Here is a 288,358-nt window from a genome sequence, read left to right as displayed (position 1 = left end):
GTACACAGAGTCAGCACTGCGGTTGATAATGTTCGGTCCTTAGCTTCATTACAGGGAAGCTAAAAGCAAGGAGAAGGAACCCACAGTCTGTAGAATCACACTGGCTGAAACGCATTGTGCTCACCAGACATCCAGGACTGCAGCTGTTTTAGTGACTTCCTGGCTCTGTTCTGTCTCTAATGAGCTCAGTAAAATACTGCAGCAGCTCACAATGACATGGCAGCTGAGTGCCGAGCAGTGAATTATTTTACCATCATAAACAGGGGATCATACAACGGCACTTTCCACACAAAATTAGGATTTGTTGGATTCCACATCTGTTCCACAAACTCTATTCTTCAGTCACATCAACCTCTGAAGAAATTCAAAGATAATCCATGATCGGCTTCAGGTCAGTTACATTTTAAGCAAGTCAAATTCACAAAGATAAGACACAGGAAATGATGGATTGGTCATTCCTGCAATGTATCTACTTAAAATTACTTTTAATTTTAATTTGTGACCCCTTTAATATTTTATAAACATAAAAAAAGGCAACAGTTTGATTCTCAGGCTTCCTTATATTCTTCAGTACTGTTTGCCGTGACATTGTGACGAATCACGCACGGACCCCGAATCCTCAGCAGATACGTTAGACATTTTTCTGTCTGCACACCAGAGCGGACCGCATTAAAATAGGCCCACCCACACTGCGTTACTGCTGCACTTCAGCCACCTACAGAACATGCAGAGATGTCTCTCACACTGCTGAGGATGGATGGCTGAGGAGGAAGTTGTGAGAGCTAAATCAGGTGCGTGCTGACCCCTCAAGTCTCTGCCTTGGCAAAAAGGGAAAATTTAATTCTGTATCTTTCTGTATCTGGGTAGTAGTGCCTGTATATGGTTGTGTGTGTGTGTGTGTGTGTGTGTGTGTGTGTGTGTGCTCAGTTTCCTCCATTATAGGCAGCCGCGGATGAGAAGATGTTTCTTGTACCCATAATGTTTCCTGTCGGTGCAATTGAGATGCAAATGTCTAACCTGCATTTTGTTTGCTGGTATGCTTTCTGCTACTCAAGTGAAGGACATCAGACAGCAACTGAAATATATTTGGGCCCTTATGATGTATTTTATAAATGTGGACCTAAAGAATTATCTGTGTGTGTGTGTGTGTGTGTGTGTGCGTGCGTGTGTGGGTGTGCGTGTGTGTGTGTGTGTGTGTGTGGGTGTGTGGGTGTGCGTGCATATGTGGGTGTGTGTGTTTTTTTTCTTGGTTGTGTCTGTTGCTTTAGTGAGCCAGTGTGCTTGCAATTGTACTGTATGTGTGTATGCGTGTGTATCCTTGGGTGTGTAGCTGACAGTAGCACTTACTGAGGTTGATACAGAGCGCTCTCACTGTATTCCAGAATGAATATTAAAGCTCCCCTTGAGCTCAGTTCCTATCAGCTTACAGTCTGTTGCAGGGTGAGCTCTCTACAGCGAAGCTCTCTGCACCTTCTGCCGAACTGAAATCTGCATCTCAGTGCTGAGACAAACAAGTAAACAACCACTACATTACGGAGAATTTGTCCTTGTACAAAGACCTCGTCACGTTATACCATTCTGTCTGTGAGACATAAAGATTTAAATAGATAGTAGACAGCAGTTATGCACCTCCAAAACATCACATTCCAGCATCTACCGGCACTGTTACCAGATGCCTGTCAAATTAATGCATACAAATGTAGATGCCTCCTCTCTTGCACAATTTTAATTAAATGCATTTGTTAAGGGCAAGGTAAATTGATTAAGTCAATCATGAGACATTACATTACATTTACTTGGTAGACGCTTTTATCCAAAGTGCATACTAAAGGTCATTGGAACAACTACAAAACACAGGTCCGATGAGGCACAATACTTATTTTGTAGTTATTCATAGCCAAGAACATTGCCAAGAATATTGGACTTCATTCACCAATCGTTCTTAAGAAGAATTTTCTTCTTAAAACCCATTTATGCCATTTTTGTGAAGATTCTGACATTCACCAATGTTTTCTTATTTGGGATTTGTTATTGGGTAAGAACAGAATCTATGCACACTCAAGAGCACACTTATGCACATTTGAGTGCTGTAAGTTTGTGCAAAATAATTGATTATTGCGTTTTCTTCAATTCTACAGTTGCATAATATTATAGGATTTAAATTACAATAATACTTTTATCATTTATAATATTTTTTAAATTATTATTTTCATTATTTTACAAAGCATTAAGGTGCCAGGTTCCGCCTCAGAGGGTGGTTGCCTCAGCTCATCTGTAAATAAATGATGAAACCATTGTAGTGATCTTTTATTTTGGGGGGTTGCAATTATGCAATGTTTGGTCTATACTGTAAAAGCAAATGTTTAAATTTTGAATACAAACTAAGCACTTAAGTAACACTTTTTAAACACATGGACATGTTGAAGAAGAGAACACTTATTCAGAGGCGTCACTAGGGGCGTGCGGACGGCACCGGGTGACACCATCAGAGGGGGTGACACCAAAATGACTGGCAATAAATTTTTTGTGCAGTGACGGGTTTACTCTGATACAGTTTACTGCCGGTTGATTTAATTAACGGTATTACTGTGACGAGAAGTGCTTTGTCGTTTGAATGCATAACACGCAATTCCTTGCTCCCACTCCCACCAGCATTTTTTTTTCCTCAGACCATTTTTTAAAAATTCATCAGTTGTGCGCCCTTCTCCGGAACAGCGTTCACTGAACGAGTAATAGCATCCCATGCATCTTTTTTGTGTTATTTTATATTTACTACTGACGCTACTAAATATGACAGGTCGTTTGCTGTTCACTTCCTGCAGCAATACCTCCACTTCATAACTACTGAAGTTTTTCTTACGTTTGGAGTCTGGTGCTCCACCGTCTTTAGATTTTCGTTTGGGCATTATTTACTTCGCTCTCAACTTTTCTTTTCAATTTCTGTGTGTGCACACGGCCCTGCAGTCTCATGCCCTTATATGGGGATTGGCGTGGTGTTTGCTTATGCTAATTAGGAACAATTGGCACGCGCTTTCCATTTACGGGGACAATGGGATTCATCATTTTAAGAACACATTTGTGAACAATTCTGTGGTTCAAGAACACGTGAATCTGAAGTACACTTTTCTTAGGACCTTTCATAAGAACAAATTTAAGAAAAAACTTATTTTGATATTGGTGAATGGGGCGCATTGCTCTTACCTAAGCTATGCTAGTCAAACTCGGGGGCAGTACAAGCTACAACATCAGGACGATGATACGATAAAATACGATAAGTGCTGGAATGAGAGTAACCATACCTTTTTCTGTAGCAGGGCTGCACGAGTGATGTTGAACAGTACAAAAACCATGAGCTATGGTCTTGAAGAAAGCTCTTTTTAATTGACTCAAACCTTTGGCTTTCAGTGAAGTGTTTCAGTATGTCACAAAAAAAGCAGACTTAATGGTACAGCAATATGGGAAGATTTGCTTTTGTTTGATTGAGTTTCATATGCCTTTTAAGACTTTTACGACTTTAAATGTGTTTAATTGAATCCTGAGTTTGTGAAGAAAAGTATAAAAAATACTTTTTTATATGATAATTGGATCGAATCTAATGTCGCGCTGTTGTTGGTTTGAATTTCCTCAGCCGATCACATTGACTACGATTCAACTTTTCTTCTTCGATTGCTTTGCTCGTACTCAGTTTGCAGGCTAAGTGACAATAACTTTGACATATAATCCTGCCAGCATACCACACATTAATGAAATATTTGTCTAATGCTTGCTCATACATGTATCATCTATGTTGCATTTCTGCTACATTGCATTTCTGTTACATTCCATTCTCCTGCTACTTTACACCAGGCTGGCCAGTGGAGGACGGGCTCCCCCTCTATAGCTGAGTTCCTCTCAAAATTTCTTTCCATTGGGGAGTTTTTTCTTGCCACCAACTGAGAGTTTTCTCTCCCCTGGGATTTTTTTTTTTACCTCATGTACTTTGGGGGTTCACTGGCCTGGTGTTTTCTCTGTATGCTCTTTTTCCTCTTTCTCTTGCCTTGCTACTCTGTAAAGCGTCTTTGTGACAGTTCTCTGTAAAAAGCGCACTACAAATAAAATTGAATTGAAAAAAATTTCAATTGAGCATGAAGAAACAGCAGCATTGATATATTTCAAAAAAAAACTCATCTATTTTATTATTTGTCCATTCATGTTTATTTACTTACCTTTATCTGTGAAGGAAGATTAACATCATCTTTTGCCTGTTTTTATTACTTTTACTTTTGCATCTGCATAGCCCAATCTGTCAAACACGTACACTAATATTTAATATCACTATGACAGCGTTAATATTGCTGTTCCGAGACACTGGCTGTTCTGCATAGTCGAGGGAGAACGTCCTGCATTTGGCTCACCCACACCACTTCAAGCTGCGACATGGATTTCCCAGAAGGCCTCCCATCCAAATAAGCTCAGCATCAGCTCACATCAGCCTTTGGGCTAGAGAAAGTTAAGGATGAAATGGCTGCTAGCCAGTCGTAAATAATTTAGTTGCGCCATCGTGTGAATAGCAAGCATGGTTTTTTTTTTTTTTTTTTTTTTCTTGAAGCCCTACAGTAAACAGTGTTATGGCCTTCACTCTCTCAATGTGTGGCAAAGCTAGTATATGCCGAAAAGAAATAAAAGTGTCTTCATTTTATTACCAGATTCTGAATAATCACCGCCAAACCACATAATACTGCCTGTTCTTTCTCTTAAGGAGTGCATGACATAGTTCAATTATTTACACACGGGAATAACTGTAGCTTTAGTTCACCGACTGTGGGGGGCCTAATTCTTCCTAATTTTCCCCCTCCCTCTCCAAAAAAATACATAAATAAAAAAAGAAAAAATCTGAATACCAGTGACGAATGAGACTATTTCAAACCTTGGCTTTTCAGCAAGCTGTGTCACATTGCTAAGAAGCAGAGGCTATTGAACAAATACACAGTCATTATGTTCTGTGAAGTAAAGCTTTTCAGAGGATCTGCGTGCAAAATGCAGACAGTCTCCATAGGAAGAGGTTACCATAGCAACAAGCCCCAGAGGTGAGGCTTGCAGCAAGGAATCAGGCGAAGGTTTCTAAAATAATTTTATTAATCCCCAAACCTAGAAATGATCTTCATACTTTATTACTGCACAGGGCAAACAGATAATCACATTCTTGGGGGGGGGGGGGGTGTGGGAGTGGGGGAGAGATGGTGGAAGCCCCATTTTAACTGGATTATAGCAAGTGTTAAACACTGGATAAACGCCAACCGATTTAACAGCAAATATATTTCTTAAGGGTTGAAAAGGTGATGCACTGGCAAGGAAAATGTGTTTGGAGATATGTGTGTTATTCATTTATTTTTATTTTTTTGATGCGCTGAGGAGATGAGGCAGATGATTTGAATAAAAACACAAAATCTTAATAATTTGTGAGTGGTGTGCAGGCAGCGGCATCTGTGTAATACTGATTCCATCAAGAGTTCCTGTTCTGCTTCATGACTCATGCTTGTGCTCACCAGTTATTCACAACCTTTGGTCTGAGGGACGCACAAGGAAGCAATTTCATCGAACATTGTTATGTCGCTCAACCAATCACAGCCGAGGGAAGTATAGTATAGCAATTCAAAGTTCCGTTGGACAACCACCGATGACTCACTGCTCATTTTTAGAAACAGAAATGGGTAAATGGAACTGCTATTGGCATCTGAAAACACTCACACTTGCTCACAGAGTGCAGTGCATGCTGGGCATAAAGGCCTTTTCTGACTGGTAGGAGGACTTCCTGAAGCATAGCTTTCAAAGCTGAGACTTTTCTATGAATAGCCGTGCATTACTTATTGGATGTGTGGAACAGAATGTCAATTTAAAAATAAATAAAAATTGATATTTGGAACAGGTTGAACAGAATCGCTAGCCTAAATTAGCAGCTTCAGCAACAAGTGATGTTCTGCAATTTCTTATTTTACATTGTGTGCGGAGAAAAGATGCCAAATAGTACATTCAAATGTTTTGCTTCATCTAAAACTAGCACAGCATGACCACTGCAAGGAAAGAACTGTATGTCCACCTAACACAAACTGCGTAAAATTCTCTCGCTCACTCAATAAAGCCGTGACTGGCCTTATTTCCCGCCTACCGTGCTAGACTAATATTCCCCTACCAATCCACCAGGCACCACAAGTTTGCTATCTCCAACCTCCTCTGCACTCAAACAATGCCTTTCCACAAGCCTTTCATTGTTTGTTCTATGGCTCTGCAGTCTTCGTCCCATTTATGTCTGGTCATCTGCCATGGACTTCTTTTTGTTTAAAAACTCCCCTCCATATGGAATCATTTGAAAAGACACTAATGCAGTTATTGCATATATATGACGCACTCATTAGTTCATTTTATATATAAATAGTCCAGGGGGCTGTATCATGAAGCAGGATTACTGTGTTAGCTCAGAACAGAACGTTTTTTTTAACGTTTCGGGTTTTACTCAGAACAGTTATCCAGCTAACTCCGTAATCTTTCTTTGTGATACAGGCCCCTGGACATCCATACTACTGGTTTGCCTACTTAAAATCTTGTGGTTTTAAATTTAAAACTTGTCAATTAGGGCAGAGCAGATTAAGAATTGTGATTGATCTTGTCATGATTACTTTTGACAAATCCTGCAATTAAGTAGTTAATCATTTGTAATAATAATAATAATAATAATAATAATAATAATCCTTCATTATGCATAAATCCTTCAGTTACCATGTTTACCATGAGTCTTATAGTGACTGTGCAATAGTCCCTTCATATGACACAGATCACCATTATGGCTTTCAGATTTTTTAGCATAGATTTTTAAACAATATCAAGAAAGACATAGTATAATTAAATTAAAAAAGGATGTGTGGCAAAGCAAATGAATGCTGCTGTTGATTAGTATTCAAGGTGACACAATGCCTGAGTCTTGATTTTGTGCGGGGGGTGGGGGGGTGTTCTGTGGGGGTGGAAGAGCAATACAAGAATCAAACTAGCGTACGAAAGTTTGTGGACAGCTGGTGCAGATGGAAAGAGCAAGACCTAATTTTCAGGCATAAAGAAGTACCTGTGATTGCAGCTGTGTGTGAGGAATCATCCCCAGCTGACTGGCTCCCCAGAGAGTCCATGAAGTGCAAAAGGTGTGGGGCTGGGGAATGTTAGCGTACAGCAAGCTGTTAGCCTAGACCTCTCACACACCCAGAGTGAGAAACAAACACCTTGGAGAGGTGATTAAGAAGTTTCTGTGATCTGTCCATTAAAGAAGAGCAGCAGAGAGAAGTTCAACTCAGCGGTTTGGCGCTAGTGCTGTCGATTCGTATAAACGGAGGAAGCGTGAACCTTGCACAGGACGAGAGGAGGGATTGTGGGGACTGCATCGGCGGGTTGCACACTGAGTTCTGGGGACAGCGCCGTTTCATAGACTCGGCCGCAAGGCCAAAGTGCCGGAACATCTGCACCCCAATCTCCTCGGGTTCCTCCGCCAAGCGCCTCTCATTATCGGCTACTCCGCTGAACTTTCCGCCCGCTCGCTCCCTCTCCAGGGCACAGACGCTTAACAAGCCTGGGAGGAAGCGTCCTTCCTGTGCCTCGGCCATCTTCGTCTCGAAAGGTCTGTGCTCCACCGTTTTATTGTTAGAGTCCAGGTACACTGTAAGTCACTCTGAATATGGATAAAGTGAAACCCCCTTCTCACCTGTGGTCAGTATGGTGGTGTAATTCATTCTCTATTCTCTTAACAGTCTGATAACCAAACTGGCATGTAAAAACCCATTTTTGAAACCAGAGCTGGAACCAGGCTGGATCAGTATACCTATTTTCCACTGTTGAGCTGGAACCAGGCTGGATCATTATACCCATTTCTCACTGTTGAGCTGGAACAGGGCTGGCTCATTATACCCCTTTCCCACTGTAGAACTGGAACCGGGCTGGCTCATTACACCCCTTTTCCACTGTAGAACTGGAACCAGGCTGGCTTATTATACCCCTTTCCCAATATAGAGCTGGAACCAGGCCAACTCATTATACCCCTTTCCCACTGTGTAGCTGGAACCAGGCTGGCTCATTACACCCCTTTTCCAATGTAGAGCTGAACCAGGCTGGCTCATTACACCCCTTTTCCAATGTAGAGCTGGAACCAGGCTGGATCTGTATACCTGTTTTTCACAGTAGAGCAGGAACCAGGCTGGATCAGTATACCTATTTTCCACTGTCGAGCTGGAACCAGGCTGGCTCATTACACCCCTTTTCCACTGTAGAGCTGAACCAGGCTGGCTCCTTATACACCTTTCCAACTGTAGAGCTGGAACCAGGCTAGCTTATTTAGTTAAATTACCAAGAGTTCTCTGTGTTAACCTCATTTATCATATTGACCTATACCAGCTCAGTCGACCTGCATTATAGGTGCTGACCTCACAAGTGAGTCATTATTCCTTCAGATGTTGATTCTGTCCATGTTGACATTAAAAACTAGGGACATGAGGTATCCTCATTGATCACAACAAAGAACCAGAGAAAGGCAGATGTAATATGGAGTTTTGGACTATTCAATTCAATTCAATAAACTTTATTTATCCCCAAGGGGAAATTCATTGGAAATCTTTTAACCTATGCATGCATAGGAAGGGGGGCTTGTATTCCAACATTTTCCTTAACTTTGACTTAAAAATTAATGTATTTTTTACCTTTTTTCCCCCACAAAAATAGTTTGGTGCTCTAACTCTCCAACCTGTGTTTCTTAAGAAGGAAACTAAAGTTAAGGACACATATTGATTGAATCTCGGCCATGGTCCTGGAACTCATTAAACTTTTAACTAAAAATGGAAGTTTATTTCCCTCCTCTAATTAAGTGTCTAGTCTCAGGTCATATCTGATTGTTTTTAAATTTGCCACTGTGTAATTTGTATGCTGGCTGTAATGTTTTTATTGTGGTTGTATTGTTGAATTTGCTGACAATGCAAAGCTCCTTTAGCTGACTAGCCAAAGGTGATTTTATTTAATCGCAGCAAATCTTCCTGGTTAAGTGAAATTTAAAAAAAAAAAATTTCAATAAGATCATCATGCTTCTGCTCTGGCTGCAAGCAGTTCAAGGGGAAGACAGCCAGCTTTGGCTGCAGCTTATACAAGCACAGTCCCAGCTCTTTAGTGAAGAAAGAGCTGTGATATAATGTGAGTGATTGAGACGATGCTGTTCCTGGCAATTTGGTGCCAGGAACACCACTTGTTCGGGGAAAAGAAAGTTCAGACCTGAAAACTACTGAGGCTGAGGAAATGGGACCAAACCCTGCTGCCACCACCTCCCCCGCCCCCTCCCCACACACACCCCACACCCCCCACCCACTCCCAGTTAGCAAAAGCCAGAATGTAGACGTCCAGAGGGGTGTAAATAAAGGTTAACAGTCATTTTGACATCCAGGTTTTACCTGGATATACAGAACAGTAGCCTGGCCAATCAGCTAGAACATTTTCACTTTTTACCCAAATGTAGTTGGGTTTTCCCCTGAATGCCTAGGTGACAATTTTCCACTGATTTTTTACCACAAATATGCTTACCGGGCTCTACCCAAACGAGGAAAGAGGCGTGCTTCCAGGAAGCAGCATCACTGAAGTGCTGCACAGAGCACTTACAGTCGATGAAATAATAAGCTTATACCAATAAGAAAAATGCGTTTGGGGAAATAAAGCCCGGCACAAGTGCCCCGTCTCGTAATTAAGTTCCTCATTTGGTGGATCATTCCCTCCTCGGGGACAGGTCCAGGAAAAGCCGGCAGATGTAGCTAGCATGCACCACGGAGTGGGTTTAAAGCGGGAATCTGTCTCTCTGTCTTGGTCCGTCGGTCCGGGCCACAGTCGGTTAGGCCCAGAGCAGGAGACCAAGGGGGGTCCCTATCCCTGAGTTTTGGAAAGGCCTCAAGGCCTTTTTTTTTTTTTTCTTTTACTAACAAAAATCTCTTTTTTGTTAGCAAAAAATATTCTGACAAGAAATGCCAAAAAATCTAAGAGGCTAAATTAAAATACAGGGGTTCCTCAAGCCACAGCTAATAGATTCACAAGAAGTACAGAACAGTACAGCTTTTCACATGTGAGAGCTGAGGCTGCACTTATAAATATTTGAGGGCTGAAAACATTACTCTATAATTCATAAGCAAATTAAATTAATTATTAATCGAACAAGAAGAGGGCTTGAGTTTAGACTTTCTTTCAGCTCTGGCCTGTAGTTAGGAATTAGAAAACAGTTTTGGCTCCGGAGAAATATGCAAACAGAGCCGACTAAGTAGAAAAAGGCGATACAATAGCCATTTGGACATATGTCGGGAATCTTTGAAACAATATTTGTTTTGTGTCAGCATGATAATTTAAATGTTTTCTACAACACTTTGTGCCTCACAGAAATTTGCAGTGCCTGCTGGTAATTTTACATCACCCTCCATATGAATCAGTTAGTCCAAATAATAGCAGAAAAAATATAGTTTTCTTGCTTTAGTTACCCATGAGCTCATCAAAGTTGACTTTATAAAGAAATACTGTGTTATCTTATGCATAGTTATTGTTTTACTATTTTACTCATAGTTCCTCAGCTACAGTTATTCAACAGTACATTTTGTGGTTAATCACTTAATATAAGCTACTTTATAAAGTTAATTATTTAGTTAGGGAACTGGATTGTGGCTTCCCACAGCTTCCTATTTCACTGGGGTCCAAAAATGGGGGAACACATTTAAGTAAAATCCATGTATCATCCATCATGGTGGAGAAAGACAAAAATAATTACATAATAATTCAAGTCTTTTCATCTTTATCTAGTATGAATGAATGATTTTGGATGCCACTGTAAATATAGAGATCATCCTTCAAACATTGACGGATGGTCTCATATCATGTCCTCCATCATGTGTTTTTCATCACTGCTAATCATCATGGGATGTTCCCAGCAGGCCTTAGTGCAACAACATTGAAACAGCATTGCATGCTGGGAACATTTCCCATGACTTTATACGAATTTGTTGTGGAGAATGAATTCATGCTAAGACTGTAGAACACCCTTGTCATAATGATATCTGTAAACAAAATGGCAATGTAGCTACTGTGTTCCCCAACATTCTCTCCCCAATCCATGTCAGCTGGGGTAGTGTGAAGGGCAGTCATCCATTCATCCATCCATCCATTATCTAACCCACTTGTTCCTGGTCAGAGTCGTGGGGGGCCTATCCTCCCAATGCATTGGAGAGGCAGGAGTACACCTTGGAGAGGCTGCCAGTCTATCGCAGGGCACACACACACACACACACACACATTCCCAACTGGATTGCAGCAGAGCTATGCAGCCTGTATGGACTATTTAAATAAACAACAAACTTCACAGGAATATCGTTAGGATGCCAGTTCTCTGGACAGAGCACTGCACGAAGTAAATAGCAATCTCACAATGTGCTGAATCTTTTTCTTTCTTTTTTCAAAAAACCCTGTCTAAACGAGTGGTAGTAATTAGTAAATATTTCACATTCAGTGCATTTTAACAAAAAAACATGGAGGAAAGCGATGGAAATGAAAGACCTTGCTATGCCTCTCTGCATGGTGTTCGGGAGGTTTGACCACTGCCTGCCAGTGTAGCGAAATTAAAGTGTCTAATGTGAGACAAACTGAAAAGTCAGCAACAACACACAGTTTACTGGCAGGGTTCATCCAATTAGCAGGTGAAAACCGAGAAAGAACTGAAAGCTCTGATTGGGTATGGATGGGGAATTTGAGAAGGGGGCGGGGGGGGTGCGTAGGTTTTGAGCGAGAGACAGTGAGCTGGTGTGTCAGGCGAGTTTCATAATTAGACTCAACACTGCTGTACACTCTCAGGAACTTCTGCGCCGGAAATTATGAGAACGCATTGTAAAGCGTTTCTGACTGCAGCGAGCGTCCCCCAGGTGGCACCTTGCGGTTCTCATTTAAAGGGCCGGCGCGCAGTTCGCTCCGATGTCTTTCCCAAAAGTGGCAATACAACTACTCTGCTTCACCGCAAGAGCCACCCTAATCCTTCTCCTGACATTTACATTTTATAATTTTCTTTGTTACGCTTCATTTATTTGACACTGTACTATTTTTCATGTATTTATTTCTTCGTTTATCTCAGTTTTTTTTTCCATTTTCGCTCTTCTGTTCCTACATGTGCCGCGTGCCGTCGCAAGCGGAGCTGACAGGACCGAAAAACAAGCAGGGTTTTATCTAGGTTTTATGACTGGAAAAACACACGCACACACACACACACACACACACACAGCAGCTCACAAGGTGCGCGGTGTCGCTTCTGTTGCCGTTCTGCCACAGCCTGATAAGACGCTGGAGTCAGTGCTCCGCGTCAACCTGTCCCAGCTCGCGCGAGCGGGCGAATTAAGACCATCCACGGGGGTTAATGTGTTTCTGCCGAAAACATAAGCGGAGCACTTATTAACGGAGGGGGGGATTACCCCCAGCAATCCCCTCGTGCCTTCTCACATGTGGAGGGGGGGTTGAGCACACTTAAAGCGCTGGAGAGGAAACATTAAGTGAACACGTGTCACAAAAATAATCACCCTTTTTTTCATACGTGATCATATTTATGCATGAATGTGAACATTTACACATCAAAGACAATAAAAACGACTGTAAATAAAATGCCTTTGAAGGTGAAAAAATCATATTATGTGCCTATACTGAGAGCACGCTGACAATGTGAGTTTTAAGTACATCATAATGTCAGACAAAATGTCATATTATACAGTGCTGTGAAAAAGTTTTTGCCTCCTTCCTGTTTTCCTCTATTATTGCATATTTGTCACACTGAATGATTTCCGATCTTTAGACAAATTATAATATTAGACTAAGGGAACCCGAGTAAACAAAAAACACATTTAAAATGATTAAAATGATTATTATACATCCCATATAGATGGACTGGATGAAGTCAGTCCCAATAAACTCCTGCAAACTTATCAACAGCCGAATTCTGAAAATGAGTCTGCAAGAGTTCACTGGACTTAAGTTTAAGTTTGTGAAACATCAGAAAAAACCCCCATCCCCATTATTTCCTACTGAAGCTGTTGTATCCTCCATACTTCATATCACAGCACATTAATGGATAAATTCATTGCAATGTTGATTACGTTTCTACGGGTAAGTAAGCGATTAGTGGGGGGCATAGAGTGTTAATGGAGAGGTACCTGCAATTGCAGTAGAACAATGCCTCTTGGGCAATGGAGAGCTCTAGCCAGACATGTCAAGGCCGTCCCTCATTGACCCCAAGTGTGCGGGTGTGTATGTGCGCGTGCATGTGTCTGTGTGTGTGTGTGTGTGTGTGTGTGTGCATGTGCATGCATGTGAAGAGGTGTGTGTGTATGCATGTGTGTGTGCATGTGTTTCGACTGCAGTTTTCTAGCTTCTGCTGAGTGTATATACAGTATATATCATAGAGTACTTTTTCTTTGGTAACATGAGTCATTTTGTTTTTGTAATGAGCAATAACATTAACGTGATGCAGACCACATACACCTTCTCATTCGATTTAAATATGGCCGAGAGTCAGAACTTGATGCCATCATTTCAAATAATAATTGTAAATGAAGGAATTTCCATTTTCATGGAAATCAGCTTTTGAGGTTTGCATAATTTACAAAATATTTTTTATTATGATTTTATTTTTTATTTTTTATTTTTTATTTTACTTTCCCATCAGGAAGCCATGAGGGAAGAAACACGATGTGAGCACTCACAGCAATGAGTGAAACCGTAAACAGGCACCCAGAGGAAAGACCAGCTTAAAGTAATGACACCGGGCAGCGGCTGGCATCTCGCGGAATGACCTTTGGGCTGTTCGGCTGATTTATCGAGCGGAGAGAGCGTCCACCCACGCGAGTCAGGCCACCCAGAAGTGGTTGATTTATCCATCTGTACTGTGTGGGGAACTGCGCTTCTGAAAATGTGATTATCTGACAGCTCCAACTGCCTGTAACATGCAGACAAAGTATTAGTGGGGAATTGATACTTAGCCATTCAGCTGTGATACAGTAATATAATATAGGGTGCGAGAGGCAGGCGTATATCTTGAATAATGACACAGCTGTGGGCCGTTGTCAGGTTTGAGGCTGAGCAGAGATGGTCAGAATCGGTTAGCTAGTAAGCTAATTTCGGTAATGTTAAATTACTGAATATTGATGCTAATTTGCATAGTGATATTCCAACTTGCACTCAGATTTCTTTTTTAGTCGTGTTGGTCCATGAATAATGAGTGGGGCCCGGAAGGCTAACCGACCAATCAGGAGGCAGGGACCAGAAATGAGGAATCCATTTTATAACAAAATATACCTCGCCACCCATACACCACTGCCTCCGAGGTCAGAAAAATTATGGACATTTAGGCTAGCCTGGTGGTGCCGGTGAAAGGGCAGTTTACCGTAAAAGAGTGACAGCTTCACTGAATGACTGCAGTTTTTCACCTCTTTTTAAATGTAAACAGCGCAAACGGTACATGAGGCTGTACATTTCCAGATTTTAGACTTCTGGCCTCCATGGTGACCTTGTTTTTGTTGATTCTTGTGTAGTTACAGGGAATTTCCCTCCAATTAATGTCTTGTGCTCTTGTCTTCCACCTACTCTCAATGTATAACAAGCAGTTCTTTTTTTGCTATTACTTATCCACGTCACTGTTCTTGTTGGCATTTGGTTTATCAATGTTTCCCACCCCTTGTCAGGGCATCGACACAGAACCTCAAAAACAAGCTAATTTATTTGAAAATATATTGTTTCTCTTCTGTTGCAGCAAAAAATATAATAATCAAGCCCAAACATAAACAAGTATTTATATGGTAACTGTTCCAGCTCAGGCAAGGAAAGGAAATCAATCAACATTGGTCCTTAACTTTTATAAAAATAAAAATGCTAGTGTTTCTTTTTTATTTTTTAACACATTATTTGGTTTTCATAGCAGAACATGCCAATTGTGTTTGAGAATAAAAAATGGGGAAGGTTTTATTTATCTGTTGCCGATAATGGAATTGTTTAGTTTTTGTTTTTCTCCAAACTTTTTCCACTACCTTCCATCTTCAACACTTAAGATAGCAGCTTGGATTAGCTATTACAGGAAAGAATATGCACAGTGCCTTGCAAAGGTATTTCACATATTGTTGCCTCAGAGCGTGAAATCATGACTCTTAAATTGATTAATTAAAAATAAAACCTGGAGATGTCTTATTTGCATAAGCACTCAGATTCTTTGCTTTGGTAAACCTAAATTAGTTCAGGCAGAAAAAATTACGAATTTTCACATGAATCACGCGGCTTCCCATATGTGCTCTGGAACAGCAAGGCCTCAACATGAGACAAGCTAAATATAAAAATGATATGCACAGCGTTCAGAAATTACCAAATGGGGCTTGAAGTGAATTATAGCTTTTCTGTGTACGCCTGTACGATACAAAATTGCACTCCCATTTTGTACCCACACGCTATGTGACAGAGTCAAATCGGCCATAACTCAGGAGCAAGATTAGTGGATAATTTTTTAAAATCCAGATCATTTTCTTCTTCTGCAGCTTCCAGTAAAATTCCTGGCATATTAACCATTGTGCGGTGCCAGGCTACAAAGACAAATAATCTTGACTAACTGGAGACAGTCCACACTGCAAATTGGTGCTGGTAATTTAATCTAGCAGGGAAATCTCTACCTGCTGTTTTAATGGGTGGAATTAACCTCTCAATGTATTCATAACACGGTGTTTAGATGACAACAAACACAACAGATGGATTCTCTTCATTTCCGTCTCTCAGTTGGAAATAAGAGATGAAAAAAGAGTATATAAAAAAACTATTTTAAAAATCCAAAGAGAATCCTACAAATACTTTGTGTAGATTTAAATACTGTGTTCTTAAATACTGTAAAAGAGTAAGAAAGAGAGAGAGAGAGAGAGAAAGAGAGAGAGAGAGAGAGTGAGAAAGAGAGAGAGAGAGAGATTAGACGGTCCATTAAACAGTTTCATCCTCACCTATGTAAACTGCGGAACAGATCGATAAAGATTAAAGGAAAACTGTCTGTTCTGCTACCACCAGACACACCACGACGGGCCGAGACACAGGAACCCGCGGAACGACGTTCATTTGGAGCTGTTTGCAGTTACAGTAGACCTACAGTATACAAGCCAGCTGATTCAGCACATTCGCTGCTGATTCTCCATCCTTGATGTGAATCATAATTTTAATGGTCGGTGTGTGAAATTGGGAAAGCAGTGTGAACTGGGTTCCCACAAAACCTTGCGTCCCCTGCATTGTCCTGAAGACTCTATGCAGCGTGTGTACTCCTTTTGTTAAAGTGATTTATGCCATTCTATCTTTCCAGATCAGTCCTGAACAAATGCAGTGCTTAATGAATGGTAACATTACACGCATAACTCACAATGTAATTCTCCCATGTGACAATAACACAAATCACTTCACAGAATGCATATATACACTCAACGGCCACTTCATTAGGTACACCTGTTCAACTGCAAACTGCACATGTTAATTCAAATATCTAATCAGCCAATCATGTGCCAGCAACACAATGAATTTAGGCATGTAGACATGATCAAGACAATCTGCCGAAGTTCAAACCAAGCATCAGAATGGGGAAGAAAGGTGTTTTAAGTGACTTTGAACGTGGCATGGTTGTTGTTGCCATATGGGCTGGTTTGAGTATTTCAGAAATTGCTGATCTACTGGGATTTTCACGCACAACCATCTCTAGGGTTTACAGAAAATGGTCTGAAAAAGAGAAAATATCCAGTGAGCAGCAGTTCTCTTGGTGAAAATGCCTTGTTGAGGTCAGAAGAGAATGGCAAGACTGGTTCCAGCTGATAGAAAGGCAACAGTAACTCAAATAACCACTCGTTACAACCGAGGTGTGCAGAAGAGCATCTCTGAACACACACCACGTCAAACCTTGAAGCAGATGGGCTACAGCAGCAGAAGACCACACCGGGTGCCACTCCTGTCACCTAATGAAGTGGCCGGTGAGTGTATATATATATATATTTATGATATTTAAAGGTCAACACTTTAAAAGAAAAGATTATGCTGTACTATGTTACATTAACATTTGAAAATAAACACCTTTGATAAAAATATGAAGTCATAACCATATAGACCTTCGTAAGGCTCCCTGTAAATGATTTATTATCAAATGCACTAAACGATATTTTGACCTCGTGTTTCTCTCGTGAGGTCTGCAAGAGGAAGCGAACGATTGGCTGTGCAGACCGCCAAAGCGGTCATACAGCTGAACGCCTACCCCACGAAGGCACGTTCCTGGGAGTAAACTATCCCCATCGCTCCAGCGAAGGGATTTGGGAACAAATCTCACAGGGCACGCGGGTTAATCGCGGGTGATACTCTCATCATTCCGTGAAAACAAAATGGGGGGTGCGGTGTGTGAGGTGGGGGGGGGGGGGGGGAGTTGCCTTTTACCAGTCCCACAAATCCCACCTCATAATCACCTTGCTCAATTTCAGCCAGTGAATTGAATAAAGAAATAAATAAAAGGGCTTAAGCGTAAATCTCCCTGTATTAACGGGACTAAGACACACGCTTTTCCTCCAGAAGTTTTATCCATGATCTTTATAAGGAAAGAGCCGTCTTGGAAGGTATTTTGGGCCTTCTTTTTTCATTTATTTTTTTTATTCGAGGGAGGAGCTCAAAACAAGCGAGCTGGAGCCAGAGAGATTAGCATCGTACGTGTGTTTCGGCTCTCGTCTCAAACCCATCGACACAAATGAGGATTATTTGAAAGAGAGCAGAGCGGGTTTATCCTCTCAGGCCAGGCTTTCTGCAGCAGAAGAGCACTTCTTCTTCTCAGTTCGAAAAAGGGGAGTAACCCGATGCTTTGTGAATAAGACACACGGATAGATAAATGGGGAGTGTGAGTGACAGTGTACTTGAACAGTTTAAAGACAGGCATTATCTCTCTGACTGCACATTCTGTGCCCGTGTTAAGCTCTTGACTCATGGCACAGTGGTATATGTCAGTGGCGCACAAACATTGGATGCTAACTATTCACACTTGCAGTTAGTAAATAAAATTAAGAAAAAACATAATATTATTATTATTACTACTACTACTAGTAGGGGCAGTGAAGAAATTTTTTTTTGAAGTGGTAATAAAATCCATACTTTACCAAAAACTATCGCCCAGGGTATAGGAGGGTTCAGTTGGGTAGAGTTTAATCGCTCTCTGGTGACCCCTGCTGGTCAATCGGGCACGCATGGAATGCATGGTAGTAGCTTCCAACAGTTCAACTCAGTGGGAGCTGGTCTGTAGTCTGCGGTGTCAAAACATAGGCTGGTGACATCACTGGTTTACACAAACCACGAAGGTCTTCACTCTCCCAAAACGGTAGTAGGAGATCTCACACGGAAAAATATAAAATAATAGGAGATCTCACACGGAAAAATTTGGATATTTCAAATAAGAGTGAGAATTCAACATGTTGAGCCTCATGCTATATATATATATATATATATATATATTTTTTTTTTTTTTTTTTTAAAGGAGCCAATGGGGAATACATTGGTAAATTTAACTGGTAAATCTCCTCCTTGGTCACCATCTTAGTTTTTGATTCATAAACATTGTTTATCAGGGCTTTTTTTTTTGCGTTGTCATGACCACCTGTACTACCATTGAAGTTGCCACTCATTCAGTTATGCATGTATAATTGAGGTGATTCATTAAATGAAAATGCCACAGTGAAACTATTACCTGCTCCCCAGAGATTGAAAGCAGGCAGATTATCACTGGTGTTTCATTCATCAATGTGAAAATGCATACTTTTGTGGATTGAAATGTAGGCAGTATATTGCAGTTTGAAGAGTGTAAATTGAATTACAGGCAGATTGAAATGTAGGTGGCACACTGCAGCTGGAGAGTGTAAATTGGATTTTACTCTGTAACATTGTATAACAGGGCCTACGTGCATATGAAATGCACAGCTCTTTCTGTTTGTTTATTCACTGTGACCACACACAGCGTATTCATGCTTGAAACTTCACCAAACTTAATCAGCACTCAGGGCTTCCAGAGGGCTTGTCTGTCATTGTAAGAACATCCGCCTGCGTTGGTGATACTGCATGTGATAATTACTCCTTGTGCATATGCTGCATTGTGTTTTCTCCATGGGAGGCATGGTGGTGCAGTGGGTAGCACGGTTGCCTCACAGCAAGAAGGTCCTGGGTTCCAGCTCCGGCCTGTTGAGTTTGCATGTTCTCCCCATGTCTGCATGGGTTGCAGGTGGGCGAATTGGAATTGTCCATAGGTATGAGTGTGTGAGTGAATGGTATGTGTGTGCCCTGTGATGGATTGGTGGGATGGATTGGTGGCCTGTCCAGGGTGTATTCCTGCCTCTCGCACACTGGGATAGGCCACAGCACCCCCCCCCCCGTGACCCTGCCCAGGAATAAGTGGGTATAGATGATGGAAGGATGGATATATTCTCCACAACCTGCAATGGTAACTCAAGGACACCATCCATTTTTGTTTGGGCTTGGCCTGATTTGGTTCTGAAACTCGTGGAAAAAGGAGCTCTGACAGCTCCTGCCTCGAGCTTGGGCATACGCGGCTCTTCACCGCGCCGCATCACCCAACCAAACGTTTCACGAGCGACCGCTTATGCAAGGGGATGCAGCAGCGGGTTACGCACGGGAACAAACACACATTCCCCGTCAAACAGATTATAACACCTTCGATTCGAAAATGTGCCAAATCAAAAGGCTGTCATTTGTAATTTTATCTGTAGACTCCCACATAGTCACTACAGTTCATTTGCATTTCCTGTTTTTAATTTATTTATTTTTTTATTTTTTATTGAGCTGGCTGGCCTGACACTCTCACCTCTGCAAACTCAGAAGCAATTAAAATTATTTGGGTGCTGAAGGGCCAGGTAGATGCACAGCGACAAGTAGGCACTTACCCTGTTGAGAACCATTTGAGTTTGCTGTGAACTGGCTGTGTAATTGTGCTGTATGCTACCCTGAAAAAAAGGCTAAAACATGCCTGTGTGGAATACCACATAAAGAAAGATTAAGGGAAGGATTTTATTAACCTCCCTCCCCCCGAGTGCTGGCTATCTCTGTTTGCACCAGTGATACTATGAGAATAATCCGAGATCTTTGTATCTTAAATTAAATTCAGGAGACACGGAATTGAACGGCTGCCGATTCTTCAGAGGGACTGTTTTAATCTTCAAGGCCCAGTGTGTCTGTTGGCCCACTGTGTCAAGTGCTTTCACTCTCGATGGGAGAATGAGGGTTCATGACCTGCACAACGGCTGTCACCAGAATGTAGAATTGCCCATATCACTGACTTTAACGAATATTTTTTGGTATTTCATACAGGAAGGAACGGTTTTGAAAAAATGCATAGAAAAAAAAAACTGCTTTCCACTGCAGTTATGATCAGGCCTGAAGTGAACCCATGACCCTTGGGGTCAAACCAAAGAATGTCCTTCATGGACATTTTGACATTGAAAGACTACTCATATTGATCATAGATGAGAACATTATTTACCTCAAAAAATATTATGCTTTTACGGTTATATTAACCTTAGTGTATACCAGAAATAACAGGATTTAAATTGGCACCTTTATTGATAAAATCCAAAGGTAGGTCAGCTCTGTAATCCATTATAACTCCTGCAATTTTAACTGCCAAAAGTCCACTTCTCTTCATTTAGCCTTCTTCTCACAAATTAAATAGCCAGATATCATAAAAGAAGTCATTCAAAATAAAATGCGCTCTTGAATTTTGTCCAAGTTAAGCCACAAACATGGCTTAATTAAATGTTTTATTATGCAAACAAAATAAATGTGTATCACTTTGTCACACTGTTACCAAATTACCATCATCTCAAGCAATAATGTGTATTATGGCTGAATTTAATTAAAATGTAGGTTTTTTTTCTTCATTTTTTCTCATAAAGTGCTAAAATATGGAAATACTGACTAGTGCAGTTGGACCAAGAGCTAGTGGCTCACTCATACAGATGATCTTAGAGTCAATCACATCAGCATTGGCTGTTTCATCTGTTTGTGCAGCCAATGCTAATGTGAGCATAAATATGTGTAATATCCTACGATAAGACAGCACTTCTTAAAGTTAGACAAATCCCTCCTGATGAAAGCATAAATTTTCTCATCAAGGAAGTGCTCCTCTCCTGCTTAGTGCGACTTGTCATCATTTTTGTAATTTCAAAATCACCAATACATGCGGGTGCTTGTTCTCGTCAATCAAGTCAGCGTGATAGCTGCAAGATGTGGGTTAAAACTCAAAATGCCAAAATGAAAAACTGGTTTTGTCGTGAACAACAGAATTTTTAAAAGGGTCTGCTTTATAATTTAAAGCTATGGTAAAATCTCAACTGCAATAAACACAAAGAAACAATGGGCCTCATTCACAAAACTTTTCTTAACTGATTCTTACTTTTGTTCTTAAAAATGTTCATATGAAAAAAACAATATGAGATTCATGACACATGTGCAAGCCTTTTTTGTGCAGGTGTATGAGAAGGTGTATGAGAAGAAGAATACTGGCTACTTGTAAATCTTATGCACATTCTTGTTCATGTGATATACATAAGGAAACAGCCATGAACAAATACAGATAAGAAAAAAATGATGAATGCCGAAATGTTTTTGGTAACGTTCAAACACGCAGTTTTTACGATCGAATATGATCATACACGTGTTTGGTGAATGAGGCCCAATATGTGCATTTAATGAAATGAGGATCCCATTAACACCTTGTGCTCATGTAATTACATACATATATTACTGGTCATGTACCAATGTAATTGTGTACATAATTACATGGTTCTTTTATGCTCTGAAGACACAGCACATGTGTACGTGCATTGAGTAGCAGGGACTTTCTCCTCCAGAAATAACAGTGTAATAAGAAGGTGTTTTATGCATACTTATCATTAGCATATGCAATTATGCAGGTGGGTAAATTAACATTCCATTTTGTTTATATAGAAATAGACCAGCGTTTCCCAAACTCTGTCCACAGTATATTCTGGTTTTCATTCCAACCACAATTACAATCCCAGAATTCTGACAAGCTGCAATTTTTTTTCATTATATGTTTAGAGGGATTATTTACCTCTTTAGCCACATGAACAGTGACAAATAAATGTTCAAATTGTGCTTTGTTGCGAACAACTGCCTGTTTATTCGGCTCAGTCTTTAATCAGAATGGCTAAAAAAGTTTGCTACCTCTTTTTCTGTAATTTTTTTTTTAGTACAAATGTGATTGTAAATGTGGTTGGAATGAAAATCAGCACACACAGTGGTCCCCCAGAACTAGAGTTTGGGAACCACTAAAACAGACCATTACATTATTATAATCATGAGTAATAATTTATTGTATGTATTGTTTGTGTGCAACAACAGGGTACATCAGTGAGATTTAGTTCATTATTTTACTGTTAGGCCAAAATGTTAACTTAGTTCCCCCAGCAAAGGTTTTGGTATAAAATCATGCTATGGCCATACACATCCCATATTTATTTATTTATATATATATATATTTTTTTGTTGATAATTTAACATGTTTTTCCCTTACACTGACAAACTGATGCCATTTTACTGTCAGTTACAAAAGAGAGAACAGCCAAAGACAGATTAATACATAAAAATAGTCAATGTCTGCCACTCCTCCAGGAGCACTACGTGACAGGGTGGGGGTGCAGGCGTGGGAGTTGGGGGGGGGGGGGGGGTGGTATGTATGGTGGGGTGGGGGGGGCATTCTTTTTTTTGCTGGGAGTGTGAGGGATTCTCTCTCCTCTCCATCTGTTCCTTTTTTCATGAAGCTCTTCCAACGCCCACCCCCCCTCCCCTAATGTCAATGTGCAAGAAGCTTCAGTTCTGGGGAGGATTTGGGAGTTCACCTCAAACGTCTATGCTATTAAAAGGGACACAAAAAAAAACATGCTGGGCCTGTTTCTTTTTTTACCGGATTTATGTCTCACATTTGAGGAACCAAACAAAACTCCCATCAGCCCACACATTCAACTGAAGGAAACTTATGTCTCGTCTTTCACACAGAAAGTTTCGATGCTTCGTCATTCACCTTAGGTGTAAGATCACAAACATGTGATTATAATGTTCTTAACTGAACATTCTAATGCTGCTGTGTAACAGTCAATATGGGTAATTGAAAGTATCTGAGCTCTAGAACACTGACTTTTGCATTTTTGAATAAAATGTTCCAAAAAACTATTCTTCAAAGGGTTAAGTGGCAAAGTGAAAACGGTGTAACAGAACAGGAACAGAAAGCACTGCAACATCAGAGGTATGCCCTGAATATAGTTATAAAAATGTACATGAAAAAGTATATTCAAGTAATTGTTGTGGTTGTTGTTGTTGTTCAATTCCACTTGTGCATTTTGAGCTGGTGAAAAACAATCCAGCGCAATGGCCAAGCAATGTTTTCAACAGGCAGAAGAATGATGTTGCCTTGTTTTGATAATACGTACATCCTCGTGAATTCTAGCAGAAATTGGGGCTGCATGTACGATTTTAAAAAAAGAGGTCATTGCAATTACGTGTTGCTCGTGCTCATGTGATTACAGCTGTTAAATTTGAGGATACGTGCTCCATTGTAATTACACGACTTAAACAATTAAACATTGTGATGGACTTTAAGGAGTTGATTTTTGCTGACTTAGACATGCAAACGTAAATAAATACCTTTATCTAACTCTGACCCATTATATTAAAAAAAGACCATTTTCAGAGGAGAAGGGGAATAATCCTTGAAGTGCCCTCACAAACTTATAAAAACATATTTATAAAGTAAACGCTGGAAATAACTTTTTTCATAAATGAGGACAGGAATACAACTTGTTCAGAAGCAGTGGCTCATGGCGTGTAGAATGGTTCGGTTGATTGCATAGTTCCACCACAGGGAAAGGCTATTGAATAAACTATATGTATGATCAATTGAGGCCTTCAGGTCTACCTCTATTACCTGAGGGAGGCCATTTAAAGTCATTATTGTTATATGTAACAATCAGATTATTGGACTTTTTTATATCTAAAATACCCATGAGGGGAAAAAACTAACTGATTAATTCAATCATTTCCATTAGAAGTGTGTGGATAAAAGTTGTGTGAAATGTCAAGGCTTGTGAAGTGGTAATAGTGTATTTGATGTAGGCTTCAAGTCCGGCTTCAAGCCCCTGAGTCAGAAATGCTGTGTTGAACAAGAAAGGCAGTAATTCTTTTCACAGTCTTCCACAAACAAATTAATTCCCAAACTAACAGAAGCTTTCTGAAACACATGGATTGTAACTTAATGCATAAACAAAAGAAAGACACAATTTACCACCATTAAATAGAGAGATGTCCAGCTCTTCATCAAACAACGTGACTGCTCAACTTGAGCACTCTGAGGCTTTCTGCCTCTACCTCAGGTATATGACCTGGGCAGCTGCTCCAATCATTGGCATCTCTCTTTGTAATAAACACTTGCTGATTTCAGCATACAATTTTCCTTTAACTAATTTGCACAGATGTGCCCTTGTTCCACTGACTGAACCCACTGCCCAAAAATACTTTGCAGTTCACTTTGTTCGCCCCTGTTTTTCATGTACAATACTTCAGTGAATTCACCTTTAGCCTCATTTTGCTAAGCCTGAACAGATTAAGTATGAAGTTCATTGAGCAACCAAATGGTTACAGCCTAACCTGAACTCAGCAACCCAAGTTTCTGCAAGAGAAAGTACAACTAAGGCAGACTCAACCAACATGGAAGCTTTTGACACAGCTCTGGCGAGACATTTGCCACAAGCTCAGTTGCATGGCTCTTGTAAGGGGAAGTCCCTAGTCATCCCAGTGTTTTGAGTCCCACTAGTGAATCTGTTATATTGCAACTTTACCACTTCCCACTGTCCAAAGGGGACAAAGGCAACAACATGATCAATAGGCTCTGATTCTTATTTTAGTGCCATAAAACCACAACAAGTGGTCTAGTGAAATGACAGCTCCCATTCACAATCACTGAAAAACTTGGTTTGTGTGAACTACTGAGTTATCCAACCTTGCAAACAAGAAAATTGAAAAACAGAAGAAAAAGTGTATCACGAAGACCTGCTCAAAGACTGGAACCCGAGAGATATTAAATTACCCCTTCCGTCCAATAGCAGCCGCCGATGACAAATCTTCCTCTCTGGGAAACCTTCACCATTGCCCAAAACGTTGGCATGCGCCAGCTGCTTCATATGAATGCCCAGGTGTTTTTATCTCCTAGGTAGGATTTACCTAATTAACTACACAACTGAAACCCGAGTCAGGAGTCACTGGAGCAATGAGCCTTCTGGGTACCAGAGACAGAGCCCTGTATGCAGTCAACCTTTTTCCTTAACTTTGACTTAAATGTAAACACAAGTCAGTTTGGTGAGTTAGTTTTAGTGATTGCAGAACTCACTCAAACTCAAAATGTTGATTGAATCCTATCCAAACCAGGAAGAAGCAGAGGTGAGTAAAATTCTGGAATTAGGGGTTATACAAGAGTCCCACAGCAATTGTTGTAGTACTGTTGTAGCGCTTACCCAATGCCAGGGGCAGATAAATTTCTGGAAGAGCTCACAAGTGCACGTTATATTAGTACCCTTGACCTAACAATGGGGTATTGGCAAGTGCTCTTGCCAATACGTCATTGTTAGGTCAAAGGTACTAATAGAAGTGATCTGAAGAAGGAGTTGACATCCTGTCCTTCATATGTTGTGAAACCCCAACTTCTCAAAGAGATTTTCATTGCACATTGATGCTTCAGATATTGGTTCAGGAATTTGGGATATTCAGCTGCAAGGTGAAGAACTTCCCTTGATGTTTCTTGGCAGGAATCTGGTGTCTCTGGAATATAATTATTCTACCATTGAGTCATGCCTGGCAGCCTGTTGGCCCATTGACAGTGTGCAATGTACTGACTGAATGGGCGACAGGGTAGGGCACTGCCCTTGAGCAAGGTGCTTAACCTGCATTGCTTCAGTTATATCCTGCTGTATAAATTGATGCAATGTAAATGCTGTGTAAGTCTGTCTGGATAAGAGCGTCTGCTAAATGCCTGTAATGTAATGTAATCTACAGTGGCTCTGATGAAACATGGACACCTTGTAGCCACCATGCATCACAGTGCAGGTATGTATCATGTCAATGTTGAGGTTCTCTCTCGCCTCCCCCGAAACATTTGCTTTCATTCCACCAGTGGGGAGACTTAAGGGGAAAAGGGGGTTGCACCGGCTCTCACAAGAGTGCGCCATCACGAGTGTGGCGGCACTCTCTCTTTCCCCAGCAGGGGGAGCCATCCCTCCCATCCAGACCCACAATTATTTTCCCTTGATGACTTTAGCAATGTGCAGCTGTGCAGCCTAACCTTTCAGTTGGGAGGTGGAAGTGTTTCAGAGTTTTGTTTATTCTTAGATTGTTGGTTCACTTTTAAGTGCTGTTAGTTCATGTATGGCATGCCTTTGTTAGGGCTAATTCTAGCCCACCTGTGCACTGTTGGAATCTTTATTTATTGGTTAGCTTTTAGGCCTATTTATATAACTAGCGTGTGTTTTTTTGCACTCCTTTTACATAAAAAACTCTTATCTTATACTTATTTAGCTTGTTGTTTATATTCTTGGTACAGTTACGGTTCTTAAAGTTGAAAACAGCTTACTCACCACAGATAATTCTTCTTAAACTGCACAAATCAGAAGCTACGTGGAGCCCTGCAACCTGTGAAAATACAGAATCGCAGAAATAACAGGCTGCGTTTTTTTCCGTGTCACTCACAGAAGGTTATTAATTATGACAGGGTAAGTGAGTGCATGGAGTGGAGCACGGGGAGTGCTTCCCATTATTATTCATGTTCTGCGCGAGCGTTTTCATCCACGGATGACGGCAATTACGCCATTCTGCATTTCTTTTCTGTTTGGCGCTGGCGTTGGCGAGGTGATTACCTTTTTTGAGCTGACGAGGGAACGCTTTGAGGAGCGTTTCGCTTATGTGAGCATCGACGGGATAGACGCGCGCGACACGCTCGCATGTTCTCCCTCAGCGAGTGTCGCGGGGTTTACTCAAGGATAAATAAATCAGGAGTTTGAGAGAAAATGGCTCCCTTGTGCTGGATCACAGCTGTTTCATCCCTTTTTATGCATGTTAGAAATTACTGTTGAAAAAAAGATCTGAGAAAAGAGGTTGATTGATCAATTAATTCATTCAATTTTTTTGATGTCATGTTCAGACCCTATCAACATGTTCACCGAGGGTTTCACAGAAAGCATTCCATATAAAGAGCAGATAAGATATGTATATATTTATAATATATATATTATATACATATAATTTTGACAAATAGACCAATTATTTCATTTTGAAGGGATCTTCTCACTTTCTTTTTAGTTTGCATGTTCTCCCTGTGTGTGTGTGTGCGTGTGTGCATTACATTACATAACATTACATTTATTTGGCAGACGCTTTTATCCAAAGCGACGTACAAAAAGTGCATTTCATGGTCATAGACAACTGCTAAACACAGGTTCAGTAAGGTACAATACTTATTTTGTACAGCTATTTCTAGCCAATAACACAGTTTAGTTCACACAGTGAACACTATACAGACCTAACCTCTGCAAAGCCAACTAGGCAGAAGAATAAGCTACAGTATTAGGACAAATACAAATTACCAAAAAGTGCTGGGATGGGGCAGCATGTAACAAGTGTCATGAAAAAGGGGGGGGGGGGGGGGCAGGATTTAGAGTGAAATATACAGCGTGGTGGTGGTTAGTCTAGGTATAGTCTGAAGAGATGAGTCTTCAGGCCACGGCGGAAGATGGGTAGTGAGGGGGAGGTTCGGAGAGGGACGGGGAGTTCGTTCCACCACTGGGGAGCTAGGGTGGAGAAGCTCTGTGATCCCTTTGGGCGGGTGGGAGGGGCTACAAGGCGCCCTACTGCCGCAGAGCGGAGTGGTCCAGCAGGCACATAGAATCAAGTCATGTCCTGCAAGTAGATGGGGGCTGTCCTGTTGGCGTGGGTGTGTGAGGGTTCCCCGCTGGTGCTTCTCCCACAGGCCAAAGACATTTACTTCAGGGACTACAGATGAAAATGACATTACATTACAGGCATTTAGCAGACACACTCATCCAGAGCGACTTACACAACTTTTTACATAGCATTTACATTGCATCCATTTATACAGCAGGATATAACTGAATCAATGCAGGTGAAGTACCTTGCTCAAGGGTACAACGGCAGCGTCCTAGCAGTGACTCCAACCTGCGACTTTTAGGTGACAAGACCAAATTCTTACCGATTACACTACACTGCCGCCCTAAAATTTGCCTCTCTGGCTAACTCTGGCACATTTACACATTAATGACATTAATGTGAATTGCCTCTGTCAAATAAACGAATATATTAAATTAAATTATTTTGTTCTACATTCTAGGGGACATGAGTTTGGGTGACAAACAACTAAATTTAATAAAATATAATCAAAATCATTAATTCACTTGAGAAAGCAAAATCTCAATCTCAATTTATGTGAAGAAACATCAGCATAAGCACATAATGCCAATGACAGGGCCTCTATGAGGAAATACATCTTTACCATAAATGAAGTGCTAAATTATTCATTATATTCTGATATCTGATTAAAATGATCAGAATGACTAGATTAGAATGATGATTAGAACGGCCCATAAATGCATTTATGTAACAGTTAAAGAGCTAGCTTGTTAAACCTATATATACCCAGATAGAGATGAGACTTGCATCTGAATATCAGGCACCAATTACGAATGAAAGGAATCAATTCAACAGCAATAAGAGCAAAAAAATGAGTGGTTTTAAAATGCAAAGGGCACAAAATATTTGACAGAGAGCATGATGGTGAGGAAGTCTGATATTTAGAACTGTGAGCTTGATAATTTGACACAACCAGTAAGCTGGATAAGTATGTTTGACACAACCAGGGACTCTACATCCAACACCTTTGTAAAATATATTAGGTGCTTTGCCAATTATAAGTACCCTAGATCAGTGGTTCCCAACGCTGTTTCTGGAGATCTACCATCCTGTAGGTTTTTACTCTAGCCCTAACAAAATACACTTCATTCAATAGCTTGAGACCTTGTTGAGCTGCTAATTAGTAGAAGCATGTGTACCATATTAGGGTTGAAATTGAAACCTACAGGATGGTAGATCTCTGAATTGATGTCAAGATGACATCAATTCAGGGTAAATCATTGAATAGACTTTCATGGGTTATTCATTATGGGTTTATGCATGATAGCAGGCTAACTGCAATGGTGTCATGCACTTTGTCATTGTCACAATAAAAAAGTGACGACCTTCAAAAAGAGCAAAGATGCTGAGTATTATTCGACCAAGTTCCTCGAGAGAAAGTTGCCATCATTCTTCTGTAGTTGTGTTTATTTAGCAGCCTCCCACCCAACTAAAAGAATTACCACCACCTACTAATCTGAATATTTGTTACAGGTCACAAGGATGTTTTAATGCATGATGCAATAATGTTTTCCTTACTACTACTACTAGTACTAGTACTAGTACTACGACTACTACTACTACTCATGATAATGATGATAATAATAATAATAATAATAATTATAATTTATTATTATTATTATTATTATTATTATGTTTATTATTATTATTTGCTGAGCTTGTACAATTGTGAAGGGCAGTTTACGTAGCTCCCATTCTGCATGACATCCATTCAAGACTATTGAAGACGTACTGAAACAATGAAGATTAGAACCTTGCACTGGAGTACAATGATAGTACCATCAGCAATCCTGCCAGTTGTCCTATACGGGCCAATGTCCAAATGAGCCACCACAGTTCACTAGTCATTTGAGTTAGCAGCTCAAAGTGTAATTCATTGCCCTGTTCGGTGTTACTTTAGAAAATAAAATCTTACTGCTTTCACCAGCCAGGTATTGCAAGAGCTGATTTCTGACTTTTGTTGTTTCTTTATTTTTCCTTATCCATGTAAGGGATGAGATCTTTTTCATTCTGTGTGAAGAGACCCGCCCTTCAAAAGCATCCCCAGTATGGACTATCAGCCACCAGCCAGCCAGCCCTGTCATTGGCTCCATTTATTTTGGTTCCCTTAATCACCAGATCAATACGGTGCCAAATTGAACAAACTTGTCTTACAAAAGAAAGGGTGGGGGGGTGGGGGGGGGGGGGTGGAGGGAAAAAGTTCAATCCTCCATCGTGGCAGAAAGTCGCACTCAGTGCGATGTCAAGGCATTTAGAACGGTCTGGCGAGAGAAGTGCTTCTTTACTGACAGGCTGTGAGGTCACACCTGTAATGTACAGCATTCACAGAGGTGTGCGAGGCATGCGGGTGTCTGTCAATCATCCCAGGTACGACACGCTCAGAGGTCAGAGAGACAGAGAGCCAGAGATAGTGATGGATAGAAAGAGGTGGAGGTTGAATGTACGCCTTGTGTGATTTGTGGTATGGTTTACACTAACTAATGTACATTGCATTACATGCATCGTTTCATTTGTTTAGTACGTATTACCCTCATACAGAGCAACTTACTAAACAAAGTACTAAAACAAGGTTTAATAAGAGTGACAGCTGTACCGATGGCAGACTCACTTATCTTGATGGATGCATTCAAACAAACTGACACGTTTGGAACATCCCGTTTCCATGTGAAATGCATTCTTCCAAGCCGCTTCGGCTAAAAGCCTCCGCCCAATGACTACGTTGTAGACTGTAATTAGATGAAGCAGTCAGAAGAGCCAGAGAGACAGAGTCTGTCTGAAGAAGCCTGGGTGCAGTCAGACGCTGTAAGCGGGTGGCGTGTGTTAACTGTTTAATGTGACATCGCGTGAGGCAGGTAACATATATAACATGCATTTATTTACCACTTCTCTGCACGGCGTAGGAGAGGCCCGTCAGAAGCTGCCTTCAGGATGAACTTATCTTTGTGTGTATTTTCTCTCAGTGCCGATAACAGGGGAAACTACAGGTACTGATGTGTCTATGTATGTGCGCCAATCTAGGCTAAAAGTGACTGAAGGGCTGTTTCTACAGGAAGGAGACGTGGAGCTGAGCATACAATTTAGTCATGCCCTCGCTGCTGACGAATGTAGGCGTAAATCCCGTATGGGTGTAATCCCACCCAGGCAGGAGCGAGGGGCCGATCAGCACTAAAATGCACAGCTGTGATGACTCACGCATAAGCAAGTGTGGGGGGATGGGGGGATGGGGAGGTGTGAGATCAAGTAGCCTCTAAATAGGATAAATAGAGCGGTAAACAGCTGCACACATTCATTAAAACACGCAAGAGTTCTGTTGGGAGAAGTGGGATGTAAATATGTAAATATGTTTGTAATGGATGCAGTCCTCTGTACCAAACGGCGAATGGGGAATAGATGGGAGGTAGGCCTGGTGACTCATTGCTTGGGCAGCGATGAGTCATAAGGCCTAACTTTTCTGAAGGACTAAGCAATAAGTGCTGGCCTATAGACAATGCAGTAAAGTACAGCCTTTGATTGTCTAGTCGAGCTTTTATGAAGTTGTGCTTTAGCCTCTAATTAACCTTCATTCATTTATTGGGAAGTAAAGTTGAGATGTGAATAAGAATTAAGGATACACACAGCTTCGGTTGGGCAGCAGTGATGGTGGAACGTGTGTGTGTGTGTTTGTGTGCGTGTGCGTGTGCATGTGTGTCTGGGTGTGTGTGTGCGTGTGCGAGTGTGTGTGAGGTATAAATGGATGGTGAGACCCTACAATGAATGATGTAGAGAGTGATATATAGAAGCCAACTTGTCTTTTCTGTTAGACAGCACGTGGTGATGAATGAACGTGTGAATAGAGGGATGTATCAGTGAAAAAGTGGTTCAATAAAGTGAAGAACGTAAAGAAGCAAGAAACAAACAAACCTCTGCTCATCATTATACAGTTATATACTGTAGTTATACACTACATAAACTAATTTTTGGAACTGATAAGATGATTTGGGGAACTGGGTCGAGGCAGCCCTGCTACAAGGCAAAAAAACAGATAGAAAAATGGCCACTAGGGGGCACATCCAAGCCCTAATGCTGTATTTGCAAATGCACAGAAAATGCACAAATATTGTTTTCTCCGCTAAGTAGACCGGTATTATTCTGAAGATAATGAAAATGGCAAATGAGAAAATGAGATTAGTGGAATACCTGAGTGTGAAACAGACAATGAAACAAAAGTAATTTTTTGCACACAACAAAAAGCATTTTAACACATTGAATAACTGCAAGATAAACACATAACGCCCCCCCCCCCCCCCCCCCTTCTCCTAGATTCAACTTATGTTTTTTTTTTACCAGCCATTGTACTTAGGCACAAAATAAAAACTGGGAACTGAGATAAGGTTTCAGAAACCTGGGATAATTCTCCATACACATTCACACAAATGTCTCCTTTCATGTCTGTATTCCAAATAAACTACTCACTTGAGTTGATAGCAAGGACATTACATTACAGGCATTTGGCAGACACTCTTATCCAGAGCGATGTACAACAAAGTGTATAACCAAAACCAGGAACAGACATAAATGACATGGAGCATTTCTCATGTACTTTCAGAAGTAGATCGCTTTTTGTGACATAAAACCTTCATGGTACTTGTAGTTAGGGGCATCACCAGGGATTTTGGGCCCAATGAAATGGTCTCACATTGGGCCCCACCACCGCAGAAAATCCTATGTTCTAATATTTTTGAGGGCCCCTATCAGCCTTGGAATCATCCTAACTCACCTTCCACCCCCACCCCCTCTTATAGTGCCCCTGCCAGTGGTGGGGGAATTGACCCATTAAATTAGATTGTTTGTGATAAAAACTCCATGCCTGGTACGGCTGCAGATAGTCCAAAATGTTGAAGCTCAAATGACTCACACTAACAGGGCCAAAGACTGTACCTAGCGGCTCGTGGCCCCCACTTCTGTGTGACACAGATCGTGGGGCCCTTTTTTCGCCATCAAGGTACAGCTGTCAGACTCTAGTGGTAACTCACAATGGTGGTAAGTTCAGACACATCCAACTCAATTTGGCAATGCTTATGCTGGAACAGCTGCAGCACAGTTGTAAAGAGTTTGGTTTAAGAGACATAAATGACATTTGGCCAATGAAGATCATCAGGTCCATTGCAGTGGGTCAAACTCATAAGCCCAAGGTACCCATTTTAAGCACTGATGCAAAAAAGGAAAACACATTTCTTTATGTCTTTGTCATGTCCATGCACCACATTTTCAACATGAGTTAGCAGATATCCATAAAAACCTATGCCTGCACACACACAACATGACATTAGCATTTGTTTATTTATTTATTTATTTATTTATTGATTTTTTTAAGTTTTCAATTGACTAAATTTTGTTTTTTCTATTTTCCGAAATACCTTTATTTTCTAAGTGATTAAGAATCTGCCAGCGAGTACTGGTTTACTCAAGGCAAGCCCCAGCCCTAGTTTACAGTATATGTGTGTTGTGGTTGAGGGTTCACATTTTCAATATTATTCTCAGTGAGCTGAAACAAAACACACACACACACACACACACACACACACACACACACACATATATATATGTATAAAAATCAAAAAACAAACTAATGAAGTTTCATCTGCTCTGAAGCATGTGAGGGAAAGACAGTATGTTCTATGCTGGGGGTGTTCTCCATCTCTCTGTGCATTCAGAGCTACTTGTTAAATCAGCATGTTCACTTTGAAGACATTAACCTTGAAAACCACTGCAGCTAAACTTAACCCCCCCCCCACCCCGCCCCCCCCGGCCCCAGGATAGCAGCGCAGTGACAGCAGAGCCCTGATCTGAGTTGTTGGACGGGACCCTGAGCCGCAGAGGCGATGCTCTTATCTCAACTTGCTTCGGCTCATTATTCTGATCTTTTCACCTTATCTAGTGCACTGAAGTCATTACATTCACCCCGACAGCAACCCCCAAACCCCCATCTGCTACACATCCCGTTTAGCACCATCGTTGCATCTTGCCCAGGGGTGTCCAGTCTTTTCTGAAGAGGGCCGGTGTGGGTGCAGGTTTTTGTTTTCGCCCAGTACTAGTTCATTAGTTTAATCAGGTGTTGTAACGCTGGGCTAAAACAAAAGCCTCCACCCACATCGGCCCTTTATGGACAAGATTGGACACCGCTGGTCTGGGCTGTTTGCATCAGATTAAGTCGGAGAGCCGAGAGCCATTCTTGTGAGTGAAAAATGTACAAACGCACCAGGGTCGTTGATGGACCTGCATTTTTTTTTTAAAAAGTCTTCATTTCACCCCAGTTCTGATTAGAACCACGAGAATGTCACCTCGGGGGTGTTCCCTGGAAACGCACAAATCAGATCTGCCTGAAAGGTGCCGTACTGAAATTCAGACTTGGGCCCGTTTGCGTGTTCATGATACTGCCCCGGCCTCAATTAAGAATGTCAAGGCTTCGCCAGGAGTAACCCCGGGGAGGCTAGAGCTGTCTGGAGACCTTAATGTCAGAAGATTGATTACCTTTCATTGGGATAACTTGTGCAAGGCAAGGTTGGATATTTATTTGTTTATTTATTTACTTTTTGTCCCCAGAGCAAGTGACACATCTGCAGGCAAACGGAGAAATGGAAAGCCTGTTCCCATCTGCTTCAAATGTGCAATTAGCAGAAGAAACTCCAGGGAACTGTCTGCTTATCCTTTTAGTCCGTTGCTTGCTCCGCTAAGAAGACGCATACCGTGGGCCCTGTCAGGGGAGATCCCCGCGCCCGTGCTTTGCTTCGGGTGCTGGAACTCTGCCATAAAAAAATAGTGTCATGTCTCATCATTCTTCAGAACAGAGAACTCTGAATTAAGACACGACGGACGCTTCCAGTGTATAGCTGAACAGAAGTAAAAGATCAGTCAAGTATTATAAACTAAGATCAGCCTCACTTATCCCGGACTGGAACAGGCATTATTCTGCGTATTCTTCCTCACTTTCTTATTATTACTGTCTGGCCATAGTGAGATTCACTGGCTGTTTTGCTCTTTATCAACACCGTACAAATAAAAAAGTACCAAAAAAAATTGTTTGTGAAATTGATCTTTGTATCTCTAAAAGAAAAAAGAAAAAGAAAAACAAGCAGCAATGAAGCATGGCATTGTCTTTAGCTGTAACCTGTGAAATATTACCGTGTTAACTGCCCCCTCTCGCACTAACTGTCCCAAGCTGTGTGTCATAAAGAGCTTTCATATTGTACAAATAAAAGCACTCCGATTGGAAGCATTTCCGAAAGGCAGAAGAATGGCTGCGAGAGCGCCATTAATGACTCATTCTAATCATGCTGGGGATGGAAGAAGAATGCGCTTCAGCAGAAGATAAATTTAGAGAGGACCGCTGGGCCCACGGTTGTTTCTCTACAAATAACAAAAGGTAGCACATCCCATAAATAAAGCCTATAAATCAGATTACTTAGATCACACCATGCATTTATTGGACATTTAATATTGCGAAATCAAACTCTAATGCATTTTGGCTACGAAGCCTTCCTCAAAACATATGCAAACAAATTCAGTGTAAGTTTGTATACACATTGCACACCAGTCACTGCTGAATCATAATCATCAGAACGCCACAAACGCCGATTCAGTAAGCCAATATGACAACACGGGCCTTCCCTTATCCAGGGGAAATCACAAACTCCCTATTCAACGGATTATCCACTGTGTAACAATGGAAATTCGCAGAATGTTAGCATTCCCAGTCATTTGTCTGGGTGCGAGAGTAGCACCTGCAGCTGGAAATCAAACCTTGAGGCTAGAAGCCCACTTCCATTCACACGATGACAACAGAGCGATCAGCACCTGACAATCTAGAGGAATCACTGTAATGGAAGTCACATTCCGGAGTGTAACTCTGTTATGACCTCACAGGATTGCCCTGACAACCGGTGCCCTCTGGGAAGGCCTCCCGTTGACGCGAACTGCTGTTCTAAAAGGTGTGCGTGCACACCCCCCCCAAACACAGTGCAGACCCGTGGCGCTTTGAGGCAGAGCGGAGGAGAAGTAGCTGGGGTGACAGATTGAGCCGCCATGCTGCAGAGAGAATCAAATTTAGCCTTTAGTGCACTCCTGATTGAATTAGGGCTCCTCTTCCTCAGAATGCTCCCCAGGGCCAAAATGTTTAGAGACTAAGGGAATGTCGTCAACACCTAAAAATAAAAAGGTTTGGAGGACGGCTTCAAAAATGACTGGCTTGGAAAACCTTGATCTGGGCATCAACAAACACTGGCTTTGAGTAAATACAAGATAAAAGTTAACTTTGTGAATGCATCAGGGTTGGACATGAGGGGGAAACAGAAAAGATTTCCTCACTGCAAAGTGGACTCCAGTGATCTTTTATTTTTCATCTGAAGAATTTAAACAACACTGTATACCTCAGTTATAATCTGTTTACAGCCTGGCAGTTTAACTGAGAACAACAAAACATTAAGATCACGTTGGCAGTTTTTGCCCAAGGGTTGTAAAATTTCTTTCCCATTATTTCATTGGTTAAAATGCAAATGTCTCCCACATTGACACGCCAACTAGCGCCAGATGCTTTAATTCGCAAAACGAGTCTCAGATGAGTCTTTAAATTAGGCATCTTCAAATTAAAGCATTTGGAGAGACGTTACCATGCCAGTGTGGGAGTTATTTACATTTTATTTCAGTATGTTTTTGAGGATTGTCTCTCCTGGCTCCACAATGAAGATGGATCAGCAGGGTACATGCTGACTGTTTTTTTTTTCTTCAACTTAAAGTTGCAGGAACTCTTTGATTTTCCCCCAAGACTCACTCTGACCGTTGACAGCTCATATGCATGTGCATGTGAGCTTTCAGGGGCTGGCAAGGGTGAGAGTTCAATATTATTTTTGTCAAAAAAAGTATGGTCGGGTGTTATTTTCTATGTACAGGTCTGTACAAAAGACCAATTTTGTACATTTCTAAAACCAATTTAAGACCAACCTACCACTTATCGTTCTATCCCAAAACCTTTATGACCTTTTATAGAACTCATGAAACTGTGTCTCCCAGAACACTTCTCTAGATTAACGAGGATATTGGTCAGTTCATTTGACCCACCAAAGTCAAGACAAAGTCAAGTAGACAAAATGTTCTGTATGTTGTGCGGCAAAAAAACAGACAAGAGTGGTAGAAAAACTGAGGTTTGTTAATGACAGCTTAAAACTGTAGTTCTTCACTTTCTGCATCATCATTTGACATTTTAAGGTAAGTTGGAAATCACCAACAATACACACATCATAATAAGAAATTGCAAGAAAACCCCCTCATATTCAAATATTAGATAGTTTAGCACCTTGGACCATATAAGACTATGGCAATACAAAATGGTCGACATTGCACTAGCTGAGGAAGGAAGACCTCACTTCAGAAAGAGAGGGAATGGTGAGCCTGAATTCAGTGAAGGGATAAATTACTCCATCCATCCATCCATCCATCTATCCATCCATCCATTAGAGTATCTAACCCACTTGCCTCTGGTTGGGGTTGTGGGCATACATTGGGCAAGAAGCAGAGGACAGGTCCCAGGACAGGTCGCCAATCCATTGCAGGGCACACACACCATTCACTCACACGCTCATACCTACGGACAGTTTAGGCATTCCAAGTTAGCCAAACCTGCAGGTCTTTGGACGTAGCGGGAAACCAGAGTACCTGGAGGAAACCTGTGCAGACACGGGGAATACATGCAAACTCCACACAGAAAGGCCCAGAGTATCCAGGGCATTTCCGTGTGGAGTTTGCATGTATTCCTTGCTGTGCACTGCTACCACTGTGCTGCCCTGGGCTAATTTACTCACTAAGCTATCGTACTAAAACTGCCATTGCACCATTGAGCAAGGTACTTAACCTACATTGCTTCAGTACATATTCAGCTGTATAAATTGATGCAATGTAAATGCTATGTAAAAATGTTGCGTAAGTCACTCTGGATGAGAGTGTCTGCTAAAAGTCTGTAATGTAATGTACTAAGCTAACTAAATTGTGTCTCTATAGCAGCACTGCCATGGGCTAGCTTAGTTCCTGGAATAATGTTAAGAGGTGAGATCTGGGTGGCAAAAGCAGAGGTGGAGAGGATTATCTGAGAGGGAGAATGGTCTTTAGGATCAAAATCTGCTTAAACTGACAGTAATCGGAATTATAATAGCGCATGAGATTAGAGATAATATATCAAGGTCTAAATTTAAAGCAACCCAAGAAAAAGAGTTCCGTTAGTCCCACTGAAAGCTCACGGTTCTGAACATCTGAATAAGATGTAAGCCCTATACTGCTTACCTTTGCAAATGACAGGCAAATACATGCTATAAGGGCACAATTTAAATATATAATTAAAATGCTAAAGCAAGACGGTTTTGAATGCTGGCATTTGCCTGTGAGAACATCCAAGTAGTCGGAAATTAAGTTTTAAATTACAGTACACATTTTTAATGGTGTTGTGTGTTCTTGTAAATGTTTAAATCGGTAACATACATAAACCTTTGCACAAAACAGTACTTTTTTTGGTATGTGTTACAGAAATCTGTATTTCCATACTACTAGTCGGATATGAGGGAGTGGTGTGTAAACCTGTATGCATAAATAAAATGGCACTGATAAAATAAGCACTTTTTGTCACTGTGACTGTTGCTGCTGGTATACATTACCTCCACAGCCTCCTGGAATAGCACTTTCAGAAATATCATACAGAATTTTTAAACCCATCTGCACCTTTATATCTGAAAAAAATATAATAGTTTTTGCTTTTTTTGAATGTTTTTTTTTCTCTGCCTACCGTCAGGCACACTGAATTTCTCTGGTCACTGAAACACTCTTCCTCCTTCGAAACCGCGCCGGTGGCTTGCGGCCACGTTCTGGAGCTCTCCAGTGACCGATAGGTCAACCCGTTCTCACTCGACAGACACAGATAACAAAGGCTCGTGTGGATAAGGTCTACGCGCGTTGTCAACAGCGAGAGCGACAGCAATAAAATCTCCTGTCACCCTCTGAGAAGCTCCGTCTCCAGATTAGCACCTATCTTGAACTCTCAGCAACACCACGACACTAGAAACCTGAGATCAAGGCTTTTCCATTTTTACAGTTTCTGCACACTTTGTAGCTGAATTTTTTCTTTTTATTTATTTATTTATTCCTTTATGCATTTATTTTTTTTGCTACAAAGAATCACCTGTTTTCAACGCATTTTTGTCAACACATCTCCTTCTCATTTTCGGATCCCCCATTTCAGTTGTCTCTTGGTTTATACTGTTGGACAGCACCACCTTGACTTGACTTCTTCCATTTCTGTAAATTAGACATGCTGGGCTGTTTTCTCTTGTTCCTTCACAGATTTTCCAATTCACAGCTCCCTTCTTTGTTGATGCTGCTGCATATGTCTTCATCGTTTGAAATATGCCTGGCCTATTTGAACACTTTAGCTGATAGCAGCTGCTGTGGTGGGTGTGGAGCATACTGTTGACAGAGTAGTCTTTTACTTCTCTTGCATTAGCATTGTTTTTTTTGTTTTTCCTTATGATGCAGTGTCAGGAATGAAAGAGAGGGAAGAGTCTTCATTTGGTTTAATTTTCACATCCCTGTCAAAAAGCAGGTACACCCAATCCTTTAAACCCATTGTAGGACTGAATGCTGTCTCGTTGATCCATCTATTTTCACTGTCTCCTGACATTCCATTGCTCAGAGCGAATAGTATATAGCTACAAACTAGCTATCGAGAACAATGTTGTTTTTACTATACTCGGTGCAGTGCTTGGTTTGATTGGTGTGAATGTCCATGGATGCGGTAGGAAATATTTTCACTTGGATCTCTTGACCAAACTTCAACAACTTTTAAAATCCACTTTAGTGGGTCTCAGCCCATAGTTTCAGAGCCACCACCCAGGAGGATAGCAGCATTCATGGCTACCTGACACCTATGGCGTCTATGAATTAGGCAGATTACAGGGAAAGGATTAACTGCCTTCGGATGATAATTTTAGTGTGTTTTTATTTGGTTTTCATAGGATCTTTCATAGCCTACAGCTCCATACTAACATGGCAGCATTTTATTTGGGGGGGTGGGGGGGGGGTGGGGGGCAGGTAAAGCCAGTTTCAGAAGCACAGCTAGCAACAGCAAAATCTGCCTGAGCTTAACAAATGTTCCTCTATATGTTTCCGGACCCACGGGAAATAAAAGGAGCGAGAAGATTGGATGTAATCACAAAGTGCCAGAGAAGAATGAGGTAGGGAGAGAAAAGAGAAGAGAAAGATTATGAAGCAGTTATTGCAACCGTATTCTCTGGGTGTCTTTAAAAAGAAGATGACTGCTGCTATTAGAATGCCTCCAAGTCTTCATAGAAAGTGATTACTGGAAAAAAAAAATCTGTTGTGTCGTTTCAGTATGTAAAAAAGAATGCTTGCGGAGGATCTTAAAATATATCGGTTGCATTTCAGGGCGCATCTTCGACATTCCCCCTCCATCCTCATCTGGAGCAAAAAAAAAAAAAAAGAAAATGTTGCGAGCTTGTTATTTCGCTGCTAATGCATGTTAGCCGGACTGAAGAGACAGTTAACCATATGTACTTATCAAGTCCCATCTGTGAGTCTCTGTAGAGTGAACTAACTCTGGCCACGGCTGTCGGGCATGAGAAATGACGCGATCGAGGCTAAGCATCTGTGCCCACGGGCAGATGTTTGCATTAACTGCTTTCAGGAATGCGGGGAAGTCCGCATTTGCCTAACAACATATGTGCCGCACTTCGGTCAAATCTCCCTCAAAACGTGGACGGCGATGTACAGTAGGCATGTCTTGAACGAACCCAAGTCCGGGGGGAAGAGGAATTTCCGCGTCACCATGGTAATATCTCGGCTCAGGACGCGGCGGAGCGCTGTGTCATTCCAGCTAAAATATTACCATTTCTCCAGCACCGAAAACTCTCGGCTCTCTCATTCTTCTGGCGTGTAAAAATCTCTCTGTCAGGCACGGTTTGCTCTGGTAATTGGGCGCAATAAGCCGCGGGCCTGATAAGTGCACGGCCGTCTCTGGGACTTTGCCGTCTGTTCCTTCTTCCACTAATCTGCCCTTTCCAGATGCACCTGCACTTCCTTCTCTCCTCAAGGCTAATTTTTTTTTTTTTGATTTATTAAGAGGGGGAAAATGAAGCATATTTAATATTTTTTGAGTGCAGGGCTTAGATTCTGCACTTTGGAAGCTGTGCTGAATTTTTTAAAAATATACTTAACTATTTTATCCTTGAAAAAAAAGTGCCTGGAGAGAATAAAGGCAACATTTTTTGTTTATTTATTTGTTTGTTTTTTTACATGACATTGAAGAATATTTATTTGATGAAGACAGAATATCTTGCAGCATCTTGATCTGTGCAAATACATTGTGTTAACTATTGAGAACCCTTCAGGGCTATCAATCACAACAGTGCAGCTGCAGACTGTAACAATGCCTGTACATCAATCACAACGATGCAACTACAGACTGTAACAATGCCTCTACATCAATCACAACAATGCAGCTACACAGACTGAAACAATGCATCTACATCAATCACAACCATGCAGCTACACCAACTGAAGTAATGTATCTACATCAATCACAGTGTAGCTACATCAACTGCAGCAATGCATCTTCATCAGTCACAACAATGCAGCTGCATCAAACTGCAACAATGCATATACATCAATCACAGTAATGCATCTACATCAATCACAATGTAGCTACATCAACTGCAGCAATGCATCTACATCAATCACAATGCAGCTACATCAATCACAGTAATGCATCTACACCAATCACAATGCAGCTACATCAATCACAGTAATGCATCTACATCAATCACAATGCAGCTACATCAACTGCAGCAATGCATCTACATCAATCACAATGCAGCTACATCAACTGCACCAATGCATCTACATCAATCACAATGCAGCTACATCAACTGCAGCAATGCAGCTACATCAAACACAATGGCTCTGCATCAATCACAACTATTTTGGAAGTTCTTTAACAGGACTATGTGAGACAATGCTGATTCATCATTCACAAAACCCAGTTTGCGTCCCCTCCCACGCACACCATTCCAGTGCGTGCAATCAATTAAAGTTCTTTTCGTTCATTAGTATAACATGCCTCCTTTGCTGTATCCACTTTTTGGCAACAATTTTAGGCTCACTCGCTGTAACACGTCACAACGTTTAACATATTTACACCTGACGCGATTTGCTGGCACTCGTAGCATATTATCAGTAGGGGAGCTATTGTGTGAAGTAATGTATGAAACTCTCTGCCTGAACTTAAACCAGATTTTTTAGAGAAACATACGTAAAAGGGGTGCTCAACCAGCCCGCTCAAGTTAGTATTAATTGACAACTTTACTGTCAGTCCTGCCTCACTCCCCCTCACATGCCACCACAAACGGACATAGTAAATAACTGTACCTATTTAATGTGCATTTGCCATTCTATTTTTTGCAAACAAAAAATAAGTACCGTATTTAAACTATAATATCTGACCCATGTTAGGATTGAGATGATGATGATGATGAAGATGATGCCTAGAGCTGCAATGCGGAATAGCCATTTCGCCTTCCCTGACATTGCAGCTAACATTGTTTGTGATGAGTGCTGCGGTAAAGCTAGCTATTATTTCCCGGCGAAGGTTAGTCCGACGCGAGGAACATTCGCTGAGCCGGTTGCTTATCTCTGCAGACCTGCGGACAGGCACACATAACAGGCTTAACCGGGGAAACCTGCACACGCTGGGCAAACACATAATCCATTTTGGGAAGGGGCGCTCCTCTGAGAGGAATTTGCAGCCCAGGCAGTCATTTTCTGCATCAGCTCCGTATGAATTACCTCAACTGTAACATTTCTCTCTCTCTCTCTCTCTCTTTCTCTCTCCCCTCTCCCTCTCTTTCTTTCCTGCTCTTTTTCTCATTCTCTCTCACTCTCTCTCATCCCTCTCTCTCTCACTTTCTCTCTCCTTCTCTCTCTCTCTCTCTTGCTCTCTCCCCATCTCTCTTTTTCTCTCTTCCCTCTATCTCACCCTCCCTCTCGCTCCCTTTTTCTCTCTCCCTCTCTCTGACCCCCTTCTTCTCTGTCTCTTTCTCGAAGAAGAAAAAGGGGAAAAAACGGTTTCCTGCACCTGGTGTCAGTGCTCAGTGTGCTGAAGGAGTATTTGAAAATTCTTTAGTGTTGGAAAATACTAATACGGTGTACTAAAGTACAGTATGTATTTATTAACAGGCAAATTCAACATGTGTAACAGCAAAGAGTTCAGTTCTCTTTTGCATAGAATCATTTAATCCTTTAGAGTGTAAATTCTGACTGAACATTCTAATACTGATGTAACACTCACTACTGGTAACTGAAAGCAATGGAGTTCTAGAACATTGACTTAGAATTTTCAAAATATTCCATAAAAACCTACTCTTCAATAAATTCTCTGTGCGTGAAATATAGTTACCCTTAGCCCAAACAGGATTCAGTAAACAGCCGCAATGCCTCTGGATTCAATGAAACACTGAAGTGCTACCCCTGCGGGTTCTAAGTCACACAAACCGGAATCGACAAACATCGTCTGTGTGCTCATTTCATCTGTGAAATACAAATTTAACTCTCACACTGGTTAAACATGGTCACAAACCCCTAACAGATGTGTTCTTTCAGTAATGCTTCTTGAGTTTGGCAAGAGTGTTTTGAAAAGTAGAAATTCCACACAGGCTATCCACTCAGCAGTGGCGCTATATTTATGATCAGGGGGAGGTTGTGATAGCGGACCGGGAGTGGGTGGGGGGGCTTGAGATGTCGAACCAGATGGAAACCTCCAATTTTTTGGCGTAACAATCCAAAATTTGGCAAGCCTAACACACCCTGGACACCACGTGCCACCATCATTGTATCCGCTGCCTCCATGTTACATACAGTTCCATCTCAACAGCACATATTTAGGAACTTATATTTTCCTAATATATGTCCCTGGCATGTGCAGGGAAAGCCTGAGTCCTTGGTACGTAGTTATGGGCACGAGACTGTGGCACACACAGTGATGCAGGATCAAATCGTTTCCATGGCAGCATTGCCAGGTGAGGTGAAGTACTGCAGAATGACAGCTGGGGCCGAGGCTTCATTTAACTTTAATGGCTTCTGAGGTAAATCAGGTGTCTGTGGCGTACCTGCACCAGCTCTGCAAGAGACGCTACCAAAACGATGGGCACACAGCTCAGCTTCTTCAAAAGAAAAGGAGGACTGTTTCTTTTTAGCACTTACAAAGGCCACAGATGTGCTAGTCGGCAAATTCCCCAATCTGAAGAAGGGAATCGTGGTGATCGGACAAGATTATAAAAAATAATCAAAAAATGTAACATCTAATTAACCACGAAAAAGTTTTAAAAACATGAAATGTAACATTTTGTGGAGTTTTATAAATCAAGCCTGCTTGGTACTGTTAATTTTTGGCAACATTTAATCATTATGTTAATAATTATTGCAATGATCTGTAATGGCACTATTAATAATGTTTCCAGCATTTATAACTACACTGTAATATGAAGCGTTATCGGTCTATTCAACGCTATGCTTTTAAATATAAAACATCATTAAATAAGTCATTTATCACCAGAAACTGCACAGAACTCCCAAAGCAGCACAGCGGGGATTTGATCAACCGCAGATCCCACAGCTCGAAAGTAATTAAGTCACAGTTATTAATGACATTCAACAGGGCAAAAATTACCAGTCAAGGGCTTCTCCACTAATTACTGCCCAACTCAACCTTAAACCTGAGCTTAAACCGTTGACTGTTAATGTAATTATACATTACAATACAATACCTGCATTGTTTCATATTTTAGCATTCTGATCTTCTTGATCATTTTATTGCCCAGTGTAATATTTTGGCAATGATTCCAGATTTCTTTTAATTATATATATATATATATATATATATATATATATTCAAAAACTTTCTTAAAAAAAAAAATCACAAAACTTTCTATTCTGGTCATCATATGCCACATGTCCACAAGTTAATTTGGCACCAGCAGTCTGCTTCCTCAAACTGGGCATGAATACCTTTTTTTCTGACTCATATCTATTTGTGGGCAGTGTAGAAAGGAGCAACGTCTTGATGTCACATGTCTCAGGGGAGAGCATATGACTGTCTGCTCTCTACTGAATGGATAGTTGGGGTTTCAGTAGCGAGCACAGCTGGTAAATACAATTAGGCATATCAAATTCAGAGAAGGGATGGGGGGGGGGTGTGTTGGGGGGGGGGTCAGGGGCAATTTACAACATGTATAGCTTTCACAGCAGAACACAATCCACCGTTCAAGGGCTTGGCCTCAAAAAAATTTGGCAAAAATGTAAAGCCTAATTTCCAATCAGAGCCTCGCTGGAGATGGAGCAGGGGCCCTGTGGCAGATGAAAAAAAAAATGCGAAATGAAAGGAGGAAGAGAAAAAAAAACTGCACACCTCATCATTTTTTATGACGCATCAGAGAGGTTCAGAGAGCCACGACTTTCGGCAGTTGGCCAAATCCACTCCACTCCACTCCACTAATTTTGTTCAATTACAAACGATTGTGGTGACTGGATTAGCACATTTTAATACCACACATAAAGGGAAGCAATTCCCTGGAAAGAGAAAGTTAAACAGTACATGTCAAACGTGACAACACCCTGAATCCCGGAAGCAACACCCTGAATCTTGCTTTCTCTCTTATGTTTTAACCCCTGTGTTGGTCACACTGGGCACATCTGGAGAACAGAAAGTTCAACCGCAAACAGCCCTCTTATGCATGAATTGAGTTCACCTGTTTTTGATGAATTAGCATAAAACATATTGTAAAATACACATTTTACACATTATACGTGGGTATGACCTAATTATTATGAGGTTAGCAACTGATAGGGATGGTGCATTAAGTATATAATAAATATCCAATGTCTCAATCTCACTGAAGCAATATTGAAATCACAATTACACTCATTTTCAGTTTAAGTGTTTGCACAGTTGGTAGTGTTATACCAACAACAAAAATTTAAATCTTACTATCTGTTTAACTTTAAATCAGGTGTTAATCTTCATAACACCAACAATACCAACTGCAACAATGGGGGTGTGGTTTTGCCAATATTACCTTTCAATTAAAACAATGTTGGGTTATTTCACCCTTGTAAAGAGGTGTTTTTTGTGTATTTGCATGCTATATTTGTCTTGGCATTATACTCCAGTTATTAGAATTGACTTTGATAGGTATGATCATTGCATCCATTACAGTGGCAAAGGACTGTGCCTGTACAGAAATCTGATTAGCGTGATGTTAACAGCTGCACTTGACGGTAATTTCATTGGGACACTGGGGAGCCGTGGGATACTTAATGATCCTAGTGGGTCCAGATGGGTTTAATATCTCATCTAAAAGATTCCGCCTGCAATCGCAACGTGCCCATTGAAGTGCTCAGAGCCGGGTGTAGGATTTTGGTGGCCCTAACCGCGAATTTACCGGGGGCAACCGATCGTCAACTGGTGGGGGGGGGGGGGGGATCCAGCGCAAGACCAAATGCATCAAAAAAAGCTATTCGCGCCCACAGAATACTGCAAAAAAATACCTTTTAAATTTTTTTTTAACATCTAAAACCTGAATAGTGTGGCCCATCCATGGTTGTGGCCCTAAACGACCGCATGGCACATTTATGACAGCAGTGAGCTCTGCATGCGTTCACCAGCCGTGCTTAGCTTCAGCAGGTCTGACGCGAGAAGGCTGCACGGTGGCATGGCTGCTGGAGAACGATCCTACCACACGTCAGCGAGCAGCGACACGATCACAGCACCAGCCCCCCCCCCCCCCCCCGGAGTCACGGGGGAGGCGCACGGCTCTACGCCTGCACTCTCTGACAGGTAATGCTCTGTCACCTGGCAACAGCAAGGCAGGGGAAAGCGGAGCTCGTCCGTCCCGGCGCATGACAGGAGAGCGAGAGAGAGCGAGAGAGAGCGAGGGGAACGGGCGGGGAGGAGCAATGGCTCGTCTCGTCACCCTCGCCCATGCCCATGCCCATGCCCATGCCCATGCCCATGCCCATGTCCATGTCCATGTCCAGGTCCATGGCAGGTAAGCAGTTTATCTGAGAATGTGACTCAGAATTACATCACACAGCAGACACATGGATCCCAGTGTCAGCCAGTTTTGGGGAAAGAAAATGTACGACTCACTTTATTTTATTACGTTTGTTTCTTCTTCGTTTTCTTCTGCTTCTACTAATTCACCTGAGAAATTGTCTTTAATGATTTTTTTGGGGCTTTATGTCCGTGGGATATGCTGGCTGTTTCTGTTGCATTGTGGAAATTTGGCTGCATGGTTGCTTTTCCTCACCAGCCAGAGGAGAGTAAAGTGCATGCAAAAATATTTTTTTAAGAATAAAATATTCTGCAATTTATCAACTCCATGTACCTGGAAGACCAGAGTATTTTTAAAATGTATTTCTCATGCCTCCAATTTCCTGTGAGAAAAGCAGAAGGTCCTATCTATTGACCTATCTACTGTCTAAAACTGTCAACCAGTATCCCCACCCCTCTCAAATCCTTGAATGAGTTGTATCTGCTCAATTTACCCATTACCTGACCCAGAACAACCTCTTTGACCCCAATCAGTCTGGCTTCAAAGCTAACCACCCAACAGAGACGGTCTCCCTTGCTGTAACAGAAGCACTCTGATCTGCAAACATGCAATCCCTGTCATATGTCTTCATCCTACTTGATTTCTCTTGCTTTTGATGCAGTTGGCCAGTGCAACACCGTTCTCTTGGCAAAACTGACTGGAATGGGTATGGCACAAATGGGTAACCTCATGCCTTTCTGATCACTCCTTCCAGGTAACCTGGAAGGGCTCCATCTCAAAGCCCCACTACCTTATCAAAGAAGTGCCCCAGCAATCCTTTCTTGCACCTCTCCCCCTAGCTTCTCGTACCACTGCTATGCTGAAGACACCCAGCTGTTCCTCTCCATTCTAGGAGAACATATTGGTTCACCTATCAAAGCTTGTCTTGAGGATAGCTGAAGTTGAAGGATCAGTCATAGAGGTTACCTACCAACTGCACAAATCACCCCCCCTCCCCACCTGCGGGATCTGTAAATCACCCTTGGTAACACAACAACATCCGCATCCCCAAACTGACAGAAACTCTCGGTGTAGCACTGACTGTCGTCCACTGAAAATGTTGCGACAGTAACTTGGAGTTTCTTCTCTACAGCATATGTCTTACCTACTATGTACAGTATCTTTATTTTGTAAGATTACGTATTGACTACTACTATCAGTTATGACCCCTGATGACTTAGTGGCCATTAACATACATACATGTAGTCTTAACAACATGAAATTGCACAAAAACATTTTTTTTCATACAGTATATATACCTCCGGCTTTTTTATATATAAGGGCAAGTTATATACTTTTGTACTAATTTAATTTCTCAGAGAATTCAGCATTGCAACTTCAGTTGGAAACGTTTGTTATTTCAGATGAGCCTCAAACTGAGAACATGAGTAGTACCTCACAAAGTACACAAGACACTTTTGGCCAAAAACCTGCTTTCGGCAAGACAATGAAGACCTCAAACATATCACAAAATCAACCAAGAACCAGTTCACTGACAACAAAATAACTTCTTTTGCGAAGGCCATCTCAGTCTCCAGACCTTAAACTGATAGAAAATTTGTGGTTTAAATTGAAGAGGGCTCTCCACAAGTACAGACTGATGAAAGAAAGATTGTATATAGAGTCAAAGATGTTCAGCAATTTAATAAAATATTGTAGAAGATAACTCGGGTGTTATTTTTGTGAAGGAAGGACAGACAAGGTACTGAACACAGGGGTGCACTGTCAAAAATTGCAGTGAATTTCATGGCAAAAGTCTGTAAAATAGAGATTGTCTGAATTGTAAACAGCAGACATGTAAATAATGGTATTATTTACAGTGAAGCACTGTAAATACATTTAATATTTGTTAGATATACAGCCTGCTACCTTATGCTTATAATATTGTTATTTATGAGGTAATTTCTGCATTGGTTCTCTCCCGCAGTCCAAAGATGTGCAGGTTTTGCTAATTTCACGGTCTAAATTGCCCATGTGAGTGTACGGTGTGTGCACCTTACAATGCGTTAGTGACCTGTCCAGGGTGTATACTTGCTGATCTCACAATGCATGCTGGGACAGGCTGGATACTCCAGGGGGATTTGTTCAGAGAACTTCTACTGCAAAAAGCCTAGGTGGTCATATCAGATAACCAGCTGCCCTTTTCCTTCCAGTGGTAGCGGTGCTGTTTTACACCTGTAGAATCTGTTCCCTCCTCACCGCCTACTCTACACAACTCTGAGTCCAGAACCGTGTTCTGTCATATCTGTTCAGTGCAGGTCACACACTGCTGGTCTCCCGACCTGAACCTCCAAACCGCCGTTGTGGTTCAGAATGTAGCTGCGCGGCTAGCCAAGGTATACAACCACACCGAGCATGCTAACATCGCACCCCTCCTCGTCACACTTCGCTGGCTTCCTGTTACAGTGTTACAACTCAACATTGAGTTTAATACCTTGCTTCTAGCCACCAGGAGAGCAAACAGAACAGCTCCACCGTACTTTTAATCCTTAAACGTTTTCTGTAGCAGCTCCTGCCTCCACCCCCCACCCCAAATCCTTCACCCCCAGTGTGGTTGTTTCTCCCAGTCATCATGCCTGTCTGTACTGTACTATCAGAAGTGCATTGAACCCCCTATTCATGCTTTTTTGATGATGTTGCTCTTGCTGGTCTCTGAGTGTTATTAGCCAGGTCTGGTACTGCTGCCCACAGAACTGGCGGATGCTCTTATGTTTTCTTTCATTGTAAGTGGTTAAGTGCATCTGCGGAATTAATGTGTTGTGATGTCACCTACACTGCAATGATTGATTTATTTCTAACAACACACCTAGTAACAGAAAGTCCATCACAATTAATCAAATTACCTCAACTTGTGCTTTTCTTAGGTTTCTCCAGCTATACTTATGAGTGCATTGAGGTTTTCTGCCACTAAAAGTAAAAGAGAGTTTTGACATAAATTTTTACATCACGGAGTCCAGACAGGCTGTTAAATTAATGGAGTAAAGGACCACCGCAACGATGCCATTTAAAAGTATTTAGTCAGTGCAAATAAAACCACGAACCACTGGAAATTTAGGACAACAAACACCATCAACAGAATCAAGGATAATTTGCAATTCAGTCATCTGAAGATCATTAATTTTGCAGCAGCTGTTGCCTTGAAATAAGTTTCCTTCCACAAGTTCCGAAATCACCTCAGCAACAAAGATCAACAGAGAGAGAGAGTGAGAAAGAGAGAGTGAGAGAGTGAGAGAGAGAGAGAGGGAAAGAGTGAGAGAGAGAGAAGTAGAGAGAGGGAGAGAGAGAAAGAGAGGGAAAGAGAGAGAGAAGGAGAGGGTAAGAGTGAGAGATAGAGAAGGAGAGGGAAAGAGGAAGAAACAGAGTGAATGAGAGGGCAAGAAGGAAAGCAGGCAATAGAGAAAGGGAGGGGTGCGGGAGAAGGGGGAGAGTGATGGAGAGAGTTCAGAGGGATGGGGCCTGAGCCGTTTCGACAGGCGAATTCGTTTTGTCAGCGGATGAGGAGCAGCTCGGCGGAGCTTTAAGTCGCTTACATAAGCCGCCCGCGCACGCACCGGGAGGCTGATATAACACCTCTCAGCGCAGGGGAAGAACACACCTGCTGAAATCACTGAGTGCCCTGTGGAAGACGAGAACGGAGTGAGAGAAAGGGAGGGAGGGAAAGAGAGAGAGAGAGAGACTCAGTCTGAACAGGTCAAAAACTTTAGAATTCTCATTTTTATCTTGCAAATCTCCAATAATATTTGCAATAATAATCTCAAAATAATTTGAAGTTCTGTACATTTTCTGTGATATTTACTATATGTCTTAAAAATATGAGTGTAATATTTATCTTGCAGATTAAGATTTTCATTTTTTATCATTCTAAGCTCAGAGATTTACATTGACATGTACTATGACATGTCTTAAAAAATACAACAGTAGTGCTATTCTTTTGAATGAAGCTGATAATAAAGTGAAATAAAGTGAGAAAGAAAAGAGGCAGGACACCTAATCCATGTGTGCTACATGCCCTTAAAAAGCAATGTTTAGTTACTATGTTCTCATACACCATAGACTCATCTGCGGAGCGGTCAGGGAATAATTAGCCACGGCTTAATAAATTGTCTTAACGGTTATTTCCCCTGGAAAATTCCCACCGTGCAGTGGTGTGAGACTTGACTGTAAACACTTCTACATGAGAAAATAAAGATTGATTGATCGGGCCAAAGCACATTAAAGAGTCTGATGCTCCGTGTGGTGGGACGAACATTTCTCTCAAGCTGCAGAATGTGATGAGGGCAATGCCACACTAATGACATCACTGTCAGAATGATGCTTTTTTATTACCCTTCCTCTCACAAATTTGGAGTCATTGTTTTGTTGCAGAGCTGGGTCAAATACGTATTTGTTTTGAATTCAAAACTTTTCTACGCATTACTGATCTTGTCTGGTGTGTGGAGCCAATGAAAGACTCTCAAAAAGTGCAAACCCCGCCTTCTGGTCATATTGGCAGGCTCAGATACACCAGGCAAGATCAATAGAGCACAGAAAATAATTTGAATCCAAAACAAATACATATTTGACCCAGGTCTGTTTTGTTGTGCCCATCCACATACAGAGGCCTATATGACCCCGTACCCCACTGAGGCTCTCTGCAGTACCCAGGGAACCCTGGCTGACTTGAAACATTCTCCACCCAAGGGCCAGTTCTGCCCGGCCACTGTAGACTCCCAATCCCTAACTGACAACAGCACCAGAGTGACATGGTGGTGGGTGTGGCCATCGTTCCAGGTAGTGAGTGATATGGAAAAGAATGCAAAGAAATGGCTGGATAGGCGTTAATGGTCCACTTTTTCTGGGGTGAGCAATCAAAGGCACAAACAACTAAAAACCATAAATAAATAAATAAACAAATAAATAAATAAAACTTCTAACATAGAGACTGAAGATAGAACCTAAATATATTCAGCACAGCAACCCTGCCTGTGAATGTCTATTCCAAAAGCATTTCAAGCTGTGCCATTATAGGGGGGTATACAAAGGGTACAGGAAACACTTTATTTATCAGCTATGCCTCTGCACACATTTGTGTGCAACTGCATATTCTACACCAGCTTCAATGATTTATCTACTTTCAGAACGGAAAATAGCATTCCACTATGCAAACTCGATGCCATATATGAACAGCATCTAGTAGATAAAAATGTATGTTGCTAAAGACATGTTTTTCTAAAACAAATAAAAGATTTAGTGTGTCCGTGCAATAGGATAATCATGCACAAACACAAGACACACACTCATCAATGTAAAGTTATGCATTACTTTCTGAAGGCTACAGAAATCATAAAACAGAGCAAGAATTAATGAATCGAGGGAGAGATTATGCTGAAAGATACACTATATCCTTTAAAACCAATGCACCAGTACAAGAGGATACTCTAACCATGTTAGGCTAATATGATAATGTGACAAACACACCAAATGAATATAACATATTGCCGAATATATTGTCCTTGGCATGGGTGGAGTATTGACAGCCCCGGTCACTATGTCCCCTGAAGAGGAGGGTGCAAAATCACTGCCCCCCAACCCCCCCACCCCCCCCCACCCCGACCGCTCCTCAGAACCCAACCCCCCTTCCTCATGTGCTCCATCGGAATGGTGTTGCCATGCCAATGGCTTCTCATTCAACTGTGGTTTTCTTGGAGCTTTCTCTCACTCCCCGCTGGTCCCTGTCAATCAGCGACCCGAGCACACGTCCGCCCTGACAGCGGGACGCTCCGTCCCCCGTCCCCCTCCCGTCCCCCCCGTCCCCCGCCCCCCCCCCCCCCCCCCGTCCCCCCCGTCCCTCGCGCGCCCAATCCGCACGTCCCGACAGCGGAGCGGACGCGCCGCGGAGCGGTCGGACGGCCAGGGCCTGTCTCATCTGTTATGCAGGTGCGCTGTTAGCTCCCAAATAAGGAGGAAACGACCTGCTCTCCAAAAAAGACTGCGCGGATCGAGAATTCCAAAACAGCACAGTGATGCCGTGCAAGCTGCAGTCTGTGCGTGTGTGTGTGTGTGCGTGTGTGCGTGTTTGTGTCCATGCATGTGTGCGTGCATGCATGCATGTTTATGTGTGTGCGTGCATGTGTTTGTGTGTGCATGTTTGTGTCTGTGTGTGTGTATGTGTGTGTGTGCATGTGCATGTGTGTGTCCATGCATGTGTGCGTGCATGCATGCATGTTTATGTGTGTGTGTGTGTGTGTGTGTGCAGGTATGCATGTGCACTTTAATATTTTGTACATGCATGTCATTGCCTTGCCAGTGTACTGGACAATACAAACTGCAGGATCTGGGGAAATAAGTATATGAACAAAATCAAAACACACCAACTCATGTCGAGACAGGGAAAAGAAAACATGTTTTCGTAATTTTGGCCACTTCTCTCTCACCACACATACAGAGCTACCTGTTTTATGCTCAATAGTGAGCAGTGGGATTGTCTCTATGAGCACATACGCATGTGTATGTGCACTGTGTGCATGAAACCCACACCTACAGGCCATGCCATACCTGTTAGCATTCTATCACCAGCAAGGTCACTTACAGTAAGCCCAGCGCTACAATATTTGCCCTCTATGTGACTAGCCTTATTACAATATGGTTAATGAAATCTCAAATAAAGCAAAACTCAAGGACAAAAAGCCATTTGTAGCTGACCTACGTAACACATTATTATATTTAATCATAAAAAACCTTATAATTAAGGCATTGGACATGGCAGGGACTAAGGCATACTGAAGAAACTCATGAAAAATCAATATCTGCATCTCTCACCTCAGTGAGTCATAAATTCATGATAGAAAATAAATGTTTTTTATTTTTTTTATTTGCTGTGTGCTGTTGACTGTCTAAAGGACATTTCCTGCCACACAGCTCACAACTTACACCCCTCACTGTTGCCCAGGTAAGACGGGGAAGAGGCTGTTTGTTTTGTTTTTTTGTTGCACATTTTAAATTTCAGTCTCCGGCAGAGAATCCTAATCAATTTTTTTTTTCTGTGTTTTTCAGAAAAAAGTTAGCCATTTGAAAAACATGTTTGTTTCTGTGACAAACAGCACTCATTCTACCAGTAGGCGAAGATTTTTCTTAACTTAAATTACAACATACAGCTTGACACAGATAACTACTTTACTTCAGGAGTGAACATAAGTAAGTGCGCAAGCGAGGGGAGAAGGGTGTGCCTGTTGGAAGCTGACTGACTGTGGAGGGGAAGATATCACTGTTCTGCTCCTTGCTTCACTAAACACAGCAGGGAGATGCTGTGTGAATCCAGCGGAAAGCCACGCAGAGAGAGAAATAGCTGAGAAAAAGAGCTGTGCCCTAAACCGCAGCACAGCCACGATCTTCCGGAGGCCTGTGAGGCGTCCACTGTGTCCGACCCTCACCGTCCAATCCAGCCTGCCCACAGATGCTCTAGATACAAACCAGATAGTCAACTCTGGTGTTCCATCCCACCTCTGTACCTCCACAACTAGTTGGTTTCCAGTCGGTAACATGAGCTTCTGGTGATGTGGGTGTCCCGTTGCAAACTGTGGAGATTTAGCCTTCGACCACATCCCTAAATGAATACTGATAAATGTGTATGTGCCAATGCAAAGTGACAGCCAGCATATCAGAATGCTTAGTGCTTCAACAATGACAAAGACAGAGCTTTCAATGTTAAGTATATAGCGCTGACCATAAAGTCACTCCATAGACAATTTAGGTATCGATACCCTTCTATCCATTTCCACCTGAACACAATCATTCCTCTGGAAGAGAAGAATCACACAGTACAACTACAAGATTTGAGTGAGGATGGATTGCTGGTGCTGTTTGTGTTTGGGCAGTACTATGGAGGGTAACACAGAGATAACACCAGTCTGGCATAAAGGACAAGTAGGATTGCCACCTTCTTGTTCAGGCTTGCAAAAAGAAGGTTGCAGGTTTGACCCTGCTATTGCAACCCTTGAGCAAGGTACCGTATTCCTTTGCCTCCAAAAACATCCATACGTATGTGTGGATAATAATGCAAAAGAAAATAAATACATTTTATCCTACATAAGGAAATATGCAAAGTGCAATAGATACGGATTGTGAAACATTAAGTATGAATGAAAATATGTACTTAAAAGTGATAACCTGGCCCTGTTCCTCACCTACAGCTTCAGGCTGTAAAACTAATCTCTGAAATTTGACTCTGCTGATGAATCACTTCAGTGAAACAAATTCCAGAAAAGCATACTGTATAACCTTCAGAAGCTGAGATACCAGTTTTTCGAGAATAAACTAGGGACTTACTCTCAAAAATGCTTTAACATAGTATCATCTTTTTTTTCATTTCTAGGAAAAGAAAAAATGCCCCTTCATTGAAGAGCAGACAACATAATCCAAAATGTCCACACAGGAATTTGAAATTGCGGTTTTCCACATTTCAGGCTGCGATCACTCGACCATGGCCCATGATTCGCACAGAGAGGCCAAGAGCACTTCTCTGTGTGAAGTAAGGAGACCAATTAAGTCAGAAATGGAGAGATGGAATGGAAAAAATAAAATAAAATAAACTGTTCCACAATCAGTACATTTTTTTTTTTCCGAACAAATATATGCAGCACATTTCCATCTATGTGACACAAAAAGGATCTTTACCACCCCCCAGTGGTCAGTTCTGAAATAGGGGAATCGTTTATGAATTTGTGTAAAAACTGAATAAAATGTTGTGTCAGGGTTGATCAGATGAACAAGAAAAGTTTGATTCACTCTCCATTTTCTTTTTCCAGGGGCATCCAGACCTTTTTTTTTTTCAGAGGGCATTTTCAGAGTAAAGGATAATGAGGGAATGTCTGAAGAGCAGTAAGACTCCGAAGGAATCTATCCAATTCAGCCGAGCTATTCATGAAAAATAAATATTGTGTGTGTGTGTGTGTGTGTGTGTGTGTATGTGAGTGTGTGAGTGTGAGTGTGTGTTTGGGGAAGGGGGGTAGAATTCTTTCACTCTCCCTTGGGCTAATTCAAGGAATGTGAATATTAATTTTTTGGCCTTTTCACAGGTAATTTATACTTTTAGCTCCTGGGGATTTTTAGGCCAAATTAATATCCGTATATACAACGCAGTGCATAAACTGAATGTTAATCACACAAGACCTGTGTGTTCAGTTCCATTCAATTCAATGTCGGTTGTATTGAGGTTTTTACAGAGACACTGTTACAAAGACACTTTGCAGGGCCAACACCCTTGGGCCGATAAATTTTCTTATTAAAAATTATTATACAGCTACCGCCACCTGTTTCAAAATTCTAGTTTAATTGGATTGAAAACTCATCTCAACACTAAACTATAGAGTTTTCAGGCATTTTTGGAGTTGTTCTGTTTGCCAAATCGAGCATCTGGAAAGGTACATTCCGACTGCATTGTCTTTACACTCTCATCAAAAGTGGAGATATTTCTGGTAAGAACCCATTCCACACTATTTTCTCATTGGAAATAGGGTACATAATCCAACAGAGATTTCTGTATTGATCATCATCGGAGACCACCCGCTGATGTGTGAAAGCCTCCCATTGTCTCACGCGTAACGTATAAACGTGGCGTGGAAGCCTCTCGTGAGCATTTGCATTATCTCTAGACGAACAGAATTTTAGTGGAATGGGGCCAAATCTATCTGTATGGAGTCTTCCAGCACAGCGGCTGCATAGCTCACAGGGTGACAGGCAGCGGCAACCGGAAGAGGCCCACAAATAAGATTCAATGTATTCTTTACTGGGAGGATAAAGAAAAGAAACAGCTGCAATATCGCCAAGCAATAAAACACACGCGCTCGCACAATTCAGTAGTCCAGCAAATATACTGGGCATGTAATGGCTGCATCATATATTTCATGAGTTGTGAGTGTTTACAGTGTTGTTATTCTTAATACGCACACCGCACAGCAATGCCACAATCAAAAACACTGCAGTAAAGCAATCAAAGGGGATGTTTTTAATCCAATTTGCCTTTTTATTCTTCTTCAATTTCCTTTTATTCTTCTTTTCATGTTCTTCTTCTTGCGGCCTTGTTAGGGAAGGGAACAATTTTTCTTTTTGTTGCTTTATGAAGCAGACCGCCATGTTAATTGGGCACAAATTGCCACCACCTGTTTGGAAGCCTGGACAGACACAGCTGTCCGTGCTGTGCTGGCTGATAAACCTTTATGTGCCTTTCTGAAGACGCGGTGCTCATTGAAAATCCCTCGATAATTAACTTTTAGATGGATGAACACAAATAGTTAAGTCCATACAGGTTCCCATAATTTCGCAGATTTAAGGAAGTAGTGCTATGTTGAGAATTGCCTTTTTATCAGAAAACATTGAAGGCCAGGCCTTCCCTTAACCCTTTAACCCCTTAAGGTGTACGATTACAAATATCTGATTAGAATGTTCTTAACTGAACATTCAAATTCTGATGTAACTATCACTACAGGTGACTGAGTTCTAGAACACTGACTTAGATTTTTTTTTTTTTTTTTTGTTTAAACATTCCCAAATACTTACTCTTCAAAGTGCGAATGTATTTACAGAAATCTATTTTTTACACACACAAGCACGGACAGAGCTGAAATGTGCAAGTGTGCATTCTATGTAACTAACTTGTGATTCACCAGTGATTTTTGACCTTCTCTTTCTCCAAAGTTCAGATCAGAAAATACATTCTGCCACGAGGAAAAGCAGCATCAACTGATTCCATGAGAGTATTCCCTGCATGCCAACAAAAAATGTTCTCTCGCAGCTCATAATTATCAGAATAAATCACCCCAGAACCGCTTCGGGTTCCACTGCCAGAAGCAGGTTTGCATGCTCTCGGTTCCCAATCCTGGAATATTGGGTCCAAGCAATCAATTGTTAAAGCTTTGAATAATGTAGCTAAATCAAATCAAGCTTAGTTTAATGGGACTTCCACTCTTTTGTGTTTCTTGTGGTTTAAAGGATAATCACTCTGTGTGTGCTAGCGTGTGTGTGTGTGTATGTGCGTGTGTGTGTGTGTGTGTGTGTGTGCGTGTGTAGGGAAGTGGGGTAGAATTATTTTGCTCTCCCTCAGGTTAATTCATGGAACATGCATATTTAATTTGAGGACCTGAAGACCCACGCTGCCCAAACCACGAGATAATGATGAAGACGGTCAACGTCAGAAATGTGTGTGTGTGTGTGTGTGTGTGTGTGTGTTTGTTTATTTTTTTGTTGAAGACAAAGCAATAGAGATATATGGGTCGGTGAGGTAGTTTTTGGGTCAAAAATAATAACAGTGAAAACAGGTCAGATGGTATTGGGTCAAATTACATAATTACGTAACAGGTAAAATAATTAGCTACACTCCAAGTCCCATTGAAATAAAAATTGCTGGGCTTATTCGAGGCATAATGGTATTTATAGACCCACTCTTGTTGCATAGGCCTACATTATGCTTTTACCCCAATCGGTATATCCGTGGGGTTGTTAGTAGAGCCAAATCCATCCTGAGTGCTTGTTGTCAAGATGCTAAGATTTAGAGAAAATTGTATGTCTATGTCAGTGTATGGTTTCAATGCCTTTTGAGAGCATAGAGTTGAGATCCCTTCCGGTTTAGCTATGTATGACACAAATGGCACACTTGGATGGCAGTTCACTGGAAACTTTTAATTCTGTGGTTGTCTACCAATAATATCAGGCTATGCATTTTTTTAAAGTGGACTATCAAGTCGTTCACAAATATATAGTCTAAAGTCCAGTTTATCTGCTCAGATGATGAACTACCCTTTTTGTCGATGTGAAGAAGGTTCTTTTCTAAATACATACTGTATCTATGTCACTTATTTCAGTTCAGGGAATATAAAAACACTGTCTTATTATATTTTTGTAAATGCCTTTAAAAAATATGCAGAGATTTGGATTTCTGGCATCCATTCTAGTAGAAATAAATATATGAGAGTGGGGAATCCAACAAAACTGATTAGTACATAGAGTCAAGTAAATTTAGTTTATATTCATATATAGTTTTACAAAAACCTTAAAACAATGACATGTTCGTGTGATAAAGATGCGGGCGCATCACCAACACGAGCGCGCCTTCAGGTGCTGAAGCACATATGATCGGGGACGCGCCGTTTTGCATCACTTCCGTATTTTTCACTCCCGGACAATTTCCCACCTTAAAAATAAACTTTAACGAACTCTCATAATTCACAGTACATCTTTTCTCTCATGACCGTTGCAACTTGCATGGACATGTGAAATAATAAATGCACAATTAATTGACATGGCGTGGAACAGCTGACATAATTGTGTAAAAGCTGTTTAAATGTAAACTACTTTCCATTCATTACTCACGCTCAAATCTGTTTGTCGATTCATCTGTTTCCACTCGCAAACGGCGCGTCAGGGCACCCGCATGGTTATAGGAATAAGCGCACCTATTGTGTTTAGCGGGGGGGGGGGGGGGGGGGGGGGGGGGGGGTTTGCTGGTATAATTAACTGACCTGTGGGAATTTTCATGTGGTTTGATCCTACACTTTAGCGGGAGGCTGAAGTTTGTAAAAGGCAGTCGGTGTGGGACTGCTGGGGGAGAGAGGTTTGAATAACTTTTGCCCTGAGATTCCTGTGTTGCAATGACTGCAACGGCGAGAGGTCTGAACATTTGTAAATATTTATTATTTTCATGTTATGTTTTTGCCAGTCTTGACTTCACTGTAAATATTTAATCACTGTACAAATTAAAAACAACATCAGTTCTGCTGAATTCCTGCCTCCTGAGCCTTTCTACATCCACCCTTCACCGTGAGACACGGTTACCTCACGACAGTTTTTTATTTATCTGTCTTTCTTCCTCTGTATTTTAAAGCTAGACGCTCATTTCAGTATTGATTGAGTAAGGCATTCTACGTCCATTGCAGTCCTTCATTTTTCAACTGGAATGCGAATAACTTATTCAGACCACAAGATGGCGCCCCGCATCTGTATATCAATAATTAGAAACTTTCTTCTCATCCATCTGCACCATCGCTGTAGCCAGGGGGACACTTCAGGTGGCGGTTGGAGAAATTCAGGGAATCTTCAGGATTCCAACCCCATCGATTCTGTTTAACAGCTAATGGCTGCTGCACAGTCTCAAGTGGTTTGTTTACATGATGCGAAATTATCCAAAGTTATGTATCAAAGTTATTATATAGCAGATTAAAAAGTTACATCATGGAAGCCATTTCATGTAACATTCCGTGGACAAAACCAGAGAATGCTAGTACAGATTAAATAAAAGACACATAATATTTCTCAAAGACACTGGAAATGTCACAGATAAATTTGAGCACCGTTTAAAAAAAAACAACAACACATCATTTTGATGTAATTGACACAATGCCTAGAGCACAGATAAATAAATAAACAACTCTAAAAACTCCTGCTGTGAGTTTCCCTGGTCCTCAGTGTTGATGTTAGCGTTGCAGCATGGCTATCATGGCTATCACCAGTCTAAGCACTTCTGAAGCGTGGTGTTTTCTTGGCACTCATTTCTGACAGCACTTGGCTATTTCAAGGAAGTTTGTGTCATGCCAAATTTTACTCCCACCCCCACCCTCACCCCAAAAATAATGCAGTTCCGCTTCGCCCTCTGTATCAGCCCCTCCCATCACCATGCATGAATATTAAATGGAGGAGAGAGAAATGAGCTGATCAATCACTAGCTCTCTCTCTCTCTCCAATCCCTCTCTCTCTCTCTCTCTCTCTCTCCCTCTCCAATCCCCTCTCTCTCTCTCTCTCTCTCTCAATCCCACGCCCTGGTGCAGACAGAAGGTGTGCAGAGAAACGCAGGCAAGCAGAGAAACGGCCCCCCTGGCAGACGCACACAGACTGACACAGCCTTGCAGCTCACAGACACGGCGTCTCCACTAATACGGTAAGACAGTGGGGAGGTGGGGTGGGGTGCGGTGGGGGGTGCATGGTGGCAAGGTGGCATTGCCCTTTGTGGGCTGTGGTGAAGCATTTTCGCAGCACCATGTGGTGTCAAAGTCGGCATTGATTTTATTAAAGCGCAGAGCAGGAAAATGTAGCCAGATCGTTGTGGCAGAGAGAAGGACGCTTTGTGGAGTTTACCCTTGAGCATTTACTGCCTGGGGGGCCTCCATGTTGAGCTGGACAGACACGGGGATCTGGAGCAGAAGAGTGGGTCAAATGGAGCAGTGAGCGATGGGGGGGGGGGTGGATGCTGGGGTCTGAGAGGGGGGAACAGAGAGTGAGCTGTAATGTATCTACTCTCCAGGCTGCTGTTCCAGGGATGCATGTATGTGACTGGGGCTGAGGCAGTAGGGAGAGAGGGAGGGAGGGAGGGCTGAGGCAGGAGGGAGGGAGGGAGGGAGAGAGGAATGGTGAAGGGAGGAGAGAAGAGGGGAGGAGAGGAGGGGAGAGGAGAATGGAGGAGAGGAGAGGGGAGGAGAGGAGAGGGGAGTTTGGGAGAGGAGAGGACAGGACAGGAGAGGAGAGGAGGGGAGAGGAGCTCAGGGAGGGGTAATGATGGTGTCTGAGCAGAAGGGAGAATGAAAGCCCGGGCCCACAGGGATGGACAGGGTGCACAGTGGAGTCCTAGGGGTGGAAGTATAGGCCAGCTCACAGCAGGGAGCACTGGCTGGGGCCTCCACACACATGCATATGCAGGTGACCATGTCTCTTTATATGTATACATTTTGCCATAACATAAAAAATAGTAGTGTTCTGGCAGCTTCTGAACAGTAGGATATTCAAAACTGCAGGCAAACAAAAATGAATTCTTTGTTTTTCAAGAGGCACAAGATTCATATTGTTGCTTTGCTCTTTCCGGTCACAGCCAACATGTCGGACAAGCCTGACCTGACAGAAATTGAGAGCTTCGATAAGTCCAAGCTGAAAAAGACTGAGACCAAAGAGAAGAACCCCTTGCCGACCAAAGAAAGTAAGTTGGCCCAGTGTCAGAAAGTTGAGTGGATTTCCTACACTACTGAATGCAGCTTTGCTAATGTTGTCTGTTGGCTCTATCTATTGATTTTGTGTGTTGAAACAAAATCAGAGTTACAGAGCTAAACTGTATACTCTGGAGTCTTATCATTTACATTCCACTGTTTATCTATTTAATTACATTGTGCGAAGAAGCATGATACAGGAATACAACGGTAATCAATGATTATACAGATTTTAAAAAAATAAAGTACAGAAATAAGTCTTTCATTTTAACTCCCAATTGACCAACATAGCCAGTTCAGAAAAAGTCAATAGTGTAGTTCGCATTTAAAATAAAAACGAATAAATAAATAATAAATAAATAAATAAACGGTCAAATAATATTTGTATATGTATTTACATAAAAGTCCAAGCAGTACAGTAATCCCTGCGGGGGGCTGGGTGGTTCATCCTGTTGAGGCACAGAGGTCGCAGACAGCACTGCGGCATAAGCATGAACGGGTGCCGCAAACTGGGAAGAAAAGCGGGGGAGGGAGGGGCTGATGTCAGAGATGTCTCCACAATTCATCAGAAGTTAAAGTGTCCACTACATATTTAGGGGCACCAACAACTACGTACTACCTGTGCACACTAACTAAAGTCCACGTTCCTTCTGAATGATAAAACAAAATCATTCAATACACCCATTAACATTTTAGCCTGACAATATGACTGAAATAAATAGGAAAATGAAACACATCTTAAAATCTGCATGGGTTAAATGTGTTTTTATGTTGTTGTTTTTTAAATGTTTTGTCGTAGTTATAGAGGCATGGCAATGCCATAAATTTTATTTTATCTTTTTGTATCCTTTTCAGCCATTGAACAGGAGAGAAAAGAAGAGTCTTCCACCTGAGAGAAATGTCCAGCAACGTCTTTTCGATGGGCTGTCGCCTAATTCATCTTCTGTTCCAATGCGAGAATTGTGAGGAGGGTGTAAATTAAAGAGTCCTGTAACCCAGATTTTATTATTGACTTAGGGTTGCCAGATTCTCGGTTTTGGACCGGAATGTGTAGTTTTCAAATTATTTGCACAGATCCAGACCTGACAGTAGTCTATAAATATTCGTCTGAATAATTGATTGAACAGTTTCCGCTAGTTTGTAATGAATTCCATCTTCTGTCTCCACTGTTACACTTTTTCTCCTCCTTCTCCTTAACCCTCCACCCCCCACCCTGCAAACTGACAGCATGCCCGCTCTACGCTATTAAGCTTCAAGCTGCCCTTTGTCACCTGTGTGTACATGTGTATGGTATCTGGTTTTCTAAAACTCTAAATCTGGCAACCCTAGCTTAATTTCGGGCTTGGGTGGGATGCGGTTGGGAGGACAGTGATAGTTCCCTTCACTACATCTCTTCCAAATAAACTTAATCTTTAATTACTTTACTATCTACTTTTTGTGTTATTTTATGAATAATAAACATATGGTGGAGAAAGAGAAATCAAATGTGATCTTGAAAAAAAATATAAAAATAAAAAATAAATATAAAAATAAATAAATAAAAACAGTGACTGACTGGGAGTTTCTGGTGGGCATTGCTTGTGGCACTGCTTGTTTAAGTTGGCCTATAAAATAAATATTGTTCGGCTTACACAAAAGGCCATCATTTCGAAACCAGGCGGAAACGAGTTCTTTCAGGTCATTGGCCCCTGTTCCTTCATAGCACAGTGTAGGCTTATAGCTGAGTAGAAAAAGTGTGTACACCAAGGTGTCAACAAAGATAAGTTACTATTGATTTGTAGCACATATTTGTTAAAATAAACGCCACAAGAGAAATGGTGGAAAGCACCAATAAACATAACGCAAACTTTTTTCTTAAGGAAAACTTTGTTTTTGTAACAGGTTAACCTTGTTGTACTGTCCCACTCAATACTCAGTAGCCAATACCAGTGAGGTTTCTGCAGTGTAGTGGTTATCACATTCGCCTAACACGCGAAAGGTCCTCGGTCCGAAACCGGGCAGAAACACCTTTCGAAAAGGCACCACTATGCAAGAACCACTTCAGTACAGAATCAGTATAGCGCTCCCCTAGAACAGTCAGGCATTACATGCTCTACTTCTTATCAGATTCATTAAGTAATCAAGGTTCTTCACCATAACCCATACTACCTTTGCCAAGGTGACCAGGACTGCAGGCAAAAAGGTAAAACTACATGTGCAAGAACAAGCAGCGTTACTCTACTGAATGCAATACTCTCACATTCCTCATATATATGGAAGCAGACATTTAACTAGAGTGGATGTGTATTTATAAACCATGATCTGTAATTCAACTTGGGGGGTTGGGGGGGGAGGGTTAAAAAAGCCAGTGACTGTAGCTAGCCCCACCCATTAGTAAATCCATGGATCCCCAGAATCTGCAGTTTGCATAGCACACAAACTGAACTAACCTTTTATTACTCCAAATGGCTGAGAGCAGATACCAATGAGACTGATGCATAGGCATCCTACAGTGTGTGTCAATATGTCCATGGTGCATTTTCTTCAAAAACGAACCACTGTGGAAACAGTGGGTCCCTCAGCAAAGACAGATTTAACTCAAAGACACCAGCAGCCCACATCTTACTGTTACAGATTCCTTCTTTGAGGTGTAAGACTGAACATGAAAGTCATGAAAGCAAAGACTGATATAGAAACGAACCACATAATGTACCACATTGGACTTCACCACACGAAGGGTGGTTTCTATCGGTGACGCCACCGCTCATTCAAGATGGCGGCCGTGGCAGCCATATTGAATTAGCGGTGGTGTCACCGATGGAAACCAGCTTTCGTGTGGTCAAGCCCAATTCACCACCAAAAAATCAGCACGATCGACAAAGGCGTTTTCTGTTAAATGAGCGGAAACCAAACTGTTGGTGGACGATGGACGGATGGACGACAGACGGGGCCTTAACATAATGCCCCTCCTGCCTCCTACGGAGGCCTGGGGCATAATAAAAATGGAAAGGTCATAGGAGGAATTCTACACACACACACACACATACACACAAACCATAACACCTGGCTGCAGACAATACTATTTCATTATGCATAATTTCACATTATTTTCCCTTAGAGAAAACAAATCTGAATGCTTATTTAACAATAATGCTATTTTTTATACCATGAACCACAGAGAAGTAAATGTTTTAAACCATTTTTAGATATGTGACTGTGCGTGTAATTTTTAAAAATATGTTATACAGGGGAAAAAGGTAAATAGTGTTCCAACACATATTCAGTCGAGAAAGAAAGATTTGCAGCTGTAAAGTGGAATAGTATTCAGAAAGTCTGAGGAGTGCGCGCAATTCAAATGCGTGGGAATTTATGTATAAGAACGCAGGCAACCGAACACTGGCTTATTTTGTACCTGAAAACTAAATTTGATGGACGTCAAAGCTCATTAATTGTCAAAGTGCCGCCAGTCTTCCCAGCATAGGCATACAACATAAATTAACTGAAAGGAAAGGCTCCTGTGCCTTGTGTACATTTTCACTTTTTACAACACACAAGCGATGAATTTACTTTGTAGGACACCTTGTCAGCTGTGTCGCAAGAGCAGACCGCATTCACCAGTCATCTTATCTGTTCGTTCAGCTTCAGGCACCAGCAGGTACCGAGAACACCAGTCATACTTTGAAGATGGCTCACAGATAAAAAATGAAATTTATGAAACACTGGACGAGGAATGAATATCAGAACCTAACTTGGTTTCCAAGGTTTTTTTTTGCTTCCAGAAACAGCTGTTCACTTTCTGCTGGGGTTCCAAACAGCACACTACTTTGTACAGAACAGACCTTTCAGTTGAGTCTAAAGATTATATTCAATACTTCTCTGCCAGTTAAGACATTTTGAGACATTGATAGAACTAAAATGTTTGATTGTGAACATGTTCCTTTATACAGACTTTGCAGTGGTTTAATGGAACTTAACACCAAGACCCACAGACAATTAACTCTGAATACCTGACCATGGCAAATATTTATGGAGAGCTGGGCCTGTATCCTTCCCAACAACCAATCGCTAACACGGACAATGTTGTGCTTCAGTAGTGCGGAACTTGCACTTCAGTAACAGTCAAACAGGTGGGAATACACAACTGCAGCACACCATAGAAGCCCCTCCCCCTTTTCTCTTCAGAGCAAGACAATTCTGTTTTCATATTCAGCAACTTGCCCAAATATGCTCCTATAGCTCTCCATCGACCTGTAGTACTAGCTCTGGAGAATGCACTGCAGTCACAAAGGTTCCACCCTTCAGCACTTTGCTCTGGAATACAAGCTCAGCAGAACAGAAAAAAAGGTGCTTCTGCAAATTTTTAGTCAACTGAAAGACACAGACCACTGGTCCAGTGGCCACCATCCAGTTTGGTTTGTTTTGCATCCTGGTAACATCACACAGAGGTATAAACTGAGTACAGTATAATAAAAACAAACTTCCAAAAGAAATATTGAAAAGTTCCTGAGGAGAGAATATTTAAGGGCCTTGTTGGTTTGAATAGAGTTAAGGCACAAGACAGCCAAACAATTGCCTGACCATCCAACTTTACCTTTGCCAACGGACAAGAGAAATTTGCCCAGACACATTATCAAGCACCAAGAAGGTTAGCACAAATTACAATACCTCAGGTGTGCAATTCCTTACAGTGAGCCATCAGCTCCGTACCTGAAAATCAGACCAATTATGAAGTGCCAACTACCAGTTGAACAAGTTCCCTTTACAGCAAGTCTGTATAATGCAGTTACTCAAAATGAGGGAGAAAGCAAGCCAGCGTTCTTCAAATTATTAGTATCAGCCAATTGCCAGTCTAGTCAACCACCACACTCAAACTTACTACGGAGAACAGGGAAATTTAACATTAGAATTAACATTAACCACAATCATTACCATTATGAGTATTAAATAAGGATACACACAAATCTTAAACCAAAAGTTTATTTCTAATAATTGCCCAAGACACTAGAGAAAAGGAAATATCCAGTGAGAGAGGGAATGCCCTCTTACATTTGCAGGCGCAATCTCGATTCTTAGGTTATTAACACTATCAAAGCCACTTAAACGTATAGACAAAGATCAAAGTCAAAGTCAGTTTTTTTTTTCTTTTTTTTAAAAGCCAAAAAAAACAAAAAACAAAGCTGGCTGCCCTCATCTACTAACCAATTTGCTGACACATTTACTAGTTAAGCTTACAATTAAATCCAACTAGTTAAATCCCTTTTACATCATACACCCCTCCCCTTTCTTCCACACCCCCCCACCCAACCCCACCCTCCCCTTCAGAAGCCATGCAACTTGCATCAAGACTCAGCACAAAAAATAAAGCAAATCTAGGAACACTGAAAAAAAATTACTCAAAATTGTTTATTTCAAAAGCTCTGGTAGCTCTGATCTTGGTTGTGGTAATTCCAGACATGTAAAATACAACCATACAATACATTATTCAAAAAAGGTACCAAAAAGTACAGTAAAAATAACACTTCCATTGCTGGAAATGTACATGGACACAAAAACAATATAAAATAAAAAGTGGAAAAGTGACAATTGCTTCCCGCCCCCGATTCCGCCATTGTTCTGTACAAATGGAGCATGAGTCTGTAATTCTGCCAACTCCACACGGAAAGTCAGGCCCCCGGGTCCGTCGAACCACGGGCACTCGCGTCAAATCGCCTAAGTCCTTGGAGAGAGGAGAGACAATGTTGGGATATTTTACACACACCGAAACCTCGCTAGCATCAGAGATGGCCAGCGCGCACAGCAGTTGTTGCCAATATCGACCTTACGCCGACCAATGCAAGCAAGCGACATCTTGAAATAATCATGAGGCAAGGGAATCAATAACCAAATTTAGGCTAGCTACTTGCAAGGCAAATAGCTATGTTTCCATTTGAAATGTACTTCAAGAGACAAAAGCCAGAAGACTTTGCAAGAGTAGCGAGGGATAATGAGACTTCAAAGGACTACAAAGGGTCAACTATCACCACACCGTTTACCTGCAACCCATGATCAAGGATTTAGCTGAGCTTGAACTGTTTGACTCGAGTCCTTGGACAATGAGTCACATGGGTAACTCACCCATTCAACTATTCACTACTCAAGATTATCAATCAAGGCTCATCATGGAGGCTAAGACCAACGACAGAGTCATTTACACTCCTGTACTTGACTGTTAGTTACAGCTGTATATTCCGTGGGCATGATGAAGAGTACTGCAAAGCTACCGACCTCTAAAATAGGAATCAAATGATTCAGCAAACTTTCATGCAAATGTATGCAATTAGAAATGCCACATTTACAGGCATCACTAAAACAACGTATATACAGAATACAAAAGATGTGCGTACCAGGGAGGGTCAGAGAAAAGACAGCCCTGTAAGTTGCACATTTAATCTTTAGCAGAGAAAAAATACCTGCACAGATTGAGCTAGAACTAACTAAACCCCCCCGCCCCCCAGAAAAAAGAAAATCTATGAAAACCAAATCTAAATAATGATCAGCGAAACTGAAATGTCCTAACAGAATTATTGTTGCATGTGTAGAACAAAAAAAAAAAAAAAAGCGAAAGCATCCATTTATTTTAGAAATAATCCATTTCTTGTGTCAATTCAATCTCAATTAGACTCAAAAGGTTACAATACCCAAGTCAAATGACACCATAATGGTCAACTTAGTGCACAGTTAAAGCAGCAAGTACCGTCTGAATACAACTGTCCACAGTGTGGTACAAGGAAAAAAAAACAGACACTGCACTATTGTCAACAAAAGGTAAATTAAGGCAGTGTTACCCACGGCTCATGACAAGTGCACCCATTCTGCATCATAAATGGCTCGGACGACCTACAAAGATCCACTTCAAAGGTCCTGCTGCAGTTCCCACATATCCCGTGTGGCCTTGTAAACCACCACTGAGCCCCATGTAAAAATCCTCACCTGTACTATGTGATCAGTATGGCTTGTAGCTACTCTGGTGGCCACCACGTCTGGGGGATTTTCCGTAACTTGTGTTTCCCTGGTCTGGAAGATGAAACAAGGAGGGGGGGGTGGTTGGTCAGAGCATCTACACACAAGTCAGGTGAAACATGCTGCCCATGTAACGTCCCAGTGGCGCATGCTTACTGTAATCGTAGCCGCCGCCATAGCCATAGTATCCGGGTGAATAGTCATAGTTGCCATAAGCCCCATAGCCACCATAGCCCTGCTGTCCACCGTAGCCATAGCCTTGGTTGCCATAGCCCTGGTTCCAGTAGTTATTGTAACCCTGGTTCCAGTTCTGGCTCTGACCTGTTAGAAGAGTGAGCATATTAGCTCACCAGAATTCTCTGGAATGTTCTAGGCCAGTGGTAAGCAACCCTGATCCTGGAGATCTACAGTCCTGTAAATTTTCACTCTAACCCTAAAAAAGCACACCTCATTCAACTGCTAGAGATCTCGTTGAGCTGCTAATTGGTAGAACCAGGTGTGCCAAATTAGGGTGGAAATGGAAAAGGATGGTAGATCTCCAGGAACAGGGTTACCACGGTTCTAGGCTAAGTAAAGACTGGATTCTTTTGACTCACCACCACGGCCCCTGCCCCTGCCATAGCCGCCACCTCGACCGCCGAACTGCTGCTGCTGGTACACCTCCTTGGGTTGGGCAATTTTAATCTCACACTGCAAGTAAACCCAGTCAGGGGGACAGTGGGTCAATGACAAGGTAGACATGCTGCCTAATGAAATGAAGAAACGGAAGTGCCCGCCTATGCCCAGGACATGCAGTTACAATGGTTTTGCTATTCATGTACCAAGAACACACCAGTACACCACATGCATATAAACAAACCCAATTACAACTTAAAAAACCAAACTAAATATATATATATATTTTTAAAACCATCTTTCCCAGGGCGCCAAGATTTCTACATGAAGAAATATGGACACACAGGCAGAGGTGTGCATGCATAATTTCACTAGCCCAAACAAGCTAACCACTGTGGCGATGCAAAAATAAAGAGTAAAAGGAGGAGAAATAAAAATATACATACAAGGCCGTCCTTTCCGTTTGTTACCTTGCTTCCACTAACGTTATGGTACTTCTTTTCAAGGACCTTCTTCACTGGAGACTCCTCCTTGAACGTTATGAAAACAAAGCCCCTCCTTTTGTTTGTCTTTGGGTCCATTGGGAGCTCAATGGACTCAATCTATTAGTGGTGAAAGAGAACGAAAAATAAAATAAGCAACGTGGACTCATGTTGTACCAACCAAGACTTCCCAATTACCAACACAAACAGCCTAAGGTCATCCACGTCCTTTCCGCAGTTGCGCAACCAAGTTCAAAGCCACATTACAGTAAAGAGTACTTCATCACAAGTGCTGTACAATATCAGCAACTGCTACAATGGCTAATATACTGCAAGACCGCACAGACAGAATTTCCATTCAAGAATTTTAAAGTCCTTCATTTGATCTCGTCATTTTGTAGATGTGGTCTGCGTTTACAAAAATGCACATAATGTACACGTTTAGTGCAACACACCTCTCCAAATGGTCCGAAGTACTCTCGGATCTTCTCCTCCGTTGTCTCTGGGTTAAGGCCCCCAACAAAGATCTTCTTCACGGGTTCTTTCTTCATGGCCATTGCTCTTTTGGGGTCTATCTGTCGTCCATCTAGCCTGTGTTCTTTCTGTTCAAGCACCTAGGAAACAAGAGCAGGTTTAGTCTCAACCGCCCAAAGACAATCACTACTTAACCTGGGTTCCCACCCACCTATACCACATGCTAGAGAACCTGGGTCCTTTTAGGGCCCACATTAGGACAAATCCAAGGATCCATAAAACCTATACAATGGGCCAAGATGCCATGATTCTTGATTTAATAAGGAAAATTAATAGGCCTTAATGACCGTTGCTGAATGAGGTCTTTCAACCCTGAAACAAACCACTGTTGTTTTGACTGGAATATTTATGGCAGTCCAGGGTCCACTTTAAGGACATGTATGCAAAACAAGGGCAAGAGACTTATGACTGCAAATTAACTTTAAATACATTTAAATCGGTTACTTCCCAGGCTGTACAAAGTGGTTTCATGTTCAAATGAAGGTTGGTAGGCCTATATTCAAGTTGTGTGGGACCCTAAACACACAACAAAATCACTATTCCCATATGTGCTTACCTTGTCCACACTAGAGGCATCTTTGAACAAGATGAACCCGAAGCCTCGTGACCGTCCCGTGTTTGTGTCCATCTTAATGGTGCAGTCTGTTACTTCACCAAATTTGGAGAAATAATCCTTGAGGTCTTTCCTGTTGGTGTCCCAACTAAGTCCACCAACAAACATTTTCCTGAAAAAAAAGTGACCAGCTGTGATATTTACCAAATTAACAGTCATTGTACTGCATTTCAGTCATATGGGTCACACAAAGAGGGTGTTGCGAACTGACAGCATTTCTCCCCAGTACACCCCTCTCCAACAAAAAAATAAAATTATATATACACAAGAAAAATCACCCAGTCACATATGAATTGTACATCATACAGTCTACAGTTCTCCAGCTTTCTAAAACTGGGTACATGCTACACTGGTTTCAATACCAGCTCCAGAACAATGTCCAAAACGTGGGGTCAGCCATCTATTACAATCGCGCCAAATGCAACACGTGACCTCTTCCTACACCGGTTTGACAAGGGAATGACAATCGCTGTAAGCAAATTTCAGCCATGATCCCTATAACATATATACACAAAAACAGTAGACCCAGACAAGAGCGCAAAGCTAAACGGACATACTGGACTCTTCAAAGGCCTGAAGAACATTTTGCTAACTAGGACACCACAGGCTGCATTCCTAAGCCTTATATCAGTTATGAAACTAGCAAGCTTTTTGGACAAAAGAAAACCCTGCGCATCCACCCACAGGCGAGCCGGCGCTTTAACAGTATAGCTTAAGGCAAAAGGCGCCTAAATGTACTTAAATCCAGCTAGCAATTGCCCATCCCCCCATTAGCGCCTGCACATGGCGCCAACAAAGACCGAAAGAACAAAAGCGCTTCTCTTGCAAACGCTTTATACAGCAACAAAGATCGACTATTTTGCCCCATTAACCGCTTAAAGGTTTGATTCACAAATCCTCACCCTGCATCTTCCTCGCCCTTGCTGGCGTTTATCTGCCCGCCTTCTGCAGCGCCGTTTTGCGAATCCTCCTCCTCCTCCTCCGCCGCGGCCGCTGTTTCGGCCACAGCCTCTTCTTGCTCTTCGGGTTCTTCTGCGAGTTCTGGTTGTTCAGCCGTCTCTGCTCCGTTAAGATCCTCTTCGCCGTTTCCATTTTCGGAGGTTTCCATGAACTGCTGCTCGGTGTCAGACATGGTGACGGAATAATCCTTTATCTAAAAAATAAAGATTAACAGATGGCGGATTGAGTACAATGGTTTGAGAAAACATGTAGCTAGCTAGCAATTCGTGTTCGGAGTGCCAAAGTAATGGCGTTTCGTATAAACAAATGCTAGCTGGCAAGTCAAATCGTTACCATGGGAAAAATAAACAATCACGCCCACTCAAATGCTGTAACAGACGTGCACATTAAAATGTAACAAGTTCTTCTGTACAAACTTGAAGTCATCAGCGGGATCTCACGTTACATAATAGCCAACTAGGCCGCATTCGCATTTTGCTTGCTAGCTCATGTTAGTGTATTTAAAGGCCTGCTTAAATTATAAAATCAGTAGGGCCCGTAGGTCGTAGCCGGCGATTTGAAAACATACATCTTTACGCTCACGTGATGCAACAGATAATTACACAACTATACATAATTATATTTTATAAACAAACGTTGCTTACTGCTCAAATTATCGGAGCCGGAGACAGTCCTTCAAGATGGATTCTCCCTCACAATGCCAACTCGTGGCAGGTTTTATAGTACCGGATAAGAAGCTCCGTTGAATAAAGAAATTCTCGATTCGACGTTTAGTGATGCCAATCATAATGAACCTTCCTTATTATTGGTGCCTAGACCCTGAACACCCGCCCACCGCCACCTTCCGGCTATGAAGTTTTCATGTCAAGTACTACTTGCTAACTTCGCTAGCATGCTGCAGAATACTATCAACGTTTTCTTTGTTTGATATTAAATGTTTTGTTAATTAAATTACTGAGTTAATACGCATAACTGTGTGATTATGGAAAGCGATTGTTTAGTTTTATGAGCTATATTGTTTTTGCCTACTGCCAGTCGCAAGCGACCATTCAGCATCTGCAGCAACATTGTTACCATAACCTGAACTCGAATGCTAACTGCAATCTGACGTCCACGATTTGAAGGAATTTTATGTTTCACCAATGTGTAGTGCACTAAAAAGCGTGATTGACATCAAGTCATCAACCGTTAGTTTATGGAAGTGAGTTTGGCCTAAAGAGAGCGAATTTCCCCGGGTGTCATCACAGAAATACATTTTACACAGTATGGAACTTTTAAGACATGACATAATGTTACATAACGATTCAACTAAATTACTGTTTCACTAGATATGTCGAATACTAGGCGCGATAGTCATCAGATTATCGTTATTTATTTTACGTTTCATCATAAGTCAACTTTGTTACTTAAATATATAGTTATGGCCAGGTTTTATCATTTGGTTGCAGTTTTGGGACATTTTAGGCAAGAATACTTACGGCGGGATAAGCGGTGGTCGCTAGAGGGGTGAAAGACGGTGGCGATTCTGGGGGCCCGCTGCTTATAAATAAATAAATAAATAAATATTAAAAAAGGAGCGCCCAGAGCAATATTCTTTCTGGATGCCCAGAATTCCTAGCTACGCCCCTGGGCGGGATAACTTGTAATCTTTGATACCAAATGGAGTCGATGTTGGCTACTGCACATATCAACGCAAAACTGAATCACATTGATAATTTTACTTAGTTATGCACCAAATGTTTCTATTACAATTACAAGTAATCCAAAAACTCATAAGCAAGTAAAACAATACTAATAATTGTAAGATTGTGAATCCTTTTCATTATGAATCCAATTACACGATTATGGATTCAATTTTAAACCAAATATCTCTGCCACTCCATGGTTGCCTTCCCCTGACGTAGTCTCAGATTTCAAGCAGAAATGAGCACTCTTGCTAATACCTGGCGAGTTGCAAGCAAGTATCAATTCAACTTTATTTGTATAGCGCTTTTTACAGAGAACTGTTACAAAGTCATTTTACAGATCAATCAGCCTGGAAATCTGCCCAATACCCGTTTAATGTCTCAGTAGCAATGAGGGACTGCCAATGACCAATGAAATTCTCTCCAACAATCGAATGTATTAACTGTTGACCTCCAAAATATGGAAAATATTAGGGTGTAAGCTACATGTAGACGTGTGAGGGAAGCCAAATTATAAGGTAATTCTACAGGAGACTCGTAACAAAGGGGACTCACCGCATATGTAGAAAACCATGCGTGTCCCTTTGGCCAGTTAAGTCTTCAGGCTACCCAAAGCCACCACTGCATTGGCTCCTTTCATTTGTTCAGTGTGATTGTTAATTTACAGATAAAACAAAAGGTGGAGGGTCTCTCAGATCAGACTGAGAAAACAGGCCTACAAATTTGCAACCTCCCTAGCAGTGCATAGCCAAGTAATGAATCAACAAACTGGCGTTCATCAAACAAAACATGAAAAGAAAAAAAAAAACGTCTAGCATGCAATAAAGTCAGGAATCATCAAGGTGACCCACACGCAGTTACTATTTCAAACAACAGAAGCGCAAAAAGTGGAAGGATAATCTAGACAGTTTAATAAAAGGCAGTTGGCTATTATGTTACATAATGGGCTTTATAAATTTAAGGAAGCATAACTGGTGGAGTGGCACCATAGCACTGAAATAGTTAAGATGTTTGGGGGTGTTTCAAAGCTTGCACTGTCCACTTGCCTTGTTGATGTCCACTCATAACTATAACTATAATACAGGCAATAGGTTTTAGTACACTTCTCCCTACATCTTGGAGATACGCTCTTGTGGAAGGGCAGCAAGTTGGACAACCAAGGCCATTCCTCTTCCAAAATAAAAGCATGTCCTGCGATAGATTGGCGACCTGTCCAGGGTGTATTCCTGCCTCTCGCCCAATGCACGCTGGGATAGGCTCCAGCACCTCCCGCGACCCTGTCCAGGATAAGCGGGTATAGATAAAGGATGGATTGATGGGTGAAAATAAAAACGTATCTGTGGCGCAGGAGTCCCGAGTGAACCGCTGTGCATTCGATGCTACAGCTCATACCTCTGTAATATAAATGGGACATAAGGAAACATGGTCTGGCACTGGGGAAATACACACCAGAACAACAGAATTCAGTTTTTTTTTTTGTTTTCCTTTTTTATTCAAGGCTTTATTCAACAGTTCATAGCAGTTCTCTTGTTGTCGACGGGGAGGTATTTTTTTCAGCGGGTGCCGATGGTAACCTGCCAGACTCTGATCAAGTTGTCAGTGTAGCCAGCAAACAGGGTCTGGGGAGAATGAACAGAACAATGATCAGAGGAGAATGAAAAGCCCGCCCCCCTCCCGAAAGACGAACTGCAACAAAGTTGATAAGACACTCATGAGCATGGACATATGGCACCTATGCAGAGCACTCTGGATTATTGTCTGCTGAAGGCTTAAATAGAGATATTACAGGAATACTGCAGGAACTAAGCGTCAGTTCTCTGGCAGCTCAAACAAACAAACACTAACAGTCTCCCTGGCATACGATTAGGCGGTGGAATTTTATGCATGCATGCATGCATGCATTTAGGCGGTGCAATTTTATGCATGCATGCATGTGCATATAAATAATTTAAATGAGATCTCCATTTATGCAGCAGAATATTCAAAGGTTGCACAAGGGTACACTGGAACGGTCTGGGAAAGAAAAACATTGTGCACGCAGATGGACGCTGACAAGTTCGAATTCTTGGCTGCACGACACCTACAAAGTTCCACTGTGGAACGTAGGTCAGGTACGGCTGGGAGTCACAGGGAAACAAACACACAATCCTCCGGATACTACTGCAAAAACTTTGCCCCCACATGTGCCACAAGCAAACGCGCCACCGCATTCGATTACACGCACGGCAGCACGTGCTGGAGTACAGACCGAACCCCCCTCATAATTGCAGGACTTGTCACCAGCGGGACTCAGATTAACAGTAAATGGGTGTAATCACCGGGGGGGGGGGGTGGCGCTCTGAGAACTCCTTAAGTCCGATCGAGCACAGAAAGGTGCGGGGGGGGGGGGGCGCGCGCGGTGAAAAGGGGGTGGCGGCCAAACGGCGTTAAGCTCGTACCTGTCCGTCAGCAGACCAGGCAAGGGAAGTGCACTGGGGCGGCTCCGCCTTGCTGTTAGTGCTGATCACTTCCTGTCTCAGCTCATCCACGATGATCTTGCCCTCAAGATCCTGGGAGGGTGAGAGCATATGAATTAAGAAGGGGGAGGAGATTGGGACAAAATGGAAATGGGGAAAGTGAATAACAGACACAAAGGATGGTGATTTATTAGAAAGCTATAAGGCTTAAATGAAAATGGGTGGGGCTACCATGTACTATGGAGCAACAAATTGTCAACAGCACAACTGTACAAGGACTACAAATCCCAGAACAAATGTATGAGAATATGCATACATTTTGATCTGGCTTTTGAAATCTCTTTAAAATATTCCATCATAAAAAAACCACATTGTCTTCATGTTGATTGTGAAGCAAAATCTACTTATTCAAGCATCTTTGCCGTTTTCAGTTGTATTGTATAAAGCACCATGTCAAAGCATGTGTGTTTTTCATCAAGGTTAACTGCAAAGCAGGAGCAGCGCCTCTCACCCAGATCTTGATGCTGGGCCCGGTGGCGGCACACAGCCAGTAGCGGTTGGGGCTGAAGCAGAGGGCGTTGATGGTGTCGCCTCCGTCCAGGGTGTAGAGGTGCTTGCCCTCGTTCAGGTCCCACAGCATGGCCTGACCGTCCTGCGCAACAGGAGGGGGGGGGGGGGGGGGGGGGGTCATTTGAGGAATACAATCGCCACTCTAAACCAGAGGACTGCCGCCACAAATCCGCTAATGATTAACAAAAAGTGCAACATGGAAGTTGTAAGAAAGAATAATTATACACCAAGGTGAAAGAATGAAAGCCAGAGACGAAAAAAAAAACTAAAATCATGTTTGTCCTGCAACTCCCGTTTTCATGTCTCTCATAACACAAAAAAAAATTATTATGAGCAGTTAGCTGTCAACAGCTCTGAAAGCAACAACATGACCCATTCCAACAAACCGTTCCTCTTATGATATGGCATTGCCTCATCAAAAGGCACGTGTCATTGACAGGCCTACGGTTCCTGACACTCCCCCTGCAGCGTGAAGCAGGAATACAGACTACAGTCTATAAAAAGCCAGGCACTGCCTGCGCATTCCAAAAAATTTCAACAGAGCCTGGATACAAAGTGGGCTTTGTAAGGAAGACAAAGATGCCCACACACCGCATCAAAAGCTTCCAAACAAGCTTAATGGCAAAAATAACATTTCAAAAAAAGGGAACAGCTAGGCAAGCCATACCTAATGAAGACCTGTGCAGATAAAAACATCGTTAGCACCGTTAAACTTGATTGGGAGCATGCAAAACAATGCACAGGTACTTCTTTCTCCTCTAGTCTGGTTCATACCCCCGGCACCTGTGGAAGTTCTCACAGATGTGCATGTACTGCCTTCCTTTCTGCAGGGAGTGGGCATCTCCTTTTCCTCACTGCCCTAGAGATCTGTGAGGAACTGGCGTTGGCACATGCTCACGAACAGCCTCATCTTCACACTGACACAGATAGAATTCCAGGTCATCAGTGCTCAGAAACGCACAAGCTTTCGCAGTAACAAGGACACACGGTGTCTTTGATGCCAAGCACCATGAGCGCTAATAGCTCCCTCTTGTGGAGAATCTTCAGCCAGTTAAATGTGACCGAGTGAGTGACTGAGCTACTGAGCGACCGTCTGACAGAGAGCGAGTTGCATCCAGGTCCACGAGGTGCTTTGAAACTAAAATCAACAATGAAGCCCATCATCGCAGCAGATGGCAGGAACCCACCAGGAAAGCAGTAAAAATATGGCCACACTAAAATAGTTAAAAATCTGCCCACCACCAGCTGATTATGTTTATTGTGTGCTGTGGTATGAAACCGCCCAGCCCACCCCATTTCCCAGCATACCTTGCCACCAGAAGCGCACAGAGAGCCATCGGGAGAGACGGTGACAGTGTTCAGGAATCCCGTGTGGCCGATGTGGTTGGTCTTCAGCTTGCAGTTGGCCAGGTTCCACACCTGAGAAAGGAGAGACGCACCAGATAACGTCACAGAATAGCACTGCGTGGACACACGCTCGCCCCCGCCCCCCCCCCCCCCTTCACTCCCACCATCTCGTACTGCACCTCTCATCCCTTCACTCCCACCATCTCGTACTGCACCTCTCATCCCTTCATAATTGGAGGACTTGTCGTCAGGGCCACAGGGGCTCAGGCGATAGGACCGCGAATTTTGTAATCATCGGGATGAGCTCTCTCTTATCAACTCTTCACAAACGAGAGGAAACAACACCCTCAACAGACTCTGCACTGCGCACTACGGGGATGTGATCTCCCCCAAGACTGGCATGCAGATCAGCCTAATCCTTGTGTTTTCCAATACCTATCCAGCACGCACAGGTATTTGAATTACGGTGCATATTTAACCCTCAAATAATGCTCTCATAAATAATTTTGAAACACTCACTTTACAAAATATCAATATTTACACTTGCATTGAATGCTCACTTTAGTAACGAACCACACGATTGCCACCTCATTTTATTGTACTTATAGATTATTTCTGCGGTTCTTTGCTAATGCCCGCGCGCGGACCAGACCTTGACCATCTTGTCCCAGCCGCAGGAGACGATGATGGGGTTGCTGCTGTTCGGGGAGAAGCGCACGCAGGACACCCACTCGGTGTGGCTCTCGTCCTGGAAGGGGAAGCACGGAAACCCGAGCGTTAGGGTCCGTTTTGGTCACCGCCCCGCCCCGCCCCGCCCCCCCCCCCCCACAACCCCGCCCCTCTTACAGCCATCAGCCCATTTAACCCTTTAAATGACGGGCTGAGGTCAGTTATGACAATACTAAATGTGAAAAAAAGGGGGGGGAAATGACCTCACATTACACACAGAATCATTCCCCCCCTAGTCAAATTAATCAATGCAGTAGTTAGACTCACCATGCTAGTTACACTCTGCACATAGCCGTTTGGACACATTAAAACATTTTAATTCAAAGTATGTTTGGCTACATTTTACTTCGGGGTGGGTCACAGAATGGTAATCCATTCATTAATTAGGACAATGCATCAGCACAGTACAACTGGACAACACTAGAGAAGACAACACAAGATTCTCCATCACAAACTTTTGACCCCCATTCAAAAGAATGAAAACTAACCAAAGCACTGTTTTAAAGCCTTAGCAATTGAACTGGAATTTGTGAACTTAAGTTCTGACAGTGGCTGGACCATTCAAACAATGACATGTTCATCACAACCAATTTCAACTTTACTGCCATTTGCCGAAAGCACTTTATTGACAGTAAATTTGAGCACATTTTTTTTCCCCCAAAAACAAAAACAGATTTTTTGAAAATGATGGTCCCTATCACCACATTCAAATTCAAAGTTACATTCTCTGTTCCCTCCAATCACCTTTTTTAAATTACCAACCACAAGAGCTGCCAAAACTCTCACCTGGTAAAGCATTTCATTTTTTCTATGTACCCAAGCAAAGCACAGTTCATTCATAATCAATTCATATTGAAATGAAAATACCTGCAAGACATATACTGGCTTACATACTACTGCAAATGATGACTCTATATATAGTTTGCAAACCGAGCAGCTGATGAACCACACAGAAATACTGCGGCAGCATGTACTTAACTTCTTAAATTAAGCTATAAATGCAACCCTGTTCCTGACATCTCCTGCCATCCCCTGTCCTGTAGGTTTACATTCCAACCCTTACAAAGCACACCTCAATCAGCAGCTAGAGATCTGGTTCAGCTGCCAATTAGTAGCATCAGGTGTGCCAAAATTAGGGCTAAAATGAAAACATACAGGACGGGAGATCTCCAGGAAGAGAGTTGGCCAGCAATGCTTTAAATATCATAAATTCCTAGTGCAAATTTAAGCTGCCACTGCGAGCATCTCGTACTGCACCTCTCATCCCTTCACTCCCACCATCTCGTACTGCACCTCTCATCCCTTCACTCCCACCATCTCGTACTGCACCTCTCATCCCTTCATAATTGGAGGACTTGTCGTCAGGGCCACAGGGGCTCAGGCGATAGGACCGCAAATTTTGTAATCATCGGGATGAGCTCTAGCTCCTAGTCATCTCTTAATCTCGCGACGCAGCGGAACAGAAGCCCGTCGGGAACTCACCTGGATGGTGTACTTGCAGACCCCCAGGGTGTTCCACAGCTTTATGGTCTTGTCCCGGGAGCCGGACACGATCTGCCGGTTATCGGCGGAGAAGGCGACGCTCAGGACGTCCTTGGTGTGGCCGACAAACCGCCGGGTCGTTTGGCCTCTGTTGGGCGAGACCAGAGAGAGAGAGAGCCGGTCTGCGCCATTGTTCCTCCTTAGGTGGCCCACACAGCCTCAGAGCTTCGCTTTCAACTGGGATGAACTGACCCCAGCTGACAAGGGCCTCCAGGGAAAGCAGAAGATAAGGCATTGAGCCCTGGCACTACGGCGGGCAGGATGCAAGTCTCAATATAGAATTCCCAAATATGTTTAATAGCCCTGTCCCATCATTACAACGCCCTCCTAAAAATTTGGGCCATGTCTTTACCTAGTCAGCCATACCATTGGCCTGCAGGCCACAGGCAGCAGTAATCCAACTGTTTATTTGGATTCCCATTAGATGTTGCCAAGGCAATAGGATTGATATCAGGCAATATCCTAAAACGCTACTCTGACAATGAATGCTTTAGCAGGACACGCAATTTGACAGCCACCCCCCAAAATTTCCCCTTTTAAACGGAATAAGATGGGTGCTGAAAACCTGCCAAATGTCAGTCTGAAAGGAGACCAAGCTTCACCTATAAGAGGTTAAGAAGCGTTACCATATATTAGAAAAAAAGAGGAAGAAAAAGAGAACAGAAGCGGGTGGATACTGAACATAATACTAGGCTATTTTTGCTTACATGCAGGCTATAGACCAAATAAAGCTAGTATGCTAGCACTCGCTGCTCAGATAGATGGACAGGCAGAAAGGCGGAACACCCTCCTCTCCCCTCAGACCCAGCGCACTCACGAGGTCAAGTCCCACAGACGCAAGGTCCCGTCCCAGGAGCCGGACAGGGCGAACTGCCCGTCGGAGGAGATCACCACGTCGCTCACGAAGTGCGAGTGCCCGCGCAGCGCCCTCTGAGGGATGCCATAGTTGGTCTCGTCGCGGGTCAGCTTCCACATGATTATGGTCCTATCTGGAGAGGTGGGAGATAGGGACGCAGGTGCGCAACGCGACTGCAGGTGAGCTCAATTCAAAGACGTCCTGAAAAACGCAAGGACAACCACTGGCAAGAGCACTGCACAGGCAGTTATTCAGTACTTTACCCTAAACTGCAGTGACAGAAAAGGTGCATATTAGCTACACTTTGCATACCAATGGCCACTGAAGTGTCAGGATAATTGTAATCATGGCAACCAAAGAGAATTATGTTTGGGTAGACAACAAATAAAAGCATAATCACCATTTACATGCACGGTGTACAAAAATATATATTTTCTCTAGTATTGCGAACATTCACCAGTTCATTCATAACATTACCATTCTGCAATATTACTCGTACCCAGACAATCGTAATAAGAGTTTACTGACTGAAGGAATCATCAAAACACTCTCATAAACGCAAACGGCTCCAAGAATGAACGGTCAATCCCCAGCTTCCTACAAATGCAATGATGATTACAATATAGCCAAGTGGGCCAAGCAGCTTGGACTGACAGCCGGTTGGTTTGCTAGCAAGAAAGTTTGTTAGCAAGAAAGTTTGCAAGAAACTGAACCATTAATGACCCACATTTTGCACCCTATCGAGTCATATGTATGCTAAGATCGTTTAACAAGCTGTAGTGGTGAAGTTGCATTAGACTGCAGAAACAGCATTTAAAGGAGTGCAAACGACTGCTCTTTTGATCCAGTGTCAGTAATACCACGTAGCATGTATCCGGCGCAGTTATGGCGGCAGCTCGGTTACCTCTGGACGCAGACAGGATCATATCGGGAAACTGCGGTGTTGTAGCGATCTGGGTGACCCAACCGTTATGGCCCTTCAGGGTCCCCCTCACCGTCATCTGCTCGGTCATTTTGGCGAAGATAAACCGTGCCTTTCAGGGATGATGGAGTCGGATTTAGACAGGAGGTCTCGTTCGCCTAACTCCTTTCACATTCAGCCACAGAGAAAGAGACACGGCGCACCGGAAATATAAGAGAACTACACGACAGCAACGACGACTAGTGGTGAACTCTGGGTACTGTAGTGTCATAGTGCCATAGAACTTCTGTAGCCTAGATCATGAGCGCAAACAGTTCTGCGATAACATCTATGGATAATAACGCTTAGCTTACTAGTGTTTCTCAAACCAGATAGACAACTTGTTGTTTTCATTCCAAAAATATTATTGCTACCCCAGCATTTTAACAAAAATGTATATTGTCTTAATTATTCTTTTCATGTTTTGCGGGATTATTCACCCTCATAACATTATGTTAGAAATAGCTATGCTTGCCATGAAGAATAAAAGTCTCATATTCATCTTGTGCTGTAGCCTACTGCTAAAGATTAAATATTTGTATAGATCAGGATCTCATAATTATGAGATCAGGATCTCGTAATTCTGAGAAAATTTAAAGGACCATACCTGTGTTACTACATGTCATTGTCCATTGTCAACATGGGCCACATAGTTTACATAAACCTCAACCATTTTTCCCAAAATTGCTTTATTTTTGAGATATCGTGTTTGTTTACATTTTGTCCAGACAGACGTCATTCACTGCCATTCATGTTGAAACGGTGTGAAAAACACTCTACGACACTTGAAAGTTGCTAGGTATAGGTAATTCACCCTTTTGAAAATCACTACGCCGTTTATTTTATCTAAAATTACTGTATTACTCTAATACAAGCTCAAATTCACGCATAATATCAAGTTCAAGAGCGTCTCATTTAGGCGTACGCCGGCCTCAATAACAAGCACAAGCATCGATGCCAACGATTGACTGAAAGTTACACCTCAGACTTGTGTCTTTACCACTTCCTGGTTACAAAGTCCAATCAGAGCCAGCCAGAGACGTTTTGGCCAATGGGATGCAGGCAAGAAAACGTGTTCCTTGCGCGGAAACTAGAAACAGAGGGTGCTTGTTATTGAGGCCGGCGTACGCCTAAATGAGACGCTCTTGAACTTGATATTAACATTAAGCCTTTGCGTGTGAGGCAAACGTGATAACCGCTACTCTACGGAAACATGAGGCTATGTTGAACAAGACCAGGTTAAAACCTAGTATATGGTTGGACGTAACACATGTGATCCAGCCAACCAATGGTGTAACTTCATCACTCAGTCACTCAGTCACTCAGTCAGACATTCGTGTTTGTAGAGCTGGCCCCACTGTTGCGGTCCAGCCAAAAAGAAGAAGAAGTGAAGAAGAAGAAGTTGCATGTTGATATTTACACTAGTCAATCAATTGATTGATTGATTGATTGAATGATTGAAATTCTTTATTGATCATTAAAATACAATACAATTGATTTAATTTTATTTATATTGCGCAAAGGATTTGTCACAATACAATTCACAATCTACCCAGGCCTAATCCCCCACAGAGCAATCCAGAGTCAACAGTGGCAAGAAAAAACTCCCCGGAGACATGTAGGAAGAAACCTGGGAAGGAACCAGACTCAGTAAATGGGGGTAGGGTTCCTCTGGCTGGCTCAGTGTGTGGGTTCACAAATATCAGTCAGTTTCTGTCAGGCTGTATAAAGTAGTGTCGAGTTGCCTTATTAAACTGTATGACCAAAAGTATCGGGACACCCAATGGTCTGTGGCTGTTTTTCATGGCTGGGCCCCTTAGTTCCAGTGAAGGCACATCTTAATGCTACAGCATACAGTGACATTATAGACGCTTCTGTGCTCACCCAACACTTCGGGGAAGGCCCTTTCCTGTTTCGTCATGGCAGTGCCCCCATGCACGCAGCCAGGTCCATACAGAAATGTTTTTGTCGAAAACGATGCTGAAGAACTTGACTGGCCTGCACAGAGCCATGACCTCCACCCTTTCCAACACCTGTGGGATCAATTGGAAAGCCAACTGCAAGCCAGGCCTAATTGCCCAAATCAGTGCCCTACCTCACTAAAGCTCTTCTGGCTGAACGGAAGCAAATCCCAGCAGCAATGCTCCAACATCTAGTATAAAGCCTTCCCAGAATTGTAGCTAACATTTCTAACTCAAGGAAGCATTTGTGATAAAGACAAATACTGCAGGAGGAGACACATGGCTCATAGATGTTTTATTATTATTATTATTAATCCCAAATAGCACATCATTTTAATTTACAGGACTATCTCAAAAATAAAAGGAAACTGTTACAGATAAATTCCTACAAAGCCAAAATAGATCAAAATTCAACAAACAAAACTGATTGGAGGAAATTACATATTATGATAGAAACTGTTGGTATACACTATTTGGAATTATTTCTCATCTTTGCTTTGTGCTTCAACAACACTGAGATCGTTAAAGCACCTTGAAAGAAAGAGAGAGGGAGTAGTATTGAACTGTAGTAGTGGTTAACAACACTTAGTGAAGAAGTTCATCAAGACCTTAGTGGGTTTTATTTCTCTAATGAACAAGATTTGTTTGTTGGTTGGTTTCTCATGGATTAACAAACACCACATACATTTTATATGTAAATTACTGTAAGTTATACAAGTTATTGTAGCAGAAAACCTGGACAGAATGTGAACTCTGCCAGGTTTGTATCTGAAATAAGAAAAAGATTGCACCAGATCTTTAAATATTTGTATGGGTGCAGCTGTGAAGCACAACATCGTATGCTGAAGCTGACACAGTTTTGAAATGTAAAAGTACCATTTTGTGACAATAATCTCAGACCCATGGCAACACACCAGCAGAAAGTGAAAAGTAAACGTTTAAAGAAGAAAAGCTAAATGGGGAACCTTTGCAAACTGCATAGTTCAGACAGTACTGAGAGGATATAAGATTGTTGGTTGACTTTTACTCACTTATTTGTGTATATTGCTTACATTAAGTCATAAATTAATAGAGACTAGATGGCATTTGTCAACAGGCATAGCCTGGAGGCTTCCTCTTCACTTTTTTAAAAGCTCAAATCTGACTAGTCTTGGCTTGCTTTAAAAAAATAACATCACATTGCAGTAAATTCATCTTTGGGCCAGATGCATTATACGTTTGTACATTCTCTTTTAGAGTAAGCTGGGAAAGTGAAAAATGGACCTGTGATGAAGAGAAGGAAAGAAAGAGGAAGAGGAGAAGAAAGGAGAAATAGGACACTCCTGTGGAACTGTCTCCCCTCAGCGGGAGTGGCACTGAATTCAGTCACGCATGACTGGGACTAATTGGACCTACACAGGAGTCTACACTGTATAGTACTCTTTAAATGATTGTAATTTGAACTATAATCAGACCTGGTGCAGAGATACCAGTTAAAACTGAGGTCCTGGAGGATGGACTACACTTTAAACCTTCTTGATTACATTCAATTCAACGGTACGAACAACAGCCTGTTCCTACTTTGCGAATAGCTCCATTCTCCTTCTCTGTCTCTCCTACAAAAAAGAAATGACATAAACAGGACATTCTGCAACAGGAAGCAGTTTTTAAGAAAATAAAAGCACTCTGTCCTTCAAAAGGATAAAAAATAGCATAATAATGGCAATGAAGTAATCAATATACACACTGACTACAGATTGTACATAGTATTAATAAACATGACTTATCAGTAAAAGATTTTTTTTGTTAATCCAAGATAACAATCCTTCTCTTTCTCAACACAAACACTGTCAAAAATATGGCATGAAATGGCTTCACCTGAACAATGCCTGAAATGTACAAAGTGAGCTGAAATAATCATTTAGGGTTTTCACCTGTCAACTCCCAGCATAGTGCAACTTCAAAAAAATTTGAAACTATTTTAGACATTTGCAGAGCTTTGATTTTAGCTTGAAAAATATGTTTTCATGTAATTTCTTTATGTACATGACATGGCTTATATATTGTAGCCCACAAAAAGGGATTCAAAAGTAACTCAACATGTTGCACATCTGTTGAAAATTATATGTTGAATCCTCCAGATATCCTAACATGACTGTAACATAACAATAACATACCTATGCTTTAATGTAACTACCCCTACATAACTATGACCTTTCATTAAACACATTTTACAGTTTAATATATAAAATTTAAATTTCTCGTCCCTGTTTTAAAAAGTCTTGTTACAGACAGTTATATCAAAAAAGGTGATGCTATAACATGAACAGCCTTCAAACAAATCTATGAGCACTGTACTTTGAATGATCATGATCATTTACATACTTTGTTATTTGCATTGTTTAATAAAGTTTGTCCAGTCCTGTTTACCTACACAAACACACAAACGCACACACACACATGCACACACGTATACAACAGAATGAAAAATAGAGCAATGTATACAAAAAAGGAAAAACACTTTATAGCAGTCAGTCAGTGAAAGCAATGCACTCTTCATCGTCCTTATTTGCAATTATGCTTGAGTTGACTCCAGGTGAACAGTTGATCAAATCAGTTAAAGTCTCTGGTTGGTGTACGACATCCCAGTCCAGCTGAAAGGCTGACGATTCTGCATGTTCCGCAGTACTGAGTTGCAGTGAGTGCTGGGACGCCAAGGCACGCCCCCTCCTCCCCTGACACATTCAGTCACTGTCCCGCACGGGTCACAGGTCAGTCCCTCCCCCTCAGACTTCTCCCCCTAGTAGGACCGAATGGGGCCCACAGTCGCATCGTTTTGTCCTTTCAAAAGCAAAATAGGGTCCAAGGGGGTGACGGGGCAACACCGTTGGGCTCTCTGCGAGGCAATTTGCTGGGGCTGACTCACCCTGGACAGTCCGTTCCCTGGGTTCTGCACCCAGTCTTCCCCTCTGGATCAGAGCAGCAAATCAGGTGCCTCACAGCAGGGCCCACTTCCTGTTGTACATCTGTTTTCGTCCCCCTGCTTCATTCCGTCCTCATTTGCGCATCTGGTTTAGGTGTCCTGTTCCTGTTTTTCCTTCATGCCTCCCCCACCTTCCTCACAATAGCCAAACAATGTTATGTACAGTATAAAAAAGATAGGCTCAATATATTAGATTAAAAAAATAGCTTCCGTACAAAAAAGTGAACTGGATGCAAAAAAGCATTTTGTTTCAAAATATACCATATGGATATGTACAGGTGCCACACTCCCTGCTGGCTATCACTGTAAGCAAAAGAAGCAGAAAAACTGAGATTACAGTCTTGAATAAAAGTCTTGACAAATAATGCTGACAAAGTACTATCAGGTCACCAAATATGTATGTATGTATTTGTAAATTAAAATTAAGGACAAATTTTTGATCTGAATCACAGCATAAGGGAGAATCATGCCCCCCAAAAAACATGTATACCAGTGTCTGTCTGAAAGAACACCCTTTTTTTTTCTTTTATAACTGCTGGCTTCATTAAAAATTGATCAAAAACGTAATTACAACTGGATATAAGGCGATACTCATTAGTTATTAATTAGTCTGCCTCTTCCTGCAAACAGTGCAATCTGTATCTGATTAATGAGAGTAAGGGAGGCTTCTGTTTAATTCTGCTTGGTTTAAGCAAAAGAATGACTCCTACTGACCTTGTGCCAACAGCCAGGTATGGGTAACCCGTCCCGACCCTGGTGATGTTTAAAAAAAAGCAGGGGTAATGGGTAAGTACTTTATGAAATTGTTCATTTATTTTTTCTCTTTCTGGCATGCACATAGCTCTTCTATAAAGTCCCTGGTCTTCTCAGATTTAAAATAAAATGTATTGTCTCCACTTTCACACAAATGAAAGGAGACATGTGGCTCAACAGGCAAACCAGTGCATTAAAACACATAAATATAGTGTACAGTGCAATAAAATACATACATATATAGCCCTGTCTGTGCAGTTATACAAGCTATACATTGACATTAATATTGAAAAAATCTGCTAATAGTCCAAAAAGGAATCAAAACAATCCCAGCATCTCTTTTTCTTTTGATGTTTCATATGAATTACAATGTACTGGTCCCAGCACCCGTAGATTTTTGCCCAAAAGCCCAAAGGTTAAATGTGTAGTTGTGATACAGGAAGTGGGGTACTACATTTCCTGTGTGGAGGAGACACAGGAAGTGGAGTACCACAGTGGGGTTACCCACCACGGGGCAGGGCTGGTCCAGTCCGGGGGGGCCCTGTTCCCCTTTCTGTCCCTTCAGGCCTTTCTTTCCCACTGTACCCCGGTCACCCTACAACAGCAGAGGAACAAACATGGGGTGATAGTGCCCCTTTCAGTCAGAGAAGTGTTATGTAGGTTCTCCGGAATATGGGCTATTCCAGAGGTGGAAAATCCAGGTTCAGAAAGTTAAAGTCCTCCCCTTTTTTTTGCTCCAATTGCCTGTATTTGCTAATTAGCACAATTCTTGTTAAGGTAGAACCAATTAGTGAAATCAGCTGAATGAGTTCATGGGTGGAAAAAACATATGGCAGGACTTTTACTTTCTGACCTTCCTCTTCCACCTCTGATATAGTTTAGCCGCGAACACAAATTTGTGCACTGACGTCTCACAGATAGAGAGGGGATGCCCTCACGCTTCATATAGAAGCCACATGCAAATGCTCGTTACGGCAGCTCTCTGCAGTCAGACCCTCGATGTCTTCATATAAACAATTTTAATGTATTAATGCAAACATAAGATGAGGTCAAAACTGATATCAAAACTGGCACATGCACAGAGCGTGATCAGCCCTGGCACGGCACAACTAATTATTTTCAAGCATGATGTCATCAGGACTTTCCACATCCCTACCTTATCTCCTTTGATCCCCTGCTCTCCTTTTTCTCCCATCAGTCCAGGAAAACCCTGCAGCAACAGGAAAAGGAAGCTAGTATACCTGCACAGCATTCTGGGAATCTGAACACCAGCAGCAGTGCAGATCCTGTCCACTAACGGTCAGCTCCAAAAAATTTTAACTTCAAAAAAGGCCTGATTCTTCTAAAATGATCTGTGTTCTGTACTTAGGCCTGCCTCAACTTATATATTTGTATGCAGTAATATAGCACTGGAAATTCTGGTTAATAACCAAAACCTGGTCGTTACTAGATGGCCACCTTAAAACCGGCACATAATGCAATGGATGTGATGGTAAACGGATGTGATGAAATCTGTACTCACATCTAGGCCAGGCTCCCCAGGCTTTCCCTGGTGAAAAAGCAAACAAGCAATCAGCGACAGTTCATTCACATTATCAGAACAGCTTCTTGAATTTGCGATATGCAAAACAGAGACTGGCAGCTGTTCTACCCCAGGTTCCACTGTCTGCTGCTTTTCAACACAGACAACCCTTAACTAGACATCACACCTTACTACAGGTGTACTTGGCACCCGTTTACTGAAAGGCTCAAAAACCTTTGGGCACCAGGCCTTAGTGGAGTTACCTGTCCCTGCTGTAAGGTTTTCTGAGCTCACTGACCTTTTCACCTTTGGCCCCTGGGAGCCCAAACAGTCCTGGCAGACCCTGTAAGCCCTGTGAGTGAAAAGTGAGAGATCAGGTCTCAGTGTTGGCCACAGGGTCTGAATGAGCTTGGGCCCTGTTGGCATGTGTGTATGTGTGTACTGGTGTATGCATGTGAGTGTGTATCTGTTTATGCAAGTAAGTGCATCTGTATATTCATATTCATGCACGTATGCATGGTCTGTGCGAGGTGGGAATGTACAGTGTATGTGTGCCTTCATATGTTTGCTTGTGACCGTGTGCATACATACAGTCTGTTTGTGTAGTATGCATGGATGCGTGAGCACTCCTCTGTGTGTGTGCGTGCGTGCACATATGCATGTGTGTGTATGTGCATGCGTGTGTGTGCCTATGCATGTGAAAACGTGGAGGCTGTGCAGGGATAAACTCACTCTGAGTCCAGCAGCGCCTCTCTCTCCTGTCTCTCCTTTCTCTCCCCTCAGTCCCTCCCCAGGCTCCCCCTGCACACATAGCACACCACAGCCCGTTTCTCACACTGTCTCTACAAACCACCGTCCACGTCGCTGCTGAGGAGGAAACTCTGGGAACATCTAAAAACAATTGCAGCGCAACCCTGATGGTCTACGTGGAATTAAATCTGTAAGAACACAGACCAACCCCTTCCACCGTGTGACTCCCAAAAACATGCAGAAATTACCCGAAGACCCCAAAACCCCCACAGGCAAAACAAGTTTACCTTGGGGCCAGGCATTCCATGGTGACCCTGGAACACAAATCAAGGGGGGCTTTAATTTGTCACCTTAAAACATGTTTTTTTTTTTTTAAATCTTACATCTGTGAATGATAAATCAAGCAAGCATTCTCGTCTTTAATAACGTATCTCACTGTGTACTAACTCGTGATCGCTCAAAAGCAAGAATACTACAGAATGACTGAAATGAAGTGCGCTTGGGACTTCACTTACCATAAGCCCCTGGGGCCCCGGGGGCCCAGGAAGTCCTGGTGGTCCAGGCTGAGAAATAAGTTGCACCTAAGCAAGAACAATGAGGTGGCATTTTACTTAGGATTAGGGATCGAGAAACTAATGGAAAAATGTTGGCCCGTGACTCCCTTGGGTTGAAATAGTCTAGAAAAATGCAACAATGTCAAGCGCATGAAGTCAACAGGAATCAAATAACTTGTGACAAGGTAATTTTGTTAGAGAGCAAATTAAGGGACATCTCCATGGGCTGTATTTAAACAGTTCTGTACATTTTCTGTATTGTCACTTGTTGGACTGTTTGGCATTTTAATTGTTAAAATCAATATTGACTGACCAGATCGTCCTCCAATCTGCAGTCGCCTTTTTCTCCTTTTTGTCCATTCGCTCCCTGAAGCAGCACAATGAAAACAGTAATGGGTCACATTTGCAACAGCTCCCCTTTACCAGGCCCACTATACCCCTGTCCCACAGTGGAGCTGGAACCAGTCGGGGTCATCAACACAGCAGTTCAAAAAGCGTGAACAGCTTTATACCCTGAAAAAACCAATACGTCAGCCTCAATAAGTAGTTAGTCTTATATTTGGACTTACAATCATATTTTTTTAACTTTATTTTGGTAAATAAGACAAAAGGATTGCCAATTGAGACAGTTTGACTCATTTCAAGATTTGCCAATGGGGCAAGACAATTTCCCTTGACAAGTAAAGAGTAACTTAAAACAAGTCATATGTCTACTTCAAAGAAAAAAAAATTAAAGTCTCATAAGACTAGAACACTTTTTAAGGCAGTATAGCATTGGTGTCACTCACACACACACACACACATACACACACATAATTTCTCACTCACACACAAAAAACACATATTCGCTCACACACATACTCACCGAGGATCCTGCCATCCCAATCTCCCCTTTTGCTCCATCCACCCCGGACACCCCAGTGTCACCCCTCTCCCCCTTGGGGCCCTATGATAAGCAGGCCAAAGATGAAGTGAGGTTCCTCAACCATAAGGCATTATTTATATAATCACTGTGGGAAAATATGTCTCTTACTGTACTGGACATCTAAGAACAGCAACAAGCTGATATCTACTGGGGCTAATATGGGGATTGCTCCTTTATACCACTTCTCCTGAATACCAGTCTTGATTGTTTTTTGGTCCACAAGTAAAAAGTGATTGTTAAATTCTGATGGAATTTTGGCTATTCAATTATCTTATTTACCTGATACTGCTCTGCAAACTAATTTCAACTCATTCAGCCTAGATGTGATGGCATATGTGTACATGAAAGTATACAGGAAATTAAAAAAAGATTAAAAAAGATTTATATTACCTGTTCACCATCAATGCCAGCTGGTCCAGGCAAGCCCAAGTCTCCCTGCAGACAAAAAATATAAAACATAAAAGATAAACAAAACACCTCCTTTTCACGGTCTAACCCTTTTATCTTGTGATGAGGGCCAGAAGAAAGTATCTAAGCTACACTGAACTACAAATCACGCTCATATCAACACCACTATTTTGAAATACAGTAGTCATTTTCTTAATTTTAATCTTTATTATTATGGTTAAATTAATTCTATATTGTGGGATTAGGTTATGGGTGTCCCCTGTGTAAAATAGTATCTTGCAAACTCCAGTGTCCTGCATAGCAGGTGCTAAAGTTGTTAACATTGTCTAGGATACAAAACACCAAATTAATTATTTTCAAGATTGGTGATTAAGGTGATTTCTGTGGGTGGTGTGTACCTTGGGACCTGGCTCTCCTCGGGGTCCCGGGGGACCTGGAGGCCCCTGAGAAAAAACAGATGACAAATAATGTTAAAAGCGAAGACTGACATGAGACTGGTGGATTTCATCCATTCAGCACTAGCCAGGGAGAATTTAACTTTCATTTCACAATGAAGCAGTGGCTGCTTTAGTAACCATTCATGCTTTGCTGAGTTTTTTATTTATTTTATTTGTTATAGCACCTCCAACACACATGCTGCTATGATCACTGACCTGTATTGTATTCTGTATTGAACGGTTATTCTGTACACTGGGATTCTGGGGTGCAGTGTCAATGTTGTTGTAAAACATTGTTTCAACATTGCTTTAGCGCCCCAGAATACGTGCTTCGGTTGAGACATTGCACGGATATGCACATTTGCCGTTTTTCTAATGCATAATTTTGGTGCTTTGAGCACTGCAAAACTTGGCCCTGTTGAGATCCGTTGTATCAGGGCGAGGTGCAGCGGATATCTTGAAAAATCATCAAATCTCAGTGAAACTATCTGACTATCAATCTGGATTGATAGTTTCACTGAGAGCTCTATTTCATTTTTGGGTGCCCCGCCCCTTTAACTGCAGAAACCATCAGCATTTTATCTTTGTGGTGTTTAGGCCAGGTGTACACAAGGAACTCCCAAAGATATTAGCACTGTTTGACAGAGAATGACTACGCTCAGCTTTCAGAGTAAAGTCACGCAGCCAAAATTCCATAAACAGGAAAGTTTGAGTTACTAGTCCCCAAGTGTAAATCAATCACTCCAGCCATATCAAGAACCTGGTTCCCTTAAACAGGGAACATCGTTCCCACGGTTGCAATTTAATTAGCTCTCTCTCTCATTTATTTTCAAGTTTATTTAGTTTCCGGTTCAGTGTTGCATGTGTAAATATATTACCTCCATTTTTGAATGATGTATTCAGTATGGCAGTGCATGTGTCTCAAAAAAGTGCTTTGGAATAACCCAAGAATTGTTTCATCGCGTCCACTGATCTGAATTGCTATAATGCAGCCGTGCACCAGTTTGTGAACATGATGGTTTTGAAACAAAAATAATGGAAACCATTTCCTTATTTATTTCTTTCCTTGAACATTTGGTTTTCCCAGCGCAATAGCAATGGAAAATGCATACAGGCGACTAAAGTCAATTTTCTATACCTCAAAAAATGCCAGCCTCAAAGCTAAAAGGAAATTCCTGATGTGACATTTCATCATTGAGAAATACGCCACACTAAACTACAAACCAAGATTGTGGCTTCATAGCCACATCCAGCTAACAACAACTAATCTGAGTCAGTTTCCTCGTATAGTATTTCAGATGCACACTAGACAGGTTTCTTCAATTTGGCATGTTGCACCCAGATAAGATAGATTTTTATCATCCTCAGATCCATGTGTTTCTGTTTATCATGCAAACAGGACTCCAGGATTTCAATTTATGGCTTGTCTACATTCCGAAACGTCACACTACTGTACACAAATCTCATGAGTATCGTGTTTCCATCCCATGTTACTGCTTTCCTCTCTTGTCTTTTTAAACTTCCAGACTTTCCATCTTCCTGTCTGGCTTAGGAAAATAAAACAAACATAAATCTAAATCTTGAATCTTAAATCTATTCTTTCAACATATTTACGAGCAATAAATACAGCCGCGAGCAAAAAGAAACAGCAAGCAAAAACAGGCAACTAGTAGGCATTTCAGACACGACTAATTAAGTGTAAAGTTTAATGTCACAGCTGAACAATGGGTTCAAATATGGATGTGCTCTAACTGGATTAAAACCCTGATCTTTGTTCTTCAATACTGATTTTCAGTAAAGATCAGTGCCATATTGACCTATGCTACTGGGCAATTACTTCCATATCCTGCTATCTATATTTAGGAATCAATTAATATATAGATAAATATAAAAAAATAAATATATTTATATTATTTTATGAAAGCATCATCATTGAGACAAGTTTGATTGTTTTGTCCTTTACCTGTGTATCAAAGTTATTACTTTGTTCACCAAATCAGAGAATTATGTGTGAATACCATCAATTGCCTGGCTGACAGCAAATTAGTCTTTCCACATAGTACCTTTTTTTGGATAAATCTTGAAAATGAGCATCCGAAGACCAAACTCATCAAAGTTACATGTTGTTTTGTTAAATGGTTTGAGAGGAGATGCTACCTTACTGTTTAGAGTTAGTATTTGATGAATTTAGCAAGTGATTATAAATAAATAAATGATTTATGAAGCTGAGGTAACCGCTTCTTTCTGCAGGGGAAATGCAGGCGGTTCGCTTTTGATTAGATCGGTAGGTGGGGCGCCGTGCACCATCACTGAAGCTGGAACTACTTCCAATTTCCTTTTTTATGCCAGCCTAAGTGTGCCAGTTGTCCATGGTTGGCTCTTCAGAAGTCTTTTGAAAATGAAACTGATGTTCATTAGAATGAAGGCAAGAGAAAACAATGCGATCTCTCACCATATTCGTGTGAACAAGAGCCTCAGGACTATCCCAGCCAGGTTAACAAGCTATGCTAACTTGGCCGCAGTAGTGCTAGGCTTAATACAGTTGTGCTTTGTATGATAAAACTTCATAAAATGCAGACCTAAAGTGAGTTCTCAGAGAGGACTTTGTTTATCTAAAGTGGATACGTGGGCTTTTGGCCTCCTAAAGTGAGAGGTGTTATTCCTGGATCCATCTCATGTTTCCAAGCAGGCCAAGTTTACCTGGAAGGCTTCATTGCCGTGAAAGTTGATGAATTCAGTCAACCCTGGCACGCCCTTTCCTCCGGGCAAACCCTGCCAAAAACAAGAGAGAAAAAAACATTTGTGAAGAGATGTATTGCTGTTGTATCCATATTTTATCTCAAGAGCTTTTCCATTCATTCATCCCTCTCTCCACTCGTTCATCCCTCATCCATCTGTGTGCACCAACACAGTGAGCTTCATATGTTCAGAGAAGTATTATGCTGTATCATTTATTTTTTGGGCTTTTGGGATTTTTTTTAAGGGTCTATGCTACCCCCCCACCACCACACTCACACTCCCCTGCAAACTGTGTCCCTAACTTGTGGTAACTGTGTCCCCAGTTTGACTTCCTCCCCAGTGGCTCTAGAAACCTACAGGACTCCTGGTGGCCATGTTGATGAGCTAGGAATCACACTAAGTAGGACCACATTAACAGTGTGTGTATACAGCAACAGTGATGTGCAGGCATGACTGGGCAGCAATCACAATCACAGGGCTCAATATACAAGTCCCTAACAAGGGAGGGAAGAGAATCAGGAAGAGTCGCTATGGGTACTACGTGTGCATGCGACAAGCGACCTTGCAGAACCTCCCACCTTCACGAGGAAACCACTGGAGCAGAAATTATCATGATACGGTTCACAGGCAGGTGGTAGTCCACAACATTTTCCTGACCGTCTATTTCTACATGTTGATCCCCATCTTCACCCTAATTTCTTACCACATCTCCTCTGGGTCCTGTGTCTCCCACCTCCCCTTTGTCTCCCTGAACCAGAAAACAACCAAAAAAGGAACTCTTTTAGTACAGTAACCTGGAATTTAACTGGAATGCTCCTGAAGAAAAAGGTACGCATGCACTCTACTAATCCACCTGGAGGCAGAAGAAACAACTCCCAAAAAGAATAAATAAGCATCAGAGGACAGTCTGCATGAATACACTGTTATTTTCCCACATTTCCCAGGGCTATGGGTCAAGTGCAGGTGCACAATTAGATGATTCATGTGAAATCAATCATCAGAAATCCTGGAGACCATAGATGCACACAGGTAGGGCTGAGTGAGCACCTGAGTGAGCATGAACTGGCCCAAGGCACAAAAACACTAAATTACATAACCTTAATAGTCTTTTTAAAAGTGCCCAAGGATGATTTTACTATTTTAATTGAGATTGATTTTTTTTTGGTTCCCTAGAGGGATACTCACTGTCTGAAAATTTGATAAGAGGTGGGCTGCAAAGAAGAAAATAAATATCCACTGATTGTGACGGGTACCCCATCATCCCACCTCAAATTGGACATGGTTCCCCCTGTCCCATCTATCCTAACCTGCACTCCTCACCCGTTACCCCGCACTGCCCTGCCCCGCCCCTCGACTCCTCACCTTCAGCCCAGGCATTCCATCCATCCCTCGCTCGCCCTTATCACCAGAGACACCCTGCTCCCCCTGCAGGCCACAAAGCAAACGTCTATCAATGCATAACCCCCACTTACAGCAAGAAAACACTATTCAGGTTATAGAACATAGGTTGTAGAAGGACATTAGTCCTTTAGAAATTGTTCATTATCATGAAATATATTCCATGCACATATAATGCACTGTGTTACAGGAAGTATTCACCCAAAGATAAAAATATGACATTTTTACTATCTCCAGAATATAATGCAAACACCCAGAGCATGAAGTGGGTAATACCCTGCTTCATAAGACAGGACTTCTGATCTCAGAAAAACTCACTCCCTTATAATATGAAACAGATATGTAAATCTGCATGTGTGCGTTTGGTGATTTGATATGATTATTTGCTCTGTCAAAATCAATCATATATACATGTGTGGGTAGTTTTCCTCATCAGCACATTTGGCATGTCCATGCAAACTTTATCTGAAAAGTGTTTCCCTGTGCCTCAGGCTCCCAAAACTCATGTTCACGAGTTGCATGATGTATTTCAATCTCAAATCTCAAAAAAATCTCAAGCTGTGTTTGGTATGAGGTAAATAATTACCACAATAAACATAAGTAGCAACAGATGCATTTAACAATAGGCTGTCAAATATGTCAAGATGTGAACACACAAAGACCCATGACGGCTGCTCCCCCATCACCACAGAAGAGAAGCCAGAGAAAAGAAAGTGTGTTCTTTCTGTTTCGCAAGCTCCACATTCCCGCAAAGACACACACAGACATTAGCATAAGTATTACCTTTGACCCGGGGGGTCCCTGTGGCCCAGGAGCTCCCTGTACCCCATCTTCCCCCTGGGGGGGGCAGAGCACAGAAGGGTCAGAGACACATGGAAATGCTTCCGTCTTGGTTTTTGGGAACCACTTTTGTTGGATTTGAGTAAATTGTACTCATCAGTAAATGTGAACTTTAAAATCAATAAAAAGTGATTCTGAAGTTCTCAATTGCAAAAATATGTTCAATCCCCTTAGTGAAGCCATTCAATTTGCAATCCTTTACAAAGCACATATATTTGACTAGTGAACCAAGAATGTCTTTCTTGTATATCTGCAATGTAAGCAGCTCCCCATGCTAAGCAGATAAAGTGAAAAACAGTATAATGCAGGGAAGATGTTGAACAAGGTGACGTCGTTTCTGCTCCCTTCAGAAAGATTAGCTACATTCCTCAATGACAGGTAGGAAACTTAAAGACATTTGCAGTGGATTTAGCAGTTTACACTGGTAGGCCACAGAACTTCATCCAAACTGGAACAGCTACTCCTCTTATGACAGATTAGGAGTATCTGTTACAGCTGTAATCTGGTTCCATGATTTTGTGGTTTAACCTGAGGTTTAAGCTCACACTAAATAAAGTTAAATTAACGCACTGAGTCTTGACAAAGATTGAACTGTCGGTCTTTTTAGAATGAAGGAATAGAGTTCCTGAGAGCTCCTGGGAGCGGGAGTATCCTTTGGGATTTATTTGTTCTGGGATCCACTGTCAGCACCAATCAAAAGACCAGAGCATGTTCAGCCAGGCTGTTCGTTTGTATTAAAACAGATGACATAGACATCTACTTTCGCAAATAACGGGCTTGTCGAAGGGCCAGACTGTTGGATGAAGCACCTGATGGGGTATTACTGTGAGCGGCAGTTCAGCCTTATTTCAGTCAGATTTCACATGCTGTTCAGATTCACAGGCAGGAGAGAATGAATCTGCGAATCTCTGCATCCGTGAATAAAACTGAAGCTGAAAATTGAAGATGCAGGATTTGGAGAAATATTTCTGACAAATCAAATCCTATACATCTGGCAACACTGGGCTGAAAATGCAAGGTGCCAAATGCAGGGCCACAAGCTCTAGAGTCATGACTTTGACTGGAAAGTCAGTGTAACAGGTTCACTCTGGTCCATGTGGATGGTCCAGGGGCCTGCAGGCTTTGAAAAGCAGCAAGAAAGATTTATTTTAGCCAGTTCATTTTTTGGCCCCGTCTCAGTTCACAGATGTGTGCAGTGAGATTGGTCTTACCTGTCCTCCAGGTGGGCCTCTTGGACCCTGTAAATGAAGGAGAGAAAGCTTTTAGGGAAATGGAAAATACTGAGTTCTGGCCTTAACTGAGTCAGCCTATTCAAACAGGCCTGTAATTCTAGAGGCACTCCTCTTGGAGCTCTCTCACAGCGCTGGGAAAGAAAGAAAGAAAGAAAGAACATCCGACAGCACTAATATTATTAAAATGAATAGTGTTTTTTAAAGTGGAACACAAAAATCACTATTTAGTATGCTCTGTCTTTTGCTGAGAAGGAATGGTGTGACTTGTACTGAATGCATCTGAAAATGATGAAATGATCATGTCATTTGGTTGTGGCAAACACAGACCTGGGTCAAATACATAGTCAAAGTATTTTAATTACTGTTAAGTACTCTAGGAGACTATTTAATGTTAAAAATATTTGAGGTAGACTCTCCCAGAATAAATTGTTCTACCCAGACAGGCCCATCTGATCAAAATGTACAACAACCATGTGCAGTTGCAATACAAATTGAGCTGAGTAGTTAAATATATGGGTGGTTGTATTTCTTTTTAGCACAAGGTAATAGAGAGTAACTCCTGTGGGACAGATAAATGAGTGAGCAACAATACGGATGTTTCGCATACTGTTTGGAATGAGATGATAGTGACTGATCAGTACGTTATGCACATTATTAGTACAAAACACAGTGTACACACAGAGATTCCCATTACTATACCCACCTCAATGCCATCTTTTCCTGGAGTGCCCTGTAGACAGTACAGACACTGGTCATTACAATAGGACAAACTGTTATGTGGTTAACATGTCCTGTGCTAAAGAACAGAAAAAGTATTAATTCTATACAGGCACCACTAGGTGACAGTGTTTCATCGATTGGCCTCAATGTTCAGTTGGCAAGTGCATGACTGGCACTGAAACAGGCTCTTTGACAAAGAGAACCATTTAGTTAGTAATAAGGGGGAATTAAATAAAAAGCAAATCAGCCAAAACATTTCAAATGCCTGATGCATATCACCCTGTTTTCTGTAAGCTGTGTCTGAATTAGCATTTAGCATTTTTCTAATTAGAAGATTATAAAGGAGGGGCTCCTCTTCTGGGCAACATTGCAAACTGCAATTCATGATACACGTACCCACATAGACACCAAATACACATGCGAGCATCATGCACAGCGATAACACAATTAATTCCCCCACACCATAAATCACTCCTTACTGCTGATGAAGAGATGTCAGGAAGCAAAGATAACACTTAGAGTGGTGAATGGAAAAGAGGCTTTTCTTCATTATTTTAAATCACTGTGGCATTTGCCCACGAGATGCAGAGGGATTTTGACTGACACAATTTCCTTCCGTCAATCTGCAGCGCGCAAGTTCTTTCAATCAATTCGAACTGCTTCAAAAATCCAAGAATTCCCATTTGGAGATTCCACTTTTCGTTGCCATGCCAACAGCAAAGGCAGGTGAGTTTAACAGAAATTTAGCAAGTACGCAAAAAGGACAGACAGGGCCCACTCCATGAAGCTATGTTGGATAAAAAAAACAGAAAATACCGCTCAAGGTCATGCATGCCCCATATTGTCAAACTGCGTTCGGTGTGAACACATTGACCTATGACGCGATAACATTGTGAAAACCTTGCTGGCCGACTGATAACAATCCCTTCAAGACTAAAATGAATGGCAGTGTCAGAGAGAGAGGGAGAGAGATGGAAGTCTGACAGGGGGTTGGTGGAGTGATCTGTATTCTTCTTTGACAGGGAGCTGGTGGAGGGGAGTAGCCTTTGACAGGAACCAAATGAAGATGTATGTGGAGCTGCGGTTTACTGGTGCACAGAGTGGCCGCTCTCGTGTTCCAGCGAAACAATACTGAAGAGCAAGACTGTTCCCCTTTCAAATCGGCGGGTCAAAGACTACACAGACTGAGGTATTTTTGAGTGTCAGACAGAGGTATTTTTTGAGCAGACATTACAGCACAGCAAGAATCAGCATTTACTGGAAACCCAAGCTGCTTCTCTTTCTAAGAACATTGGGCCACATTCACAAAACCTTTCTTCAATTATTCTTACCTTTGTTCTTAAAAATTAGCCTACGAAGAACCAATATGGGATTCATGACATGTGGAGACCTTTGTCTTTATGCATACCCCAGGTGTATGAGATGAGGAATGCTGACTTAGTAAATTTTATGCACAATCCTGCTCATGTGACTAGCATAAGAAAACAGCCATGAACAAATACAGATAAGAAAAAAAATGATGAATGGCAAAATGTTCCTGGAACTGTTTTTACACACAGTGATGTGATTGTACGCATGTTTTTTGAATGTGGCCCATTGTGTTTTATTTTCTTGATTTAAAATCATATGATGCATCACCCCTGTGAGGTGAATATTTCACACAGTCCTTCCAACAGATTTCAGGTGTTTATATTTTTTTTAAACGTTTTATTGCTGGGACTCTGCCAACCTGGGACAGGTGTCTGAGTGAATTTACCAATGAGGTCAAGTTTTCCCGAGATTCTCTGAATGTGAGATGTTGGAGAAACAGTGAGTCTGCCTATAGTCAGCTTCTATGAAGCCAAGGTAGGAGTTTGTGAAGCACCGTGAGTTAAGAAAGGGGAAGTGGTAGGAAAGTTTCAAGGTGGGATGGAGGGGTCAGGGTGGGATGAAAGGGCGGTGAGATGGAAGGTTGAATGTGATGTGGGATTTCTTACTGCCTCTCCAGGGGGTCCTTGGGGCCCATCCTTGCCCGAATTTCCAGGGGGGCCTCTTGGACCCGGGGCTCCAGGGGGCCCTGGAGGGCCAGGGGGGCCTGCCTGTCCTTGATCGCCCTGAGGATGAGAGAGAGAGAGAGAGAGAGAGAACTTAATTGATCAGTTAAAGCAATTAATTAACTCACCTAATTTGGATTCTTGGTTCTGAACTGGTTAAACTGATTTCAAAGGAGAAACAAAGCTCAGCAGGCCCTGTGGCACTCCAAGACCAGGACAAGGGCCACAGATTGCTGAACTAGTTATCGAATTGTACATGCTCCTTATTTAAAAACAAAAAAAACTTTATTCTTTACTTGGCCCTTTTATATCCTCTGGATTAAACACAGACAGGATTTGAAGAAATGTACAATTTTGTACTTTTATGTAGCATCCCAGGTATTCATACTCTCTGATACAGTGCCTGGCTCAAATTTGACTCAGATATTTTAAGAATTTCAGAAGTTGAAATCTTGATCCAAGATTTTAACTTAGCACTCGGAACTCTCTGCTGGAATAAATTTAGGTAGACAGTTATGGTGAAATAAAAAAAAAAAACAACTTTGAGATACTATCTTATAATTATAGTACTGGAACATTGAGAAAATTCTTGTTCGCAACTCAGCATGTCTGGTTTGTATATACTACAACCTTTATTTCTGCCAACACACAAATTATACACAGTCTCTAACAAGAAAAACACTCTCCAAAAGGTTCAATTACTTTTAATCTTTCATTCTATTACTTTGAAATAGAGCATATGGCTCAAAAACAAGCATGAATAACACAGTTCAATACTAAAGAACCCATCACCTTTAAGATGAGTTCTTCCCAACAGGATGAACTCCAGAACCCAACATAGGAAAGAAGACCAGGGCCAGGAACGCAGAAAAGAAAAAAAGGGGGATGAAAGAGAGGAAAAGAATTAAAGATTGAGCTCGGAGGACCAAACCAAGGGGGAAACACATTTAAGAAAAAAGGTTGAAAAAAGAAGGACAGAAGACGTCAAGAAAGGAGGTATCTCCATTTTGAATGAGGGAATGACAGTGAGAAGGAGAGCTGAGACAGAAAGGTGGTGAGAAGGGTTTTGTTTTGTTAGAAGGTGTAAAGCATCCTGACTCAGCAGCTGCTTGTGAGCCCTAATGGAAACGGATTATACTGCAATATATTACAAATATGTAGTCCCACTGGGAAATATAACGATAAATACATTCCACAAAAGTTTAACATATTAGCATATGTTAAAGTGGCAATAATGAGTATATTTGCCAACATAATATGAAGTGTTTCGTGATATGTAGATAATATATTTATTTCAGTATATTTTACAACATATTCCAGTTCCATAAGGAAGGTAAAGACTGCTGTGGGGACAGAGGAGAGGTGGAAGAAAGACACAGACCTTCACCGCCAGGATCTGATTACTGAGCAGGCCAGCAGAGGCACTGGAGGCAGGGAGGCCCTGGGAAACAGAACAGGGGCATCAGAGGGGCATCAGGGCAAAAAACAAGAGAGGGCGGTGATGAAACGCAGGATAGATTTAAAACAGTCAGGCTCCGGTTTAAGAAGTCTGTGTATCGAAACTAAATCTGATGGGAATATATCTGCGCAAATCTCAACAACTGCACATCTCTATCTTTTACTAAACCTGCACATCAATTTTCAAAAACACCACGGTGAAAAAATGTTGTTGGCATTTGACATTGAACGTGAGTCCTGACAGAACCACAGCAATTGCACAATGCCGCGATGCAGTGCCCTGAGGTTGCATAATCTGGCACTTTGCGCGCAATTTATCTGTCAAATACTCTACATCTCAATGGCTGCTCTATCCTCTACCCCACATACAGCGAGCAATGTCTCTAAAAACAGGATAAACCACAGAACAGAGGGATACCAGCCTGGCCATGTGGTTTACATTAAAGAGTTGTGGTATGAATGGCATGGTTGTGAATTCAGCCTCCCTCCCTCTTTCCCTCCCTCCCTATCTTTCTCCCTCCCTCCCTCTCTCTCTCTCTCTCTCTCCCTCCCTCCTTCTCTCTCTCTTTCCCTCCCTCCATCCTTTCCTCTCTTTCTCTATCTCCCTTCCTCCTTTCCCCTCCCTCTTTCTCTATCTCTCTCTCTGGCAAGTAAAACACAGGCCCCACTCTCTCTAAGCACTTGAAGCAATGTACCATGAACGTTAATGGCTTCCACACTTTAATGTCACGATTACGCACGGAGTGATATAAGCATACGATATTAACTGTTATTATTACGCGCCAAAGTGAATGGTGAACAAATTCATAAATATTTGTCTCATCGTGCTCAAATGTCAAATAAAGGAGGGTGTTCTTTCCAATATTTTCATTTCTCCTCCGCATGGGACTTACTCTGTCACCATTACTTATTGTTTGCCTTTAAAACTTTTTTCCATTTCATATTTATCACACATTTAATCTGGGGACCACCCTTCCATTTCCACAGACGAGAAGAACTGTTGCCTTTGAAATAGACTCCGAGGCTCACGGTCAGTGACAGCTGTATGGTGAATAAGAGTTATCGGAGCACTGAAGACTGGATTTGGATTGCTTTGCTCAAAATGCAATGAAAGCTAAATTTCTATGTTTAGAACCGAGGTCAGACACAGATTCAGGCCTGTCAGTCCTTCAATAGCCTAGCACACATGGCCCAGGTTTGAACCGCTAGTTTACATGAAACGAGCAGAGGTCTGTGCCCATTTTTCACAGACTGTCTGACCTCCCTGGCTCCTGGTAATGTGTTATACAAGAAGCCTTAGACCAAAATGAACTGTCCTGATCAAGCAGTGGTCGAGGCCAGCATTTACGCGTTCCAATTAATAATCTTAGAAAAAAGTTTTTCTTTTAGGTTCGGCTCAGACCACCTGTGTTTAATCCATCTTCAGGAGCAGTGCGCTTTTGTATTTGTGGTGAAGACACTGTTTGATATAGTACACCCAAAAATTAAAAGAAAAGGAAATGGGACTGGTCTCTTTACTGAACGTTGCTGCTCTTCCCACCCTTGTTTAGTATTGCTAGGACACTGGGCAGAATTTAGGGTGGGGAGTGGTTGGGATGGATGAATTATCACGGTTTTAGATTTGCTTAATACCGGGTGGTCATATTTCAAGGTAGAACAAAACTAAATGGACTACTTATTTCCCCATTATTATTCTGAGCCTGTACACACAGAATATGTACAAAGTAGTGCAGCAGTCATGATACCAACTGTAGAATTTAACAGCATGACTACCATGGATGGATGACTGGTAAACAGACTGATCAGTGGAGCAGAATATCAGAGGAACAGTGTGTGCTTTTAGGTGTAGTACCAGGGTTCCTTGTAGGTACTGTAGGGGGGTCCCAGGCCAGACTTTATATGCAATGACCATACATAGATTTGGGAAAATATTTCCAAATATAACCTTTTTAACTTATGATGTCCCGGGAGGCTTTTGAGTGTGGATGGGGGTCCCTGGGTCAAACCTGGTTGAAAACCCCCTGGACTAGTAAAAACCAGAGGCATACCGTAGTGGGATATCGCTACGATCAGGACTAAGCTACACGTTAGTGGAACTATGTTTCGAAATGCATTGGACACGTTTTTCTCGCAGGGTAGGGACTTACCCTAGGTCCCGTGTCTCCTTGGTCTCCCTGCAAGAAAACTAGAGATTTACTAACAGATGAACAACATCTTATCCACATTTACTTTCAATGCAAACACAATAACAAGCAATGTTTATAATCAACAATTCATGCTAACCAGTGATTTACAGTAACTCCAAATGACTCTCTGCATTAACAGGCAATGTCAGTGTCAGCATAATGTGAATGTTTATGTGCACTGAAACTGATGTCATGGTTACAGATGGACTAAACTAAGTCTAATTGCTTCCACTGGTTGGTTGCGCACAGAAATGAACACTGAGGGGGAATGAGGGAACAAGCGATTAAGACGTTTTCCTTCCTCAACATTTTCCTTCCTGGTTTTTAAAGCTGTTTGGCTTTGTTTACCAGATTTTTTGTTTGGAAGCGAAGCCCTTAATTCTTGGCACGTACTTTCCACTGTAGTGACATGTGATCATTTTATGTGTCATTTACCTTATCACCTTTAGGGCCCGTCAATCCCTGTAAATGAAGGAAAAATAGGTTCAGTCAAGACTGCTGCAAATGAGCAACAGACCAGGTTTCTGAAATAAAAGGTCAAAACCAACCACTCCTCCGAAAAACTCTATTAGAGTGACAGCAGTAAAACACTGACCACACATGCCATGGTCGTAGATATGGCTTTTTAATGTTAATGTTTATTACTGCTGTTGCTTGGCAACAATTTCACTCACAGGGAGCAGCAGGCATGTATTTTTAATGCCAGTTTTTGCATCTGCTTGACACTAAACCAAACGGGCTTATTTGTGTACAAAACACTTCATCTTCATTTCAAGTTCAAGTCTACTGTCCTTTTTTTGTTTTTTAGAGAGAGAAGCTGTCATTATTTATAAGCAACAACAACACAGCACACCCCACTGTATGCACATGCTCAGAACGTGCGTAAGTGACAAATGGAGGTTCTCTGGTTTGATTTTCCTCTTGATGACAGTCAGCCCCTGAATTGAGCTCGGTTTCCCCCACAAGCTCAGTGCTCTCCTGATTTCAGTTAATGCCCTGATGACAAACAGCACAGGGGCCTCCAGACTCGCTGTGATCGCGATCAGGCACAGCTGCTACGGGACGTCTGCGGAGCACTGCCATGGTTTCTCCCACTCAATGCAGGAAGAAGCTCACACGTAAAGTGCTCCAGTGGGAAGTGATGGGCTGTGGGTGGGGCTACTGCAAACTGTCAATCATTTACTTCAGGGAATATATATAAAAACCTTTCATAGATTTCAATAGTGCCACTCATTTGGGTTTTCCCCATTTGGCTTTCATTAGATATACAGTGTAAACTGGGTGCTTTAGCCAGTTACTATGCAACACAAGGGGCCTAGTCTTAGCCACCTCATATGTGAAAGAAATTCACTGAAGAAAATAATACATAAAAACCTGGATAAGATTTTTAAAAAAACATTAAATATTTCATAAACTATGATACTCTTTCTGAATATTTTAAATATTTTATTATTTTATTCTATCAGAACAAATGCTCCACCACCTTCCTTTTTCTTCTAAAAGAAACAAGCAGTCTGTGGAAGAAATTGTTTTCACACAGCTCCTATTCGGTTGTATGTGATTTACTTGAAGGCAAACTGACTTCCTTGGCCTGACAGTAAAACACAAGGCTAGAAATAATGGCTTTTAAAAGAGCCTCAGCTTAAGATAATAAACTCCCTCCTATTCTGGAGCATAACCCATTATTTTAGCCTCTTCTGCAACACCCCAGGGCACCCTGTGTAAACAGACAACCCTGGCACAGAGTGACTGGCAGATCTATGCCGGGCTATTGGACAGATCACACCCAGGGGTGGGCAAACTTCACGGTTCTCATGACACGTTGGAGTGCAAGCTTGTAAAACGGCGTACGCCCCCTTTTATCCAAGAATGCCTCGGGACAAACGAAAATTGATCACAGGTTTAAGAGAGGATGTGACTGACGTGTGCTCCGTGCCACACTCGGCACAGGACCAATAACTGTTTCCCTAGATGAGGCCTCAGGACCACTGAACCCCTCAGTAAGGCTCACTTAAATAGTGAGTGCCATGTTCTTTGAACCCGTAATAGGTGGGCCTACAATGAACTTTCAATCGCAGAAGAAAAAAGAAAATAATGATTGGTAGATAACATCAGGGAGCATATGATAGCTTTGACCATTTATGGCTTCATGAAGGTGTGCTGAGCTGTAATACACTGGTAAATGTTCTAAATGTAACATAGCACATAAGCCCCATGTCAGCATTAGCAGAGGAGATGAGCATCTTTGGGCACCTGAAGAGATGAACTTGAATACACCCTGCCCCAGTGGTATGAAGCTCATTGTATCTCAAAGCCATTTACTACTACTTCACCAGGTAATGACATTGCAAAAGGATAGGTGGCACGGTGGTGGGACCTCACAGCAAGAAGGTCCTGGGTTTGAATCCTGAGCTGGGCATTTCTGTGTGGAGTTTGTATGTTTGAGTGTGTTTAGTTTAGTTTAGTTTAGTTTAGTTTAGTTTATTTGACAATTATTAAAATACACGTTACAGCAAGTCATGCATCCTAAAATTATCAAGGATAGCACAAAAAGTCACAGACTTATTATTTATTGTGGTCCTTGGTCTCAGCACATAATATATACATAAACATTATTATCATTAGCCTAAATAATTAAAAGTAAAACTAAACAAAATACAACATTGTTAATAAAATATCTTACAAAATGTACAGATCTCATATACATTAAAAACAGGAATCCTCCCTCCACTGTCAGTCTCCTGAATTTACTCTTGGACTTTTTCTAGGAGCCATTTCCTAACGTTCACCTTAAAACTATATAGGTTCTATATAGGTTTCCTTCGGGTACTCCGGTTTGAGTGTGTGGTATGAGTGTGTGAGGGAATGGTGTGTGTGCCCCGCAATATATTGGCGGTCTGTCCAGGATGTATTCCTGCCTCTCCCCCCCAATGTATGCAGAGATCCAGCATCCCCCACAGCCCTGACCAGGAATAAGCAGGTATAGATAATGGATGGATGGATGGAACTAATGATGATCCAAACATACAGGCATGCAGACTTACCTGACTTCCCTTAAGACCAGGGGAACCCTGGTAGGAGGAGAAAACAGACAGAATTTAGTGTTGAGAAGAATCTCTTCTTCATTATTATTGTTTTGAACTCTCTATTAGTTCTCATAGAACTATCTTATTGCATTTAAAGAAGCCATATAGGGAAAAGGCATATGGCTTCTTTGAAGCAAATACAGATGATGAACAACAAATAGAAACACAGAACAAGAACCAAATTTCCATTGGTTTAATCAGTGGTTATAAAATACATCTCTCAAAATTGTCATTCATCTTTTAATAAAAGTTTAAAACGGGTCAATCTGACCCAAACCGAACACAAGGGTTAAGCGTGTTCTTGATTTCTCCTTTTTTTTCATTGCTGAGGTTGACTTAAGCTAACATATTTTCTGAATAAAAGTTGGTTTTCATACAGTTTCCAAATATCTTTCCCATTTTATTTTGATTTGGTCTGAACAACACCAGTCTCTTTTGCTTCCATCTACAAGAGATGTAACATTATACTCTCAGATCTCTGGCTGCTTCTTGAAAACTAACATTATAATTCTTGGCAGATGTACACAGAGCAAAATGTGATTGTTTTTACTACTTGGTAACTATTTTTCTTTTTGTACATTTGAAATGTAATATTTATGCTAAGTGGAGCTTTATAAGCAGAGTAAACTGTTCTAAGCTGTGTGGTTCTGGTGATATATATATGTATATATATATATATATATATGCACTGCTGAGGTGGAAACCATATTATCACCCCAGGCAGGCACTTATGTCATGAGAACTACATGGTTTGTTCATTGCATGTGTTTGTGCATGAGAGTGTGTTTCTGTCTGTGTGTGTGTGTGTGATTGTGGGAGTATGTAATGTATGTATGCTTGTGCATGTGTGTGTGTGTGTGTGTGTGTGTGCGCGTCCAAATGTGCATGTGTGTGTGATTGTGAGAGTATGTGTGCACGCATGTATGTGTGTGCGTGTGTGTGTGTTAGGATATGTGTCAGTGCAAATATGTGTGTACATTCTAATATGTGTTCTTACTCAGCAGTGATCCACAGTAGTAATGGCAGTGGGAAGATGACTGAGGATTAACAACTATGCTCAGTGTGTGTGTTGGGGTAGCAGTAAAGTACCCAGGTACCATCTCTAAACGCTATCTCTAAACATACAGCTGTCGGACAACGTAACACTCACAGGTTTTCCGTCCATGCCAAGAGGACCCTGTAATATGGACAGAAGATGCATTCAGTCAAAGAGTATTTGCAACATTAAACCTATTGGACAGATTCTGTGAGAAGCCAGCTGCTTACCATCATACTTGTGTTAATACAGGACTGGAAGACTGCTTAATACTGTTACACTGTAGTACAGCCAGGAAGAGCTATCAAGTGGCGTTTTTTTTTTTTTTTTGCAATGTTATGCTTTGGGGGTTTGTAACCAGAAGCACGCTTTTGCAAAGATGGGCATCACCTTTGAGCAAGTTCATTCCCATCTCTGCAAGCTGACAATAAGTGAGTTATGCTATCTGCAAAGGAAATGCTAACCATCCTCTGCCATGAAGCATGCATGCACTACCACCGAGAACACAATCCATCACGCTCCACTGTATAAAATATCCTCCTGTCATGTGCATGCTCTGATCTTGAGTTCATGTGTACTCAAATATAAACTCACTTTCAGAACCCAGACATACATATAAATCAGAGTAAGGATGTAGAATTCGGTCGGCATGGCACCAAGGTTTACAGTTTCTTTTTTAAGAGGTGCTGGACATAATGTCTAGGGTGTCCAGTTCACTCTGTCCTGAGATAAAAAAATGTTTTTAAAAAACACCTTTTGTGCTTCAGAGAGTTTATTTCATGCTTGTATATCAGAGACGTTACGATGTGAATTACTGGTGTGGTGGAAAGTTCAGCCGGTTTAAAGAGGGAGGGAGGAAGAGGAAGCACAAAGGCTGACAAGTAAATGTAAACTATGCCATCTACACCGCAACTCTTTAACAGGAGCCACATGGCCCGACTCGGAGAGACACCCTCCCTCAGATTTAATTTTATACAGAAACGCATGGGGAACCACAGGCCCCATTCACTTATTCTCTCTCACTCCGTCATTCACTCTCTCCCGTCGCTCCGCCGTGAGGCCCAGCGGGAGGGTAGCTGTCCACTGAACAGGGGTGCTGAAACATTTGGCCTCTCGCAGAGCTCGTTCCGTAAAGCCACACAGCAGGGCTGCAGGTCCACGGTGGCGATTCAGAGAAACCCGCCAGAACCTCACAACCGCACTGCATTCTGTGCCGTTCACCCGTCCCCATAGCAAACCATCCAGCTCACTCCTATTAACTGAGAAAGCCCATTTTAACAGCACATTTTTCCAGCTCTCAGATTCAATTAAAACTGTCCCACATTCCCAAATCTAATCTGACACTGTATTATAGTAATAATATAAGAGAATACAAGTAATAAATTAAGTTAGAAAAAGCACTAGTGGAGGAGCTATGGCACATATTGTAATACATTTGAAAAATGACAGTATTGAATTTGCAAGGAAAGTATAATCACATCACATTTTTGGCACATAAAAGACACTATTATCCAGAGCAATTTAAATTCTCTACATAAAATCCATGCACACAGCTGGATATTCACTGAAGCAATTCAGGCTAACTACCTTGCTCAAGGGTACAACAGCAGATCCTCACCTGGGAATCAAACCTGCAACCTCAGATCTGAAAAAGCCCAGTTCCTGAGCCATTATCCTGACAAATAACAACCAGCTTGACATATTTCACATTCAGAATAACTGCACTGTCCTCATGGCTAGCCGGAAAGCAAAAGAAATGAGGAATCCGTAGAGGGCCTGGATTTCTCTGAAGTTTTGTGGACGTGACCTAAAAATACACTTAGTCTAAACCAGGTGTCTCAAAAAGGGCCAATGTGGGAGCAGGCTTGTGTTTTAGTCCAGCACTAAGACACCTGATGCTACTTATCAAGATCTTGATTGAAGACCGTGATTAGTTAATTAGCTGAAACAAGTGGCATACTGCTGGGCCTGCACCCACACCAGCCCTTTTCAGATCAGACCAGGCACCTCTGGTCTAAACTAGAAAGGTCGGGACAATCTACTGAGTCAATTCAACTATGGGAAAGCAAGCCCAGTTCCCAGCCACACACAGGTTTATGATTCTGACAAGTGGCAAAATTTCATTGGCCCCCTGTCTTGTCAATCATCCTGAAAATCACATCAAACAACTCACACCGACACCTGATATCTGTAAGATCCTTAGGAAAAATTGAACAAAATAAGAAGAGAAAGCAATGCATTACAATGCATCCCTCTGTTATTTCAACAATATACATATGAATTATATGCCAACTCAGACCCTTAATCCCTTCTCTTATTTTGTATAACATGCACGGATGGCCATATATACAGTATTTCCCACTGGCTGAATCATCAGCACACATGTTTGAGGTTTCCCATACATAATCAAGCCTATCCAGGATGTTACGGAGAGTTAGCGAGGTGTCACTGAATCCTATAAATTTAACATTTCATGCAGGAGAGCGCCAGATTTCTGAGGATCCTTCTTGAAAGGGGATTTTTTTAAAAAGACTTCAAGGCCAGGCACTGAGCAGAATCCCTACGGCACAGTGGAAGTGTAAATGGGTGCATCTGGCTGTGCTCAAACTCATCCCACTGCCTGCTGGGACTGCACTTCTCCAGAGCAGTGGTTCTCAAACTGCCCCCTGCGTATGCTGGTTTTCTTTTCGACCACAACTACAAACCCAGAATTTTTACACGCTGTTAATTTTCCTTAATTAGACACTTTTAATGTTTTGTGGGATTATTTACCCTCTTAAGACACATTATGTCAGAAATAGCAACGCAAGTCCCACATTCACATTGTGCTTATTGTGCTATTTGTCAAACTATTACATAAAAAGAGGTCCTTTTTTTAAAAACAGATCAAATGAAAGTGCATTTGGAAGACAATGCAAATAATAACGAGTCAAACCTGCATTGTATTAATAAGTTCAAGGAAAGAATTACGAACTCAAACAAGTGTTCCACAACTTTAATTAAGCGAGAGCTTGGCCGTAACAAAAACCAGCATACACAGGCATCCAACAGGACCAAGTTTAAGAGCCAGTGGCCCTATGCAAAAGCAATGCTGAGTAGTAATGACAGTCAAGTGACACTGACAATGAAGGCACACAGCAACCCGTGTAACAAGGCTGCTGGTTACACAGTTTTCTTGTGATAATCACATGCAGACACAACGCTGAGGAGTATAATCAATAAACTGTTTCTGCCCGGTTTCGAACCGAGGACCTTTTGCGTGTGAGGCAAACGTGATAACCACTACACTACAGAAACCTGGACGGCAAGCATACAGAACACTTTCCGTCCAATTTTGTAATAGCCTCTCAAAGAAGTGAGTGATTACGTGTTTGTTATGACTAAGTCTCAGACGGGTAAATTACAGCTTGTTCTGCCATAAATCTGTTGATTTATCCACACGTTTTCCTACCAAACATTAAATTGAAGAACGTCCTTTTATTTCAACAGTAAATCAGACAGAAGGCCTAATCCTCATTATCCATATTGTTGTTGGCTGATGTCGAGCAGTAGGCAGCACAAAGAAAGAATCAGGATGCAACAGATAAATAAAAGGGACATTGGGGCCCAGGATGGGGGTGGGAGGTGGGGCGTGGCGGCTGGCATCTGGATCCAGTAGGTTTGAAATTAAGGAAGGTACAAATGTGGACGAGGGAGGTATAAATGCATGAACAGAAGGTTCACATCAGAAAATGAAAAGATAAAGAATGGAGGAAGGTGGAGGAAGGTGTGGGGGGGACGGTGGGGGGTAGGGGGGTACAGCAATACGGAGGTGGGAATAATGGGAATGCAATGCAGGTGTGAGAAAAGAAAGCACAGATGGAGTGTATTTACTTTCCTTCCATCCCGTTGCGAGACTGACTGCTCTCTGAGCGCACAAAAGCTTCGTGCGAGATCTGCAATCGTGGTCTGTGCGTGTGTGTCAGGCACTAACACCACAGGAGCTTCTGTCTACAGGTTTCTGTCCAGAGCCTTTTCATTCACGTTTTCACTTTGTGCACGTTTGGATCTGAATCCTAGATATGGAATGAGCTCCAAAGTTTTCGTCTTCTGTTCGTAATAAAGAGCGCCAGTTGCCAAAAAAGACAAAATGAAGCCATCTAGGGCTAACTACATGAGAAAGCTTTCCTCGCCCTCATAGGGAAAATGACCTCCTGATGACTTCTGTACTCCCCTCACTAGCTTTGCTGGCATTGACAAGTGAAGCTCAGCGCTCTATTCAACTGCCTCTAGTTTGCGGTGCCAGACACTGTATAAACCTCTCAATAAGTGATACACACACACACACACACACAACACCAGTAGGGGGAGACATGGCCAACACATCGCAGCGCTCTGTGCCAAAAGCAATAAACTGGTACTGAATCCATAAAGACCTGCGGTCCTCGCTCACAGCTAACTGGAGCCTCCTCACGAAGACCTCTTAAACAGCCAAAAATTGGCTAAACTGTTACAGAACAACATGAGTCAACACTATTAACAAGGCTCTGCTGGGCAATTTGGAAAGGCACAGTGGGAACCCAACCAGAAAGAGGCAGCACAGACTGCAGGCCCTTAACAAGAGACGGAGACCCTCATTAAGGCTCAGAGGAAAACACGAAAATAAACCGCCACACAGCAATACTGTGGCCACAAATTACACAAAACAAACCATAAAGGATCACTCAGGATACTGCGTGCTGTGATTAATGATCTATGACAGGCTTTCTCATTAGTTACAAGATTTGACGACTGGAATTTCATATTACAATGTGTGTTTTTTTTGTGCATTTCTGCAGGAGGCCACTAGATGTCACTGTATAATCCACCAGAGGAGACAGGCAGGGACACAGTCTCATAAATCAGATGTTCAGGAGGAACATGTTTATTGTGTTTCATAATTACAAAAGGGTTTATATACATAAACACAGAGACACACATATGCAGTGTGTTTGTGTGTGAATGTGACCATGTCTGCATATACGTACATACAGTACATGTGCCTGCCTGCATGCATGCCCGAGGTAGTTCTAATCTGACATACAGCACTGTCAATCACAATAAGAGCCGGGCCAAAGCATATGTGTAAGACCACATTGTTCCTTTTACTTAAACACACATTCTGGAACATTCCTACATCATAACAGTATGTAGACAGAAACACACTCGCCATGGTACAAAACCAAGTGTACATACTGTAGCAAGTGAAACTTTCATGCACAGGTCATGTAAGGATCAAAAGGAAACTAATAAAATGGGAGAGAACAGCATAATACCGCATAGATAAGAAGGATAAGATGGGAAAGACAGGTAAGAACACCTGAAGGTCATAGGAAAGAAATAAAGTGAACCGTACCGGGTATCCATCACGACCAGGAGTTCCCTGATAAAGAAATCAGAACGCTGATTAAGTCATTATGACATCACTCCGCACAGGAGGGAGTCTCCCTCTTGTGTTTCAATGCCAACTTACTGTGTTAATCCACATCTCATTTTGAACGCAATATCTCTTTAAAATGCGCACATTAATCATTTGCAAAGTAATCCTCTGGAGCTATAAAAAGTGTAAGCACTTCTCAGTAGTACCAGGAAAGCTATAGGAGGAGACAATTATTTTCATAGTTTACTTGATAAAATATCTTGCACATTTTAAGCTGTAAAGGCTGCAGACAGTTCTAGACTAAGTCTGACGATAGGTTAATAGAAACAGGGTACATTCAATATAAAACGACACACCCCCCCGCCCCCCCAAATAAAAAAGACCATTGTTATACTTCTTCATTTAATTCTCAGTATCTTACCAGTAAAAGGTTCAAGTGTAATAGTCCTCCATATTGGACCAAACTGGACCAGCTCAAACCGGACCAGAATGAAACTTACAGACTGTTGTCAATGACAGAGATCCACAACCCCTTTGTGATGAAGGAAGTACTTACTGGAAGTCCTGAAAAAAACAAAAAAACAATCAATGTGTCAATCAAACAGACATTACACTTCATCTACTGCAAACCACATATAACTTTAAACACTTGACTACAGATCTATGCAGAACTGAATAGAGCAGTTGCCCCTCACTTGCTCTCTTTCCTTCTCTACGCTCTCACTCGTCTTAAATGATAAGACTACACCTCAGTGAGAACAACCAGAGCACTGCAGAAATGTAGCTAATTGAGGCGGTTAATCCCAAAGAACAGTGTGGAAGTGAAGACGCCATTCATCTTGCTGGCTGTTAGCAGACACGGTTGGAGCACCAAAACCCTGATAGTGGGAGATATGGCAGTTCCTGCCTCTAATCACAGAGAACAGAAAAGGTTCAGAAACGGTTCCTTTCAAACAAACTGGATAGGTTTTTTTTTTTTCTTTCCTGTTAAGATCACACCAGCGGTTGAGTTCTACAAGGCCTACGAGTCCTTTCAGACAAACCAACCAGGTCAGCAAAAGCAACGGGGAACAACAGCAAAGAGTTCACTAAAGAACACTGCTGTCGCGGTAAATAAAAGCCCCCCGATGTGCCTTATTGGAAACAGACGCTAATAAAAAAGGCTACGCTTTTCGTACAGTCTGGAAACAATGGCTTCTTCCAGCTGCAAGGGCATCTCTCCCAATCACGCAGTGTCTGATGTTGGCTCTGATTAGATACCCGTTGGATTAAGACACAATTGGATTAGGTCGGATTGAATTACTGTCCTTTTTTTGATCCACGTCACGAGGACTAATAAAACGGCTACGAGAAAAGATCCGCAACATTTCGGTTCAATCGCGATTTATTTTCCTTTTACCGACGAAGGATCCATTATGTGCATCACGCGAAGTCTCAGCTCAGCTTTAATCTTGCCGCTTCTCTGGTGTGTAGACACCTCTTCCAGTGCAACATATGGACACAGAGACAAAGCAGACAGCTGTATTTAGTTTCTACCAAACCGCATGTTTCCCAACATTCTGCCCATTAACTTTATCTTGACGATGCACAGTGCGCGCTCCTATGACTCGCCCTGGAATATCTTTTCTTATCCGAACCCGCAACGCTCCTCGGAGATTAGGCGCCGCGGCAACATGACACCGAATGAAACGAACGAAACGACAGATCTGGGAAGGAGATCATCTGCTGCGGCATCTCATTGAATCATAGCCAGGATTCCCAAATTGAAGGAGAAACAGACTATATTTAGCACCATGGGGTTTTTTTTCTTTTCTTTTCGCCATGTTTTTCTTGTGTTTTTTTTTTCTTTTCATTTAGCGTGAATGGGCTGGAACGGGCCCATCCACGGCCACCCTGCCTGTGCGGCTTCTCTCTGTTGGGGTTCGGTGGGAAACTATCTGCGATGCTAAGAGTCGGTGTCCTGCTGGGTCAGGAATTCGGGCCGGGACGTGGGGGGAGCCAGGGACGAGGGGCCAGAACGCTCTGAGATGCCGCCACTCCCAGAAGGCACACACCCTCACTCGACCCCATCGGAGGAGGCCACAGGCATCAGGGAGAGACAAAGAAGCGGTTATTCCTTCTCTGTCTGCACATCTTCCGTGAGGCCCAAACGCAGGCCACCGTCTGACCGCCTAACAGACGGACACCGGCGGTTTGGCGCAACCCCCCCGCGGCAGACGCCAGGCTTCCCCCTGAGGCATCTCAGCCACAGTCCCTCCACAGTCAGCGCAGCTATGGAGCCAAGGCTTAGTGTCCTTCACCTCAGAACCCTGCTGTTTCAAAGAAAAAAAAAAAAACTGTTCCAAGGGGTGTCTGAGTAGGCCTACAGCCACGCATTGGCAGATCGCTTTTCATTTCTATTTTTGCCCAATATTGTTGTTTTGTTTCTTTGGCTTCGCAGAAGCTTCTGGAATTCGCTGGCCATCAGCAACCAAGGCTTCACACACTGCACGCATCAGCACATTTGGGAAGCTGGGAATGCAGAACGAAAGAGGGAGAAGCACCGGAGATACGGACGGGAAAACAACCACAGGGGCACACCAGGGACGTTTCCAGGCCCCCCCCCCCCCGAAACAGGAGATGCTGGGTTTGTGCAACCAGGCGATGAGGAGGACAGGGACTGGGCGGGGGGGGGAGGGAGGGCAATAATGAGGAGTAGGGATCACTGGTATTTATCTTTCATATGGAGCCTTGTTCCAGCATGGAAAGCCGTGAGGAAGGTCCATTCACAGGGTTTGGGAAAAAGGGAGGGGGGGAGTGATTGGGGGTGGGCCAGGGACAGGATATGCTGCAGTTTATGGGGCATGAAAGTCAATTACATTTTTTTATGTCTAGACAAACACACACACACACACACAGCCTACACACACAGAGATCGTTTAATTGTAATAAGCCTTGAATTCCAGCGGTCTGCCTACTATAGTTTTACAGCAGATTTTTTATTTTTTTGATACACAATGATGTGTACCAAGCTGAAGTCAAACACCCCAATATCAGTGTAGTGCAGCAGTATCTCTGCAGAACTTTTATGACTTCAATATCATTTTCTACATCATTTTTAAAAAATCTGATACAGCACAACTTTATGTCAAAGCTCCAATATAATTAACGTCATATGGAAACGGATATGACGCACTTGTTGATGTGAGAGTTAAGTGCTGAGTAGGTAAGGACTGACATAGAGAGAGCTGCACTGGCTCACACGCAGGAAGAGATCTTCAGTGACCCGTACCTGAGTCACCGTCAAAGGACAGGATCTCATCTGTAGACAGAACCAGTGTGACTCCATACTGAGTCATTATTTATTTATTTTTTTCTGTGAAAGCTCCTGTCTCAGAAGCATGTTCCCAATAAGGCTTTCACCCTGCAGCAGTAGTTAAACAATACGGTTACTAAAACTGAAAAATATCAGTCACACATTACTAAAAGGTATAATATTTACCTCATACGCCTTCCTCGATGAAGGCAGACTCTTTGTTGCAATGTTGAAGTTATGTTATCCGGGTGTATTGAGCTCAGTGTGTGACTCATTTATTTTAACTTTTTTTTGTGTTAGCCCGTATCTCCAGCACGAACAATAAGCCTATATTAGTCACCGATGAAATTGCAAAGAGGAAAACAGCAGAAAAATCCAAGAACCCACGAGAGGGAACACGAGTACGGTGTGACTTAAAAGCTGGTGCCAGGTTACAGCCTTTAGGCTGTTACCGTAATGCTGAAGTAATTCACAGTTTGTCGGATCAGAATGGCCACAGTACACAGTGCTTTATCACTTTGCGGACATGGAGGATATCAGTACAGACAGATGGCTGTGCTAACACAGGATTAAGCCTTAAATGAGCACAGGCAGAAGGTTTTGCTGACACAAGGTGAGGCCTTTGCTAACACAGGCAGAAGGTTTTGCTGACACAGGGTGAGGCCTTTGCTAACACAGGCAGAAGGTATTGCTAACACAGGGTAAGGCCTTTGCTAACACAGGCAGAAGGTATTGCTAACACAAGGTCAGGCTTTTGCTAGCACAGGCAGAAGGTTTTGCTGACACAGGGTAAGGCCTTAAACGAGCACAGGCAGAAGGTTTTGCTAACACAGGTTGAGGCCTTTGCTAACACAGGCAGAAGGCATTGCTAACACAGGTTGAGGCCTTTGCTAACACAGGCAGAAGGTTTTGCTGACACAGGGTAAGGCGTTAAACGAGCACAGGCAGAAGGTTTTGCTAACACAGGTTGAGGCCTTTGCTAACACAGGCAGAAGGTATTGCTAACACAGGTTGAGGCCTTTGCTAACACAGGCAGAAGGTTTTGCTAACACAGGTTGAGGCCTTTGCTAACACAGGCAGAAGGTTTTGCTAACACAGGTTGAGGCCTTTGCTAACACAGGCAGAAGGTTTTGCTAACACAGGGTCAGGCTTTTGCTAACACAGGTAAAAGGTTTTGCTAACACAGGGTGAGGCCTTTGCTAACACAGGCGGGCAGAAGGCTTGACTAGTGTATGAGCAGGACAGCTTTCTTTCTGGGTCTTAACAAAGCCTTACCCCTTAGACCTAGAGCAGTACGCTGTGCTGTGAGCCACATTAGTTTAACAGGGAGGAGGAGAGAGCTCATATGCCACTGCTGCATGATCACAGCACAGGGTACTGATATACTGTACATTTATTTATTTTTATTTTTATTTTATTTAACCTTTATTTACCCAGGGTAGGTCCGCTGAGCACGGATGCTCTTTTGCAGCAATGCCCTGCTTCACACTCATACACATTCACACCTGGGAGCTGCCCAGTATAACCACAAGCCTCTATTGTTGGCCACTGAGCAGCTCCACTGGAGGGCAAAAGACTGGCCAAAATAGGAGCTAGCTATGCTTATATGGAGGGAGGCTACACTAATGCTTTTTTGTATGCATAGTTGACTGAAAGATCCACACAAGAATTCCAATGCCCTTGTACATCTGTACCTGAGCAAATGGCAAATAAAAGTCTTATGTCTTATGGAAGACTTTCAAAGCTTGTTTTAAGCACAGAAGAAAAGGCTTTGCTAACATGAGTGATGGCAGTGAGAAAGAAATAAAAAGGAGTGTGGTTCTTACCTGGATCGCCTCGCTTTCCCATCCTCCCTCGTTTTCCTGGTGGGCCTAAAAAAAAAAAAGATTGACAGGAAAAAAAATTGATCATCAGTTTCTCCACAGTCTCTTTCTCTCTCCTTCTCTCTCTCTCTCTTAGTGCTCAGTGGGACATGGAGAAGCTCAGACGCTCACTGCTGCATGATCGATGTTCCCCTAACATTTGAACTCCCCAATGCTGTACTGCCAAGGCCCTTTGAACCCCAGGGAGCAGAAGGAGGGGATGGGGGAAACGTTAGCCAGTATGAAGGAGAGAGGTAGAAAAACCTGGAGCAGAACACTGATAATCACCATCCCCCCATCATCTCCACAAGCCAAACCCCCCAAAACAACAATATTAAATATCGTACTGCATAGGAGAATGCTAGCTATGCTTTATGCATTCCAGGAGGAAATACAGTCTAGTTATTATTGGTTTGTATATAATTAAGCTCAAATAAATTATACTTGTGTTGGCTTTTCCATATGCATGGGAAAATTCCTTTTAAAGGTTCCCCCAAACCCCTAAAAATTTGAATGATAGAGTATATGGGTATAATTAACAAAAAATAGCCTCCCTGGAAATTATTTTTGGGCCCAGAGGTTGATTAGATGAGTTTTACAGCTAGATGATCACAGAGTCCAACTGCTGCCTGCCAACAAACCTCACAGGCAAAGTACATCCAAGAGCACTGGAAAAACATCAATATTTTATTTTATTTTATTTTGTCCAAAAAATAAATGTTTGCAGAGAGCACAGATGAACTCCGTGCGAAATTGGCTGTTGAATAGGAAACATACCTGTGGAGCAGGACAGCACGCAGATGTTAAAACCTCTGTTTGCGGACATGCTTTCCCCATTAATATGAGTGGGGAGTCGACCGACTCCCTGCTGCAACACCTCCGCAGGGGAGACCCTTTGAGCGATTCTCTCTTATAAACCCCTTTACTGGACCGTGTAACGCAATGGCCATGCACAGGAAGGACCTGAAACCACTGCAAAAGGGTAACTAATGTTCCGTTGGGAGACGCCACACACCTTCCCCTGACTGTGATGGACACTGAACTTCATAACTGTGTAACTCAGGTTAAAGCCGGGGAAAAGTGAAGTGTCTTACAGGTTTAATGTTAGTATTCATTTATGCTGCGTTGAGCTGATTTAACTTGCATCACATGGCTATTTATTCCAGGAAATATTAATTAAATACAATCATCACCCAAAATGTATAAAATAGAACATTTTATAATATAAACCTTGCTGTATAAAAGGTATTAAGCATTTTAGTATTTCCTGTCTGACCACCATGTTCTCTGGCCTTTATTATTATTATTATTGTTATTATTGTTATTATTAATAATAAAAAAATAACAGTAGAGAGTTTGAAAAGTAAATATGCACCATCTCCGGCAGAACCAGCCCCCCCGCCCCCCACCCTCAATACTCCCGGTAATACTGGCAGCATCCATGAAAACTGCCGGAAATGGATGGGGCACATGGCAAACACCACCTGCTGGGGGCCAGACGGCGTGCGTGGGGAGGGGAGGGGGGGTTGCTGACACTGAGGCCTGCTTTCTGACTTTTCCCTTCATAATGAGGGAGGAAGCGTCCCTCCTGAGTACAGGGCAGGGTTCAATAGTAACACTCGCCTGGGGGAGCAATACCTGGTGTCGAACAAGTAAAACTGCTTGACCATTTGACTTCCCAGATTGGGCAAGTGAAGATTCAGAACTAATTCACAATGAAATCTCTTCTGAAATCTCAGCTTTGCACCACTAGACTAGCATAGAACTCACAGTGTATAAGAAGGAAAAATTGGTCGCAAGGCCATGTTTGTTGTTAAGACCACTAACCACTCAAAAAAAAAAAAAAATCTTAATGTTGAACCCTTATGAGAGTGTTCGTTCAGGGCGATATTGCAGAACCAACACAAATTCCAGTCGGCCATCCAGCACAAGATGTTGCTGTATGAGATGCATAATAAGACCTGCATGTCAAGATGTAGAAAAAGAGAAGGAAAGGTTAATCTCCTCAGCATGGAAGTGGTGTGGTAAACCATTGAAAGAAAAGACTGAGACTGGGAAAAGACAATGGGGGCCAATTATGGGGCCTTGGTGAACACCCTAAAGAATTGTGCACATGATGTAGGGTAAAATCCACTTCAGAGCACGTTTTAGCACAAGTGATTTATTTAAGTAATTTATTGGCTAAAGAATCCACAAAACTTTGTTCTCAAGGCTTTAATTGGCTGCTAATTGAAGGGAAACCACAAATACCAGAAGAACTACAGCCCTTTAGGACTGGAGATTGAAACCCTAGTCTACAGTGTCAAAAGGTTCAGAAAGGTGAATAAGGATAAAGATAAAAGAATGGAAAGATGCTACAGTTAATTGAATTGCTTAAGCTTCCTTGTCAACTGAAACCTGCTATCCCACAGTTATGATGGAGCCAACTGTGCACTGCCCTACAGGTTCACCTGTCATGTTAGGCACTGAAAGAATGATGATTCAATTCCAGACAAGCTATTCGACATCCCTTGATGTTACACCAGCCTACAGAGGATACATACATGCTTCACGAAGGCTTAGTGACACATAATTTGTGTTATAATACAACATAGGTCAGGAGGTGTCCCATTGGCACAGGAGGTCTTGATTGGATGTTGTCACAGTAGCGTGTCTCATTAGGCTGGCAGAAACAGAGCGCTGGTGGTCTGCTCGGGTCTGGGGGATAGCCGATATGCTCCGGGGCAATTCTGACCGGTCGATTACATTCGTGGGGCTCTGAGAGGCGTGCTGGGGGGGGGGAGACCATACGTGAGAAAAGTCCCCCCCCCCCCCTTGTTGCATGAGTGCTGCTGCCGTGGTTACAGTGCAAATGCGCGCCCTCCCAGGAGACAAGAGGGCCACCGCCCTTTCCCGTCTAGACCGCAGCTCCGCTAGGCCGGCACGTGGCTGCAGTCGAGCGAGAGCGGGAGATGCAGCCACTGTCTGATTACAGCCCTTACACAGAGCTTTCCAGAGTTTTTCATGGCCTCATAAAATGGCCTCCCTGTGGCTTATGACCCCCTTAGCTCAATAAAATGGCCTAGGTTACACAACTACTATTTAAAACCCGGAGGGGAGTGGGGGGGAGGGAGGGAGGGGGTGCATTGTGGAAAGGTTGCATTTGTATCTCTACAGTATATACGTACTGTGTGTGTGATGATTTGTATGAAAAACATGAGTACGGTGACACACTGAAATAAATGAAAACTTGCTCACTTGGATGCTTGGGAGAGGGTTGCAGTGTGAAAAGATGCAGGCTGGCTTGATCAAATGCTGCTTTTATACATAAATAATTAAGTAATCCATGTGCTTTATGACAGATTGACCTTTCTACACTTGCAGTAAAGATTAATATTCAGAAGAGCTGATGATGGGGATGATGGCGAAGAGGCCAGATGTGCCTCAAATGTGATCTGACCGTTCAATGTGTGACCGGGCCAATCTTTCAGCAAGGAGGCTGAGATCTCAGTCTCTCACCAGAACAGAGATAAAGTGCACAGCTAAATCACAGCTATGAGGGCACAGAGCAGAACTACTGAGCTAATTAATCCCTCGAAGAGTAGATGTTTTTGGAATGTTTTTTTTTCTTCAGTCAGTGTTCTAGAACTCTACTGCTTTCAGTAACCAGCACTGATTGTTACATCAGCATTAGAATGCTCAGTTGAGAATCGCATATCTTGTGATCTTACACCTTAACAGGTTAATAATATACATGGCCAAATCCCTCCACACCCACAGCATCCCCCACCTCCCAGCCTCCCACACACAGCCCAGCCCGGATATGAGAACGAGAAGCCTCCACGGACGCAGGCGTGCACGCGTGTGCCGTTCCTGGGACCTGTTTATATAGTCTGCAAAAAAGGTGATGTGTGTTTAGGTGGGTGGTGAGCAGTTTACAAATTGCAGCTGTCTGTGAACATTTCTGGTAGTCCTCCCAAGGGAAGTTGCCGAGGGGTGGATGGTGGGGGTCTCTCTTGATGGTGGAATGGGACGTCTCAGCACAGCTCAGCGTTCAGGTCCTCTCAACATCAGGTGTTCACACTTAAACATGAACATCTAACCTTTAGAGAAAACTACAACTCCCCAGAGAGGAAGCAGACCATGTTCCAGAGTGACCTATGGGAAAGTCTGAAAATCAAGTCATTTTCGGAGACTGACATTTCAGAGAGGATAGGTCAATTTCAGGCTGACGTGCAATAAAAAATGATTTACATAAAAGAGTGAATTCATACAAGACAGTGGCATAAATTTCCATCCTCCTGTCTGGCTCCTGGTTCTCATTTAGAAATTAGGTTCTTCTGTGCATTCCTAAGCCTAATAGTTCACATTGCAAGATGTGCGCCACACATTGGCTGCACAGACTGTACATTACATTGCCTGGTTTGAGGAGAGCCAATAACACTCGACTAACTGAAGGAGACTGGCTGCACGGCGTGAATCGCCCTGCATAGACATTGGCTTCCAGTGTGCAGACGTGCCCAGTGGTCTGCTACTTAATCCTGACCATGTCGGTGGTGACTCTGGCCGGCCGTTCCACAAGGCCAAACTGTCACCAAAGAGGAAGAAGAATTTAGTGGACTGGACTGCCATTATTTTGTCCCACTCCAACAGCTCCCCAGGTCTACTGAATGCCTGCAGCCAGGCTGCCTCAGCTGCAAGGTGAAAAATAAGGGCTGGCTGGCAGCAGACTATTAAGAGACTGCCTGTACTTCTCTGTGCCCTGTATTTAATGATGGATTCTGCAGCAAGGGAACAATCCTGCAAACTGGATGGGAGAACAAGAGTCAAAACTGGGTTAAAAATCGGTTTAACATAGACGGGGTGGGCGGGGGAGCATTGGTTTTGGTTGGGAAAATATCCTGCAACCTACGCGGTTTTGACGAGGCGCCAAGCGCAAATAAATGTGCAGAGCATGCAGCCCAAGGCTCCCAACCTGGGTCATCGTACCCCCCCCCCCCATACCACCCCCCCGACTGCCAAGAGCGCCCCCCCCCCCCCCCCCACCACAGACCACCAGAACACTCATCTTACAAGCCAGATGAACACCAGCACAGTTAGCAAAAAAAAACAACAAAAAAAACAAGACATCTGACACAATGATTCATCGCACAAAGCAATGTTGCAACAATTACATCGTCCTGCGTAAGTGGCATACAGATGGGTAAATATTAAGCCCATGTTAAGTGGTGTGTGAAATTCATTACCAAGAGCAACAGTAGTGAAAAGAGTAATTCATCTGTCAGGGTCATACTGTAAACAGAAAAGACACAGACCATCACAAAGATCAGGAGCCCGCGGTACTCCAAAGAAATAATGATGAAAAACATGCAAATGCAAATGGGTATCAAACCACCGCTGGTCATGACTTCACAGCCAGTTATATAATTCCATCTGCTTTGATATAAACATACATCTAAATCAGTGCATTTCAGGGAAATGTGTTTTTATTTGCGAGGAACGCATAGCAGGACCAACAGTAACAGTATCCATATTAAAAATGTGAAGGGAAGAAAACCCAAAAACAGTTCTTTACTTCACACCGCAAATGTCTTCAATAAGCGACCCAATGAAAACAATAAGCTACTCCATATTTATAGGCAGAGCTGTATGAATGCTGAAAGCATATTTTTCCTTTTCCCCACAGATGTTAAAGCAGCTTATTAACACAAGACCCCGCAAGACTTATCTGGACCCGGTTAACTCTGAATAAGTCAGATGATCGCAAGTTCTCCTTTCCTTCATCATGAATGAATGACTGAATGAATGAATGAATGAAAAAGTATAATAAATGCTTTAATTTAAATTATATTCACAATTATTTTCAAATTTAAAGCAACAAAAATGTATTCAGAGGGAACCAAAAACCCAAAAGCAATGGGAGATTGATTCTCTCACCCAGGGGCAAAGGGATGGAGAAACAGCTGTGCAAAATGATGTAAAATACAACAAACAACAAAACTGAAATCTGCAAAGGGTTAAAATCCTGACAGATTTTTTTATTTTATTTAAGATCTTTAGCAGTACAAAAATGACATTTCAATATGACCTCTCTGTTCTCAATAAACAAAGAATTACAACAAAAAAACACATTATTTGCCTGTTTAATTAGGATGTTTATTACACTTATTTTCTTCCAGTAGCCAAACATAAATATAAAAGGCATCATGTTGAGCAACAGAGTGTGGAGGCTGCAGACAGAGAAAGCCCAACACTGTTCTGATTAGTCCCGGGAAGCCTCATGACAATAACTCTCAGTGATGGAAGAGAGCTTCAGGTCTTTGTAGTCCTTTAAATGTCTTCCTTGGAAGCAGACCTAATGCTCTTAACAAAGCGACTGTCATCCTCTCTTTTCCCTCTGTTGATAAATGAGTGTAGAGAGGGCCTCCAGCCTGTCTGAACAAACTGCAAATCCTGCTACTCAGTAAATGAACATGGTTTCCACTTCACTTTTAAGCCTCAGAAAGCAGACCCCTACCCCCCACCCCTTCTGTACCTATTTAAGTCATCATGTACTTGCAGCTCTAATGAAGATCACATCGCACTGGGTCTATGCAAACCACAAGAACAACAGAGACAATGGAACACTGGAAAAGATATTTTAACATTTAACAGTGCCACTGAATTCTTTATTATCTTGTTGTGTGTATGTAAAAAAGCAGCATTTCCTTGTATTTCACATTACATTGACATTTCAGGCAGACACTCGTATTACGTGCACAGTGACCAGCCCATTATACTAAACTGCCAATCTATAATATGCAATACCACCCTTTTGCTGTCAACAATGGATAAGCTATAAGAAAAACTATTAACTATTTTTACTTCAGGAGCTTTACACATTTTGTATATATTTGTGCGTTCATATGTTTGTGTCAGGAAGGAGTTGCATAAATATTTCAACCTTCAAATGTAGCACAACATAGTGGCATATGTTTTTAGGCTGCATATGCTTTATACAGGAAAAGGACTAAAGGACAAGAGCACGCAATCACAGAAGCACAATTTTATTTCTCTATCGTCTTTCCTCAAAAGTTAGTACGTCATCTACCAACATGGACTATATAATTCAGTTTAAAAATCGGAGACACAATATGGAGTTGCATGCACAATAAAGACTCGCTCCCATACTGATCAGGTTTTTTTTGCTGACATGCAAACCTAAGGCACGTATTCAGATGAACTTTGAGGCCTTTATTATGCATACATAACACATTCATACACATTGAATTACTGCTTTATAAATCATTCATAAACAAAGGCAAATTTATGGATTACTAGAACACGAAAATGTAGCTGATGCTGATGAAAAAAGTAGAGAAAAAATATGGAAGGCACACATGAATTAAATATGGGAAACACTGAATGTAAACCACAACAATCTGAATTCTCCAGTAGTTAATCCTTCAGATTTACACACCAAACTTGCGCTCCAATGCTATCATAAATCAACAGTCTATGCACTCCCCGCTATGCCAGGGATTAACGTAAATGCCTTAGGAAAGCTAACAGATTCCAGAGGAATTCCAGGCCTTACTGTTAAAGTCCACATGTATAAACAGCAATGATGGGAGAGCAAGGTTTCCCCTTGAAAGCTACTGTGTGCTGCCAATTGCTGACTCATATGAAATACTACTAATACTATTACTACTACTACTACTACTACTACTAATAATAATAATAATAATCCCTTTATAACCACAGTTTACCCTTTTTCAAATGCATTATTTCAGCAGGACAATATGCCATGTCACAAACCATCATGTATGATCTCATGCTGGTTCCATGAATACATCAGAACCAGAACCTGCAGAGTCCCCAGATCTCAATGCAATAGAGCACCTTAGGGAACTCCATGATGCTATCAAGTCAGCATGTACCCAAAATCCCAAAATACTGCTTTTAAATCTCAAAGCACTTTACAGTGAGAGGGGAACAAAGTTCACTTCAACCAATACCAATGTATAGCACTGATAAGTAGCTGAAGAGATCCCAATGGAGCACAAGCTGTCATGTTCCGGTGTTCCTGTCTGTGTTTCCCCTGTTGGGCCGCCAGATGGCGGCACTTCTGTTTTGTGTCCTGCTCCCTCCCTGTTAATTGTATGATTGTTTCATTGTCTCGTTATCCCATCATTGTTCCCACCTGTGTCTTGTTATCCCCTCCTTCTGGTTTGATTGTTTTTTGAGTTCACCTGTGTCTTGTTACCCCTTGTCTATTTAAGTTCTCTGTTCCCTTGACTCGGGTGCTGGTTCCTTGCGTTTGTTCTTCCTTGTGGTTGTTGCCTTTTAAATGTTCAGTCCATTTATACCTGCCGGCGTTTTTTTACCTGTTTGTGTTTGTTCCCGAGTTGTGTTTGTTACCTGACATACATGTACCTGCCTGCTTGTGTTTGTTTCCCGACTGTATGTACCTGCTTGTTCCCTTGTGCTCTGCCTTCCCGTGTTCTGCCCCGCCTGTGTTTTTGAGTTCTTGTTGTTTTCTGTTTCATTAGATTATTTTTTGAGTTTGTGTTTCACCTGCCTGTATTTTGTTCCTGACTTGTGTTTTTGTCCTTCCCTTGTGCTCTGCCTTCCCGTGTTCTGCCCTGTCTGTGTTTTTGAGTTCCTGTTTTCTGTTTCATTAGATTATTTTTTGAGTTTGTGTTTTAGCCCATTGTGGCCTTGTCTGTTCCTTGTTTGTTCACCTTGTGTTAGTAAAGTCTTTGTTAATTTTCCCTTTTGAGTTTGTGTTTTTTTCCCTCTGCGTTTGGGTCCCCCCTACCCGGACCGTCACAGAAGGAACCAGCCAGTGTGGGACCCAGCAGAGGTGTTTTTTTTTTTTTTTTTTTTTTGGTTGTTCGTTTGTTTGTTTATCATGCCACCGGGGTGGTGGAGTGACCCGGAGGACTCGCCACCCAGCGCCCTTGAGCTTCCCAGTGCCCGGGGTGGGCGGTCACGGAGGCGCCGTGGTCGGGCTGCCTCCCGGTCGGCCAGACCTCCAGCTGCCCAGCCAGCGGTTCCCGGCCCTGCGTCATTCGAAGGGACTCGACTGGCGATCTTTCCAGGGCCCGGCCCGCGGGGGTCCCGCCGGTCCCGTCCAGCTGCCCAGCCTGGTTCCCTACGGCTGTGGTCTGTGTTCCTGTCCCCTGCCCAGCCCAGTCGGCAGGGCCCTCGGCCTGCTCCACCCCAAGTCCAGGAAGGGCCTTCACGGCCTGCTCTGCCTCAAGTCCCGGAGCGGCCTTCACGGCCTGCTCTGCCTCAAGTCCCGGAGCGGCCTTCACGGCCTGCTCTGCCTCAAGTCCCGGAGCGGCCTTCACGGCCTGCTCTGCCTCAAGTCCCGGAGCGGCCTTCACGGCCTGCTCTGCCTCAAGTCCCGGAGCGGCCTTCACGGCCTGCTCTGCCTCAAGTCCCGGAGCGGCCTTCACGGCCTGCTCTGCCTCAAGCCCCGGAGCGGCCTTCACGGCCTGCTCTGCCTCAAGCCCCGGAGCGGCCTTCACGGCCTGCTCTGCCTCAAGCCCCGGAGCGGCCTTCACGGCCTGCTCTGCCTCAAGCCCCGGAGCGGCCTTCACGGCCTGCTCTGCCTCAAGCCCCGGAGCGGCCTTCACGGCCTGCTCTGCCTCAAGTCCCGGAGCGGCCTTCACGGCCTGCTCTGCCTCAAGTCCCGGAGCGGCCTTCACGGCCTGCTCTGCCTCAAGTCCCGGAGCGGCCTTCACGGCCTGCTCTGCCTCAAGTCCCGGAGCGGCCCCCAGAGCCACCTGGAGTCCCGGAGAGGCTCCCAGATCCGCCTCGAGCCCCGGAGAGGCTCCCAGATCCGCCTCGAGCCCCGGAGAGGCTCCCAGATCCGCCTCGAGCCCCGGAGAGGCTCCCAGATCCGCCTCGAGCTCCGGAGAGGCTCCCAGAGCCGCCTCGAGCTCCGGAGAGGCCCCCAGAGCCGCCTCGAGCTCCGGAGAGGCCCCCAGAGCCGCCTCGAGCCCCGGAGAGGCCCCCAGAGCCGCCTCGAGCCCCGGAGAGGCCCCCAGAGCCGCCTCCAGCCCCGGAGAGGCCCCCAGAGCCGCCTCCAGCCCCGGAGGTCCCGCCTGCTCTGACCCTTCCGCGGAGGCCGCCTGCTACACCCAAGTTTCGGGCTTTACTTGTGCCTCGAGCCCCGGGGGGGCCTCCGGAGCCGCCTCAAGCCCCAGGGGGGCCTCCGCAGCTGCCTCGAGTCCCGGGGGGGCCTCCGGAGCCGTCCAGAGCTCCGGAGAGGCTTCCGGAGCCGTCCAGAGCTCCGGAGAGGCTTCCAGAGCCGTCCAGAGCCCCGGAGAGGACAACGGTCCCTTCTGTTGTCCCGCAGGGGCCGCCGCAGACTGCTCTGGCCGCCCCGCAGGCTAAGCCACCTGCCTTGCCCCCTAGCGTTCGTGCTCCCCCTGGCGTTCGTGCTCCCCCTGGCGTTCGTGCTCCCCCTGGCGTTTGTGCTCCCCCTGGCGTTTGTGCTCCCCCTGGCGTTCGTTCTCCCCCTAGCGTTCGTGCTCCCCCTAGTGTTCTCGCGCCCCCCAGTGTCCGTTCTTCCCCTAGTGTTCTTGCTCTCCCTAGTGTCCACACCTTGCCCCCTGGCGTTCGTGCTCCCCCTGGCGTTCGTGCTCCCCCTAGTGTTCTCGCTCCCCCCAGTGTCCGTTCTTTCCCTAGTGTTCTCGCTCCCCCTAGTGTCCACACCTTGCCCTCTGGCGTTCGTGCTTCCCCTGGCGTTCGTGCTTCCCCCGGTTTCGTCGCTCCCCCCAGTGGTCGTCCCTCCCCCGGTCTCGTCGCTCCCCCCAGTGGTCGTCCCTCCCCCGGTCTCGTCGCTCCCCCCAGTGGTCGTCCCTCCCCCGGTCTCGCCGCTCCCCCCAGTGGTCATCCCTCCCCCGGTCTCGTCGCTCCCCCTGGTGTCCATTCTCCCTTTGGTGTCTGTCCTCCCAACCGTGTGTCCGTGTGTTCCCCGGCCCCCCTGTCTAATTGTCTGCCCGCCTGTTTGTCTGTTAGTCTACCCGTATGTGTGTCAGCCAGTTTGTTGGCCTGTTTGTCTGCCCCCCAGGCCGTCAGCCCATCGGCCAACGTGTTTGCCCGCCTGTCTGCCTGTCTGTCTGTGTGCCAGTCCGCGTGTGTTTTGTCTTGTTTGCCTGTGTGTCAGTCCCTATGTCAGTTGTTGGGTTCCCCCCTCGCCTTCCCTGTCTGCCTGTCCCTTTGTGTGTCCATCGGTGTCGCCGTGTGCCTCCCCGCCTGCTTGTCCCTGTGTCTGTCTTTGTAGGTCTCCCTATTGTGCCAGTGTCTGTCAGTCTTTCCCTCTCAGTCTTGCCCTACCCAGTCCAGTGTTGTCCACCTCGCCCCAGTCCAGTCCTGTATGTCTGCCTTGCCCCTGTCCTAGTCCCCCCTGGTTTCCTGAGTCCCCCTGGTCCCCTGAGTTTCCCCCGAGTCGCCCGATGTGCGGGCCCTGAGTTTCCCCCGAGTCGCCCGATGTGCGGGCCCTGAGTTTCCCCCGAGTCGCCCGATGTGCGGGCCCTGAGTTTCCCCCGTGTCGCCCGGGTCCTGCCCAGCCCTGAGTCTCCCCGTGTTGCCCGGGTCCTGCCCAGTCCCGAGTCCTGTTCCCCCGTCCGAGTCCAGTCCCGAGTCCTGCGTCCCGTTCCAGTCCCGAGTCCCGTCCTGTTCCTGTCCAGTCCTGTTTCTGCCCCGAGTTCCCGTCCAGCCCCGAGTTCCCCTCCAGCCCCGAGTCTTGTTCTTGTCTTGTTCCTGTCCTGTCCAGCCCAGCCCTGAGTCTTGTCCTGTCCAGTCTTGTTCCTGCCCCAGTCCTGTTCCTGCTCTGTGTCCAGTCCCTGTTCCTGTCAGAGTCCTGTTCCCGTGTTCTGTCCCTGTTCTTGTCTTGTCCTGTCTCCAGCCCCCACCCTCTGTTGACTCCCTCCCCGGGTCGGCCTCCTGGGACGTCAGGAGCCGTCCCTTGGGGGGGGGGTACTGTCATGTTCCGGTGTTCCTGTCTGTGTTTCCCCTGTTGGGCCGCCAGATGGCGGCACTTCTGTTTTGTGTCCTGCTCCCTCCCTGTTAATTGTATGATTGTTTCATTGTCTCGTTATCCCATCATTGTTCCCACCTGTGTCTTGTTATCCCCTCCTTCTGGTTTGATTGTTTTTTGAGTTCACCTGTGTCTTGTTACCCCTTGTCTATTTAAGTTCTCTGTTCCCTTGACTCGGGTGCTGGTTCCTTGCGTTTGTTCTTCCTTGTGGTTGTTGCCTTTTAAATGTTCAGTCCATTTATACCTGCCGGCGTTTTTTTACCTGTTTGTGTTTGTTCCCGAGTTGTGTTTGTTACCTGACATACATGTACCTGCCTGCTTGTGTTTGTTTCCCGACTGTATGTACCTGCTTGTTCCCTTGTGCTCTGCCTTCCCGTGTTCTGCCCCGCCTGTGTTTTTGAGTTCTTGTTGTTTTCTGTTTCATTAGATTATTTTTTGAGTTTGTGTTTCACCTGCCTGTATTTTGTTCCTGACTTGTGTTTTTGTCCTTCCCTTGTGCTCTGCCTTCCCGTGTTCTGCCCTGTCTGTGTTTTTGAGTTCCTGTTTTCTGTTTCATTAGATTATTTTTTGAGTTTGTGTTTTAGCCCATTGTGGCCTTGTCTGTTCCTTGTTTGTTCACCTTGTGTTAGTAAAGTCTTTGTTAATTTTCCCTTTTGAGTTTGTGTTTTTTTCCCTCTGCGTTTGGGTCCCCCCTACCCGGACCGTCACACAAGCAAAGAGCTCCACAAACTAAAAACACCTCCTATAATGAACAGGGCCTGACTACTTCCAAAATGAAGCACGACATGACATCATATGGCATGGCATACATTCAGCAGATGCTCAACATAAGAGCATTTAAGAGAGTTTTATAGGTAGTCTATTTAGGTTACTGATAAAAGTAGCCATGCCATTACTCTGTCTGAGATGTGAGGGCCACAGAGAGAACAGGCTCGCGTGACCTGGGTGCACATGAGCCCTGCTGGAAATAAGCAGTCGTGAACCCCCCCCCCCCCTTTCCGAAACATTCACATGTGCTGGTCATGGCTCACAATGGCAGTGTTTATCCAGAAAGCGGGGGGTTCATCCGCCTTCAGGGGCCACTTGGGTGGTGCCGCCGTTAATAGGCCAATCGGAAGGCAGAGGTGCATCGACAGCAACAGAACTCCAACTCAGAGTGTAATCAGCTCCGGGGGCTGTTGACCTTGGTCTTTGGCCAATCATATACAGTGTTGTGCTGTGCATACACTAATGTAAATATGTACGTAATAAGGGTATTGTGAAGCAACAGTAGTGGCCGATGAGCAAAAAATTAGTTTTTATTATTGCATTCCAGGCTAAAGGCTAAGTTCCCCACCTTCCCTATATCACTGTCTTCGGTTGACACAGGCTAGCACTGACATTGTGGAGAAGTTGGAACATCTGGATGTTAAGTCTCAGAAACCTAAATGAGCCATTCTTACTTCCTGGTTGAATTTAGGTTAATATCTCGTGCTCCAGTCTGTCCAACTGAAGTCTGTCTGTGTGAAGGGGGAGGTTTTTGGGGTAGAAGGTTGATTGGATGGGGTCACCCAAAGTTCCCAGAGATGGCGTGTGAGTTGTAGGTGCATTAGTAGGAGACCTTAGTTTGCACACCAGAAGCATGTTTGTAAAATTAATCCTCTTTGTAAAGGAGGAAGCCTGGGAACACTATCAACAAAGCATTAAATTTCCTCCCTAACTGGATTAAGGTGTAAAAATATATGGCTGGACCTCGGCGCCAATATATGCAGAGTCTCAAGGAGAATCCACTGTCAGTATAATTTGCCATGGTTACAGTCTTGCCCATACCTAGGTGGTGTACAAGAAAGAAATTGGAACACCAGTGTCAAGTCACTTAAGAGGGTGCTTTTGATTAAACTGCCCGCTCTTGACTGGTTGACCGCAATTAAAATTTGTGGTCAACTTGATGTGTAGTTCCGTCTGTTTTTCCTTGCACTAGAAAGTGACGACCTCAGTTCTGCTAACTGTTGCCACTTTCATATGATGTCCCCCCTCTTGGTTCCTTGCTAACATTACCTTCGAACAGGCATCCCCAAAAGTTTGGAGTATAGACAGCCAAACCAGAATCTCTGCAATGACCCATGGGCCAAAATCTTACAATTCCCAGATGCAAGAGTAAGAACAGAATTTTCCAACAGTATGTTTGTTTCAGTGCCTGATGCGTACCATTACAACATGGCCTTGCACAGGAAATTATGTGAACGGGGCTTCCGTCAATTACTGGTGCATTTATACGGGACTTTTAACATAATGTATGTGAAAATAATAATAATGTACTGTCAGTCATGGTTTGAATCAGCCAGCAACAGTTTACATACTGAATCATTTGCGTGATCTTTTTCCCCCATTCCCATTACCTTCTAGGATGAGTTTTTTCCCAACCCTTTTGTGTGCCAAACCAAAGGCCTTGGCAAGCCATAGCTTGGGCAACTCCGCTTTAGATGATGCGGCTCATGAAATTCTGGAAAACTGGGCCATCACTGAGGCCTCATCTTACAGCTATGCTAGCCATATATGCTAGCCATGACAACAGACATCAAGGCCCATCCATTTTAGTGAATGCCTCTATGAAAGCTAGGATGTTATTTGCTTAATTTATACTATTAATTAATAATGATTTGATGGAATTAACCAAAATGGAACTTTTATGGAACTATATAAAAAAGTGTATTCAAACCACACTTTTCAGTACTTTGTGCAACATCTCTTTGCAAGCATAACACATATGAGTTGCCTTCTATAGTTTTAGGAGATTGGTGAAAATATTGGGGGAGGAGGGGATCTCTGACAGTTCCTCCATACAAAATATTTCCAGATCCTTCAGATCCTTAGTCTGTGGCTTGTTGGCAGCCCATGTCAAATCAGCCGCACATTTTAATCAGGAAATCTGGCGACTGCATTGTATAAATAGTAATTTTGTGGCCAGTTAACGCTTTTCTGTGCATAGGACCATTGTCTAGCTGAAAGATCCATTTGTGGTCAAGTTTGAGTACATAACCAGAACCAGTTTTTGGGGAAAATGTCTTGGTACATATTGGAGTTCGTGACTCCATAACATCCACAACTTTTCACCATAACATTTCAACAAAAACTGTCTTACAACTTCAATCCCAATGCTAATGTGCCAGGAAAAAAAATTGTTTGAAATATTGTTGAAAAGCAACATTTTTGTTAATTACCCTCAATAGAGGCTTTTTTCTGGCAACCCTTCCGATACATATATACAGTTCATTACTTTTATCATTAGTTTTATACAACCTTCTTTTCTTATCTTTGCCAAGGGTATAAATCATGTTGGAGGATACTATGTGTGTGCGTGGTTGCATGTGTGTGCAAATGTAGATATAGATGTAAATTTACATAGTGTACATAAACATGCAGCAACCTTGTACATTACCAGCATAATACATTTCAATTGAGTAGAAATTCTCTCTCGTGGAATTTTTACCCTGGCTATAAAACAGTGGAGACCGAATAGAATATAAATACATATTTACATGAATCCCCACAGGAAATGTCAAGTAGACAAAAGCCAAAAAAGTCTGTTTTCAGTGCTGGAAAAGAAAACATAAACGACACACAGGCCCAGCAGGGACTGAGCAGAGTCTGAGCTCGCCCCTGGTTGAACGTTTGAGACTTTTGGGGGTGCGCCTGGTTCATTTCCACAGGAAGCCCCACAGTGACCCCACGCGTTGTGTATCCGCAATTCCCGCTAACGTATGCCAGGCTTCCCTCGACCCCCCCCACCACCCCCACCACACCCGTGCCTCTCGTCGCCCCCTGCTCATGGAAGCTAATCTACACAGTACAGTACAGTGCATCAGGAGGACAGGCTGAATCCAATTTAAAAGCGGGCCTTTGATTCTGTTTGGCTGTGGCGCCGTTCGTGATGACGTTTGGCTCATCTCTGGAGCCACATTTTCGGGAGAGAAAACGCTGACAGCTCTGACTCCTCTCCAATGTCACGCTTGAGGGATCTGAGTAGCCACTCTGGCTGCTCTGAATGTTAGACGTACCATAGATGCCAAGGTGAAATATGCACGTGTGTCAACAGCCTTCCAAACCAGTGGGCATTTACTCATTTAAAAAAATAAAAAATAATCAACAAAAAATACAGTTGTTGCTGTTGATTGTAATATTAATGATTGCAACAAAAAAGTAAAATGTAATTTACACATTAAAAAACTGTATTTATAGAACTTGCAAGAACTACCAGGCGTGCTAACAGGGATTTTCCCCCCTCAGATCAATGAAACAATTGAGTCAGCCAGAGAAAAACATGAAAATCAGATAAGAAGCTAAAAGAAATAAACAGTAAAATGAAGAAAAAAAAACAGCCTGCATACTCAACGTTCTCCACACTCATACGTCACTGGACGGTATCTCGGGAGAACATTTTAACCTTTGGCTGTGCTGACCCTCTCCCACATGCCGGAGAGTCCGGAGCGGGACGCTAAGGGGACGCTAACAGGCTGGATGAATTTTGCAGTCCTCCCTTCTCCCATCTCTCTCTCTGAGGTTCTCGGGGGAATCAGGAAGCACAAGGAATAAATCATTCAGGGAAAGCCTGGGCTGCTTGCCATCTCACAGCACAAGGCCTCCATTCTTCTTCTGAGGAGGAACATCTTCCTCAGCTCACTGCCTTGGTTCTCCGCTCAAAGCCATTTATTCTAAAATCCTCTAAAAATAGTCCACTGATGGGTCACCTTACCCTCCAAGCTGTATCCCAACGATGGATCCCCCATACCCTGTTCACTGTACCCCACTTGTAGCTATCATTTCAGTTGCCTAAGTGCCTCTATATTTATCAACTGTGAACTGACGGATATCTTATTGCATACATTATACTGACTGATATTGATATATGTGAAACTGAGTATTTCAAATACTGTACTATGTCAGCCACATCATTTCTGTCCCCCTAACTGGACCAGATTGGTTACAGTTTTCTTCTGCTTTTGCTTTAATGATTTTTTTAGAAATGGCACACTCTGCACTTTGTGTTTATATAGCCGCCAAGAAAAGCCCCAACCCAAGGAGGTATCAATTAGTCAGCTCCAGCTAAATCCAGAGGATTCACTGACACTCCATATGGTTTCCCCTCTGCGGAAGGATGCCTATGATGGAATTTGCATTCTTATGGATTCAGCGAGTCCTTCCAATTAGCCGGATTACACCGCGGAGCAATTTTCAGGAATGCAGATCACCTGGGGCTGTTGACGTAGCTGAAACAGCATCAGAGGGCATGACTCTGAGATCAGCAGGGTATCTGAAATAGGAACAGTAACACCTTTCTTGGGCTCACTGAGGCGACAGCATGTGCAGGATGCATGTGATCCATTTATAGAACTGAACACTTTGCTAGAATGGCTGAAGTTATATTTCCTTTCTAAATGCTCCAAATGCCGGCAGTCAGCATCAGCAGGGAAAAGAGCTGACCGTGTTACATCTCCCTCCCTGATTGACAGATGATAAAGCGCCTTTCCAACTTACATCTTCCATGGCGCGCGCGCGCTCTCTCTCTCTCTCTCTAGTTTTGGAACAGACTGTAAAGGGCCTGAAACATGAAATATTTATGCCCAATTACTTTTTCAGCTGAATGTTAACAGCAAATAAAACAATGAAAATAGTTGTATTTATGGAACTATTTATGTCTGGAATTTTAGAAACCATAGTTTCATCAAAAGGTGGAACCAGTATGTATGACCATGCGTGCAAGTTTGTGCATGCAGACACTGAGTGTGTGTATGTAAGATAGAGAGACTGTGTGTGTGTGTATGTGTGTGTGTGTGTGTGTGTGTGTGTGTTCACGTGCAGGCATGCATCCTTTTCCTATGTTCCTTCAAGACCAATGTGACTCAAACTTCTGAATTCCCAGAAAATTTTCTGATGTTTTTTTTTCTTTACATTACGCATGGAGGCAAACCATGAAAACAACCAAAGTCCTTTAGTGCTGTCATCCATGAAAAGCACAGGCTTAAATCTTTCAACCCTACTTCGTATTTGAAAAAGAAAAAAGTCATTCCACTCTAATAAAGAGCAGGACATGCAGTCTCTGGGCTTGGAAATCCCAAAGACTGTCCAAACACGCTGTCAAATAAAAGTGGAGAGGTTTACAGTAGATGCACTCTTTCGCGTTGGCTGCACTTTGTGACACGCGTTGGGAAGTGCTAGCCAGCGCGCGGGAAGGCCGACTCTCTCTACGCCCCAGAGTCGTGTTTCATCCTCACGCTTCCCGCCCTTTCACTGCTTCCACATGTGCGTCTCACTGTCCGGGACAGACAGCTCCTTGGCAAAGAAAAGGCCAGCCTCCAGCACTGCACAGGAAATACATACATTTAAACGCCCCTGATTGTACAGTAACCTTCAGACGGTTCACGTGTCAATGGTCATTCTGAGGGGTATGGATTCTCATCCATTTACAAGCTAAAAATTGTGTACATTCCATGTGTGCGACACAGGGAAACTGTTCCTCAAGTTTTACAAATATCTTTTGGCCAGTTTCAAAATTTGAGTAATACATATTGTGATATGTATTTTTTGCAATTATTTATTTTTTCTGAAATACTAATAGTTTGGTAGGATAGTGCATAGTGTTAGTGAAAAGGTCCTTTTTGTGAAACCACAAAAAGGTGCCATAGATTTAATATTTGCATTAATTCACCATTCACACATTGACCCCCATTCATTTCCGTCTTTATTTTTCAGAATTTGTGTTAGCTAGGAAGCATTTTGCCTAAACGATTTTCCTCAACTTTTCACTGCATTCCAGCAGTGAACCTATTTAGCTTTCTAGACGTCTTTCATCTCGGTTAAAGTGTGTAATAGTAACCAGGGCTCAAATGATCATATTATTACTAACCATAAAAAAGTGTTAATGATTTACTCCACCTTCATACAACATTCATGATGCATTCAAAACCACCACAAACTCATTACATTGCAATTACATTTAAATTACACACATCTTTATGACTGTTAAATCATTGTGAGATTTATGCCCTGATTCATGTTTTTAGTACAACCCCCAACATCAAAGTTTGTATTCCTTCAACACCTCAGCACTGTAAGCACATCATTGTGTTCAATCCTATGTTGTAAGACAAGGAAAGTGTGACCATATGGGGCTGTACAATTTATGGGGGAGTATTTGTACGGCCTTCAACAGTATTCTCTTTAAAAAGTCAGGTTTGAGTATATACGGACCTTTTGAACTGATTATGTAAACGCATTCACAGTTATGTTTTTTTACATACCAGGTAGCATGCCATTCTATAAATAATAGCCTAAAGCACTTGTAAATGCCTATCATAACTACTATGTAAGCTTGTTTGGACTGAATTGTTATGTGTTAAGTGTCAGAAAAGGTGTAGACACAGAATGTGCAGTCGTGAATGGAAACTCCCACTGACCTGGTATAACACCTCTGAAATTCACACATACTTATGGGCTAAGGATCAGGTAAATGTGACAGTGTGTGAGTCACACACACACATACACACACAAAACACTCTTTCTCCTCCATAGAAACATGCACAAATGCCTGTACAAAAACTCACACATACACATAAACCCACAAGGATATGCACACACATGCACAGATACACACAATATAAATATGACAAATGCAGCAAAAATACACACAGGACATGCAACAGCTCCTGTATAAATCACAGCACACATTATGATGTGTATTTTACTTAATGATGTCCAGAATTTGTCAATATGTTCTCACTTTGTAGGGAACAGTTCATCTCGGAGGGCTGCTTTCTATTTCCTATTTCTGTATCAAAAGTCCACTTGCATAGTCATCCCACAAAAGCTTGAGATTATGGTGAGAATCAACACCCATGAATGACTAGTCTTTCATCCCACAGGTTTAGTGCATATGGCAGATATCCCACGTGTGCGTATGTGCATCTGTGTGTGTGTGTGTTGTACTAGAGAGTAGTTCTGCAGCGTGTTCCTCAGTCAGCTTGTAACTTCATGGTCATTTCAAAGCTCATTTTCACTTGATTTTAAACTAAAGACCCTTTCATTCTTTAGCAAACATGATTAACACTATAAATCATTAGCAACAAGCTATATGGATACTGTAACCAGTGAGAAAAGCCAGAAAGAAAGACCTTGGTAAAAGATATTTTCACTGCTGAGTGGTGACTAGTTTCGCTTCCCACCTTAAAATTCATGTCTATGCCTCTCAACCTTTCACAAAACCAAGTCTTGTGTGTCTTTTCTCCCCCGTCAACCAACACTGATATCAGACATTCAATCAACAGGGTGAGAAAAGAAAACATCTTTTCCTAATCAGTTCTGTAGCAAAGTATACTTAATGTCAAGTAGTTAAAGATTGAGAGTAAACAGATCCAGCAAAATGTTTATTTGATAGCTTGTCAGCTGCTCAGCTGTTCTCAGACTAACATCTGCAGTTCTTTGGTTCACACAATCTCAAAAAGTCATGTTTCCCACAACTAGAACATCAGACCTGTTTAACATGACAATAAACACAGACCCATTTCACCCAACCAAAGCACAGGCCTGTGTTGTGGCAATAAGAGCTGATAAATATGACCGGGCATTACAAATGGAGAAACAAAAACAGAACACAACTTCACATTTCATTAAGTTAAAAAATTTACTAATTATTTAATAAAGGAAGGGCCGGTGTGGGTGCAGGTAAATGGTAAACGGACTGCATTTATATAGCGCTTCACAATTGATGCCTCTCATTCACCCATTCACACTCACGCATCAACGGTGAAAGGCTGCCATGCAAGGTACCAATCAGCTCGTTGGGAGCAATTAGGGGTTAGGTGTCTTGCTCAGGGACACTTCGACACACCCAGGGTGGGGGATCGAACCAGTAACTCCGACTGCCAGACATTCTTACCTCCTGAGCTATGTCGCCACTAGGTTTTTGTTCCAACCCAGAAGTTACCACCCGATTCTACTAATAAACAACTAAAGTCCTTGCTATGGACCTTGATGAGTGGAATTAGGTATGTTACTGGTTGGTTGAAACAAAAGTCTGTACCCACAATGGCCCATTCTGGATATACCTACTTCACAGTCAGGGGTACTTTGGTCAAAGAAAAAATGGGGCAATCCACTCCTATTCTAGTTCTATTACTATTACTACTATTCTAAGTAAAACAGGTACAATTATGCCTCTCAGTCTCACATACATCCATAGGGAGAGAAACCATTATTCATAAAAGAGCCTGCTGCCTGTAAGTCTGGTCACTAGCATCTGACAACCAACTGGTCAAAAACAATGGCAAGCAAATATTTCAAAGGATTATGGCAGAGGTGGGAGTTTTTTTTTTCACTGCATTTTTCCCCACATTGTTTGCATATTGAGGAGTACCATTATGTCAGTTGGCTCACATTCAAGCCTTTTACATTCAAGCCCTGCACATTAATTAGCCTGGGGGAGTTAGCGACCAGGGAGTTACAGTGCTTGGATGGCTGGTGATGTGAGTGATGGTCGCTGAACCAACAAGTTGCAGCAGCGCAATGGATATTGATATAAGGAAAGATGTTTTAACGTTGTGCTCTATAAAACCTATTGTTAGGAGATAACTGGTGTGGGTACGGCTATCTAATACATATCCAGACCGTCTCACCCACTCTATCACGCCCACACTTAAATGAGAACATGAGAGAAACAGGCCTCCAGGGCTGACCTAAATCTGGTGATCTCATTCAGCCCCTTTAAAATATGTTGTGTGGAGAGAGGTTCTTGTAATGAGGTCACAAATGGAGCAAGGGCTTGAGCTTTTTGAAAGTGATGTAAGGAGATGGCCACCAAGTTCGGCCATTTTGATTTAGAGGCACTTTTTTACGAAGGGAAAGGATAAAACAACACTGTTCTTGTACTTTTTTCCTCTCACATTCTCATTGACATTTGTTTTTAATGTGCTACTGTCTTTTTTTAAGTGATATGGTTAGTGGACAGCCATTTGATTTTATATGCATGCTCTATGTCATATATTGTTTATTCTCTTGATTTGTTTCAAACCTGTCTCTTGAACTTGGGAACACATTTTGTCCAGTTCATTTTGCAAAACAATTCTTTATTCATATAAATTCATAAATTCATATTCTTGCTGATTTGAATAATGTTGGACTGAATGCTCTAATGTGAATTCTGGCTATTTATTTTATGCTATTTAACCTTTATTTAACCTGGAAGTTTTGCAGAGATGGAAATCTCTTGCAAAAGAGACCCGGGGCAAATGGTTCTATATAATTGTATAATACATCAGTCTGCAATTACAGTACAAAAAAATGAGAAAGGAAACCAATGAAATAAAAAATGTGTTCAAATGTGCTCTTTTTAGGAGAATGAGGGGGACAAATGGCAGTGGTATGAAGGACAAAGCTAGTCATAGAGCAGAGGATCATGGGATACAGGAGGAAACAAAGACTGGCGGGAGTATGGAAAGCGGCGTAGGAGGACGGTTTCCTGATTTATTTTCCTCTTAGCGGGCTCCAGACCGCTGTAGAAACGTTCAGCAAGGTTAGCTCGCGGCACCTCTCCTAAGAGAGACTTCCTGGACTCACGTACCTCGTGGAAAAAGACCACTGTGTTCACGAGGGAGCGCTTGGTCTGCTGCTCAACTTATCACCGTGACAACACCACACACCAACAGGAAACAGACAAACAAACAAGCCCCTGCTTCACTGCCTCTGGGGGAAAACAGCTAAATGTAACACTGCAGGTAGCCATGCGGCCATTAACACTCCACTTTACTGCACAGCCAATTGAATCAAGGTCAAACTGATGAAAACAAACTCCAGCTGCTTTAAGAATTAATGTTTATTGGGTAAACATTATGCTTTTGATACACTGTTAATTAACTTCTAATCAGAAGGACTCAGCTATCGTGTTTGCAACTCATGCAAACCAAGGTTCTCCAAACAGGCTGCAACTAGAGGTTTTGTGTATGTACATATGCGTGTGTGTGTGTATTTGTTTGTTTGTGTGTGCGTGTGTGTGTGTGTGCACGCACGCGCATGTTTAGGCAAGCATACTTTTTCTTATATCCTTCAAGAACAATGGGTTGAAGCTCAAATGTCTCCACAGTAGATTAATGAACTTCGATAAGAAAAAAATAAATTTTATCTGAGCTTTTACAAATAGGATTTTTGGGTTTGCATACTCCTGTACTACAGTGTCTGCAAAACGACACGCTAGGCAATGTAGTTAGAGTGACAACTGCGGCTATAATAAGAGTAATAATAAGAGGAGGAACCAGGTTCAGAGCAGACTGAATTCCCTGTTAAATCGATGGACTGGGCTGCAGTTCTGCCTGACCACTTTCCTGATTTCCCTGACCCCTGCTCATTGACTGGGATGTTCACCAAAACAGTATTTCCATGAAACATTTCACCAGTCTGATCTACTTTCCATTTTGCTACAGGATGTAGCAGTGGGAGGCGGGGTCCCGTGATGTCAGAGATCAACACCAGGCTTTACGGGTGGACCAGGTCAGGATTTCTCACGCCCCCAGTCATTAAGAGGGGCGAGGAAAGCAAGCAAGCTGTATCCCATGAACGGTGGGGGGGGGACGGGGGGGGGGGGGGGGGGGGGCTGGTGAGATACAGCACTGCTCAGTGACAGCTGGTTTTGGGACGGTTATTAATGGTACTAAAGGTAAACGCGAGGTTAATTGCACAGAGGTGAATTATGAGACGTGTGCACTCCCACCAATGCCAAGCACTCAGTCAGAAAGAATATCAATTAGTTAAAAAGGAAACTACACATTTCTAAATTTACTCCGAAAGTAAAACACACAAACAACCCGGCAAGGAAACTGAATTAAATCTATAGGAGAATAAATAATTCAATGCATACTGTCCCTTACAATAAAGTGCAACCAAAAGGCTGTAATTGGGTGAAGTATACTTCTGTAGGGCTCTTAGCAGATACTGTATGTGCTCTGTGCTCACCTGCTGACTCATATTTAAGGAAAATTAATAAAGCTGTATACAGTTTAGTGTACTTTGTGAGAATAAGAGGAGGATGACAGAGAAGTCACCCAAAAACGGTATGAAAAGTAAAATGCGAAAGAACTGCATTGTTCCCAGGTACCCCAGGGAAAGCTGGCAGAGAGGAGCTCTCGAGATTTAACGGCACGGAACAAATGAAACATTGCAAATGAACCCTCGTGGCCGGGCACTCTCCGGAGACGGTGTTAGAACCCTTCTTCCAGCTGTGCTAATTCATCACCGCTCATTACACTGCGCCGAGACTGCTGAAGCCTGCTCTTAATCTCTGGGCTGAAACAAAAGCCCACTGAACCATCAAATCCATTAGAGCGCGCACATACACACACACAGATGCACTGGCTAATGGAGATAGCAAAAAGCTGTTGTGCTGCTAACCTCCTGTCTGTCTGGCAGAATGTTCCAGAAATTCCTCTCAGAAGTTTAGCTTCTGTGGGCCGTACCAGCATCCCAGAGGCACCGGCCCTAAATGAAAAACCTTAACTGAAGGCTGAGGTTTCCAAAAAGTTAATTGGGACCCACAGATGGATCATGGGAAGAAGTTGTCATTTGGTCAAACCATTTTGACTCAATTAATTTAAAAGGCATGGGTTCGGGGCTCCAGAACTAATAATGCTTCAGAACTAATAATGCATCAGTCATTACTGAAAGTCAAGGGTATCTAGGCCTACAGACACTTTAACTGTACCAGCTGGTAAACAGGACAACCTTGTTAATGGTCACTTGATGATAAGCCACCCAGGTCTCCACAGTTACCAGGTGGTCAGCATCTGTATTCCCCCCTGTATTCTAGTATTCCAATGGCTTCAGTGTAGGAAGATATGGTGGGTAACAGGAGTGCTGCGATTGGTTGATTTTCATAGAGGTGTGACCAAGGTCAGAATGCTCACTGCTGCCTAACTGCCACTGGTTGTTCCCCTTCATGAATATTCTCAGGATGAATTGACCTGGAAAGTTTCTATGGCAACAGAGCAGCTAAAAAATCAATAAGTGGTGAAAAGGTATTCAAACAGCAGCATGAAAAAAGAAGGAAAGCAAATATTATATTTTAAAAATGCCCATGTAAGCAGAATATGTCAAAATGTAAAGTTCTGTAAATCATGAAAAATAATAACACAAGAAGAAAAAAAGACGGTAGAAGCAACGTGTTTCATCCAAAGACTTCATCAGATTGTATGGGTTTAGGGGGACCAGATGGCCTGCTGTGTTTTATAAAATAAAGAGTTAAAGAACACCAATCATATGTTTTGTTTTCACTTATGAATTTGCAGTGTGTGTTGTGTCTTGCCCACATATTCTAAATGGCAAGGGCACTGTTTAACATCATGTTGCCCTTTGATGTGCCCGTAGTGAGACAGTAGAGTGTTGAGAAGGAACATGAACTTCTTTCTTTTTAAATTTCACTTCGTCAACTTCAACAGTAGACCGACAGAACTTTCAATGTTTAGAATATAGATTGGCCATCTGGTTAGTCTAGAGATTCTGTGAACAAGCTGCAAAGGGTCTGATATCCATTTGGATTTAATTACGGCCCCAAATAAAGGCTCACAGTCTTTTCCATGCGAGTTCCCAGAATTCTCCATGAGCACCATTCGCAGGTATCTGCACTCACAAAAACAAAACACAAAAATAATACCTGTTCTTCTCTCCAGGTGCACACATGAACACTTGACTGGATCTGTAGTTCAGTGGCACCATCACCACACTGGCGATCCCTACACCCGTAGAGGGCAGGAGACACCGTCCAGATCCCTTTTGCCTCTAGAATCTTCCGGCCCCCTCCGGCATTGAAAAGACACTTGTTTTGCCTCCGGTCCACATCAGTTTAAAGCTGAAATGGTTCTCTATCCATTTCAGCCACAGTGTGTAAGGAGGTCCTTTCTCAATATGGGGTATGAATTCCTCTGCTAAGATTTGTCTGCTGTATTTCTGAACCTGAAATCACATCCACAAGTGGAAAAGAGTCACGCAACTTAAAAATGTGTTTCTGCTTTAATGCAAAATTTCAGCAAAGTGATTTTTAATGTAGGGCTATAATTATTGTAAATGGAGAGCCATAAATATAATACGAAAATAATTCATTATGATCATCCACCTGCACCCTGCATCCCCAAATGTATATTTAAAAAATGAAAAAAAGTAGATTAATCTCTCCAACAGATTTCATTTAAATTTTGTTTAACACCATGTTTATTTTTAAGAGTCAGTTAAATAACTCCAGAAATATTTCTTTAAATGTAATGTGAAAGTTATTATAGAGATGTAAAAAAAAAAAAAAAAAACTCCCTCAGTTTTTATTGTACTATAGAACACCTAAGACCATTGTATCAAGTTAGTCACGCTTCAGTTTCTTTTGGAAAATATTTTACTTCATTCACTTACGCAGTTGAGCCCAATCAGTCATGCACTAAATGTCAGTTGTGTTACTGTGCGCTCTGTCCTGGTGCTTGTTGTCACCCTTTTTATATTGACACTTTTTTTATTTACCGTAACGGGAAAAAGCATCAGCAAAATGAGTAAGTTTAAATGCAACATCAGATACTGCAGGCGGTCGTGTGTACGGGGACATGACATGGAAAAGGAACCAAACGGTAAGGTATGCGGCTTAACCATCCCGTCTTAATTAGTTCCACATCCAACAAAAGTGCAGTGTTATTTATGCAGGCAAAACAGAAAGAAAAAAAAACATAAAAATGCCTTGCGGTGACATTAATTACGGTGGGGGTCCAGGAAAGACTATGAATCTTACCGAAACGCTTGCTCTCTCCGTAAACAAATCAGTCTCCTCGTTTTCATGTGGTTCTTGCATTAGAAGAACAGGGGGATGGTGTGCTAGGCTGGACGTGATTCAGTCCAGAGTCTCAGAACTCCTGCACAGGCTCAAAGGTACATTTTACAAAAGCAGACTTCGGGCCTAGAGGGGAATTCTTCAATCATAAATATTCTGTATAATTTGCTCCACCACAGGTGGCCTGCAGCAATAACGGAACCCTGTCATTGAACTACATGTTGAATGCATGTTATCAGAATTGTTTTACATTTTATTATTGTTAGTGTACCTTTACCGGCTGGTTCTAATTTGTGCTTTTTATCCTGTGATGTTTCCTGCATTGTAACAAGCCTTGCCATTTCACCCCAGGTTCACAAGAAGCACTCACTGTGAAACCAAAAATCCAAACATGAAAAACAAATGCATTAAAATAAATTGCACATCTTGAATTCTTTACAATCAGAGACTGCTTGTGGGGAATATCCATACAGTTCACAAGTTGTTAAGAACATCTATATCATTACATTACAGGCATTTAGCAGACACTCTAATCCAGAGCGACTTAAACAGTTTTTGCATTTTTTACATAGTATCCATTTATACAGCCGGATATATACTGAAGCACTACAGGTCCAGCACAACAGCAGTATTCCACCTGGGAACAGAACCTGCAGCCTTCAGGTAACAAGGGCAGTTGCTTAACCATTATACTACACTGCCACCCAGTCACCATCGTCACAACATCTGTTATGCGATTCTAGCAATACCAGTGCTCTAGCGAGACTACGGCTCTTTGAGGATAGGTCAGTCTCATGATTGGAACATGCGAGAACACGATTGCTATGTTGAAGTTTCTGTCTGGGATTATTTCCAGAAACCCTCAGAGGGAGACAGCTATACTGTGTTTTCATATTCCAATGGCAATGGGACCCCATCGCTGATGCTGTTTACGGTAAATGATGGGATGGTGTCTGCACCACCACAAACAGAGTTCAGGATGTGGCTTGGGCCACACTGCCAGTGCGTGGTGTCCTAGCCGGTTAAGAGAGAAACCGGAGATTGCAGTCAAACTCAATTAGGAAACTGTCTGTCTGTCTGTTATGAGCAAGTTTGCATGGTACTGATCTGTGTGAGTGCTTGCCAGAAGAAGAGTGTGCAATGTCTGTCTGTCTGTCTGTCTCTCTGTCTATCTCTCTCTCTCTCTCTCTCTCTCCCTCTCTCTCTTTCTCTCTCTCAAATTCCAATTTCAAATTCAAATTAGTTTCATTGCATGATGCATGTGCATACATATTGTAAAAGCATGATAAAATACATCACATATAAAATAAACATATAAACCAAATACAAACAGAATAAAAATGGTTAATTTATTTAGAATATAGTAAGATTGTTTCTCTGTCCCTATCTCGCGTTCTCTTTCTCTTTCTGTCTCTCTCTCTCTCTGTGCCTCTCTGTTTGAAAATCTGTGCCTGTGTGTTATGACTCATTTTGTCCTGTACTGTTCAGGCAGAACTCAAGATAAGAAAAATGAAGTCTTCAGCAGTGCTGACAGAACTTGAGCAGAGGGAAACCCCAGGAGATGAGCACAAGCGATATGATGGATGCTCATCTTATTGTTTTCAAACAGCAGGAAAGGAGCTTGATGCTTCACACTGGCATTCTCAAGTGAAACGGTGTTGCAGGACTATAAGCTGTAAGTGACCCATTAGACAGGGGAACTCGCTGTCCTCCACTCCTGCCTGACTCTGGGGGGGTGGGGAGTGACACTCCGCACATGGCACGACTCGAGCTGGAAGTGATGTCACATGTTTACGGTTTTGGGAAAAACAGGATCAACACCCGTTCCCGTTTCCATTTGTTGCCGTGGACACACACACACACACACACACCCACACACACACACACACACCATCCCTGAAGGCTTTGTTAACTTTACAAAGCCCTTTAAACATGCTGGAATTTAGAAATGTTGCAAAAAAAAAGCCGCACATACGCAAACACATATGTCCACAAATCAACCGTTTGCCTGCTCTGCAATATGAGTGCTCCCCGATCTGCTTTCTGTTAGAGCGACACTCACTTAGAGTCCTGCCCAACACTGCTATCTGCTGAGATAGAGAGAGCGACGGCAGGCAGGTTTCAAAACTTCTGGCATTCAGACAGAGTCACTGGACATCCCATTCCATGTGAACATGCAGAACACAACCTTAAACACACGCAGAGACCTGGAGTAAACAGGATCATGTTACCCGGGCAGGGCTGGGATGCTTTCGAGGGGAGAGAGATGACCAAACGTCTGATCTCCCACTGAGATGCACTGTAACTGCCTTTGTAATTCACCGCTCACATTAACTTTTCCACCAAGAGCCAGAATTCCGTCTCGGCGCATAAAACCTAGCAGAAGGGATCATGGGAAAGAAGAGCAGAGCGTTGTGTCATCAATCGCCTGTCAACGCAAGTCTACCCCTGAACACGTTTCTGGAACAAAGACAGACATCGCCCACATGCAGAGCTTTTTTTAATGAAAACAATAAATCTTGAACATCCTCTCTTTCCCATTCCCCTTGTCTCTTTCAGTTTACAGGCTTAGTGCTGGATTGTACTCATGGGCAGTGTTAAGTATCACCAGCTACTAAGAGAGTATTATGTAGAATAAGTGTGAAATTGTGATCTTGTTGCACTGAAGGGCATAAGTCACAGAGGAATCAGGATCATTCTATAAAGAACACGAAGCCAATCCTGAACTCTAAGACAGAGAAACCATAAGTTTTGCTGAAAACTTCCAGAAGGAGTACTTCCAAATCCATAGCCCCCCCACTTACCAAATCCCTGCCCCACTCTCATCTGCCCCCACCTGCCAATTTCTCCCCTCAATCCAGATGCCCAAAGGGCCTCCCATAGTCTGTTGGTGCACAACCTGCCCTCTGCCTTTCAATCAGCTCAATGGACCAATGAGCAAAGAGATCACTGCCGGGTCAAGTCTGCCTCGGTCATGCGGTTAGTCGGTCTGGGAATACACTATGCAAAACCATATGGGAGAAAAAAAAGTTATTATTACAAGTGCTTATGTTGATTGGCAGGGTCACCTTCTCTGGGAGGTAAACTTACTCCCACGCATGGAGCATGTTCTTGCATTCAGTAAGACAGGTTGGAGTTTCTTGAGGCCACTCTCACAGTGCATTTCTCACTGATGTGATAGCAAAGTGCACCCTGGGAAATGAATCAAACCCACAACCTGCAGGCTGCAAGCCCAGTTTGCATAATCGCTGCTACCTACCGCTGCCAAGTCAGAGCAAAGGGCAAACGCTCACTTTTTGCGAACCTGTCATTGTAATGCAAAACATCTAGAGTGAGCCAGACTGAGCAGCTACGTGTATGTCTGCGCACGCATTGGAGTGTCTGTGTACACTGAACCTGTGATAGTGCGCTCGACATGTTTATCAAATTATATATAACGCAAGACCTATAAATTGTAACATTTGGCCAGCTGGTTCTCGGTGCTGTGTTAAGACAAATTTTAATTAGAAAAACACTGCAGTGCTGATGATTGTAAGGGTTTACAAATCTTTAAGAAATAAGAATAAAAAATAAGTTCAAGCAAGTGCCACATCACTTACATTCTATTCTACCAAGTCTGTGAAATATGAATGCACGTTTCATGCACGTGGCTTAATTTAACACAACTTCATGTTTTTTTCAGCTTCTTGTAACAAAGCAGCAAACAGATTTAATGAAACTTGAAGAAAAGGGGTGGTCTGGGACGTGGAAGAGGCACTTCATCTCGTTTGACCTCAGCAGATCCACAGACAGGCGAGGCAGGCCCTCTGAAAATGGCCGCCTTTAAAACGCGCCGCTGAGACAGCGGAGGTCACAGAGAGAAGTCTGTTCTGTTCCTCTCCTGACTACTGTTGGGGGGACATGACACCATTATGAGTCCTCCCCAGATCCCCACCCTCGTAATGGCCACCGGCCAACATGAAAGGTGCGTCATATCGGTGAAGAATGCCTCAGTGCTGACGGATAAAATTGTCCAGTGGGGTCTTCTTGTCATCCTCCCCATCCCCCATCCCCCCCCCCCCCACCTCCCCGCCTTCACTGTTCCCAGATGGAACAAATGGATCCAACAGACTTTCTGAAGGAGTGCATGATGGGAAAGAGCCCCATCACTCTGCATTCATGATCTGAATTAATGCAGGTGTGACTAATACTACCAATTACGATCCAGTCGCTAAATTTCCCAGCTCTAGCATTATTGGACAGAACACACACGGTAGTGCATTGTAGTGTGTGGGGGGGGGGGGGGGTGCTTGCATGTGCACTTGCATTCATGTTTGCATTAGCACGGGTAGGTGTGATCTTTCATGAGTGGGCAACTGTGTGCCCATGCATACCAAACTTTGCCTAAATCTGTACATTTTAAGAGCTGCATAAAAACATTCAGTAGCCTACAGTTTCAGTTTATGGAAAGACTCAGTAAAGGCCTCTTGACGTGATACATCTCAAACTGATGTTTTCAGCTCGCAGGCCTGGTTGTTGCTATAACCCATCACACCCTGAATGGCTCCACAGCATGCAGGAATTCCTGGTCAGCACATACTCTGGAGTCCTGTGGCATAATGAACTGTGATAAGGAAGTGGAAGGCTCAGCCAATCAGAGCAGCAGGACACAAGCGCAGTCAGCACTGAGGATTTCCCATTTTAATTCAAAAATGTTTATTTGGGTTTTTGCCTTCGGGATATCACATTTGCATGCCAGGAGAAATAAGAATAACGTATAAAGAATGATAAAGGTGAAATGTTTGAAAAGACTTTTATCAAATTGTAGTGACAAAAAGACGTCTGTTGGTTTTTCCTTTTTTTTAAGTACAGAGTTCAATTATTGCACACTAAGGTAGAAAGAGAGAGAAAGTTTAAATAAAGTTCACGGATGACTAAGAGCAGAGGAAATCTGTCTGTACGAATGTTCAAAGGGAAACAAATCTGCCCTGGAGCTACGAACACGATGAACACGAGGCCCATGAAGCCAAAAAAAAAAAAAAAATCACCCACACTGTGTGAGAGACCCATCAGATCTAGTGTTTAAATCCTTCCAGAATCACTTGCAACAGGAACCATCCATCTCCCCAACAGCCACATGCAGCATTGGTAACTCCCTCCCCCACTCTCTCTCTCTCTCTCTCTCTCTCTCTCTGTCATTCTCTCTCTCTCTCTTTCTCTCTCTCTCACACACACACAGCAGTAAAACAGTCCTCTGGATGAGGACCAAGCTTCTTAAAACATCACAGAAGAGACTGTTTTATTTGTTGCAGGTCACTACAATTGATTAGCCTTTCGTAATATCAGTTTTTCCTGCACTAAATTGTTCCGCAGTGACTTGACTCATTACTCCATGTATGAGGAGATGCACATATGAGTCTGAATGAGAGTTTACCTCCTTGCAATGCCTTCTACAGCTCAGACAATAACAAGTTTAGCCCTTTCTGTTTACTACAATACAGCAGGACTGCTCTGTTTTCAGTTAGCACATATTAATACTTGTTAAACACAAGCTAGTCTGGAGAACACAGAAGAGGAAAAAGCTAGGTGTTCCTCTTATAACATACAGCGTGAGGTCTCTCAGACAGTCACATACATACATGCTCGAGTCACAACATCAAAAGAGCTTTTCCAAAAATGTCCCTGAATGTCCTTTTTTTAAATTATTCTTACTTTTGTTCTTAAAAAATTATCCTACGAAAAACCAATATGGGATTCATGACACTTGCAGATTTTTGTTTTTGTGCAAATCCCAGGTGTATGAGATGCTGAATGCTAACTATTTATGAATTGTATGCCTAGTCCTGTTCATGTGATTAGCATAAGGAAACAGCCATGAACAAACACACATAAGAAAAAAAAATAGATCAAAAGTGAATGTGAATGAGGCCCATTAAATTCTTAATTTCATTAGAATATAAATGCTTTCACTTCAGTAACTGACAACGTTCTTCTTGAATATGAGCCCTCAACGTCCTAGTATTCCAAATGTTCATTGGCCACCACTGCTGTCTGAATGAACCAATGCTCCCTCTCAGAATTCAAAATGGCAGTTGTCAAGTAAAGTACGTATGTGGAGGAAAACATTTCCACCTCTGCTCTTCTGCTTTCAAGTCTTCCTAATTCACAGAGGATGTTTGGGAATGCTAAGTCAATATCTTAACAAATCAATTAACCAGTTGAGCATCTTAATTGAGTGGATTCTCTGGTCGCTCAGTAATAGAGAGATTTCTGTTTTTCATTCAGAGCTCTCTCTTTCTCTGCCCACAACAGAGACCTCTGCAGAGAAAAATGTGCTGAGCAGTCCATCCTCAGAAAGGTCTGCGGTCAGCTACATACTCGAATTACACCGGGAATAAACTTATTATCATTTTACATGGCGAGTCATCGCTTTAGCATTCACCTTGCCGTTGTCAAAAATAATGTCCTCGTATACATGAACAAGTACAGAGATTCAATTCAAGGAGGCGTCGGAGGCAAGGACTAAGTTGGCTGTGTAGCGTGATATACAATACGCAATTGCAACAGAGAGAGTGCATTTACTCTACAAAGAGCAAATTTCATGGAACAATTCCAATTCATATCTTAAGAAGCTGAGTTGACCAACTCCAATTCAGATGCTTAACAATTGCTGTAAGTCCAAGTCAGGAAATGGAATTCAGATTCTTTGAACTGGTACTGAATTGAACTGGAATTTAGACATTTTAAACTGTATCTGAATTTGGAGTCAATTTATCATACTTAAGAACTGCAACTGAGATTTTTCAATTCATACAAAGATGTTCCCATTATCATTTCCATTACCATTGCCATATTACCAGATTGTTATAGATGAATTGTTCTTTAAGTGTAATGCACATACATGTAGATTCTTTTGTACACTTAAACCAAATATCAGTTTATTATGAAACAGACAAGCTCCTTAACATAATTCCTTTGTAGAATGTGTAAAAAATGTGTGATAGTTTTCTTTGAGCAAACATTCATGAGATAATAAATATTTGAATACACATTCCTAGGACACATTCCACCTTACCGGGACCTGTTCTCCAGTGCACTGCATTTAGGGGGCGCTGTTGAGGCTTTCTGAAACGCTTCTTGGGCTAGAGTTACGTGCCCATACGAGTCACTGAGGAAATCAGTCATGGGCTGGTGCCAAAACGAAGGAGCCCCGAGGAAACATCCCTCTTCCGCCCATTATATTAATTTGGAGTCTCTCGCTCTCAGCGCTCCCAGACTGCAGTGGTCCCATTGTGATGACACAGGCTTCGGCTTCGGCTCCGGACCAATGGCACGCCACTTACAATCCGAGACGTGAAACTGGAGGCACGACGATTAGCGCGAAAGAGTTGGGTGGGGTTTCACTACGGGTTCCAAAACACTTCACATTATATCACGACACTACTGGTCCTCAGTTGTTCAGACAGTGGCCTTGAAATTAAATGGCAATATGATAGCAAATCCTTCCCTGGAGCTCTGGCACGTGTACGCACACACACACACACACGGCATTCGGTTTCATATTAATTCCTTTTTTCTGCTTGTTTTCCGGTCCCCCCAACCAGAGTGTGCTTTAAGATATTACTTTCACAATCACTTCACCTTGTAATCCATCTCTTAAAAGTATCTCTATTATCTGTTAAAAGTATTCAAGGTTTGGGCTAAAAGTATTCAGGGGGTGGACCAACTCCATATTAATGCCCACAATTTTGGATGAGATTTTGAATAGCAGGTGTCCACATACTTTTGGCCATGTAGTGTATATGTTAACCTGTTTCTAAGAGCTGCTATTTCAGATCAAACTGCAATTCTGTCAATCACGAAGATGGAGAGAAACTCTACACCCAGCAACAACAGGCCACAAATTGCTCTCACAGTAATCAGAAAGAATTAGTCGCACAGAAAGAACAAGTTGCTTTATGATATAAAGCTCCATTATGAAAACATAAGATAAGATTTCTTGTAAGTATTGTTCAGAACACATGGATCACCATTTGTTAACTGATTAACTTTAAAAAAATCATTAACTCTAATGCATGACTTTGGATGATCGAATCCTATTTTGGAGGGAGGCTTGCAGGGAAATCATTAGGGGTTCCTGTAACAGAGAGGGGCGGCGTTTTAAAAACTCTGACTGTAAACCATGTGCCGGGTCGCCTTCCACCTTGGCCCACATCACTGCACCTAAAAAACCAAGGAGCGGCCAGGTGCAAGTGATTAAGGTAACTGGAGACAGCCCTGCCCCACATGACTGTGCCACCAAGCAGAACAACTGTACCATCTAAACGGGTATTTTTTTATTGGAACCATGGACAAGCAGTAAATAATGAGAGTAAAATACAGACTGACATGTCTGGGACTACCCTGGTGTGCGGCAACATATTTAGGGTGAGAATGTTATTTAATTGGACCCTCTGATGCCTGTTTTGCGTTTGCTTTGCGTTTGCTTTGCGTTTGTTTTGTGTTTGTTTTGAGTTTGCTTTGCTATGCCAGTTCCATTGCTGTGATACTTAAAAGGACAGTTATCCTTTCAGTACCTAAAACAGGCACCAAGATTTTTCAAATAAACTGTTGCCCAGACAATATTTCTCATTATAACATGAATATGTATGTAATTCTTGAACTGAAACCCTGTAAGAGGAAAGGACTGAGTAACAGTCTTCTGGAAATTGAGTTTACTTACCTGGTCGCTGCAGAGAGAAGCACTTTCAGGCCCTCTCGAAGTCACACCAACACCTCAGCCAGGAAGCCACGGATACTACCCTCAGCGGAGGGACATACAGGCCAACATTCCACCCTAATCCCACGGTGCGCCTTAACACAACGAAATAACCGCAAGCTGGCAGAGCAAATAAATGGGCTTAAATAAAGTTTACAGCCTTTAATCCATCGCTAACCAAGCATAGCCTCGGCAGAGTTTGGGTTACACTCAGCCTCAAATTCAACCTGCCTCCAGTTTGACCTTCTCTTTTTTTCTCCTTTACACCGAGAGTTTAAGAGTGAAGTTAGCCAATGGGACCACCTGACTGGCAAATCACTGATAAAATGAAATAGGGCTGAATGAATGCCACAAGATGCTTTTTTTGCATTACAGTCCAAAGAAAGCAAGCTCAGCTCATCTGTTGAATCCCTAGTTCACTGGACACCCAGTCTATAATTTGCTTGTTTCACAACCTTATTCCACGAGCCACCTTTGGAATTTGATTGGCCACCCCTGTTTCTCCATATATATTGTATTCTTGGCTTTCGTTTCCAATAGTTTCAGCCATGAATAAGAACGTTAGAGCTGAAAATGATCGAGTCCCAAACGCATCCTTTCAAGATGCTTTAAGATGCTATTCAGATGTAAGCAGGAGCCTAAAACGCATCAGACTCCTGCTCCCCCCACCCCTAGAATCCAGGATGCACAGATCTCTCCCACCACAATTGAGCGGATTCAAATCTGCCTAGCAATGCTGTTCTCTCTTCCTGTTTTCCATGGGAATGATTAGAAAAGAGAGAGAGAGAGAGAGAGGGAGGCCTCCTTATCGCTACCTCTGGGGTCTCTCTGTCTCTAGACGTTGCTGTTTGCTTCACGGTATAAAATGAGCAATAAGCACCCATAACTGCTAATGCAGTGTCCCCCCCCCCCTGCACCCCATCTTGTGCTTGTTAGGGTTGTGGTCCCAGACACAGTCATTAACTCCTTGCCTTGTCGCCGAGACCTTTGGCTTCAGGGCATGTTGTACACACAGAGGCTTTGTTTCTCTTCTCTCTCTGTCAGAAACTCTGTTCTCTGTCACACTCTGAGGAGAAGACTATCTCTAAGTCACTGTCACTATCTCTGAGTGTAACGCACCTCCAACCACACAGGAGGCGCTGTCACTCACAGCCCAAAGCCACGCCCAATGACACAATGTGTCACCAGCGATCAAGTTCGGCTGCACTTGGCTCATCTATAGCTGAAGGTGAACAGCTTGTTACTGACAGCATTTTAACGGTGCAAATTCATTGGATGGTACAAACAGCATGGGGGAGGAGGCCAGGCGTGCTGTTTGTTGCCAGGGGGCACTGAAAAATCAACTGACAAGAAGATGAACATGAGTCTTTCTTTTTCTTCTTCTTCTTGTCTGTTTTTCAGTATTGTCCAATTAACTGTTTAGCAGTTTTGCATAACAGAGAAGGGACACATCTGTGTTCAGTTAAGCCAGGAATATAGGCAAAGGTGTTTGGTCTGTTCTGTTCTCTTCGACCTTGTTTTCCCCCAATAAATGCACCGGCGCCATTTCTAATTTTATCTCCATTTCCTGTGTTCGGTACTGTCTACACTTCACCCCGTGCGCTGCCTTGCAATTGTCTATAACTCACGATACTTATTATATTTCTTTGGTTTATATTAGTCATATGGTCACATGTCATTAATCAGCAAACACAGTCACAACTTTGTATCCAACGCAGATGGCAGTGGTCAGGCTGCATACTGGAACTACGTTCCTAATTATTTCCCGTAAACTGCCTCAGACCCAATTTGCACGAAGTGGCGCTATACCGTACCCATGTAGTTCCTGTGCAGGTATGTGCTTAATGTTCTGCTACACATGTCCTCTTTCACCATGTGTCTGATTCTGCCTTTCTGCTCTACATCATTTCAGGAATGGATGTTCCAATTTTTACCAGATGAAAATTAAAGGTGTACATGGCTGCAGTGTCCCAGCCGGAGCCAGCCCTGTACCCAGACAGCAGGCGACTCCGGCCCGGATCTGGGCTGATTCTGTCCTGAAGTCAGCACAGCCAGCGCAGATCTGGGCTGATTCTGTCCTGAAGTCAGCACAGCCAGCGCAGATCTGGGCTGATTCTGTCCTGAAGTCAGCACAGCCAGCGCAGATCTGGGCTGATTCTGTCCTGAAGTCAGCACAGCCGGTGCAGATCTGGGCTGATTCTGTCCTGAAGTCAGCACAGCCAGCGCAGATCTGGGCTGATTCTGTCCTGAAGTCAGCACAGCCGGTGCAGATCTGGGCTGATTCTGTCCTGAAGTCAGCACAGCCAGCGCAGATCTGGGCTGATTCTGTCCTGAAGTCAGCACAGCCAGCGCAGATCTGGGCTGATTCTGTCCTGAAGTCAGCACAGCCGGTGCAGATCTGGGCTGATTCTGTCCTGAAGTCAGCACAGCCAGCGCAGATCTGGGCTGATTCTGTCCTGAAGTCAGCACAGCCAGCGCAGATCTGGGCTGATTCTGTCCTGAAGTCAGCACAGCCAGCGCAGATCTGGGCTGATTCTGTCCTGAAGTCAGCACAGCCAGCGCAGATCTGGGCTGATTCTGTCCTGAAGTCAGCACAGCCGGTGCAGATCTGGGCTGATTCTGTCCTGAAGTCAGCACAGCCAGCGCAGATCTGGGCTGATTCTGTCCTGAAGTCAGCAGAGCCGGTGCAGATCCGGTCCGGAATCGCTTGCTATCTGGATAGGGATTTGGTGGCCTAAACAAAAATAATGTTGTTGCCTCAATGTGCTCCAAAAAAAAAAAAAAAAAATTTGAATTGTGCAGCCCAGGGATGGTTGTGGTCCTAACAACCGCATAAACGACTGTGGTCCTAAACGACTCTGTTCCCAGCCTTCCAAACAGTGGAACGGGTCGCCGAGATTGGGCAGAACAAGACTGTTTAACTTCATTTACCAACACTAGTACAACGTGATGATGTACTATTAACAGTGAATGGCTGAAGACTGATAACCAGCAGGTTTACTTACCTGTTTGTGGGGAGCAGGGAAGAGCAGCACGGTGAGACCAGGAAGCGGGAAGGCAGGAATGCAGAGGGAAAGAGAAAAAAATGAGTCAATGACACTTTCCAGAACATCTGACACCACCGTAGATGGCAGTAGATGTAGCATAGCAAGCTAATAACCTCTTTAAGTCATCTGGCAATCACTAAATCATACAAAGCTAGCTATCTTGCCTGCTTTTTATCTAAAACAAAAAACAGTCAGGTATGCAAGTGCTATTGATTCTATAACAAAATATTCTTTTTTACAACACCCAATAATGGCATTCACAAAATTTAGACATTCCTGCACCATCTCTATGTTGATTTGATAGAATACCTCAGCTGTTTACAAACATAAATGATAACCCATTCCATGTGTCCAGAACAGTCAGCTATTCTAATATCTAAAATATATAAATAAACTGAAACACGTCAAGGGCATTATACAAATAATTAATCACCAAATTACTAACTAAAAAAAGAAAACATAAAGCCCTTTGACATATTGAGACTTACAGTATGTCAGTAATTAAGGTTGTCTGTGCTTTAAACGTTGCCTGAATGATTTCGCACGGACGACTACAGTGCAAACAAACTTGAAATAACAATTGGCCTGTTTTACATTCGTCAGAGTGTCGGGTGAAATACTGGACCGCTCGTGTCATTTGCCCCGCTGGTCAGAGAAACGCAGCATCCTCTGGCCACAGTCTGGATATTTATTGAACTATTGAGGCATTTTGTGATTAGTGGAGCGCTTTGTGATTGCGGTTCAGAGTAATTAACCTCCCAGCAAACCCCTGTGGAGTTTCCTCAGGGCGTTCGTTTTTAGCCTGGGCCTGTTCCCCACAGCCCCGTTAATCAGAGCGGCTCGGAGCTGTTATGGAGGCCAGTCTGCGGAGGCAGCCAGCCGTTCTCCCCCCCCGCGCTCTGAGAAACACGGAACGCACACGCCTCACCGACACGCGGAATCCCCTTCCTGTCTCTCTGCAGACCACAGGCTCAATGAAGTCGGCACAGAACATAACCAGGGGGAATACCAAAAAAAACAAAAAAAAAAACACTTCCGTTCTGGGGCCAGGGGAAAAGGTATTTCCTGTCCAATGCTGACAGCTTCACTCTCGCTGTCCATCAGTCCCCCTTGCCCCCCACACACCTCTCCCTTCTCCCACCACAACCTCAGTCACAGCTAAGAATATCCATCTCCATATCCAAAATGCTCGCAGGCATATCTGTAATTTGTACATCGCTTGCAGAGGGTAACGTATAATCTAGCGTCTGTGGTGCTGTTTTTCTCATCTTCGATGATGATTTAAAGCCAGTCTTAATAATAAAATGAAATGAAATGTAATACTTAAAGTTGTCACAGCCAGAGACATGCCCCCACTAGTCTCATCAGATGAATGTGTTCACCATTACTCTGCCACTGTAGAGAACACAGACGGACACAGAGTAAGCCCCTAATTAAAGCCTCCTAACAATAACGTCAGTCCACACATACAGGCCACCGATGTGTTTAATCTCACTCAGAGATCTTGGCAGGTACACAGGCTCCCTCAGCACGTTCCTGCACCCCCTAAAGCATTCACATGGTTCAAAGAGTACGCCATAGATTGGGGTTCACTATAGACTGGGCCAGAGTGTGCTCAGGGGGGTTGAGTTCAGTGCACTATAGACTGAAGTTAGGTGGGATAGAGTGCACTGTAGTCAGTTCAGTTCAGTGGGATCGAGTGTATTATATTGGGACTGAGTTGGGATGAGTTGGATGGAGTGTATGTACTGGGAGAACTCAGGAGTTAAGTGTATTATATAGTGATGTTGTACGGCAATGCATTTAGGGTTTAGTAGGGGATCACAGTTTTGCAGTATACTCATCCTGTATAAGGATATCTATTAACAAATAGTGTAATGCAATAATCTATCCCCAACCTTTGTTATTCAAACAATTATAGCCTACAGCTGTTAACAGGAAACATTGTTTGACATTACAAGTTCAGGTATATCAAGGAAACATTCTTAATAAAATATTTCCCTGTGTTTTGACTAATTTACAAAACACAAGAACACATGTAATTTTTAAAAATTTTCTGAAAAAGTCTTCATAGCCACAAGCACTAAATGTGCTCGTGCACCAAATGCTTTTTGTTTATGGTGTACAGCCACCAGGTGGAGCCTGTGTGCAGCGGTGCAGGAGACGCTTGGGTTAATCAATTTAACAGGGGCAACCTGAATGCCTCCTACCTCATCAGCACCAAACACGTATCTTATGACCAATGGACAAATGATCAATTGGGGGGGGCAGTGCAGCAACATGCCTTACGTCGTACAGTACCTACAGTACCTTAAGAGAGCAATCACGGAAACACATTAATATATAAAACATAATAAATGATAGAAATAAAATATATGAATACACACATGCACTCACGCACACATGCTCTTGATAAATACTTTTGGTTGTATAACCACTCTGGTCACACGCATATGCCTCAGAAGATTAAGTAGCACGTATGTATGCACGCACACATGCACCCACGTGTACTTGCTCGTGCCACACAACTACCCACATACACCTGTACAGACATGCACATAAACACACACAGACACACACACACACACACACACACGAACACACACACAGATCTTTCACAAGGACAATATCCAAAAACTCACATACCTAACCTTTTCACTCTGCATCTAGCTGACAAACTAACCAGCCATGTTACTGGTGCCCTGCTGACTGCTGTTACAACGCTTATTATAAGTCACTTATAATGTGGCAGATTACCCTGAGGAGCTTACTACACAATAACCATCCACTTACAGAACTGAAAGACATCAGGGGATGCTGTCAATACTCTCAGACCACATCATACATCATTTGTATATGTATTTATTTCACACTTTTATGCATTATGTGTGATATAGTCTCGTATAGTAAAAAAATCTAATGAGAAACTTTTGTCACAACTCTTTCATTTTTGCCATTTCTTTTACTGTCAATAAAACAGGAAATCAATTGTTTCAACCTAGAATACTATGTATAAAAGGGTGTAACTCATTTGGTTTATGAGTCTCTCTTCAGAGTCCCTATGATATTGTTTAGGAATATTGACTCCTTCCGCAGATATACTTTAGTAGATATTGTAAATATCTGCGAGCTGGACAGATATAATGATGAATTTTCTTCAACACTGCCAGGCTACACCCCCACCAACCACTGCCCCCCATGCCCCCTCTGTAGATGGGACTCCATACTGCACAATAATGGCATGGTTATTTTATTTTCTGTCTGCATATCAGTCTGTCATTTTCTTTTAGTCTCATTATCTCCTTCCCTCTTTTCCTCTACAAGGCCTTAGCTCTTAGCAGCCAAAGTATTGTTTGCAGTGGGCCCTGTACCTTATGGGGGCAGTGTAGTATAACGGGTAAGGAACTGATCACAGGTTCGATTCCCAGGTAGGACACTGCCGTTGTACCCTTGAACGAGGTGCTTAATCTGCACTGCTTCAGTATCTATCCAGCTGTATAAATGGATGCAATGTAAATGCTATGTATAAAAAAAAACAGTTGTGTAAGTTGCTCTGGATAAGCAATGTAATGTCATGTGCACTGGCTCACTCCAAGTCCCACAGTATGGCCAAATGACCCCTTCACCTCCAGCAAGGAGGTCCTTCGCTTACGACCCAAGGTCAGGAGGGGCATCCGTGTTTCCATGCCATTATCTGGCCTCTCAAAGCCCCCGAGGCTTTTCATCTGGACACCAGGACAGCGCGCACCCACAGGGGAGGAGCGGAGAGGTCGATCGGGGCTGAGCTATGTTTTCTAGCATCGGTCTCGTACAAACTGAAATCTTCATCGGTTTGGGAGAATGCACGTAATGCACACGCTCTACTCCGATGCATGTGCTGCAAGCAGCAGATCTTCTCGACCGTTCCCAATCCACCACCTGATTGGCCCAGTCATTGGGTCGGAGTACCCTTCATTGGGTCGGAGTACCTTTCATTGGGTCGGAGTACACTTCATTGGGTCGGAGTACCCTTCATTGGGTCGGAGTACACTTCATTGGGTCGAGTACCCTTCATTGGGTCGGAGTACCCTTCATTGGGTCGGAGTACCCTTCATTGGGTCGGAGTACACTTCATGCACAGCCGGTGCAGGTACACAACAGACACCGGAGGAATTGCTCAAGTATAAAAACAGAACCTTTACATGAACCTTGCAAAAGTACTGTTGCAACCAGATTCGATCACAACAAACACAATTGTTGAAAAAGCTCATAATTATTAGTGTATTAGAATATGTACGGGAATCATGGCAGGATGTTTCTGATTCTTATTTTTGTGATCAGGATTGACTTAAATCAGATTACTATTTGTTTGTGGAAGACTATTATGTTCTTTAAACTAGTTAAAAATTGAAAGCTAGAATGTTGCAACAAAGATACCACATTTAAACCACAGTTCAAAAAACAAACTAATTTCATGCAACATCCTCTGGGTCTCGGTCAAAACATTTCCTCCCTTCGAAAATTACCTTCTTGTGTCTTGAGGAACACCAAAGCTGAACTGAGCAGTAGACATTAATGAATGAAAAAACTTAACATGGAAGAAAACTAAGAAACATGGAGAACAAGGAAAGCAAGTATGCTAGACCCTGCCAGCCTGCGATATAATCAAGCATCAGACATCCAGCCTAGTGCTGCTGAAAGACGTCAAGCGTCAGTCCCTGGTATCTGGAAGAATCCCATCCGTCACATCACTTGACACCTGAACCTGCGTGGTCTCTGTCAGCGTGGCCAGATGGCCTTTGACCATTTGCTATCAACGGCACCTCATGGGGTCCCCCCCGTTTGCAGGAAGGGGAGCCCGGGAACATTGGACGTCCTGTAGCCGAGCGACCTTTGATCTCTGCGAGCCCACAAGCAGCCGGCATTCGGCGGCGCGACAGGGCGCGTGGATCTGATCGCAGAGATTGGGCCTTTTTCTACTTCAGTGACGAAGAGGATGATCCAAGTCAAAATGGCTGCCTGGCTATTTCTTGGAAGACTATTTTATACCACAAGCTGAACAACAAAACCCTCTAGCGCTTTTCTGGTTCTTGGTCATGTCAAGTTGCAGAGCCACAAATGCCCACAGATGTGCAGTGATTGTCCTTGGTGAGCTTCGCTAAATGTTTGCTGACTAAGCACTTCTACAGATGAAGAGACTTGCTCTGGAGCCCCGGAAAGCTTTAAATCAATCATGCAAACACAGCAGTGCGAGCACCCCCCACCCAGAAAAGTGTCCTTCTAAAGACCAAACCTGCAACGCAGGCTTTTCCATGGTTTACATTTATCACCCGCTTCCATAAAAATCATAAACTCGTTATGCTCAAAGCAATTTAGCGTCATTGCATTTTAAGTGAAAATAAAACAACTTGTTGCTGGTGATGCAATCCCAGGATTATGCGATGCTTTTACTGGGACTTCCTTCAAAGCGATGTTTATTTACTCATTGGTTTGCCTGGGATTTAACTTGCCATTTTGCAGCCAAACACAGAGCTGTGCAATCGAAGGAGTTTGCAGAGAAAATTGTGGATTAGGCAAACTGGTGTGGAAGTGTGGCTGCTGTCCAACCTGGTCTCAACCTACAAGCCCAATCACCTCCCAACAGGAGCAACGGGTGGCCTTTTCTATTCACATATACACTCACCGGCCTCTTCATTAGGTACACCTGTTCAACTGTAAACTGCACCCGTTAACGAAAATATCTCATCAGCCAATCATGTGGCAGCAACTCAATGCATTTAGGCATGTAGACATGGACAAGACGATCTGTTGAAGTTCAAACCAAGCATCAGAATGGGGAAGAAAGGTGATTCAAATGACTTTGAACGTGGCATAGTTGTTGGTGCCAGACGGGCTGGTTTGAGTATTTCAGAAACTGCTGATCTACTGGGATTTTCACGCACAACCATCTCTAGGGTTTACAGAGAATAGTCCGAAAAACAGAAAATATCCAGTGAGCGGCAGTTCTCTGGGCGAAAATGCCTTGTTGATGGCAGAGGTCAGAGGAGAATGGCCAGACTGGTTTGAGCTGATAGAAAGGCAACAGTAACTCAAATAACCACTCGTCACAACCGAGGTATGCAGAAGAGCATCTCTGAATGCACAACACGTCAAACCTTGAAGCAGATGGGCTACAGCAGCAGAAGACCACACCGGGTGCCACTCCTGTCACCTAATGAAGTGGCCGGTGAGTGTATATGTATACACATATTTGAAAGTTTTCCTTGCTAATACACTGTACCACATGTATACTCTCAAATCAGTTAGGATGGTTGCTTTGTTATTAGTTGATTTGTCCATGATCACAGGTATGCTGTAAATTGTTTTAATCAGTGTTTCTGATTTTATGTGGTGGTCTGTAGCGCATACCTCAGTCCTGATGGAATTACCCTGCAGTTCTTTACAGTAATAATGTGAGCTGTTTGGATTATTTGCGCTTAAGAGCGTATTTATTAAATCCTGAATGACATTCAGCCATTGCTCAAGTCTGCCCCCATCCCCCGCTGGCTGACGGCCCCCCTCTGTGTTGATCTCAGCACTTAATGGATGATTGTTTGTTTTTAATTTTCAGTCTGTTGCTATCTCCTTTCAATTCCGGTTAAATTGCAAACTTTGCAAACAAATTAAATCCTTCTTTGTGGATACTGCACTCATTCGCTCAAAACTTTGCTTTTTGTCGGACGTGTACTTGCAATTCAATACATCTTTACTTTTCTTCCTTCCACTCACTCTATATGTCAACTAAATGCTTTTATAATTGTCACAATTAGCCACTCGACTGTTTAACTGGTCAATTGACTGTGCAATTTGAATGCTTACATGGGTCCCCAGAGGTTAAAATTCAAAATGAGAATCCCTGTTTAAATCCATGCAGGTGACGTAATGGAGACATGATGGTGGCCCTAATCAAAGCACGTTTGTATATCCAAGTAAAGTGTAAGCCAGATATCTCACTTTGAGGACTGTAAGGCTTTGGGACTTTTTGGGCTCACAAACATGAAGATTAAATTTATCCCATATATCAAAAAGTGATGAGAAAATATGGACGTAAAAATAGAGAGAAAGACTTGCTGTCCATTTCCTCCAGAGGCAAAGCTTGTGATTTCGATACTCCAGTCCTAAGCGGTCTTTGGTTTTCATGCCATTGAGAGCTAAATCCCAGGTAAGATTCTGCAGACACACAAGGTCCTTCCAGTGTGATCTGACACACACATCCCTAATGTCCAATTTCACGCTCACTTCTCTTCCTGCAACTGATTAAATATATGTAATGAAAACAGCATTTACTGAATGTATTGGTAATCAACACCGGTTTTCTAAATCCCTGGTGTCCCAGAGTGAAAGCTGATCTCTGAAGAATAACATCTGTTTGAAAACTGCACCCGATAGACAAGCTTTGTACTGCATAAATGGCACTGGTTTAACAGAGAAGAGCAGAAACATCATTATTGAAGAGTGAATAAGACTTTAGTAATCCCAGAATGAGTGAAGTTAATCAAGAACTATCAATGACACAGGTCTGAACCAATCATGCTGTTCAGGAGCAGATGGCATAATGTCTCCATATGCACACAAACATGAAACACTTACACAAAAACATATGGTCTCCCAAAACACACTCAAAAATGCACATAAACACCAATCATGGACACACATACACACATGCACGCACACACACACACACACACACACTCACAGACACACACACACACCCACAGACAGACCAGATGCAAAGACTTATAGAATAATAAAACACCACCTTTTTTTGTTCATGCTTTCAGCACACATTAAGGCTGATCAAATGTAGATTTATTCAGCATCCCAGAAGGAGAACGAGCCAAAACAATTCTACAAAGCAAGAGATGAAGATGAAATGAAACTGAAGGGTCGCTGTGATGGCAATCAGTTCATCAGTTCATCCAGCTACATCTGTTCATCCCACTGGCTGGATAAAGAGAAGGAATGCTGGCTTTTCTACAACGGAGAGCATCGAGTGGCAAGACCTTTTTGAGGATATCTTTTATATTAGAACACACACACAAACCATTGGGTGTAGGAGGAGAAATGTATTTTTAAACACATTTTATTGTCCCTTTTTTCCATTTACTATTTATTCGATCCCCTTATTATTTGGAATGCTCAATTACATTTACGGGCTCTCCCATTGGTTCAGCATGCTCTGTAGGTTTCCAATTAGCACGAATTAGCACGTCTTCTGAAGCACTGGCTGCCCATCACTGCATCGCTATACTGCAGTTCTGTGGCTGAGCAGTATGGCAATCGCAGTGATGGGCTGCAGCCACCATCTAGGAGAGGAGCACACTCGTCAATTCTACCCTCCTTCAGAAGGCACGAGTCTCCCACGTTGGTACATGGAAGCCTGGCCCACAGCCAGCACTGGTACTCTCAGGATTTGACTCCAGACCATGGCCTACATCACTCAGTGCACTGTTACTGCATGTCTATAAGGAAAAGCCAAAGGAGTAGAAACATCTCATGATTACAGCATTTGGCCAAGAGTGAGTTCTTTCTATAACTTATCCATTTAATGAATAAGCATATATGGAAGCATACTTGCATGTTTTTTTCAAACTTTTAATACAACACTGTGACTCAGAAATCTAAGTTAATAAAGTTTAATTGGTTGGTTTCTTATTCAGTTGATAAAAATCTAATTTGAAATGTTTCTTTCAGTTGAATGTCTTATTCTTTTTTTTTCAGAATACCTGGTTTTAATTATTGATAATTACTTTTTCAAAATCATGCTGTACTTATATCATAATCATCTTGGTACTGTTGACACACACTGTGCATTTGTGCATGTGTATGTGCGTGTACTTGTGTGTGCATGCGTGAGTGCGTGCATGTGAGTGTGTGTGTGTGCATATGTGTGTGCGTGTTTGTACATGTGTGCGTGAATGCGTGCATGCATGTGTGTGTACGTGTATGCATGTGTGTGTGTGTGTACATGTGTGTGTGTGTGTGTGAATGCCTGTGTGCATGTGCATGTGTGTGTGTGTGTGTGTGTGTAATAACATTATCAGACAAGGCTGGGTGACCTGGGTGGTGAAGTTGTGTCTAATTCTTCACAGGCTGTCGCAGCTCCTGTAAACCCAGCTCGCATCAAACAGTGCCCCTGACCTCTGGGAACCAGCCTGTAATCCTGTTAACTCGCTTCTCACCCCCGCAACCTCCCACAGCCTTACCCAGAATCAGGGCGCAGGCGTGCGCGCAAACGCAGTGACCTCTGACCCCGCAGGGCATTAATACCCCCTTTCTGCTGCTGGGGCGTGTGGAGAAGGGGCAGGGGAGGCCCGCCCAGCCCTGCTCGGTCCCCACCCCACCCAGCATGGGGGTCAGTGACAGGAAATGAGCAGTGCTGGAACAATGAGGCCAAATCTCATCAAATCAGGCAATGAAAGGAGAGGGGGGGAGGGGGGAGGGTTACAGACTACATCTGTAGGGGGTGCAAGACCCTAATCATGCTCCCCGAAATCACAGCTTATTGCCCCCCTCCCGAACCCCCTGCTCCCACCTGCACCTCGCAGTTCAAACGGGCTCCAGGTCCCGAGCCGCTGTGTGAAAGCTGGCCTTCGTTCAGAGCAGAGCAGTGAGACGCAGGGAACAGAGCTGGCACAGAAACCACAGCAATCTATCAAGCTGCTGCCGCACATGTAGAAAATACATCAGGGATCATCTGACTGGCCCTCGGCCATTACTGCTGCGCTCATACTTATATGAACCCAAAGCAGCTTGTTCACAGTCAAGGGGCCATGTGCAAAGTTGGTCTAAGTGCTCTGATTAAACATGGAATATTAATAATAATAGAATTCACAATAAAATGTCCAGTGTTAATTAAACTCTTAACAGAGTAGATTTAAGAGTCATTGAACAGAAAGAGCCTAAGCATGTTTTTTATGTCAAAGTGAATATGACATCTGTGCAACTTATTTTATTTATATTAATTTCTTATAGTTTCTCTTGTTAGAGAGGAACGGATACAGAACAGTGTGGACTTCCTTGACTTCCAGCTTGAGTGAAACAAGACTCAGACAGCTTGTCCTGTTCTGGAACTCTCTTATAAAATGATCTTATCTGCGAAACTTTACCTGGGATAAAGTTCCACACTGCCCTCTAACCCCCTGCAGTCACCGCTGATGGGGTGGGGGGACGAGGGGGGTTAAGGCCAGGGATTTGTTATTCCTTCATAAGCCATTGATCTCTCTATTCCTCAGTCCCACTGAGAGGTTTGTTTGTATAAAACAGATGGTGTAATGTATAAGCTGATTAACTCAACCAACTTATCAGCTCCAGGAATGCAATCTAAAAGCATATCACTCCCTTGATTCTTTTGTGGATGTCGGGAGATGGTGTGTTTGTGTGTGTGTGCATGTCTGTCAGTGGGGGGCTGCAGACATTGTAAATTCATATACACCCTAGGCCCCAATGCTAGTAATCAACTAATATGACAACATGTTCACAAGTGACCTCTTTAGATATTGATTCATGAAACACTGGTTGATTGCATATGTTGGAATGACCCTGTCTTATTGAGTCTCTCAAAGACAGAGTACAAAGGGTCATTTTCTGTCCTCAGTCTGTGTAGAAAGTGCAGACAAATCTAATTAAACGCCTAAAATTACATTGGCAGCTTCCTCAGGGAACCGCGTGATCTGTATTCTCAGGATATATCCTAAAGCAATTCAGGGTAAGTGCGTTCCTCAAGGGTGCAAGGAAGTGTCTTGGAAATGGAACCCGCAACCTTCCTGTTACAAGCCCAACTCTGATGACATCTGACCTGAACTTTGCCCCTTTAGCCACCCAAGTCAAGCGACATTTTGCAAAAGATAAGTTTGCAAAGTTAAGATATCAAGGTCAACTACAATCTGTCTTTGGTGTGGCTGCTTCTCTCGCTGTTTCTATTTCTCTTTCTCTCTCTCTCTCTGGTTTTGGAACAGACAGAAAGTGAGTGAGTGAGTGACACATAAATGCACTAAATAAATGAGCATGCATGCCAGTATTCTTGCTTATAAGCATTTATCATTTGTATCAGCTGGAACACAATGCAGAAAGTACAGACACCTGGCCACTTAAGCCTAAACCATTTGTGCAAAATTCATGAGTTCAAAGATAAAGCAAATGGTAACAAGCCAAATCTGCATCGTGTTAAGTCAATGTTTCAGCACGCATTTATGGAACTTTAACACGTGTTTTTGATAACCCTAATTAATCAAGAGATGATGATGGTTGGCATGAAAACCAGCACACAGTGGGGCTCTCCAGGACCAGGTCTGGAAACACTTGCCTTACAGCAGGGGTGTCAAAGCTCCAGTCCTGGCGGGCCGTAGCATCTGCAGGTATTTGTGATATCCTTTCAGTCGGCAGCCAGTTAGTTTTAAGAACAAGGTGCGTGAACTTTTTAGCCAATAAATGACTTAAATCGATTGCTTGTGCCGAAACAAACCTAAAACGAGCAGACAATGCGGCCCTCCAGGACTGGAGTTTGAACACCTGCCTTACAGGCTAGGAGATCTCATGGAAAGAGTCGATCAGAAGCTCTCATGAGAAACAGACAGGTCAGTTCCTCCAAGTGAGATCAACGCCCGCCTCTTCCAGCATGCAACGGGGGAAAGGAGAAGAGTAAGAAAGAGAGAACGGGAGGAAACCAAACACGGCTCAAAGGCCCGAGCACTGCTGCTACGCTACGTTCTGCACACCTGTGGGGTAAAGGCTCCAGCAGTGAGCTGCGCTGGGCCATGTGTTCGGCTCAGGGGTGGTTTCCACAATAGCAAGAAACCTCTTCATAGACTGGGATTATTGCCCTTGAAGCAAAGGAATGTGCATAAAGACTCTCGGTTACGCAGGGGAGGCCTTTTCATATTTTCACTTAGACCCCCTAAAGCAGGGGTGTCCAATCTTATCCAAAAAAGGGCCGGCGTGGGCGCAGGTTTCTTGTTTTAGCCCAGCACAATGACACCTGATTAAAATAATTAACTGCTCATGGTTGTCAATCAAGACCTTGATAAATAGAGTGAGGTGTCTTAGTGCTGGACTAAAACAAAACACCTACAGCCACATTGGCCATAAGTTCTACGCAGGGCTACTCTACAATGACTGATTTTATTCTGAGTTGAACTCCAAACCCATTTTAGGAACCTGAAAACATACAGTTTGTCTCGTAGGCACATTTGCCCCCAGATTTGGCTTAACATGTTTTCATGTATCAGCCACCGCGGTTGGGTTAGATGCTCTGTAACCGGTTGGGTCCTGTGCTCCTGTATGATGACCGTAACAGAGTGGCGGCATGAAAGAAATCACGGAACAGACCCTGGGTTCAGCGGAATTACTCTGAGCCCTGGAACGAGCTTCTCAGTCATCCAAGGTGGGAAACAGCAGAAGCTTTTATTCAAAACTATGTGAATGATTAAATCAATCAGACAGCCAATCGGTAGAGGGTCATATGTTCCAGCTTCCAGAGGCCTAGCCAGGAACCCGTCTATTGTGCTGTTAATCAAGTCTCCTCGGTTGGAGTAGCTCTCGATTGCTCACCCATAGTCTCAATTCTACAATTAGGTGCTAAGCACACAAGTAAAGACGTCCAAAACTGTCCAGGCAGCAAAGCCTTTGTCAGGGAGTGGCAAAGTGTAATTTCACTAAAGTTAGCAGACAGCCTTACACGCAGGCGGAGGTTAACGGCTCCAGCGCCCCCTACTGTTGGGGTGACGGGGGGTCTTCGGTGTTTATTTATCCTGCATTCTTACAAACGCGGTACCCGAACAAAAAGATTCTTCTTTTCTCCACATCTGTCTCTAAGGCCCGGCTTGACAACGCCAGATGTGAGCTCAGCTGTTGCTTCGGCAATGTGAAAAATGGAACACATCTGCCCATATAATGCAAAAAAAGCACCATATCTAGCCCTGAAGTGAACAAGAAAGAAGCCATTTCTCATTTTTCATTCTCTGTACAGCTCTGACTATGACAGCTGATACCAGGCAACAGCTGAAGCAGTTCTTCTGCCCTCCAGAAATCCTGGACCACGGAAGGTGGGGTGCCTGGGTACAGATCTTTGGCCTTTTTCCCTCTCGTCAGCTACCCAGAGTGATGAACCTGGGTCAAAAGGCTTGCCCGCTCAAATCCTCCAATCGCGAGCCTTCGGGGGGTTTCGGTACCGACGGAGCAGGTCAGGGGGTACGCACGCCATGCAGCCGCTCGCTCTGACCCGCGTGCCAAAACGAAAGCTCATCCGCCAGATCACAGGCGCGCGTGTCATAGTTCATCCTCTGTCAGGGAGCAGCCTCTCAGCAGAACATCTCCAGAGACACAAGGGCCCAGAGTCAAGTTTCAGTCCGCCGAGCTGTCATAAAAAAGAAACGCCTCGAGGACAAAAATGCTCAACATCAAACAAACAATGTAATAAAGCGAGCTTAGTGAAAACTACAGAGCCCGTATGCTGTTTTGCGGACTTCAGCGAACTGTATCTGGTCATCTCTGGGCTTCCAGGAATATGATTGGCTGAGCACGCCCAGTGAACTTGCCCCCTCTCTACAACTCTGTGTCTATGGTTCAGCGCATCCAAGTGTTCCTTGATTGCATAATTGAATAAGGAATTGGTTACACAAGGTGCCGCAGGGCAACCTCAGCCTGTCAGCCTGTGATGTCAGCCGTATAAATTAACATGGGAGGGCACTGAGAGTTGAGTGGGGTCCCCTATGGGGATGAGTGAAGTTGGCCCCATCCTCAACTCTTTCTGATTTTTCTTAAAGGGGCAGCACAAAAAAGAATGATTTGATGCTTTTTTTGGAACAAAGTTTTACCTGTATAAATCAAGTTTATCCTAGCTTTATCATGAACATTCTTATCCCAGAACACAATTTGGGGTTTAAACCTGCATGTTTTGGCTAGAGGCAAAGTTTTTTCAATATATGAGAGAAATATTTTCCCTCTCTTCCACCCTTATTATCTATCTGTCCATCTATCTATCTATCTATCTATCTATCTAATCACTTTCAGGATAAGACACTTCACATTTACGACATTGTCATGAAAGGTACCTTGGAAAACAGATTTAGGATTATCAATGTGCAGCATACATTATGAACAATATTAATCAAACTTGTGTACCTGTGAGATAAATATAACAATCAATATGTCAATGTATCAATTTTCTTCTGTACAGAAACTATCTATGAAACTTTTAAAATCAAATGCTCTATATCACATATGAAAACACAAATGGAAGCACAAGTTTTCCATTTTTCAGTGCAACGGTCATCATAAATCAGGAAACCCAAGTTATTGCAGTAAGATGGTGTTTCCAGCGTGTCGAAACCTTAGGGTCAGAATGAAGTTTTTAAGAGCAGGGCATTAGTTCAGTCTGTGTGCCAGCAAAGAGTAACACAGGGGTGGGTGTCTTTTTGTGTGTTTGTGTCTTGCTTTGGAGAAGGAATCTATGTTTACTTTACTGCAGTGCCCTAAACAAAATTGAAAAACTTTTTTTTTTTGTTTTGATTTGTGGCTCTTGTGTTTGAAGACAGTGCTAACGATATGCAGACAAGAATATTTATGTGTGTGTGTGTGTGTGTGTGTGTGTGTGTGCGTGCGTGCATACTGTATGCGTGTGTGTGTGCACACTGTATGTGTGTGTGTGTGCCTACTGTATACGTGTGTGCGTGTACTTTTTTTTTTCCCTTGAGGATGGGGTTCGCTATCACAGAACTGACAGAGGAGTACCTCACTACTCAGGTCACAAACACATTCAAATTAAATTAAAATGATTAAAAATAAGACTGTAACAACATTACAGCAGTAGGGACATGAAATCATGAACTCATTCTACAATAGATGTATAGTGATTTATTGAACCCATACTCAATCTTTAAGAAATAGTGCTCCCATGACATTACATACTGGGCAGGCAGAAGTATTTACAGTGTAAGCCTTAATTGTGCACTGGCAGATCAGTAAATCAAGTACTTTTTTCACCCCAAAACTGTGAGTGCCTTTGATCCTCATCTGTGAGAGTAGGGAGTGTTTACATATGGCCATCTGGTGAATCCAGAAAGAAAACAAAAGCATATTCAAATGGATGAACTCAGGTGATGAATAAATAAACTGCATGATGAGTAAGGTTTCACAGAAAGATGATGTCTCCTTTTTCCTGGAACCTCCTATTTTCTAGTTTATTTGTGTATGCGATGGCATGGTGTGTATCAATAAAACATAAATAAATACATAAAACCAACAGCTGTGATGAGAAGGAGAGCTGCAAAAAAAGGATATTTTATATGAATACAGTAAACCCTCATATTCTGTTTCCTTAGTAGCACCTGTGAAACTGTTAGCCAGGGCCAAATATACCCAGGACGTTATTGGGAGAAATACAGAAATGAAATTTATGCAAAAATGTTCACAATACATTATCTTTATCTGAATTATAAACATTATAAACAATATGTTCTGTATGGTTAATGGTTGCCATTTGCCTCTGTTAGATTACATTTAACAAGGGAATTGTCTTTCGCTTATTGTGATGAAGATGTGATTTATATAAATCCAATATAATTAAGGAGTGGGGGCTTAAATAATGTTTATCTGTGAAAAATAATAACGAAACAAGGTTTTCATGATGTACGTAGAGTATTGATACTTATTGTTTTGAAATGACATTCTCAATAATTTTTTTCAACTTTATCATATTATATTCAAAGAAACCATTTAGGTAAAAAGACAAAGCAAATGCTGATAATGAACAACAAATAGAAACACAAAAGAAGAACCACATTTACACTGGTTTAATTGTAGGCATAACAAAAAATCACCACACTCACCTTCACTTGGTTTGGTGCATTAAAACCAGTAGAAAACCAGAGTCTGCACACTGAAGGCATAGCTGAAACATTTTTGCAAGACAGCATTTGCAAATAAATTTTAAAAACAATATAAGGTGAACTTTAAAAGCTTGGAAATTACAGAAAGTACAGTTTCACTTTTTCATTAGTTGCTGGCAATGAAATACATCTCTCAAAAGTGTCATTCCTCTTAGTTCAAAATGGGTCAATTTGACCCAAACTGGGCACAATGGTTAACCACTGAAATGTGGATCTGGGACTGCATAGTGGAGCTGGCTTTTCCTGGTGTACGCATGGTAAATGTACAGTGGTTACCAAACCGGGTCATGAGAGGAAGTGAAGTGGGTTGTGGGATACATTTGAGAAAAAAAAAAAAACTGAATATAATGAAGTGGCCTTGCTTATAATGAAGTGGAAATTGTCAACAGCCATTCACACTAGTCAAAAGAAACACTGCAATGTATGTTCAGTTGATATATGTGAACAAAAATTTAAAAAAAGATTTTACTTTGAATGTATTGTACATCAGTTTACATTTTCAAAGAGGATTTTCACAGTGAAGGTATCATTGAGTTCTAGGGCTCTATCTTACACCTGGCGCAAAGCGGCGCCAAGCACAATGCAAGTGTCTTTGCTAGTTTCAGACTGACGCAGTTGTCATTTTCCCGTCCAGCGCCCACGTTGTTTAAATAGCAAATGTACTTGCGTCCATCTGAGTGCCCATGGGTGTGTTGGTTTTAAAATGAGGTGTGGTCAGTCGCATTGTTGGCGCATTGCTATCTTGAGGCAGTGGAAAACGATTGCGCGATTGACCAACAAACCTGGTCTTAAGTCAATGCCGCAGCATTTTACTGTTATTTACTGCGCATTATTAAGATATATTATATATATTATTAAGTAATATGCCCCTACATAGGCGCGTGCACAATGCGGGATATTTTTAAAAAATACATGTCATAATGGTTAGTCATAATATTTATCAAAATTATCCGCCAAATCCGCCATTATAATAGCAATCCGCCAAGGAGCAAGCGCACCTGGCTTTTAAAGGGAATGGGAGATGACACTCTGATTGGTTTATTTCATGTTATGCCCAAATCACACCTATGATTAATTAAGAGACTAAGTACAACCCCTTTGAACCATGCGCCTTACTTTGCGCTCAGATTATCCGCCGTTAAACTAGCAAAAGTGGATTTGGACACGCCCTAAATGCACTTGCGCCATGCGCCTTAGACCGTGCGCTTAGATTGTTAAAATATCGTCAATGTTTGATTAGGACGTTTCAGAACTGCTGCTTTATCAAGAGGTGGACCAGAGAATTCCAAATCCAGTAGAGACTCCATCCAGTAGAGACAGACTGGGAGATGGGTGGCTGAGGGTGTCTAAAGAGGGCAGCAAGAGGATGGATAACAGACAGAATTTTTACCTCACAAATGTCTCTTCCTCACCAAAGTAAAGGATGGGGGGGGGGGGGGGGGGGGGTTTGGTAAGTAACACCCATCTAGGTGAGCCACAGCAAATGGAGTTCTCACTTGACATAAGTTCAGATGAAAATGGAGGGATTTATTTAGCTAATTCAATTAGTGGGATGATTAGATAACGGGATTTGGGAAGACTAAGTAATCCATACTCATGGCCATTCATGGGCCCTTGGTCCAGAAGGAAGCCCCCTACTGGTCTACCAAGAACATTACGACTAGAAAACTTGTTTTCTCAGGGGGGCTTGTATCCAAGTAATAACCAAGCCCAGCCACGTTTATCTTCAGCCATCACACAGGAGAATGTTACAGGGCGGTTTGACTGCTGGCCGAAAGAACCACAACATCGTATCGACCTTTTGGTGTTTTTATTTACGTTGCTCTGAGGCAGATGTTAAAAAGAAGCGAGTCATTTTCAGAAAAGTACGGCTGTTTCCAATGTAGCGGGGGGCAATTACGGTGAAAGACTCATTCCAATTCCCCACTCCTGGACAAAACGAACAAAAGGCCAGTAACCGTCCAAATATTGCTTCACTTTCTAAGAAGGGCTGCTTTTGTTTTTCTCTTTCTATTTCCAGCACATAATTCATTGGTCATTGTTTCTGTGCCTGCAGTTTTACACAAGTTACCGTAATTGAGCTGCGTAACAAACTTCCACTGGGAAGGAAAATTAAGATGAAGCCTTAATCACTCTCTGATGGTCCTGCAACTGGAAGTAGAAACCACAACCTCTTCCAATTGGTATAGACAAGAACTCCACCCCAAATTCTTGCATCAAGGACAGTATACCAGGGGCGTGGCTATAGGTGGACCTGGCTGGGCCTAGGCCCACCCACTTCTTGCCTAGGCCCATCCGAGGGTGCAACTCGCACCTCGTCTTTTAGCGATAACAGCAACAACTTTAAAAAAAGACACGCGGACGTGTCACCGTCGTTACTTTGAGAGCGTAGTTTCCCTGCTGATACGATACCCCTCCCCCTACTTAGCCTAGTGAAAGCATTTTCATCTATTCAACATCTATTCAATCGAGCTCATCCAAATTCAGTGGGCAGATTCCACGAATACAGTACTAGGGAATGAAGCCGAAAGACTAAGTGAAAGGGATGAAAATGCCAATGCCAATGCGCTTTGATTGATTTTCGTGGCTTTAAACATTCTTTTATCTGATCCAAGAATAAAACGAACTTTCAGGTAAGGAATTCTGGTAACAACTCCAGTAGCCTATATAGCCTATCAAATAGCAACATGTACTTTTATATTTCGCCTCAAATTTTCATTCATTTTCAGCAGCTGATTTATGAAACTTTCTCAAGCCAATATGTTTTGAGAACATCGATTAGTTTACGTTACCTGTAATGTTAGTTGTTTAACATGATCTTTAAGTCCAATAGAAATGACAAATCAGTATTACTGCAAATAAACCTGGCGAAAAAACATCAACATAAATAGGCAAAACTAAATAGATAAACAACAGCAGTGTAACACAGCAGGCCAACACATAGCAGAGCACTTTCGCGCTTGTAATGTACTGTAAATGCTATTGAGCTATTTATGGAAAGGATTGTGTGGCCCACCCACTTTTATTCAGGCCCAGCTGGAATTTCATTTCTGGCTACGCCACTGCAGTACACTGCTGTAATTTTTTCATGAGTCCTTACTACCTCAACAATTCATATAGGTTTTAGTTACATTTTCCCTGAAATTGGTGAGAAAAAGTTAAATGCAATATCAAACTGCTGTTATACATTTTTAAATCAATTATTCATAACTGTATTTTACATATTAATGTCATTAGTTCGTTAGAACAGGCCCACACATTTTGAGGTTCATGAAGTCTTCCTCTCCCAACATCATGTTCAAAACATCGACTCTCTTTCTTTCTTTCCTTCTGAGTTCATTCTGTCTCACTTTCTTTCTTTCTTTGATGATATGACTGATTTGTACTTGGCACTCTTGCGGATCGGCTGCTACATACTTCACCCAGGTGAAGGCAAAATGTTCTGTTCCCAGTGAAATATTTGGAATCAGTGCTTTACCAAGATGCTGTTTAAAGGAACCCAGTAACACGCGCACTCTCAAAACTGTGCACTAACTGACTGGACTTAAATAACATCATAGGCATTTCATATAGGCCTACCGCAATGCAAGGTCTGTTATGTATTCAGTTGAAGTAAATTGCAATCTTTTATTCTTTTTTTCTTTTCATCTGTTTCTCTGTCATCCTTTCACCCTTTCACCACTATTATTTTGCTACAATGATCCATTCTTTTCTTTATCTTCATCTCACATTTCACTCACAAATGAAACCCATTCACAACATCTCTATTGACACTGCAATAATGTTGATGTTTTGCTTTCCAAACTGTAAAAGTCTTAGAGTGCAAAACTGCAGCACTACCAATGCAACGCTGCGTGTGTGGCTCAGCAAAAATACTGAAAAATTAAGCAGAACATTGTAAAAAAACCAGGAAAACAATAGAAATATGTCATAGTAAGCAGAAAAATAATAGCAATATGTCGTGGTAAGTGGATATATTATTCTACAGTAAAAGCCCTAATACAATTGTGCATATGAAAGTGCAATGAAAAAAGTAAGGGCTGCCAGATTGTTTGTCTTGGAGAGGCATGTGCAGTCTAATCACCAATTGTCATGCATCAGGTGCAAAATACATAAATTCATTTTTCAGCTAAATTCTTTTCAAAGGAATGTCTGTACCAAAAAAAATTTTTTTTAAAGAAATACTGCAAAAGATCTGGAAATTCACTGGCAAGGAAAAAATGGCAGCGTGTATTGGTGGGCACCGCTCACTTCAAAGCAATGGGGGGAGAGGACTGGAGGAGAGCCACTTTGCTGGAAGATGGCAGAATGTGAATGGCATTCCTCCATCTCTCGCTCTCCTCCCGCTCGTTCCTTATCCAACATCAGGGGCGTTCATCAAAGCAGAACCGGCCCCTGTTCCCCTCGCGGGCTCCAAAGCCCAAAAAAAAAAAACACAGCTGAAAGGGTTACTTACACAAAGCAGCCGTGTCTGATACCTGGGGTTCTGCCTCAGATGCTTACAGGCCAGCACACAGCAGGGAGGTCCGGCCCCCAACCTGAGCTGGGTGTGATTCAGAGCATTGCAGAAATAAAATTCCAAAATAGATTCACCCTTAAGGGAACACAGATTTGTCTACTGGCTTCAATTTTGCTATATAAAAAAAGAAAAACTTACGGGAAAAGAGATATTATTGCTGATTGTTTTCATTTGTATTTTATGTTGCCAATTGCTCTGACAATGCTGTGCCAATATGCTGTTAAATTGAAGCAAATTTGATTTGGAATTTTCATTTAACTGGAGAAACATTAAAACTTAGGAAAACGTGCCTGATTATCCCCACTGGTGTAAATACAGCTTCATTTTAGCACATTACAAGAGAACCATCAATCATCTTTCATAATCAATCCATTTTTATACAAGTTCTTCAAAGGCTGTTGGATGCTCATTTGCATAAGGCACCACAGTGTGATGCATAGATGAGCCTTACGGTCTCGGATCAAAACCAGTCTTTGCTGCCTGTGGCCCGTAGCCTCATAGGGTGACAATGGTGCTTTTGGTGATTGAGTCACCCAGGGCATGGGAGGGTTCAATCGGATAGGGGTCTGCGTTTAGCATGCCAAAGCCGCATGTCTTCCTCCGACTCCGCTCTGTGTGAGCTTGGCTGTGGGCTGTGGTGTGAGAAAGAGCAGGCTGGTGACTCCACGTGTTTCGAAGCAGAACCAATGACGTCTTCACTCTCCCAAATCGGCAGTGGAGATCATATGTGAACATAGCTACAAATAGTTATTTGGATATTCCAATTTAGTGTGGGAATTGGACATGTTCAGCCCCATATGTCCCAATTATTTGGAAAGAATAACAAGAAAACAGACCAATACTGTTTTAAAATGGGTTCAGAAAAGAATTATGAGTTCTGGGAATTGAATTCTTTTCAAGTTTCCATATAGTAAAAAACAAACAAACAAACAACATCAATAACATAAGCTCTACTTCTCCATTCAAGGCCCAAAGAAGCATGCATAGCCAGCAAAACAGTCCCTCAGAAGAGTCCAAACAAATCGAAAAAGAGAAGGGTCAAAACAAACTTCGCTAACACAAACAGCTCTGGCTACAGCACAACACAGCCCACATTCATTCACTACAGACACATTACTGCATGGAGGAAATGCTTCAGATAACTCTGTTCTCGTGTGTACCAGTACTGGTTGGCCATAGCCCTTTAATCAGTTACAAAGAATTATCGGCCAGAGTAACACTGTTCTGCTGGGTCATAAACATATATGACTTAACAATAAAATTGCTTTATTCACATTCATAAATGAATTAGTCCCATAAACTGCTATGTAGTATAAGTACCACATTTAAATTCATTACAGCAACTGTTATTTTTTCCTTCTTGAAAAGTATTGACTTGTACAGCTGGGAGCTGAAGACATACATGCACAACGTCTGCTAACATGATGACAAGCCAATCTTTGACAAGTGATATATAATTCCAAACCCTATGCCCCAGCTTGAGAAGGTGAGCTTTTGGCTGTCCCCTCCCCAGAAGTTCTGAGTGATTGATAGCCAGTGGCACAGCCACATGCCACAGTCAGGCCTATCGTTTCACATGTGGTGGGTCAGGAACTCTGAGAATGGTAACAGGATAGACGGATACCGTATCAGAACGACGACGGCCAATCACCGGGCCGGTTATCTGTATAACCCTGTTGCTAAGGATTTACATCTTCCATGGAAACTGTGGGCTTCATGAGAACCTTCCACCTCCACTGTCATTGGAAGAATCACTGGCTCCCTGAAGACCCCAACGTCCCATAAATGTTGCTCACATAATTCAACTAAAGAATTTACTGTTCGACTGAGGATTCCAACATACCACTGAGGACTCTGTCTTTCAACTGAAGTCTTCTTCAGAATACTTTACTGAAGACTCTACAGTTCTACCAAAGACTTTGCCGTTCTTGTGAAGACAGCACAGTTCCACAGAAGGTACCAACATTCCACTTAAGAATGACCGGTTTCCCCAGTGACTTAATCACTAGCTACATTATACTGCTCCATCGGGAATAGAGGCTTTCCACAGAATGTCCGTATTTTACACCCGGGGGTGGGATGTCAATAGGACTTAGGAGAGTAGACTGACACGGCCATTTCACATCAGGTTTTGTTCTGCTCTGGAGAATGCTGGAGAGCAACATAAGCCACATAACTGCAGATGAGTTTTTTTATGATCACATTTTATAATCCTATATTTCTGGGCTGGTTCTTTTGTTTTTCCACCAAAGGTCAAAATTAATCATCCATCAGTACCTGGATCCAAGCTGCAAATCTAGCCGGCATGCCACTAAATTGACAACACCTGTAGCCCAGCTACAACATGTGCACTTAAAAAAAAAAATTATTTCAAAGGAAATGAGAAACAAATAGCTTCAGAAATTGAACTCCTATCTATATACACAAGTATTTAAAAAACTGAGACACTCTATGGCTTTATGATCGTACTTAGATGTGAAAAATTAAAGCAAATGAGTTCAATAATCCAAACCAAATTGAGAAATAGTGTGGGTAACAGGTTGCACAGATGTTAGCTTGTTTCAAACCGTACTTAACCCATATATGCATCTATATGAATGAAAAATGTGTTCTCTAAAGTTCCTTCACCTGGTGTGGAGGCATAACTTATTACACCTGGTATAGGGGCAGAGGTTATGCTAAATAATAATAAACGATTTTACTAAATCAACCTCGGATGAAATGCATTCAATCACAAAGGATATTCATCAGAAAATAAGCCTCTTGCCACAGCCTAGAACTGCCAATAATCTATCATTTTTACAACATTGCTCATACCTGCAGACAACCCAGCTCTTGCAGGAGCTCTTCGCTGACCCCCAGGTCTGACCCTCCATAACCACCACACTCTGACGATTCACAAACAACCTCTCGCTCCCGAGACGTCACATCAATCACAAGTAAAAAAAGCCCCACCCAGGGCAAATCTTCAGCCGAATACACACCTCCCTGGGGCAGTCGCCACTGCCGTTTCCTGCCTTTGCTACCAGACTATGGGGTCTGTTGCACCCAGGCCTTAAGCTGGCCAAACCCCCTGGCAGCCATATTTTTTGGAGGTCTCAGAAAGTGAGTCTCAGAAGCTCGTCAGCTCTTTCACTTCCTGCTCTCGTGCTGAAACGGCAGCACCATCTGAGGGGTAACCTTGACAACCATCCGAGTGAATCTCGGAGTTGGATGCAGCGAGAAGGCCAGAGCACTGCTTCGAAAAAACACCCCCTCGATTTTAAACGCTTTAATCCATCGTTTTTACTCCCATCAAGCATTTTCCACACAGCACATCTTCTGACTGGCAAGCATAAGTCTAATTTTTCCAGTAAATTAAAAAGGTAGGCCTAATTACTGCATTCTAGGCCTATTTATGGTTAAAGTATGGTGGAGATTTTAGGAAACTGGGTTTGTAACCAGAAGTGTGCTGGTTCAAATCCCCAGCAGAATGCTGCCATTGCACCCTCAAGCAGAGAAACTTAATCGCTTCACGAAAAAATCACTACACTCCAGCTGCACAGATGGAAAAATATGAAAGCGTAAGCTGTTTAAATGGCCTGGAGCAGCGCATCTGGTGAGTAAATATATGGCATAATGAGAAATCCCCACCCCTTCCAGCCTTCACTGTTTGACAGGTTCAACGAAGGAGAACCTTCCTCTCTAATGAAGGTACTAAAGGATATGGGCTCTTGGCCAATTCAGAATGATTCAAGACAAAAAGCACATGAGGTGGGGTGGAACGTGCTTCAGGGTTTTAAAGCTGAAAGCTCAGGACAAGGATCCAGGTGAGGAGATGGAGATGAAGAGCTAAGGAGGTCTACTTTCACGTCCCTATTAGCCACTTCAATTTTGTTTGATGCTGGTGGGAACTGATGCGGTCCTTCATGTTCTGCACAACTGCCAACATCTACCGTCAATACTACTACCACTTTAATTATTACCAATGATAATTCCCACCGCTACTATGCTACTACTGCTACTACTAGTACAACTACTACAGTTATTCTTACTATTGCTACTGTAATGACTACTAATACTAGAAGTGGAAGCACAACAAGTGGGAGTAATTTTTTAACTATTATTAGAACTATCATCAGTCCCACTACTACTTCTACTATTACTACTACCACTTCTACTACTGTTACCACCACTCTCCAGCAGCCATACCACCACGCACTCTGCTCCTGCTGACTGAAGCTAAGCAAGTGTGGGTTTGGTTAGTACTTGGATGGGAGACCAGCAGGGAATACTGAGTTGCTGCTGGAAGCTGTGTTGGTGGGCCAGCAGGGGGCAATCTTCCCACTGGTCAAATAAACCCCAGTGCCCCAGTGCAGTGTCAGGGACACTGTGCTGTAGGAGATGCTGTCTTTCAGATGAGACGTTAAACCGAGGTCCTGACTCACTGCGTTCATTAAAGATCCCATGACACCATTCGCAAAGAGTAGGGGGATCCCCGTTGTCCTGGCTAAAATCCCAGATCTGGCTTTCGCAAAAACTTACCACCTAATCATCCCCTGATTTTATTGGCTAAAAAATGTTCTCTTCCTCCAGTGGAGCTGCTCAGTAGCCAACAATAGAGGATTGTGGTTGTACTGGGCAACTCCCAGGTGTGAATGAGTATGAGTGTGAAGCAGGGCGTTGCTGCAAACGAGCATCCGTGCTCAGTGAACCTACCCTGGGTAAATAAAGGTTAAATAAAAAATAAAAATAAAAAACTCTCCCTACTACACTGAATCCCACAACTGCCACTAACTGTAACTGCTGCAACTAGAACTACAATCACCACCACTCTCACTAATACTGCTACCGCAATGATAAAATAGACATGTGCATCACAGCAGTGAGGGAATCCATAAAGGAAGTCAAAGCCACGTTATTATCGGTCTCAGTAATCTTGGCTCTGAGCTGTACGGCCGGGGTCAGAAGCCAGAAGCGGCTCTCTGTCTGTCGCCATGGTTTCCCAGACGCGGGTCGAGCGGCGGATCCCGTCCCATGTGCAGACCCAGGCCCAGGCCCAGATCCAAAACGCTTGGGTCCGCACTGCCGGGCGCCAGTCTAATAAAACCCAGTGTTTTTACCATACGTACGGTACACACGATACAAACTGTCTCAAAGCAGACCACCAGATAAAACAATACATGCCAGATAACAGGGCACCCCACACAAGCTGTAAAAGGGGGAGTACAGTGGGGGCGTGCGGGGGGGGCGGGGGGGGGGGGGGGGGTGAAGGGGGGCGGAGGTTTCTCTAAAAAAGAATTAGAGATTCTGAGGTTGACTTAACCAACTGAATTTTTTTAATTTCTTTTTTTTTTGTGTGTGTGTGTGTGTGTTAGGTAATAAAGTGGCACGTTAAGGAAGAGTAACAGATGACAGAGAACCAATATCCTTTCGACCCAGACCAAGAAAGCAGAGCGACGCAGAGCTCCGGCAACAGGCCGCATCTGGATCCCATACACCGTCCATGCCGGTTTATTTCTCCTTTCATTTAATGCCCAGCGTGATCCGCGGCGTGTAATCATGTTTTCATATCAAGCGAGGGCTATTGCCTGTGACAGCTGCTTTATTTCGTATTTGTACTTTGGATCTCTGCTGAGGAGGGTCTGTCGAGGGGCTGCGTCAATTTGTTTCGCCTCTTTCCAAACTTACCATGCTGTGGGCAGAGAGGAGGACACATCCATTCCAACTTTATTCAACTGAATCTTTTTTTTTACATTTATTTTTCTTCAATTTGCTTCCTCAATATGGGATGTCAGGGAATGCAAAGATGCTGTGTATCTTAAGAAATACCAGGGGGGTGGGGGGACAAAATGGTGTAAACTAGTGGTAACCCACCCTGTTCCTGGAGACCTACCATTCTGTAGGTTTTCATTTTTATGCTAGTTTGGCACACCCGACTCACCTGACTAATCAGCAGCTCGATGAGATCTCTTGCTGTTGAATGATGTGTGGCTTTGTTAGGGTTGGAGTGAAAATAATAATAATTATAATCCCTAAAATTACTGCACAAATGTCAAATGGGCTGTCAAACCTTATGTACCACATAAATCAGGAAAACACATTAAAAATGCATAAATAATCTATTTTTTGCAATTATTGTTTGTCCTCATCAAAAGACGAGCATAACTTACATACATGCAGTATGTAATAATGAAACCACATTAAATGTACTGTAGGAGATAACTTGAAACAGGGGTATGCGATAAATATCATGAAAAATGAATGTTTAATTATTTACCGGGATCTGTACATCTCCTGAAACAAGGAACATGTCGCAAATCGTCAAAATGCATTCAGCACTATTTTCAACGGAAATGAGTGCATGGCATCAGAGGGATTACGACGATGTAGTAGACAAACACCGGCTCTGATTTTGTGTATTGTGGTTGCGCTGCCCTTGTTCTCCAGTTACAGACTTCCTATTGAACATCTCAGCGTCAACACTGCCAGCGAGAGAGAAAGAGAGAGAGAGAGAGGGGAGAGCAGAAGAGACCGGGGATCGCCATCTTATCTGTCCCGTCGATCGGAGACGAGCTCGACAATACACATCGTTAGAGGAGATTACCATCCTCCCAAAACAAGACCTCAGCACGCAAATCCCCGCTAAACAATTCCACTGAATGCATCCGAAAGAGTCGTCCATGATGAAGTCAACCACAGGCCCCCTGTTTAACGTCCAATGGATTCAGCATCTGGTTGCACGGTTCATAAATCACAATACGCTGCTATTTTAACTGACAGAAAATTACAGAGCGCTAAAGAGAGTGGAAATCAGGGGTAAATGTAAACGACTGGGCCAGAACAGAAATTAAAGGGGGGGGGGAGCAGGGAAAGGCAACTGTCACATACAGGTTTTTTTTTCCAAACAGTAGTTTGCAGACAGTAACAACAACTTTAATTCATACAACTGTGAATGCCAGTGGTTTTAAATCACACAGAAAAACTGAGACATTAACTGTATTCCATAGTCAGGTCAAGCCAGCCCGGTCAATGCAAGTACCCTGTATACATGAAAAGTCCTTACCAAAATCAACTCAATTAAACAGCTAACTCAGTCTATTGATAACCATGCACATACGTGCACACTCACAAACGCCATACCCACACTCATACACACACACACACACACACACCCATACACACACTCATACACACACACACACACACACACACACACACACACACCCATACACACACATTCAGGGAACACATTCAGCAATTCCCAAATCCCCAGATTGCCCGCTAAAATATTTTAGCAGACAGATGTTTTTTGATGTAGGGTAGGACAAATCTCACCAGACTGCTCGTAAGATCAGAGGGGCAAAAATTTTATAAACTCTTCAACAGGAAAGACTGAAGATGTGAAGGAGAAGAACACCCGCAGAAGATATGGGCCCTGGTGCTAATTTAGAACCAGCATCAGAAAAACATACTTCCATGTTTAATTGTGAGGAGCTGTGGCGTGCTACTACACAGTGAGAGAGAGAGAGGGAGAGAATGAATGAATGAATGAGTGAATGAATGAATGGGGAAGAATGCCCAGGATCACTGGTGGTACAGTATTTGCAGAGATGTATGGTTAAGATTCTAGCTGGATGAAAGAAACAGGCTAATGACGAGCACTGTATGAAAACCTCAATTACAAAAGTAAGCTGCTTGATTATTCTGTTTTTTCCCCTCAATCATTTTATTTCCTCTACTACACCTGCCTCTATGTTTTTACTGTAACACGGCTTCTATATTTTACACATAAAGTGCTTGTGTTAATTATTCAACAGATACCGTTATTTTTGTTTGCTAGAAAGCGATTTGAGCACCCCATTTCAAAGGCCCAACATCAACTGTTTCTTGTTCTTATTGTCATTATCATGATTATTATTACTATGATTATGATTGTTATTATTATTATAAGAGGCAGGCAATGCCTGGGTCGTGCTTGGTGACTATGAATCTGAATGCAGTTTGCCTGCGCTGGCTCACCGGACCCGGACCAGGAGCAGCAAATCTGCGCACAGTTTGAGAGTCTGCTGCTGATTACGGCCTATGCCAGGCGGGAGCTCCAGGAGCAATCACCAGCAGATTATCTCCCGTTCGCTTCAGGGCTCCCATTCAAATACCAGCCTCCAAACCCTCATATGGAGCGCACATGAAGAGGGGTGGGGAGGGTGGGGGGGTGGGGGGGGGCGTGATCCTCGGCCCTAAAAAAGACCGCTTTGCTTTGATGCACGCTCCTTAAGACGCGTAGAGAAGCTCCTGAAGAGCAAAGACAACTGAATGTCCGACCGATGTCTACGACCTATTAAAGTGCCGTCCAGAGACTCTCTCTAAACGTTTTCATCAAGGCCTTCCCGTGAAGGAGGAGCTCGTCCTGCTGAGAGGGGCCAGGAACGTCAGCTTCTAAGGTTCTTATTTATCGCCAGGGCCCAGAGAAAATTTTTACTCGCGAAAAAAAAAGGTACATTTCAATATTGTTGCTTGTTTGACAGACCCTAGTATCCTTTTAAGGAACGTAGAACAAACACTCACACACATTTCTGTGTGATTACAGGCACACCGTCCATGTCCGGCAGAACAGCGAGGTGGACTTATGATATCTGAAAGCACACTTATGAAACAGCACAGCAAATGTGCTCAGTCACTGGCTAAGACTACTCAATACCTAATTTACATGGCCTACATTTACAGCCGTGGTCAAGTTCATTAGCACACAGCTTCTTCCCCATTGAAGTCCATTACCGTCAATATGATGATGCTTGTCATTTTTAATATTATTATTATTCCTTAGCGGTCAGCACTCCAAAATATGCAATAAATTCAGCGTACACTGTGATGAATAAAACAAATTAATGACTTAATGAATTTCCTTTGCAGAGATACTTGAAAGTTAATTTTGTGTTGTAACTATAGAACGAGCATAATAGACTATCCAACACAGAAGTAACGACTGAGGGAATTCTGAATGGGAGCAGAGAGCAGAGGCAACATGCACACGGAATGGAAAAGGAGGACGTTTGATTCAACCATCGTATTTAAAGAGCACGTAGAAAGCATTCACACCTTTGCCACACCTTCAGCTCATTACAAACTGAAATGGGCCTCCATGTGCATCATACACAGCAGTTTCATTAACATACCAAAACTGATTCAGACTACACCCCTTTTTGACCTTCCCCAGATTCAGACCACACCCCTTTTTGACCTGCCCCAGTACTTGGCAACTGCGCTTGTATCCGCAAAGCCCCCAGAGCTTGAGGGGTCATGCTCTACAAAAGATGGATAGATAGCCAGATGGACAGATAGATTTAATTACTTTCTGATGTTAACAGACATTTGCTTTGCATTAAACTTGTGACTGCATTTGGAAGTCACACATTAAAGCCAAACATGACATTGAATGCATTTAATTTGCCCCCTCTGTTGTGCATTTCTTTTGTATTTTTGGGGATAGCCAAACAGCTATGCCATCATTTACACATCTGCTTTGAGTCTTTGTACTACCTTACGGTGCTTCCTAAAGTTTGTGGAAAGAAACAAATTTCACAAAGACACTTTGAGTTGTGACCATTTACCTCTCTTCTCTATCCACTGGACTTGTTCATGGCTATGAATAACCGTTACAAAATGAGTATTGTACCTTATCAGACCTGTGTTTTGTAGTTGCTCCAATGACCTTCGGTATGCACTTATTGTACATTGCTTTGGATAAAAGCGTATGCCAAATAAATGTAATGTAATGTGTGTTTGCAAGCCTTCTCGTCCTCCTATAAAGAGGATAGGCACATGGCAATGTGATCCAGCCACACCCAAAAACATGGAGCTTCAATTTAACAGCAGTAACTCACACATCACCGCCTGGCCTGCTCACTCAACCGCAAAGCAGTCAGAGGCCATCCACATGGCCCCACGTGGCTTTCATCCACATTAAATCTGTACAGCCACGTGCCAATTCGACAGAGTGAATTCTGTAATTAACCAAAGCGTCAGACATTGATTGATAGTTCGCATGGGCATAATTCTCCATATGCACGTGATTACTGACAGCTGTTAACAGCCAAAACCAGAAATCACAAACATTTATTTTTACATTTTTTTCTTTAATTAAAATTTGATCACACAGATCTCTAAACATTGCAGTCTCCAAAAACATTAGTCTAATTAAAATGAACAATGACAATATGTAGTAAAACAAGCACGGAACCGTCCAGACCCACGGGCGAAACTCACTTCCGCAGACACATTTTAGCTGGCCTACTAACCGAAGCACCACCTGCGCATGCGTCCCACAAAACGTCCCTCAAAGGTCGTCCGTGAGTGAGTGAGTGACCACAATTTTCCATGCATAGCCCACGCCGCCAATTCCTGCACGCCGTGGGAAAAATAAAAGCCAATGGCAATCTCCACTATCCCTCATCATGAGCTGTGGGTATTAATTAAAACTAAAATAAATAAATAAATAAATAAATAAATAAATAATCCACCTGTTACTCCAACATTGCAAACCTACAAATTAGGTTTCCTAATTTGGTAATGGAAAATTGCCAAGGAGACATCCCAACCAATGTGACAACCTACAATGCCCATACTCACATTCCTTAATTGTTGGTAGCATTATGACACATATGACAGCCATCTCGCTGCATGAAAGTGCAATCCAACCGCACGGGGCTGGAGGTATGAGTAAAGCTCATAAAACCTGTCTAAGTGGACCCCGATGCCTGCAGGATCACAATGAGCCCTCAAACCCCAGGCTGTGGTCTGTCTGCACAAACACATTCACACCTACATCCAGGAGCGACGCACTGGGAGATCAGACCACATCTTTGAACTCAACACTTCCAAAACGCCCAGATTAAATGAGCCTACGGAACCCACGAGCTCCAGATGTGCAGAATCATCCGGAGTGAGTCCGGGGCCCTCAGCAGTGCTGGTGAGAGGGGGTCCCAGAGCATCAGCTCGCGTTTTAATGTTTAAAAAGTGAAAATGTAATTTAATATGGTCCGTATGTTTAAAGTGCCTCTCGCGTTTCATGCTGATACCTCGAGCTAACACCTCCAGCATATCAGTGACCAGCCCACCTGGAGGCAGAATCTCTGCTCTGCTTTATTAAAAGAATTTGAGCAACCTGGCTTACTCTGACACACAGGTGTGGGTTTCATTCCGACTTTGGGGGAGACACTGCTGGACCACCTAGTCTCACGCAGTCAAATGTCAAATCTCAAAGCATACTAGCTGTGAGATTTGCGATTAATTCATATAAAAATACAGGGTGGTGACATGTCTCCCTGTCTTTCCCCAAACCTAAACGTATGCTCTGACACACCCAGAAACAGAACCCCCACCTTGCTGATTCCGTGGGACAGATTCAAATTTGAATCTGCATGTACATGGACAGTGGTCTCATTGGTCAGTCACTCCATCACTCATCACCAAAGACTCTCCACTATTGGTGCTATTTGCTCCACTTTGTCTCTTCACTGTGCACCCTCTGGGGTGAAGAGTTTTTGGGCAGCAATGTATTGTAGTATAAATGTTAGGGAAGTGGTCTTGTAATCTAAAGGTCACAGGTTCGATTCCTGGGTAAAACACAGAAGTACCCTTGAGAAAGGTACTTACCCTGCTCTGCTTCAGTATATATTCAACTGTATAAATGGATGCAGTGTACATGCTAAGTAAAAGTTTGTGTAAGTCACTCTGGATAAGAGTGTCTACTAAATGCCAGTAATATAAGTTCATGCTCCACTGCCCTGCACCATGTTTGTAGTTCTTGTAGGCTTCTCTTTCCTCTGCAGGCAAGAGGGCAGCCAGTTTAGTGAGATTGTCTCTTCTCTCGTTGCATGTCTGATCCAACTCACTTGGTCACCATACCCAGGTCTTACAGCAATCTGCCTGGCCAAGAAGATCTTTGCTTTCCTTATTTGATCAGGAAATGTTCAGGGTCTTCCACAGGCAATTTCTGCTGAAGGATCCTGCTGACAACTTGTGTGGAAGGCGGACAACTTCATTGAAGACCGTAAGGGCGTGAAACCAAAAAACCCAATGCAAGTGTTGAGGAGGACATGCCAAACAAGCACCGTGCCCAGGGGCAGAGCAGTGGAGAGGGAAGAAATTGGGATGTCTGACCCTCCATATTTTCTGGGTTTTATTCTGCCATACCCTCCACTCTATGATATTTAGGCCTACATAGCAATAACTCTTCTAGCAGAGGGGTAGAGAATTTATTAGACACAACACAGAGTACTGACTTTCACACGCTACTATAAAGAGCTGAATTATTGATACTAAACAGTTAAAGTTGGATCGGACACACAACACTGTCTCCCTCTCTTTGACACCACATAGATCCTCTTCTTTCTCTCCTCTGTAGTGTATAGGCTGCTCAGTTCATCAGCTGTGACTTCTGACAATGGCGCACAGCACTCCATAATTGTTCACATACTCCTCTCAAACCCTAAAATGCTACTTTGCTGAAGACAGATTTTACAGCAGGACTGTATCCAAGCCAAGAGCCTTTCAGAGATCAGGCAAACACATGCTTTCAATGAGCGGAGGGTATTGTGCAACCTCATTTGCGCCTTCACAAATTCAACATTTTGGAGTTTAAATGTATTATATTTTCTCTCCCCGGCAAAACACCATGATTTGCTCAGATCGGTGAGTCACAGATAATAAGCTCCACCCACATTGGGGTCCATGAAAAGCCTGCATATGTTGCATCACTTCCTTTTGCTCACCACAGTTTTTTCCCGTAGCTAGAATCAGCCTACTGAGCAGAAGGAGAGATCCGAGTCTGAAAGCTACAAGCAAAAAACCATTAAACTGCCAGGCCCACTACACCAAGCAATGAAAATTGAAGCAGTTAACTAATAACAGACTAAGCAGCCCCTTTTACTTTTTAATACAAGATTCCGCCTGAATCTTGCATCATAAAAGGCATACGATTTCATCTACATTCATAAAAGACATAATATTTAATGTAAAATCATAAAACATACTAGATGTCGTTTTTCAGAGTGGACGTTAAGGGGAAGTTGAAATCAAACACCACACTGGAAGAACAGACTCTCTTCCAGAATATCAGTCTGCCACTCTAGAGCAGGAGTGATTCAATAAGGGTTAAACGCTTCTTTAAATACCCTCTCTCTACTTCACAGACCTCTACAAAATCGAGAGCTAAAAGGAACAGAAAAAAGGTTCACAAATGAACCCAAACAGCAAGCGGGACACACCAGTGGGGAATAGAACTGGCTTTAGGCTCCGAAATGCTTTGGACTGGAAAGAAAGACGGACCGTTTTCTGGAACACAGACTTGAATCCTTTGCCACAGTTTTCGGGGGGGGGGGGGGACCAGCACCTGCATTGTAGTGCTGTGTTTAGTGGCTTTGGGGGGGGGGGGGGGGCGGGGTCTGAAATTACCCTGCGGTCAGCCATTGGGGGGCTGAGGTTGGAGTCCACACTGAACCGCCGTATTGAAACCATGTGCAACCTCTGGCTGTGAGCGTGCCCCCCAGTGCCCCAAACACTCACAGAGACAAGTCCTATTAAAATCAGCATCATGTATCATAAACAATTATTTACAGCATGCACTTTTTGAATGTGCACGAAAACAACGGCGCAGGTGCAAGAGGGGACTAAAATCCCCAGTTCTACGTTCAGAGAGGCCATGTTGACAGCGCGCATTGAGAACCTCTCATGGGAGAAGCCATAAGAAAAACAGGAAGACAAACAGCAGAACAGCACATGACACAGCGACCGAGCACCAGCTGAAAACATGGGTAAAATAAATGCACATGACAGCAAGGATTTTCCGTTATATAAATGCACAGTTTACTCTTATCAATGTATCTGGCATCCCTGCCTCTACCTCTATTTAACACAATACACATGTTTATTTTTCCTATCTTTCTTATCTGAAAATACGCACAAGGCTCTTGGAAAAGGGTCTATCTGCAACAGTGGAGGCCGAGGAGACAGGAGGTGGACAACATACATTTATTCGATAATTATCCTGCATACATACTGCGTACACTTCACAAAGGACAAGTGTTCCACTTTAAGCTGGGCTTAACCGCCAGTGACCGATTTCTCTCAAACATTATTTACAATCAAATTTTGTAATCAAACAAAACTGTCTCTAAAGTCGAACCCAGTCCTTCAATGAAATACATTTGATGCAAAATGCATAAAGGTAAACCACACACAGGACAAACTGAACTAAAACAGAGAACTGGCCAAGGTGCTGGCAGGTGGCACTTACTATAACCTGCCAGCTTGTTTATCACAAACAAATAGGCTAAGGTCTCAGATCATGTTTACAGGTCCTCAGCCTGTCTTATCTGCTACACCGCTGCCATCACTGGACACTGAAATGATCACTTAATCACGCTGCTTTTTTCCTTATCTTCCCCATACCTCCCTCCTGAGCATAAACAGCATGGAAAACGTCTCTCTCTCTCATCTTCGGAGTTCCACACCCACTGACTCATATCTGATGAATGTCACGACCTTTGACCCCTGACCACCCACGGTCCGTGGCCCTGCTGCACCTCTGCCCATGTCTAATGTCCCTGTAGCCTGCCCTCCAGAATTTCCAAACATCATTGACGATGTAATGAGGATCATTTGTAGAGGCATCGCCAAACGTTCAATAAAAATGAAAAGAAAAAATAGTGCTTTATTGTTGGTGTTTTCTAAGAAATACATTTTGAAAGGTTTGGGCCAAGCAATTTATTTTCTATCTATTTAGTTACTTTTTCATTTTAGTTCTAGAGAGAGCAACCACAAATCTTATTTGCAAGGAAATTATGATGTTTACTTTTATTTATTTATTTATTTGTTAACTTTATTCCTGGTTTAATAAACCAAAATGATGCGAATTACACGCAAAACTGGCATTCAGGCCAAAATTTTATTTACAGCAGAGCCTATCTATTAATGATAATGTCTGAAGAAAAACAATGCTACCTGTGTGTTTCTGGGCAGATGCACTGATAAGAATATTTCCTGGAATATTACTGAAGAAAAACAGCTGCTTTTATTAGACTGCTCCGAGGTTCGGAGTTTCCAGAACAATCCACTGGCCAATGCTCCAGGATTGGCCACCGCACTTTCAGACAGGAACAACAGTTCTCTGCTGCGGAATGCCCCAGGTGGAGCTGACCAATGAGTGAGGCGTCGGCGTGGAAACACAGTTTAAGCGCCCAGCCACACATGCAGTCTACGTTAGCGTTTCAGTTTCCGCTCCAAACTGGTCTCTGTCCAGCTGGCCTCATTGGACTGAATGCAGATGGCGTAGGAGGGGAGGGTGCATTAATTGCCAACACTTGAAAGGTGCAGGCCTGAAAGTGCTAAGTATTCAGCCAGTTGGACAGTTTTTTTGGGGGGGATATTTATGCCCTCTAAAATAACCCACCCCATGCTGGTTTTCTTCACAGGGTTCTAATGCAGCGAGGACGGCAATGGGAATGACAGGTGGCAGAACTAAACAGGACAACGGAAGCCATGGTGTTTGCAGACCACCTCTGAACTGCCCCCCGCCATGCTATAGGGCCAAAACCTTCACCGCATGCCAGGGTCAGGTATCACATTCAGACATTGTCAAGGCCAACTGTTGCCGACAGGCCCCCCAGGGCAGCACGTAATTGGGATGACAAAGTTAGGATTCAAAATGGATGCAGAGAGGGATAGGAACCCAGCAGTGCCGGGACATCTACACATCACCACTCACCAGTGACCCTCTTTCGTCTATTGAGCTCCAACAGTGACAGCAGCATAAGCTACACATGAATCGATCTCCTCTAGCTGTCTTAGGGATTCCTGAGAGCCACTTAGGGCCAATGGCTTAGTTTCGCTAACGCAGGAGGTTGTCCCCTAGTTCAGGGCACTTAAAATTACGTTTACCTACCCTTCACCCATAAACCAACGGTTCAAGAAAGGTGGTCGGAGGGGTCAAGCCTGGGAGAGGTCAATTGGTCAAAATAACGCAAAGTGCATGACTCAGTCCGTATCTTGACCCCAGCTGACCCCGGATCTGGGGTCGCTCGAGGACGCTGACAAAACACAGAGCCCCGGTTCCACCTCCACGTCTCCCACAAACAGCTCCCCATCTGTCCATGGAAGCCGTAAAAACCGCTGACATGCATCTCCAAAAAAGCGCTGCTGACCGGTGGTAGAAAAGTCCGGAAAGCTCTTTGAGAGGTCTCTTCTTCTCAGTAAACAAACAACATCCGAAACTCTGTCAGCAGAAGACAGCCGGGGCGACTTACAGACACCCCTTCAAATGTGCTGAAGTGATTCAGCTTAAGGACCACAGTCAACAGGGTGCAGACAAGAGTGGAGCCTCGTCTGGGACTAAAACCAACAACCTCTTATTACACAGGTGGCTCCATTCCAATTTCACCACCTCATTATGGCTCTAAGAGTGTTCACTGGCTTTAAGTATAGATTAATTACCATTTTAGGAAGTTCTGCCAATCATATTTGTCTATTTGAATGAAATTATGTACAGTTCCACCAAAAATCCAACAAATCCAACCGCATACTCGGCAAGTGTGGAAACTTCCAGAACTGGAGATTGGTCATCTCTTTTCAGCGAGTACTTCAGAGACGGCAGACACATAACTCACGCCAACCCGCGACCTGACCAGCGACAAGCACGGTGAGTTACAGAGAGGTTGATTCAGAGGTCAACCGTCAACCCTTTCCCAGAAGAGATGTTAGTCCTGCCTCTATTCCCAAATCACAAAATGAACATTCCCCACTGATTATTTTCATAGGAACCTTTCAATACAGACGAGAGCCCCAGTCAGTTACATTGTAATGACAGAAGTAGTGGGGCTTTGCACAAGCAATTCTGGGTACCACAGCAGATTTGTACCAACCTCAACCCCTTCATTACCCATTATTGTAATGTGTATTCCTCTGTCTGCATTATTATTATTATTATTATTATTATTATGTTTTAATAATAATAATAATAATAATAATAACAATAATAATAATAATAAAATGCACAAGCCATTATTAATGCAAAAACATAAAATGGGCTTCACTCCCAAAATTTGTTTGAAACTTTCAGGGTGCTGGACCAAAAAGTGTAAATCAATAAAGTTGAAAAAAGGGGCCGCACTTTGCATGATCTCATTTTATTTTTGTCAGAAAATCTCAGTACAGATGCGTTTCGGCGCAGTGCCTTCTTCAGTGTGCTTGAAAAAGGCACTGCGCCCAAACGCGTCTGTGCTGAAACTTCCTGCACAGTGAAGAAGGCACTGCGTCGAAACGCGTCTGTGCTGAGACGTTCTGACAAAAATAAAAGCAGATTATGCAAAGTGCGACCCTTTTTTTTCCAACAAGCCATTATTAAGCAACACTTTCAAAATAAAAACTAAAGTTCTCTGACTTTCATTAGCTGAGGCTAATCAATAACTCTGAGTGCAAATTTCTAAATAATCTATACAAAACAACTGAAGCCAAAGCACACATACTGAAGTGTGCTAATTTATGGCACCTTCAATTATTGTAGCCATGAACTTTTTAAATTGATCAGAAATAACACATGCTGAAAAGAACATCAAATAGTCCCTGCAGACCAGAAAGCCATGCTGCAATAAATAAATAATTAAATAAATAAATAAGAACCTATGCCACAAACGTTTGTCTTTACGAGTTCCACATGCGAGTGCTTCCTCGGCCTAATGCGTTGAGCATTTTCTGCTGGCGGCACAAATGTGTCATCCACATCAGCAGCCAATCTTCAGGGAGTGATAAAAAAACAACACGCAGTCGCATTCCATCACTATCAATAGGGTCTCCCGCACCGCAACGCATGCTCTTTAAAGAACACGTACTGTGGCAGCCGTGGTTATCACAAGTTAATTAACGCTGTCAGGTGTGAGCACACACGTGTGATTAGAATGTCTTCCACTGAACATTCTAGTGCTGATGTAACAATCACTACTGGTAATTGAAAGCATTGGAATTCTACAACACTGACTAAGAATTTTGAAAAAAATGAAATAAATAAATAAAATTCCAACAAACACTCTTCAAAGGGTTAAAAAACACAAGGCAGGGTTACACTTGCCTCTCCCAAGTCTCCACAGATGGCACGTTTTGACTCAGACCCAACCTTCCCAGGAGGCAATGCAATCGAACAGATATATGTGCCCACTCCCTTATTTCCATGTCCATATTCCATATGCCCCATCAAAAGACTTACATACTCCATGTTCTTGAGAAAGTGACATCACCTTTCTTTGAAGAGATAATGCAAGGCATATAAACCATGAAGCAAGCAGGTTAAGGAGGTGTCAGGCAACTTCCCCTACACAAATACTTTCCCTATTAGTGTGACACTGGCAGTGTCCACCAGGGGACGCCAAACCTATCGATGTGCAACGCATTCAAAAGCAAGCTCTACGATTCACATGCAAAGAAAAACAATCACATTCACACTCCGGACAATCAGGTATACATCTCCTCTAGCAGTTAATGAAAAAAAAAACAGGTATTCAAGGTTCTGAAATGGTACTTGAAAAGAATAACGAGCAGGCCCTCAAGCCCACACTAAGTGTATCATTTTTCCTAAGATATTCCGCACAGTGGGGTTTGGAGGGGTGGAGGGAAACATGCAAACCCCAGCACTTCAAAAATGGAAAACAATCCCTCCATCAAAGACCATCTCTCAAACTATTTACAAAGTCAGTGACCCATTTGCACAGCTGGGGGAAAACACTGCATGGCACGTAGCTAAACCCAGAGTGCTAATCACGACCCCACATCCCAGCCCACTCATGTGAAAATATCACAGCCTAGACCAAGACTGAATTGTCCTGCTGTAAGCTTTATCTTTAATTTTGATTAATGACTGACTTTATTAATTGACTCCCTGACTGACAGAGTAGCCCCTCAGAACAACAGCAAGATTCACTATTACTTATATGGTACAAAACATACTAAAGCTGCTCAGATAGGAATATCCTCTGAAATGTTCTTGTTTTACTAACTAAACCAAACGCAAAATCTCTGAGCACAAGACAGAAACAGCGACACAATTCCAGTTAATTAGAAATAGGGAAAAGTGCTCTGTGGATCAACTGAATGAAGCCCCTGAATTGTATTGTCCTTCAACCACAGCTCTACATACTGGATACAGCTAGCCCCTTAAAAAACCTTGAGGATGGCCATACATGAACAGATCACTCGATGGCCTTTGGGTAAGTCAGCGCATTCCAGGTAAAGGTAAACCATTCTTTCAACAAATGCATGAAAGAACAAAAATTAAGCTTAAAATAATGAGTTTTGTGGGTTTATACTGTTTGTATAGTGTTTTTTTTTTTTCTTTAAATTGATTGGATAATAATTCGGATTTTGATTTAAATGATATACACTGAAAGTAACTGGGGGCTGTTTCTTAGATTGTTTGTTTGTTTGTTTAAATTAACAAAAAAAAACTAATAATAATTTATTTATTTGTAATTCTGACCAAAACAATTAGACAAGTGCATAACCGTGACATCTGACAGGCATAATAAACATTGCTTCCAGAAATGTAATTCAATTCAATAGTTTTATGCAAAAACACAACACACATGGGGTCACAATTTAACCATACAGAGCATCACAGCTATAACAGCGCTTCAGACTGGACATACCTGGCGGACAAGCGCACTCCTGCTCCACTTCCCTCGTCATGCGCAGTTTCGGTATGGTCTGAGCAATCCTCTGCACGGGAAGAAGGTAAAGCGTTAAAAGTCTAACGATGGAAATTCACGTTCACGCATGCAGCCTCAACTCAGTCTGTCATACATACAGTCATAAAGCTTTTCCTTGATTGACCAATTTGAACGCTTTGTACCACTTAAGTTCTCGATTGTCGCCCTTTTTGAAACTCCGCAAGGGCGTCATTCCCACGCGCCAGGCAGCTTGTACGTTGAAACCTGACCAATCAAACTATTTCTAAAGGAAGCTAAGTACTTTTACATAAATAAAACACTGTATACTCATGACCACCTTTTATTGCAACGTTAAAAATAATCAGATTCCTTTCAGTACACTGCGTAAGAATCGTATAAATGTAATTTCTCATTTCTGATTAGCCTACCTGGCATAAAACCATAAATGTATAATTCGTATCAGTCCTTAATACATTTCTACACTCGTCTAATTTTGTATTGATCGATTGTTCAAAACAAAACATTGTTTTATCTATACGGCGTGGTATACACAGAAAGTGATTACATAAATACCAATAGGCTACTAAAATGCATGTCGCACGAATAATTTATTTTCCTTCTAACTACCTGTGTGAAGGTCTTTCCCATTTTTTTCTCTGAGGGCTATAATCATTATAAGTGCTAATAACACATAGGTTGCAGAACGATACATACACGTGTATTATGTCTCATTAAAACGGCACTGACAATAAAATGCAACTTAATGTTTTAAAGTATATATATATATTTTTTTTTTAATGCAAGTGTATCAAACCTTTATTGCCATAAAGCAAAGGCTCACGTGTGAGATATTTTTCGGAGTGGTAAAACACTTATCTTCTAACTTCTAATTTTTTTCTTATGTTTAAAATTGTGTATCGTTCACAAAAAACAGTGTATCGTTCACAAAAGTACACAATAATAATGCTTACAGTAGTCTTAACGAGGTCATACCTCTTGAACGACCTTCTCAATTGTGTCCCGGAGCGCAGGTACCGTTCCCTCCTCAATCAGGACCGAGGCTGACTGATGGAGCGTGGATCTTTTCTCCATCTCCAGCGCATGAAGTCTGTGTTCCAGCTGAGACGTTTTGAAACTAGTCAAAAAACAAATCGCGATGGAACTTAATGACAGAACAAAACACGCTGCTGTCGGTAGGGACCCCGTAGATAAAATCAGAGATCTGGACCCGCTTTGCTTGCGCAAACCTTTGGTCTCCTCTTTAGACTTCACCGCAGAATCCATTGCGAAGAATTCCAATGTCTTTCCCGTCCTGCAAGAGTTACTATTTTTAAACAACTTTCTTAATTTATACTTTTTTTTCAAAATGGATGAAAATGTACTTTAGCAGTTCATGCGCTTGAAGGTTTACTGCCACACAGCTTCCTGTGAGCACTCTGTTGCTGTCAGTCGTGAAGTGCAGAACACTCCGTTGTGAAGTTGTAAGAAGCGCAAGCTAAACTCGACCCAGCTGCTGGATAGCTTGGATGGCGTGGTGTGTTGAAGTTGCGTCCGCGCGCTTAGGTTAAACTCTCTCGCTTGCAGGCAAACGTATGTCGAGCCAGTCAAGCAATTAACTGCAGGCGATGTAAACGCTAGCTGTAAAATGACTCGCTCCTTGCCCGGTGCTGGTAAAAAAAAAAAAAAAAAAAAATCACGGGGGCGTATGAGACGCTGATCCAAAAACAAATACAAGGGACTCAAATTTCCATCAAGTTTTGAATCTGGACTGTGCAATAAAAACTCTCGCTGTTGACCACAGCACGTTTTGATTATAGTTATGTTTGTTATACACTAGTATTAATGATTTTATAGCCTAGTTTACAATTTAACCCTTCATATAATAATGTATTCACAAATTGGTATACATGATACGCAGTTTGACTACATGCAGCAAACTTAATTAGTGTAAAAAGTCTGTAATGGTCGTATGCTTGAAATATGTGTTCCCGATCTTGCACCAGTTAGCATGGTTAATTTGAGCCAAACACATGCGCCAGTGCGGATCTGAGAGTTTTTTTTTTTGTTTGTTTGTTTGGTTTTTTTTTTGTTTGTTTTTTACGGGCGTGATAATGCAGAAAGAGTAAATTACAGAAATACCAAAGGTCAGTTTATCAGAACTCACAGGGTCTGGCAATGAAACCACAGTACTGTGAGTGGACTGTTGGCATATTTTCCACTTGAAGATAAAGCAACCAGACGCTGACAGTAGGCTACCAGGAAATGTGTAATTGGCTGCTATTTAAGTATTTAAAGCACCACTCACTCACCCATTAACGTTCCGCGCTGCCAAGGCAATTTCACGCAGTGCTTTTATTCATCGCTTATCTAAAATAATGATTTTTAGTGCCCCTCCTTACAACTGAAACATAAATCCATAAAAATGTTATTTGAAATATAATTTTCCTCGCGCCTCTTATATGCAAGTGTGCTTCCGCGAGGAAGAGGTTGTAGTCAACTCTTCACATTGTGAGCGGTTATGGGAAGGCCATAAATTAAACACTGGATTAAGGGGGCAAGAACACTATCTAGAAAATGAACAAGCCGACAAGGAACATCATTGCCATGGTAATTATACAATGAATAGTTAAAAACCAAACAACCCTCTGTCCATATTTTCCTATGCTTTGCTATATGCATTTTGCACATTAAGAAAATAAAACAATGGATTGGATTTATCAGTTGTTTCTGCCTGGAAGGTGCATTTACGGCACATTAACCGTGCCCACAAGGCAGACGGTTCACATACCCAGCCCACTGTACATTCCCTCTCTTCTACCTCATCGGGGGAGGATATCTGTGCAGAATGTGAGCGCCAGTGATGCTGTCCAGTTGTCCTTCTGGTCTTTCGCTGGTATTCAGTGAAAGGCCTTCCCAGAAAATTAATTTCTTAGTTTTAATATAAAACGCTTCTGCTCCAGTTCTGAGATTGAAGTCATTTTATTATTATTATTATTATTATTATTATTATTGTCGTCTCTGGTATGCCATACAAATCTACCTGCTGTGTGTAGTGACTGGGCTTTAGTTTCATGTTTACATTTAATCAGCAGACGTCCCTAAGATTCAAAAAACACTTTGAATCTTCCTCATTTTCTTGGATTCAGGTCCTTTCGGTTGGACCATAGACGGGTTGGACAAAGCAAGATTTCATTTAGTACTATACTGCCTCCTGCCGTGTTATAATGGCTACTACAAGTCAATGCCATATTTGCAACTATGCTTTGTACTGCTGGAACCTCTGCGATTTACTTCCACAAAACCATCATTTTTCGGTCAAAGAACACATACTTGTCAGCAGACTACATGTTGAAATTTAAACAAAGAACCTGCAGGATCACATGGCTGCTGCACTTTTATGAATGCAGTAAAAACTTCAAATGCTTTCCGCACATTGGTCATTTTTCTTAGCAGCAACTTTCAGAATTATTTGCCAACTTAAGGAACCTGCAGGTAAGCACTTAGCTACAAACCCCACACATCTACAGACAATGTGAACATTTACATTGCTAGAAAGGGTGCATACATTAATGAGTGAATATGGAAAGCCAACTCAACACAGGAGAACATGAAATTAATAGAATTTAGTTCAACTGGTACAAATTGTACCAAGTTGAATATATGAAGTAAATGTAGCACTTCAGTTTACTACGCTTGATGTTGGAAAAGAATACATGTGCAAAGAGAATGGCAACAATATCTTGTTGTACCTTGGCATTGCCAGCCATTTGCCCATTTCATTCCCAGACAAATGACTCTGCCTTGTCTAAAAGATGTTTAACAGTGGCCAAATCAATGCAGAACAAATCAAGAAATAATCAGATCTGATTTTACATTTGATTTTCATTCAGGTGTGGCTTGGTGGAGCCAGGAGCAGCAGTCTGACTGCATATACAGCCCATTTTCATAAAAGTGCTAAATGCATTGAAAAGTTTGGGTGTGCATGTGTTATTTTGCAAACATCCACCGTGACCAGGTGGTGTCAAAATCTGAACAAAATCGGACAATACTGTGACAAGTTCTTTGTGGAGGAAGAAACATTAAAAAAGCTTAAAAGTTAATTTTAGTTTGAAAATCTCATCCAATTTTCAAACAGGATCTGCATCAAGACATGGCTTACAGTTGTCTTCAGTCAGGGTACTGTGATTGTTGACAGTACAAACCCAAAGTTTTGGAGACACTGGACATCATATCACACCTACTGCTGCCAATCCCAGAACCTGAGTATTTTACTCAATAGTCCCATTAGAGATGCATTCAGTGCCAATACTAATAACATCAATAACAAAAAGTCTTAGGCAGAAAAGTTCCATGAAGCAAAAATCCTCAGATTTGAGTCCTGTAATAAAATCTGCTAAAATAAATATTTTTTTAAAAACCCGCACTTGCACAACAATTTTGAAAAAAATGTACTAATCAAGTTTTATTTTACGAATGAACAAGGAACACACAAAAAAAGTAATTACAGTACAGGTTCCTACACCGGGCATAAGTTAAACACTAAAGGTAATCTCAGAGCGGACTGATGCAGTCTATAGTAATCTCCCCAGGAGAGCACGTGAAGGGCGGGGCGGGGCGGGTCAACTGCTGGGCGCCCGGGGACCGCGGGGTCACTTCTTCCCTTTCCTGAGGGAGTCGAAAAAGGGGTGCCTGAGCGCCTCGTCCAGGGTGACCCGCCGGGCCACGTCGTACTCCAGCATCCTGTGGATCAGGTCGAACAGCTGCTCGTGCTCCTCGCTCTTGGACGACATGTATTGCTGAGGAGAGAGGAGGCCGTCAGGCGCGCGCTCTCGCACATACAAAGGCACACGTCACGGCACAGGCTCCCGACCGTGGTTCTGGAGTCACAGGCTGTGTGTGGGTTTCTGCTGCTACTCTGCACTTTTTATTGAGTCGATAGCAAGTAACCAACCTCCCTTGGTTTTCTGGGTCTGGTTGCAGATTTGAATGTGAATGAAAGTCAGGCCGATTGTGACACTGCAGAACTAGGATTGGAGACACCAGACTTAACTGTCACTTTATCAGTTTTCCAATAACACCACAATGCGGTTTTAACTGTTCGTTTGGATTCATCGGAGAAATAAAGCCTACATCTCTGGAGTGTCCTGACTTTGTGTGTAGGTCCTGTCTGTGTCCAACTACTGGCTTTGCCTGTAAGGGTATTGTCTTTTTGTGTCTGAAAGACTTGGGTTGTGTGTCTGAAACTCCTGGTTTTGTGTCTGAAACTCCCAGTTCAGTGTCTGAAACTCCCAGTTCAGTGTCTGAAACTCCCAGTTCAGTGTCTGAAACTCCCAGTTCAGTGTCTGAAACTCCTGGTTTTGTGTCTAAAACTCCTGGTTTTGTGTCTGAAACTCCTGGTTTTGTGTCTGAAACTCCTGGTTTTGTGTCTGAAACTCCTGGTTTTGTGTCTCTGGGTGCTTGCTTTGCGTCTGTTCTGCAGTGACGGGGTACCTTGAGCGGCTTGCAGTGCTTCCGCACGTATCTCCCAGAGGAGCTGTGCTCGTCCCAGTCCAGCTTGTCGTGACGGATGTAACGGCGCTTCCTGTAGGAGTCACCAGGGTCATTTCACTCCTCAAGAACACACTACACACACACCTCACACAAGGAGGGTGACACCTCAGCTCTCACAAATACTCAGGTTTTGCTTAGTTTTACAAACTGATGGTGAACCTCCGGGATAGAACCTGCCATGGTAAACCATGTCCTGTCCTCAATCTGTATTAAATGTGGTAGTTTTTTTTTTTTGCGTGACCACCTTTCTCTCACACAAACAGCAGAAATGCAAACACAGGAACAGACACGGCTTGGGATGATTTAGTTTAATCTTGCACTAAATATGAACTGCTGTAACTGAACGTACTCTGTATTGGTACTTGTAACTCTGGCTATTTGTGCTTGCCGATGCCTGCTAAAAGAATAAAGGGAAATGCGGGACAGAAATGACAGACACCTGACTCCTCCTTTTTCTAAGACGGGGTTCTGCAGTAACACGGTGGGACTGGCTCACCTGGTTTTGTGCAGCATGTGGCTCGGGATGGGTCCCAAAACCCGCTCCATCATGGCCAAGTGCTCTTTACTGTCGTGAGTCTGTGAGAGGAGGCCAGAGGGCAGAGGGCAGAGGTCAGGGGTCAGGGGCATGTCAGCAGGAAGCAGAGAGGACACTGGCTGGCAAACACAGCCCAGGAGGAACGCTCCCCGCTACAGGCAGGGTCCCAGCAGTACATCCAGCAGTGTTACATTAATTTGATTTTTACTGTACTGGATACAGATCAACGGCAGCAGAAATAATGGACTGCATAACATTTGCATTATGGGCATTTAGCAGACACACTCATCCAGTGACTTGGATAAGCGCATACGAAAAGGTTTAGAGCCTTTAGGGTCACCATCAGGCTCATATTCTTCAGATATAATACACTTATACACCTGGACATTCCCCCCACACTCACTCACCTGGAAGAGCATTAAGCCCAGGTAATACTCTATCAGTATGCAGCCCAGACCCCACACTCACTCACCTGGAAGAGCGTTAAGCCCAGGTAATACTCTATCAGTATGCAGCCCAGACCCCACACTCACTCACCTGGAAGAGCGTTAAGCCCAGGTAATACTCTATCAGTATGCAGCCCAGACCCCACACTCACTCACCTGGAAGAGCGTTAAGCCCAGGTAATACTCTATCAGTATGCAGCCCAGACTCCACACGTCACACGCCTGGTTCCACCCCAGCTCTGCGCAAAAACACAAAGAGACACTAGTCTTCCAGCTCAGAGGCACACTGCGTGCGCGCACTCACAATTCATTACACTCGCTCACAATTCATTACACTCACACCGTTCTCACACACACTGCGCGCACACTCGCTCACAAATCATTACACTCGCGCACAGTCGCTCACAATTCATTAGACTCACACAGTTCTCTCATGCTCGCACACGCACACACACAGATTCCACTTAAAAACTCACTCACACACCCACAAACCAACTGGGACTCACCCAGGATAACTTCCGGTGCCCTGTAATGTCTGGTGGAGACCACGGACGTGTGATGCTCGTGGTCATAGGTGGCGTTGCCAAAATCCACCACCTTCACATCAGAGCTCTTCAGGGTTCTCTCATCTCGTTTCTGGATATTAACATCAGCATTTCAGTGCTACTGCACGTAAAGTAATATCAACACAGCATGCTAGTATTACAGCAACCGACTGCAACCTGTTAGAGCCATTCAGAATGCACGGATATATAGCACTCATCGCCTGGAATAGTTACTCATTTTACTGCTAAGCTTCCTGTTCTGCTATTTCTGTTGCAGTCTCTGCTGTGATAAGAATCTAATATACCATGCTGTGATGGCCTTATACATTCCCCCAGAGAAGCGCAGCTGTCATGGATTTGCAAGAGAACACCAATACTATAATCTTTCTGTAAGAGTAAACGGTTGTCATATCTGAGGTGGTAGTGGTACAAATCACGGCGACCCTCACCATTTTGGGATTGTACTCGATGTGGTAGTCTGAATTCACAAAGAGGATATTCTCAGGCTTCAGGTCGGTGTGAGTCAGCTTATTTTGGTGGAGGACTGAGAAACAAAAAACACAGACACACACACACACACTTTCAACCAAAACTCAATACTTCATACCAGATTTTTTCACTGCCTTTCTTGGAAAATCTTTGCCAACAGAAAATCTCCAAGGAATGCTTAAATGAACAAGCTGAAGTCAAACTTCCACACCACACACTACTTTTCCCCCACTATCACCCAAGTTAACTGTGTAAAGAATAAAAGGCCACAGACAGTGCACACAGTAAAGAACATTTCTTACGGCACATGTGGATTCATACAAACTGGTCCATATTCGACCGCTCGCATGTACACGTGCACCCTCCCCCCCCCCCCCTTCCGGGAAGGTACTCACAACGCACGGCTCGGAAGATCTGGTAGGCCATTAGCCTGATCTGCTCGACGGTGAAGGGCAGGAAGCCGTTCTCTTTCAGGAAGTCGAAGGTGCTCAGGCCCAGCAGCTCAAACGCGATGCAGATGTGCCCGTGGTGGTCGAACCAGTCCAGCATCCGCACACACGCGCTGCACAGAGCGGGGAAACTACACGTGAGCAACGACACGGCCTCCTACCTCCGTCTACAAATCACACAGCATCTTTACTGCAAACCCGGAAACATCATTTTAACACTCCTTCCCAGTAACTGAGTCATCCCACCATTTTGCTGTGATCCTGGAAACATCAGCTAAGATTCTTCCTCTGTAACTGAAATGAATCCCGCAATATTTTTTACCCCAAAACCTGGCCACCCGGAATACCATTTGATAACAGTTTATGGCATAAGGTTTGCTGAGATTTTGGTCTGGCCTGCACCAAACTCAGGATCAAGAGGTACCTTAAAGGTTAACTGACAAAAAAAAACAAATGCCAAAAACGGTACTCACAACTGGTGATCGCGGTCCAGCGAGTTCACCTGCTCCAGCACATCCACCTCGGACATGGCGGCCTCCCGATAGCGATCGAGATTTTTAATTATCTTCAGGGCAACCCGAGCGCCGCCCCTGAAACGAATCCAGTGATCTGTTACCATAACGCAGGAAAGCTTCCATGTACAAGGGCAACAGCTCTCTCACACGGACACATCAGCAAGCCATACTGGTTCCCACTCAAATGAGAGCCCCCACTCGAGTCCTCACTCAAAGTCCATGACTTTTCAGTTACTTTTGAAAGACAAATTCAGGATTTCAAGGTGTGAATTTGCGGTCTGGTCAAATTTCTGCAAAAAATCTGGCTACTTGGAACAGGGAGGAATATTTAAGACACATTACATACATTTTTTACAATGGAAATCCCTGGAAAAGAAGTATCAGTGGGACGAGCATGACGACACTTACTTTGAATGATCAATGCACTCCACGACCTTCCCAAAGGCGCCTTCTCCTAAAGTGCACACAATCTCATCTACAGGAATAAAGAGGGGAAATCAGCACCGAGGAACTGAGGGGTCAGCTGCAGTTCACAGCAGCAGACAAAAAAAGCTTAAGTATTATTCAGTCCACATAAGTTAGAATTACCCCCATCAAATAACTTAGCATTACAGTACACCACATTGCATGGTCAAAAAAATGACAAAACAAAAATGCTAGTTGTGCAAATTCTGGGCTAAATAGGCCCAACTCATGACATCTGAATGATAAAATTACTGTAAACTTAAAACATTTATAATATGCAATCCCCCCCAAACAAAAACTACCCTATGCTAGTGTTATTTTCCAGTCAAACAGACAAAGCAAAGAAATAAAAAAAGGTGTATATTCTATACATCTTGCTCTCAGCATGTGTCCAGTCTGATAGATCAGGTGACCCTCCTCATCATCCTCAAAACTCCTGGATCTTTTCCTGCGGTGGCTCCTCTGGGATTGGGTCACCAGCGGCACCATCATAAACCCCGCGTGAATCGGGCCAGAACGCGCCATTCATTCATTCAGCGGGGGGGAGGGGAAGATATTCGGTGCATTCAGAAACCGCGCCGGGTCACAGCAGCAATTTCAAATTCATCCCCGAGATAGGCACGTGGGCCCCCACATAGTTTGTGTTGCAGAAGAAAAACATGGCAACAAATTTTCAGACAAGTGACTTTTCTCAAAGGGAATAAAAAGATGTATATATATATATAGAAATAAGAGAATATATACAACAAATTACATATGCATGAACATTCTTCTTCCCCCACTTTCTCTGCTAATTATAATGAACCCTATCTTCTCAGAGGGACCTCTTCACAGTAAAATTGCTAAGAGACACCTCCCACAAACCCATGACTCCCCTAATGATACATGGGAGCAGACCCAAATACATTTACCTCCCATTCATCTTTAAAAACTTGCGTCTAACTTTTAAACCTCATTAGTAGAAATTTCATGATGTCCCTCTCTATGCTCAATGCATTTCTAAGTTAGTTAACAGCTAGTTAACAGTTGACACTTGAATGTGAAATGAAGAACACATGCACTGCTATTCCTGAGTCAGAAAGCGTGTGCTTGTATCTATCTGCCTGTCATATGCAGACTCCACAGAAGAAGGTGGAACTGGCAGTAGGAAACAGTGTCGTGTGAACAACAGCGATTACTGAACGCGCACAACGTGGGGAGGGGAGAGGGAGGCGCTAGACGGACAGTTTCATACCGAGTCGGAGCGACGGTCGGAGGAGCTGTGCTGTCGCCCGCGGCAACGGCCGTGGCTGCTACGGCGACTGCGCACGCTGCGGCCGGAGGACTTGCTGTAGTGGTGCCAGTCCCTGTCCCTCTCCGCGCCGCAGCCGCCAATCCCGCCGTCCCCGTACCCCGCCAGGTCCATGTTGGCCTCGCGCGCTCTGGGCTCCTTGTAGTCCGGCCTCTTGTTCAAGCTCCTGGTCTCCAGATAATGCCTGCCGAACCAGCAATGGGGAGAGACCGGTTAAACCTTGTATATCATTACAGGCATGTCAAAGCAAGAGAATGAATAAACAAACTGATACTGTGCATCATTATTGTAGGACTCCACCAGTTTAATCCCTGACTGGTAATATTACTTTCCAAGCACTGGCATCCACTGACCAAAAGGAAACAGGGACCAGAACTGCTGTGTTTATTGCAAAACGCGTCAAAACAATGATGGGCGTCCTAATGAAAAATTATTAATCCTGAGCAACTCCAGGTTTGCCTAGATAGAGATTTAGGCATTGAGTAGACACCTCACGATCGCTGATATCCTATCGGCGCATTCATGTGCATCTACTAAAACCCGGAGTGACTGAACCTGCTCTGTATGAGCAGACACACTGAAAGCCCTGACACAGTCAGCAAACTTGAAGTGGGGGGGGGGGGGGGGGGGGGTTGTGGTTGCGGTTATTGGACTGTGGTCCAGTGACCCAGCCTCCGCAGGGGAACAGCACAGGGGTACTGCGCCAAGCGGTAATGTTACGGGGACAGCCATCCAGGGGAGGTATTGACATATTCCTGAGTGATATTTATACGTCCCTTTCAGCAGCTGCGAACGGAATGCACTTTCCACACCGGTCCAGTGTCAGACGTGTCAAGTCTCCTCTCAGAAAGGTCAACCCCAAGAGACTATAATTAGAGCCAGGCACCATAAAAATGCTTAAGTCGGACCGCAACCAGAGTTCTGCTTCCACTCGCATACCAGAAAATTACTACGGGGGGAAAAAAGTGTTTTCTAATAAATTATATAACCAAAACAATTCCAAAAAGAGATCATTTTGAAAATAATGAATACCATGTTATTTCAATGTAATATTCATCAATGCATTTTCTTTCATTTGCACATGGTTAAGGATTAAAATGTTGTTGCCAGGCAAACAATCACTAAATACTCTGAATATCAAATTTGAAAGGCGAAAATAACACTGCACCTCCAAAAAATACACATTGGTACAATGATCTCCATGCTAGATCTCCAGGAGACATGTAATATCATGGATTACGATCTCAATGCAAGAAAAAAAATAGATCATTAATCCCTCTACAGACAGGACACCGTTGTTACAAATAGCAACAGCTCGGCAAGGCTGCCAATCAAATGACTGACACATTATCACTTGTTAGGTTACACTATGTTCCAGTGAATAAAATTTTTGGACTGAGTGTAGAAACTCTTGAGCCAAAGCCTGCAAAGAACATAAATATGATTCCATTCACCAACAAGTAAATATCCCACATTAAATACCGACTTGGTATGTTTACATGTTTTTATTTACAACACACGTTAACACTCTCCAACGCACCACTCCCTCTGAAAGCCGAGTCTGCACCCTTTGCCCTAAGTTCTCGTTATTGATTTGGTTTCTAAATGTCCTTCCAAACTGCATATTAATTTTGCAGTCTAAAAATCGTACTTACAAAACCAAATGTGTCATAGTAGGTGGCTATACCTCTCATATTTGACAGGAACCACTCCAGAAAAGTGTATGCAACATCATTCAGCGTGTGGTCTCTTAAATGTAGGGGTTTTCTCGCTCATTAGTCTAAGCACTTGTTAAATCCCTGACTGGCGCAGCCACTGAATCAAAAAACGAAGCGTATTTACCCTTCGTAGGTCCTGAAGTGGTGCTGGTGTCTCTTCGGCTTGTTCTCCCTCTCGCTGCTATGCGAGCCTCTCTTCTGGCGCTTGCGCTCTTCCCACCTATCCTCCCAGCTGTACTCGGAGAGCCAGCCGTCCGGAGAGCGCATTCGCTTCGACTGCCGCATCTGCCAAAAAAGGTCATGAAAAAAGTCAGAACTCGTAAAAATACCAACACAATGAAAGATAATACCCGCGACTTCCTTTACATCTGTGGGGCTGGCTAGCTAGCATAACTAGCTAGATTCATGACGACCACAACAGTGCTTCTTTAGACCCACACCAACATGACAGCTAGCCATAGTTAGCCAACTGTAAACTTGCGATAGTTCGCTAGGTTGGTGGCTTGGACCTTTCGAATGGAGATTTTGAACAATTCGCCATCCGTGATCATTGTTATCATCAACTAAACCAAACCTTAAAGGATAATAACATAGCACATTGGCTAACGTCACATATCAACCACAATTATGTTACTGGCCCTTGCTAAGGTGCAACTCCAACCCTGCAAAATATGACAATGGTGTTAAGTTCTAGCACGCTAACAAAGTAGCCCGTGTGCTTCGTTAATTTGCACATTTTCTGCCATAAAACTAATATGCGGGTACAAACAGTCTAGTACGTAAATTGTTCCGGAGACCACCGAACATTAGCTGCCCACTTATCATGGCCACAGAGCCTATTAGAAATACTAGCCTACTCGTTTAGCGTTCAAGACATTGGTACGAGAGTGCAAATGTTTCAGAGGCAGAGGACTAGGACAAACAACGTAGCAAGAGGAGCGTCCCCAACGTTAGCTGGATAAAACAACCAAAATAAATATACGTTATAGTCTACTTCACAGCAATAGCTACTTAAACGTAAATATGAAGCAGAACAAATGTATGTTAATGCCGCCTAAGAATGCAAAGAAATACGCCAATGCTGAAAACATTCGTGAGAAAACTACAGAAATATCTAGCAAGCTAGTTTGCAGCTGATGGTGTTTTGGGAAGCTAACGAGCATCTTCTGACATCTCACTGCAGTGATTGATCGTCGTCCATCTTTGATTAGCTGCTAAGTGTGAAAGCATTCATGCTGCCTTGTTTTTTAGTCATTAACCCAAGACGCTTATAAAAATAAACGAAGGAAAATCCTGCAAGGTACCGTTTTTGATCCCCGCACAATATCATGCATTAACTGCGTGAATTAGATAAGCACAGACACATATTAACTACAGACTAGCTACAAGATGCTAGCTACCGCACAAAGACGTCGGTAACACACCCACAAGGAAGCCAGCGAGCTTATGCACTTTGAAATCTGCCTAAATTACTACGTGTAACGGTTACCTCTCCTCTAGTCTGAGTTTACATGACGGTCTTAAACACTTAAATATCCTTACCCTTGCAAACTCGGTATTGAGAGTCCTGAAATAGGATACAGTTATTTCTACACGATGTTCTCGTGCTTTTACGACCTCTTTTCGGATCAGCAACTCGCCCTCAAAATGGCGACTGCACTCGCTCACTTGCAGCTCGAAAACAAAGCCTGCAATCAAAACGAGGCTGCCACATTTGGGAAATGTAGTTATGCCGTAGTGGTGCTTGTTTGCTAAATATTAACACTCCAGATATTTTATGTTTGGACAAATAAACCTCTGGACTATCCAAAAATATGATATACTCTAGTGCCTGGAATAATATTTTTATACACAAGTGCAAATGAAACTATGTAAATCAAGACGGCGTCTTTCTTCACGTAATGTTATTGGGATTAAATAAGAGCCCTACACTCCAAATAAGAAAAATCGGTTTTAATCGCTAACTAGGCTACACAAAAAATGATACCCCACTCCACTCCTCAATTATCGCTTTAGCTTTCAGCACAACCTTAAATAACGACTAGCCTATCGACTTAACGACTAACAAAACGTGCTCTTCAAGGTTGTTTAAATTAGAAAATATGCACATTGCAGGTCTTTGCCGTCAATATTCTCTGAGTGTGAGGGGAGAACGAAAAGTATGCATCATTTATGCATAATTTTAAATAATGTTGATTATACATATTCGCAAAAAAGTAAAAGGTATTGTATTACTTGCCTAATGCACTAATTGAGAAGTGGTGATACCTGATACCCATTGTAGTAAGTGTTTTAATGCTTAATTTGATTTAAAAACAGGTCGCAACCAATCAGTATCAGAGGAAGATTCTGTCCGGTCAGTTTTCAGATGAATAGCTGTCACAGACTGCAACTGCTTGCGTGAGCTGAAGTAAAAATCAATCCGCAACATCAACACACATTGCTGGATTTTCTTCCCCAGAGTGTTCCTAATACCCATTCGGTTTAACACTATCATTGATTGGTCATAAGGAAACAATAGGCTATTATAATGTGCGTATTCATTAAATTTTAATAACATCAGTGCTAAAGCTCTACAGATGCACTTTTATTCATTTTGTTTTACTTTTAGGCTATATAATTAGCTACCTTGCTAACAAAATGTCAGGAAAATGTAAATTCCAAAATTCAACTTGACAATGATTGCTACAAAGACTGGTTTGAGTCCTTGAATTTGTGGGAACTTGGCCTTGAAAGTTATTGAAAGTTAAGGAGTGGGAACCCTAGCAGGGTGTCTTTATTCTCAAATTTCAAGCAACACCTTTTAATATCCATTTTTATTGCCGTAGGCTGGCTCACCCTTTACTCCTTGAAGAACCTTCTCATTAGTTAACACCTACTATTCCTTGTGGTAACTGTCCTTGGACGTTCCTTTAAGTGCAAATGTTTTGCTCAGTTTTGACCCGAGGGCCTTTTGTATGTTCAGCCAGCATGATAAGCACTAAACTACAGAAACCATGCGCAAGTCTTGGATGAACTGCTTCAATCCTAGAGGAATTTGGAGATGTCTTAACCTTCTCATAAAAAACAATTAAATCACTTATGTTGTGTGGAGGTTATTTTGTTTGCCTTACGCAAAAGATCTCCAGTTAAAAAGTGAGTGGGATTGGGATAGCAAAACAAATTGTGTGGCATGTCAAAGAAAGAAAAGTGTTTTTTAATTTTTTTCAAAATTCAAAACAGGCTTCTCTTCTTGAAACTCTTTTCCCTGGCAATTTACCTGAGTACTTGAAGCTAGAAGAACCATCTTTTTAATCAAAACTGATGTTTTAAAACATCCTTCCATTACACTATATTTATTTGGCAGATGCTTTTATCCAAAGTGATGTACCGTATGCATGCCGAAGGTCATTTGGAACAACTGCAACACAGGTCCAATAAGGTACAATACTTATTATGTTACTGTTATTCATAGCCATGAACACATTAAGTACAGCTCACACAGAAAGTATAGGCTAGATCAGAAAGTTATGGTAAGTCAAGCTAGGTGGCATGACGACGAGCTACAACATCAAGATTATGATACAAGTGCAATAAGTGCTAGATGGAACGTAGCATGAAAACGCTACAGGAACAAATTAGGATTCAAACAATCAGAGCAATGCTAGATTTGGAGTGCTTGGCAGGGTAGTGACAGTTAGTCCAGGCACAGCCTGAAGAGATGCATCTTCAGACCATGGTGGATGATGAGCAATGATTGAGTCATTCGTAGAGGAATGGGGGAAAAGCTCATTCCCTGACCGGGAATCGAACCCGGGCCGCGGCGGTGAGAGCGCCAAATCCTAACCACTAGACCACCAGGGAAGCTATGGAAACCTACTTCTTCTGGAAAGCCAGTGATGGTAGTCTATCCATAAAGCCCTGCTTCTGCATTCCTGATGTTCTGTCCTGCCAGGAGGTAGGCCAGGTTGGCACACTCATATTTCAGGATGAGCAACTTTATCACCATGACCAACTCTGTCATTTGGGGACTTGCCGGTTATTCTCAGCTTGTCCATAACCATCTTACAAATGGCCTTCTTGTGTGTGAGGAAGGCTGGGAGGATGTGCTTGAATCCTTTAAGATTGTGCAGTTTTTGTACCTCAGCATGAAAAGCGATTAAGACAAAAACTTGAGAAGACACAGTTTACTCTCACGTGCGTAAGTTCCCCACTTAAACAATGGGTGTAAACACGGGTTTTGCAATTGCCCAAAAATACAATGAGGCATATGTGGAAACCCTAATGGTGTAAAAAAAAAAAAAAAACATTGTTGTCTCAATGTAGGTCTTGGAGCAGTTTGAGCTCCTTGATAACAGAATGTCTCCCTCATTATCTCCAAATACACTCAACAGTCCAGCATGGGTCTCTACATGAAACACTCTTTTTCATGACAATTTCCCCCAGTACTAGATGCCATGAGAACCATCTTTGTAATACAAATCGATGTTTTCCTCAGTCTAACTAAATCCTTTCACAAGCAGTTCAGTGCAAGGATTGCTATGTCTCAGCTTTCAAGAAGGGTCCTTGCATCTCCCTTTTGCGTCACAGACTGGCTCACGGTTTTCAACCTGAACCTTTGTGTTGATCCACTTGTGCTTTTTCTTTGTACTTGCAACTGCTATTGGACATGTAGCATAAAGGCTGTTTCTGCTCGGTTTCGAACCGAGGACCTTTTGCGTGTTAGGCAAACGTGATAACCACTACACTACAGAAACTACTGAAGGCCAAACATCTCTTGGGTTTTTTCCCACAGTACTTCAAAAAGTACTTAATTCCAATGAGTGTATTTTTCTTACCTTTCTTTTTACGTAAAAGAACCTGAGGCATCTGTGGCGAGCTTCATGGCCTATGATCCCCCATGTGGCTCAATGCAGTTCTCAAAACTTTTGGTGCATGTTCATAAAGCAATGTCTTCCCTCGCGGTTTTCAAATATGCTCTGCAGTCCCACGTGTAAATCCTCTTTAAACTATGAAATGCAGGATAAATGTTTTTTGGGTTATTTGTTCAAGAAAAAGAAAATCCAGACCCTAGTTATACAGACTGATGCACCACTTACACACAACATGTTTGCCTTTATTGCAAATAATTGGCATATATTGACTCTACAAATGTTTAATGTCTTTCATTATAGTTGAACTGAAGGCCAGTAAGTGTGCATGTGTTACAGCTTTTGTGTGTGTTCCTTCAAAGATTTGGCTGCCCAATGTTCAGGCTTAAGTAATACCAGTGTTGGGGAAGCTACTTTGAAAGCATAGCTTTGCAAGCTACCAACTACTTCACACTGGAAGAAGTTGAACTACAGCAAAGCTACCCTATGGTGAAATCTAGTTTGGTTAACTAAAGCTACTCAGAAAAAGTAGTTCAAACTACTTCGTAAAAAAAATAAATCAAATTGACAATGTACACGTGATACAAAATTATAACAAAATATAATACAAAAAATTCACATGCCAGCAAAAAATGCCACTCAGTTGAGTTTATTGCAAAAAGTGCCCACTTGTTCACAGGTCATACATAAACCAAAAAATAAAATACCCCACTATTCATGGGAAAGTGCAAGCAATGTTAGCTTTGGTTTTGTATACAATGTCCATCAGTCAGACACTGCCTTCCAGAAACTAGAGTCCAGGTGGGGGTATTGCACCAATCAGGATTACTCAGTTAGCCAGGTAACTTCTAATATAGAATAGCATGACATTCATAATGGTACATAGAATTACCCTCTATATCACTATATCGACTTTAAGTAAAATTGTATGCTGTTTCAATATTAACCTTAGGTGGCAAAAGAACAGCAAGCCAACCTCAGCCTAGCCAGTCCTTAATTTGAATGATTCTGGCTAAGCTATTCATAGTATTGGATTGATTGCAGACACCTTGATCAGCAAACACAGGTGATTGTAATCAAATAGTAGGTGATTATCATGAAAGACCGAGTACCGGTCCCATGCATTGCGCCATATTGTATAGGCGGCAAAATACATTATGAGAATAGTATGACTAGGTCAGCTAAGGTTAGCTTTATGTCAGCAAACCTGACATTAGCTGGTTAGCGACATGTTTGTTTCCGGTAGAACACAATGTCAGACGAATTAACGCTACAGACTTTATTTAATTAGACTAACGTTAACGTTCACTGAATTAATTACTTGCCTGTATGTAACATTACAATGTGGCTAACTTATCTAAACTTTGCTAAATTGGCTAGCAAAGTCAATGTTAATACACTCACCTTTATATGTGTTCTTAGATTTGTGTTTGATGTCCTTGCATTAGAGAGTGTATTTACTCTCGGCTTGCATAACTCACAAGTAAAAACGTAGGTTTTGTCGGTGGAGCTAGTCAATGTCATGTATGGCCATGGTGATTCTTCCTCAGGCTGAGATTTGGGAGGTTTATCCATGATGACACTGTTGCTGTGTGAGCACTGAGCAACGCCCGCCCTTTTGCACATGCACTATACAAAGGTCAAGTGTGTGGTGGTGGCTGCCTGATTGCCTGGGCATGCCTTCACAGCGGTCAGGATGAAAGAAAAAGGGGGTGGGGGTGGGGCTGGTCAAAGGGGGTTCAATTACAGTAGAGAAGCAATGGGAAAATAAAAAATCATTCCTTTCCTTTTATGGCCCAAAATTGTTTGTAGTTTCAGTAGTTAACTACACAAAAAATGGCAACAAAAAAAAGTAATTTAACTACTTGAATCACTATGCAAATATGAATGTAGTTGAACTACCAGCAAGCTACTGCAAAATGTAGTTAAACCACTAGTTTAATTACATGTAGTTCACTACTCCCCAACACTGAGTAAAACTGACATTCTGTACTCTATTGCATGCATCAAGGCATCAAGAGGCCATGGACTGAGATATATTGAAGAAATGCTCCTAAGAGATGATTGTGTTGTAAATTAAATATTGTTGCCAAGCCTGCCATTTTCACACCAAATGGGGCGGGTTTTAAAACAAGTAAAAGAACAGAGTGAGGTTTGTGAACTTCTACTTTTTGAGCTACTTCTAAACAGGGACCTGTATAGTTTTTGGCCTTTTTAATATTGCATTTTGCCTTTTTTATTTTTCACAATGACCTGTCATGCCTATGCCTTGACTTCTCCCAGTAACCAGTTAGTTGAGCTGATGGATCTGTTGTGTACATTAAGACCTTTATGTAAAAGCCACAATACTTAATTAACACAATCTTCAAGCCTATGCAAAACCAGTAACACAACCAATGACTGGTGCAAAACTAATGCCATGACCAATAATTAGTCAGGTTTTTGATTTTGTGTGTGCAAAAAGGTTTTGCACATGCAAAGGATCTTAGTAAATTAGGCCCTAATTGTAAACCCTGTGAATGTAATGTCTGTGTGAGGGGAATATATACCAAAAAATGTTGTTATGATGTCACCTATCAACATAACAAATGAAATAGATTAAAATGGAAATTCAGTACCTTGTCATCGTACAGCCATTGGTTGCTAATGTGATGGAGAGATGGCTGATTGGTCAGTGATTTATCATTGGAATTAATTTATGTTATCATTATCTTTTCGTGCTCAGAATATCTTGATCCCAGGTCACAAATATATCAGTTAATATGATTCAATTATAGGCTGACAGGTGAAAACCTAAGTGCTTAATAAGGACATGTGGCCACTGGAATTAAACTATACTGGAAAAAAGGTACTAACCAAAACTGCATTATGTTTAAAGGACAAAAGATTAAAGATAAAATCAAAAACTTCAAAATGATTTGAGTAACCCTTATTGATCAAGAGACTGAGTGAAATAAAAACCGACATACATTAGGACAGCCAAGGAGCTTGAGTTCCACGTGGAGAACAATGGTCCAACACTGCCATGTAGTGGCTACATAAAGAATGAGGGCTGCTGTGACTCCTGCTCAGCGTGACTGTGGCGAATAGCAGAGTGCTCAAGAGCTGTGGCAGATTTCATCTTACAGATTTACATTGCTAATACTAATAAAGACCGCAACCTATTATTCACTCCTGTTGAATGCAGCAACTGCACCCAGCGGGCACTCAGAGACAACAGACTGTTATTATACAGCTTCATCACTAGAGGGCGACAATAACACTTTTAGTCAGGGCAGAACTACCACCGATTGCAAGGCTCATAATGCAGAACAGTAAGCATTGCTGGGGCAAGGGGGTCCAAAGTGGCATTATGCGTATGTCTGTTTATTATTAAAGGAACAGATTTACTAAGCTTTTAGATGAAAAAAAAAATAATCTGGCATGCATAAACAGTCTTGGTTTTTTTGGTTAAACAATAAATAAATAAAAATGGGATTTCAGCATGGAGTACCACAGCCAGGAGTCAAAGCCTTGGCATAAAAGGGCAGTTTCTCTCTGGGGTGGGAGTTTTCAGCTTTATCTCTTGTTTTATATCCTTATTCTTTGTCTTATTTTTGTTTTTATTCTCATCATCTAGGTATTTCCAAATAGGCCAGTTTGTATTTAGTTGCCGTATTGATATGTACTTCAGAAATATATGTGATGTTTCTACACTCTAGTGCTGTGTGTAAATTTCCTCCACTCCATGCCTGGTAGAGAAATCTGCTTCTGTGATGCTCTACAAGAGCAGTGGTTTCTCTTTTCTTTTTTTCAAGCGCGAAGTAATTACATGAGTAAGATGAAAGTACTCTGTGACTCCCATAAAAGGAAACAAATGAAAAGAAACTGTCGCAAACCTTAAACCTCATTTCATGAAGCGCAAAGCTTATGTGGGGGGTGGGGGGTGGGGGGGGGGGGTGAAGAGGGTTTATGGGGGTGGAGCTGGATGAGAATATGGGGGGGGGTGATGGTTTTAATTTCCTGAAGAGCCCCTCATACTGTATGGTATGGAGTGAGTCAGGTGTATTGACACAAGGGGAATTAGGAACCTTTCAGCGATAATTACATTTCACTCCAGTCGTGTTGTTTTGATTAAATGAATCACATAATGTGTGTGTGCGTGCACCGCTGCTCTCTCACGCGAGTGAAAAACCACGTGTTCCTGAAGGGATCAGTGCAGCTGTGAGCAGCATGGCAAAAGCCCCAAGTCTTAGAATATTTCCCTGCAGTAGCTTGTGGAAGAACATCCATCCCCACTTCATGTGTGATGGAAAGCATATTTATGCATGGTACAGCAGGCACATTGTGTTGTTCTTTGATGTGTGGAATGCGTTCGTCCAATGCTTCAGGTGTGGTTGGAAGCGCATAATCTCATTTATATATACCTTTAAATATACTGTATATTCAGACAGGAAGTGCTTCCATTTCCACCACGGGTGGAAAGTCCAGGGGTCAGAAAGTAAAAGTCCCACCATGTGTTTCTCCCATTCATGAACTCCAGACAGCTGATTTCACTCATTAGTTCAACCTCCTGACTGAAGAATTGTGCTAATTAGCAAATCCATGTGATTGGAACAAAATACTGTGGAGGACTTTCACTTTCTGAACCTGGATTTTCCACCACTAATTTCAACTCTCCCCTTCCTGTGGAGGTCATGAACTGAAGAGTAGGTGTTTTGTAATGTTTTTTTCAAAATTGTAAGTCAGTGTTCAAGACCTCCATTACTTTCAGTTACCAGTAGTGATTGTTACATCAGCAAAGAACATTCTAATCACATATTTGTGATCTTACGCTGTAAAGGGTTAATCCTTTACTGCCATTAGTTCTACAGTAGAAGAAGGACTCAAAAAGATAAGGTTAAATGAAGGCTCTCAGCATGATGCAGTTCAGTTCTGCTCACATTCTGCACACATTTATGGCTTCAGAGTAAAAAAAATGGAAATAAAATTGTAACAGTTGGGAGCAAGATATTGACAGGCATTCATCTTTGGTCATTTGATTAATCTGTTGTGGGTGCCTTTGAGAGTTAAGTAGAAGGCATTCCTGTGTATCTCAACAGAAATACATCTTCATTAGGTAGGACAGGACAGGGAGAGGGAGCAATAACAGACAGAGCGGTAAAGGGGAGGGGGGGGGGGTTGGCTGGAGGAGGCAGCATCAGCCAAATGAAGAGAGAAAAGCTCTTTCATGCTCTTTCCCTCTGTCCATCCTTCCAATCCTCTCTCGCTCAATTCTGTTTGCACACTGAAATTATATTGCCAGGACACGCAGTATGACAACAAAACATACATGCAACACTGAACAGCACATACCATTAGAGACTAGAAACAAGTATACAGGAACCACGCATGGAATCAAGAACTTTCCTCTGATTGGGTATTTAGAAATAATAATGGAAAATTATAATAAATAAACTACATAAAATCAATAGTAATGATGATAATAATGATATTGAAGTTGACAATAATGACACATATATTCATATAATCTCTTTCTCTCTCTCTCTCTCTCTCTCTCTTGCTCTCTCTTTCTCTATGCTTAATGATCGGTGTCTCCCTCTGTAGTTCTGTAGTGTTGCAGTAAATTACCTGTCTGTTGTGCAAGTGTTTCTCATATTTGGCTGTGCAGTCTGTTGGTGACCCGGGCGACCATCACCGTCCAACCGGCCGTACAGTTGATGGCGGTGCTTAAGACAGGAGCGGGCACCGTCTCTCCCGGAAAATGAAATGACCCCCCCCCCCCCCCCCCGGAGGATCGATATATCTCTGCGCGGCGAGCGTCTGCCAGGGGCAGGGATGATAAATCCGGGAGACAGGACGGAGCGGGACGGGACGGGGGTGGGGGGGCTCCTCTTAGCGTAATGGACGATAGTTCAAAAGTTTATGTGATAGCGTTGGGCTGGTGCGAGCTCTCTCTTTATTACCCCCCCCCCCACCATCCCCCCAGCCTGCACGTGGGTGCCAGCCGATGGCCATATGCCGCAGGATGGAAGGGTTGCATTAGGGTAATTGCCTCCACAGAAAACACCGCTGCATTGAAATAATTACAGTGGCAGGATGCTGAGACTGTGCTTTCTGGCGTATACGTGTGTGTGTGTGTGTGTGCGCGTGTGTGTGTATGTCTGTGTGTCTGTGTGTGTGTGCACGTGTGTGAGAGTGAGTGTGTGTATGAGTGTGTGTGTGTGTTTGGGAGATTGTGTGTACATGTGTTTGCGTGCATGTGTATGAGTGTGTGAGTGTTTGACTGGTTTTGTCCTATTCCTGCATTACCCCCCAGCATTGGGAGTGGGGTGGGGGGGCCGGGGGGAGATGGTGGGCGGTGTCCCAGGTCATGGCAGAGCTGAGCAGACTCCCCTCTGTGGCCAGTGTGGTGCATCAGCGGCAGTGTTTTCAGTGTGTGGAAAAGCCTCTCTCGCTCTCCCTGTCTCTCTCTCTCTCTCTCTCTCTCTCTCTCTCTCGCTCTCTTACTCTCTCGCTCTCCCTGTCTCCCTGTCTTTCTCTCTCTCTCTCTCTCTCTCTCTCCCAGCTCTTTCTTTCTCTCTCACTCTCTCTCTCCCTGCTCTCTCTTTCCCTCTCACTCTCATCCTCTCTCTCTGCGCTCTCTGAGATGATGCGGGAACGCGGGGAGGCGCAGGGAGGTCTGGCGACAGGGCGCCGCGGGGGTTAAGAGGGGTTTTGGGACAGCGACACAGACCCGCAGCATGGGGCTCGCCTGCTTCAAGTCCTGGAAGTACGATAGCGCCGCGCGGAAAGGTCAGTTTCCGTTTTCACTTTTTTCCCCCCATCCCTCCGTCCATCCCTCTGTCCGCATTTCTCCTCCAACAGGTCACCTGGCATTCGTTTCCGAGATTCCGCCTGGCTATGAGCGGTGCTCTCTGTGCGCGTCTTTCATCTCATCTCAGACCGCGACCAATCAAAACGTATGTTGAGCCACGGGCGTGCAAACCTTCTGGAAGTGGGATTTAAGGGCTGTGAGAGTGGCACCCGGGCAAAGTTATGGCAGTTTATTTCTTTTTACCACTAGGGGGCAGAAAAAAACACATAAATGTGGGCAGCCACCAAAATAGTCACGGACGGTGTTTCTCACAGATATTGATAGCTTGCCTAGAATGGAGCTAGCCACAGTGCTTCCTCCAGTGACCTCTGACCTCGGGATACAGGTACAGTCAGGATAGTTTCCTCATAATAGTCATAGAATTAGTTCATTGGGACCAACAAGTATATAAGATGTGCATAGGTCAGGTGACCATAATGACAGGAACATGAAGAGAGGGAGTTGAAGAGAGTTTGACTGTACTATTTAATTTAACTGGATTAGAATATATTGAGAAGATACTTGATTCGTTTAGCTTTATTTAATCTGATATGTCAATTGAGCCACTCAATTCCTTTACAGTGAAGACTAAGGAATCAATGCGGATAAGGATTGCAAGGGTCTGTGTTCACTAGTTAGGGTGACTTTGTGTATGAGACTCTGTGTTAGCTGATTAGCATGAGTCTGCAGTGGAGGGTCTGTGTTAGCTGATTAGGATCAGTTCGTGGTCGATGGTCTGTGTTAACTGATTAGTACAAGTTTGCGGTCGAGAGTCTGTGTTAACTGATTAGGATCAGTTTGCGGTCGAGAGTCTGTGTTAACTGATTAGTACAAGTTTGCGGTCGAGAGTCTGTGTTAACTGATTAGGATCAGTTTGCGGTCGAGAGTCTGTGTTAACTGATTAGGATCAGTTTGTGGTCGATGGTCTGTGTTAACTGATTAGTACAAGTTTGCGGTCGAGAGTCTGTGTTAGCTGAGTAGGATGAGTTTGTAGTCGAGGGTCTGTGTTAACTGATTAGTACATGTTTGTGGTCAATGGTCTGTGTTAACTGATTAGTATAATTTTGCGGTTGAGAGTCTGTGTTAGTTGATTAGGATGATTCTATGGGCAAACACAGAGAGCCAGTTGCTAATGCATTACCTTGACTAAGAAAATGCAGTCAGGTAAATATACAGTGCTGTTTACACCCCTCACATCTATTGTTCACATAACCTGAGGCTGAGGACAGCGGCTAGGCGTTTCATATGGGCATAGGGCCAAAGGGGAGAGCCAACGTCTGCCTGTTCTTTGATTGAGAAAAAATGGGTGAACATGCTCAGCTGAAAACAGACAAAAATTTAACGCAAATAATGCTAAGCTAATCAGGCCCTGAAGCTCAAAACAGATGCATAGAATTTAAGACTTGACTTATAGAGTTTTTTTTTTATGAATTTGACTTTCTAGTCAAATAACGTGAATGGTTTTTCTCTTTGTTTTAGTGCAGGAGAAAGACCTGAGCTCTGCTTTTTAAATGCTTCACACAATTAGAAACAGCGACACCTCACAGTGTCACAGGGAAAACATTTGAATAAAGTGAATTGGTTGTGTCAAAAGGAGGAATGCGTATCTTTGTCCTCTGCGTGAAGCCAGTGGCTCTATCCTCCAGGGAGTGGTTGTTTGGGGGAGGGGTCAGGGCAGCCATCACATCAGCGCTGTGCTAATTGGCCGGGTGATTTATGGCCTCTGAGGTGGAGTGAGGGGCACTCACAGTAATGAAGGAGAGGCTGAAATAGGTTGGCGGGAGAGAGACGGGGGCCGGCCGCTCAGTGACAGGCAGACCTCTGACAGACCGCCGAGTCGACGCCAAAAACAGGTCACCGGGAATCGAGCTCAGAAGCATCCGTCGATCAGAATATCGCCGGGTTCTCTCGGTACAACAGTATGAGGACAGTCAGTGTTACCGCCAACGTGATGCGAGTTGCAGCTCAAACAATCTTCAAAGTTTCAAATGCTGAAAATGTGCATCTCTCGCTAAGTACACAACAGAAATCATGTTTAATTCAAACTATTTAAAGCTTTGATGTTTAAAGCATTGAAGTTTTTAGCCACCGGAACAGAAATCCCCCAGAATGCACTGTAGCAGCGGCTCAGCCCTTTGCCTAAGCAGGGAGGCTGAATGAGCAGCAGATATGTGTGACCTTAAGAGGGCGTAAAAGAGCCCTCAGGAGCCATGCTGACTCAACCTCGATCAAAACTTCCTGCCTTACACACCACTGTGACAAAGGTCGCACAGGTTTCGGATCATTTATTTACCAATAGGTGGATTAAAGTGTTACATAAGGAGCAAATAAGGCCAGCTGCATTTTCTTGTGTAAAATTATTATAAGATTTTTTTGTGCAATCATTCTAACAGAAAAGCTTTTAGTCCTTAACCCTGAATAAGAATCTTGCACTTTTGGCAAGCACTGCAATTCTACAAAAATACTGCAATTCTACTATCAAGATATGACCTCATAGGTAAATATATAATTCTGTAATGGGTGATCTCAGATCTCAGATCTCCAGATCTCACCCTGTTATGGCTGACGTCTGTCATTGATGACCTATGACCTCTCGGGCTTGATTGTCATGACTCATTTATATTTAAGTGGTACCATGTTACATACCTGCTCCCACACAAGGAAGACGAGAGCAGAATCCAGTTTTTTTGCCGTACATGACAGAAGTTCCACCCCCCCGTCCTACAACTGTATTTACAAATGCATTTACTCATGACCGATCTCTGTTCCCACGGGAGGACAAATTAGATCGAAAAATTCAAAAGGGATGGCCTCTGGACCTTGTTTCTTGTTCACAATCACAAGCCATACGATGGATGATGTGGACATTATACATATTTTCTTTGCCTTGTGTACCAAAACGGTCTTTGTTTTCTTTCTGGAAATGGATCAGCTCAGAGCATTACCGTTTGAGACCTCCAGCCTATGACCAGTGCTCAGTTCAGCATTAAAACGTCCATAATACAGTAATCAAAAGGCACAAAAGCAAATGTTAACTTCCACTTTTCACAGTGAGGGAACTACACCGTTTTCATAAGAGCGTGTGTTCACAGTTAATCATTAAGTGAATAAAACCTGGTGTCCTATTGAGAAAAAAAGTTAGTATTTACATTTAAATTTTTGAATACAAGTGCACACAAAAAAACATTATGCAGTGAAAATATTTCCAAAAATATTATTTGCATTATTTTTATGACCACTTGAACAACAGGATTCAGCATAGTGCAATATTTGGTTTTTCAGCTTTATACCAGAGTCTTCTCTCCCTACAGGAGGATATTGGAATCAGCGAGTAGTAGAAGGGATTCAGATTTGTGCGTCCTTACTATAAGCCATTTGGTGGGCAATTACGACAGGGGTTCCCAATGCATTTCTGCCGCAGCCCCCAGAAATGACCACCCTGTGGCTGGGGACTCCCAGTGCAGTAAGACGGTTAACCTGAACATCTCTATCCAACACCCACAGGCTGCAGATCGATGGGAAGTATAACATACTGGTAAATGGAAGCATGTTTAAATCATGTTGCTGCAACTATGATATTATCAAGGATGTGTAAACCAGACAGTCCTCTAGATCAAACCAGTTTACAGTAAAGGCATTTTCAATGCAATCAAGCCAGACTTCAATTGATTCGGATTCAGTCAAACTTTAAAGCTATTTAAGTCTGGAAGATGAATCGTATCATTCCAGTACTATATAGAAAATAAATTACATATTTGAGTATTCTAGTCCAAAGTTACAGCTTTCTTCACTTTAGTGTTATTTGAACATTATATGAGCAACTTGCACTCAATGAAAACAAAAGTTTATAATTAGGTTGTGCCAAAAGCTTTCGTTCATGAATTCAGTACAAATGGTTTTGCTGGAATTAAGCAGTTCACACTGGTGGGTGTTATCTTCTGGAACACAGGAGTGCTGTAAGTTCTGTAACTTCTTAACCCAGGCATACTTAAGCACATGACTAGAATTTTGATCTCCTTAAATCATCATTCTCAAATATGTTGAGAACCCCTTAGCAAATAACTAAAGTAAACATATTTATTCATAATCAGGAAGCACTGGGGCACATGATTTCAAAGCTGGAATTGTACTCATGCTAATATTGATTAATTATATTCAGTCATAGCAGTGTGTTCATGGTGCATTCATCAATATTGTGAAACCATGGTTACCTGGAATTTTCAGGGTGGGTTCTCATCATATCTTTTTAACCCATGATATGGCATCCCTAGTGGCAAGTGTCCGTAGTTGAAAATCTTATGGGGAAACTACCATTCAGTTTAACTGAAGTTCTACTTCAGTACAAGGCAAAGTCTGTCACCTTCAGTTGAAATATCAATACAGCCAATCAGGGCTTTTTAAAGCAAGCAACACTGATTAGCATGTTAGCTGGATAGCAATCATACCCAGCGTAGCTTTTCATAAAAGTCTGAAGGGTGATCTCTGTGACTTGCAAGAAAAAGGCATATAGTTTCTGGTGACTATATAGACTTGTCATATTTTCAATCTGTAAATCAAACCATTATTTAATTTGTACATATTAATGGGTATTGAATTTGTTGACTGGAGAACTAAAACAAGGTTGTATTTCTGGGCAGATCTACCACCAATATCTCTAATCAGCACCTATCAGGATTCAAGTGTGACACAGTGGGTTTTTGAAGATGAGATCATCACCTTGTCGCCATCAAATAAACCAGAAAGCTAAACAGAATCATGTCAGCTATATTGCACGGGTTTGTAGGCAAACTGTAAGCTAATACTAAAAATAAATAACCTCACTGGATATAGGCCTACATATTTTATGCAGCAAAAAATCATCAGATATTTGAAGAAATTTAACAGAAAAAAAAGCTTGAGGTCATTTTAAGAGTATTGAGAATAATGTGATTTCCGCGGAATCTGCCGGAGCTTTTCCCTCTCTGATATAATGAACTAATGCATTTGTCTTAATGATGCAAGACTCGAAAAGCAGACCGCTAAGTAATAAAGTTCAGTTAGACCCAGACCACCCCATCAGAGGATGCTCATTACGGTAACTGGGTCTGCAGCATCTTCATTAACCGTCTGGGGGAACATGTTCCGCTGCAGCTGTTTGATTCCCAAAGATATTGATCCGCAGTCCTTCCCTTAATTACGTCTCATCACTGCAATAGGACATCATTACCTTGTAACTGAAAGAATTATGATATATAACAATGAAAGAATAAAAAATCTAAGCCAGATTGTGTGGCTTGGATCGTGAACTTGCACTTAGATCTGTTCTTCTGCCAATTGGCCATTCTTGATTATCTAAAAAGTTGTCTGGTGTTGCTGTTTATCCTACTGAATTGAAGGCCAGAAATGAAGGGGTCCCAAAAATGGGGGATGGAGACCACCAGGGGCCATGTATTAGTCTGTGGGGTTTGCTTTTAAATGAAAACAATTTTTTTCATGTGTGATAAATTGTGTGATTTTTGTACAAAGCAAGATGGCGCCATCACTTAATACTGTAATCGTCTAGAGATGGAAAGAACAATGACGCGATACTACAAGATTAGAAAAGCACTGCGACTCAGTACTGCAGTTCTCGACAGACGGACAGTGCAGTGCCTCAACCCTGCCGTAGCTTACAGAGCTAAAAAGCACAGTGCCACAGTAGCGCAATACTCTGGAGATGAACAGCGCTGTTACTCAACACTGCAGTATCCCAGAGCGCTGGCCAGTGTATTCTCTAGAAGCACAGCAGTGACAGGACGGTGACAGCACAACCTGGGACAGTCCAATAGAGGACAATTCACCAGGCATTGATCCTCCAGTTTAAATGGGCTCTTTACAGCTCACGGCTCATTAAGAAAACTGTCTGCGCCTAAATGAATGACCGTACTCTCCTGGAAGGTGCGTGGATCTGAGAGTGCTCTTTAATTACAGCGGGCTAGCCCGGCTGAGTGATTAATACCAGTGGGGGGAAATGTAAGAAAAGACAACATTTCTTTTAATTGAATTAGGACATCTAATGATCCCTTATCCCCGTTACTAACCCTTTTTTCTGTACTAAAAGGTGACTGATGAGGTAGGCCAATTAATTCTGAGAGGTCATCCTGTTGCCACAGCAACCAAAGGGGCACAATGAGTGCCCAGGGCCAAGGTCTGACAGTCTCAAGACATTAAAGCTAGTCACGCCTTGCAACATGTGCACTATGATAGTAAAGTCCACTCTGTCTCAGAGAGACGGTGCCAGGGTTATGTGGTTATGGGCGACAGGTAAATATTTAAATAAAACAGTCGGGTTGGCTGGGTAGCTGTTTTTGTCAGTGGGTTCCAGTGTGTGAATGGTTTCCATTTTTTATATAATCCATGGCAGGCCAATGGGAGCTGTGGCTTACAGCCCCACGGGAGGGCACATAAATGGGTGTAGCCTCAAACTGGGAGGGAGGGATTCAGTCTGTAGAATTGTCCATATTTAATCAGGCACCAGACTCCTGTGGTGCACCCTGTGGCACAATATGAAGGCGCTGTGATTAAGAGAGCTGGTTCTTTTCTGTGCTCTCCCAAATGACAGAGGACTTATAAACACACATGGTTGGGCCCACAAACACATACAGCCATTCATAAAGAAAAAGAAAAATGGTGTTAAAAATAAAAATAAAATAGAGAAAGTCATCAGAAAATAGAAACGTAAATCTCTTTTTTAAAATACCGTTGCACCAACCCAGTCCCAAACAGTCAAGAGAGGAACACACAGCGCCACTGTGAAACTCCACCCCAAAGAGTGGCACTTTGTTTTACAGAGCGGCGAAAAGCGAGCCCAAAACATGCCATGTTCAGTAAACACCGCCTTATCTGTGTGTGTTTTTGGAGACTTGGTTGCGTCTCATTGGTGCCCTGGTATGGGAGGAGAGGGGTGAACTCCCCAGACTGTGACACACGGGACGGGACCTGCGTAGGCTGGCAGTAGGGGTTCAGGGAACCGTCAGCGTCTGCGCAGGTACATACAGGTACAGGACAGGTTCGTGCAGGTTCCATCTCCCAGCTCCCCATCAGCGTGGGGGGAGATGGAATAGCTGAAACGATCAGAACGACGCTATGATGCCGTCTGACCGATACGGAACTCTGCATTTAACAGAGAGGAACGAATTTAAGCAAGCGTAGGATTTTTTGTACATAAACGTAATTGCAAGGTTTACATTCATTAAAATGTGCCTCGGGATATTTCCTATGTTGTGCAAGGATCTGAAAACAAAAGAAATCCATTGGTCTGCACAGCTGGCACAACAACGTCTGTGTGATTACACAACAAACCACTAAATAGGCCAGTTTACCGGTTTACTGGCCACACGTTCCCTCTGCCAAATCCATACTGGATATAAGGGTTCATAGAATTAACAGCCCGATATTAAGAAAACAATGAATTTCATTTAGATTTTTCTCGGTCTTCAGTTCGTAAAAAAAAAAAAAAAAAAAAAAAAACTTTCTGAAATACCTGGCTATTTGTCAAAACTGTTAGCACAGATCCCGTAAATGTTCATTCAAACAACAAACGTGGCTTGCGCTTACAGTAAGTACAGTATGCGTTCCAGAATTACTGCAATCATCAAATTGGAAACAGAGAGAGTCTTTAGTTTTGCCAACAATGGATGTTACTGTACATTCTTATTTCCAAAGCGAATAGCCTTATCTAACTAGACTTTCTCATACAGAATATTTTCAAGTGGGAAACCTCATGAAGCAATTCAAGTTAAGCACATTGGTCAACGGGTACAACTTCAGCAGTCAGACTGACTTTAAAGTCCTTGGAATACCGATTTCAGGTTTTTTTTTATAGTTTTTGTTACTGTAGAAGTAATAGGCTATAAATAAAATGTGTCTGATGAAATGAGTTTTCTCTGTGCTCAATGAAGATGTGCTTCAAGGTGGCCATCTGTGAACTTCATGACTTTCTTCATAGGGTTTTGATCATAACTTTTTATCATCTTGGGTTATTTTCATGCTAAGCAGGGCATATAAAAATGCATATGAGCACACATTGTCTAAGAGTGGGATATAATAACCCCGATATGGTTATGTTGCAACACTGTTGATTATCATGGATATTTGTACTGTTGTTATGCCAGTGCAGAACAATTAACATCTGCATCTTAGGTTGTTTACCTATCACATGGCTGGGACAGAAAGCAGATATTTCCATGAGTGAAAGGGATGCTGCTCTTTGCAGTACTGAGATCAGTAGTCAGTTATTCATCTTAGGCATTATTTAAAGGTTAGGTGCATGTGCTATGAGCACCTTCGTCTCAGTTATTATGAATTTGCCTAAGAGTATCCAGCTCCCACATACAAGGGAGTGCAAACATCACTTTCAGCTGAATTTGTTCCAAAGTTGCACAGCCTAGACCTTAATTTTTTATTTTTTTTATTTTCAAGTTCTGGGGAAAAAACATTTTAAGAGTAAAAAAATCAATAGAATCTGACGAAACCGGTTGTCAGAACTCGGACTTTTAAAAAATGTAATCCGCATAATGAAAAGCCATTTCTCCCTTCGTATTGCAGTGATTGCATCAGATTTGTGATGACTGGATATGGGTTCAGTAAGAGGTTTGGTCTGGCAGCCGCAGTATGAGTTTTTTTTATTTTATTATTTTGATTTTGAAACTTAAAGGCAGAGATCAGAGAACGGCATTTGTCTTCTTGGATCATCTTGGTCCTTGATCTGCTCTGAGTAAAGACCCTGGAGATTAAGTGGTGATCTGTCTTCTTTCAGCAGGACACAGTGTCTCTTTCCCTGAAAAATCTGCTGGGACGAAACTAAGAGGGGAACGAAAGACATAACATAGCACACTATCCATCCAAATCAAAGAGAAACTGGGAGTTTTTGCACAAGATGAACGCCCCCCATCCCCACCCCCCCTCCCCCCACCCCCATCTTGGCGTCTTGGGCAACTGGTTCTTTCCCAGCACAGTGAAAATACACAGACGATAAATTCTGGGAGACATTTCAATCTAATCTTGAAGTGATTTGTCCCAATGGGCAATCGACCAATATTGCATTATTATTGATTAGTTTAACAGACACCAATACCTAAGGCCACAGTGAGTGGTCTGTGCTTGACATGTCATCCACAGGGTCAGACAAGCATTGCTGAAGTAGTCCAAACTGAAGGGTTTGTAAGCATTGCCACCCTGGGGAATCAATCCTACTCCACACCAAATTTAACAAAGGAGAGAGAGAGAAAAAACATGTTTTTCCCACTTAACCCTCATGTTATCTTCAAATTTACTAACATCTTTTATCCTTGGGGTCAATTTGACCACAGCAATTTAAACCTCCAGAAAATGATAATAATTAAAATTGTTACCGCAATTTTGTGTCAGGTACTTTATGTTTTTTTGTTGACTACCTAAATAGCCCTTTAAATAAAACATAAGCACCCCCCCTTATACATCCAGAATACCTATTACGCGACTATGAAAAATATGCAATCCCCATAAAAACTCACTGATTGAGCTAAAATTGGTTTTTCTCACTGTCCCCAACATGGTAACCTTCCTTTTCAGCAGTTCCTCACCCAGGGAGTACGATGTGAAAAAATTATCACATGTAATGTTATGACCATTCAGTCCTTCAGCCATGTCTAGTACCACCCTCATGCCCTGATTTTTTTAGGTGCTTCCCCAGGGGATTTACCAGTGTACACCTGCATATTCCAGGCATAGCTGGACTGTGCAGCACATGCTGCCCATATTTTGATACCGTATTTGGCCGGTTTGCTTGGTATGTATTGTCTGAAGAGACAGCGCCCACAAAACGCAACCAGACATTCATCCACAGTCACGTGGGGGCCTGGATTGTAAAGAAAGGGTAATTGCTGAACCCACTTGTCCCATACATCCCGTATTGCTGCAAGTTTGTCACGCTCTCATCGGCCCTGCCTTGTTTCTCTGTCATCAAAGCGTATGACACGGGAGAAAACATGGAATGTCTTTAGAGACATGGTGGCTGGAAATATTGTCCTTCCAGTGTCAGCATTCCAAAAGCTTGCTGTTGCTTTGCCTTTTGACTTGTAGACTCCTGCCAAAATGAGCAACCCAATGTAGGCTTACAAGTGGGTCACATCCAAGTCTTTACAACTGTCCCCATACACATGCCTCCCCTCTAAGTTTGTCATCTCAAGTATATCCTTTTCGATTGATGGTGTTACGAAGAGCTCAAATGCTGATTTTATGTCTTGGACATGGCTGACAGCATATCTGGTGGGGCCTGGAACCATTTTGATGATATTAGCAGCACTAAGTCTACCCTGTCGTTCAAGTGGGGAGAGGGACCATAATAACTTTCCATTTTTGGAAGGTAACGTGTCTGCTGGTGGTTGAGAGACAACAGGAGGGTCAATACTAAGGGCCTCATTCTCATCAGAGGAGGATACCTCATAATCAGGGTCCTCCTCAACATTATCCTCTGTCTCAGACACATTCTCCTCTATGTCACTTTCACTGTCGAAGAGCTGTGACAAAACCTCATTGGCAGAAAACCTTTGCTTAGAGGTCATTATTATTATTATTATTATTATTATTATTATTAATAACCTTTATTTAACCAGGTAAAAAAAACTCTTGAGATTAAAAATCTCTTTTTCAAGAGTGACCTGGCCAAAATAGGCAGCAGTAAACACAGGAGTTACTAACAATACAACTTAAAACAAAAGTACCTGATAAAAAGGAGCAATCAAACCCATAAGATCAATAAAAATAAACAAAAACAATCAGGGAGTCAGAGTAAATAAAATCATACAGAAATTTTCAATTGAGAGAGATTATAAAGAGTGATCACACAGAGCAAGTGAAAGTGAACTATCAGTGGTTCTCGCACTATTACAGGTATGGTTATGTTAGGTTAGGGCCCTAAGGCAGAGGAAAGTTTTTTGAAGATTATAAAATTGCATGTTATTGTGACCTCAATATCATCCAAAACTACCAAAACAAATGTGTGTAAAATGTTGATATTTCTTATATGTTTTATACAGCTAAAACAGCCTGGGGTCAAATTGACCCCAAAGAACACCGATGCGTACAAAATGTGTACAGGACATTGAAAACATATCATCATGTTAATTTTATGTTTACCCAGTTGTCCCCATTAAATAAGGAAAAGTCATTAAATATGAAGCAAAAAAAATGATGTCAATCATTTATTTAGAGACGTTAAACATTGAATGGGGTCAAATTGACCCCAAAGATAATAGGAGGGTTAAATATTAATAACTCTTGATTATTAGAAAGAACCGTCCAGAAATGATCAAATATCAAATACTAGCTGACATTTGAGTTGTGGCCAAAAAACATTGCTTTTCTTGAGTCAGAGGAAACCTTCATTCAGGTTATGTACGCTAGTAATTCTTACCTTTTTGTCCTCTCTCTGACCCTGTCGCTCAGGTGGGAACCGGGACGTGCCAGTCAGCCCCGGGTCCTACTTCTTCCTGTCCAACAGCTGTGGTCAAGGTGAGGAGTGGCTGAAGACCCTCAACAAGGGCGTGTGGATACCCTTCACAGGTAAACTGCACAGGTGACCCGGCTGAGGTCAGGCCAATCCCAGATACTGTAGGACATGCCTGGAGTCACTTTAACTCATAAACGAGACACGTGATATAAACAGTGCAACCAGAGCAGGGTAGAGTACTCAAAGACTGTACTCAGGTGCAAGTATTGTCACTTTAAGGAAAATCTATTGACGAAAAAGAAACCTTTTTTTTTTTGCGCTTTAATTCACCAATCTGAGATTGCCCTGATGTCAGCCGTTGTAAAGCTGGCAGGTTGTCAGAAACTTCAGAAAATATGTCAAATATACACTGCACAGAAGAATTTCTGGGCCGAACAGAATCATACATTAAAACTTCACAGAAATAGAAAACAATCTCTTTCATGCAATACCAATTATAATTATAATGGGATATGTGTATAAGATTGGCTGATCTGGCATACATGTAAATGTGTGTGTGTGTGTGTGTGTGTGTGTGTGTGTTTGTGTGTTTCTGCATGCATATGTGTGTGTCTGTGAGTATTCATAGACCTATTGTTTTCAGATATTTCTCTTTGCATTCTGAGGCGCTGTAATTCATTTGAAGACAGATTATGTTCTTATTCAACATACCAGAACAAAAACAACCTTGTGACCTTGTGTCATGAAACTATTAGACTGATATGCCAGCTCATATTTTTCCTATAAATGTCAACATGTTCCAGACAACATGTCTATTGCTCATGTGTGATGGTCTGTTGCTGCTCACAGCAAAGCACTTTGTTTGATATTTCTCCGACCATTTCTGTAGCATACTGAAACTATTTGTATTAAAAAGCATAATTCAACAATAATTTCAACAATGCATATGCTACAATTACAGTTTTGCAATTTAGTTATTTGGCAGACACTTTCAGCCGCACACATACGCACACACGCGCACACACACGCACACACACGCTCGCAGGTACACACACGTGCACAGCCACACACACACACTCATGCACACACCCACACACATGCACACACACATACACCCACACACACACACACACACCCTTCTGAGGAGATGTGATGGGGGGGGGGGCGGTTCCCAAACCCACATTCTCTTGAGTGTTGGGTGTGGCAGAGGGTGAAACAATGGGCTGTGTGATGGTGATTCATAGACTCCAGGTCTGACGCAGCTCCTCTGAGACCACTGACTAATTGGGTCAGGGGGACAGATTTGGCCTCCGACTGTGCCTTTGTCTCCTGGGATGAGTACATCAGGTCTAGATCACTGAAGAAGAGTGTGAGGAAGATCTCAATCTGGCTGGGTCTCTGAAGCACACTTATCCCAGCTCTCTAAACAGCACTGCTGATATGTGTGTACCTGGTTCCTTTCAGTGCCGGTTATGGCTCATCTGTCAATCTCCTACAGAAGCACATTGCAGGGGGTTAGTAATCCATCCACTGACAAAATAAACAGGCCTATATCAGGCATTCAATTTAATAAAAAATGTAAAAGGTTTTCTATTTTTTTGGAAAACCTATACTTTTTTGACAATCCTTAACCTACACCTTAACCATACGCTTAAAACAAATATGGGTTTTCAAGAACCTGTGAGTTGGAAACCTACATTTCAATCACTTTCTTTTTTGTTGACTCTCGTTTGTTGATTTGTTGATGAAGACGTCCCAAATGTCATTCTGTTTCTGTAAAGGTGTTGTGCTTCTGAGCTGTGAGGCTCCAACTGTCCTTATTTTGGGTTAGTCCCCACGAGGTTATCTTGGTAAGGATCTTCAGTTTTGAACTGCCTTGTGAAACTGTGAAACACCTACAGTGCAGTGAAACCGTGTATTTTTCCCCTTCCTGACTTCTTCTGTTTTTGCATGAATGGTTTCAGATCTTTAGACGAAACGTAATATTTGACAATAGTAAACTGAGTAAACACAAAACTCTAATTTTTAAAATGATTATTTCATTTATTTAATTAAAATGTTATTACATAACGCTCATATCACCCATGTGAAGAAAGTAAATGGCCCCTTTAACTGGTTGCACTGGTAGCAAAAATGGCTGCTACCAAATGCTTTTTATAATTTTATATCTGTCTTTCACAGAACTACGGAGGAATTTTAGCCCTCTCTTCTTTGCAGAACTGATTTATTTCAGACAAATTGGTAGGTTTCCAAGCTTTATTTCAGACAAATTGGTAGGTTTCCAAGCTTTAATTCAGACAAATTGGTAGGTTTTAGAGCAGTTCTTGCCACAGCATCTTTATTGAGCTTTTAAAACTGTGTTTTGCATTTACTCAAGTTCTTCTTGCCTAATGTGACATTTTTTCTAAAGATCTAAAACCATTCAGGGTCACAAAAATGCAATAATAGAGGACATCAGGAAGGGGGCAAATACTGTTTCATGGCACTGTAGGTGTTTCACAACCAACACATTTCAAAATACATACAGAATCTCATACTTTTTCATGCCAATGTGCTTAGTCCTCTATAATTAGCTGGGATGAAGCTGGGCTACTCTTAAAAGTTTAATATCAGGTTTAATTCATACCAAATATTATTTGCCTTATCTTTTACAAAGTGAGTTGCCAAATGTTACTTTGCATAATGGACAATTCAATAGGAAAAGTTTTGAATTGCAAGCAGCTTTCATTTATCAATTCAAAGAAGCAAGACTGTGGATAAAGTGCTCTTTGTAGTGGATTATTCCCCCACTCAAACCACTTTCACACCTTAGCAACAATCCAGGTAAGTCACGTGTTTGCTGTTGGTGTGAAAGCGTCAACCCACATTATCCGACATGGGTCCTGCTGACGACCTTTACACGGCTTGGCTTCTGTATAAGGGGGAACACACGGGGTGTAACTACTCTGCCTTCTCTGACTGCAAGCTTCTGTGTGAGGTCTTTAGCCTCACACCCAGCTGCTGTTTTGTGCTCGTTTAGAGTCTCTATTCTCCTGATTTTAGCATTGCTGAAGAGAAAACAAGCCAGTGGGATAAGGGTGATGTCACAGCATTTTGAATGCAGCCACATTAACGCTGTGGAAAAGTTGTGCCAACAATCAGCTTGTTATGCACTGATGGGCTTCTTATCAGCAGTAGATTTACGCTTCAGGGTGCAAACTCAGTTTAGGGGGGTCGGGGGTGGGGGGGGGGGGGGGGGGCTGTTATAGAAACTCCATGGAACAATTGAGGGGGGGGAGGTCTGTTTATTTTTTAGTAATCCTTTGCTACTGTTCCCTCTTGTTAATGATTACTAAGGAGAAATAAGTTAAAGAAAGTGCCAGTTTAAGCTTGGCTCTGCTGTGTTGAGGAGAGTAGGGAAGGGGGTGTGTTTGGAAAGGAGATGAGAGGTGGGGCCCAGGGGAACTGGGGGGAGGGGGGGGGAGGAACATTGATAAAAGAGACGGAGTCCTGCAGTAGTCCTAGCACACCTCCGAGTGCCAGCGAACGGTGAGAGAAAGATATCAAGCCTGGAGAGCGAGACCGAGAGAGAAAGAGAGAGCGAGCCTGAGAGAAGGAGCCACCACTCGCTTCAGAAGAAGTAGAAAGAACAAGCGCATTCCTGAGGAAGAGGGGAGGAAGCACCGGTGCCGAGAGAAATGGAGAGGGAGAAGGAGAGAGGGAGAAGGAGGCACGCAGAGGGAGGCCCCGGGAAGCTGAATGGAAATTAAAAACTGGCTGGACGTCTTATTCTCCCAGCACCCTCAGCAGTGTCATCAGCAACCAGGGAAACACGAGAAAGGCCCGCGAAGGCATTCCACAGCTTTGCCCGGGTGCGTTTCAGTTCTGACCCACAGCTCAGAAATTCCCTGGGCTCCTGGAACACCTTACGGACCTCCAATCTGGACCGGGAAGTCTGTCTGCTCCAAGAAGAGTCAGAGAGGAGAGGATCACACTGAGGAGAAGCGCTGTTTTCTCTTTTTTTCTTTCCTTTTTTTGGTTGGAGACTCAGGAGGCAGGGATTGAAAATCCCATGACAACCCCCCTCTGATCTTGACTTGACATTAAGCCAGTCAGCCCTCACCTACCCCCTCCGGGCTAAACTAAAAAAAAAAACATCTGACCTTTTGTCATTATGTCCTGCCCCCTGTCCCCCATTGGCCAATGGAGCCTTCATCACCCTTGGCTAGGGAGGTAGGGTGTGTTTTTGCTTCAGACCAGCCTCACCTGATCTCTGGAACCCATGTTACTGCGCCCATCCTGCAATTTCATTTGGTTCTGTGTGGGGGGTTGATGGGCCTGGACATGCTGACTACAGACAGGGTTGCCTGATATCCTCTGCAGATTATGACCTTTGCTTTCGAAAAAAAATCCTGAACTCTGAAACATAGGTTATCATCGGCTTCAGCTGATGTAATCAGACTTGATAGCATCGCGGATTTTGGCTGGAGTGCTTCATTTCCTTAAGATTAACGGCTTCAGGTTGCGTCTGAAGTATGCGCCTTTAAAACCTGAAATCTCTTCTCACTAGAGGATAATCCCTCAACCTGAGAACTTTTTATTTTTTATTTTATTGTGATTACAGCACGTAGCAGAGAGGTATTTCCTAATGCCTGGGTATGCAGATCTCGTGGAATTAGACTAGCCTCAGGATCCGGCCTCTCCTCATTAACTGAGAGTGCAACACTGGGAGTCGCGTCTGGACACCTGAAAAAAAAGGAAAAAAAGAGAGAGGGAGGAGGAGACGAGGAGGAGAGGAGGAGGCAGAACGGCGTGTCCTGGCCAGGAGAAAGTTGACTCAACAAAGAGGAGGGGGGAGAGCGAAGGAGGAGGAGGAGGAGGAGAAGGAGTGGGGGGAGGTGGAGAGAGGCAGGGGAGGGGTGTGAGGTTGCGTGGCTCTGTGTCAACATCAGGAGACAGTATGCCAGTGACTGCCGCCCTGAGCTCGCTGCCAGAGGTCTCTCCCACCGAGCGGACCGCCGGAGGCCCCGACGAGAAGCCGGGGAACGAGGGCCAGAGGGAGAGGGACAAAAACAAGGCAACGCGGGACAGGAAGATGCCCGAGAACAAGCAGGCCTTGTCCCGCAGCGGCAGCTACCTCTCCGGCGCCACCTACAGGCGGATCAAGAGGGTTCTCAGCTTCAGGAGACGTGAGTACTTAAATGGAATTGAGGTTACGTGTCTCCTCCATGTGTGCTTTTTTCTCAAGAACCACCTTTTTTGAGGGGTTGAGGGGAGCATTTTGAACAGTGCACGGAACCCTCACCACCCCACGACAGCAGCAGGCTCTCTCACCCACACACTGTCAACCCCTTCTCAGAGTTGGTGATGGGGGCAAACATGGTTGTCGGGTCGAATCCTGGTGTAGGACACAGCAGTAGACTGTGAGATCATTTATTCACTGTGCACGGAGGAACAGTTACTGCCTCAGGACGGAGGGCACAGAATATGTGCAAGGTTGTCCTTGAGGTAGATGGAAGGGAGAAGAAATGCTTGTTCAGAAGGTGAAATAGACAGAAACAGCGGAAGATCTTAAATCAATGAGTATCAAAAAAGTAATCTGCTTTTGCCATTTTTCAACAATGTTATTTTCCATACCAGTATGGAGTATAAATGGATCAAAAATCACTGCTGCTTCCAAAATAAGATTCTTTTTTGAATATGATGCTTGTGTAAATTAATATTCAGGAACTGGTACTTGTTAAAAATGCTGCCACAGGAAGCAAGGAGAAATATGAACGTGTACACACACAGTTTCCCCCGATTATCGCTTCACGGATTCCTCAAAAGCCCTTCACCTCTTTCCACATGACCCAGGGGGCAACCAATCACATGCCACTTTTACTCTGGGTGTTTCATTTTAACCCTAAAACACACCGCACACTCAAGGACTGAAAGACATCTGATCGTGTTGCTTTATTTTAGAAAAGTTGACTAAAATTCAGAGAACAACAAATCATGAAATGAGGCTCACGCAAAATGGCACAAAAAGTGTGGTATTATTATTCATTTTCACCAGGCTTTCGCTAAAATGGGGTTTCTTTTCCTGTCTGAATTTAAAATGAATAATGTTCGCCTGAGTTTGTGCAATAAATGAGACCTTCAATTTTGTAGAAGGGAAATTTATCATTGCAGGCTGGCAACTTGTTAATCCGTGACACTCTTTGTAGGTTTGATGCTGTTTTTTTTCAGCATGCCTTTTCCCATTAACACAAATATGCTCTCAAACATACTTCCATTAACGCACCTGCACACATCTACACTCTCTTCTCTCTCTCTCTCTGTCTGATATGACAAGCTCTGATGGCTTAATGGCTTGGTCCTGTCATCAAACATCAAACTCTCTTTCACTCCCCCCCCCCTTTTCTTTTCTCCCCTCTCTCCTTGAACCATCCATCTCATTTACATCTCTATCCCCCTCTTATTTTCCATCTGACAAACCGCCCTCTCCCCCCCCCCAACCGCAGGAGTGTTTGGCCAGCGGCTGGAGGAGACGGTGGTGTACGAGCGGCGGTACGGCGAGCATGCGGCGCCCCTGGTGGTGGAGCAGTGCGTGGCGTTCATCCGCGAGCGCGGCCTCCAGGAGGTGGGGCTCTTCCGCCAGCCCGGCCAGGCCACGCTGGTCAAGGAGCTGCAGGACGCCTTCGACGCCGGGGAGAAGCCCTCCTTCGACAGGTAGGCGTGAGACACGCAGGGGAACGGTGTAGGACCAGTGGGGGACGGCCATGTAGCATAACGGGTGAGGAACTGGGCTTCTAACCCAAAGGTTGCAGGTCTGATTCCCAGGTAGGACACTGCCATTGTACCCTTGAGCAAGGGACTTGACCTCAGTGTAAATGTATAGGAACAAGTTTGTAATGAACAAACAGGTGTTGTTTGCAATGCTGGTACCACTGATCCTCCATTCTGGTCCTGGAGGGCCACGGATTCTGCTGGTTTGTCTTCTTGCCTCTGCAACAGATTCAGACACAAGAAACCTGATGCCCCAAGTTGTGTAATCAATTGCTTTAACCTGATCAATTGCTGTGCTCCTCAAATGTTGAATAACAACAACGGTCAGCAGACCCTGTGGATCTACAGGACCAGGACTGAGGACCAGTGTCTCACGCAATCCCCATTACGTTTGGGATTTTTGACTCAGTTTCAGTATAGCTTTGAGATGGGATTGCTTTTGGATTGTGATCATGGCACTCTTTCAGTTGTTGTCAGGGAAACACACACCTGGCACCTTTGCAGGTGATTCCTGCCGTCCGTTGTACATGGTTTCAGATGAGAGGTGTCCGGTGTCTTCTTTAGATGATCCTCAAGTGTTCTTCTGAAATAAAATAAAGTTCTTTCTAAAGGACTGCCCATCTACTGTTTCATTTCCCCTCTCTGTGACCTGTGTAGTCATTGTGTGTGTGCGTGTGCGTGCGTGCGTGCTTGCGTGCGTGTGTGTGTGTGTGTGTGCTGTATTTATTGTGTATTCCAGCAGTACGGACGTACACACAGTGGCCTCTCTGCTGAAACTCTACCTGAGGGAGCTGCCTGAACCTGTGGTGCCTTTTTCCCGTTACCAGGACTTCCTGCTCTGCGGGAAACACATCCTCATTGACAGGAAGCAGGTACTGTACACACCACTGCACTGTGATACTCTCAGTATAGACTCACACACACACACCCATGCATGTGCACACAAACACACAAACATACACATGTACACTCACACACAGACCCGTACACATGCGCACACACACACATACAAAAACACATACACACACACACACACACACACACACACACACACCCGTGCATGTGCGCACACACACAAACACACACATGCACACTCACACACACACCCATGTACATGCACGCACACACCCACAAACACACAAACACACATGCGTAAGCCCAATGAGGCAAAATATAGCAATTAAATCAGTTTTATGACTTCTGCTTTCTTTCTCTCTCTCTTGCGTTCTCAGGGTCTTTTAGAGTTGAAAGGACTCTTGCATGAACTTCCTGTGGCCAACTTCAACCTACTGCACTACATCTGCCAGTGAGTCTGACGAAAACTTTTCATTGGTCATTTATTCACATTTTCACTCATGCTTCCGAATACTGCAAATACATAGTTTTTCACATTCTCATATTTTCAGGACTATCATATCATACAGAATGTAGTGCAGTGCTGTTATACATTCTCAGCGTCATGCAGGCATATCAGTAAGGTGGCTCCTGAAACAGTGGACCTGTGCTGTCGCTGGTTTGAAGGAGATAAGCCATTTAATGCAGAGACTGAGAGAGGGAGGTCTATATCCTTACGGGTTTGTAAAGTTGGGTTAAGTCAGGCCTTAAAGAGGGGGTCTGTGTTGTTGCAGGTTTTTGAACGAGGTTCAGTCCCACTCCAGCAGCAACAAAATGAGCACCCCGAACCTGGCCACCGTGTTCGGACCCAACATCCTGCGCCCCAAAGCAGAGGACCCCGAAAGCATCATCGGAGGTGTGTGTGTGTGTGTGTGTGTGTGTGCATACATATGTATGTATGTATAGGTGTGTATACACATGTATGTCTGCATGCACATATGTATGTATGTGTATGAGTATGTGTGTGTGTGTGTCTGTGTGTGTGCTACAGAGATACATGCATAAGTGGCTATCTGGAAAAAGATGGGCTGTACTCATAATACAGTTTACAGAAATAACAGGAGCAGGAGATTACAGTCCTATCCCGTTAAGCTTTGTTCAGCCCATCATACCGCCACCGTCAGCTTTGTTCAGCCCATCACCGCCATATGAAACAAAGCTTGCGTGATAAAAGGGGAGCCATACCGATGCACATCAGAGGAACCTGTCTGGCTGAAATACAGGCAGCGGTTAGTTATGTAACGTGAGAGGCAGAGCAGCAGCACAGACTCACTTGCACGAGCATTACTGCAGCTGTCTGTGACTGGACCTCAGCCAGCAGGAGCTCGGAACCTCCACAGGAGCCCGCCTGTAATTCCACTCCAGAACCAGCCTCTCTGAGCGTGTGCGTGTCTGAGTGAGCCACTGAGTGATTGAGTGAGCGAGTGATTGAGTGTGCATGTGAAAAGAAGAATGTGTATGTGTGTGTGTATGTTTGAGTGAGTTACTGAGTGATTGAGTGATTGAGTGAGTGAGTGAGTGATTGAGTGTGCATGCGGAAGGAAGAATGTGTGTGTGTGTGTGTGTGGAGGGGGAGAGTGTGTGTATGTTTGAGTCAGTTACTGAGTGATTGAGTGAGCGAATGCTTGAGTGCGCATTTGTGTGTGCACGCGGAAAGAAGAATGTTTGTGTGTGTCTGTGTGTTCGCGTGTGTGTGTGTGTGTGTGTGCTTGTGTGTGTATTTTGTGTGTATGTGTGTGTGTCTGTGTGTTCGCGTGTGCATGTGGGTGTGTGTGTGTGTGTGTGTGTGAATGAGGGACAGTAAGAAAGTGATTGAAATGTGACACTTGGCCCCTCCCCCAGGAGCAGCCGTGGTGCAGCAGCTGATGTCAGAGCTAATCAGAGAGTTCAGCCTCCTGTTCGTCAGGGAGAGAGACGCCTGGCCAGGCTCCTCCCCCTTCACGGAGGGGCTCTGCATGGACCCCGCGGCCCAGCCGCACTGCTCCTGCCCCACCCCCGGCCCGGGCAGCGAGGGGCTCCCCCTGTCCCCACGAGCGGCCGAGGCAGGGCCTCCCCAGAGCCCCCCCGGTGAAGCCGCGATCTGCCGCCAGTCCGAGACGGAGCCCCGCCCCTTCGACACGCCCTCCCTCGGCAGCCCCGTCGACCCTCTGTACGAAAACTTCCTCCTGTCCTGCTACCAGACCCCTCCCCCTCCACCTTCCACCCCGCCCCCGCCCCCGCCCCCTCCCCCTCGGTCTCCCCCTGAGGTTCCCACAGCGACAGCACGGCAAGGCTGCCCCGCGCCGGGCGGCGCCGTCGGCTGGGTGGGTGGAGGGGGGAGGGGCCGGTCGGCGGGGGGCGGTCTGCGAGAGAGGCGCAGGGCGAGCGACGCCCACGAGAGCACCCTGTCCGTGTACGACAACATGGACGCCGGCGGGAGCGGCGCCCGGGCGCGTACCCCGGAGCGCGAGGACGCCGCCACCAGCGCCGACTCCAGCTCCTGGTCCTCCTGCGAGCTCCTGGTGGAGGACCCCGCCGCCGGCGGTCTCCCCTCCCTCAGAACCGACCCCGAGGAGCGCCGCGTCAACTCCCCCGCCTCCTCCGCCCTCACCGACGCCCCCCTCAGCAGCGGCAGCAGCGAGGTCTTCCTGCCCTCGGCCCCCCCGGACACCCCCGGGGCCCCCGCCCCTCACGCCCCCTCCAACGCCATGCACTGCATCCTGGCCGGGCTCCGGCAGCAGATGGCGAGGCAGAGGCTGGAGTTTGAGTCCCGGATCAAAAGGTAAGGGAGTCCTGACCCTGCGACCTGCCCCCCCCCCCCTTTCAAACACCACCATGATCCACCATTATTAACAGTATTTAACAGTCAGTATTTCCGATTTGCGGGTAGGACAAAGTGAATGGCAGTGTTTGAATAGTTAGCAGTTAGCAGTGCAGTTAGCTCAAACAGCCGTGCAACATAGGGCATCGACAGTGGCATCACTAGGGGGGTGCGGGGGGTGCGGATGTGACACCATCAGAGGGGTGACACCAAAATGACTGTTTTTGTTTTCCCAATGTCTCCAAATCAAAGAGAGAGTTTTTTTATAATGCGATGGATTGAAACAGCTAGTTTCTCTGATGCAGTTCACTGCCGGTTGATTCAATTAGCAGTGTTAATGTGACGAGAAGCGCTTTGTCATTTGAATGCATAACACGCAATTCCTCGTGCCCACACCCGCCCTCCGGCGCTACCGTGTTACCTGTCTGATTGACGGTTGTCTTCGTGGCATGTTTAAACACTACCTGTTTATTAACCCCCCCCCCCCCCCCACCGCACTGGGTGACACCTACCCTAGTGACGCCACTGGGCATCGATTAAGTAAGGACCCACAGGACAAGATGGGTTGAAAGAAAATTAGATTTTAAATAAAACTTTTATCAACCACTTAGCCAAGTTTTGAGTGTGAGGGTGTGGGTAAATTCAGGAATTTCATTGCAGAAACGTGGCATGTGGAATAAGTGTGATACAATGGCATCAATGTATTAAGCTGGCAGGGGAGGGGACTATTTTAAGATGCTTTCCAGAATCAGACGCCCTGGTTATCCCCTGTGCGGTGCTGAAACGTCACGCTGAACAAGGCCGGGCTCAATGCCGGTGGCACACTGCCCTTTAAAAGGAAGCCACCAGGAAACATCACATCGCCCGCTAATCTCACAGCGCTCTGCGGAGTCTCTCTCAGCTCTGTGGAGACACGCTGGAATACTGATGTTACTTGTGTAGGACCCTGAGCCCACAGGATTGATGGGCTGTGTGTGTGTGTGTGTGTGTGTGTGTAATCGCTCAGGGAATTATTTATAGATGTTTCCATTAGAGATGCGGTGTTTGACAAACAGTGGCAGGGAAATGCTCAGACACAGATGCCTCTGTGTGGCACCTGTCCAGAGTGTGTGTGTGTGTGTGTGTGTGCGCGCATGCGTGTGGTTGTGTGTGAACTGGGGCATATACTGTGCAAGTATAAATTAGTAGTTATTTATTGAAATACATATTTCACAAATGCAAGATTTGGCTGTCTGAATGCATTTGGAAATCCATGTAGATAATATCTGAATGTATTGAAAAAAAAGATTGAAATGGAACTAATTTTAAGTAATTGCTTTGCAGTTCTAAATACAAATATACGATGTCATGGAAATATTCTCATATATGCAATTCCTCTATCTATAATAACAATCAACAAAACACAAACTACTCTTATTTTATGTTTTCATTACAACCTGTGCTCATGGTAGCATGCACAATTTAACCTTTCCAAAACATGCCTCCCCACAAATCTCATGTCCTTACATTGCATGAACATGCATTGCATGTGTGTGTGTATGTGACAGAATGAGACTCACACACTTGATATAATTCTACAAATTGTGGGATGAAAACTTTAATCTGTGAGCATTATATCAGGTGTGCGAGTCTCAATCTTTCAGTTTCAACCCTGTTGACTCTGCACCTTGTGCTGTTGCGTTGGTGTGTGTGTCTCTTCATACATTGTGTGTGTGTGTCCCATTTTAGTGTGTCTGAGAGAACATACTGTTACCGTCATATAATGGCCATAATGACCCCCATTTCCCCGCCCCCCAGCCTGGAGCAGAGGAACGAGGCCCTGCTGGCCGAGGTGTCGGGGCTGCGGGCCAGCCTGGAGCAGCAGCGGCGCTGGTACAGCGTGGTGGAGATAAAGATGCGCAACGCGGAGCGCGGCCGGGCCGACGCCGACCGCCGCAACGCCGCCCTGCAGGCCGAGATGGAGCAGTTCTTCGACACCTTCGGCGAGCTGGGCGGCGAGGCCCGGAAGGCCGAGCGCATCGTGCAGAGCTTCTGAGCGAAGGGGGGGGGGGGGGGCGGAGCCTCGCTCCCGTCACGCCCCTGACATCACGAGGAACAAGCCAACCAAAGGCGAGAAGATTTTTAAAGGTTCATGTGTGCAGTGTGGAAAATATCAATGTGCTCAGAACTGAAAAGACTGCCCCAGGAAAAAATGAAAGAAAATGGCTTGCGGCAAGGGGAGGACAGAAACGGACACCCACAGGGCTGAACCAGGGCTAAGCTCTGCTCAAGCGACTTTCACTGCAAGACCTCAGGATTTTGACCTTTTGGTGAATCCCTTTTTTTTTTTTTTTTTCTAACCTCACCACTCTGCTTCAGTCCCCACAGTGGTGTGGGGGGGTGTCTACGCTGAGCGCACCTCTTCCCAGAACTATGCAACCAAACTGTCGGACACCCCCCCCCAATCCCCAAGCACCTCTAAGGACAGAGACTTCCAGACAGTCACATCCCAGAATTCCACAGGGGTGGACAAAAGACAGTCCTGTGTCACTGTGCCAGAATTTTCAGATTTTGAATGATTTTGTAGATGTACAGTATTTGCAGCACACACAGACACACACACACTCATAAACAATCGCATCCTCATCAGAATTGCCTTGCTGCATGGTCTCATTGGCTATAAGTGGATACGTATTTGTGAAATTAGATTGCATTGCAGAAGAGAGCATGTGACTGGCTAATGGGATTGAGATTGAACCACATGACCAAGCTATGAAGATTAGAGCCGTTCCTTAGTAACGAGTAAGACTACAGACATGCAGGTGTCACTTAATGAGGAAACCATAGGCTAGGACTGATCCTTAAATCATGTGGATGGTTCACCTAACCCACAGTCCAAAGAGTCAGCCAATCCACGTACAATAAATATCAGTGTACCAGCACCTGACATTAAATACGATCTCTATGAGAAAAATTCTTCAGAAAATTGCTAATGCCCCTAAGGAGATACCCATGAGATCCCCGTGAACAGAGATGATCAAGTGGAGTTGTATTTCTTTTACACTCACACACTGATACATACACACACTTTTGACATGACCATTTTAATGAAATAAAATAACCAAAGAAAATATTTTTTGCTCTGAAACTGTCCTCTGTTCAAGCATTTATTTAGCAGATTTGACCTTTTGTATTTCCCCACACACATCGACACAATATTTACGTATCATTTCATTTTCTGTAGTTGCAAAAATGCTCATCGCCTCCAAACCTCCGCTTCAGAGGAAAGCAAATGAGAAATGGTGGTGAAAAAGCCAGAGCGCTAATGTTTCTTCCCTGAAGTGTCCACCAGGGGGAGTGTTAGGACTGTGCCACAACACTCACGCACACGCACAAGCATGCATGCACACACAGGCAAAAAGGAATGCTTCCACGTATGTACACGTGTATACACACACACACACACACACACATGCAGCACAGTCGTAAGACATTGGAAATACACCGCCAGGCTGTATTGCCAGCGTATTACTTGCCACAGTGTTTGTCCAGTTCATGCTGCCCTGAAACGAAGGCTAAGATGACCTCTGTGTTACTCTAACACCCGAAGCCAGATCAGAGCGGAGAAGCTCATTAAGTGGAGCGCACTCCTTAGATCCTCCACTGAGGTAATGCCTGCTGGCAGCCTCTGGACAGGTCAAGCGAGGGGAAGCCAGGAATTCACTGAAAAACATTCCAAAGCTCTTCACCCACCTGCAGACAAATTAAAGCACCTCCCCCCCCGACCTCCCCTCCCCCAATCGCATCTCCTTCTCTCTCACAGAAACACATTCAAACGATCTACCTCCCCCTCTCTGAAACATATGACTTTCTCCCACACAAAGACGCATTTAAACACACCCTAGCTCCACCCAAGCACATAATTTTCTTTCGCAAAGACACATATTTAAAACAAGAGCACCTTCCTTTCTCTCAAAAGCATGACTTTTTTTTTTGCAGACTCCTTTAGGAATGCTTTAAACAGGGCAGAATTCTGAGTGAGTCTGCTTTAAACAAGCAATCTTGGGGACACTTCAAGACCATGAAAACAGTGAATTACAGTGATCCCAACACTATGACAACACAGAATTAGTGAGCTGAAAGACTACGACAACAGTGAATTAGTGATCCCAAGAACATGACAACAGAGAATTAGTGATCTACCTCAGTGTCAAAAAGACAATTCATTTGTCACCGCTCAGACTACGAAAATATGGTTCAGGTGTTGTTTGTAACAGGAATGAAGTGGCTCTTAAAATAGAGGTGTACACTTACAGTATTTATAGTTTACTGTGTGTGCTGTTCAGAAAGCAACAGTTCAAGAGGAAGACAATGCTGGACAGAGACATGACCCACAAACCCCCTCACAACATACACACACGCACGCACATGCACGTTCACACACAAACACACACACGCACGCACGCACACCGCAAACACACAGCTTCCACCGACACAACTGCCACCACAGTTAAACACATGTGCAAACACAGGCAGAATGTCACTCACAGCACAAATATAACACATTTCAGTGTCAGAATACAGAACCAGAAAGTTACAAAAATTAAAGGCCTAAAGATAAGCACTTGATGAAGGAAGAACATAGCGCATTGTGGTAAAAACAACAGTAGATAAAACCTAATACAATTATACACAGAAGCCACACACACACGCACAGTCTTCAAGTTTCCCTCACACAAGCACACTGACACTGACACTTCAGCAGTCTCTTAAGGCATGATGGATGCATGTAAGGTTGAACGGTTTCCCAGGTAACGGTTCTCAAACGTAAAGCCCACCCCCCTGACCCTGAAAACACAGCTCACTCATTCAGTCCAATCCAAGTCCAGCCACAGAGTTCTGCGTTCTAACGGAAGGTTCCAGAAGTTCTGTTTGGAGCTCTGAGGGACACTCCGGAGTGTGGAGACTTGCGTGTTCACGAGTCTCAGCAGTTCTTTGGTCTTCCTCTCGCCCCCAAGCTTCAGGAATTCAGGCGAATGTGGAACAAAGAATACACACGACAGGGACTGCTACAATCACTGAAAGCGTGAGACAGATATGCAAGGGAAACATCACACAAGTAACATCTTTTTTTCCTAATTTACAAAAAGAAAGAAAAAAGTGGAAAACACATACTATGACACAGAGGTCTAGGGAAACTGGGCTCCACCATGTTGACCTCAGTTGAGCTGAGAGCAGCTCATTCAAAACTCATGTTCAGATACATCTGATCTTAGATCAGCTGAGCGCAGCTCTTTCAAGACACATCTACAGATACACCTGATCTTAGATCAGCTGAGCGCGGCTCTTTCAAGACACATCTACAGATACACCTGATCTTAGATCAGCTGAGCGCAGCTCTTTCAAATCACATCTATAGATACATCTGATCTCAGATCAGATATGATCTCTTTTCTGACCACATTTGCTGGAAGGGATTCTGAGCATAAGTACACTGCCAGGCCATGTAAACACTGTGAGAGAGAAACCGATGGATGGGCTTGGCATTTAGCTTACATCAGGAGAGATCGCTAGAGCCACTAGGACAAATAAGTGCATTATACCCACCTGCACTGACAAGATTAAACACCAAGATGGAGAGAAGCAGTCTGTATATCCGCAAGCCTTTGCATGGGATCTATCTGAGGCATGGAGCTCTTATTTGGGTGATTAACATTGAATTTCTTACTTTTATACAGTACTTTCACTATCTTTGCACACTTACTATTACATGTAAGTGCTATTATTGGAATGACGGAAAACAGCAACAACACATTCACAAAGTGCACCGTCTTTAGAACGACAACATTTGGTTTTCTATTTTGTTTTCAAGTTAATACGATTTTTAAAATCATAATCACAATCATCTTTTTTTTGCAGTATATACTGACAATCAGTACCTCTGTAGAAACAGATTTTTTCATACTGGACCATTGTTTCCTTTGTAAAATAAACTGATATGTACTTGTGTACAATACATGCACCTCAACACTCAGGTCAGGTGGCAGTGTTTCTGCTAAGAAGCAATCACAGACAGACACCGATATTATTACTTTTAAAAAGACACCCACCCAGTAAAGCCCAAATAAAAGACCAGTGGATCACATTAACACTGTTCATTTTTTCCTTGTTCAACAGAAGAAATGAGGGATGAGGAATCTCCATTTGTAAGAATACAAATAAGAAGCACGTAAAAGTAAAAGTCATCTCTGAATAGGGATGATCTTTTTCAGTCGTCTTCTAGTCAAGAGTGTGCTTGTCTGGCCTCGTATGAAAGAAGCGGACGTACAGCCGGTGTCACTTTGAGCCACATGCAGAAGTTGATTAGATGAGGAAGTTGAGGTGATGAAAATAAACAGGAAGTGAAGCATGGAACCGCCCCTTAGGTGCGTCTTTTTTTGTGAGAAGAACGTCACCACTTTGCCGCTTTACTGTGGCTAGTTGTTCTGCCCACTGTAGAGGCTTCAATAAAAGTATATCTTATTTTACTGTAGAGACTTACTGTAGAATATTACTGTATGTAATACAGGTGTTGGGGTTGCGGGCCAGAGTCTCAATGTAGAGACTTACTGGAGTGGCTTATTGTAGAGGCTTACTGTGAAGGCCTACCGTAGAGACCGTAGAGACTTATTGTACAGGATTACTCTTCAAGCTTACCGTAGAGTACTGAAAAGGCCTACTGTTGAGGGGTTTCTCAGTAATATCTTGCAATATTTCCATGCTGTTGTGAGCGTGGAGCGATAAACCTAGCAACCCTGCTCTTCCTCAGTCCTTCTCTTCCTCAGCCCCTCCCTCTCACACACAGGACAGAACAGGCCATTCAGAGCACACAAACACACGTAAAATGAGAACAGACTTGTGAAATGGGGACGCAAAATAAATAAAAAAATAGTAAAAAAAAAAAACAAAAAAACAAAAACAGGAAGCTGCTTATTTATCTTGGGGCCGGAAGGCCTTGTAAATGGTTGGAGGCTGCCAGGAACAGACAGATGAGCAGAGAAAGAGAGAGGTAAAGAGGGAGAGGGGGTGCGAGGGGGACACGGGGCAGGGCCTTTACTCCAGCGGGCCCGTCAGGGCGTCGGTGCTGCTGCTGTCGGTGTCCGATGCCAGGGTCTGCTCCGTGGACATGGACGAGATGTCGTTGGTGGAGGAAGACTGAGAGGCAGTGGTGCTGCTGTTCACAGCCGTGTCTGCAGGGGGCGACAGAGGCACACGGCTCAGAATTCCCAGTCTCCATTCAGGCTTTAGGGTTTACACTTATATCTACAGCATCATACTTACCGGAAGACTCCTCCTTCATCACGCCATTCTTGTTCCTCTCCTCCCAATCTAAAACTTCTTTATAGATCAATTCTAAAAAAAAATAAAGGAAATACACGTGGGGAGGTTTTTTCTGTTCTTACAAAGCCACAAAAACAAAAAAAGACACAAAAAATGGCTCATCATTAATTCCTTGAACAGTGTTAGCGGCTTCTATTTTCGTAGTAGATAGGAAGTAGACATGCCTCACAAACTTGCTTGCTCATTGTCAGTGCCAGTAACAGCCTTCCACCACTAGAGGGCAAAAAGGCTCTCACAGTGCAGCAGCAGCAGCTGACTTGATTTTGCATGGAACAGATAACACGGTTGGAGAAGAAGACAGATGATGTACCTTTCCACTGTTCAATGCTGTGTTCTCTCTCCTCCAGTTGCTTGTCGGAGATCTGTGGAGGAGGCTACAACACATCCTTCCAGATTAAAAATGCAATATGGATCGGCCTACTATTATTCACTTGCACAATAGATAGCAGAATAGTGTTAATCAGGGTGATTTAAATGCTTCGATCAGCGACACAGTACAATAAGTACTTTGTACAACTGGACCACAGCTAACAGCAGAATCCGATCGATAAACACCGAGCTATAAACCCAGTTCATTAACAACGTGACTTCACCCAATTAAACTCCATAAATTAAGACTATAGATCGGAATGTAATACATTTAAACAAGCAAGAGGTTTGCTTCTGCCAGTTAATAAAAAAACGAATATTATTTGTCGGATAGCTTTCAGTTTGGACTGTATCAATAGAATGGCCTCACTCACAGCATCCGCCTCAGCCGGATCGTACCACACGTGGATGTAGGGGTGAGCAAGGGCGTCCTGCACAGAGATTCGGTTTTCGGGGTCGATGACCAGCATTTTGGACAGCAGGTCTCGAGCCTGACAAGCTGCGGGAAGAGTTGACAGAGGGCCGAGTCATAAACCGTCACCATCGCTGTCTCCACCGCGAGACAAAAGGACAGGATTTAACACGATAGCAACGATTTCAGCACAGCACAAGCGCTCACAGCAATAGCATTTCTCTCCCTAACATGGGGACGCATCTGTTAATTAACAAGAAAATACTGACATATAACACACACCTTAACAGGACAATAAAAGGGGGGGGGGGGAAGAGAACAGGAAAGAAAAGAGGGAGAGAGAAATGAGAGGATAGGGAAGAGGAGTGGGCGAGAGGAGGGAAAAGATGGGAGGTTAGAAGAGAAGATGACAGACAGAGGTGGAGGAGAAAAGGGAAGGCCGGGTGTGCTGGTCCTACTCTTTATCTTGTCCTCCTCGGATTCGGTGGGGAAGGCCCAGTCGGGGAAGAGTTCGCTGAAGCAGACTCCGGGAAACTGAGGCTTGTTCATCACGTAGTTCCTCACGGTCTCCATCAGCCGGTCCATAAACTCCAGGGAGGGAGTGCCCAGCACCTCGATCACCTTGTTCCACTGGTCAATGTCTGAGACACGCCCGGTTCAGGAAAACTGCCTGCTCAATGCGTGTACACACCCACACACACACTACACCAGTGTCATGCACGTCACACACACACACACACACGCACACACACATAAATACACATCACTACACCCTGCACTTTTTCAGTAAAATTCTCAAACTGTTAGATTTGAGAAAAGCAGGTTTATATTTCAAAAGAACATGAAGTTGCATTATACTCAGATCCAACATGATAAACACTGGATGGCTCGATTTTTGCGATTATTTCTAACCAGGATAGATCCATCTGCTGTGAAAGACGGTTAAACCAGAGGTGGATGAGGCATTCACAGAGCTCACTGTGAAGGCCAGAGGAAAGAGCAGAGCAAGCAAAGCTGATGGATCCTGGGAACATCCGTTTCATTCACTCAGCAGTGCTGAAGTGCTGGACAGGAAGTGCCCTGATGGACTGCATCCGCCTTCTTCCTGTTAAACGTATGCAGTTTCACAGGAAACGCTGCGGCGCACTTTGGGCCGCTGTCTTTGTCCCGCTTATTCAGCGTATTGACCCTGATGTACCAGAATTATACACCACAATAGTACACAACACACGCAAACACACACACACACACACTCGCACATGCACACACACACACACACTGAACACACACATCATCTCAGAAAAAAGACATTTACATCCATTTTGGCTAAACTATCACTCTAAAGGGCAGGAACAGCAGCCGTGCAGGCCAGCAGGGATAAGACAGGTTCAGGACGAGGAAATTCTCCAGCAGTCATCGACCGTCGATGAATAAATGTTTTGTTCAAAGGGAGAAATGAATAAACAATTAAACACAAAGGGATGCTTACAAACGGCTTGTGATTGTGAGTGACACAGAAACAAAGAGAGGGAGACTGACAGGATAATGGAGCGAGAGAGAACGCTTGATGGCAAGAACAGGCCTTTCAGCCTGTCTAGTCCTGTCATTAAGAATGAAAGAGGCTTTTTTAAAAACAGAGAGAGAGAGCGAGAAACAGAGAGCAGAGGGAAGAGAGAGAGCAAGAGAGAAACAGAGAGATAGAGAGATATGGCTGTGGAAGGATACGGTCTGTGCCCTGGAAAATGACGCTCCCCTTCACCATCTCTCCCATGATGCAGCCCACAGACCAGATGTCCACTGGGAACACAACAGAGAACGTGCACACATATGCACACACACACACAGGTCAGAATATACTCCTGGACAGCCAAATTCAAACACTCTTGTGGACTTCTAGTCACACGTGCTGTCAAAGCTCCACCATAGCCAGTGTGGACATATTGAGCCAAAATGGCCGCCCTGCACACGCGTAAAATACTTCGCATTTCTCAAAGGGCTGCAAGGTGCTACATAAAAGCAACATATCCATTAAAGTGAAGACGGCATTGTGTGAAGGCCCTCTCACCATTCTCCTTGTACTTCATGCCCAGAATGACCTCGGGAGCCCTGTAGTATCTGGTCACCACGTACGGGGTCATCATGAAGTTAGTGCAAGCAGTCCTGGCCAATCCGAAGTCCAGGATCTTCAGAGTGCAGTCGGCCTTCACCACAATGTTACTGGGCTTCAGGTCCTGCAGGAAACAGGGTCACAGTCGACTTTTATCCATGTAAATGACACATGCACAAGGTGCTGTATGCTGTATCCCACAGCTTTGGCCTGTTCTCAGCCAATGAATGACATTAGGGGACCCACTGATGCCCTGTTGCGGGGCAGCCCGGTCCACACAGAACCCTGTGGATGACTCGTGGCATTATGGGATAGTTCCCCACACATAGACCCTGCTGGTGGTACACATGGTATTATGGGATAGCTCCCTACATACTGACCCTATGGATGATCCCAACAGAGTGCAGGTGCAGGATGCCACACAGGATCTGGTAGAGCAGGTAGGACATCCTCTCGTGGTCCAGGTCCATGTGGATCACCTGGCACAGGCTGGCATCCATCAGCTCCATCACCAGGTACCTGGGGAAAAGGGGGGAGACCGGGCGAACCCCTCAAATCCCGCACCAACGCCAGCCGCACAGACAGAACCCCCCTCCCTCCCCAAACCCGAAGCTCTGCACTGCTCTCTCCCCTTACTAACAGGCAGATCGGTGACAGGGGCAGGCAGCCAAGAGCTACTCACAGGTCCTGGAACTCCTCCAGCGACTTCTGCGGCGTGAAGACATTCAGTAACCGAATAATCTGGACGAGAGGGAGAGGAGAGCGCGGTGATTAATGGGGGGGGGGGGGGGGGCTGCGGAGCAGGTTACGGTTACACAGACAGGCAAGTCAGCGCGACCGTGTGCAATTCAGGGTTTCCCAGGTTACAGAATCAACCAATAAAGTCTAGACTCATTTAGTAATATTACCCAAATTAACTGCCACAGGGCACTTCACAGTACTTTGAATAAACAGCCCTACAGGGACAATGTGCCCATACATTAGTAAGATTACGTAAATAATGTAAATGGTTTGCTTTTCTAGCTTTGGTGAATAAAAGCCATCCTTCCATCCATTTTCTAAACCACTTATTCCTGGTCAGAGTTGGAGGGGGGGGGGGGGGGGGGGGCAGGGGACTGTAGCCTATCCCAGAAAGCAGTGGGCAAGAGGCAGGACTACACCCTGGAGAGGACTCCAATCCATCGTAGGGCCCGCACACCAATCACTCACACAATCATAACTGCGAGCAAATTAGCCTAACTCGGTACTCACTGCACCACCATGCTGCCCTTGTTTAAGAAAATAATTTCCTCTCAGTCTCCTAACAGAATCCTAACAAGACAAACCTACTCTCTCTGCAGTATAGGTATTGGGCTAAATTGACAAGAAACAGTGTTAGGCTCTTTGCACAGTATTCTGAGATATTATGAGCGGAAACACACAGCAGGGGGTTCAGGATGCAAAGTGGAAGGGGGCCTTCATGTTTTTCGGGGCAGGGGGGTAGAGGGGGTAGAGCAGCTCACATTTTTATGGTTCACACACTTGAGCAGCACCAGCTCCCTGTAGGCCCGCTTGGCGTGGGTCTGGTTCTGGAAGGGCCGGCTCAGTTTCTTAACCGCGACGGGAAGGCCCAGAACCACGTCCAGAGCCGAGCTGTGGAGAGAAGGGAGAAGGACAGGGGTCACGCTCTGCTGTGACTGAACGCTAGAGAGGCAATGCAGCAATGCACCGGAGAGGACAGAATACAAGTTATGAACATAGGATTGTAGCAGTGATCTTGTACCCTTGAGAAAGGCATTTTATCTGGATGAACTCCAATTTAAGGATGTTTTTTAAAATATTATTATTAATAATAATAATAGTAATAATAATAACAATAATAATAATAATAATAATAATGTTATTTATTGTTAATGTTTTTGTAATCTATACACAAGTTAAATTCAATAACATGTTCATTACCAAACTGAAACTTCCAATACTCTTACCCATACATAATGAGAAAAATGGATCTCATTAGAGTCCAGAGAAATGCCGAGATGGCTGAACATGGTATTTCACATGCCGCATTAAAAGGGGTGCTTGTGGCTTATGTGCTCGCTCACCAGACGATGCCCTGGGCGCCCGAGCCAATCGCGCGGAGCTGCTGGTAGCGCCTCAGCACGGTGAAGGTGGAGTCGCCCACCTGGACACTGTAGAAGTGCCCCTCCCCCTCGCTCATTGCCCCACCCCCTCAGCCACCACCGATCCAATCAAACCTGGAAGGAGAGAGCACAGCACTGCCCAGTCAGTCAATCTCAAGGCCCCAAGATTTGCTGCGGACCCTGTTGCTGAGAAGGGCCTGTTCTTAGGGCGACACTGTAGCTTAACGGTTAAGGAACTAGGCTCATTACCTGAAGGTTGCAGGTTCAATTGCCAGGTAGGACACTGTCATTGTGCCCTTGAGCAAGGCTGAGTGCTTAACCTGAACTGCTTCAGCACGCTTCCAGCTGTATAAAAGGACACACTGTAAAAATGAGCAAATATGTGCAAGCTGTCCTACATGACAGTATCTATTAAATGGCAGTATTTTATTAATTTATTAAATTTTATTTATACATGCTTGCTCTTTTTACAGCAGCACCCTGTTAACACCCTCCAAAATACCCTAACCTGCATGTCTTTGGATTGTTTATAATATATAATATAGAATCCCTGCTTTTGCAAGGTTAACTGTAGAAACCTAGAATTCAGTGCTTATTAACATAGAGAGCAAAATGTACTCTCTGAATACTTTGGTGCATAAAGAAACTACACTTTAAAGGGTAACTACTTCCATTTATCTGAGGACCCCCCACCCAGGGAGCTCCTGGACCAAGGGTCTCTGAGACCCAAAAGAGAGGGGCAGCGGTGCAGGGCAGAGGTCACTCAACTGGACCCCCAGGACCAACACCAACAATCTTAACACAGGTTTAATTAGACCTGGAGTTTAGAAAAACATAGTCATGTATCTCCATTAGCACTGGGACAATATTAGGACCAGCTGTCCCAGTTTAAACGGTTCCCCCTCCAGCCTAAACTGTTCTATGTGACCCCCGTGGCTGAATACCAGACGAGACAATTGTTCACCCACAAGCGTAACACTGAATATAAAAAGCCTGAATGAGCCTCAGAAAGAGGAATGAGCTTCAGAAAGAAAAAAGAGCCTCAGAAAGAGGAATGAGCCTCAGAAAGAGGAATATGCTTCAGAAAGAGGAATGAGCCTCAGAAAGAGGAATGAGCCTCAGAAAGAGGAATATGCTTCAGAAAGAGGAATGAGCCTCAGAAAGAAGAATGAGCTTCAGAAAGAGGAATATGCTTCAGAAAGAAGAATGAGCTTCAGAAAGAGGAATGAGCCTCAGAAAGAGGAATGAGCCTCAGAAAGAAGAATGAGCTTCAGAAAGAGGAATGAGCTTCAGAAAGAGGAATGAGCCTCAGAAAAGACCGAGATATAAGGGCAGATCCGCCTATCAGTAGACTCTCAGCAGGCAGCTCGGAGGCCAGGAGGAGAAAGCCCCTCTGTACGTGGCTAGCACACTGCGCTAATGGACCGTGCGTTTCCTGTCTTTGAGTGAAGGGGCGTGTGCGCTGAACGCTCGCTCTGGCGTTTCGGGGGTCCCGGTGGGACTGCCCTAGAGCTCCGGCTCACGCTGGCTTCGGCTTTCAGCTGGAGAAGATGGATGGGAACGGTGACGAATGAGCCCCGTCCCCTCTTCCCCCCTGTCCCCTCCCAAATTCTGCTTCAGCAGGGCTCTGTGGGGCTGGACCCTCTGAGCCGCAGCTCTGCACACCAACCACCCCCCCCCCCCCCCCCCCCCCACCCTAAATGACCAGAGGGCTCGTAACTCCTCCTGACTGAACCCTAAGAGGCTAAGCGACAGCCTCTGACATCACAGATTTAAGACCTGCAACATGCGTGATTTACAGGACGAAGCTACGGCACGAAACGAAGCTGAGCAGGAAACGCATTTCCACGGGCTTCAGAGGGCAGGAACACCGGCGTGGTATTTCTCCTTCACGGTTAAAAGTAATCCGACATGGTAACATGCCAACATGCTTGTGGGTGTGGGGGGTGTTGGGGGGTAGCAGGGGAAAGGGGCCAACTGAATTTCAGCACAGCAGATGCCGATTTGCACCCCGTGCCAGACTGTGAATGGGATACCTCCCCTCAGGGGCACTGATATCAATCAGGAAAGAGCAACCAGTCACCACCCCCCCCTCCCCAAATTTCACCCTGCTCCACACCCACCACTGTCTGACCCACCAATCCACAATAATAATCTGGCTCACAAAGCAGAGTATCCAACTCAAAAATGTGAGAGGACAGAAAGATGAAACGCAGGCCTAGAGAGGAGAGGGCGGGGTTTGCATCACACCACTTATGCGAGAGGCAGATGGACAGGTTACAGTAACTTAAGAATGTTCAAGACACAAGTTCAGCACACAGACAGACGCACAGACACGCACACACGTATAAAAATGGGAGGACTTTTAAACCCATCCCCTGTGATTGATAGGAATAAAAATTCCCTGGAGGGAAACTCAATACAGCCTGCCCTGCCCCCCCCCCGGGGCCCCAGCAACACAGAGAGGGCGGGGACCAAGGACACCCCCCGGGAGAAATGGCGTGAGCCGTTAAAACCGCACCCCGCCGTGCCAGCCAACGAGGAGCCAATTACGTCGGCATGGCGATAACCCCCCAACCCCCCCCCCCCCCCCCCTGATTTGTGTGAGCTGCCGGCGGGACAGGCGATAAAGGCCCCCTTGTGCAGCCGTGCCGTAAAACACCCGCCCGCTGCCGCGCCGGGGTCCCACGGCAGCCGGGGGGGGGGGGGGCGCCCCGAAACAACGGGGATCGAAGACACGCGAGCGCCACACCCCGGCGGGCGAATCCAAAAAATACGACACCCCGGGAAAAACTGTGTGTGACGAGCACTCCTACGTTTGTCTTATACGAGGCCACGGGCGACCGGGGGTCATTTCATCACCTCTCCCTGGGCCTTCTTTCTCCTTCCCCACTTCTCTCACTCTCCACCGTCCGCCGTCCCATCAGTCCTTCTCCGGCTCTTATCTTGCGCACTTCATCTTCAGTTCTATCGTCGGGGAAACGCCGCCCGGATCTCCAGCCGCTCGTTACGCAGCGGCGCACAGCTCCGGCGAGTCTGAGGCAGGGCCGGGGCCTCCGTGTCAACACCCATTCATCTCGGAGGAGGAGGAGGAAAAAAAGCGGCCACCTTCTCCCCCGGGCCCAATGTCAAGATAAGAAGTAAGGACGAAAAGAAAACACTTGCTGAGGAAAGGAAGCGCATTTACGAGGACAGGAAAGTACCCCCGCGCTAGCTAGCTAGCGCAAGCGAACGCAGCCGCGACCAGGGCAGCCTGGCGCTCGGGTTATCGCAAAGCTGCGCACGGACCGGCGCCAGGTTTGACTTTTTCATCCCCGGTCTCTCCCTGGAGGGGTGGAAAGAGGGCTGGTGGAACACACACTTCAGATGGTACTGCACAAACAATATGTTTATATCCATCCTATCAAGGTAAATAATTGTGATATATTCATTCATTTTATCTCCAAAGAAAGGTAAACATCCTATGGAAAATAGAGCACCACAGAATAGAGCTAGGTGAGTGGTTCTCATGTTCGGTCCTGGGGCCCCAGAGCATGGTGCCTTAACCCAGTGAGCCAACCAGCAGCTCAGCGACTTACATTTTAACTGATCAGTGCTGTGTATGTTTAGTGTCTAGCCAATCAGAAATGAGCATGGGCAGAATGGCTGGCAGTGTTAAGACCTCCAGCTCTTGTGCTTAAAAATAAGATGTTACAGTACATGTAACAAAATTTTTACCATTTTCCGGTTTAAAAATTACAAAATAAAAAATCTATCTCTTGTGCCTCTGGTTTGTTTACAAGGTCAAATCAGTGAAAGAAATCTACCTCTCACTCCAATTTTTATGAACTGAGGTGCTTAGCCGATATAGTTCCAAGAAGTTCACATGCAGATTTCAGCTTTTCCTTCAAGGTGGAGAAGGGTTTTTCTGAAAACTTGTGGAATACCCTCAGGAACCTCCGCACTGCTACCTAATTGGTTTTCTGCAGTCATGTGACAGGTGCAGGGTTTGAATGAGACTTAAAGTTGATTTTTGCAACTCTGCACCACACTGCACACCTCCAAGATCTGCAGACAGTGGGGGGGGGGGGGTTTAGTTGCGTGAGCCTCTACTGAAAAACAATGACTTCCTCCGCTCTTGCATGTTTAATGTGAACTCAGGGTCAGACTTCCCGCCCGGTCCTAAATTAATGAGAAGAACACATCGATACCTTCCGCTTGCACAGTCGGGCTAATCAAAGAAACACACTCTGCAGTATCCGTGGAAACTGCATCACCAGGGAAACTGCTGTATCAGCACATTTCATAATTAATTATATCCGCTGCTGGAAAATCCTTCTCCACAAGCTTTTGTGACCAGAAAAAAAAGCAATGATTCCCCTGCTCTGCCTCTTATGTGTCCTGAATAACTACACTTCCCAGCAGGTTTTCCCAGTTCAAACAAACAGGCTTCCACACATTTTCACAGTCCTATACACACACAAAATGTATATCACAAAAGTGAATACGCAAGTATCTGGCATCAGTGTGCATCTGCAATAAGAGTAATTTAATAGATTCTGGATAAAATTGGATGTTCATACAAAAAATGCAATGTAAATTAGGTAATATTATAATCATTTAGCAGACGCTCTTGTCAAGAGAGACGTAGAGAAGTAAAGATCAGAGTGACTCACAGGAAGACAAAAAATGCGATACCATTAAGAAGGCACAGAGGCCCATTAATAATCAATAAGTGTAATGTTAATCTAACTAAAAACAATTTGTATTGTAACTAAATAAAGTACTACAGGATAGACAGCCTATCTTTTACATATTCATAACTCTAACATTATTCAAAGGAAAATACAAAGGAAGGAAAAAAATAAGGTTATCTAGAGAGGGTAAGGGGAACCATGGTTAGAAGAGGAGAGTCTTTAGTATGTGTCAGAACATGGGCAGGGTCTCTGCTGTTCTGAATGCAGCGGGAAGCTCAATCCACCACCAAGGGGGGGGGGGGGGTGGGCGGGGGCGAACAGACAAGGAGACGTGACCTGGCTGGGAGTGCAGGTACACGGGGGGAGACAGACACTCAGAGGTAGCAGTGTAGGCTAGCCCCAAGGTTCTGAATTCGATGTGAGCAGATATGGGAGGGAGTGGGAGGCCAGTGGAGGGAGATGAGAAGGAGAGAGACATGGCTGAATTCAGGGAGGTCACAGATCAGGCAAGCAGCAGCATTCTGGATGAGCTGCAGAGGTCTGATCGTGGAGGCAGGGAGGCCAGAATGGACTTAGTTGCAGTAGACCAGATGAGAGATGATCAGAGCCTGGACTAAGAGCAGGACTGAGTGGGCCATATGTATGATATCCACACCTGTACTCATTTCAACATACTGTGGCCAAGGTTTGGAAGCACACAAGCAGAATTCAAAATATGCACATCAATATTCAAAAGAATAGCAATATGCACAAACTATGTGAAATATACATAGACCGTGTAAAAGTCCAGAGAAAATTTTGCATTTCCCTACTTTGATGTGTAAGATCTAAAACTAGTATTAGCATTATTAAATTTACATGTATACACATCACACATACACACATATATATAGCCTATATATATATATATATATGTGTGTGTGTGTGTGTGTGTGTGTGAGTATACATTTAAATTTAATAATGCTAATACTAGTTTTAGTATCATATATACATAATTGATTCACAAACTTGTAATATACATGTAACAAATTGATTCACAAACTTGTAGCTACTGGGTGTCCATACTGGCTCATCAAAACTTCAGAAATTAGGCTACACCAGGGAGGTTTCCAAACATTTCTGTATCAAAGTGCGGTGATCCACACTTTTTCCAGGACTAAATCCCATTGGTTGCTGGGACTCATTTTGCTTCATTCTAATTGACCCACAGGTTTGCATTTAAATATGCAATGCAAAAAAGGAGAAAAAATGCAAAATGGCCTAAACTCAGCTCAGCACAGTATATGGTATAGGTTATATACACCCAAGTGTCTAAATAACGTGCCTTTGTGTCTGTGAGCATACTGAAATACTCAGAGGTTTACAGCTTTACATCTATTCTGACTCTAGAAGCAGACCTAGATTGGGATTGGGATGGCAGGTATGCCATCCCGCCAAGTTACACCTTGGCGGGGGCATGCCCCATACCTATACAGCACCGAGAGTTTGGCACTTTTCAGGGTTCCCCACAGAAATAACCACAACAGCCACAGACACTCAGCCATTAAAAACATTAAATTCTGTACATTCTGACCCCATTTCAACAGACAGATTTCATAAACAACTTCACATGTCCACACAATAAAGCCCCAAACTAAGGGGATTTTGCGTTTTCTCCTTCTTCTTCTTCTCTTTCTTCTTCTTCTAATTCTTATTTTTCCTGCCACCTATCCCACTAACAACATGTCTCCCCATTGGACATTTTACTGACACCAGCCAAAACTTCACCTACACGACCCAATCAAAAACTTGCATACACACGCAAAATACTGAAACAGTTCCAGTTTAAACAGCTAGTCTGCCTGTGGCCTCGTGGGCAAGGTTACAGCCATGGGAACATGAGGTCCTAAGTTCAAGCCCAGCTAGAAACACGTTTCTTCAACCTGCTTTTACCCTCACTAATAATTGTCTACTACTTCTCAATTATTGCTTTTGCACCATATCTCCCCGCCGTTCACCGAACGTATACACTGCATTATGACGTACCGTCTGCACATTCAGTTATTAACCGGCTACAATATTGCAAAGCCATATGGATTCAACGGGAGCTCTTCTGTGCTTACTGGCCTGTGTTCTTCTTTAAAACCACGGACAGGTTTGCTAATGATATTTCACGCATTGCATAGCTATGTCATGGTGCTGCACTAACAAAGTCACAGACTGGTAAACCTCCGGTTGAAGGATTGAATCCCGCCTCGCCCTCAGGCAGATAATTTCCTCTTTTACACTAACGTTTTCTTACGCATATATTTGCTTTACCAAAACTCACTCACGGCCACCCATATCCTTTTCATGACGGCAAATGTATTCCTTTTATTAATAAGTTAGGCTACACCAGTTCACTACTGTACCATTTCTATTAACTATATTTCTTCACTGGGCTACCGTACAAAAGCTTCTTATCAGCAAACACCACGTTTCTACATTCATGTTACTTCGCCCTGTTCTCTATTTAGCCACATACAAACAATTACTATGAATGTACGTTCTGCAACTCCCCATTAAAACATTACATTTAAAATCATGACTCACTCATAATTATAACTACTACTACTGAACATGACAAAGGCACATAAGTGCAATACATTTCACACGTTACTTAACCCTCCACTTCAACGACTAATGTTTTATACAGACTGTTATATAGGCTATACCGTTCGATAAGGAAACTAACCTCGCTCATGGTCATTTCATTTAGCCTACTTGGCACTATAGTCTGTGATCATGTCAACCTTCACTTACATGCCCATTCTGCTTAAACATATTGTTTCAACTACGCAATTTCATAATTTCTCCTAATTTATCTCACACTGTCGTTATTTTCTCATATGCAAAGCCTGCTGGGACATATGCGTATGCTCCTATTCTCCACTATCAAGTTTTCCGGTTCTAGCTAAGCAAAACAGCGAAGAGGATTCCTACCTGCAGATAAGCCTATCAAAATGCATTATAAACCTTACAAACACTAAAAATCCATCTCCACGAAATAACAGACAACGGAGCAGGACAGAAGGGTACACAAGTTGCGACCTAGGAAGCTCTAATTCTACGGGCTTGCTGATTCTTTTGTCAATCAAGGCTCGTTGGATGGCCGTCAAATCCGTGAGTACATACACTGGCCATATTTCACCTGCGTTTCTGATGCGTTTACACTTACGCCACCGCACCCTTTGTCACAGCCACTGTTTTACGTATATAACAAACCGAAACTGCTAAACGGTACACGCTCATCAGACTGTACAAATTCACAAAAGGCTAGCCATAATCCACAACCGTTTCTTACAGGGTCACTTCGCATTTCTCACTCTCATAATAAAAAACACGTTTTCAACGTACAATAATGCCAAGTTACTCACACATACGAGACATAAGACATACACCGTCTATAACTCATTCATTCAGACTGCCAAAATCCAGGCCTGCCATTAAAAGTATTGATATCAAAATGACGCTAAGTTACGGTACTACAAACAATATAGGCTATCTTGCCTTGCCAAAATTAAATAAGATGTATTCCAAAGCAATGCTACCCAATATTTCCTCAATTCTTTCAAGTCACTTGGCCCTGTGTGTATAAGCATGCAGTACATGGACAGGCCAAACATATGTGTGGATGGGTTTCTCACAGTCAAGATTGACTGAATAGGCATCTATATGTCCAATTTGTATTAGTATGTATGGATTTCGCTGCCCAGCCTTTCTGTTGCGTGGATGATTGTATGTTTCTTGGTATAAATGTCTGTTCGTAAATGTGAATGTAACATGCTGCCAGGGAGATGTCCCCATGGGGATAAAGAAGTTGTCTATGTATGTATGTACAATATGTATTTTACACGCAGTATTTATTGTACGTAGGAAATATACAATCACTTGTACATTTACTGAAATTCAGTTCAGAAGCAAGTATAAACATATGTTTTCTGAAGAAATATGCTTCCTGTAGTTACTGACCAGCAGTTTTCCACATTCATTTCAATGTGTTCCACGAGGCAATTCGAAATATTTGACACTTTGATCTGACACAAAGTTTGCATGACATTGTAAAATGGTAAGATTACAAAACACAGGGCCAAGTGACTTGAAAGAATTGAGGAAATATTGGGTAGCATTGCTTTGGAATACATCTTATTTAATTTTGGCGAAGCAAGATAGCCTATATTGTTTGTAGTACCGTAACTTAGCGTCATTTTGATATCAATACTTTTAATGGCAGGCCTGGATTTTGGCAGTCTTAATGAATGAGTTATAGACGATGTAGCCTATGTCTTGTATGTGTGAGTAACTTGGCATTTTTGTACGTTGAAAACGTGTTTTTTATGAGATATCAAATTACACCCAAGGTTGTTCTATTGTACTGTAGGCTATATTATAGTATACAAACAGTGGAATGTTCTTGATTGGCCAAGTCAATCACCTGACCTGAACCCAACTGAACATCTCCAATTCAATTTCCTGAAGACAAGGCTGAAGGCAAAAAGCCCCAAAAACAAACGGGAGCTGAACATGGCTGCAGTACAGACCTGGCGCCTAGTGATAAGGGTCACAGAATTAAGCCAGTCATCGGATGCACAGAATTTAAATGCAAGTTATAAATATGACAACTTAATTTAAGATAATGTTAATTTGTACAATTACTTTTGGTCCCCTAAAATGTGTGGACAATGTATAAAGAGCTTGTAATTCTGGATTTCAGATAGTCATTAGTCATTGTTTCATTTCAAATCCAATGAGCTGGAGTACCAAGCCAAAACAACAACAAAGAAATTGTCTGAATACCATAATATATTGAACTGCGTGCACCTGGAATATTTATTTTGCAAAAGAATAGGTGCTGAATTTAGTATTGCAATTAATAAGACAGGCATACATGGCCAATTGGTCATTCATATGCGTACAAATGGTTAATATGCTATTCTGGGCGTGCCTCAGTCCGCTCACACACGCACGCACACCCACACACAGACACACACATAAATAGCCAGGTAGCTATAATGTGTCCCGCTTCTCTTCGCTCCACGGTTCACGTACGAGATCATTTCAGATGTGCAGTACTTCATACATTACGTACGTCATTCGTTTGCTTTGAACAACAACCGGCAGAACTCTGCTTCAAGCAGATTTTACAAGCCCCCTAATTTCCAAACAGGACACATCCCAGTTTAATAGGGCTGTGGTTATTTGATACTTTCGGTCGCAATAGGTATTACGGAAGGTCTAAATATGACTTGTTCGCTCTTAAAACTCAACTATACCAGTTCCAACCAGTAAAGCACAATTCACTGTACACCGGTTCATCGATATCATGCCATGTCTCACCCGCGATTACTGTCCTATGCCGTCAGTACTGCAAGAGGCCAAAGCTCAAATGATGACTTTGGGTATTTTTTCACACTGACATACAAAATGTTGTCCTTTCAGTCATGTGGTTATCTGCCCGTTGCTGCAGTAATGTTTCCGAAATTACGGACCAGAATCAAAGCCCCAGTTTCATCACTTTATTTTTGTAGGATTACAGGGAGCCCTGCAAGCGGACAGGCGGACTAAATTTCATGACACCTACCTTCTTTTCTTCGTTTCTCCAGATCGCTCCCATGCACTGCCGCGGAAGAGTAGCCGCTTGCCGTTTCAACATTCACGCAGCGCCGCGGGTAAAGCGAGAGAAATGACGAACAGGCTACTTTGCCGTCTGCAGTGGGAAGTGGGAGCAAGGTTTCCGTGGAGTTGGATTGGTAAAATTCCCGAACTCCAGTCAATGATACGACTCGAGCGGAGGGCTGCTCACAACAATTCGACGGCCGACTGTAAACGTGAGTGACGTAATCACGCAGTCGCCGTGTCAATCGAAAAAAAAGCGCAGAGGTAAAAAGTTTCTTCTCTTACATTGCAGGTGTAAGTTTACATGGTCATATTAATGTTAAGTAATTTAGTGCTGTTGGGGAAGAGGGCTGCGCTGTTCTACAAGTCTTGAAGGTTGCCCTAGTTTTTTTTTCTTTTTTTAAAGAACTAGTTTTACAAATCATACGTTTTCTTTAATAGGTGGTATGTTTTGCTCTACATTGGATAATGTTCTAATAATTCCATTGCTTCTCAGAACTTTACTTTGAATGTCTTCTCACTCTTGAACGATAAGGCCAAATTCTGTTCGTGTCTTGCTAAATTCAACACAGTGATTTGGCCAATAATGAGAGAAGGAAGCTGTCAATGGTGTCTCAAAGCAGCAGGCTTTGAGATTCCTACCAGTTATTTGACCTGTTCTATTTTACCTTCGAGCTTTAGACCCAGGTTTGGAACAGTCAAATGTGTTAGAACCAGAACTCTTTCCAATTCTAAAATTGCATTTCACATTTGGGAACCATTTCAGTTTTTAGAGGGTTCTGTGGTTTAACCCTTTGAAGAGTATGGTTTTTTAAGATGTTTTTTCTAAATGTTAAGTCAGTGTTCTAGAACTCCAGTTCTGATTGTTACATCAATGTTAGAATGTTCAGTTAAGAACATTCCAATCATGTATTTGTGATCTTACACCTTAAACGGCACTGTAGATTTAGGTCTGTACTTATGCTGGTGCAGCTGGCTGTCTGTGTCAAAATTATATATTTTTTTTCATAATTTATATTCGTAACATGTTTTCAGCTGCTAGTCTGGGAATTTTAATTTGGTCAAGGAGACTTCCCTTAACCTTGGCCATAAAAAAGACTGGGTCTTGTTTTGCCCATATTCCATCAATTGTGGTATGACAATTCAAACGAAAGTGGGGAAAAAAGGCTTATGTCTATGTGCAATGGGTTACATCTGATAAGGGGTACTGAATCAGAGGACTAAGCATAATCTTACTGCGCAATGAGACTGCAATCCTAAACTCAGTGTACAGTATGTACCCTCACTACATATGTATACAGTGTGGGTTTCTAACTCAAAGACTGAGTTCGATTCCCAATTGGGGCACTGCCATTGTCCCCTTGAGGAAGGTACTTAACCTGAACTGCTACAGTAAGCAGTTTGCTGTATAGGCAGTATCTGTGCGTACATTGCTCTGGATATGAGCATCAGTTAAATGCGGAATAGTAAACAAAATGGAGTTGTACAAAGTATAGTCTGGCGTGAAAAGACCTCAGAATATAGTCTGGTGTGTAGACCTCGGAATAATGCTGTTGAAAAAAAGGAACATGTAACTTAAGAGTCAAAAAACGACACAGCAGATATTAAAGTATATCACAATCAATTTTCATTTATCACATTTTTACATTCACCAATCTACAAGGATCCCCGTCTGAATAAAACATATGAATTATTGTTTTAAAGGCATTTGATTTTAATCCGGAAGAGAACCGTAACTGGCTATCCAAAGTTTTTAGAAGCTGGAATGGAATATTGACAAAGAATACGACAATAAATATTGCTACATGCAAAAAAAAAAACAAACAAAAAAAAAACACTTTTGATTCAAGCAAGGATGGAAAAATAAGTTACACCTCTTTTCCTGAAAAATAAAAGTCATAAATAATCTGAAACATTACAATAGAATATGGTTGAACCGTAAGACACTTAAATGTATGTTTGACTGTCCTCATTTGAATAAGAGGGAAAAACATTATTCAAAGGAGGAGCAGTTGATATTAAACTCAGTCAAATGATACAAATTTTTGGGATGTGCGGTACATATACTGACACTGTGCAGGGAGACTTGCGCCTTCCTTTCCCTGTCCCTGGATGCGTAGTCAGACCAAAGCACAGGGTGTTGGCAGTAACCTGTTTCACAAGGTCAAAGGTCATGCCTTCAGGCACAAAATGGTGGACTCATACATATAACAGTAGAGTTACAAACTTCTGCTTAATAAAAATGGAAGGAAACACAATCCTTCCAAGTTTCCCAAACATCCCCCTTCATATTCCCTAATATTCCCCTTCAGAGTTCCCAAACATTCCCCTTAAATGTTCCCAAATGCCGCATTCCCATTCAGTGTTTATGTAGGCTCGAGTCTTCCTCTGGCTTTTAAAGAGCCAGGTGCACCTTGGAGCTGTCACAATCTGCCTTTCTGAAGCACTCAACAGAAATTTAAACTCCCTCTGCCCCGACAAAAACGACAGCTTTCTGGTCCCGCTTGTAGTAAATATTGCACAGTAGTAATCACTTCAATAACACTGGGTAAACATGAGCGATGTGCGCAGTGTCAGGCTCGGCATGGGGCTGGAAGCAGACTCTCGTCTGTGGCACATTGTGGAGATTTCTACTGCATAGTTCAGAGTTTTCTTCACCTTAACTGAGATGAATGAGTCTCCAACAATACTATGTAAAGCACTCCTGGACACACCAGGAGTGTGGAAATTGGTCTTCTGAGTCTTGTACTACACGCATAGGCCTCACTCTCTCTCTTTCTCTCTCACTCTCTCTCTCCCCCTCTCCTTTTCTCTCCCTCACACCTCTCTCTCTCTCTCTCTCTCTCTCCCTCTCTCATACACACACACACACAACACACATGATTGCACTAAAATATAAAGGCCTCTTGGTATCTCCCTTTCACCAGCTTCAACAGCTTGCAGTGTTCCTTCCGGAAGTTACTCCACAGTCACAGATTTAGCAAGGTTTCTGGGGCAGTCCACCTGCAAGTCCCAAAAAGAAAAACCACATTTAAAAAGACGCACTCATTTCCACGAGGACATTAAGTAAAGTAATATAGAATTCAACGCACTGCAGTGTTACATCATGCTCTGTAACATGCCGTATCCTAGCGTAGCGTAACGCGCACTGTGCCGTATCCTATGTAGCGTAACGCGGCGTAACGTACGTCGTATCCCCGCAGCACGGCCAGGTGGAAGGACAGGAGCTGAAGAGGGATCACGCTCAGGATGCCCTGCAGGCAGTCCACTGTCTGCGGCAGCTCTATGGTCTTATAGGCGTTCTTCAGGGCTTCCGCGTCGTCCTCGCAACACACGATTATGGGCCGGCCCTGAAAGAGCGAGAGGAGGAACGTGTGCGGTCAGCCCCGGGCCACGTGTGATCTGATTCAGGGTCAGTGTCCTATTCTTACTTTCTATTTCAACTTTCAGCTGTTTCAACTCTGTGTGTGTATGCGCATGTGCGTATAGTATACAAATGTGCGTGTGTGTATGCACATGTGTGTGTTTGTGTGTACATGTATGCGCATTTGTGTGTGTGTTTGTGTGTGCGCATGCATTTGTGTGTGCACGTGCGTGTGCATATGTGAATGCGTATGTGTGTGTGTGTGTATGTGCGCATGTGCGTGTATGCATATGTGAATGTGTGTGTGTTTGTGTGTACATGTGCATGTGCATATGTGAATGTGTGTGTGTGTATGCATGTGTGTCTGTGTGTGTGTTTGTGTGTACATGTGCGTGTGCATATGTGAATGTGTGTGTGTGTATGTGTATGTGCACGTGTGTGTGTATGCATGTGTGTCTGTGTGTGTGTGTACATGTGCGTGTGCATATGTGAGTGTGTGTATGTGTATGTGCACGTGTGTGTGTATGCATGTGTGTCTGTGTGTGTGTGTGTGTGTGTGTGTATGTGTATGTGTATGTGCACGTGTGTGTGTATGCATGTGTGTCTGTGTGTGTGTGTGTGTGTGTGTGTGTGTGTAAGCAGGGTGTGGCTCACCTGTCTGGCGGTGACCTGCTGCAGGGCGTTCTGGCACTTGGTGTAGCAGGCGTCCCGCATGAGGACCATGATGACGGGCATGTGCTTATCGATCAGAGCCAGGGGACCGTGCTTCAGCTCCCCCGCCAAGATCCCCTCCGAGTGCATGTAGGTGATCTCCTTTATTTTCTGTTCAAAACGACCAATCAACAATCAGCCCTCTGAGTGCAAGTACGTGATCTCCTTTATTTTCTGTTCAAAACGACCAATCAACAATCAGCCCTCCGAGTGCAAGTATGTGATCTCCTTTATTTTCTAAAGGACTAATCAGCAATCAGCCCAACTGTGTTACTCTCTGAGCGTGTGTACTACCTCAACAGAGGTGGAAAGTCCAGGGGTCAGAAAGTAAGGGTCCAGATAAAATTAAAATGAGACTCACCAGCGCCCCCTCTAGGCAGGTGGCGTAATTGTAGCCACGGCCCATGACCAGTAGAGACCTCTGCTGGTAGAGCTCGTCTGCAATGCTCTTGATAGTATTATCCAGCGACAGCACCTTCTTGATCATGTCTGAGGAAAAAAGTATGTAACAAAAATATTTTTAACTAAAAAAAAAAAAAAAGGCAAAAAAAAGTTTGACCTTCACAAGACAGGAGAGGGTTTCACAAGCAAATAAAGTAAAAAATTAAATCTCCCACTGTCCACTATTAGGTCAAAGTTTAAAACCAATGGAACAGTGCTAAAGCTATGTGGTGAAGGACAGAAGTGTCCCATGCATAGAGGCTGATGCTTTGGAAGAAAATTGAAGGGCCCCAGTTGGGGATCTACAAAAACTTTGCATCTTAGTGACAAAAAGTCTCCTTACCAATGGCCTTTCTGAGACAAGGTTGGGTTTTGGGGGTAAGTTTGGGGGTCTGATGGGGGGATCTGGAGGTACACTGTGGGAGGGTAGTTTTTGGGGGCATGGAGAGGGAGATTTGGAGGTACACTAGAGCAGGGTAGAACTGGGGGTAAGGAGAGGGAGATTTGGAGGTACACTAGAGCAGGGCAGAACTGGGGGTAAGGAGAGGGGTGGCAGGTCTTACCTGGTAGGGTCCGGAGGCCGTTGATGATCTCCAGTCTCCTCTTCTGCAGGGAGATCCTGTCCTCACTCATCATCAGCCCAAACATGATGAGGGCCACAAACTGACTGGTGTATGCCTGGGGATAGCAGCACAGCTGTCAGAACAGAGATACGCACAGACATACATACACACACATACACACACGCACACACACACACACACACACACACAGTACACACACGCACACACACACACACACACACACACAGTACACACACACATACACACACACACACACACACAGTACACACACACATACATACATACACACACACACACACAAAGTACACACACACATACACACACAGGCATACATACACATACATACACACACACACTGATATACACACATACACACAGTATACACACACATCCACACAGATATACACACATACACTCAGCACACACACAGTGCACACACACATACACACACAGATATACACATACACACAGCACACACACACAGTACACATGCATAAATACACGCACACATACATACTCTCTCGGACATGCACACACACACAATAATAATACACACACACTCTTATGGCACTGGTTCATCAGACACCTCCTGCTGCACTCAAACAGGGGAACACTGTTATTAACTGGTGAAGGCGATTCACAAGGTGTTGTGGTGCCGGGTTTGTAACCGAAAGGTTACGGGTGGGGTCCGGGTACCTTGGTGCTGGCCACGCCAATCTCGGGCCCAGCGTTGATGTGGACCCCGCAGTCTGTCTCCCGGGAGATGGAGCTGCCCACGGTGTTGGTCACGCCCACGGTCAGCGCCCCTCGGTCCTTACAGTACCGCAGTGCCATCAGCGTGTCCGCAGTTTCGCCTGAGGGGAGGAGACAGTTACTGTAGCAACATCTTCACGGCCGAGCTAACGCTAGCAGGGTAATGCGAAATTGACCGTAGCCATGCCCAGTGCCCAGTCTCTTTAATGGCACTGCCTGCTCCAGCACTGGTGAGTAATGGTACGGTACAGGTAGTCCTGTAACCAGAGGTTTGCCGGTTTGAATCCCTGGTAGGGCACTGCTGATTCCGGACATAATTTAAATTGCATGAGTTGTGTGAGTTTGATAACATGCAGAATATAGACTTCCCGAAATAAGGAAACTCATTGAGGAAATAATCACAGATATTTATGCTTTCATGGCTATAATATTTATGACCTTCATCGTTCATAAGCAGAAAACATGCTCTGTTCATAAGGGTTGTCATAAAAGGGAACGTATTCAAATGGATACTGCCATACAAACAAGGCCACAGTGTGCCGAAATACTGCAGACAGCGTGTCTTCCCCTCCTCATTTTACAGCCTGCAACCGACGGCCACGCCCCCCTCGTACCTGATTGGCTGATGAAGAAACAGACGTCATCCCTGAAGACTGGGGTGATGCGATCCAGGAAGTCGCTGGCCAGCTCCACCATAACCGGCAGCTCTGTCAGCTCCTCCAGGATTTGCCTGGTCTGAGGGTGGAGCAGAGCGGTTAGCATCACGCTAAGTCTTTATCGCTGCTTATTGGCACAATCAACACTATGCAGCTGGAATGCATGGCAAGGGGAGTATTATTCGTATTATTGATGATTTACAAGTATATTGGAATTATTATGAGTTTGAACATCTCTGTGATTTAATTTAGAGTGGATACGCATATGGTCAAAAGGATAATAAAACGTTCAAAATCAAGAAATGGCACAATGCTGGAACTCTTCAGACAGTGTGCTTTTGGGATAGCATGCCATCATTGAGCTAGCCTTGCTTTGCCATCAATCAATGAAAGTAGGTTTAGCCCTCCTACACACAGGCCATTCAGTCAATGTCAACATTCAATTACACTACACACACACACACATACACGCACACACACACACACACAACCCCTCCCCGCTCGCTTACCGCCACAGCCGCGTGAAAGCTCGTCCCACAGCCAATCACGATGAGGCGCCGGCAGCGTTTGATCTCCTTCAGATGGTCCTTCAGCCCACCCAGAACCACTAGGGACAGACACAAGACCAGAGACGTCAGGGGAGAGAGCCTACATTCTCACCCTTAGGTTTAGAATGGTCTACCGCAGTGATCTTCATTCCTGGTCCTGGCAGGATACAGGGTCTGCCGGTACTTAACTGACCAATGAAAGCAGTCAATTGCACAGTCAACCCATCTCACTTGGTTTCTCGTGTCTGAATTGGTTGCTGATGTTAAGGCGAAAACAAAAACCAGCAGACCCTGCAGATCTCCAGGACCAAGAATGAAGATCACTGCTCTACCAGATACTCTTGCTTAGGAAAGATATTCCATTCCTCTGAATTCCAGTGTTAAGATGTTACAGTGAGACAGCTTCAAGGGAAGGGCCATAGTTTTCAAAGTAACATACCTAATAACCAAGGTGATTCATCTGAAATACAGGTGGCTGTCACATACTGTTTCACATTCAGTTTATTTTTGTGTAAGCTATGCCACAATGTACTCAAATACACCTCTCCAGAGAACTGCATTACTGCATTTTTCCACATTAATAACAATAGAGGTGATGAGTCATTGATATGCTTTCAAACCCTCCCTGGTGCCTGTGAATACAGATATCTACAGCATCTCCTCCTCATGTTGCCCAACCGTCGCTGTAATTCTTTCACCCAGACTCAGCTTGTTTGTGTGGGTGTCTCTGAGGGTGTGGAGGGGAAGGGCCAGTCCCCACAGAGAGGTGACGTGCCGCGTGCGGTCGCTACCTGTGTTGGTGTCGAAGCAGATCCGGCCTCTCATGGTGTTGTAGACGGATTCTGGCTGCTCGAAGATCTCCTTCTGCATGAAAGCCTTGAAGTTCCCTGCAATGGAAGCAAAGCAAAGGTTAGCGTCTGACAGCAAAGCAAACTCAGTGTGTATGCATTTGCATATTCACATCCATCTACATTTTGTAGCTTTATGCAAATGTGGGCTTCAGTGAGTACCATGTGTTCCAGTGGGCTGGAGTCGTTAAAAGAAAATTACTACGACTTGTCCTATGAGAAATGAAATGAAAACTCTCTGGCAGAAGTTATTTGTGACCATTACTAGCTAGAGATGAGAAGATGGCTTTAATTCAATCTAGCAAAAAATCAAAGTGGTACACATTAAATTGCTGTTGTGCTTTAATTCTGTAAATAAATTTGTGGAAGATAATACACTTACAAAGAGCTGCTGAAAAGTGAATATACACTTGTATCTGCCCACCCAATAACTATGAGCTCATGTGGAGGAGGAGCCTGTTTGCCAGGCAGGGTGGACCCAGCACCATGCTGAGGTTCCTCTACCCTATCACTACAGCCAGTCGGACAGGCAGGAAATGGGTGGGCAGATACAAGACAGCAGTTTCCTGCTATAAGCCCAGTTTTATAGGAAACTGCTGCAAGGCTGGCTCTTGTTCCCGGGCTCGGTTAACAGGGGCTGGTGACCCATGAGTGCTAAGTAGGGATCTCTTTTCTCAGCGAATCTCTAATTATAGCACATCAATGGAAATGTGTATTTGGAAATCTGTGTATTTATCCTTGATACTTTTGAATGTATGTGCTTTTCTATGACCTTTAAGAGTTTTGAACAATCAAGTTAAATCATTTGCTTTCCTGCACTTTAAAACTTTAAAAAACATCTCCCTGTCACACATGTTTACATAATAAAACGTGAATCTGTCACCTCTGGAGAGTCTCGTGGACACAGATTCCATATTTCAATAAGATACTCAGCTCCATTGTTCTAGTCACTGAACATTCCATCTACCATTGACGCTATCATCTTCCAACGTGTTGAATCTTATGGATATTCATGAGGGGGCATGGCCAAGGACGATACTATGGCAACGAATATTCTGTCCTGGGGAATGCCTTTTCATGAACGTTCATAAACTGAGACGCAGCACCAGTAACTCCCGTTTTGAGCTGGATCCCACTGTCACTGTGAAACAAGAGAAGGTATAAGGGATACAGGAGGCGGGTCGACCCTCGGATGACCCCTGACCTCTGACCTTTCATGATCTCCTGCAGCTCCATCTGCAGGGTCTGTATGGCGCGGACGGGGTCCTCTCCGGCACTGCGGCTCGCCCGGTGGACCGACAGCTTGCCCTCGGCCACGGCCGCGATGTCGTCGTCCTCCAGGTAGATCACCTTGTTGGTGTGCTCGATGATGGCGCTGCCAAGCGGGAGGAGAGGAGGAAGAGGAGGCAGTGAGGTTATAGGTCACTCTGTCACTCACAGCATACCCCCCCTTCACTTAATAGTCACTATTTTAGGTGATTTCTTACCCACCTAGGCAAGGGTCGGAACAAATCCTACAAGGATCGTCAATCAGGCAGCCAAAATAAAACCGCCCAGATAAAAACATCGGAACTCTATACCCAGTCGGTCAGAGAAAAGGCTGAGCCCTCATACCCCCCTTCACAACTCTTTTCAACCACATCAAATCAGGTGAAATCTATTTTATTGCTGTAGGGCTTTTTAGAGAAAACTGTCACAAAGACGCTTTACGGAGTAACGGAAAAGACCAGGCCAGGCCTGAATCTCCAAATAGCAAGCACATGAGGTAAAAACCAGCGTTTGATAAAAACCATCAAACGCTGGTGAGAAAAAACTCCCTGATGGGAAGAAATCTCAGGAGGAACATGGCTATAGAGGGAGAGCCCATCCTCCACGGGCTGGCCTGGGGCAGAGGTAGAATGGATGTCACAGAAATGTAATACGGGATCTATCACAACAAATAAAATGGGTTGTGTAAGTTATAGTTAAGGTAATAAACTAGCTGGAACACTAAAGTCTAAATGACTCCACTGGGATGCCACTTCAAAGTCCCACAGGCCAAAAAGAATGTGTATAAAAAACCCTTCATTCCCACTACAATAAACATTTAAAATAAGAAACAAACTTACGGTCGGGTACTTTTTTTTTTTGCATCTTTCTTGCTCATCTATTTAACTGTCTCTGTTGCTTGCCAAGTGGTCTTGTTTGTGTTTCACCCTTTATCTTTGGCTTGTGTTTTATGTGAGCCAGCGTCCTGTGTGTTTTTAAGAGCCTTTACCAAAGGCGAACTTCTGTCATGTCATTTAATGGAAAATAAACTAATCAGGATATATGGCACTGTTCCAGGGTGATAGCATACGGACTTTAAAGACAGATGTGAAGAAAACGGTCAATTTTCAGATACAACAAATATACTGGCTCTCCTTTCAGATGCACACACTAGCAAACCACTGTGAACATACTGAGAGTATCAGAATATCAGTTATTTAGTTCTAATGAGTTAAGTAAGGCATTCCGGTGTAGAAATTGTAATTGTAGAAAATGATTCTGACCAGCAGAGGGCACCATAGAAGGGATGAAACAGGGGCGATGAGGCTGTGAGGTTTTAGTTTGCAATCGTCTCTCAAAGCAGACCAACAGCATCCCTCCCTCAGTGGTGCTGGGTCATATGTAGGCTACTAAAATGTTTTTTCAATTTCTAGAGCAGAGGGCTTCGGGTCTAAACAGAGGCAGTGATTGTGCTTTCCTTTTCCTGGATAACTGCCCAGAAATGTTGGGAAACATCTGAGTTTTGGCCAGATGTCTTCTCAGAAAAAAAAGAAATCTGGAGCTGGAAATGCAAGCAAAATTGGATATGTCTTCCGTTGTAACCTGGTCATAAATTTACAAGTAAATAGATTATGAGGACGGATGGCGCCATATTGAAAGTTTACATCATATCTTTGGAAGCATTTTCCAACCACATTGCTGCAGAACACTGGTGTGCTCTCAGATGAGGTCTCTAAAAATGCTGTTCAATCACTTAAATTATAAAAAAAAAAAAAAAAAAAATTCTAATTAATGAGACCCGTTGACAAAATCTAGGAGATCTTCTTTTCTACAGCATTTAAATGCAGGTAAGGACTCTGGCCAGCAGAGGGCCCCAGACAGGGCACTCACATCTCAATCACACATGTTGTCTGCTTTGGCAGTCTTTCCCATTCTACTACTCAATAGCTCAATGCTCTTTTTGGCTCACTTGATTTTACAGATATTTATGCAAAAAGAGTATCCCCCCCATGTTTCAGTAGAAGACAAAGGCCTGGATTCAATCAACATTGGTCAGGTCAGCATGTCAAAGTTCAGGATGAACACTGATGTAATCCACGCCAGTTCTAACGGGTCAATTAAGCTGCATCCCCATGGAAACACGGGTCCTTCCGAACCCCCCCCGCCCGCGGTGTCCCAGACCTCACCTGGCGTCTGAGGCGAAGTAGTACTCCACCGCCTTGCCCGCGCTGACAGAGTGCAGGGCCCCGGTGCTGTCCACCCTGTTCCGGAAGTTTTTCTCCTGGACGCCATCGTTGTGGTGACCTGAGGAGAAGAAAGCAGAGACACGACGCGGGTCAGTTTTCTCTCACTTCTTCGTTTTGTTTTGGTTCGTTTAACCACGTGAGAGACAGCCACTCGGCTTGGCACACATCACAGACAGAAGATACAGAATGAACTGCAGAGGACACACAGCGACTGCTGCTCAGCACTGAAATAAATCAATAAAAAATAAATATATTAAAAAAACGTCAATAATGGAGGTCATATCACATTCACATACAATGTTTGGCAGGTTTTTATTTCACAGCCTGAACCTAGGCCTGTGAATCCTTGTTCACAAAAAGGTGAATTCAGTTTTTTACCGACAAGGGAAAATTGAGTGGACATGCCATGAGTCTACAAGATAAACTTGATGAAAAATCATTGCAAGTAATCAGTTTAACATTTTGTTCAGGTTGCACAGCACACAGCTGAATTAGGGTTCAGCAGACCTACAGGACTGCTACAGTCTGTCTGTTTATTTATTCATTTAGGTTAACAAAGCAGACGGTACAAAATAGCAGACAGTAAATCCAAAGATTTAATTATAAAGCATAACTGGGTGTTACCTCTGCTAGCTTGCAGAGTGAAAGCTCATGTTCCACTCTGGGCTAACACTGGAATTTGCCTTGGACTTTAAACCACTGAAACAGGCCCCAGTAGCAATGATCTGACAGTAACTCTTATATAATCCAGTGACAAGGGACTAGCCAGTTCAGAGCACTGCATTCCAAGAGATGTTCAAGTGCTGTTAAACAGCAGTAGACTCTGCATGTATGTCTCAGGCTTATCCACGCCTAGATCCATCATTAATATCAGACAGACAGATTGCTCTGGGCCATAACAGGACTGTGTGAATCCTGATAGAATACAGAAATCTGCAAGCCTGCCTGTCTTAAGCTTTCAGCTTATGTGTATCAAACATTCAGAATGCTTTCCAAATGATTAAATAAATCTGTAAGTTTTATATATTATATATATTTATAAAGTCAAAAGGATGGTACATAATTTATATTTTAAAAATTGACGTTATGGACTAGCACTTATTAGTGGTTGCTTTTAACTGTATTTATTTGTTTATGGAATCTGGAATGAGTTAGCATTTGCAAAAAGTGTAACTCAGAAATGCAAATGCTGTTAATCGACTCATGCTGTGCTGCTGATATGTGCTGGGAGAGAGGTCAAAGGTCAAAAAGAACTGGGAGAACACAACAATTCAGGGGGGACAGTCAGATCAAATTCACAGAGAGAGAGAGAGCAAGGAGAGAGAGAGAGATCCCTCACCTTGAGAGCTGGTTGAATCTCAGGAGGAACTTCTTATTCTGAATTTGGATAGATGGGAAACTGAGAAGTGGAAATCGAATGAAAGGCTAAGGATAGCTTTGGCAGACTCACCATTATTGTACTGGATGGGGATTTGTTCTGTGGACAGCTCATACTTGCTTCTTACACCAATCAGCAGAGGACTCCCTCTTCTGATGAACAAAAGAGAAAGAGAGAAAACTATAAAACAAGCCTGCGTGCCTGTGTGCCTATGTCTCAGTTTGTCTGTGTGTGTTCATTCATTCATTTTCATTCAACCTTCATTTAAATCTTGGAGATTAATTCAAGGTTCAGCAGAATTCCAGAGCTTGTGTGTGTGAGTGTGTGTGTGTGTCTGTGCGTTTGTGTGTGTGTGTGTGTTTGTGAGTGTGTGTGTGCATGTGTGTGTGTGAGTGTGTGTGAGTGTGTGTGTGTGCCTGCGTTTGTGTGTGTCTGTGTGTGTGAAAATGATACATAGATACACCTCTTTCCAAGCCAGGAGTAAACAGAGAACCACAATCTCCTGAAACTCAGGGCTGGCCACATCCCTTCACCCACACACTGTCGACAGTCACCCTTCTGTCTGCCGCTAAATCCTCCGGTAAACGCACCGTTCAGGCCTTTCTGAGGCCTCGCCAGAATGTGCACCGGTTACGTGCCAGAACGCGGTGTGTTGCAAAACACTTGCGGGTGCTCCATGGAGAAAACACCCACGCGCACAGGCAAACACAGACAGGCGCCCCACACCCATTCTCCCTCCCCTGCCGTCCACTGTATCCACCGTCGCGTCGCGAGAGAGGACTATCCCACAGCGCTGCAGACTGACGGCGGGGCAAAGGGGAAACAAACAAGAGGGACGAGGAAATGACACGGAACGCTATCCAGCGTGACCGCGAAGCGCATTCCCCATTCCCGAACGGGACAGATTTACGCTCGTCCCCGTCTCCCGTAGTTACTTCACCAGATTCTGTTTATTGGTTATTTTTAGGGAAACGGAACACGACGGCGTGAGACAGCTAGCTAGGATGGTTCTGATGAATCTGCAAGCCAATGAGGTGCGATACCAGTCCAGGTACCACTGGAATGAACGGCTGCTCCCCCCCCCCCCCCGGGGGTCGAGAGTCTGGACACCTCTGTTGTATGTGGGCCTTGATGCTGTTCTCCCTTCGCGTCCTGTTCAACGTTGCGAGCCTTTCAGTGAAGTCCTGTGCTGTGACTCATTTCCCTGTTCCGTTCGCTGATAATAACTCATCTTTAGTGTGGCGGCAACCCCAAGCCACACGGGGACCACGGGCCTCTGACTAGAAGCCCAGTTTTCGCTCCGTGAACCTGAATGATCCTCCCCGGGGAGCCCGGGTCGGGGGCTGGCAGAATGGGGTCACGCGCACCCCCAGCGCAATAGCACGCACCCGACGGGGGAAAAGGTCGGCGTGACCCAAACCCCCCCCCACCCCCCAAAACCCCCCCGTCCCACCCCGGAGGAGAGCTTGCACATGTGGGCAAACAGTGCAGGCTGCAGCCGAACCATTTCCAGCAAGAGAAAATCACTAAAGGAAGAAGGGAAAAAGAGCACAAAGATTTATTTAAAAAACTTTTGCTGACCTGGTGGCCACGGCTTCACCCTGGTAGTGGATGCTTTTGAAAACGAGAGCGAAAGCTCCTTCCTGCCAGAGAGAAAAATAGAGGTCAATTCAACGTACAAAGAAAAATGAAAGGGGTGGGAGAGAAGGCAACAAAACAACGAGAAGACACGGCTAAAACAGCTAAAACTGAGCAATCGGTTTGTAGTGTCTTGTCTATTTTTCCCCTCAACCTTCAACCGCCATTCCCTCCGCCCCCCCCCCCCACCCATCGCCCACCGCCCACCGCCCAAAACACGCACACGCTACCGGAATCAGCGGGTTGTGGTGTAGACTTGGGGAGACGTATAACCGTGTCAATTGTGGACAGTGAGCGAGTCAAAAAATAAGGTACCAGCACTGACAAAATTTTCTTTCTGAGCACAGCGAGGGGGTGTAAACCAAAACAGTCAGGAGGGGGTTTGTCCGTCTGTTTCCGATTAACGGCTTTCCTAAACTTCTGGCAAGGCTTGAGGTTTCATGGAGGGTGGGAGAGATGGGGGGGGGGTGTTCAGATTTTTTGCTTTCTGGGGGTGCAGCTAAGGATTGTGTGACAGGGTGGTTTCCAAAGACAACAGTTAGGAAAGAGGGAGGGGGGGGAGTACAAAACCCCAAAAACTGTGATGCAAGTTATACTGCAGTGGACCTCTTCGATTTAAGCTGTGACGTCTCAGAGGGTGTTGAGGTGGTTGCCAGAGAGACTGTTTTTAAGACTGCGCAACGATAACGGGGGGGGGGTAGAATGATGTCACCTGGGGCCGGCGCGTTGGTCGCTCGGCACAGAGGACAACTCCCTAGTCCCGCACTTCTCAGAATGTACCACAGGGATATACTTCAGGGGGTCGTCAGTGGCCCTGGCTCATTCAATCACAAATCTGCAATACCCCTTAAATATTCACAAGTCGAAGCGACTTATTCTATTACCTTTAAATGTACTACAGAGCCTACAGTGCACAATAAAACGTGTGCTTCTTTTAAAATTAGTTAAAATATAACTCTCTTCAAATTAGCAGCCAAGAGCAGTAAGAGAAGGAGAGGGATTCAGGTGGGCTAGTCATGAAGTTTGCATAGCAAAGTAAGATTAGCGGCAGATGGCTAATTTCCTCCGTTTCTACTGGCTCTGTGCCCGTCACGTCTGCCAGGACCGTGAATAACTCCTGTGTCACCCTGTCTTAACGATCTTAAATCCAGTGTTGCCTAAAAGAAATGGAATTTATATGCCGGTTTCATTTCAGCTTCTCATCCTAATTGCGGAGGCATCATGAGGCTGAAATCCGCTTCAGTTTGGAGGAATGTTTTTCCTCCAGTGGTGAACCCCACCTCTCTCACCCCTGCCCCCACCCCCACCCCTTCACCCTTCTACCCTTCCCCTGCATATCTGCTGTAGGGTCCCACCCATGTTTGACACTCACCAGCTGCTGAATGACTCTCTCCACCAGGGTGGAGAAAGAGACGTAATCGTTCTCCCGGTTGTCGTAGACGTACTTGATCAGCTTCGGGATAACTTCGGTGTCTGTCTCTGACTCAAACTCGTACCCTTTGGAATTCTGCAGGGGATGAAGCAGACGGCCACGTCAGAGAGCATGGTGTTGCAATCATTCCCAATTCAAGTCGAAACCCCACCTCCCTAAAAATTATCCACCAGGTCTACAAAAAAGCAGCTTGTCTAGTTTTTCTCTACTGGATCCTTTCTTCATAAAGTGAAAATAGCCACATCTTCCTTTCTCTCTAATCACTCAGGCAACAGTGCATGTTATGTGAAACTTTATTGTTTCTTAAGTCCCATTTCTTCTGTCCCTTCAGCTATATCCTCCAAGCCATGTCCCAACTGTAATGTATGGAGTTATTGCGGAAAGCTGTGCCCCATCTACAATCTAAGAACATTTTTCTAATTTAACGAGTGCAGCGAATCGTGGCAATTTGTCGGCATCTCATAGATCCCCACGCACATAAATCTGAACCGAGTCACTGTCAAACTTATATATCAAGAGTTTTGGGTCCATTCAGTCAGTTTGGAATGACCAATATCATATGGGAACACACAGTGGAAGTGCTATCAAAAGCTAGTGGATTGTTTGTTCCTTACCAGATACTTCCGAAGTTCTTTGTAATTGGTAATAATCCCATTGTGGATCACAACAAATTCTGCAGGGGAAAAAACAAAGATAATGGTTGGAATCATATTTCTCTTTTGGTGTGAATGCCGAAGCAAACATCTGGGCTGGATTCTGTTCCAAACCAGGATTGTACAACACATTCTGCACAAGTGAGATCCTCTTTCAAATGATTAAGTTCACCGTGACGCTATAATCCCTACAGGATGTCACATCTCAAGCATTTTTCAAAGAGCCTGTTCCACACCCAGCAACTATCCCACCTACTGACACAGTTGAGCAGTTGTAATTCCGGTTGGTTTGCATTGTCTCCTCCATAAAATCATAGGGTTAAGAACCGGACAAACCTATTTTAGGTGTGTGTGTGTGTGTGTGTGTGTGTGTGTGTGTGTGTGTGTGCGAGCGAGTGTTTGTGTGTATGAAACTAGGGACAAAGAATAGCCAGTAGTGGGGAAATGATTATAAAATCCACAGTCCACACCACAACCCGCTGATTCTGGGAGTGTGTGTGTGTGCGTGCGTGTGCACGCGCGTGTGTGTGGGTGTGTGTGTGTGTGTCTGTGTTTGTGTGTGTGTGTGTTAAACATGACCCTCTCTCTACAGAGTATGGCACAATGTGAGAACATCTGAGAGATCAGTGCAACAAGGCAATGTGTTTCACTGAATTACCCATCTGACCTCTGACCCTTCACTGCTCTTCCCTTTGAAGGCTACATATTTTTTTCCTAGAGGGCTGGCAGCGAGTTGAAGGAACATGACATCACAGTGGCAGCACACAGTGCTGTTCTCCTAGGAAAGTCTTGCTGTAAACAGCCCCCGGAAACAGCAACTCGCCCATTACAGAAATCAAATTAATATGTGTGTACGAGCTTGCGTGTGTGTGTGTGTGTGTGTGTGTGTGTGCATATGTGTCTATGTGTGTGTGTGTGAGGGTGCGTGCATGTGTGTGCACGTGTGTGTGTGCATGCATGTTTGCCTGTGGCGCAGGTGTCTGTGTGTGTGTGTATGTGTGTTAGTGCGTGAGTGTGTGCCTGTGTGTGTATGTTGGTGTGTGTGTGTGTGCGTATGTTAGTGTGTGTGCCTGTGTGTATGTCCCTGCATGTGTGTCTGCGTGAGTGTATGTGCATGTTTTGCCTGCGGTGCAGGTGTGTGTGTGTGTGTGTGTTAGTGCGTGAGTGTGTGCCTGTGTGTGTATGTTGGTGTGTGTGTGTGTGCGTATGTTAGTGTGTGTGCCTGTGTGTGCCTGTGTGTGTATGTCCCTGCTTGTGTGTCTGCGTGAGTGTATGTGCGTGTTTTGCCTGCGGTGCAGGTGTGTGTGTTTCCGGAGCAGTGTGAATGCGTGCACGTGAGCCTGGGCAGGAGTGGCTCACCGTTGTTCTTGTCGGAGCGGTGCGGGTGGGAGTTGACGGCGCTGGGCTCCCCGTGTGTGGCCCAGCGGGTGTGGGCGATGCCAAAGTGAGTGTCCAGCTCAGTGTCCAGACTCAAGGAGTCTTTCTCTGCGCACACAAAAAGTCAAAAAAGACTATTTTAAAAACCAAGCAGGCTACAGTCTGGTCCGTACAAAGACATGCCAACTGAGAGAAGGTGGTGTGGTGCACTTGGTTTAGTTTCCCCAAGTACCCCTACTCACACACTGATATTTATACTGTGCATGCACTACACTACACACCACACCAGTTCCTGGAGGTCTACTGTCCTGAAGGTTTTCGTTTCGATTCTAATTTGGCACACCCGATTCTAATAATTACCAGCTCAACAAGATTGCTGTTGAATGAGGTGTCCTTTGTCTGGGTTGGAGTGAAACCCCTCAGGGTGGTAGATCTCCAGGAACAGGTTTGGGAACCACTGCACTACACTGCATTATTAGAATGGGTGATGGAGAGAGGGGTGGTGCATTGACATTTCGTTGACTCACTGTGGATCTCCTCATCCAGGGCCTTTACTTTTCCCTTCTTCTTGATCAGGCAGATGTTGCCGTCATCCTTTGAGTCTTTAACCGGGGTGTCTACTGCAACGCCTGAACAAAATTCAATAGCAAATCAGAATTATGTGGCATAAGTCAACTCAACACACTGGGTGATGTCAATTATTCATATACTATTTACAGTCAAAGTCCAAGAAAGGGGGGTGTGCACTAATTTTGTCAAAGTTAAGTAACATTTTAATGTTAAGGCACAATTACCATAGCTTTCTCCAGAGACTGTGGACTGTCAACTGCAGTGACATTAAGTGGTATCACAGCCATAGAATGGCACCAATATATGGCTCAAATATTTCCTCTATGGTTAAGTTTTAGGTGCTAATTGTTTAGCTAATTGCTAAGCCTATATCCAAATGAGGTTCTATTTATTTATTTATTTATTTTGTGACAGAAGTGAGCTAAAGTAAGATCTGTTGTTTGGGGCAGAATGCTGCTTCATTCTAGACATTAAACCAGAGCTTAATCTGGTCTACCCCGCTCTATTTGTCCTTCAGAAGCGATGGCAATTTGCCCAGAATTTGAAATAGATTAAAGTAGTTACACTGAATATGAAATAATCACACAGTAAAAAGTCAGTCAGCTCTCCCTGTTGAGGTAGCCTATATACTTGCTGCTACTCATTAGAGGTGACATCACATCAGAATCTATAATCTATCAGGCCAATTAAGAAACCTAGGAAAGCGGACTGTTGTATTCTCCTCTTAGTGTTCTTATCAGAACAGTCACCTCGTCCTTCTTCCAGCTGAGCCACAATTTAGAAATAAAAACGTTCCCAAAAGAACTGATGAAGAGGGCCGATAAATCTTCATGTTTATAGTTTTACCTGCAGAATCGTATCCCCTGTACTCAAGCCGCTGAAGGCCCTTCACCAGTGTCTCAAATATCTCCCGCCTTGTCCTTGGCACGCGGTAGTTCAGATACCCGAAAATTCCTGCGTGCAGAAAAACAGGGGTAACATTCACAAGTTAATTTTGCGCCTCCTCATCACCAATCTCTCTCTCTGACACACACACACACACATGGGTGGAGACAAGCACCCTGCATACTCTGTAATATGGCAACAAACTATGTTTTAGTGTCTGCTTCCAGCTGTTACGGACGTATTCCGCTCAAAATTCCCAAGCTCCCTTTAACGCCCCATGTGCACGTGTTCGGACGAACCCGTTCTCCAATCCTGCCCTTTAAACTACTTTCATCCCAGAATAACGGCATGGTTTGCAAACTATGGAAGGTCTCGGGCAAGAAGGACATTATTTCTGTCTTGATTGTATGTTTTGTTTTTTGTTTTTGTTTTGTCAATCAAGACAGAAATACGGTCAGTTTAGTGATAGTCTACAGGACAATGGAAGACAATTTCGTATGAAAGTTGAGGGCAAAAAACCCCATATGTCGAACGTTCCGAAGAGCTATAATAGGCTACAGTACCAACAAACAGCTTACTTCAGGGAAAATAATCATACATTCACAGCGGCTCCAGATGCTGCTCGTTTACCCTCCCTCGCACGGGATATACACGAATTAAGCCGCGCCTTAATTTGGTCTTCATGCTACACATCATAGATCATTCGTGCATTAGTGTCAGTCCATGTCACGGTTAAACCTAATATTCACTCAGTCAGATAAGTGAGCGGTAGGCTAGGTCTACTGCCCAGTTTAATCTGCCATTCAGCGCGTAACTTCATAACTGTAGAATTGCGTAAAACAGATGTATCCTATCACAATTTATCTGACATGGAACTTGTATAGGCTACAACATCGTATATCCAACTATGCTGCATTCTTCGCAACCGCGGAGGTACGCATAGCCTGCGTAACTGTCAATGGATATATTCCAACGTGATCGGGTGAAACTTGGAGGTAGTAGACAGACCGCGCTTGCACATCTTTCATGGCGACTCGGAAACGTATAGAAATATGGCTAACAGCGAAGATCTGTATCACGGTATCGCTCTTGTAAATGTAGAACTACTGCTCAGAACAACGCCTGCGAAATAGCCAATTCTGGAAAAGCGGATGACACGTTGGTACATTCACCGTATGCCTGCGGATGTCACCTGAATAACAGTACCGCCTCAGTTTGCAACGCGAGCTGCAGCCGTGCATGAGAATGTAATGAAGTACGCAAAGAGGAGTAAATCCATAAAATCGTATTTTCCCAAACAGCAGTCTATTCAAACATTGTATAGCTCGAAATTAAAAGTCTACTTCGTAAGCAACTCAAACCAAATCCATAAACATACTATTAGAAAACATGAACAGCAAGTACATGAAAATTCATTCCAAATCTTGCTTTGTCTTACCACACATTATTCTGACAGTCTTGGAGGTCTAGATTTTCTCGTGTAGTGGGTCTAATAGAACTTTCCTCGTTGAGCGATCCTTTTTAGATCCGAAATGAGCTAGCTACTGCAGCTACTCCCTCAACTTATTTAAAGCGAGTTTCACAAAACCACTGCTCCACCCCCATATCCAAGGCAACCGCTGAACCACCCACTTTACGTACGAAAGACTAATTATTTGGTACAACCAAAACCAGTCACGTGCGGAACAATAGTCCATGTATGTCATATCTAGTTCTCCATATATGCAAATTAGCAATAAAAAATGTTTTCTTGCTCTGTTAATAAAGTAAAAAAATAAATGACAGTACAGGTATAATTTACTACTATTACTATTGCTAATACTACTACTACTATTACTACTACTACTACCAACACTAATAATAATACATTATTATTATTATTAGTATTATTATTATTATTATTATTATAATTATTATTATAATTATTATTATAATTATTATTATTGTTG

General features: G+C 43.3%; 8 protein-coding genes and 4 non-coding genes across 14 annotated transcripts; 3 read left to right on the top strand and 9 right to left on the bottom strand.

Moving 5' to 3' along the window:
• The first annotated feature begins 61,006 nt into the window (after window positions 1-61,006).
• Window positions 61,007-63,619, top strand: LOC118235463 (thymosin beta-11-like). Its single transcript, XM_035432865.1, has 3 exons — window positions 61,007-61,164; window positions 62,089-62,193; window positions 63,056-63,619. Exons 2-3 carry the CDS (start codon window positions 62,094-62,096, stop codon window positions 63,091-63,093), a joined length of 138 nt encoding a protein of 45 aa, XP_035288756.1. The 5' UTR covers window positions 61,007-61,164; window positions 62,089-62,093; the 3' UTR covers window positions 63,094-63,619.
• A 514-nt stretch (window positions 63,620-64,133) lies between these two features.
• trnav-aac lies at window positions 64,134-64,206 on the top strand. Its single transcript has one exon. It is a non-coding gene; the product is annotated as a tRNA-Val (tRNA).
• A 2,934-nt stretch (window positions 64,207-67,140) lies between these two features.
• LOC118236560 (heterogeneous nuclear ribonucleoprotein A/B-like) lies at window positions 67,141-73,160 on the bottom strand. Of its 2 annotated transcripts, none has more exons than XM_035435051.1 (9): window positions 73,027-73,160; window positions 72,325-72,575; window positions 71,366-71,534; window positions 70,731-70,889; window positions 70,240-70,395; window positions 69,775-69,868; window positions 69,335-69,499; window positions 69,149-69,232; window positions 67,141-67,895 (listed from the first exon to the last, which is right to left on the bottom strand). In XM_035435051.1, exons 2-8 carry the CDS (start codon window positions 72,552-72,554, stop codon window positions 69,162-69,164), a joined length of 1,044 nt encoding a protein of 347 aa, XP_035290942.1. In that variant the 5' UTR covers window positions 72,555-72,575; window positions 73,027-73,160; the 3' UTR covers window positions 67,141-67,895; window positions 69,149-69,161. The 2 variants fall into 2 exon arrangements, with proteins under 2 accessions (XP_035290942.1, XP_035290943.1); XM_035435052.1 differs by having other exon boundaries at window positions 70,264-70,395.
• A 2,369-nt stretch (window positions 73,161-75,529) lies between these two features.
• LOC118236171 (guanine nucleotide-binding protein subunit beta-2-like 1) lies at window positions 75,530-82,711 on the bottom strand. The gene is made up of 8 exons (XM_035434291.1): window positions 82,472-82,711; window positions 81,529-81,700; window positions 80,652-80,799; window positions 79,093-79,188; window positions 78,402-78,512; window positions 77,035-77,175; window positions 76,506-76,616; window positions 75,530-75,686 (listed from the first exon to the last, which is right to left on the bottom strand). Exons 1-8 carry the CDS (start codon window positions 82,578-82,580, stop codon window positions 75,621-75,623), a joined length of 954 nt encoding a protein of 317 aa, XP_035290182.1. The 5' UTR covers window positions 82,581-82,711; the 3' UTR covers window positions 75,530-75,620.
• Window positions 82,712-83,977: 1,266 nt separating this feature from the next.
• On the bottom strand, window positions 83,978-200,474 carry LOC118236169 (collagen alpha-1(XXIII) chain-like). 2 transcript variants are annotated; one of them, XM_035434289.1, is made up of 30 exons: window positions 199,810-200,474; window positions 198,796-198,865; window positions 120,048-120,092; window positions 115,483-115,490; window positions 114,903-114,929; window positions 109,643-109,669; window positions 108,451-108,477; window positions 105,842-105,868; window positions 105,368-105,394; window positions 103,144-103,203; window positions 101,706-101,822; window positions 99,713-99,739; window positions 98,989-99,015; window positions 97,721-97,774; window positions 96,902-96,964; window positions 96,243-96,287; window positions 95,501-95,572; window positions 92,762-92,806; window positions 92,346-92,390; window positions 91,896-91,976; window positions 91,344-91,397; window positions 90,992-91,057; window positions 90,764-90,790; window positions 90,459-90,527; window positions 90,025-90,078; window positions 89,727-89,753; window positions 89,361-89,414; window positions 88,713-88,799; window positions 88,166-88,204; window positions 83,978-87,754 (listed from the first exon to the last, which is right to left on the bottom strand). In XM_035434289.1, exons 1-30 carry the CDS (start codon window positions 200,098-200,100, stop codon window positions 87,752-87,754), a joined length of 1,665 nt encoding a protein of 554 aa, XP_035290180.1. In that variant the 5' UTR covers window positions 200,101-200,474; the 3' UTR covers window positions 83,978-87,751. The 2 variants fall into 2 exon arrangements, with proteins under 2 accessions (XP_035290180.1, XP_035290181.1); XM_035434290.1 differs by lacking the exon at window positions 199,810-200,474 and adding an exon at window positions 198,954-199,002.
• Window positions 112,753-112,825, bottom strand: trnav-cac. The gene has a single exon. It is a non-coding gene; the product is annotated as a tRNA-Val (tRNA).
• A 2,206-nt stretch (window positions 200,475-202,680) lies between the features above and the next one.
• Window positions 202,681-212,512, bottom strand: LOC118236121 (dual specificity protein kinase CLK4-like). The gene is made up of 13 exons (XM_035434198.1): window positions 212,362-212,512; window positions 210,944-211,104; window positions 209,045-209,285; window positions 208,182-208,272; window positions 207,754-207,820; window positions 207,304-207,420; window positions 206,777-206,943; window positions 206,342-206,436; window positions 205,854-205,983; window positions 205,504-205,586; window positions 204,863-204,942; window positions 204,307-204,397; window positions 202,681-203,612 (listed from the first exon to the last, which is right to left on the bottom strand). The coding sequence occupies exons 2-13, from the start codon at window positions 211,102-211,104 to the stop codon at window positions 203,466-203,468; spliced, it is 1,470 nt and encodes a 489-aa protein (XP_035290089.1). The 5' UTR covers window positions 212,362-212,512; the 3' UTR covers window positions 202,681-203,465.
• Window positions 212,513-214,590: 2,078 nt separating this feature from the next.
• On the bottom strand, window positions 214,591-214,662 carry trnae-cuc. The gene has a single exon. It is a non-coding gene; the product is annotated as a tRNA-Glu (tRNA).
• Window positions 214,663-215,482: 820 nt separating this feature from the next.
• Window positions 215,483-215,555, bottom strand: trnav-aac. Its single transcript has one exon. It is a non-coding gene; the product is annotated as a tRNA-Val (tRNA).
• Window positions 215,556-222,332: 6,777 nt separating this feature from the next.
• LOC118235884 (rho GTPase-activating protein 22-like) lies at window positions 222,333-247,509 on the top strand. The gene is made up of 9 exons (XM_035433749.1): window positions 222,333-222,443; window positions 233,950-234,066; window positions 240,439-240,646; window positions 241,443-241,575; window positions 241,936-242,009; window positions 242,332-242,453; window positions 243,440-243,798; window positions 243,844-244,358; window positions 246,195-247,509. The coding sequence occupies exons 1-9, from the start codon at window positions 222,392-222,394 to the stop codon at window positions 246,430-246,432; spliced, it is 1,818 nt and encodes a 605-aa protein (XP_035289640.1). The 5' UTR covers window positions 222,333-222,391; the 3' UTR covers window positions 246,433-247,509.
• Window positions 247,510-250,208: 2,699 nt separating this feature from the next.
• On the bottom strand, window positions 250,209-267,309 carry LOC118236139 (mitogen-activated protein kinase 9-like). The gene is made up of 12 exons (XM_035434238.1): window positions 267,043-267,309; window positions 256,729-256,881; window positions 256,147-256,276; window positions 255,327-255,385; window positions 255,025-255,163; window positions 254,603-254,768; window positions 254,263-254,334; window positions 252,996-253,178; window positions 252,500-252,624; window positions 252,067-252,130; window positions 251,697-251,768; window positions 250,209-251,605 (listed from the first exon to the last, which is right to left on the bottom strand). The coding sequence occupies exons 2-12, from the start codon at window positions 256,842-256,844 to the stop codon at window positions 251,469-251,471; spliced, it is 1,263 nt and encodes a 420-aa protein (XP_035290129.1). The 5' UTR covers window positions 256,845-256,881; window positions 267,043-267,309; the 3' UTR covers window positions 250,209-251,468.
• A 2,617-nt stretch (window positions 267,310-269,926) lies between these two features.
• LOC118234942 (glutamine--fructose-6-phosphate aminotransferase [isomerizing] 2-like) lies at window positions 269,927-287,989 on the bottom strand. The gene is made up of 19 exons (XM_035431824.1): window positions 287,848-287,989; window positions 286,371-286,478; window positions 285,482-285,583; window positions 284,937-285,062; window positions 283,539-283,597; window positions 282,865-282,999; window positions 281,436-281,497; window positions 279,927-280,006; window positions 278,417-278,534; window positions 276,194-276,357; window positions 274,926-275,021; window positions 274,096-274,193; window positions 273,545-273,665; window positions 272,874-273,031; window positions 272,157-272,271; window positions 271,514-271,641; window positions 271,096-271,263; window positions 270,266-270,427; window positions 269,927-270,080 (listed from the first exon to the last, which is right to left on the bottom strand). Exons 1-19 carry the CDS (start codon window positions 287,852-287,854, stop codon window positions 270,036-270,038), a joined length of 2,052 nt encoding a protein of 683 aa, XP_035287715.1. The 5' UTR covers window positions 287,855-287,989; the 3' UTR covers window positions 269,927-270,035.
• Between the last annotated feature and the right edge of the window lie 369 nt (window positions 287,990-288,358).

Source organism: Anguilla anguilla, chromosome 9 (assembly GCF_013347855.1).
Source record: "Anguilla anguilla isolate fAngAng1 chromosome 9, fAngAng1.pri, whole genome shotgun sequence".
Taxonomy (NCBI): Eukaryota; Metazoa; Chordata; class Actinopteri; order Anguilliformes; family Anguillidae; genus Anguilla; species Anguilla anguilla.
This window is presented reverse-complemented; position numbering and strand designations above follow the sequence as displayed.

Bases quoted from the DNA above. Each gene is read 5' to 3' on its own strand.
- LOC118235463 (XM_035432865.1), top strand. From the start codon at position 62,094: ATGTCGGACAAGCCTGACCTGACAGAAATTGAGAGCTTCGATAAGTCC. The intron at 62,194-63,055 runs GTAAGTTGGCCC...TATCCTTTTCAG, and splicing joins CCCCTTGCCGACCAAAGAAA to CCATTGAACAGGAGAGAAAA.
- LOC118236560 (XM_035435051.1), bottom strand. From the start codon at position 72,554: ATGTCTGACACCGAGCAGCAGTTCATGGAAACCTCCGAAAATGGAAAC. The intron at 71,535-72,324 runs GTGAGGATTTGT...CTTTTTTTTCAG, and splicing joins AAGGGCGAGGAAGATGCAGG to GAAAATGTTTGTTGGTGGAC. The intron at 69,869-70,239 runs GTATGTATATTT...GTTTACTTGCAG, and splicing joins CAAACGGAAAGGACGGCCTT to TGTGAGATTAAAATTGCCCA.
- LOC118236171 (XM_035434291.1), bottom strand. From the start codon at position 82,580: ATGACCGAGCAGATGACGGTGAGGGGGACCCTGAAGGGCCATAACGGT. The intron at 80,800-81,528 runs GTGAGTGCGCTG...CTCGCCCAACAG, and splicing joins CGTCTGTGGGACTTGACCTC to AGGCCAAACGACCCGGCGGT. The intron at 77,176-78,401 runs GTATGCTGGGAA...CCTGTTGCGCAG, and splicing joins TGTGCGCTTCTGGTGGCAAG to GACGGTCAGGCCATGCTGTG.
- LOC118236169 (XM_035434289.1), bottom strand. From the start codon at position 200,100: ATGGATTCTGCGGTGAAGTCTAAAGAGGAGACCAAAGGTTTGCGCAAG. The intron at 120,093-198,795 runs GTATGTCCAGTC...TTTTTTTTTTAG, and splicing joins GGAGTGCGCTTGTCCGCCAG to GCCCACCAGGAAAACGAGGG. The intron at 103,204-105,367 runs GTAAGTCCCTAC...TCTGTTTCCCAG, and splicing joins AAGGAGACACGGGACCTAGG to GGCCTCCCTGCCTCCAGTGC.
- LOC118236121 (XM_035434198.1), bottom strand. From the start codon at position 211,104: ATGCGGCAGTCGAAGCGAATGCGCTCTCCGGACGGCTGGCTCTCCGAG. The intron at 207,821-208,181 runs GTATAGAATATA...TTATTCCTGTAG, and splicing joins ACACATGCTGAGAGCAAGAT to ATGAGATTGTGTGCACTTTA. The intron at 205,984-206,341 runs GTGAGGGTCGCC...GTTAATATCCAG, and splicing joins TCGAGTACAATCCCAAAATG to AAACGAGATGAGAGAACCCT.
- LOC118235884 (XM_035433749.1), top strand. From the start codon at position 222,392: ATGGGGCTCGCCTGCTTCAAGTCCTGGAAGTACGATAGCGCCGCGCGG. The intron at 222,444-233,949 runs GTCAGTTTCCGT...CCTGTCGCTCAG, and splicing joins CGATAGCGCCGCGCGGAAAG to GTGGGAACCGGGACGTGCCA. The intron at 241,576-241,935 runs GTACTGTACACA...TTGCGTTCTCAG, and splicing joins TCCTCATTGACAGGAAGCAG to GGTCTTTTAGAGTTGAAAGG.
- LOC118236139 (XM_035434238.1), bottom strand. From the start codon at position 256,844: ATGAGCGAGGGGGAGGGGCACTTCTACAGTGTCCAGGTGGGCGACTCC. The intron at 254,335-254,602 runs GTGAGAGGGCCT...TTGTGTTCCCAG, and splicing joins CATGAAGTACAAGGAGAATG to TGGACATCTGGTCTGTGGGC. The intron at 251,606-251,696 runs GTAAGTATGATG...CGCCCCCTGCAG, and splicing joins GATGAAGGAGGAGTCTTCCG to ACACGGCTGTGAACAGCAGC.
- LOC118234942 (XM_035431824.1), bottom strand. The intron at 285,584-286,370 runs GTAAAACTATAA...AATTTTGTTCAG, and splicing joins CAGGGGATACGATTCTGCAG to GCGTTGCAGTAGACACCCCG. The intron at 273,032-273,544 runs GTACGAGGGGGG...TCCTCCCCTCAG, and splicing joins TTTCTTCATCAGCCAATCAG to GCGAAACTGCGGACACGCTG.